The sequence below is a fragment of the Grus americana genome, chromosome 19 (genome assembly GCF_028858705.1).
Source record: "Grus americana isolate bGruAme1 chromosome 19, bGruAme1.mat, whole genome shotgun sequence".
Taxonomy (NCBI): domain Eukaryota; kingdom Metazoa; phylum Chordata; class Aves; order Gruiformes; family Gruidae; genus Grus; species Grus americana.
The window spans coordinates 9,123,072-9,326,187 of record NC_072870.1 but is presented as its reverse complement, the minus strand read 5'-3'; the positions used below and the strand labels follow the sequence as shown (position 1 = coordinate 9,326,187).

Sequence of the window (203,116 nt, the reverse complement as noted above, 5' to 3'; positions counted from 1 at the left end):
CTCCTGCTCTTACCTGGATGCTCAGGATGGGAAATACTGAGCACAACTCTTTTTCCTGCAGGGGAATTCCCCTACGGGGCTTACGTCTGAGCTGGCGAGGCGCCGCGGCCGGTGCGCACAATTTGGCTGGTAAAGAGGAGCCGCTCCCACCGGAGAGGAGCAGCCAGCAGCCGCCACATCCGCCGGTCCCCTCCCCATCCCGCAGGGATTTCTGCTGCCCACGCCACACGGGATCGTACCCGCCTGCCCCAGCAGAAGCAACGGGTTTCGGAGGGACGGTGGGGAAACAAGACAGAAACATTTTTATTTTCCTCTCTAAATGACATAAAAGAATTAGAGTCAATGAAAAGGGCCGGTAGCCCCGGTCCCTCTGTGCCTGGCCATCCTGGGCTACGGCAGCAGCAGGCACGGGTGGTCCAGGGGCAGGACGGCTGTGCTGGGATTCCACTCCACCGTTCCCGGCTGCGCCTCGAGGCGCGGGGTGCGGCGGGAAGCACCAGCCTCGCCATTGCAGCCTGGACCGCGCTGCCCGCGTCCTCGCCCCGTCGGGAACAGCTGGCTGCGGTGGAAACCAAATCCCTCTTCTTGTGCGTGCACGCACGGCCACGGGACGCGGGCGCTTGGTTAGCTGCCCTTGTAATGGAGTAACTGCTTGTCTTTGACAACACGAGATGGAAACGGGGTTAAAACCTTTGGGCTTTTTGACCTGTACGGCAGCTTCGGGGGTCTGTAGACACAAGCCCAGCGACAGCACAGCGGCGAAGAGCTGCCCCGCACCAGACTGTGCTCATCTCCAGGCACCACGGCATGCTCGAGGGACCGGCCTTGCATTTTTTGGAGATGCCATCATCCCCGAGAACTTCCTGCTGCGCAGGGTGGGGGCAGCACACATCTCATCCTCCCGTCTCTTACCGATGCCACGGCAGCCTCCAGAGCACACGCCCAGCACGTCACACGCAGGTGCAGCACCGACGACAGCAAATTAACGTTTTGGCGAAACCAAGAACTCAAATTACCTCGAGCCCGTTGGGCAAGCAATTAAATCTATCAACTGTCCCATCAGCCGAACCCGTTTGCCCACGCTGCGGGCACGCACGGGACATCAGTTCACAGTCACATCTTCCTCGGCTCCTTCCTCGCCTCCCACCAACCCCCCCGCTCCTCCTCGCCTCCACCTCTCCGGTGCAGCTTTTCCTGCTACGGCCTGGGCTGCACTCGGAGCTCAGGGCATCAAGCAGCTGGCACGAGCACGTCCTCTCCAAAGAGGGTTAAGTTGCTTTTTCAGACACGTGGGGAATTAAGGGCGCTCAGCCGGCGTGCAGTGGCACAGTGAACTGCTGGGCACTGGCACAGGGCATGGGGACAGGTCCCAGCCGTCTCCAGCAGTGGGGTGAAGAGGGATTGCATCAGCTCATCCTAACCCCCCTCAGAGAAAGCCGCCACTTTCAATCCAACCGCAGTTTCAAACGATTTTTGAGCTGAAGGCGCCAGGAATTGGGAGCAGAGGAGCAGTTCTGGCGTTACAGTGAACGCGGCCAGATGAGACGAGCGGAGGCGGGCTGCCGCTGCAGCTAGCAAAAACGGTTCGTCAAAATGTCACAGCGCCTATCCGAGATGGACACGCTCCCTCCGTTATTCCAACGAATTGCTCTGTATTTTGATACTGAAGGATCGCCGTCCCTCTGCTCACTTTCCCTCTGAAGCACAAGCTCAGCTTCCCACATTTGCTTTGGGACTGGTGTGGGTCGAAGCCAGGGAAATGTCATTTGCTGAACTTCTGAAACGGAAATTCGACTTGCAAATACCCCAACGCCCCAGACAGCCTGGCAAAGCTTTGGTTTAACTGGGAGTAACAGGTATCTCCTACAGCCACCACAATACGACTTTACAAGACACGGAGCTACACACTGAATTCCACCAACGTGCAAAACTTGCAGACCCCAGGGTGGTTTTCTGGCCACTGGGAATTTCTCGGCCCATTCTACCGTTGTAGGCACTGCTACGTGACAGTGCCGACAAAACCCTGCATCGATGGGAAAGGACTTAACAAGAACAACAGGAATTTATTTACGGGTTTCTTGTTATTGTTGTTGCTTGAAAAATACCTTAAAATCACGTAATTAGTCACAAAACAAAGTCAGTGCTTCCCTTGCTCATCTGGTTCAGGGAAAGGCACTCGGTTACGGTACGATGGTGCCCGTCGGGTCTCCTGCTCCATGTGGGGTTTCCTCTTGTACCAAATCCTTGACTTCAGGGGGTAGGGATCATCTTTTTGCTCTGCCCGATGGGATCCTTGCCCGTGACTGCCGCCTCCCAGTGCGGAAGCGATTCAAGTGTGCACCAGGTGACTGCTCCGGGCTGGCAGGTATCAGAAAAGAGGATAATTTCACCATTTTCAAGCTAAATGTAACATGTCTTGAACAACCAAATTTTGCTGCTCCCACTGGCACACAGTATAGGAGATTAAAACAAAAACGTGGACCAGCAGTTTTAGTACTTGAAAATTTTATTTTCTCAAATGAGCACCAACACATATTGTAAATATGACAAACAATACGCCTCCCTCTAATACTGAAGAACTATATACAATGTACAAATACATGAAAAGGTGAAAACCAATTATTTGAAAACAAACAATTGCATTTATTACTGAAGCAAATGACCTGAAAGAATATGCCAAAAAATAAAATTAAAATAAGATCAAAGAAATAAAAGTATACACAATTTGTAAACACAAGAGCATCGATAGACAGGCTGGTATTGGAAATATCGTCCTTTCGTTTTGTCAGTGGGAAAAGCATTCCCATTTCCTTATGAAAAACAAAACAAAGGATACATACAGATTGTAACTATGAGAATAGCTTATTTGTGGTTGTACCATACACAATGCCATTCTGCTTGCATTTAAATACGTTGGATTTTTTTTTTTTTCTGAATTCAAGATGATTTTGTTTCCCCTCTTCCGCTTATTCTTTTTAAACAGGATTCTGCAAAATCTATGTCTAAGGTAATTGTTTCTGAGCATTTAATTTCTGAGGCCTCTCACCTGGTGAGAAGAGCTCCTTCCCACTGAGCTGAGCTCTGGTTCTCGCCAATCCTTTTACCCAACCGGGTGTCCGGGTGTCACCTCTTCATCCACAAACTGGTTCACACGGAAACATGATGCTCCTCCCGAAACAAGGAAGTGCAGTGAAATGCATGATTAACACACTCTCACATACCAGTTAGAAAAAATGCATACAGAGAAAATTCTCACTTGATCGTCACAAGAACAACAGATTTCATTCGTAGGTGGTTTTTTTTCTGTACATTTTTAAATCGTGTGCACCAAAAACAGAGAATTAAAGAGCGTGCAACAGTTATTCAGCACTGAAAACAGCTCCTTGCTCAGCAAAACACAGTCCAGTGGTTTGTGCTGTTGGTCCACTTTGGGATAAACAGAGACCCAATGAATTAAAAATGAAGAAGGGGGAGAAGGGGGGAGGTTAAAGACAGAAAGGAAAACAAAAAAACCCCTTTACTGCCAGAGAGGTAAACTTTTATTCTAATTTGTTATGTAGCAGCCTGGTTTAAAAAACAAAACAAACCCCAAAAGAAAACCAGGATCCATGTCCAAAGACTTATGTTTTAGTTTAAAAACAACGACTAGTTAGAAATCTCCATCCTCCATCCCTGCTGCCCCCAAGCAACTGGAAACAGCGATTCAGAGGTCACAGCTGATATTCAATCCCGTTTTCTAAGTCTTGGTATCTACTTCACTCCAGCCAATACTGGTGCAAGAGAAAATTTCAGGCCTGGATCCTACAAACCAGATCTCCTCAGGAAAGTCGTGCCCAGACGGAGCCCCACCGGCTTCTCGTGGGACTGGCCGTGGGAGCACGAGCTGACACGGGGCTCAGGCTGCCGGACGGGACCTCCGGCGCCGAGTGAAGGCGTTTCAGCATGTAACGCCAGACGCCGGCGCGCTCCCCGAGTGCCTGGAGCTATCTCCCATCCCACACATCAGTACCTGCCCGGACCACGGCTGCTGTCCGTAACCCGGCCACCACCTGCGCCCGAGATGAATTCTGCCGGATGGAAGCAGGAGCGACTCCCCACTCCTGCCACGTCCAGAAGAAAAATGGATTGACTTAAGAGGACAACGTATATTATGATTTTTGCTTCCCTTTAAACATATTTTCCAACAAATACAGAAGGAAACAGGATCATTTATAAACAACAAAAAAGTGCTCTCAGGGAGGGGCTCTGAGAAAACAGCACCAAATATATTATTTTTTTAAAAAAATTAAATATTATTTACAAAAGTATATTTCACAAGATAATGGGGTTTTTTTTCTGCTTTGTATATATTATCATCTGAATATTTATTACAGGGATCAGGATTTCACACCAGATAATCCACCAGAGCAAAACAATTTAAAACTCAAGTCTGAGCTTTGGGGTAGATGGGGGTGATGTAAACTCCAGGGTGCACGCAGCTTGCCAGAGACGAGGCCGCCACATTAAAAAAAAAAAAAAAAAAAAGCAAAACTCGCTGCTGTTCGTGTTTTCTTGAGGCTGTCACCCAGGGAAAGCAGCACCAGGAGCACTCGGTGCTCTGCATTCAGGCATTGCCTGCCCAAATTTTCATGGCAGTTTCCGTGGGTCACATCTCCAGCTCAGAAAACAACGGTCCCACCTTGCTCACCCCGGTCACTAACGAACCGGCTACAGTCAACTCACACGACCAGAGGGATGCGGATAGTGAGGTTCTTTGGTTATGCTCTGAATAGATCACTCTACGAGTCATCAATTTAGCCTGCGCTGATCGCAGCAGCCACTAGCATACAGATCTGATGGTCCTGTCTGGTCACCAGCTCCCAACACTGCCATGTGTCTTAATACAGCAAGTCACAGATGAGTTAGCAGCGGACTAAGAAGTACTTCATATTTAATGGACACATAGCAGAGAACAAACGCCAATGAGCCTCACAAGCTCATTTTTCCCAATTTCCCTGTACAGTGTATTAAAGTCACTCTATAGATAATTCTCTAGGTGTTGGGGACGTTCACTGGCACACATATTTTTTTCATAGCAGGGCTCAAGACCAGATTCTCAGCAAGTGTGAATCTGTGGATGCTGATGGGACAAAACCAATTAAAATCAGATTAAGATCTTGCCGTATTTAAGCTTAGACTGGTTGCCATTAAAAGCATAACCCCTGTGAACAGTTAAACCCAGCCTGAACTGATGGATCATCGTCCTTTCGTGTCCCAAATACATGGATAAAAACATTTACATCTGGTAGCTCTCTGTAGTAACTGTTCTTATTTCTCAGAGCAGTCCTCTAGACAGGCCTACCTTTTATATTGCTTTTTTATAGGCGATCACTCTAAATACCACCATAAAACCATGAGCCCATGTGTGCTCTTTTTCTCAACCTCTTATCAATGATTTGGGGTTATCCCTTACTTCTCCCAGCTCCAACCAGCTCCCCTTAAAGGCTGCGTATCTGGGGAGACTGAAGAGCTCTCCAAAAAACACAGATTACTTCCCACTAGCCAAAACCCAATAAATTGTCATGGATCACCAACCAAAGGACAGGAAAATGGGACCAGGCCAGTGCCAAAGTCAACAAGATAGAGGGTACTGCAGAGCTTTTGATTTCTACTAGATTTTTATCACTGAAGGGAACGTGGATGATGGAAGCAGAGACGATCAGAAACGAAAGCTGAACCAACTGTTACACAGCCACAGCAGAAAGGGTGAAGGCAGAAGCTACCTGCTAACAGCTAGCCACAAACCGAGTCAAGCCCGTCCACTGCAGGAGCTGCGACCAGCCTCCATCTCGCGTCTTCCTCCACGGTTGTAAAGTGGTTCAAGAGAAAAAACAGCCTTTGCTCAGATGGGCCATCAGGTTTGGGTTTCAGCACAAGGACCCAACACATAAAGCCTACCCTGACCCATAAGTAGCGTCTCTGCTCACATCCCCTTCATTTAACAGCAAATTACTTTCTCACCACCAGCCCTCCATCCTGATCCCCAGCTAACTGAGAGTATCTGGGGGGGGCAAGCGACAACAGCTCCAAAGCTTCGGTTTCATAAGGAGTTACAAACCCCTGCACAATACTCTTTCCTTCTGGATTAAGAAAGATTTCCCCCAGTGGATTAACCTACTTGAAAGAATTCCACAAACAAAAAGAAAATTCACTCAGAGAGATAAACCTAATTCGGTTAAATAGTCTTGAGTTATGCACCAGATACTGGCTGGACTGTTGCAGAGCAAACTTCACATTGTCGTTTTCGTCTAACGCAGCTCCCCTCTCACACACGATTCCCCTTCCCTACCAACCACCTCGGGAAGGTCCACACTAATTAAAATGAAAACATTAAAATGGGAAGGACTTGTCCCTTGCTGTTATGATGCCCACATCCACCCCTCCCCTACAAAATCCAAGGCATGGATGATTTCAAGGGTAGGGGGAAGATGTTTAGTTTCTTTCTTCTTTCCCAACCCCCTGTGCCTGCAACAGGCTTCTGGGAGTGGGAAAAGGGGAGAAGATTTTGGGGAGGATACCTCATGGCTTGAAATATCCACCTGTGCAATACTGCTACAACTGCCAGGCTCCTCTGCTCCCTCCTCTCCCCACACTCCCACCATTTCTCTGCCAGGCTCCGAGACTGGAGCTGATGGCTGTGGCCTGGGATTTAAGAAAAGGATTCTGTAACAGCATTTTCCTGCTCGCACTTGTGAAGGATTGGTAAAAGACCCCCAAGGATGCTCAGTGGAGGCCGGGAAATCTAGGACTACCCTGTGTTACTAAGTTTGTCCTCATCCTCCTCTACATGATTTCCTCTTTCTTGCCAAGCACGTGCCTTTTTTCCTCCCCGTCATATATTCTAAGCTGCAGCTCCAACCCCCTTGTGCCTTAAAGCGGTTTTCTCCTCCTCTCTGAAGGGCTCAAGAGTCAGGATTTGGTTTCTCCAGCTGTGAGGATGCTCCCCACAGCTGTGTTCTGGTGGGATGTTTGGCCTACCTACCCTGAAACAGCAAGAAAAAGGAGAGGCAGGGAATCTCTCCAGCCTTCAGGTCCACCTCTCCCCACCCCCCCCAAACAACAAGTTCATAAATGGCAAACAAAACACAGATTTGCGATTAGCTTGCGGGGGGAACTGGTTATGACTTGTGCTCAGCCAGCTTAGACTGAAGCTCCACTGATGGAGCAGCGGTTTTACGATTCAGAGAGAACGCAGCCGTGAGGTATTTTTCTGTCCATTTAGACAAGTAGATAGTTTCAAGCCTTGGTTAACCAGGACTTAAAGGAGAAGTACAGTTTCAACTTCTGATGACTTCCCTTTGGGCCCACTCCCCACCCCCTATCACCTTCTCCTGCCCAAAACTCGGGTCTTCCTCCCGCACCGAGACCTTCTGGTAAAATGCCACCACAGAGCCAACTTCAGTTTGTACTTAAACATTCGTCAACATGGAATGGCTGTCGGGCATTCGGTGCATTCTCTTAGCCAACGCCAGAACAGAGAGAGAAGCAGCCAGGGTCAACTCACAAACAGATACAAAGCAAAGAGACAGAGAGACAGAAATTTAGAGGCCAGTCACCAATAAAGATGGAGAAGGGTGTGAAGATGCTCCCAAATTGCAGAGCCTCTAAATGCATGGAACCAAGCGTTCAGTCACTCTCTCACTCTTGGATATAATGTTCGGTTGGATGGCATTCTCTTACACGCTGGTAGGGCTGGGCTCTTTCCATTCAATCCCAGCCATTATCCTTGATCATGTGAGCTAGTTCAATGATGTATTTGCCTTCTTTATACTTCTGGCTGCTTTCAAAAGCGTGTTCCTAAAAAACAAAAAAGGAGAAAGAATGAGATCAAGATGGTATCTGAAGGTAAAGTCTCAGTTACCAATCAGATCTGGGAATACTGGTACAAGTCTTAGCCTTCTCTACAGAGTAAAACAGTCAAACTGCAGGTCCTACTGTTGACTTTCAGCAAAATTACGTTGGAAGAATCTTAAATCCTGCTTCTAGCTGTCTTTACAGGCTGGGAAAAAAGAACAATCAGCACCATGTAAATGTGCAGCTTTCTGCAGGCCAACGGCAACTGCTCCTTGAACTACGCTTTAGGAATCATCGGTGATAAAAATCCACTTCTCTCTAGGGTGGTCTGAGAATTTATTAATGTTTGCTAAGAATACAGAGGTCCTTTAATGACACATGCTGTAAAAGCACTACCATCAGGAACGAGATGGATTATGGTAAACTTCTCGAGGGACGAGAAGGACCCACTCCATGCAGACGGGTGCCTGCAGCTGCAGAAACACGCAGTGCTTCAACACTGCAGAACTGCAGAGGTAAAGAAATCTACGGGATCCCTAGCCGGGAGGGACTCCCGTTATTGAGGCTGCATCCTTAAAAGCAGTTCAGTTCTGCTCAGGTGTGTGTGCATGTAATGCATCGGAAATAATGTAATTCTATTGCTGGAGAGGCCTGGGCTACGTTTATGAAATTTTGTAGTTTTACAATAAACTCAATTTATGTACTTAGTGTCCTTCTCCGTTCGTGAGATCCATGCTGTGTTTCTGCATGAATTCCTACCGCATCAATTTTTGATGCTTTACTTTTTATAGCCTTTCAACTGATTTATTAAAGAATATTTCTGTCCAGAGGCCACAGATAGAACGTATGTTTTGTTTAGACACTGGTCAAAATGTTTTGACAAACAAGTACACTGTGTGCCTCCTGAAGCAGAAATCAGGATGTAGCATAAGGCTTTATTTGAAGATAATTGAATCTATGAAGAGCAAGAGACAGCAAACAGATAAACTCATATTCAATAGCATTTCCAGTGGGAAGGATGCAGGATTAACAGTACATGGATCATTCTAGTATTCTGATATCGTTTGGGAAAAAAGACAACACTGATTGAAGTTATCCTCATTTATCCATAGGAAAAACAAACAATACTGATACTCACATATTTCCAACCCAGTGTGGTTTTGCAGTTTTCACAGTAAATATCTGCAACCGCATGTAATCCTGTTAATAACACCCGCTCCTCTGCAGGGCCACAACCCACATTAACTCTGGGGAGAAAGGAGAGATGCTCCCTATTAGTGTGCCACGTCAAGATGCTACAAAGAAGCTGACAGCGATGTTACTGGAGTATTTGAAAACATAAGCAGGAGGTTCAGGATACTGAATACCACAGCTGTGCCCAAACCAAAGATTTCTTGCAGTTCCCAAACAGAATGAAAAGGTAAACCAGAATTTTTATTCAACTAAAAATTCTATAAAGCTTTGAAAAGAAGATTAATAATGTTCTAGTAAATTGCACTAATTATGCATTTGAGAAAGATTTTCGTTTTCAAGTTGATAAAACGGTACTTTTACTTTCCCAAATGGAAACTTGAAAAATGGAACTGAAATCAGCAGTTCTTCCAAAAGACATCCCAGCAGTGATCTCACCAAAGCTATTTTCAGTTATTGGGAAAATTATACTCAATTTTTATGCTAGCTCTAAAAAGTAAGTTCATATATAGATATTTACTCTCTACATTTATGAAACTTTTGACTCTTTGGCCCAACTACGTTCTCTGAGAAGAGAATGAGTCATCTGTTAGCTCTTATTTCTCAATCTGATGACGAAAAAACCACCTTTTCCTAGCTGCTTATCTGAAACCTCAATATAAAATCAAATATGAATCAGTGCTGCTTCCTGCCTCTTTCTCCAACCATTTTCAGCAAGCTCCCAAGTCTCGGGCAGAGGTTTTCTAAAGGCAGGCTATCCTTTGTTTTCTTCTTCATGAGAGTTTTCTTAATTCTAAGAGATGTGGAGGTGACATGTACAAAGTTATACTCACACTGAATTGAAGAGGTATGCTCGTCCTTGGCTTCCTTGAAAGGACTGAAAGGCAAGAAAATAAAATTCAGTTGGCTGGTTGATAGCAACAAGGCTAAACCAGGACCTGCCCTCAATGACTGCATTAACGGTAGTTATAGCAACTGTTAGCCAGGGCCTGAGAAACGCACATCGCTACAGTCTTGGAGATGGAAAGAGCACAAAGCAAAATGTCAGGAGATGAGCACTGATAAACAGAGGTCTTATCCTGCAGACGGGAAGGGAGCAGCTGCCTCCAGTTCGAACGCCTGCCCATTTCACAAGGCGTACTGGCCGCCCACACCTGACATTACCAGCATTTCCAGCGCTGTGCAAGCCCAACGTGCTTTTCAATAGCTAACCTGGTTTCTCTCTTATATCCCAGCAACGTCTATTTCCCCCCTTTCAGTTCTGTTTATGAATTTCACACTGCTGCCTCGCAGCCTTACCTAACACAGCCTTGCTGCCAAATATTGATTTGAATCTCTTTTCTAAACCCAAGGTGCTCACGGAGGCTTCCTGTTGCACTGCCACAGTTTTGAAACATCGCCGTTGCACTTGCTGGCACGTGAATTCCCCTTAGGAAGACCGCACAGAGGGATGCTAAACCACACTGAGATTGGGACCTATCTGTGCAAGGTGCTGTGCACACAAATACAACCTCTACTCTAGTGATTTTACAAAAGACCTTAACCTTGCTGAGGTGTCTGCAAGCCTTCATATGCCCACTGATGCCAGGGAGATCTTCAGGACTGGATGTCAACGTAGGACAAGATACAACTAGATAGAGATGGACAAGAGAGAACCACATAGCAGCAAAAACACACCAGATAATCACCCATCACGACACATCCTCTCTGGCCCACGTTTACTCGGGATCTTAAAGCATCACCATGAAAGGGCAGCGTTTCGATGACAGCGGGGCAATGCCAGCCCAGCAGGACACTCCAGGTAGCCAGGACACTTCCAAGAGCCAGCGGGCTCCATTTGTGTCAAGTCTGTAACATTACCCTGTGACGGTGCCTTGCTTACAAGAGCTGGCTCACAGACAGCGAGTGCTGCCTGCACTTTTAATGTACTTTGACAAGCACACACAGAATTAAACATTTGGTGCTTATGAGCAAGAGCACAGTTGCTCTCTGCACACAAGTTACCTTATGAGATACCTCGGGGAATGTGTGCGCTGAGGGGCAAGGAGCTGGGGAAGTCAAAGAGCAGCTTTTCTGGACCATTTAATCCTTTACCTTGCACCTTACCAGGAACCTTGGAATATTTAATGGTTTTCTTAAAACCTCAGCTTCTACAGATAAGCAATGATTTCAGACTAAATACCCTTAGAAAGGGGGAGACAGAGCTTTGAAAGAAAAGAGAAACATTTGAGGTTTAACATCCCTGGCCCACTAACATTGGTCATTTGTTAAGAGTGACCCGACCCTGGGGCAGCACAAATGTGCTCTCCCTGTGTGACATGAAGCCGTCCTCGGGAGGTCCCTGTCCTTCCCAGGTTGTCCCCTTCCCTCAGCCCAGCCCTAGGGATGCACCCCTACGCCCGCCCAACCGGTGTGTCACAGAGAAGCAAAGTCAAAGCCATGCCCGAGAACCAGCAAGCCTGCGCATGGATCTGCACCACATTTCTTACATCCACACATCTGCATTAGCCGACTGCCTCCTGCCGCCTCTGCACTGGGGAGGCTGCTGCCCATTTCCACCTAACGGTCCTAATTCCCAGAGCTGGGGTACCAACCCATCAGCTCCAGCGAGTATTTTGTGGGTGCTGCCTGGGGTAACGGCAAGCAGCTCTGTAACAGCCTGTGAGATGGTCTCTCCATCATGAGTCCTGTTCATGTGAAAGGCAGAGATGGAAAATTCACTCACCAGCAGGAGAGAACAAAACACATTAAAGGCATGATTTAAAGCTGCCCTGACAAGAGAACAAGTACAGCCTGTCACGGTGTCTAGCCTGGTGCCCTTCTTGGTGTCAAGGTACTCTCTAGAAGTGGTGAAGGCTAGCGAGCTTCTGATGGGAAGATCCCCAATTGCAAAAGCCTCCTTACACGGAGCAGAGGCACCTCTGTGGGCAAACACAACGCCACGGGGCATGTGGGCAGGGAGCCGCATCCAGCGATGAAAGCTGCCTGTGAGGTCTGGATGGCAGCAAGGGCTCTGCCAGCTATAAAGTTGCTGCCTGGCAAAAGAACTGACTCAGTCCTGGAGGAATAACTGTTCTTCAGAGGAATCTGAAGCCCAATATTAGTAGCCACCCGGGGCACAGAAGAGCCACTCTGGATTCAGAGAGGACGCCTGAGGCACTTGGGTATCTCTTTCACTCAGACAATAGCAGTGCCCTGAGGAATGCCTCTCTTCTTGGGCAGGAATTAAATAGGACACACGGCTCAAGCATGTTTGTATAATTGCATTTATTAGAGAAGCTTCTTTTAATCCTTCTGCAGCACTCAAGTTCTTTATTATTGTTACTGTCAGCTAGCTGATAACCCACATGCCAACTAGGTCTAGCCTGACTGCTACAAAACACACAGCGTGTTGTTTCAGCGTCCTGTGTGGCAAAGTAGGGACTGACACAAAGCTGATGCCCCCCAGGACAGAAAGAAGAGTCCAGGCCAGACCCCTGCAATGCTCTCTCTACCATGCCACAGCGAACAGCAGGGGCATCAGCTGTCCATGCTGCAGAAGAGGGACACCAGCCTGGAAGGATGGACTGCGGATAAACAGAAGGTCCCACAGCAACATGTGTGCCATCAAAGCAAAATGAAAGCAGATGAAGCTTGCTAACCATCCAGTCCTTCCCAGTAAATACTTTTCCATAAACACCAAAGTGACTAAGTTTGCCAATAACAACAACCATGGGAGCAAAGTTTTTATTGGTACAGAAATAGGATTTTCCATTACTGCTGTACAAAGGCCTGTCTTTAATAAACAACAAAACCAACTCCATCAGCTTTGTGTTCAGGGCTCACTGGACACTATTCCAGCCCACTCCCAGGGGACAGTAGCATCCTTTCAGAGGTGCCCTTCCTTCCAGCTCAAGCCAGCACTTTAGGGCATCTAAGGGTGGTCACTGCAAAAAAAAAAATCCCATTAATTATCTCCTGCCCAAGCAGAACTTTTCGACATACCACTGTTCAGCTTTCAGTACTGCTGCCTGTATTAATATTCACCCTCCAGCTAGCTAAGGATTTGGCAAATCATACGAGAAGTGAGAAAGGTCTGGCAACCACGTTAAGTTCACCAGTGCATTTGCTCTCTGCAAGACTGAGCTGACTATATCACTGTATCGTTATAACGGTAGCACGGGCAGGTTTTATCTAGCTATTGTAACCTCAACATTTTCTGAAGACGTTCCTTCTCTTCTGGCACTCCAGAGAAATTGGCACATGCTGTGACGGGCACTATGAAATCAGAAGAAACAGATCTATTTATACACAAACAGATGTTCTTTGCTTTTAGGTTAGCTTTTTTTAAAAAAAGAAGCACACAAAGAGATTTCCACAACACGCTTGGTTTTCCCTGAACAGTGACAGTCAGCAGTAAGACCTACTTTCTATGCTATGCATCTTCTCTATGTAGATTTTCTTGATATACATTCAAAGGTGCATCTCACACGCGTGCTTATAAATCCAGACTTATTCTCTAAAACAACAGCTCCCGGCATCACTTTCCAGCTGAAAGAAACAGAAAGGATTTTTTTGTTGTTGTTTCCCATCAAAAGCCCAAGCACATATTTTTCTCTGCACTATTAACACTCAATGTCTGGCTGGAAACACATCTGTATATGCCAGCAATAGAGCTCTCCCTCCCCGTCCTGCCTGAGCCCTCTAAAAAACAATACATGCTTTTGAGATGTGCAATACACAACAGCTTTCTCCTCCTGACTACTCCCAGTTCAAAAACCTTCCCTGCTCCTGGGTGCTCCACTCAGCACAGAGGCATCTAAAAGCTGTAGGGCCTAAGGAGCATTGATTCGAGTACCCAGGTGGGAAACCACCGGCCTGGAGTCAGCTATTTGGCTGCAGATCCTCGCCTGCCAAGCTGCCTCTCGTTATGGCAGAAGCTCCATGTTAAGATGCTTTTGGCAGCTGCTCTGGGTTTAAGAAGTTCCTATCACCCAATTTACAGACACTCATTATGGCCCCCTCAGCTGTGCTGATTCCAAATTAGATCTGGCAAAATCGTTATTTTTAAAAACAAATACTTGGTGGGGGGTGGGTGGATTTGAAGGAATTAGCTTTTTCTCCTTGTGCCGTATCATGGATCCAGTTTAAAGGGCAATCACACAGACTATTTAATAATCACAGTATGGGGGCAGACACAAATCGTTGAGAGTAGGAAGTTCTCAAAACTAAATTTGCTGGCAAAGAACCACAGTGCAGAACTGCAGCTCTAGTGAGAGACAGTCTGCAGGATAGGGAGTTTGGGTTTCACAGACACTGTTAAACCAGATCTGCCGCAGAAGGAAGCGTAACACGCAGCCAGCATCTAAGAAGTGCCAGCTCCTTTGTGGCAGACACGTTCTGTTCGCTAGAGATGGACTCAGCCTGTAAGACTCAAAGCTGAATCCTTCTATCTTCAACACCCATGACCTTGGGAGCTGTCAGTTTAGTTCAGTCCATTTGTTATATTCTGGCCTCAATCTGAAGTGCTGAATCTACCATTCTGTTTGCTCTGAGCAAGATGCATGGCTCCTTCAGAGCCTTCTTCAGCGGAGCAACAGCACGCAGACAACCACAGATGCAGAGAAGGGCTATGCCCCTCCATCGCTCCAGCCTATTTCATGTTCCACCTGCCTTCCTACCGCCATCAGACCTTTGCACTTGCAAATTCCTGCTACTGGTGACCACTGGAGGCACAGAAGGAAATTTTGACATTCAATCAGTACAGCCAGGGAAAGGCATGAATTCTGAATGTGCTCCAAACACGCCTACACACCATACCCCTTTTCCCTGGTACCTACAGCTTCTCATTCACTGCACAGCCCACTCAGCAGTTCCACACGCTGAACAGATGATAGGATTAATACCCCAAGTCTTTGTGACGGCATTCGACAATAGGCTCAACACAAAAAGAGCTGGCTAGAATCATCTGGAAAAATAGGAAGCAGTTGCCAGGACTAAATGGCTACTGCAGACTGCGGCAGAGAAAACCCCCACTTACCTATATCCAGCTGGCAGCCTTTTAAGAAACCAATAAAACAGAAATGAAAAGGCAACTGGTCCCAAAGAGGTACAAGGGAAAAGAGGAACAGAGTGTGCCCCTCCACGCTACGCTCTTGAAAGCTACAAATTGTTCTCACTGCAAGGATCAAACAGGAACAGAGGGCCAAAGCCACCACCAGAGATCAACGGCAGTCAGCACGTCCTAGGCAATGCGAAACGGTAGCATCAGGAGAAGCCAAATGAACACAGCCATCTGGACTCATCAAAAAAAGGACATGTTTTCTGGGCTTGTGATATCCCCACTGGGACAGAGCAACTCAGTGAGTAAGAGACACAGTATTAGGAACTCCCGGGTTTAAGAGGCACTGAAGTCTGTGGGAGAAAAGTTAATCCAACGATCTATTCAGAGATAGCTCCATCATCACTTATTTCCCACCTACATGTACAACTTTTGTTTTTAAGTTACTACATTTGCACAACACTGACAGTATGTATTCTTGCTGCTGATTTAACTCTTAAGCGCGTAAGGATGAGATGTTCTCATAAAATACAATCTGAAGAGGGAAAGGAGACCTTCAAGTATGACCACAGCGTGATATCAACCCGACTGGAGTGCATACAAGTTTGCGTATAAAGGTATGCTCCAAAACACAGGTTCTCCTCACACTCCTCCCACTAGCTTAACCCCAATTCCTATCAGCTGCTATCCCACCTAACAACCAACATCACACAGAAAGCTCTGCCTTAATGGCACCTTTCAAACCCTATTAATTATGGCAACAATGATTTGATTAAAAAGATAAGTCCTGCAATGTGTTTAGAGGAACCGCTATGCCTGGTAACAGCACTAGGTGCATGATGTCTCTAAGAGGAGGTTACTTGTGAGTCACTGCACAGTGGAAAGTAAGTTGGGAGAATTTGAAAATACCTGCTGTAGATTCTGGGGGCTGCGTTAGACGGTGCGAGCCATTTCAACCATCTACTTGCATCATATTTAAAGCATTTCCCAAGGGAGCATGAGTTCAATTACGTGGTCCCTGTATCTGCACAGGCTACAGACCTCCTCAGGGTTCATTAATTCTACCTTGTTCTTCCTCGCAGAAGGGACAGTCAATGATCAGATTAAACTGAGATTCAATTTTGCTCTGATTATGCAAGACACAGACCCATGTCAAGGGAACCAGTTACATTATTCCACCTCGTGCACAGATGTGACCTTACTCTGTTCAAACGGTGTTCCTGAGTTTTAATTGAGTTTTAACATGGCTCCTTAATGCTATTTAAAGCCAAAGGTCGATATGGAATTAGTGGACCAAACTCATCTCTGAAGTAATTCAATTAATTCAGCACGGCATTATTCCCCAGCAGTTTACGGTGCCGTGCGATTACACAGTGAATAACTACAAGGCTGCCGTGTTTCATCCTAGGAACAGCTACATCTGAGGAGTTTTACACTGTGTTTATGTCTCAGGTTATGTAGTCTGTGAGAAGGAAGGTGCACAGGCTGGAAAGATGAAAGACATTACTACTTTTTTTTTTTCTTGTGATGGGAGATGTTATTACAGTTTTTCATTCTGCCTCCTGGCAGCAGCAGGTGTTCATTCAACCCCCTCGTTCCCTCCACACCCGACACAAGCAGAGGCGAGCTGTGTTTCTGATAAGAGCCTTTTGTCCTAACAGGAACCAACTCAGCACTTTCACCGCACAGGATAGGCGGGGAGAGACTGCAGCTAGACAGTGCAAAAGGTCTGAACACACACCCGCAAAAATACCAGCGGGCTATCCCAACTGGCATCACCTCCACCTCCCGTGAAATAAATTCTCTGCTGCTCTGAAAAGGCTGTACGATGGCTCTGTCAGGGAAAAGGTCAATGTAATGGAGCAAATTATCAGTGACTGAAGAACCTCATGCTTCTGCTATATCCCACTTTTTGGGGGGAAGCATCGATTCCTGCTTTGCGTGCGAGAGGAGAACCTCACTCCTCGGAACGGTTTCACGTTGCAGAAGCAACACTGCACAAGCTGGGTCTAAGCCCTCTACCCCCTGCGCCACAACCAGAAGAGACCAAAGGGCAGACTCTCCAAAGAGGCTGAAAGAAGTCAGCCCTCGCTGCCAGGTGAAGCCATCTTCAGACCTACTCAAACCTACAAGAGCCCTTTAGCATGCACACAGCTTTCCCATCGGACTCTGCTGTGCTCTGAAATCCAAGTGTTCCAGTGCCACATGCCAGCCTCCTCCCTCTCGATCCTTAAAATACTCAGCTTGACTCAAAATTCAGGCAAAGTAAAGTAGTGGTTGAATTTTATTGTTATTTTTTTAATAGGAACTTAAAACAGGTTTTTTGTTGTGGTTTTTTTTTTTAGTGAGATTCTCTCATCTTTTCATGTTTCTAGGAGCTGAAACTAAGAAAAATCAGCACTGTTCACAAGATGCCCCAAAATGCTAAGGAAAACGTATCTTGAAGCACAAGAAGGTATTTGGTGCACACTCTGCAGTGTTATCTCCGCAACATCAACGCTGCTCAGGAAGACGGAAAACAAGCGGGACCGTACAGATGCCCGCTCCCGTCAGAAGCGAGCGACGAAACGCTGCTCTGTCCTGTTCATCGGAGCGGTTCTCCAACACACGTCAGCGCAACACAAAGGTGACACCAATGCTCCGATGGGGCTGTGTTGCTCCCAGGCAGACAGGCTGTACAAACTGATTTAAATGGATCAGGATCCAGGAGCAAATTCCCAGTTATTAATTCATGTGTCAGTATGACTGTCCATTATCACCAGAGGGGAGAGCAAGAGATTTCTTTCAAAGGGAAATTTTATATTGCAGCTGCAGAGGAGAGATCTCTTTGGAAGCATTACAATTAATGAAGACCAGTATTTAGAGAAATACAAATTGCCTAAAATTGAGGTTTTCGTTTTTCCTCAAGCGCACATTTCAAACACAATTTAAGCCACCACTCTACTAAGTGAAAGCCTGAGCAAAGCTCTGTAAAGCATGTCAAAATTCAGAAAGTAGTTGCAAACTGCTCTGTCCCCTTGTCCCTCCAATGTGCCTGGCAGGCTCCCCTCCAGACTTCGACTCAGTTCAAATGCAACACTGTGAAGTCTCATCATGTTATCCCGAGTTCTGTGCTATTCAGCCTCCTTATTAAAGCCCTGGGCTCCTGGACTCCGCCATTTATTTTTAAATGTGTTTCTAGCCCACACAGTTCAAAGTGAAATTTCAAAATGTGAATGCTAAAGGCACAAACAACTGAAGGCAAATAAAAAATACACCAAATTTATTACATCTATAAAACTTCACAATATTTTGGGGCTTCTCTTGTGATTTTGATGGTCTCTGGTTGTTGCTGCTGCTGTTGTGCTTCAAAACTTGGCTTTAAGATGAAAAAGGATGGAAATACTGTGGGAAACAAAGCAGACGCAGTATTTACTTTTGAATGCAATTACTCCGATTTATTCAGGGGGCACACAAAATCAGAGCAGCTTCAGGAGACAGATCCCTCTCTTCTCTGCAGCTCAAGCAGAGGGGATATATGCGTGTGACTAAGAGTCCTGCAGCCCCACGAGAGCAGGGAGCACGGGCACTGCATGAAGGAGTGACCTCTCCCTTCCTCTCCTGTTCGGCTTCCCTCTGCCAAAGGAAAATCCATTCTTGCATTAACGCAGCACCGCTTCTGCGAGCATGGATGGCTGCCACGTGCCCTTGCTTCAGATCAAGGATTCAAGACCTACCAGAGGCCTTGCAGATAGTAAAGGAATTTAGCAGGTTCTTTGAGCAGGTCTAGTTTTCTTCTTGTGGAGCGTACACGTTGTCTCCAGTCCTTCCCCTGCCTCTTACTGCCAGGAACAAAATGCTGTATAATAGGAATTTACAGTGCAGGTAAAACTCTATCTCGTGGGAAACCGATCTCTTTTGGGGGGGAAGAGTTAAGAGAGATCTAGGCTTTTCTAATGATCTCCACAAACTTCTGGAACTACGTATGTATTGACACCAGACTGTTTAATCAGGCAAAAATAAGAGCATTGCCTAAAGAGCATTCATAACCCCACAGGAACAACGAGGGAGGAGAAAAAGATAGGCACGTGTCTTAAGAGATCGGCTTTATTTCCCACAGAGCACTCCAAATGATAAGCCAAGCCACTCTGCGGAAATGGCATTGGATTAGAGAAAGCAAGCCCCAAATTCATGTCCACAGAGAGACCATGGGTTAGTTCCTGCTGGATGACAAGTAGAAGACCACCTGCACCAGAAGACCAACATTTACCCAACATTAAAACAAGGAAAACTACCAAGGTATGCCTTCTGGCAGAAGCAATGTTTATTCACATGAAGTGCACTGAGCTCCTCACAGAAGCACTGCCATGAGCCCTGGAGAAGAGCAGGCCATCTCCTACACACCGTGTCTGAAAGGAGATGGTAAACTCCACATTCACTGTTTGATCTAGATGACATGGGATAGGAGAAGGAAATTAAAATCCTTATCTTCCAGGTCTTCGTGCTGGGCCTGGGGCTGGTTAACCCTGCTGGTTAACCCTGATCTTCCACCTCTGTGGCTTCATTCCCAAAGACACCAGCATTCCCAGATCTGCAGGAAGTTCAAGGGAGTTGAGATGAGTCTGGCATCTCTGGCACTTAAGCTATCAGCGACAACCATCGAATGCATTTTGGTATGTAGAAGGGCAATATGGAAAGAAGCACTTTGTTTATACTGTAAAAACTACAGGAAATGAAAACAAAGTCCAGTGGTGTCTTCCTGGATGCAAAGAGATGAAAAATCCATTTTATTCTGGTGATTCTGCAATTGCTACAGGAGTAGCTGTGGGGTTTTCCCCCCATTTTTGAGTGCTGCTGTCTTCCTGTAGGGTGATGCCAGCCCAAAGCATCCAACAATCAAGTCATTTAAAAAAAAAAAAAAAAAAGAGTGGCAGGGGTAAAGCCCTTTCTTTCCACATTAATTATTACTACTGTATAGGTTTTAGAGATAAACACAAGACAGAACCAGGATGGAAAATGGAAACTGCTAATGCAACAAGTTATTTAATTAGCAGCATAATAGGGACTGTCTGTGTATCAGTGGAACACTGTATTCCATTAATACAACCGCTAAGCTCACAATAGCACTGATGCTGACAGTGAGAGCACGCTTGCTTTTCAGCAAAAGCAGATCGGTCCAGGGCAGCAGCTCTTCTGTGTCTCTGGGTAAGATCCACTGCAGTGAGATGAAGCCATCATATGTACAACCTCACTGCTAAGAAGGTTCATCAAAAGTTATCCTTTGTTGTTCAATCTGTTGTCTAAATTCTAAATGTTTGTCTCTACTGTAAAAGGAGTGTTGTGGTACTGAAATTTATTATATTACTGTGGATATGGAAACTGAACAAAGATGTGTGCGCCAGAGGACAGGTCAGAGTGCAGGAGAGGCTCAGCCTCTTACAGATTTGAAGCAGACCCACGTGTACCCATTCCTACATTTCTCCCCAGCCTCCCCTCTCAGAGCTGAGTTGGAATCAAGGTGTTTGTATTTGAGATACTCCATAAGCAGCTAAGCTTAACCTGATTTTAACTCATTCCTTCCGTGGCAATCACTGCTGAAAGGAAAGGTATCACTGGAAATCTTCAAATTCCACGTTTCAGGAAAAGACAGCCTCAATTTCTACCTTCATTATTGCTACTTATTCTGACGGTTGTGATTTCCACGCAAACACAGAGTATTTTAAGAGGGGGGGACTCTGAGTGGAGTTTCCTTGTGTGCTCGAGCTTCAATCCTTGCCCGTTTCAGTTCTCCTGGCTGAGAAAAACTGTCAGGCCAAATACCTCCAACAGACACTGAGATCCCTCTCCAGGAGAGGCCAGACTCTAGAGAGATGTGCTTCTTGCTGGCAGACATAACAGCTCCCCTAAAACTGATGTGAAGCCCTGACAGCATTTCCTGCTACTATAAAATGAGACTCTCTGAGAGGTCTCAGAGTTGTGAGACCCCTATCTGCGTTTTTCCTGGGTTTGTTCTTACAGCTATAAAATCAGATTAAAAGTACACACCTGCATGGGAAGTTCATAGGGCAGGTCGCCCCATCAGCAAGCCTTCGAGCCTGCTGCCATTTCCTCCTCTTCCAACTGCATGGGCCAACAACTGAAACACCCAATGAGCCCAGGAAGGCTCAGACCTGACCGACTCCGTGCTCCAGTTGTTCAGGATTTGCAGCAGTTGCAGCAAAACCCCTGATGATTCACTGTCCTTCGTCCCTGGCAGTTCCCTGGATAATAAATGGGAACAATATTTTATTTATGCCCAGGTCATCAATTCTAAGGCAGAGGAAGCAGCAGATGAAAGGAGAGTTATTTCCATAAAGAAATGATGGATTAGAAAAATCCATTTTTACTCTGTCCCTCCTCCCTGACAGGGAATTCTAAACTGTTTTGAATTATTACCATTTTCAGTCTTTTTTGGAACAGAAGGAAATATTTTAAAATCACATATCAATTAATTGCTGTATAAACACAGTTATACAAGGAGGTACAAATTACCTTGGACTTTTTCTATTAAACAACCACATCCTAAGAGGCTTGATCCTGACTGTCTTCAGATCCCATTACAGACAGTAGGAACTGAGGGAGCACTGTAACTTGTAGGGTAAACCCCAGAGGAAGCAATTACACAAGACAGAAAGATCTAATTTAGGTAGCTGTACTATGGAATAGGTATTACAAATACTCATTACGCAGCTCTGGTTTCATAGCCTGACTTTTTCCTGCAAAAGGCATTTCTGTTTGTTTATTCCCTCTCAAATAAAGGCTTCTCAGAGCTGATGAAAGGTACTCAAATGACAGCCTTTGAGACCCACTCCCCTCCTCCATGCTGCAATACAGGCCAGCAACAGCAAGGACGGCAAACACCAATCTGTCTGGTAAAGGTGTCCTGGGGACGAGAGTGATTGCACGAGTTCATCTCTGCCCAATCAACGCTCAATCTCCTGGTCGAGATGTTGAAGGAAAAAGCTGCATTTAACAACTTCAGTGACACATTGTTCTACTGAGAACTGAAGTCCCCTCAACCTGCATTTAATTTTAAACTTCATGGAAGCCAAGAACTACAAGATACCTTACCACAAGTTCACAGCAGTGAAATAGGAAGCTAAAAAAACCACTCTAATGACTTCTTACGGAACGGCTTTGCTGTTCATCACTTACAGCTTGAACTCCAGCAATACTTGCAATTAAGAGCAAGCTCTGAATAATACCTAGAAGTGACAATTCATTAGGGAACAAGAGCTGAAAAGCAGGATCCAAAAAACTACTGGACAGCTGCTAGAAATGTGCATAAAATTGATAAACCTGGTACATAAAGAGCTTACAGCAAATAAATGAACAGAAGCTTACTGTGCGGTGCTGAGCCAGTAAGACTAATACAATTATGAAATGTGTACGCTGTGAAGATGTTACTGCCGTATACTGCTGAGCTTGAGGCTGGAACAATGAGACCAGCCCTGTTTCCATTCCTAAGAAGATGCTGAAACACTAAAGATGTAGAAAAGAACCACAAAAGTGATATAGAACTGGAAAAAATAACATTTCATCATGACAAAGTTGAATCCATTTAGCCTATCAAAAAAGTGATCCAGAGTTACTGTATACCAGAACCTTTTATATGGAGAAACAGTAGGTCCTATACCTCTATTTCATTAGCAAAAGAAAGAAAGTAACACCCAATGGTGGGAAGCACAAGCCAGACAAATCTAAATTCAAAGTCTCCAATTTTTAATAGTAAGGATGATTAACCACTGGAAAAAATGACCAAGGGGAGCAGTGAATTTTCCCTCTTGAAGTCTTCAAATCAAGACTAAATGCTTTTTCTGAAAGACATGCTGCAATCATGATGAAATCCGCTGGCCCACGCTCTAGAGGAGGTCAGATGTGATGATGTGATAGCTCATCCTGGACTTAAGAGTTCATTACCATGAAGCTGGGAACTTAAATTTGTATTTGGGAAGAAACGAGATCTACTTTTAAAGCAAGAAGAAACCCCATGTAATGAAAAACAGCAAGAACTTTACCCATGACAAGTAAATACTCACCTCACCCCACACACAGTGTTTTCCTATGATGGAAATGCAGGATTTTCACTTGACTAGTCTTGGACGCTTACTAAATACCTCTTTCTTTTTCCGTTAGATTCAAGTTTTGAAACAACCACGCTGTAATTTTAAGATTATTGTTTTAGCTTGCGTGCATGCTCCCCCTACCCAGCAAATAGCTTCATGTCTTCAAGGCGAACTGACATACAAACATCAGCTGGTTCATGAGAAGTAAAGCACTAAGAACATTATACACTGCCTTGCCCACATACTCAGGAAGAAAAAACAACCCAAAAAGCCCAACAATTGCTGCTCAGTTCACCTACACATGGTGCATCAAATGCTTCAAAATAGCTGAACTCATCCACAACTTATCTGAAAGTCAGCAGCAAAGTTTCAAATCTTTTCAAGATCCCCCAGCTGCAACATGGAGCAAAGTTTGATGCTTTCAGCATGCCATAAAGCTCACTAAGAGGCTATTGTACTAACAGGCTCAGGCTCCAGCAGCCTGCTAGCTGGGGAAGCAGCTGGACCACAATGACTGGGAGCAAGGTTTGCTTGTAAACCTTGCAACTCCTGTCTGAGAAGACAGAAAAGAGCGCTTCTAAGTGTTCCCTAGCTAACAATCCAACCCCAATCGAGACAGTCAGGCACACACAAGTTCTCTATTTTTCCTAAATTCTCTGTGCTGGAGGAGCTACAGCCTTTTGCATTGAAGGATTTCACATTCATGTTCACTAAGGGTCCGGTGCAGACATCAAAGGAAAACATTAAACTTCCTTGGCAAGCCTTAGGCTAACTTCAAAGCATACGTCACTGCATAATGTTTAGCAGTTGGATCCCAGTAATTCATGAAAAAAAGAAACTGCAGGACGCCCACAAGACATTCCCTACATATTTCCATAATCATGGACATTTCTGCTGAATTACTGCTCACAGAGCAAAAAAAGTCAGCAACCAAGACACTAACGTGGCTGTGTTTGGACCGTATCTTTCTGCTCTTGTTCCCAGCCTTTTTTACTGGACACCAGGTACATATAAATTCAAACAGAAAAGGCTGACAAAGAGTTTGAATAGGACAGAGTAGGTAGAAACCAGCATCGCGTCTGCCACTTTGAGAAAGAAAAAAAGATGCAATTTCCACGGCTAAACGTCTATTATGTTAGCTGTTCCCCCAGGCCCCACTAGAAAATGACACAGAAAGCACATTTCTCAAGAAAAGCCCCTCTATCTCCTTCCTGGAGAGGTTTTGCCACCATTGATTATCAAACATATATTTTCCTTAAACAGTCTAAAAACCATGGGATGTTGTGCCTGGGAAAGATAAAGAGTCTCACTTATTTTTTGGCAATTGAGAGGCATTGAAATATGCTTTTTAACTACAGTTGCCTGGCATGGTATTTTTGTTTTTACAGTAAAGCCAAAGAGGATTAGGACACACTGTACTAATTTGTAAGAGCAGACAGTACCTGCTCCAAAGCTTTATCTTCCAAGCAGACTGGACAGAACAGCAGCATTTCAATTGTACAGGTGGGGAAAGGAGGAACAAAGACATTAAGTGACTTACTCAAGGTCACACAGGAATCTGTTGCAGAGCAAGGTTGAGTTCCCAAAGTCTCAGGCCACTTAGGCATTGGAAAAAGCAATGAAATGAGTACGTACTAAATTTGGCACAGATTTGTAAATGATGCGTTGCTACAAGGGAACAAAAACCTCCACTTGTGCTAACCCAGACACCAAAGGAACCTATAAAGGAAAACTAGTTCCTCACTCCACCCAATCTATCTGATCACCTTATATTTCCTAAGTCAATAAGAACTTTCTTGGCCAGACAATCCAACCCACAATTTAGATCTTATTACAAATCAGACATACTAAACCACTTTCTCCCTCTGGCTGCAGAAGATAAAAGGCCAAGTAAGCAGGCAACGTTTTGGTAACTGGCTTCATGTAACAGCTTCAGATTTTCTTAAAAGCCTCAGCATCGATTATTTTCTTTAAATAGCAATGACTTATTGAGAAACCTTCTACCCATTTCAATGCCCAAGGTTTTCCTTAAGTAGAAAAGAAAGCAAAAACTGCCCTGCCAAGGCATATTTGTCAAAGAGTTTCGGATACCCGGTCCTGGCAAAACACTTTGAAGTCAGAGTAAGTTAACAGTGGTGCTGAAGGGCTAAGAGGGGAAACTTGGAGATGAAGAGGAAATAAAGTATGGACTGACACAGAACAATACTGGGATTCAGCTTCAGTTTGCGTTTCAGCCAACGGCGTGAGCCAATGCTGCAATTTGGATGTATCCAAAGGAGCTAAAAGCTCATGGCATGCAAAGCAGCACAGCTCTCATGTGGTCTCTGCAAAACTTGGGGCAAAAGGAATAGAGGAATTAATTTCATCAAGCCAAATCACCAACACCCTGCTGTTACATAAAAGCCTGTTTTCTGGGGAACGTTTCCAAAGATGGTGTCATTTGGGCTGTTTTGATTAAAGTGACATAGTCAGGATCAAGATGGGATACACTGCAGACTGAGAAACACTCCGGTTTGACAAAATCTCCCACTCCCTTTTCAATCCTCACGGTGCTTGTTTCTTCCTTCCGTTTGCCACATTTTCATATGGAAAACAAGCACGGCAGTTGCACTGCCTCGTTCTCAGATGCTAATATAAGGCTGTGATGAAAGAACTGCAGAAGGCCTCAGGGAGATGTTTAAAACCTAACTCAAACAGATAAAAAAGATGACTATTTAAGTTTGCCTGGGAAAGTTTCTACACATATTGGAAACCCCTTGAGGCAGGGACTGCCCTTCTGTTCTCAGTTTAATAGCCAGTTGTACAAATTATGATTGCACAATTACTTTCATAAGTTTTTCAATTATACGAAGAATGTATCTTATTAGGGTTTATAATTCTGAGAAATAAAACCCAAAACCCCAAACTCTTTGCATTCAAGTTGCACGACTTGCTAGTGCTCCACCAGCAATGTGGTCCCAACACTATTACAAATTTACACCACAGTCTGCAATAAACTTTTAGAACGAGCAGATACAAGCACTGCAGCACAGTGCAGTTAATACTTCCATGATTCAATACACATAGCCTCATATTGTGCTTTCATACCTTCCCTCTCAAGTCCACATTTTAGCAGTCAGCATTCTTGGGCAGTTTCTGCATGCCTTGACGGCGAGAAGCTCAAATTCCAAGCAGTCTGCAGCACTGGCATTGCCCTGCTGGAAGCTACTTACCCGCAAAGCTGTCTGCATTGCACAGTGGACCAGAAAGAGCATGGACACGGAATAAGGAGGGGAAGGAAGTGTCAAAGGCAAAACCACTGGGCATGCATAGCCTTGTGTTTTCCCTGGCTGGAGACCAGCTATGTCAAAAAAAAGCAGAGCGCAAACTCTAATCCACCATAAAAACAGTAAGTAAAACAAGCCTCTTTCTTTATCCAGTAAAGCATCTTCTGGGTCCCAACACAAAATCCAGCTGGTAACAACTCTCCCAGTGGAAAGGCAGGGGAGTAACTACCCCATTTTACAGATATCCCAACTGAGCACGAGAGCCTGAAGTCCCACAGCTGGTCCGAGAAGTTGAATGCATTTCACATCCTGACCTGTGCACAGACTGCTGTTGATGTTTACATTTTAAAACTTCTTGTTGAGGACATATACAACATTCTCCTCTTTAAAAGCCTGAGGCTTTGCGGTCCTCAAGGACCATTGTACCAGAACAGGAGGAGCCCCCACGAGGCCCAGAATGACTCACAAGTGATAGCCAGTAGGGAGCCTGTCTATTCAGAAATGGCGAAAATCAAAACTGTAGCAGTCTGCAATCAGCACTATTCATAGCACAATACTCAAATTCTATTGTCTGGCATGTAAACATCATCACAGAGGTGTGGATCAACCTGGCCCATGCAAAAACCAAGACAAAAAGGAAGGAGACAGCCTTCAACAAAAGAAGACAAGTCTGAGCTCCCCACACAGAGAATCCAAAAGGGCCTCCACAGCTGCCGTCAGCCTTGTAAGGACAGATGCCCTTGGCGCAAGGTGACACATTCTAACCTTTTCCGTGCAAACAGGACAGGGGAAAGCACTGCACACTTTCTAACAGGCAGAGCACCTCTGTCCCTTGCGATCCTGGCCTTTCTCTCAAGGCTGCTCCAAGAAGCTGAACTGGTTTAAGTTGCATACACAGAGCTCACAGTGCAATTTCCTCTCATCTCAGCTAATAAATCTTATGGTGTGTCTGCTTTTTCTGAACACAAGTTTTATAAGTTGAATAAACTTTATGGAACAGTTGATTGCCAAGACAGCCAAAACCTGGAAACTTGATGCCTGACCACAGCCAGGCACTGCAGGCTCCAGTAGACACTCTGAGAAAAGTTTAGTTTTTGCACTTCAGAAAGAGATCCTCTTACCGGCCTGCTCCCTTTGCATCAAAGGCCCCTGACTTATTGGCTCTGAAAGCTTTTAATTTAAGCTTATCCTCAAGATTCTTCCCCTTGTGATCAACAGATCAGAAGACAGGACAGAATCCTTCCACCCTCCCGAGCTCAGAGCACAGCCTACCATCCACCCCTTGCTTTTTCACTGCAAAGTGTCTTGTTAGTAGACTGGCCAAAATACGAGGGTTTGAGTAACAATTCATCAGTCTTTGGAAAGCTGTCTTACTGTTTGACAGAAGCATAAGAGAACCTTCTCTCAAGTAGGGGCTTTAGCATAGTCGGTTGGTACAGCTCAGAGTTGAACAGAGACAACAGATACTTCGCCTCCAAATCACACAACAACCCTTTGGCTATGCTGAGAAGCATGTACACGAACAAGAAGTACTAGGAAGGTAATTTATGCAGTCCTGGCCATCAGTTAGTGCAGTTTCACAGCTGGAAATGAGAAGGAGGAGGCAGTACCATGAGAAGAGACAGACCACCTGTAAGCACTCCAGAAGCCCGAATTTGGAAACCTGTCCCCTACAGCTATTTTCAAGATCACTTAAAACAAAAACGGCAGCTCACAAGTAGATCGTTTAGGCTGAGAGCCCATTTTCCAAGCAAAAACTGCAGTACCAGTTAAGGCCAGGCACTTCCAGCAGCAACTGACCTGCAATGTGAGCAAACGCACCCTTCCGCTCCCCGGGGAGGAGGTGTCAGCCCAGCACCTGCAGGTGAGGTCATGCACGTACCTTGGAAATGAGCTCATCGTGGTTGGCAAGATGAGCCCTGCAGTGAATGCAGCTGTAGGTCCTGTGGCACGAAGGCAGATATGCCTGGAAAGTCTTGGACCTTGTCATCTTCACCATTGGAGCCACTGAGCGCTGCGTGAACTCTGGGGTGGCCCAGGAGGCACTCCCGCAGGACGGGTCGCACGGGAAACACCGGAAGACACAGGTAAAGGCCGTGGTTTGGCAGGTGATGGGTGTGGGGCAGGCTCCACACGCTGGTGACCGCTTCAGAGGAAGAGATTCGGGTGGAGGGAACGAGGGACTTCACACAAACCTAAGTTGAAAAAAGAACAGAGACAGAACACTGAGCTCACAAAGGCAACAATGGTCTCCTAGCCCACAGGACGACCTAGCCTTTGATTGAGAGGGCCAGGAAGAGTCAGAGCAGCCAGGAGACAGGCGTGATGTCTGCAGATTAGATCAAGGAAGACAGTTTTATTCACAGCTCAGCCACTGACTTGCTGACTGCCCTCGCATCTTCCTGCTTCTGTTATCTCCCATCTTCCTATCGCTCCAATGCTCACAATCTCTATTCAGTCTTTCAACACCTAATGGATTTGGAAGTGACTACAGAGCCACAAAGATGCTAAAAAGATGATTTTCATCAAGCCTAGTCTCCAAAACACCTCTGGGTTTTGGACTTAACTGCACATGTTAAGGTCCAACTCTGCACCCGCCCTTGGAGAACCAGGCTCTGTTAGCTAGAGACAAAGTCGGGACCCAGTGTCAGGCCTGCCCAGTACTGTCCTGCGTGACCCCCTGATGTGACACCCTGGAAGTCTGCGGGACAGCTGGGAGCTGGACGTGGGTTTCCTCAGCCACCAGGAAAGCGCATGAGTCACCAAACCAGTTCTTCTCTCCATTCTGCCCTAGTTTCCACATGGGAAGTGGAGGATTACTTCATCACACTCTCCTCTGTAACTCCCTGCAAGCTCTGAAGGTAGAAACTGCTCTATAAACTGCACTCTAGTATTTTTTTTTTTTGACTCAGAACATCTGACAGCAGTCAAAGCAAGGAACAGCTTCCAAAGACTATTATTGATAGCAAGAGACAGTTAAAAATCCTATTCAGGATGGAAACACCTTTTTACTATCCAATGCCATCTGACAGAACCTGCAAGGCAGCTCAAGTCTGGGTCCTTTTTTGTTGGCAGAAATAATTTTTTCAGATCCCACATCTATAAGGCTCACCAGCTACAAATGTTTCTTTTGAAGATGAAAGAAGCATAAAGGATAAAGGAAGGAGCTCCCCTCCCTCCCTGATACATGGCGTGCATGCATGCTCTAGAAATTAATCATGAACTCTGGCTGCTCCTCCCATGAGGATTTTCCTTTCCATAAAACATGTGATTCTGTTCACTTTTGAGCCTGCACTTTGTGTTTCAAATACTGGAACAATACCCAACCCCTCTCCCAAAAAGCCAAACAATAACAACAACAACAACAAAAAAAGAAAGAAATAAAACCCTCACACCTGACCTGCAATGGAAATTTCTGAAGTAGACAAAACAGAAAAGTACAAGAGCTTAAGAGCTGGTCTCTAAGCTGGTATGAGTAACTTGCCTGAAGCATAGCTGATAATCTTCCAGGTTACTAAAGCCAGCACAGGTCATTACACTGCTACGCTGCTAAAATAGCTCCCAGGAGTTGGCGTGCTAAGCTGGCTCTGGTGCTGCTCAGTAAGATGTGCCTTCCTGGACAGAGTACCAGCCACACACCCAGTTCAAGGCATGCTGCAGAGAACTGATGGACAAATACAGCTCTCTGGCTTGCTAAAGGGGAAACTATCCAAACAGCAGGATGGAAATCAGAGAGTCAGTTGGGGAACTGAAGGCAGGAACCAAGAAAGTTGTTGTAGGAGGCAGTCCTGCAGAACTCGTAAGCACCTCATTTAGATGATCTCTTTTGCCCAGTGTTAGCATCAGTCAGGAGTATCTCCCTGTGACAAAACTGCCCGAGTCGTACTGAAAACAACAAAAATCAGACTGCAGGGAAGCCTCCTGTGTGATCACCATCAGACGACAATCACCAAAGTGCCATTTATGGAAACCTCTGTCTTCAATGCTTCTCCTCCAAAGTCTTCTTGTCATTGTTGACAAAGAAGATTCGAGGTATCCAAGTTGCTTTAGTGTTTCTGAAAGCATTACCCACTGAACCTACTGCAGCTGGACAATCCCCAAAAGCCAGGCAGGCTATCTGCAAGCTTTCCAGCAAACAGTTCCTACAAGCACTGTACTGGAGGGTTGTCGTAGGCTCACATGGGCATCATCTGGTGCAATCAAAGATTCATTATATTATGACCATGTGCAGTGCTCAACAGGAGGCAGACACCAGAATACTAATTTTTTTCTTTTTTCCTGAAATATTTTTCTTTTGCTCTCTAGAACGCAGATCCCTTACACTCAAATGGGAAAAAAAAAAAGTCTTACTCATCCTGCAAACTGCTGATAAAGCATATCTATCATGATCATAACAGTCAGCACTTACATAGCACTTTTCATCCTTAAAGCTCTTTGTAAACACTATCTAATCAGATTAACCTTTTCCAATTAAAGTTACAGGGAGAGCTTTGGAAGACATATACTGACACAGAAGGGCTCGCTTCCCAGCTTGTTAGGAACTAAACTTCCTCTTGTTCAGTCAAAAGGGGTCTTGCCAGGAATTTATCTGGCCAACCTGTAGCTAAGCAAACTGTCTGTGCACTATTTGCTACAAAGCTGCACCTCTGGATTTCAGCAAGATTTGTCTTCTACACTAACCGAAGAAGTAAGAATCGAAGAAGTCTTCACCTGTATCCTGCCCCAGTTCCCCATGTGCACCAGAATTCTGTCAAAATTGAGTTAGTTTTGCGTTAGACAGCATTGCTTTCCCCTCTGAGGTAAGGGGCACTTTGAGGATTGAACCTTAGATTTGCAACAGGGCAGAAACAAGATGCAAAACTAAGCAGAATCCTTCCTTACTTTCTGCTGATTAGACGTAAGTAAAAGTAACACATCCCAGCCTTCTGAACTAACCAAGTGCCAACCTTTACAGTCACAAGACAACAGAACCATCCCCAAATTCCAAGCCCCTGATTCAGCAGCTGATATGCTATATCCCAGCCGTAACAGATCTCAGAGTCTGGAATTTGTGAGCCATGTGCCTTGTCCTCCAAGTGCAAGGAAGCAGGAGACTAAGTGTGCTCTTTCTGGGGCCAAATGCGATTGGATTCCAAGGCAAAGCACCAAGCCCGGTCTGAAAGAAACAGTCTGGAGGAAAACACAAAGAAGGAATGGCAATCATTTTACCCGATTTCTGAGTAAGAAAACAGACTGTGTCTAAACCTTAGACGTCACTGATTTGTAATGAAATGGTGCAATCCCCTCTTTCTCCTTTTCTTCAGCACAGATATATAAATACACCAACCACCAGTTTTACTACTTCCCTCCCGTACTGTCACGCCAAACGTTTCTTTTCTGATCAGCTGCCAGCAACAGTAGTTCAGCACTGCAGCACAACGGCTGGAGAAAGCAGTCCACAGGCATCCTTAAAGCCAAATTGAGACATAAATAATGCTCAACCAGAATAATATAAGAGCAGTCCCTTCATTTGTTGTTTGCTGACCCCTCTGTCCAGGCCTCCTAAGCATCAATGCTCTAGAACAATGAGTAACCAGGAAACACCACAACTGCATTTATCTAACAGAGAAATGAACACACACACACAAATTATCTGCTGCATGCAGCTTTCTGCAAAAGCATTTCATGGGCATTCATTTATTTGACCTCATAACGCATTGAACGTCAGCAAAAACATTTGACCTTTTAGAATTGGACAAAAAAAAATTCAAGCGAGATGATCTGAGTACAGATTAAGATTAATTGCAATTCCTGTTCTCAGTACTGTGCTGAGAAGGCAAACCAAATTGATCTCTTTGCTTAAGGCAGGGGAGAGAATGAAGATTTGTGAGCTAAGATCTTAGAGGGAAACCTAGGTAAGAAACTGCCTGGAAAAAAGCTTCAGATAAGCTCACATATGGTAGTCATACTTCATAAAGGCACTGCCGTCATACAGCATTCAGCCTGACAGTCTGATCGCTTGTGTGTGCCATCTACCAAGAGCTCTGTCCTCATTGTGGTAAGGAGGAGGGAAAAACAATAGGAAATGCATTCTTGCACCCTATGAGCACAGCTACTAGCTTGTAAGGACCATTTCTCTCTTGAATATTATCTTGAAATGTATTTCATAAGATCCATAGCTCTCAGCAATGCAAAAATGAACCTCCTGTATTTTTTTCTGTCCTAGTAGTAAACACATTTGAATTAAAATACATTTAACAGCCAACGGTGCATTCATTCTACTGCAGAACAAAGGCACGGGGATGATGTGTCTCTGGTTTTTCAGAATGATAAGTTAAAGTTCATCAGCCTCACCGACAGTGGGCATCAGTGCAGTAATCCCATTAACTTCTAAAAGAAAGAAAAGAGGAAAAAAGAAAGATGCTTTGATTACTTTATCATCGTGCCCAATATTGATAGAGAGATGATTATCTGTCACCAGCAACATAATCCAGTATTTTTCTTTTATCATTCTTCAAGAGAAATTTATCTCTGGGATAGACACACACAAGTCGATGGAACAGAAATCTGTGCATATTAATTAGTTCATAAGAAGTCAGAAAACTGGTTTAGACAAATGGAAGGGAAAGCTTATCAACATCATTTATTGTTGTTATCAGTGAGAGAATCAGCTGAACGTACTGCCTGCACACACTGTGTATGTTAGGGCTGCCCTGCTTAATCCTGCTAGGTTTTAAGCAGATGCCACCTCCATGAAGGAAAAACCATGACACACATTTTGAGTTCAGACAGCTTTTTGGTTCAGTAGTCACCCTCCACCTGTCCAACAGCCACTTTTCACATGAAGCTGTTAGCAATTCAGGAAACGCAAAAAAGAGAAATTCTAAGTCTGTGCCAAACACTTGCAAGACAAGGCTACTGCCTGTACAAGTCCATATGCCGCAATGACAGAGAACAAAAACTATCACACACAAATCTAATTTTGCGTAAAACCCATGTGCAATGCAGCTCAGATGCAAATGTTCCTGTTCATTCTGGCAGGACAAACAACAGGTTTGTTGGGTCTGAGTGTTTGTTTAATGGATTACTTGATTTTTAAGATAAGAAATTTCAGTCAGTTAAATGCTATTGAAAGCTGCCTGTAGTACCTTTGAAAAAAGCCTATTTGGAAACCTAACCTTTCTTCTGTGGTGTCTCTTCTCATTAATATAGAAAGAGCTAGAGATGTACTTATGTTGAATGCAATGAAAGCTCAAGAGGAATCAGGTTTGGAGAGTTCTCTGTTTCTACAAGGTCACACACTGTAGCAGCCTGCGTTGCTGCGGGGTCTTAGCGTGATTCTAAGAAAATGCTTGGGGTAAGCACACTTACTTACCAGTCTCTAAGGCGATACGCTGAAATTGGAGTCTGGGTTTAATGCCTAGTTTTGCCAGTCTTCCCTATGGAATAAAAGTTAGTGTCAGAATTTCAGGTACTGAACCCTCAGAGACACCTGGCACAGCTAAGGAGCTTTCATACTGTGAGGACAGATGCAACAAAAGATCCTGGTTTGGGGCAGTTCTAGAGATCCTCACTACAGCACAGGACTGCAACACCTTTGGAAAAGGTGAAACCAGATCACCTGAAGGTAGGAGGGTAGGAAGTACGTTGTGAAAGGCCCTGAAAGAAAGGATGACCATTCAGAATTTAAACACGGAACACGAGGGAAAGCCAAGAAAGGACTTTAAATAGCATATGGGTGTACACAATGTACCTTTACTCCTTCAGTATCAAGTTTCTGAAATGCACCGATTTCAAACACTTGATGACACTGCATGCAGCTCAGCAGTACTAGCATGATAAACAAAAGTCATTACCGATAAACGAAATGTAAGTGTCCTTCTCTAATGCCTGCCCCCCTTCAGCTCATCCTCCAAACCCTTGGAGACTGGAAAATAACAAGAGAAATGGTGAAGGATGGCTGGCAGGAATCCTCTGCATTTACTTTTTCAGATACATGGACACAATTGCAATACAAATAATAGTATGGAGCAGGTTTCTCACTTAGACTGCTTTCAACTAGAAACATATTTAACTCCCTTTATTCCTCTCAGTATCTCCTAACAAACCGCTTCATTTCTGCAGGCCCTAGTTCTCTGTTCTGCACACTTCACTGCTGGGAAGCACATTATGATTCTGGGAAAAAGGAGATGATGGATGGACGGACGGACGGACGGACGGAAAGAGGCAATACTGATGGCAAGCAGTATTGCAGACAATTGCCAGGTAACCACTAGAGGGCATCACAAAGAGGTTCAGCAAGAAGCAATTAAAGGTTATCTGGCCATAGTGAATCAGGGACAGGCAGGACGCCAACCACGCTGCACCTGCCGTGCTCCACATACCATAGCCAGCCTGTCAGGAGAAACATCGGAGTTGTTACACTGCTGAATAGCTATCAATACTAAAACGGTAAAATCTGTCATTGCAATTATGTTAATCATGTTTCAAAGGTGGGGGTTTTTTTGGTGGGTTTTCTTTCCTTTTTTAAAAAAAACAGGCAATATGTCAGTCTATGGTCTATCACAACTCTTCTCATCAAAAATAGACTCAGCATCCCTACAACAACCTTCCTGGTCCCTCTGATAGAGGGGCTTTCTATGAAGATGACATAGAAGGTACATAAAAATGAGTTGAAACTTGAAACGAACAAACAGCAAATCTTTAAAACTCACTGTGGGTTGCCTGTCTAGCTTTGCCACTGTATAGACTATTAATCCATAACTTATTAAAACCAAAGTAATTTTTTAAAATCTTTTTTAAAATTGTTCTTTACATAGTTGATTTACCTTCTGTCAATTTGGAGATTAAATCAAATTTAAAAGTTTCACTTATTTTTTTAAATAGGCAACATCCACACCAGCGCATTTTCAGGTTCTCAAGTGCAACTGCGTGGTGAGAATCAAGTTTGGAGGACTCCTGCGTTCAAAGCAAAACCTCTCTTGTATTGAATTACAGCGCACAACTGACTGGAAAGTGAAGGAACAGGTTAAATTAACTCAGTGAAGATGGTGCAGAGATGCTTCTCTCCTGGCTGCAGACTCCAGAGACCGGATGGCCACGAGAACTTTCTGACTTTATTTACAGATCTAATGCTGGACTCGGACCATTCAGCATCAGAACTGCTAACCCATCTCTCCCCACAATTCAGAGTAACGCACACCGTTCAAAACAATCCACTCGGATACACCACAGACACGACTGGGAAGCAGTGAAGGGAAATAATTCTGGAAATTTTCATCAAACTCTTCCCTTTACAATTTCATCTCAAAAGGCACAGGACAGCTAGGACAGACATTATCTCACAGGGCTGCCTTCAAAATTTGTTACCTTTTCTGGCCTGTCTCAGAAACCACATGAACATGGCCTGCAAGATTCAGCCCCTATGGAGGAATGACTGACACCTCTGGCTGAATTCTCTTCCCACTCTCCTACAAGTTGCCTGGCAGCAGTATCTTTGCAACGCAGACGAGCCTGCACTGCTGATAACAAGAAGCATGGCAAGCTTTATAGCTGCAAGCTGCCCACCTTTGCTTTGCAGGTACGCTCTGTCACAACCAAATTCAATGACCAGTTTCAATAGATGCCAGCATGCATTACCAAGCTGCGGGAGGAAACATGCACACAGAAAAGCATCACGGTTGGCCAGGACAAATTTCAAACAAGCCAGTGCTTACTTTTGCTCCTACCAGCAAATCCCACTTATGCCACAAATAAACAAAAACTGCAAGCTGAACTAATTTAAAATACAAATGTCTCCATTTCCTCCTTTACATTTTGCAAAAACTCATGCCAGCATCCCCCACAACGGGATAACAGTCCTTCATCTGAATCAGCCAAGTAGATATGATGCACTAGAGTGAGCTAACAGCAATGGCTCAAACACACTAAGACGCAGCTCTTCAATTCATACCCATCCTTCTGCTGAAGAAAGCTACGCGTTCAATGTGATGGTCACATTTGGAGCCATAGATCATGACATCATACTTTGCCAATATTACGCATATACAGTGTTCTACAAAATGAAAGAAGACCTTTGCCTCGCTATTCTAGTACCAACCTGAACTAAAGACATCAAGAAAAAGCTTTTCCCATCCAACTGACCAATTACTGACAAAATGGAAACACTCTTTATCTTCCCAACTTCTCTTCCTCATTTGTTTTAATTGGAGAACAGCCTGGCTATCCAAATCATCTCATTACATTTTTTTGCGTTCCTTGCATTGCTCTATTATCTTCCTTTTTGGCAAATGTAGGTATGACTAGGATTCAATTAATTGGGTCTGCTGGATAGATCATCTGTTTCCCTGATAAAGGCTGGGTACTGACAGGGAACACGGTGAGAACATTTATCTATTCCAACTATCCTTCCAATATCCTCACGGTCATTTGTAGTTGAAAGAAGGATCTGCCATAGCTGCCTGCCATGACTTACTATTTGCAAGGTCCCCTCGTCAAGTCCTGCAAGTTTTCGTCTGCTCACGAAACGCATCTGCTCAGAGGGTTCTTCCCAGGAACATCTTTTAACTAGCCCTGCACTGCCCAAAAGCACATCGGTCACAGGAGAGACAGTGACTTTATTTTCCACTCTGGCACATCTGTCTCTTTTTCTGAGTAAAGCTAAGGATAAGATGTTAAATTCTGACTGATCTCTGCCAGTAACATTTTTATGCAACAGTTACTATATTAATGAAGTACATACTTTCCGTGGCAGCTCAGTCATCATCCTTCCAGCTTTCATTTAGCAACCCATATGTCAAGGGGGCAAAGTCAGGTGAAGATTTATAGCTTGAATCTTCACATGACAGATACCTTATAACTGAATCTAGTTTAAGACGGTCAAGTCAGCTGTTACCTTGCCAGTTTCTGTCATTAGTTCCTCCTGGATATCCTCACTAGCCTGCGTGCTACTGCCAAGGTACGTGAACTGACTCACCTCTTACAGTTCTGTGCCTACTGACGCATGCTTGAGCTGGGAGTTCCTGGGATTCTCATTAAGATTTCTTTTTCCCCCCACAGTTAATTATTAACTCCATCTTTTTTTATGATGCCGGACAATCTGTTTTTAATAACATCTTGCTTGAGCCACCCTTTAGTAATATTTCATCAGTGAAATTTCAATCTTCCAGAGTTCTATGGCTGAGCTAGGTCATACCACGCTACATTTTTGTCCTCAGAATGAAGTCACTGCCAACGTGAAACAGGAGAAGTGAGAGCGCAGCTTTGACACCACTCTGCCTTCCCTCTGAGTGGATCAAAAAGTTCTCTCAAGGGCAAACTCAAAGCATCCTCAGCTTTTGAACAGGCTTTGCTCGACCTCAGGAGTTTAGTTCTGTACAAGTCACAACAGCAGTAAAAAAAGAGAGTAAAAAAGCTGAATACTTCTGTGAGTCAGCAAAACATCCCACCTTTTAACATGCTATACCAACACTTGAACAGGTGTAAAAGAAATTATCTCTACTTGGATGTGTAAGCCTGCGCAAAGAGAGCGGAAGGCAGCTCTTACGGGTTGCATTCCCATAACTTCCAATGACTCACATTGCCTGGCACTACCATTTGTTAAAGCAAGAGTGAAGCAGGGATAATAGCTATTTACTAAAAACAGAGGAGTGTGATTAGCTTTAATTAGCATTGTCAAGTGACTTGAGATTGTCAGGTACAAGATGCGGGAGAACTAAGTCTCATTAATTATGTTATTTCCTGCAGCCTTAAGTGGCTTGGCCAGTCCAGTGACGCTTCCGGAGATGAAGCTGCTCCCTACGTCCAACACATCCCGCATCAGCGGGTGAAAGCACTCTCAGACAGACCTGGCAGACCTGGCTTCTGAGCAGAGGGTCACGAACCAGAAGGCAGGAACAATCAGCTTATGTACTGCAAGACAACTACCTGCCCTGCCAATCGAGGAACAAAGAAAAATAACACATGGCAGAAAACAGACCCAGAGAGAGAACTGATTGCTAAACTTTGTGTAGGATGAAGAGCAGGGAGCGTGATTCAGGCCCAGGACCCGGCACTCCTAAGCAGCAGCCCACCCAGAAAACTGTATTTTCTGAAGACAAACTATAAAATGCCTTTGTTTTGGGGAAAAAGAGATCCAGATCCTCAATCAGCATCACACCACCAACAGACATGCTGATTTACCAGCTAAAGATCTCTTCTGAAGAACTGAAAAATCCTTGAGTCAAAATAATCCACCTCTTCTATGGACTCACCTTGCCTTCTGGAAGGAAACCTATCCGTAGCCTTTAGTTACTGTGATTAGATCTAGAAGACAAGACCTCCGAATTAACAAGCACAGAAAAGAGGGAACATCCCAAAGGGCCAACTTACAGGTCTCTGTCAAGGAGGGGGAAAAAAAGGAAGCTGTGTATTTTGCTATAGTTTCAAAGCGATAAATACACTCTGCTACGCCACTCTGCCTTGAGCATCACTGATCAGCTTCAAAGCAGCTAAGAGAACCGAACTCTCAATTTCTCCATTCAAGATCCCTCTTGAAGCCCGCTGCTCTAGCACTTCAGAGTTGACCTCTAATGAAGACTCTGCTTAAGTTCAAGCAAACAAAGGTTTGCCAGTTAATGACAGAAGCCAAATGAAAGCCTAGCTTTACTGGTGTTTCTTCAAGAGGCTTCCATGCACATGGTCAAAGGCAAGGCCATGATGCAAGAACAACAAATAAATGCTTTTTACTCCTCTGCAATCCTCACAATGCTTGTGTAGTACCATGCTAGATCAAGGAGCTCCCGCTTTCTAAACTGCTAGCCAGGACCTACACCAGAGTGACCAGTTCCTTAATTAAATTCTCTCTCAGCAACAGGTATTCAATCCATGAGTCAAGGAGCCTTTGAGGGAATGTGGATTTACAGGTAGTGATGTCGTCTTCCTCAATACAACCTTGACTCAACTACCCACACCAAACAGCAAAGAAAGGAAATCACTTATTCAAAATCTGTGGATCCAGAGGATGCAAGGGAGCTCAATGACCAAATACAATTTTGCCAGTTATTCTGATCCTGGCACCATGAAAGACAGATCTGCAAAGAAAGTTTATAAAAAAGGAAAAAAAAAAAGTGGCACTTGACATCTTCATCAGATGAAAGCAATGTCTCTGCCCTCCCTACAGCATTTTCAACTTCAGCTTCAAAGTACAAGGCTCACTTTTAAATGGTCTTTCAGCAGGAAACAAGAATTAGGGATCCAGTGAGAAAAGGAGAACATCCTAATTCTCTATTTAAGCACCACCGTTACACAGCAGACAATGTTTACAAGAAACCAGAGGTGTGGATCCCAACACGACGAGATCTTAAAATCAATAGGAGTGCTCTGCAAGAACGAAGTCACAAAATACATCCTCTCCAGGCAGAATCCTCTCATGGATTGTAAGTAGAGCTCTCTCAATATCTGCTTGTTTGCAACCACCTAACTCAGCAAAGGCCTCTCTGTGCTACCCAGCATAAGCTTTAAGTAACTGTAAACACATTAGCAGAAAATCCTTATCTGGAGCATGTAGTAGGCCCCGAGGAAGGCAACATCAGGAAGACGGGTGTACTGTCCCACCCCTTGCTTAATTGCTGTCTGCAAGCTAAGAACACTGGTTTGGTGTGCCTTCCTCTTTCTGTCTTTTAAGACAGAAGCCAGAAAGAAGCAGGGACAGATTCACTCCAGTAAATTGTGTGGGGAAAGGGGCAGAGGATTTGACTTATTTTTCTATATCATTAAAATCACATTTTAAACTGGAGCATTTCAAGTTCTTTTGACTTAAAAAACGAGCATTATAATCTGAAGCTATGGACCCATAGCTTGCCCCATGGCTACTTCATCTCAAGCTTTTCTGGATCAAACCCAGAAGTTTCTGTGGAGAAGCACAAGACAAAGGACCCTTGACATTTCACCTTCTGACCCTGGACCTCAGCATAGGGCTCTGCACAAGAGGAAACTGCTACACCGGTAACCAGGGGCTAGAGCACCAACACAGAGCAGCTGAGCTGCCTCTGCTCCCTGGTTGTGTGTGGGGGGGCAGGTTTCAATGCGCCATGTGCAGACTGTGTCTGCCTTTAATGCCAAGCAGGACCCAGGGCTGAGGATGCCCTCTCCACAGGGTGATCCAGGTGCCCTGCAATCTCTCTTTTGCCACACCAGGCACGATGTCACTTCTGTAGCACAGAGCCACAGCCTGCAGCTGGGAAAGGCCTGGTCTCCAGGGGCTCCAGCAGCAGTGTTGGTAAATAGAGGGGCGGCAGGGCACTGCTCCCTGGTCAGCAGCCAGCCTTCCCGGCCGCGCTGGCAGCGGCTCAGGAGGTGCCCGCAGAACCCGGGTGAAGATGCAGTACCTCTCCCTGGAGTCACAAGCCTAAGCCTCACGCACGTCTTCGCGCCAGGCACGGACCTCACCTGGGGTTTCAGGGTTTTATTACGCGTTGACTTGCTACAGCGAGACGGTTAGCGAGGAAGGACCATCCCCTGCTCCTCCTCCTCCCGCGGTTACCTGGCACCGCCGGCCAGCCCCTGCCCCGCTCCCGCAGGTCCCTCCTGTTGATCTCTTCCCTCGTTGGAAGCGCCCGGGGAAAGGCAAACCCCTCTCGCCTCGCCTGCGTGCTGCCCCTTGGACACTCTCCCGGGCTCGGACCTGTTGCCCTCCCCGCCTCCAGCCCCTCGCCCGGCCCTCACAGACAAAGGCCGCCGCTCGCAGAGCCCGGCTCGCCCGCTGCCACCCCGGGGGCGCCGCAGGCCCCCGGCCCCCTCCCTGGAGACGGCAGGGGTCCCATGAGACGAGGTCGCCTCACGGAGGAGGCCGCGCCGCGGGACAGGCAGCCCTCAGGAAGCGCCCCCCCCCCCCCCGCTCCCCGGCCCCGCGCAGCCGCCCCTACTGCCCCACCGCGGGGGGTGGGGGGAAACGACGCGGCTGTGGCGCAGCTCCGCGCAGCGGCCCGGTCCCGGCCCTGCCGCCCCCGCCCCGGGCCGCGCCGCAGCGCCCCGCCGCCCGGCCCTCGCCCCCCGCCGCACTCACTCGCCGCGGCGCGGCCGCCTCGAGCGCGTCCCCAGCGCAGACGGAGCGCGGCGGCCGACGCGCACAGGCAGCCCCGCAGCGCCCTCCCCCTCTCGCCGGCTCCCTCCCCTTATAGCCGCTCCTGCGAGCCTGCTGGCCCTGAGCGGCACCGCCGCGCACCAATCGCCGCCCGCTGGCACATAGCAACACCCCGGCGGTTGGCTAGAACCAGCCGCAGCCCATTTTTTTCGAAACCAATCAGAAGGCGAGACCAGCAGGGCCGCTCCCGCCCCCGGAGGCGCGGACACATACATACAGACGCACGCATCGGAGCCCCCCCCCCCCCCGCCCAGACAGCAGCTGGGGCGGCCGCAGCCAATGGGAGCGGCCTGGCGCTGTCGGCGTGGAGCGCGGGGGGGGAATAACAAACAGATGCGCTTCCTCTTAAAGGCGCAGGCACCGCTCCCGCGGGTGGGGGCACCACGGCGGGGGGGCCACCGGCGCTCCCCCACGGAGCAGGCCGCAGGGACGGCCCCAGGCAGTAGCAGCCGCCGCCGGTGGATGCTCTGTACACGCGTGCCAAAGCTGCACCCGCCTGCACGGGGAGCACTGCACCAAGCCTGCCGCATCGCGCCGGCCCGCCGCCCTGGGGAAAGCGCGGCCGAAACCCCCGAGGGGCAAAACTGGAGTAAGGGGCCGGTTTGGGTTACTCAGCGATAAACCCTCAAACGGCCCGGTGCGGGGAAGTCAGACTCTCGTCCCCCCACTACACCGGGGGCACCCAGCCCCGGCGAGCGCTAGAAAATCCTGGGCAAAGCCGGGGGTAACGGCAGTCACTTTCCAATAGACTGCGCTTCATTAAACGCCAAGGCAATTAGTGCGCAGTGAGTAAACATCAGGTAATTACCGCTCCCCGCTTTCCACGGAGGTCCTTTCCCCCCTCCCCGAGGCCGAAGCCCACGGGTGTTTGTCGTGTCCCCGCGGGGTTTGGCTCCGCAGACAGCTGGCTAACGAACTTCCCCCACCATTAACGCCCCTTCTGAAACACGCCATAGCACGGCGAGGGTACGTATCTCCCCTGGAAGGCTCCATTAGCTTCGTCCCACTGCTTACCGCGATTTTTTTCAGTGGTGGTCACAGCAACCTCGCACCCAAGTACCTGCAGGCGCGCTCGGCACAGACCTGGTACGTACACATACGTACGTGAACGTACATGTACATACGTGCATGTGCCAGCACACATGCATAGAGCTAAGCCAGAAAATAGCGCAAGGGCAAAATGAAACGCAGTCACCTCAAAGCACTGTAATTGAGACAAACAGCTCCAAACAAGCTCATTTGGAGGCTTCTTACTGCAGGTTTTTTAGTTTCAGCTCATGACACGCCACCGAGCGCTGCTAACGGTAACGCATCACTCTATATACAGTTTTAAAAGTGGTTTCTATCTATACTTTTCTCACACTAAGGGATAAAAGTTATTTATCTTATTAGCTGACGTGTTTGCTTTACAAGTTTATTCTTGTTCTAACATTCTACTGCTTTAGCAAATTCTTAAGAATATTTTAAGCAATTCTCTGGTAAGTGGTAATTACTGGTAACTGCAAGGGCAACATTCTGTTCCACGTTAAATATATGGACTCTAATACACACTAAGTAGGGGGCGATACAAGGTAATACTCCTCTCAGTTCTGATACTCTAATTTTTTTTTAACTATATATGGGCATAGAAATAACCTTCTACCTTGTCATATAAAATAACATGGGTTTTTTCCCCACACAAGCAAAATGCACTCCCTCCTCTGATGGCCAGCTAGCTAGGGGATTCCATAGACCAGATTTAAAAATGCAAAATTACTTCCCCCCCCCAAGATAGTAGTACTACCAAATACAATTTAAATATGCTATTAACGAAGATTCAAGCACCATGGTAGTTGAAGATTCAAGCACCATGGTAGTTACTAGTTACTAAACACACTCAAATGAAGAAGGAAATTGCCATGTTATCTTTAGACAGCTACAAGAGCAACAGGAGCCTACTTTGCAGGCTTACTTTAAGCTTCTTCTTTTCTTAGATAACCTCCTTCCTCTTCAAGCCCCGCAGCAAGAGCTAACACATCAGGTTTTTAGTCCATCTTACCAGGGCTAAATGAAGCCATGTTTAAAGGATCTAGACAAGGTTATGTGCAGGAAGTGGTGAAACTGTTTGCCTGAACTTTAAATCACCGAAACTTCTGAAAACAAACCACAAGTTCCCAGAGTTGAAACCATCAGCAAAATAAATTTACACATCATCAAGAGGCTGCTGCACAACAGTGAATTTTTTTTTTCACCCAAAAGCCAGTTGTGCAGCAGAATTTTCAGTTTGCTAATAAAAATGCATTATTTACAATGAGAACATCCAGATTCTTTATATATATATATACACACACACACACACACAAAGCTCTCTGTTGTAATAAGCTTGCTTTAGGATGGTGGTTAATTTGAATTACATTGATCTAAGTTTAGCATCATCATCAAAATTTAGGGGTTCACACAGCTTTGAAGCCATAGAAAAATAAGACCATAAAAAAGGGCCAAAATTTCTTCTTTCAACTATATGCTAATCCTTAAGACTTAGGAAAACTGGAAGCTTTAAGGGTAACAGTTGATTCTGTGTTAGAGTTAGTTGCAAGCTTTGGGAGCACAGCTTAATCAGCATCATGAATACTTTTACTGAGATAATCTTTTGAGAAATTTATTTGTTTAATAAAAATCTGCATTTTGCATCTAACCTATTTGACAGCTTAGCTTTCAACTGAACAGCTAAGCAGGATTTTTAATTTCTTTACTTGCAAACATTGTGGGGTTTGTTGGGGTTTTTTTGAGCCTGAACAGCACAGCTAGCATTTCCCTGCTCAGCGTCTCACATCAGTTTCAACTTTTATTATAATTTAGACTAGAAAAGCCTAACTGATAGAGCATCACTGACTGGGGCTAACTTTTGCTACTCCACTACCATGGCAATATTGAGAGGAAGAAAAGTATCACAGAATCACTCATTGAGATGCTGCCTCAATGTTTTTAGTGCTGCATTAGAATTAAGTCCTCAAAATCTGATAAAAATCTGCTTCTTAGCACTCCCAGGTTTTATTTGTAGCTGGTGTTACTGGCCTTGTAATCAAGATACCTTGCCTAATATTGCCTTTCTGCTTTATTTGTAAAGGAGTACTTCAAACTTTTTCAGAGACATCAGGAAACAACATCTTTAAGAACTTCAGATCAAAGAAAGGTGCTTTCATCTATGAACAGCAGTAGGGTTTTCCCCCCCTACTTCCAGCATCACTATTTTTGGTCTAACAACAAAACAGCAAGTGTTCCCTGGTGCTTCATCTTATCCCCCAAAATCATCAAGATAATCTGACAGCTAAGCTGTACAACCCTCACTACCACAGCGTGCTGATCACTCCCCTTACTTCCAAAAGCAATATTCTGCATCTTACAATAACAAACCAGACCATCCGTAAATCCACTGTCTGGCTTAACTAGCCCCAGAACAGTGGCAAAACTCAGAATCTGTAACTGAACTAGCATCTACTTTTAATCCAGCTCTGCATTGCAGTTTCCCCATCAGCTCCCACTACTGGGAAGAGCTGTGGCAGGAGGGAAAGTGCCCTACAGAAAATCAGCAGAAATGAGCGGGGCTGTGGTGGCCTCCTGCGGCAAGAGGAGGGAGGACAGGCAGGGACCGGCCCGGCTCACATTCTGTTTTTGTTAAGGTTCTGTGGCTTTAGCTCTGTACGCACTTTCAGCAGGGCATTTTGCACATCCAGGAAGACAATCCGTTCTCCATGCATGCAGAAAATTCCAGGGACAAACCAAGATCTCCGAGATTTCTACCAACACCACCGGAGATCTCACTCACCAATGTAGAAAAATATCCTGGAAAAAAAAAAAAAGCTGCACCTCAAGTCTTCTTCCTTGGATAAACAGTGTGAAGTTCTTCTGAATATTCTGTTTGGGTACCAAGTCTTAGTACTGCAGATTTATGACAGGTTACACAATGTATTCATACACAAATACTTTCCATGTTAAAAGACACATGAATACTCATTAACACTTCCCCATTCCCTATTCAGGTTTACTATCCATTTAGAATGTGTAGCAAGAAATAAAGTACTGCCCAGAGCAATCTGGGAAATCCTCTCATCAGCCTGCCAAAATCTTTTAAAAGTTACTAAATACTGTTACATACAAAAACCCCCACTTCACCTCTCTTACCTAATATGAAGCCTCAAGGCTTTAAAATTACACTTGACCTTAAAACCTAGTATTTAATGTAATTTAATGGAAATCCTGTAGGAAAGCTGGAAATTTACCTCTAGGACTAGAGGAAACGTTAACCTGCTTATCGTGAGGAAAAAGTGCCATATTTATAGCAAACTATCACCCAAGGCAGGACAACACAACACTGTACAGAAAGTTGCTACAGGTAGAATACCTGTTAAAACATATTCAAAACACTGCTAGTTTGCTGTCCTCACTTCAGAAGCAGATACCTGTCAACTGTCAAAGTCTTTTTATGCTAACTCATTGATCACAATCTTTTGCACAAGTCTTCCACAAAAGTGAGCAGGTAGAAGACTCACTGTGTGAGAGAGATAATTAGAACAAAGGTGTCCTTAAGATATTACAGAAAAAAAAATTCAGGATAATTTACGGGTCACAGTAAAGTCATTTTTTACATTAAGTCTGAATTATCAGATATTTACCATTTCCACAGTGTCCAAATAGAAAACTCTGATTATTAACCAAGTGGAAAAAAGCGTATCAAGCCCTTTTACAATGAAGGCTCTCATTTCAGTCTCAGGCCAGCCCCCTTGCTACTATATCTTACACGCACAGATAACCGAACATTTTCATTTCCCCCATTCAATTCAGATACGATATACATACATAGACAGGATATGGTATCCTCCACATCTGTCAACTGCTACATTCTGTAATTAAACTGATGAACCTGATTATAGGTCAGAGCTGATGTCTAGAACCAGGCTACCTAAGATGATTTTGTCAGTGTTTTCAAAACCTGACCTGTAATATTATAAATGTGCATATACAATCTCAGAACACTGCCAGAATCGGGCCATCAATCATTAAATTGGATAAACACCAAAGAGTATGCTTAAAAAGACACGTCCCCCAACCAAAAAAAAAGCTGAAGTTTATTTAGGCATGCATTACTGTGCTTAGGAATTAAGGATCATGGTTTCTAAAAATAAATAATGAGAAAGGAGCTCTGATGCAGACAGCCATTTTTACACTGAAGTGTAAAGCAAAGGCCAATACTCTCACACTTACACAATTACTTTTGAGCATGGCTATTCAAAACACTAGCATGTGTAATACTTCTCAGAGTATTATTAAAATAAGAAGCATTTCTTGGCTCATTTCACCTTGCTTTTTCATCCATACAGTACTACAGACTCCATTTTTAAGGTAAAGGTGTTAAAATCCTAGACAAGCGGACAGAATTTGCCAGTTCTTTAAAGATGCTGACGGCAAAAACGTATACACAGAATCAGCCCTCCTGGCATGCTAAGACACTTGGGATCTTCATCCTTATTTCTCCCCCTACCAATATTACACAAGACCCGTCTACTTCAAGCTGAATAACATATAGTAAAATTTCAAGAGTTTAGTACCTAATTTGTACACCCTCCCACTCTTCTCCAATCTTTAGGTTTTGATTATTTGAATGTTCAGGTGCACAGGCAGGCTGCTTGCTTTGAAGCATGCAATGTCTGTTCTGCAGACAGACCTTTTTTTGGAAGCAACAGCACATATTGCATTGCTGAACCAAGAGAATTCTCTACACTGTTTTCTAGCATCGCATACAGAGACCACTTCTGATCAGGTTCATCTACTGTTTCTGTCTTAAAATAAGTTACTACCTTCTTTTCAGCAATCCCATCTACATTAAAAAACCCACCATCAAAAGCTCAGTGTTTACTACACTATAATATCATAATCTCAGAAATTATACTTTTAGGTAAAGACTCACAATTAGTAAGTATTTAGTTTTAGATATTTTATGAGCAAAGATGTTTTAATGTGTCACATTTCAAAAGCATCAATCTTTACAAGAAAAGAAAAATCACTTCATAGATTTGGAGCTAGACAGGTCCACAAAACTTTCTGCAAATTAAAAGTGCATGGAATACATGCATCATCCTTCATACATAAAATATTTTGCAATAGGATTGAGAACACAGTAAGTGTTAAACAATATTTAAGAGTTACAAGTACCTGAAAAGAATCTCTCCTTGGGGAGAGAGATTAACTGAACATCCTCCTGGACAGCTGTGCAAGTTCTCAACAAATGCTTTTCTGTACAAGTGGTTTAAAAATCACACAGCAAGTTCTGGAATATTAAAACAATGATTTGATAGAACAAACATTCTACAGTTACCTCAATTCCATATTATTTTGTTACAAACAGTCATCATGGCCTAAGCCCTGTGCATTGGTGGTCGGATTCATGGTCTCATCCATGAAACATTATCTGTTTCAAGAGATCAAACTTCAGCTCTTGTACTAAACTCCAAGTGGGTGACTGAGTAAATTCAGCAGCTTTTCTGGCACTGAACCCCTCCCTCCTTATTCAGATTTCAGATATTCAGTAGCAAACTTATCACAGAGAGGTCATGTATAAACAGCGCAGTCAAAATCCACATCAGATGTGGGAAGCCTAGTGGTTGAAAAAAGTGTGTTGAGCATCTTTGAAGGCAGAAGTTTCCAACACAGCTGCTAGAGAGGAAGAGGACAAAGATAAAAATGAAATTAAAAAATTAAGTTCATAATTTCAATAACTGTGTTTTGTCATTCAGCATAGAATAAACCAAAGTAGTTTATTTATGCAGTGATGAGGGAAACTTGAGAGAGGAACTTAAGTCATCACCTGTCCCTTAAGAGATCAAGTCCAGAAATCAAGACTGGTATTTTAAAACTTAGCTTTTCCTAGTCTAAAAAATTAAAAGTTTTAATATGTAAATGCTATTTGGTAGTATTGTCTAAAACCAGAATTATATTTTTATGTTAATACAGGTGTGCCTGTTGGAAATTCAACAGCAGTAAAATTGAGTTGAAGAAAACCACATTGCATAAAAATTATCTGGAGCTACACACTGCCTAGTAAACCAAATAAAGACAGAAAAAAGTTTTTCATTTACCTACTGAGCAGCATACGGAGCCTATTCTGCGACTACTAGAAAGCAGGCAGAACAATGACTAGACTGATTAGCAGCAGTTATCTGACCAGACATAAGTGGTCTGAAAAGGAAAGCAGCAGCTTAGCACATAATAAATAATATCATCCTTTTTCTTATAAACAGTTAGGAAGTTACCTTTTCCTCTTTTCTATTCAAGAAGCCTGATTCAATTAAGAGGAAATTGAATCTCCAGTCATCTTAACCACGTAGATATTTAGAAGGACACCATTAACTCATTTGCCACTATCACTACATGTTCACTTAAAGTGTAAATACAGTAGTCTCTTCCACTTCATCCATGTGGAAATATTCCTCGGGAAGGCATTATAATACACAAATGAGTATTATCCATCCAGATGAACTTGACATTCTTAACACTGATAGCCTGCTGCCAGACATAATGAAACAGCAAAGAAGCTCCATGATTACAAGCATGGCACAGCAGCCAGGGGAGTGACACAAGAGCCCTTCCACATCTGAGCTAGCAAGGGAACAAAAATTACTTTAAAATTTTTTGTAATAATGTATACCTTGCAGGAAATATACTCCTGCATCTAGCTACTATATTTCTTACTAAGATCTGTGATTTTCACATGAAGTTCCTTAAAGAAGTAGGTCCTATCACTAAGCAATAGGTTTGTTCCAGCAGTATCTGATGATTAGATGACTGAGCTTTATACATGTCATTGTGTATAATTAAGCTACAGTAATCAAATTCCTTCTGAAAACCCCTACCACGAAGATGATGACACCAAAGCACGCAGGCGTTGCAGGCTCAAATCTGTTTGACACACGTGTAAGACCTGTTCACAATGACAGCACAGCGCATAAGCTTCCAGAAATACCTTCCTATCTAACCCCATTCCATCACACTTGGGGTTTCCTGGCTTTTACCAGTAAAGCTACATCCACGCACATAAACTTAATGACTATTGAATGTACTTTTGTGGAGAGAAGACTAAAATTTACACACATCCTTGCTTGACACTTGCTCCTTTTAGAAGTATGTATATAAATCTACTTTGGGTGAATTCATTTAATAGGAACCTTTTAATTTGTTCCTGAAACTCCTGACCAAACTTAGTCTTCTTTGGTCCCTCACCCTAAAAACAACTTCCCACTCATCAAGCCAACAGATGTTAGAACTAGAAATGTGCAAAAGACTTCTAAAACATTGGCTTCCTTTGTGAAAAGGCTATTTTAAAGTAAGTGTGATCTAAAAATAAGTGTAATCTTCCTTTCTGGAGAGTTAGCTACTGCCTGGCAGACTACCATGACAGGGCAGGGCACAACCAGGGGCAAACCTAGACCCTTGCAGTGGAACTCAGTGCCAAACCCAGAACCTGGCTTAAATGCTGTATCTAGACCTTGATGAATAAGTCACAGTATTACCATCACATCAGAAAGGGGTCTAAATACAGCTGCAACTCAAGCTCAACATTCTCATCAGTAAGAATAATGGAGTAAATCTGTAGTGACCAAGTGAGTTAATTCTGGTAAAAAAGTGACCGCCTTTACTGACTACACTTCACAGGCTAAACTGTCTGGCTAGCCACAGACTCTGCTTTTTATTTCTCCTGTGCATTGTTTTCCTTTTTTGCCCTACAAGTTATCTGAAAACTAAAAGCAACACAAAAAATGCACATACACAGGGTACGCTTCCAGAAATTCCTTAGTTTCTGCCGACTAGAATGTAACTGGAATAACTGACATGTCTTGACATGTGCCTAGGAACACTTGTGACAGGTAAAATAATGCTTATTATCTACAGGTATCCTATCCAGCAACTTCCTTCCTAGTCATGGCTATTTGTGAAGTGCGTCGCTGCTAAGTGAGCTATTTACAAATGTAAACTATATAATTAAAGTTTTAAAATAAATAGACAACCTTTACATTAGGTAACAACTTGACAACAAGGTAATAGATAATCCAATTACATCTTTCAAACAAAATGATCTGTATATGCTGCTCAAATTGTTATTTTTTTTATGAAGAAAATCCTTGGCTCACAATCTATTCTCCAAGAACTTCCTTGGTTTTCTTCCTTTATGCTGGGTAATTGTGTAAAAACTCCTTAAGTTTTGTTGGATAGTCTGTCATCACTCCGGTTGCTCCCAGATCAAATGCCCTCTTGTATTCTTGTTCTTCATTCAGTACCCAAATATACACCTGTAAGATGGGAAGAGAAAGACAGATTATTACAGGAAATACTTAAATTTTTTAAAAAAAAAGGTGACTTTTGACCTAAATTGTTTTATGTGAGAGAGATGATGCCTCCTATGTTTAAAATGATAAATGATTACACCATGATGCCAAAGACATGCACACAAACACATCCAACTTCTTCCCCCTCACCCTCCAAAAAGGGGCATTTTCTAGTGGTGACTCCAACCCCATTTCATTACCTGATACTTCAGATATTTCCAAAAGTCAAAATATTATTTTGTGAAAAGCCCAAAATAGGTAAGCAGTTTAGCTGATTTTGTAGGCTTAAGTTTGAAATGTGTGTGTGTAAAATCCTAAAGGGATTTAAAGAGTCTTTTTCAAGCATACAATTCTTCCTTTGCAACTACAGAACTGCAAATATAACAGCATAAGCTAAATCTCAGGAACCAAAAGCAACGTACAACCCTAGCAACACAACAGAACATGTTGGGGAGAACGTGAACCCATCTTAAGGCTGTATCTGGCTGGTTCAACTTCTCACTAGGTTAAAAGCACACTTCCTTTAGCTTTGCCACACTGTACCTGAATGCCCCGAGCAGTGAGGTGGTCAAAAAGTGCTTTCCGCATTAGCAACCTGCAGAAAGGAGAAATATATTAAGAACTTGATGTATATATGAAATTTTCAATGTCTGTTGATGTTCTGTAATAAATTTTCCATAGAGCATTTAGATTCAATGTTTTCCACAAGAAAGTAATTAGAAATCTAATTATAGAAAACATTTAGTTCAAGCAACTCAAGACTGGTTAACACAGATACAAATATCCATAGCTAATGCAAATTTCTGGGTATCAACTCTTCTGAAGATCAAATCCAGCAGATTCCTCCATCATCGTACAGGTATGCTGCACCATATCAGATGAATCGATCCCTTTGCTTTCAGAAGGGATTTTATCCTTCAGACCAGAAGACATGAAAACTCTACTGGCCACTCAAGAAATCAAACTAACAGATGTCAGAGCCAGAAGCAAGAGCCAGAAGACACTTAGGGCAATCCCGTTCAACCTCTGAAAGCAAATGACTGAGTTTCCTCTGAAGCACAGGTATTCTTAAAATGCAAAGTGTTCCACACAGGCCAAACTGTCTCCTCTGACAACATTATGAAACAGTCACAATCGCATGAAACCTGAAAGCTGCATTCTGAATCTACTTGCATGCTAATTAACTGAACACACTTAACAACAGAAACTAAATAGACTAAATTGGAATAATGCCCACTGTTACTGCACCTCAGTATGTTTCAGCGTATGAAAAATAAAAGTGTACAGGAACACCTACGTAAGATTTGAATATGATTTATGCTGCACTGACAATAAAGCTGGAAGAAACTGAAAAAAATTACACCACCACAAGTAGTTATAGCAATAGCTAGTCTTAATTGCTTGAGCCAACTGTTCATATATAGGCAAAATAGGAACAAAAATTTAATAAGATTAAAATCTTACACATCAGCTAGCCAGATAATAAATTTCTGGCTTCTTGTAATCTTCTGTGGTTCTTTCAGCCTGTTGAGGAAAAGGAAACAAAAAATTGCCAGAGCACAGATTAAAATACTATTTGAGATGTTCCTGCAAAAGGAACATGAAGAATTGATCTTGCAGTTTCTTGAATTAGTGCAGTAATTTCTCTAAGACCGTGACTTAGAATTGGGTTATGCAAGAGAAATGTGCCACATTTAAGAGAAGCAGCAGAGATAAGTATTCAGCAGCATTTTGAGTAAAATATGAGAAATAAAGAGCAGATGAAATCTCATATCCATCCTATTACTCAATCTTATTCAGACTATTTTTTTCTTAAGAAAGAGGGAGAAAAGTGCAAGACTTGCTAGCAGTGCTGTACAAATAACTATCTAGATGGCATTGGCACAAGCTGTGTTGTAAAGTCAGCTGCACAAAAATGGTATTTACAGGAGATGCTGTAAACAGGAAACACTGATATACACAGTGTGTATATCACACTAACAACTGAGTAACTCAGAGCTGGCTAGAGACAGGTTAAGTACTGAGGAGCAGAAGATTTGCAGAGCTTTTTCTTAGGAACATACAAAAGTGCCTAAACTAACAAAACAGTATCCTCAGCCTGAGGATACTGCCTAAAGCAATGCTCAAGCTGGCATTATCATTCACTTGTTTTACCACCATCCCAGTGCAGCACCCACCGATGCACTCTAACTCACTTGAGAATGATTGAAGGCATGGGAATTTCCAAGAACTCTTCCTTGAAAGGAATGAATGGCAGCAGACCAGTGTAGAACAGGCCAAGAAGCAGGAGGACACGTTGCAAACAGAAGATGATGGGAATGTCAGCATTCTGTGAGAACCAGGAAAGAAAGATTCTAAATTATCTTGGTAGATTGTCGAGTCTGTTGCAATTAAATGTACTCATCAATACACGGTTAAAGTTTAGCACTTGCACCTAAAGATTAGGCTGCCAACTGTTTATGATATGCCTGCCACTGAATTTAAATTACTCTCCAACAGCTTGTAATCCAAGCAAAGGTTTTCCACAATTTGAAGGGGAACTGGGACATGGAAAGGCTGCAGTACTGCTTTTGTTAACTGCCTTTATCTTTCCAGACTGCATGACACTATGCAGCATTTTGTCTTAGACTAGCATTACTGCAAAGAAGCAGCTGTGTTTTAGCACAGGACTTGCTACAGTTTAGTATCACATCAACTCACTTCACAACACATTTTTAAAGATGCTGGTTTATGAACCAAAATATTTGGGCATTGATTCTATGAAAATGAACAAATATAACTGCTGTTCAGGTAGCGAACGGTGTGTTGTCCTGCACAGATAAATCAGAACAATATTGGTACTCCCAACAAGGTCAATTTCACTCAGGTCCACAACTCCCTTGAACTAAGCACAATTTTAATTTAATTCTAAATCATACAATTTCTCAGCACAGAAAAGAACAGAATCTATAGCTGTAAGACAGCTTTATACCAATATAACTGCATGTCAACTAGTAGTCACATCCATTATTTTCATTAAAAGAAACACATAATAAGCAAGCCTTAGAAAAACTGCTTTTGTACCAGATAAATGACGTGCAAAACAGGCTCTACGAGTTCCTGGCATAAAATCATAACACCCTACATTTAACAGATCACAAATAAATCATGATTAAGCTTAACTCCTCGAGTATTTTATTGCAGAGTATATGGGTGTTAACTGTACTTGATTTATTGTAACAATGTAGTACACAGAATACAATCTAAGCACAAAGTTTCTCATCACATCTGAAAGTCTGGTATGGCTGGCTAGATCTGGCTTTACGGGGTGCTTTTCTGTACATTTTGCCACCACACAGTAACAAGCAGGCAAGAACAAAGCTTAGCTGGACCCATCCTTACCTCCTTAAGACACTTTGATACAACCTCATAACTGACGTTCCCCCATACCGTCAAATGCTCTCGTTTATACTGACTGACCAGTTCTGAAACCTGCAATATAAATATAACATGTATTCATTGAAAATTATGTGCAGAATTATTTAACTGAAATCTACTTGTTACTTTTCAACTACATAAGTAATTACAGAAACAACAGTTCTTCTGTACTCTCCCCCGTCTAAAGATGATTGTGCTGTTTGTCTGTAAAGAAACAGCTGTTCAGGTCAACAGATAAAAGAAACACCATTATACCTACAAAAAAACCTACAGAACTTAAGAAAACGAGATGGAAAAATAGTAGCTGATGGAAAGCAGATTTCCTTTTCTGTAATGAACACTTATCTTTACACTGACATCATGTTTTTATGATGCTTTGGTAGGCAACAGTCTAAAGTGACCCTTGATATGAAATACAAGCCAAACGTGTCTAGCAGCGTAGCATCAGTTTCACATCAAGATAACGGGTCAGTAAAGAGCTGTTTGTTGACTATCTTGCCCAAGATCACTTCTCTGTCTTCTGTATTATCTCACACATGGAGCAAGATCCAATATGTGAAGGATGAAGCAGTCCGAGAACACAGATTTTAGTGTCACAGACTGCTAGCAACTCCAAGAAACTTTTCTTTTGGAATTTCAACATCATTACGTGACATTCAGTCTCAGTTCAGCGTAGATTTTTCATGTACCTTTTTGATCAACACATTGTTGTTCACTTTGATGTCAATGTTGACAGGAGTTTGTGGAAACGCCTCAAACACCTCTTTCAAGAGTGGAATACGGTTGTCTTTTCCCTCACAGTGACATTCTGGGGAAACAAGAAAGTTGCCACTGCTGTGACCATTTTTAATACACCACAGATAAAAGCTGAGATGTCAGAGCACTTGTTATCTTAAAAAAAAAAGTTCCTAGAATTAGCACACTTTTAAACTGAAAAAAAAATTTAGTTCACTTGGATAGTTCTAATTAATTATGACAAGCTTACTTCCATAATAAAAACACCCTGAGCATATTGTTCATTTAGGTTTGAACTTCATTAAATTCAGTCATTATTTAGCAACAGTAGGAGTGCAGGCATCATTAAAGTCCTGAAATAGCAAACACGGGCTCAGTTACCACATACCAAATGCAATGAGATTAATAAGAAACAAGACCAAATGAGAAAAACTTTTCCTTCTAGGAAAATTTACTGGAGAAGCATAATGAGTAAAGGGAACAGAAGGCAAAGCACTCTAATTTTATTGCCTGAAAATGCTTGTGGCTCTAGGGAATTAACCGAAGGCTCTCGCCATCTCTTTGTTTTACTGTACATAAACAAAAGATACATACATGTGAAAATAACACATCATGGATCTCATCTTGGTGCATTTTAAGTATTTTGCAATTTTGAACAGAAATATTTAACATAAAATTTGCTTGCCAGGCAATTCAAATATGGAAAGTCTATACAAGATGGTCATAAAGCCCCTCAAGCAAGCAAACACATCTGGTATCATCTCTGGGAGCTTCCTCTAGGTGGAAGCACTTTCAATTTTAGCCTATGTGCTTTATTCAAATTATAGAATTATAGTCCATGAACCAGCAAGGGGTTTTTTGTGACCAGCAGGTCGAGGGAGGTGATTCTGCTCCTCTACTCTGCTCTTGTGAGACCCCACCTGGAGTACTGTGTCCAGCTCTGGGGGCCCCAGTACAGGAGAGACATTGAGCTGTTGGAGCGAGTCCAGAGGAGGGCCATGAAGCTGATCGGAGGGCTGGAGCACCTCTCCTATGAGGACAGGCTGAGAGAGTTGGGGTTGTTCAGCCTGGAGAAAAGAAGGCTCTGCGGAGATCTAATTGCGGCTTACCAGTACCTGAAGGGGCCTACAGGAAAGATGGTAAGGGACTGTTTATCAGGGAGTGTAGTGACAGGACAAGGGGTAATGGGTTTAAGCTGAAGGAGGGTCGATTTGGATTAGATGTTAGAAAGAAATTCTTTACTGTTAGAGTGGTGAGGCACTGGAACAGGTTGCCCAGAGAGGTGGTGGAGGCCCCATCCCTGGAAGTGTTTAAGACCAGGTTGGATGAGGCTTTGGGCAACGTGGTCTAGTGGAGGGTGTCTGTGCCCGCAGCAGGGGGGTTGGAACTAGATGATCTTTGAGGTCCCTTCCAACCCAAACCATTCTATGATTCTACGAACCACAGTTTTCAGAAGAAAACAGGTTAATGTTTTTCTACGTTTTCCTCTCTTGCAGCAATATTGGTACTGAACTTTAAGTCACACCTACAGTTACTACTATGTCTATACTATCTGACATCTTGCAGTACTTCAAGCTCAGAGTGCACTAGCACAATAGCATTTGAGTTGTAAAGAAACTCTCTTCTGCCTTCTCTTTGTTCTTCAGAACAACAAATTTTCAACCAGCACCCTCTGAAGATCTCACAAGGGAACTGGAAAGCAGTTGCAAAAAGCAGACAAGCAAACAATTGAAACGTTTACTTGGAAAAAGATATTAGATCTTAAACTCAGTCACTGCCAACTGGTATGAAAAAAATATGGTTTCTAAAGCTAGGATTATATTTTCCTTTTAAAACTTCTCTCATCAAGACACTGATAGAAGCAAATCCACTTTTCTACTCCCTTTGCCAATAAGAAATTACCACACTACAATAACAGAAAATTAGTTATTGGTACTGTAAATTGAAACAGCAGAAGACAAAACCTTACCTTTCTGAAATGTGACATCCAACTTGCAGAGATATGGTGGAAGTTCCTTAAAAATAAAGGGAAATAGAACACTAATTCAAATACAGGGATATAATCATGACTTTTCTCAAAAAAGACAAAAATTGTAATTCATAAGCCATGTAAGTTACCTCTAAAGACAAAAATAATATATTCTTTAAATCTTCTTGCCCAAAAAGTGATTTAGAAGCACTGTGTTCATTCTTACTTGAACTATTTGGCATGCTTAGACTTGTGTTACCTGTAGCAGAGTAAGGCAAAATGTTTCTAGACATCTGTCTGAAAATTGAGAATTCCACTTAAATATCAGATAGAAAGACAGTTCTGTAAAACAGGCTTTTAAAACTGTCAGTGCAGGTGGGCTTCGTCTACTAGTTTTCCCATTAAAAAGCGGGCCATGCAAGAAGGAGCTTGTTGACTAAGCTTCCTTTGTCACTAGTATGGCAAAACAGGCCCACCTCCAGAAAGCTATTCATCCAACCTGCTGTTGGACAGAGTTAATCACCCTCCGGAAATGTGCCAGTTCTTCTTCCTTGACTACACAGGAAGCCTAGTTAACTTTTTTTTTTAGTAAGACAAGATGAATCCCCCTCCTTAGATTTTGGCTACTAGACACACACACATGCACACAACCTTACTGCCCACCCCAGCCACTCTACAAACACATTTTTAAACATCATCTAGTACTAACATTTTTTTCAACTTACAGAGTATTTGAGGTCAGATATGTTGACATCAACTCCTGTTGATCTCTTCAGGTTCTCATCATGGGACACAACCACTTGCTCATCTTTCGTCAGGTGACAATCTAGCTCCAACATGTCTGTTCCTATATTAACAGCACTGGAAGCAAGGAAGTCTGCCTTGAATCACACATGTGTTTTGTACAGGTCCAAACCTAACACATACGTGTTATTCAATTAAACTAATCCCAGTGGGGGTACTTTAGGTGCTTTATGATGCAATGGATTCTCACAATCTTGTGGCAAAGCAAGTAATAAATAACTCTACTGCAGTGGGAAAGCTGATGCAAGAATAAACAACATATTATGAATCAGAGATGGGATTTGAACTCAGGAGATTTGGCTCTGTCTTCCACGGAAATCAAGTAGCACACCTGCCAATTGCACCTACCACGTCAGTATTGAGAAACCTACTTCTAAAGTATTGTTTCAGAACATTGAGTATGATGTTTATTAGTATCGGCACGTTTACCACTGGAAGAGGCAAGCTCTTTTTAAAAAGTAATCAATTTTGTGGTAAGCATAAAAACAAAAAACAGGGATGTGAAAGTTTTGGGGTTTTTTCACTTTAAGTTAGTCAGGAATGGATGGATCAGGAAATTAGCAGTGGGGCCTTTCAGGCTTTTGGCTAGCAAAACTACATTTAAAAAAATAATTTAATGAAAAAGTTTTCATTTTAAATTAAAAAAAAAACCAACCAAACAAAACTCCACTAAACCACCCAGCCATACTTTTCAAGGAAAAATAGCTATTCCTATTCCAATCTGTTGCTTTGCAAAGTTCTAATCCAATCCCAAATCCACTCTATAGAAGCTTAGATCATAGAAGGAGGAGTAAAGAAAGTAGTAATAATATTGATGAAAAATATGTACAAGAAACCTCACATCAGAACAGAAAAACTAAGCTATACTCCCATGAGAGGTGAGTCACTCATTTCACTGGAAAAGATACTCAGAAGGCATCATTCCAGCAGACAGCTGAAAGTCCCTGCCTGAAGTCTGAACACTTCCTTCAAAACATCGGGCTGTTCTTTTTACCCACCTACGAACAAACCTGTAACATCCGTGACTACAGTCTATACTGGACTCAAAGCTCTGCGGCTTTGGTAACTGCGTTCTCCTTAAGAAAAAGGCTTTATTGACTGCTGAAGTACAGACATGCCATAAACACTCACAAATGCAATAACAAAACAATATTCCCATAAGTATTGAACACAGTTTCTGGTCCAGCTGGGATAATGATCAAGAAGGGGGCCATCACATTAAAACCAACTTCTTAACTGTTTTCCAGTGCCAATAATTAAGAATTAGGAGAGGAACGAAATCATATTACACATGGAAGATACACAGCCTGTTCTGCGTAATTTTTCCTCCTGAGGAAAAGCATCTCCAAATATGCTGCAGGAGACTTGCCAAATTTGTAGAAGACATTCCCATCTAGTACCATGTATTATCATTTAACCAAAGTTTATTAGAAATATTACTGCTTTAAGAAATTCAGGACTGATGCTGCATGGAAAACAGGAGAACAACAACTTGCCTTGTTAACAAATTTGAGAATTTGCCAGGCTCTTACTAGGAGATTGCTGCTAAATAAGCTTCCTTAAAGTGCTGTGTTTTTTCAGCTGGAAATCAGTTTGTTCTGCAGCTCTGTAATAACAAATCAAATCTACATTGCTCCAGAGAAGACTCCAGATGTTCTCCAGATTCAAAGAACGTGTTGGATTCAGATCCAACTGCTCCAGAACTCAAGTTCTGAGGCAGATGCACATTTGCAAATTAGGACGATGGAGCTCTTTGCTCCAACTGTTTTCAAATAAAAGGACATACCAGGAAATATTTAAGAAAAGCCTTACCTTGGAAACTAAATTCCATTTGGCAAGGCCAAATGTAGCACAACGTATAGAGTTTATAAATACTAAGTTGACTATGTTTTTATTGCTGTAGCTACAGTGTTTAAAGCTTTCTCTCTAAACCAAGTATGTTCATAAATGAAAATTAAATACAATGAGAAAAGTATCTAGAGAGTTTACTTAGCAGCTTCCTGTCAAGACAATGCTGAAGTACATGGCTGTATTAGGGACAATTAAACTCGTAATTAAATTCTTATGACATCTTTTATGCCAGATCCCCAAATACGTTAAGGCACTACAAGTGTCTCTTTTAGCTTAAAATCAGTTATTTTAAAATCTAAAACCACCACAGAAGCATTTAAATAGACTATAACATGATTACAGCCCACAAAATCTACTGGGTATTTTACCACACAAACAAAAATACTGTCTTTGGTACAAAAAGCTTGTAATTGCTTTCCAGAATATTTTTAAGTTAAGCTAGTATAGACCTTGAAATTACTAATAAGGTCTTCCCCCCCATACACTTTATATATTACTAGAATAATTTCTCCATTATCATGCAACAGTATTAAATATTCTCCAATCATTATTAAGGTGTAAATAGCATAAATAAAACTATTTGTTTGTCAATACTTAGGTTACTGTCAACAAAGCAAAATCAAGGGGGTAGATCTTATGTTGCAGACAAGCATTCTCCTTCGGATTCAACTACATCAGTGGTCAAATATGCCTGCGTGTCCAAACCTGCAGAAACAGCTCTTGCAGACACACCCTATTTGGCTTCATGCAAAATCTGATGGATTATAAATTGATTAGTTCATACCAGCCGTCTGAGCCAATCCAGATGATTTTTCACCATGCAGATCAGCAGTTTTCTACCCAATCCTTTTGCTAGTTTACCAGTGGAGATGGGAATGAACGGATGGGAAGGACAAAGCCTTTACCCCTCCACAGAGGAAGCCAGAGGGCTTTCTACTGCCTAATGCAAAGAAATCGCTCTGACTCTGCTTTCTGAAAAAGTAATATGCATTTATTATTCAGCCAAGACAATTTCAAAACAAGTAACTGAACTTTGCTATTGGCAGTTGTGATGAGTTCAAGTGTTCCTCAACACATTTGTTACACTATAGTTGTAAAATAATGTAAAGAGTCAGCAGACAGGCAGACAAACGTCTGTATTATCACAAAACATTGTTTGACTGCTAGCACAGTCCTTACTCTAAGTACTACAGCCTACTTCTGGGAACAAAATAAAAATGGATATGACATAGCTTTCTTTAAGAGCCCTATACATGTAAAACCAGTATGATACTAAATGAAAATTAAGAATTTTTTTTTTTTTTTTTTAAAAAAAAGCATTTCTCAGAAAGTGTGGTACCAGACTTGAAAAAAGGCAGGCCAGCAGGGAAAAACACACAAAACTATGCTGAGCTTCCATGGAGATAGAAAATACTGCAGTACTTTCAATAGCACTGGTTGGGAAAGCTGGCACTCCTCAGTCTGCAAGGAAATGTGCAAACTGATGAGGCTACTAGCACAAAGCAAATTTAAAAAAAAAACACCAAACAAAACAAAGAGAAGCCTACATAATTTGGTCACCGCTCATTGGCAGCTGGAGTTTTAGATATGCTTCTTTTACAAATGCCTTTGAGAACCTTGTTAGAATTCACTACTGAAATGCTGGAGGCTTCAAAGGTTTTCCGGTACAACTCCGTTTTAAACCCCTAGATCAGAGGCTTTCACACCTTGTGCAAATGAAGTATGTGTATGAAGGGAAAAAACATAACACAAACATTTTTAATAGCTTTACAGATGGTATATTAAAAGTTAGTTAACATTAGGATTTCAGTCACAATAATTCTAGGAGACAAATTATCAACTTTCTATATAGAGGAGGGAACTGAATACTATGAAACTATGGAATATCTAAGAGAATTGCTTACAGCCATAATAGCAGTCAGCAGATTGAGACTTGCTAAAATCCAGCCTTGTAGGCTAATTAGCATATTGGTATAGGCTACAATCTGAAATACCCTTTGAGAAACATCAATGTATCTAGAAAAAACAGTGTATGGCATTAATTAAGAAAAATAGCTTTATAATGATAAATAAATGAATGAAGTAATTGCCATTAAACACGGAAGCAGTATTGTTTCATGTTTTGTTAGCTAGCACAGGAGGAATCAGGCCTCGGAAGTTTTATTTCCAATTGGCAGTCTCCTACACATCATAGTTCGTGGTATCCTAATTCCTTCTTGTTTAAATTGGAGTAACGTTTAACAATCCACAGAAGTCATCCAAAGGAGAGATGACTTTCAGAAACAGGACACTGTACCCCAAACAACTGATGGAAGTCCTATCCTTCTTGACTGCTTCACTCACTAAAGACAATGAGAACACCGCTAATTTAGGCATTATTTGTTCCATTTGTACTCACTGGTGAAAGGCTGCCATGGTGTTTTCCAGGTTCTCTCCAGCACCTACAAAAATAACAAAAACTAAAACATCTACAAAATCCTTTTCCTCCCCTCAATCCCAGTGGAAATAAATAAAAAATAAGAGATTTTAAAATGTACATATTTTGAGGAAATATTTGGAGGAACGAGTATGAAGCTAGAGTCAGAAATCCCTGTTGCCATTAACCTACTGGGGAGGCCCAAGAGACAGGACTTTCAAGGTAAAACAACTTAAAAAAAAAGAGAAAAAAAATAGTAGACTGTTATCTTTGATTTGTATAATACTTTGAATATACAAAACAAAGTGTTTATTTTACCAGAGGCTGGGTGCCCTGTTTTTCCTTAAAGGCATTGTATTTGGCTATGACAATATGCTCCACAGGCATAGGAACAGTATATGCAAGAAGTCTACTTCAGAGTTACAGGAGTAATAAGAGGAAAGGTGGCAAGAGAAAAAAAAAAAAACACCCAAGACTCTCTAAAGCTGATATTCCCTGAACGTATAACCCAGTTGATGCTCAAAGAGGTGACAACCTTTTTTTCAGTGCAAGGATACTTCCTGAAACAGCACAAATCTGTCAATAAAGGTTCATGCTGCTGGCAAAGAGAGGTCTCACACACAAGGAATGAAACACCCATCAACTCCAGTTAAGAAATGAAAGAACAGGCAAATTAAATTTTCTCTCAGGCAGGAGTAAACTCTGCATCATTCTCTACATAAAAATCTTTGAAAATCAGCCTGGTAATGGACTGGAAAAGGTTGTGCCTTCTCTCCCTCAGAAAATAGGCAGTATTATATACTGAAAAACAAAACAACTTCAGGAAGATACATGTACTGATGAGGATATCTATGCAAATTTTAACTACTCTTTGACAGTGATGAATGACAGACTTTGTAAACAACAATTATAAAAGCTCCAATTAAGGCCTTGCCTATTAACAAGACCTTACCAGCATATACTTATCTAAGTCTGTGTTTAGTTACTTAATTAAAGCAATGCAATTCTATGCACACACAACTAGCAATTTAAAATTGTTATCAGGTTAGCTTACATTGGTAAGTTTACAAAATGAATGGCTTAACTGACTTAGAATCATAATGACAAAATCTGCATGGTTTAACATAAACTAATAAGGTAAGTCCACAACAGCTTCTGTGATTAGACATTCACCAACATTTTATGGAATTTGATTGCAGAACTACGAATAGGCTGAGTGGCAAAGTGACTGAGGGATAGAGGAGAGCACGAGAATCGTGTCATACACTTCTGATGATTGCCTAGGAGATGGCAAAACCTGCATAGGACCTGGATGATTAGTTATAAATTAACTAAAAAAAAAAAAAATTGAGGTTTTAGATAACTTATCAGCTGTGATACATCCTGAATAGTAAGAGACGGGGCGGGGGGGAACTGAGTCAGTCTTCAATTTCTGAAGAAAACAATAGTATCCTAACATTCCTGGGCAGAAATTTCCAAAAATAAAACTTTAAATTACTGCTCTAACAAGTGACATGTTAGGGATGTAGGTACGGCGAGTCAAATCAGTTGGTAACAATGCCTGACTTGTGGTGTTTTGGGGAAATGAGGAAAACAGTTGAGAGACGAGCTGAAACAGGAATTCTAAATCAGCAACGTGGCTTTCACAAACCACACTCAGAAAAGGGAATTGTGACAAGCAAGCGATTTGACATACTAAAAAAATGAAAAGGTTGGGCTGACTGAAGGGCTTCTGACATTTACTTAAACGTCCCTCCAGATTCACGTCGTGTCCATTTGCGTTGTTGCATTTCCCATGCAGAAATTACCTTCCCCAGCATACTTCAGCATCCTGTGAGCCAAAGAGGCCACATCCAGACACTATGATCGCGTACTCTAACTCTGAAAGCAAGCGAGGAGATCATTCCGCTCTACTCAGTACCGGTGAAATGACATCTGGAGTGCTGTGTCCAGTTCTGGGCTCCACAGTACAAGACAGACAGGGATCTACTGGAACAAATCCAGAGAAGGGCTGTGAAAACTAAGGGATGAAAGATTCTTGCATACAATGAGAGGTTGAGGGTGCTGGAATTGTTTAGCCTGGAGAACAGAGGCTCAGGAGGATCTGACCAACATGTATAAATACCGAATGGGAGGGAGTAAAGAAGACTGAGCCAGACTCTTCTCAATGGTGCCCAGGGAAAGGGCAAGAGGCAATGGGAACAAATTGAAATACAGGAAATTCAGTTTATAAACTGAAGAAAAAACCTTTTTTTTTTATTGTAAGAGCAATCAAACTCTGGAACAGGCTGTTCCACCACAGAGAGATTGTGGAGCCTCCATCCCCGGATGTATTCAAAACCTAACTGGACAAGGTCCTGATCAACCTGCTGTAGTTGTCCCTGCTCTGGTCAGACGAGTTGATCTCCAGAGGTCCCTTCCAATCTCAACTACTCTGTGATTCTGCAAAAATCATCATGCTACCCTCCCTCAAAGACTCCACAATCCAGTCCAGGCAGCTGGCATCGACAGAGGACTCTAACAGAGAATATCAATACTTAATTATTGATCTCAGAAATGACCAATTTTAAAGTTATGCAGAAGTGAAAAAATAATTCAGGGATGCTCCCACTGACAAGCTATAAACTGAGATAAGAAAGTTATTTCATGAAGAAAGAGGCAAAATCAAGATCCACAGACTTAAAAAAACCTCACATGCAAGGCTTCATCTCAGAGAGGAAGAAGTCAAACAAGTTAAGTGGTATCTTGATCTCCAAAGGAGTAATGCAATAGGAAACCTGACAGTGAGTCTAAAGCTACAGCATGACTAAAGCCTGATAAGGATTTAAGTCTCTCAGGAAGTTAAGTTACAAGGTAAATACTACAGAGAGTAAAGAGTAAGTGATCTTCAGTCTCATAGTACCTCATGAGCAAAAAGATGCTGAGATGTTGTTTCACAGTATACATGCAGACACAGAACAATTCAAAGACTGTGGACTTTGAACACCTAATCAATAATCCTCCTGTTGAGTAAGGCTTTCCTGTTGTTCTAATGGTGCTTAGTGCAACTGGCCAAAATACTTGCGTTCTAGGCTTAGGGCTAAGCCTAGACTAAGGTCATTGCAAAGAAGTGAGAACAAAAGAAGATTAAGGAGATCATACCAACTTCCAACAAAGTCATCCGCAAGTTTTTAATAGTTTGCAAAATAACAAACAAGTAACAACACAAATTGAGAACCTTTGTTTGTTGAATGAAAATACATAACTACCAGGAAATGGCTAATATACGCATTCTGAACCAAAAGGAGCATTTTATGCTATACTTAAGACTATAGTTATAAAGAAACTTAATCTGTTATATAAACTAAATGAAAGAAATGCAAGTAATGAAAGCTATAAGAGAACAGCTCTAGGTTTTGTATTTTAATAATTCAAGGCAGTAGCAGTAGCTCAGGACCACTGACTAGAACTGTGATCAGACACTGCATAAACCAGCACTAGATATGACACTAAAAACTGTTTAAACTCAGCATCAGACATATCTCCCACAGAATTTTGGGAAAAATATTTACCAGAAAATAGACTGACAATATTTTCATGAATTGAATGGGGCAGCAGGGAAAAGCGCCGAACTGATCTTTAAAGAAGAGCAAAATACAATTTGCTGTACCTTTTTCCTCCCAATGCTTTGGAAAAGGTAGAAGAAACTTTTAAAAACATCTTTCAGCTATTTTAGATAGAAGCAACCAGCCTACCTACAAGGCCTTAGCACAAGGTGTACAGACGGGACAAGACCCTCAAAATGAGATCAGTTTTACCACAGCAATGAACCACTAACTGTCTCCAACAGAAAAGGGAGCAAGAACAGAGTCACAGCAAACTGCATTTCTTCTGAAACCAGAAAGCAAAGCAAACAGGCAGTTAGAGGCACGAAGATTGATCTTTTGTACCTGATCTAAGCAACAGCCAGCCGCCTCTCTCGTTAGGAGGAGAAATACCATAACACACAATCATTAGAAAGAAAAAAATGTATACGTTTGAGAGGGAATCCATCAAACCCACGTAAAACAAGCTGATTTCGGTTGACGCGTTTTGAGTTCGGAGATTAATTCAGCTTTGAAATCAAGCACTGGTCAGCAGGTGGCACCTAAAATTAGGTTGCGGGAGGAAGGTTTGAAGGGAGCCCGCTGCGAGCGACGGGCACGGCGCAGCGGCCCCTCAGAGCCTCCCGGCAGGGCTCTGGCAGCGCCCGCCCATACCAGGCGTCGGGCAGAGAAGCCTCCTGAGGGAGCGGGGAGGCACCGTCCCCGGGGGCGGCCACGGGAGCCAGGGCAGCCCCTCAGCGCCCAGAGCCGGGAAGGGCTGCAGCCCTCAGGGAGCGGCGGGCGGCCGTAGCCTTCGCCCACCTGAGGGGAGGGCGGGAAGCCGGTGCCGCCGGTGGGCAGGGAGTCGTCGCCCGCACCCCCCCACTCACCGCCGCGATGGGAGATGTGCCGGCAGCGGAAATGCTGCCGCTTGGGCCGGTGGAGCAGCCCCGGACACTTGAGGAGAAGCGCCGAGGTGAAGACGTATCCGCCCAGCGTGGAGAGCAGGTACAGCGTCGCCGACATCCTGCGCCTCTCGCCAGCTACCCCGCTCCAAGCCCGTCCTGTCCCACCCCCGGCCCGGCCCGCAGCCCTCTCCCAGCGAGGAGCTGCCGCTGCGGGAGCCGCTGCCGCTGCCACTGCGGCCGCGCAGCCGCACCGCCTCCCCTCCGCCCCGGGGAGGAGGCGGCAGTGCGCAGGCGCGAGAGGACCCCCGCCCTTCCCGCCACGGGCCCGGCCGGGAGCCGGTTTCCCCTCAGAGGGGCTCGGCGGCTCCGCCGAGGCGGGGGGAAGCTCGGCCTCATCCCTCGGCCGGGCCCTCGCACCTCCCCGGCTCCTCTTTTTTAAAAGTAGTTCACAAACGCTGCGAGCGTTTCCAATTACACACGGTAATTGATCTCCCGTTTCGCTTTCCCTGCTGCCTGTACCACGGAGACAACCCTTCTCTGTAGTGCTTTTCATTTTATTGATCGCGCTCGGGAATTGCTAAGTGCTTGGTAAATGTAAATTCATTAAGACACACAGAGGGAGATAGTGTCTTCACAGACAGGGGGAGGTGTTTCCACACCCAGGTGAAAGAACAGAAACCAGGTCTCAACTCTGTTATAACAAACTGGCGAATTAAATTTTGTATGCATGCTAATTAAAAACAAATATTCTAGAAATTAAATTAGGTCTCAGCATATAGCCACTATCACTAATACATCTTACTCTGACAAAGAGTTAGAAGTTGATTTACTGTGACTAATTTTTTGGCACCGACGGCCCCGTGTGACACTCACAGGACTTAACCTATCCTCCAGCACATCACGTAGCACATCTTTTGGAAAGTGTAGCATAATTACCCAAACTCTCTCCATTTGAGATTCAAACTGGGCCAAAACCATCCTTTTAGCAACCAAAAGTGTGTTTAATCACTACAAGTCCAGCTATACTGACAATTAAGCTGCAGTTGCTTATAATGAACAAGCTTACATAGCTCTAAGTTTTCCACAAACTGACCAGCAGGTTTAGTTTCCAAAGAGATCTGTCATTCCAAAATATGAAATTAATTTGTCCTTTTAACAAGATCTGATCTATGAATACAAAGAAAGTAAAATATTTCACCTTCATATAGGTAAGCACAGTTTCTGGCTATGGTGTTAATACAAATCAGAACTGTAATACCTTTTTTGTTTTTAAAGACAGGATCAAAGACAAACAATTTCTCATATCACCACATTAAAAGCATCTATTGTTTACATACAAATAGCTTGTTTGGGAAAAGGGAAAAGATTCTGCCCATCATTGCCTCAATATGACACAGAAAACTCTTGATTTCAGGCAACGCCAATTTTTAAATATTCCTAAGTATGTATGTGAAAAGATAGGATGGGGAAAAGCATTATCATCAAAACACCTAATAATACAGGCTCAGTATATTACGATAACCAGCTTTTATTTTTTACATGTGAAAATTTAACAAATGGAAAATTTACATGCTTCCTGGATTCCTTTATCCACTTCGATATCAAACCTTATTTTCATTCTGACTGTGTTCCAATGAAATACAGTGGGCTTCACAAGATCGCAGTGATAGCTCGTTGGGTAACAGACATGAATCGAAATCCATGATTTGGATTGAAGAGAGCCTTTTGAAACTAAAATCAATCTACCAGAATAATTCTTATTGTGTAATTGCTTTCAGTATTCCTCGGAGAACTTTGTAACTCATTAATTGTTGGCTTTCTTTGGGAGGAAAGCAGGGTCCACGTTCTGTCACGTATGCATAAGGAAATCTAAGCACCCACAATCCATCAGAGGGAAGGGTTATTTCCTGCTTCTCAGGATAAAATACAGGACAAGGTGGTGGCCCTGGCTGAACCTGAAAACAAAAGGAAATATAAGTAGATAATCAAACATCATTAGAATAAAAAAACCCCACAACGAAAACTTAAATGCAAGCTGAACCCAAGGAAGTCTCTGAAGTCTTGCCTACAACCAGGTTCTTATCCCCTTTAGCACACTCTGGGACACCACTGTGCCGTTGTTGTGAGACATCCATAAATTTCCACTTTTATCACAGTGAAGATGCTGAATTTAAGGCTACAGATTACATCCTACCAAGGAGGTCCACAACACAAATACAGGCCATTTGCCTCTTGGGTGGTAGGAAAAGCTGTGTTAACAGCGGATTTCACCACTGTAGCACACATATTCCCAAGCTGTTACCTCATTCTAAACCAATGTGAATTTTCAAGGATTTCACCAACATTTAATACGGCTCTTGTATAATTCATATTAAAAGATTCAGTCTTATTCACATGAGGAACTGATGCAGGAACCCACAACACAAATCGTAATGGATTTTCCAAATAAAAAGACACCCTTAGGAGTTAAAAGCTGTGACACACATGTAAGCCGTGAACGAAAAGCAAAACAAGTATCAGCACAAACTCAACCTTCAGTTCTTGCCTCAGTTTCAAACAATAAGGTTATAAATTGCAAACCCATTAAATCTTGCTCTTGGTGCCATGTTTCAGTCAGTAGTCTTCCTTTTAACTTCTAAAACAAAGCAGGTTCACATCTGAGTAGTTGAAGGTGTCCCATAAAAGAAGCCAACTCCACCGTTTTGTGATTCAGTATTAAGGATCTCGTGGCACTTCTCAAAGAGCTTGAAGGGTTGTAAAATGTCCCAAATCCGCCTCCCCACACCACACAGATGCATTTTGTGCTGTGTTGTTATTCACTGACACTACTATACAGCAAACACCAATTTTCTTGCCAGTCTAACAAATAATAAGCACTTACGTGCACACAGGATTTCACGTAGCAGTAACTGAAAGAAGATCACTTGTTCATATTTTACTACTTTAAATGTAAGAAAGTGTAAATGGAGCTTTCTTATTTTTTAATACACATTTGAAAATGGGAAAAAATCTCCAATGAAAAAAACCCAACGCTTTTTTTACCTCCTAAATTCAAAGGGTAACTAGGAATAATTAATCTCAGCAATGAGTCACTGCTTTTCTCTATGACATTTAAAATAATAAATTCATTCTTACACAGTCATCACCCACTTGTTACCTTTTTAAAAAGAAGCAATTATTGCAGCGTGGAATGCTATTAATTCAGCCTTGATAAAACATTTTTAAAACTTACTTTATAAAGTATAAAGCTGGCATAAACCAATCTTGAAGTGTAGAAAAAACCCTCAAACCTGTTTATAAAACAGATACCTTTGGTGACTGCTGCTTTAGAGAACTTGACTGAAGTTGTTTTGAGTTGGAAAGTGTTTCTTGTAGCATCCCTCTGACACTCTTTGCCTACCACCCTTCTGCCCTCTGGTGCTGCAATTAACGTTGCAACCACCAACCCTTTCTCCGCAGTTACCAGATTCTCTCTTCCATCTCTTACCTGAGGCGTTAACGTGATCTGCAGTGGAGCGTCAGGAACCACCACAAAAAGCCTCATGAACTGAGCATAATGTGGCTTGAGTCCTCGTCCCTGAGTCGATGACAGGATGTACAGCGGCATGTCAGAATTGAGGGCTTTGATGGCAGATTCCTTCGGCCCCCCTCCCATCACTTTCATGACCTTATCGGGCCCTGAACACATGAACCTCCTACCACGTGCATCTTCATATTCAAATCCTACAAAAGCCCGAGCTATGTCATCTCTCCGTCTTCCTCTTCCCATCACAACCGCACTTCTTTTTCCGGGAACAGCCTTGTTAGGCGCAGGCCAGGAATTGGTATCTAGGTCTCCTTCATCTTCGGTTCTCGTCCTGATGACAATGTCCCAAGGCATTAAATAGTTTGTTCCCGGGATAAAGCCTTGTTGATCTAAACCTGTGTGGAAGTTATAAGCCTTAGCAGGCCCCAGCTTAACCAGTGACCAACTGGAGAATTTGGGCAAAAGGCCTTTGGGGCAATTAGAATGGAGCATCCCAGGGAGGTACTCGACAGTGGACGCCTGGCGATCTACTAGGCTTGGCCTTTTCTCACTTTTGGAGTCCCCGCTCTGCCCATGACTTTCTGCGTTGTCCCCTCCACCTTGGGCGTCAGGTGGGTAAGTGCCCAAGCTGCCCGTCGACTGACCCAGGCTGAGGGCTAAGCTCAGGCCTGTGCTTTCCCCCTGAGTCTGAGGTTCTTTTTCTTTAAGTTTCTCAATCTCGCCTTCCGGAGGGGCAGGAGATGACTCGTCCCGAGCAGGTGCCGGATCAGGTGTGCTTGGCTGAAACACAGGAAAGTTGATGTGCTCCAGTTTTCCGCAGCATTTTTCTTCCAGCAGCTATGAAAAAGAAAAACAGTTAACTTTTCCATCTTCTGTCTCAGAAATGAGGAGTTCAGGGTCATAACATTCAGCAGCTACAATTAAGATTCAAGAGGATCGCGCTAGGCGAGAACCAAAGCAGCAATGGGAATACAGCCCACAGACACAATGGATTTAAAACTCACACGAACCAACAAACTTGAAGCATAAATAGATGCTCTTGTGTGCATGCACTACTGTACACTGGAACTGCCCGCTCTGGTCAGCCCATCGTGCAAACAATTTCTGCTCCCAGAAATATCTCCCCCAAACAACACTTACAAGTTGATAAGGTTAAGAGGAAACTTACTTGTAGTCACTTGGGAATACAGACTTTATTGATGAAACAAAAGCACTGCTTGAAGCAAAAATAGAGACCTAATAGTTACCTGGTAAAAGTCATAATTAGCTGCTTTGATATCAAAGGGGTCATCCCGAGGAGCTTGTTTCCTTCCACAGTTACAGGCACCAGTGGAACGAGCCCGGCTGTTGTGGTACAGAACTGGAGGATTTCTGTCTGCTTCTGGCTTTTCCCCTAAAAGCAAAAAACAATCAAACCCTAGATAAATTGCTCACCATTTCTAGAGATTCTTTAATTCCCTTCATCCACTGCTTCCTCCCTGCTATATACATATGCAAAATTATTTGCCAGCAATGCCAGTTTGTCAAGCAACTCCCTCCTCACTTTTAATACAAAGTTCCAGTGCAGGTTATACCACTAAACTGAATCCTCTTTGGTTTTACTTCTTCCTAAAAGGCCTAAATAGTTCTTCCACCTGCAGTAACTGTCTCTCAGTTTCTATTCCTTTACTGACATCAATCAAGCTATTTAAAGAAAGCAGGGGGAGCACTTACACTTCCTAGAGAACTTTTGTTCTCTTACACGTCTCTTGTTAGAAGGACTCCAGTGTAATGTCTATAATTGGCAAGACATAATCCAAGCTACTACTAAAGTCAAGGTTACTACTAACAGTGGACTTGCTCCTAAACATTACTCAATATAAAGGAAACCTGCACAACAGCTTTGCTATAATTAATCCCACTGTACAAAGATGAAGCTTTAAAGCTGCCAAGCTTTCATCTTCCATAAACACGCAAGTCGGTGTTTTCAGCCTAAGACAAGATGTTTTAAAGCAGATACAAAATTAAACCATGAGACCCAATTACAAGTGAACTTCTTTACCTGCTTTTGGGAGCAGATGAAATTTATGCACACAGTGCTGGTCAGTTAAGCTTCGCTCTTCGCAAAGCTGATGCCCATTGCTCCAGAACTTGTAACAGTCTTCATTTAGCTGCATGGCATACTTATGGAAGGCCGGGCCACGGGCGTGCTGACTGTACACACGCAAAGCCTGTGCCAACTGGTTCTTATGGACCGTCATGGTGTAGTTGTGGGGCAGGTTGGATTGATAGGCGCTATGGGCCATGGGGAGAGCTTTCTGGCAACGGTTTTCAGAGAACTTGGTGTCTATATCTAAATAGCCTTCCAAGACTTTGATGCTGCCCATGATTTTTGAGCTCAGTTCCCCAGTGAGAGAGGTCGGGTCATCATCTTTGCCTTCAATGGTCACTTCATACAGTTTTAAGGCTGCAGCAACCCACTTCTGGTAGGTTGGGAGCTCGAAGTGAGAGGGCTGGGGGTTCCTCCCCACACTGTCATCGAAGCCCTTCTTGCTGAGCACCAGCTCCACATGCTGCCACAAGAACTCCTTGAGGGTGCAGTCTACAAGCTGTCCAGAGGAGCTGGAGCTGCTGCTGCTGCTCTCTGCATGGAAGGACAGCTGCTGCCTGCCATGCCGCATCATCTGATACCTCCTGGGTCCTGACAGGGTGGGAGCCAGCAGCGAGTCAGTCTCTCTCATGGTGCAGTTGCTCCTGAGTTGGTCAAGAAGCATGGCCACTGGATCATCTCCATCCTGGGCCCCACCAGCCACAATGTACACAAAAGCCTGGTTAGCGGGCACGGTGAACAGGCAGTTGATGCTCTGGTTGGTTAGCACCCTGCTCTTGCGGAAGATGCGGTAGATCTGATCCTCCAGAGCATGCTGCAACCTCCTCTTGGGGGAGTGCTTCTTGGGGGGAGGCTTTTCCAGGTGACTGCAGGGGTCCTGGCCTCTGCCTGGGAGGGGATCCACCTTCAGCGCCCCGTTGAGCTGGAAGAGGAAGAGGAGGCGTGGAGGGCATGGCCTGCAGTTGAGCTTCCACTCCTTGCCGACCGGGCAGTCTTTGATGGCAGCCTTCAGGGAGGGCAGGACCTTTTGCCGCAGCCCGTCCAGTGCCCTGAAGACGCGGTCGTAGGTGATGTCAAAGGAACAGGTGGGATGCACCAGCAGCAGGATGTGGCAGACGGAGAAGAGGTAGAGGAGGCTCAGGCAGTGCAGCTTCTCCTGGTGCTTCCAGAACTCGTGGGCTTCGGCGTGTGGCAGTGGGGCCGGGCCGCCGGAGGGGTGGCCGGGCCCAGTCTCCCTGTTCTCGGCCGCCGCCAGGTCCCCGCAGGCCCGCAGCAGCTGCGGCGTGTCGCAGATGGAGGTGAGCACCAGGTACAGCACCCGGCTCTCCTGGCTGTAGTACGCCTGCAGCTGGTTGTAGTCCTTGGCCGCCAGCTCGCTCTCCTGCCCGGGGGCGCCATCCACCAGCTCGGGGTCCTCCTCCTCGAAGAGAGGGAAGACCTGCCGGTCGCACACGGTGCTCACCAGGGCCGCCTTCTCCGAGCACAGCTGCAGCGCCGTCTTCCCGAAGATGCCCACCACGCACACCTCCTCATCGCCTGCGGCCGCCGCGCCCGGCCCCGCCGCCGCGCCGCCCCCCTCGGCGGCTGCCGTGGCGGCTAGCAGCAGCTCCCGCAGGCTCATGGGCCCCACGGCCGCCCCCATGGCTCCCGCCGGCGCCCCGGGCAGCGCGGCCGGCAGCGGCATGGCCCCGCTCCGCCGGCACCGCGCCCGCCCGGAAACGGGCGGTGCCCCAGCTCCCGCGCATGCGCAGCCCCGCCCCGGGGTGTCAGTCCGGGGAGAGCGGCGCTCGGTGCCGCCCCGCGGGCGGGGATGCGATCGTGAGCGCCGCTCCGAGCCAAGAACCGGGTGAGGGAGCGGCGCTGCAAGAGACCCGCCACGGCAACGTTTTGCAACGAGCCAGGAGCAATGAGACAGCGTCATAGCCGAGTATTGGGCAGGGCGTCATCAACAGTGCAAGCCTGACCTCTGGGAACAGCCCGGTTTTCCGTTCTGCGATGCCGCAGTTCCCCCAGGGGCACGGGGCAGGCTGGAGGGCAGCGCTCCGCAGACCACGCCAGGATGCCGGGTGATTGCTGTGCCACCAGAACCCACGCAGCAGCACTCGCGCTGTGGCAGCATCTCCCTGGGAAGCGGCTTCAGCAGCTGGTGAAGGCCGGGCCTCGTCCCACACGGGCACAGCCTGCCAGTGCTCCAGCCACCGGGGAGCTCGGCTCCAAACTCCGGAAGGCTTTTCAGCCACCTGTCCCTCTGCCACCCGTCCCTCAACACGACGCCAGCCAGAAGCAATACATACTGCAGTTGCTTCGTGCATTCTTACACATGTAACCGAGTTCTTTATGGAAACTCGCAGCCTTATACTTTAATAACATTAGAGTGCTAAACTGCTTCTTTTCTTTGAGCCTGTATAATTACCATCACGATCTTTTTTGTCAAAAATATGTAAAAACAATACTGAATTTCAGCAAATGCACATAGTTACATTACAAGCAGCACCGGTGCTGGGAACACAACAGTCCCTGCTTCAGCAGCAGCCAGGTAGCAAAAGACTCAGGGAAGTTTCTTTTTTTTTTTTTTCCCCATTAAGAAAGAAGATGCAACCAGATTGAGACACATTAGGAAGACGCCGCCTTTAAAAAGCAGAAATCTGCTGAAGAGTTTTTATAATGCCCCGTTCTGGTATGCACTGGATTTACTTACAAATACATATGCCTGAGTGGGATAAAAAATGGGATTCAAGTGGCTTCCTGACCACAAATGGAAAATACGTTGTTCCGTAAACCTACTTTTGTTCATCAAAGCTGTTCGCAGCACTTAGCCGGGCTGGCGAGGGACTCTTTGGGTGCGCCATCTGTCAAAGTAAGAAAAGGGTCAGATCTTGGAAGATGAACTTAGTACTAATTATGACTGAGATAAAATACAGTGCAGTTCTTAACTGACACCATAAACGAAAACAGACACAGCAAATCCTTAAAATAAAAGACATTATTAACCCTCAGATTTTGTTCTCCTGCAAACTGGAACCATGAAGTTAGAGATCGCATTGAGGCGCTAGAACGGCCCTCAAAAAAAGCAGCTTTTCCTCTCAGCATTGTCAAATAACCTGCTGGAAGCTGGGCGATGGCGTTTCCATTCTGCAGTTCCCTTACCATTAAAAAGGGAATCAGTAAACCAAGCACCTTTATTTAGGGATACTTAGGGCTTTTGGATGAAAATTACTGTATTTGGATGGAAAGACTGTAACTCATGTAATACCTACCAATGGCACTGCACTGGAGGGGAGAAAAAAAAAAATCAGTATGAACTTCTACGGATTTTAAAGTGTGTTGTTCCAAAAAAGAAAGACGCCACGACTTGCCTGAAATTTGCGCCTTAGTGCCTGTGTCATTATCGGTGTCAGCCCAGTCCCACATTCCATGTTCTCTTTGCTATTTAGTGGAGTGCCGCCAGGGCTTCTAAAAAGATTGGAAACAAGGAGAATTATGATTAGTTCTCTATTTTTTCTAGAAAAAAACCCCACGAGAATAGAAGGGAACTTACCTTTGTATATTGACTTTCTTCAGATGTTTTCGAAGATCTAACTGATTTTTAGGAGGGGTACTAACAGAAAAAAAACAACAAATTGTTAAAATAAAATATTTTCCACTCTGTAAATAGAGTTTATCACTGTTCAGAACAGAAAAATCTAATAGCAGAGAAAGAAAGAAAACGTCTTACATTAAGGAGTTTGTAACATGAGTTGATGGCTTGGATTTAGGTCTTAGACTAATGCTCTGTAGATCTGAGACTGTAATTAATGCCCCACGCGTCTTCACTGGTGGTTCTGCCTGAAGTGAGAAAAGAAGTGTTACCACAAATAAACTTTAGAAGGCCTCATTAACCTCAACTCTATTTAATATTTGTACTATGAAAGACTTCTGTGGTTTATGGCTTTTACGCTTTTTTTTAATCAATAAGATTTTAATGTGCCTTGGACAAAAATAGATTTATTTATTAATAAAAACCCTTCTGCAAACAAGATTTCAGCTAGGCAAAAGAAAGCCTAACATCTGTTGATAACACACAGACATAAAGCTACATGAAAGCTACATATCTTTAATCTAAAATTAGGAGAACTGTCCCACATGCCAGCCAGGATTGGAGTTAGTCACGTAATTTCTTCACTTCAACTGCCCAGGTGCAGAATAAGAAGGATTACTTACAGCTGATCACTGGGGTTTTGAAAGAGAAGAAATAATTTCTTGAAAGAAAATCTATGATGGGCTAAGACAAGCATTGCAGGAAATACACCAGCTCCAGCGTGGAGTTTGCCCCCATACACCATCATCCATTTATCCACGTGTCCTCTGGTTTACCTTGTCCATTCCCAGGCTACTGTCCGTCTTCTTCAATTTTACATTCAGGAGATCTTTGAGAGTGATCTGCATCGGCGCATCTTTTTTCAGCGACGGTGCCTGAAAACAAAGGTGGTTGGAAGGGAAATTAGGATCGGCAAGCAACTGAGCGTTCACAAAGACACGCATTCCTGATGAAACCAGGTCCACAGAATGCAGCTATGAGTAAAGAAATAGAGGAACCTTCTTACTCCCTACCAGAAGTGCTTTAGAGCCATTGCCCCGTTTGAGGAGGAGAGGTGCTGGAGGCAGTTTTGGTGGGGGCAGTGGTGGTGGTGGTGGTGGAGGAGGTGGAGGGGGTGCAGATACAGGCTGCAGCTGCATTGCAGAAGGTCTGGATACTGATGACGCCGGGGCCATCTGCATTTGTACAGGAGCACCCAGGACCGGTTTATTACACCTTTGGCAAAGGGAATTTTCTGAAGACAAGGCTGCAATTCCATTCATCTGAAAACAATATAAATAAACAAGAGAACATTAAATCTACTGGCAAAAGTAGATGGAAGTTTAGAGAACAAAGGTTCTGGCTTCAGTTGATCCAGAAAAACATAAAAAGCCTCTTATGAGGCTTGCCAGCAAACCAGTTCCCTCTAGCTATGAGGTAACCGCAGTTTAGCAATGCTCAATGTGAAGAAGAGGTGAAACACTGCCCAATGAGAAGCTCCTAAGATTTCAGTTGATCTGTGCTGACTGCAGTTCGTTACATGCTTACACAAGCAAATGTTACCTTGCCCTACTGGGATGAGACTGACCTGGAGTGTTCCTTGTAGTCTGGAAAATTCAGTTTCCAACTTTTCCAGCTGCTCTTTGAACGTATTTAGCTCCCTTAAGTAGATTTGTGAGGGAAATATGGTGTCTTTCACCACCTTAAAACTCTAAACATAAAAAGAAACCAGATAAGCGTTTTCACCAAGTTATGTTTCCAGAGACAGGGCTATGATTACTATTGAAAGTTCTATCGCAAGGTCTTCTCATTGTAGTCAGTAGAAAGATACAGAATTTCACCAAATAGTTCCTTTGCAGGAACCCAAGGAGTGACTTTCTAAAAAACCCAAACTTTTAACTTAATCTAGGAACTCTAAGTATAATTCACTTTTGACCTGACAAATTCACACAATCATTTCTGCTATGAAAGAAAGACTGCACCCTCTGTCACTGCAAATCCTCCTGATATTGAATAAAAACCCTACAATTTCACATACGCATTTAATGTCCACACTGGCCTTGACACTATTTTTATATTTGTTCCATCAGCAGTAAACACAAAATATACTTGAGATGTTTCAAGAGACAGAACTAAATTTACAGCTTAGTTCTCAAATCTGACTGTGAGCGCTAAGAACAACCTCACACATTGACACAAATAGAGAAGTAGAAAACATACCTGTGCAAACGTGTTCTGGCACCAACAATACAAAAACGATGCAGTTGTCGTAAAGGGTTTTACCACATTTTTTACACTGGGCAAGGCTAATGACCAGAGGGAGGACAGATGGCTTGGGACAGATGACGTGTGTGGAGGAAAATCACCTGTTGACCTGGGACAGAACATTTTAGAATGAGGTCATAATTATATTTGTCATTTCAGCCTTTAAAAAGGTTAACTGTCACCAATCATATGGAAATTACAAGTAGTACTGTAGTAGTGCTGTAGTACAACAGTGTAAACATGAACACAGAGACCAGGAAAGACCAAGATACACTTTGATAAAGGGGGAAAATAAAAAAATCATATTTGCAATACATTTTTATCCAAATTGCTTTTCCTACACATTAAAGTTAATGATGGATAGATTACTAGAAGATATACCAGATGAAACAATTCCACAGCATCCATGCAAGGATGTAGACAGGCTCCAGACACATTTCTGTTACCTCAGTTCCACAAACCGTCGAGACCAAAGGGTGGACCCAGAAATTGAGTAAAAAGGAAAAGTCCAAACTGAACCTCTTACCGTGGAGGAGGACAACCTGAGCTGGGGGGGGCTGTAGCATCTCCTTTTTTTTTCAGTAGAAATTTTGCTCTGGCTCTCTGTTTTCGTCGGTGTTTCTTATACTTTGCCATTACTGTTAAAAAAGGCACATTTAAAATTAATATATAGAAAAATACCCCCTTTCACGTGGGGACAGAGCTATCACCAAGTAGGTATGGAAGAACATGGACTGCGTCTCAAAAATCCAGTCAGAAGTTACTCGCAGCTGTCTTGCTAGAAGCATTACACACAACTAATAAAAAAAATATATCCTTAAGTTCCTATGATCCACTGGGATGTATTTGTACACGAGAGAGAGGAGCGAGCAACGAAAAAAGTACCATTTTATATGGGCTTTTGTTGACAGTTTTTCTTTATTCTTAAGCGATATCCTGAAAATTACATCTGTGGAGAACGTAGGCAAAAGACGTGTAGATCCCCGGGAAGGGGGCCCCGGACCTCCCTGACCGCAAGCGCTTGCTCACGCGTTACCCGAACAACCACCCGTCATCCCCGCGGCGCGACCCCACCGCGCCCAGGCGGCCTCCCTGCTCCTGCGTGGGGCCAGCCCCGCTCTCTGGGGAACCCACGCCGAGGAGCGGGCAGTTCCTCACACACGACTGCCGCCCCCCCCCCCCCCCCCCGCTCCCCAGACGGGGGTGAGGGAGCGATGGGGGGGTGGGGGGTGGTGTCGCGGGTGACCGAGGACACGGGGCCGCCCCGTCCCCCTCAGCCGCCACTCACCTCCCGGCCCGGCGCCACCGATTCAAACCGCTCCCCGCGCCGCGCGCAGCCAATGGGAGCACCGCTCTCTGCCGTGTCCGCCCCCCTCCTCCCTCACGGCCTGTACTAGCCGCGCGCTGATTGGCCACTGGACTGACGCGGGACCGAGCTCGACGGGAGCGGCGCAGGGCCAGTCGCGGCACTAGCGCTGCTCCGCCCCGTCCTGGCCCGCACTGAGGAGATCCGCCCCGCCATTGGATAAAGGCTCTTCAGCCCCCGCCAATCAGCTGCGGGACCCCGCTTGGCTGGGAAAGGCCGCTCGGGTTGAAAGGCGGGGTAGCACCGGCCCGCCGGAGAGAACCAGAGGAGGTGACCAGCGCTCCTCCGTTCTACCAGAGACGGGCCGCAGCTAACCGACCGCTCCCCTTACCGCCAATTGCAGCGCTGCGCTTCCTACTCCAGCCAATCACCGCTAGATTCCACTCTAGACCAATAGCGGCTCGCGGCGCCCCCCCATCCAGCCAATCACTGACTGCAGCTTTTCTATCAACCAATGGGTTCCCCCCTACCTCGGAGAGGGTTTACATTCTTCCCGACCCAATGGAGAGCTCCCTCAGTCAGCGACCAGCCAATGGGAGGCGAGCAGCGAGTGACAGCTGTCCAATGGGAACCGCCGACTCTCCCATCCTGCGGAGCGGGGGGTGGGTATCTCCCCGCCGCCGCCTGAGGAATGTCAACTATTCAACATGGAGACGGCGGTTACCAGGCTCGAGACCATGGTGAGTCCGGGCGGTGGCCGGGCTGAGGGGAGGCCGGGCCGGGGACCGGCGAGGCGGCGGCGGTCGCGTCTCGGAGGACACAAGGTTGCAGCCTGAGGGAGGGAAAAGGGGGCGCGGGCGCGGCTGGGGGCGCGAGGGGAGAGTGGACGCTCTCCCCTCGCGCCCCCAGCCGCGCCCGCGCCCCATCCGGGCCCTAACCGGGGCCCGCGTGGCTCCCGACGGGGCGACCGCTGTTCGGGTCAGGCGAGTTCGGCCGGGCCGGTCCATTCTGTTTCTCCCCCCCACCCCCCCCGAAGGGGCGGGGCTTGATGGTGCCGCTCCATTCACCCCCTCAGCGCGGGGGCAGGGCCCGGCCATTTCCTTCTCACCTGAGGGGGGGGGGGGGCGGGTTCCGCACAATCCCGCCTTATACCGCGCTCCGTGGCGGGGGAAACGGGACCGCTGAGGGGCGTGGGGGGACCGGACCGGTCCGTTTAATTTCCCTGTCGCGGGGGGGGGGGGACGACGGACGCGGTGTAGAGCAGAGCGCTCTCGGGCTAGTCCATTTTCTCTGAGCGGGGGGTGAGGGTGGAGCTCTCACCTGGGCTGGACCATTTTCCCTGCGGGGGTGTATGAGGTGAAGAAGCCGGCTGGGCTGTTTCATTCGCGCCGGCAGCGGGGGGGGGGGGGGGGGGCGCAGCGGGGCGATGCGGCGGGATGGTTTCCCGCCGGGGGCTGCGGCGGTGCCGCGCCTCGGACTCCGCTTTTCCTCTGCCTGCGGCAGATAGAGCGGGACAGCTCCGCGGGGCTGGCAGCGGAGAGGAGCTGGGGAGCCTTCCCCCATCCCCTCGCCGCGGGTGGGCGCTGCGGGGCCGGGCCCTGAGGAGAGGGGCGTGTGGGGGCCGGGGCAACAGCGGGACCCTCGGCCGGGCCGCCCGCCGGCGCTGCAGGAGGAGCGTACCGGTCCTTTCAGTCCTTCTTTCTTCGCGGGGTCTGGGATACAGCCAGTCCTGAGGAGAGGCTGGCTTTTCCTTCAGCCATTCAAGTTCGTGTAGTTCCTCACAGCGTTTAACTTCGTTTCAGCACTCTTTGAGCCAGCCCCTAAGGCAAGACCGAGCTACCTTATGTAATAGCCGCCTTTCTGCCTGCCCCGCTCTGGGAAGGGGGGGGGAAGCAGAAAAGAAAAAAGTGCTATGCTGTGCTTTCCCATATTGAGAAGCACTGGAAAGCTGTCTCTTTAAACAGCCCAAGTTCCTTGTGGCATCCTTCAAATCTTGATCTTCATTTTTGCTTCTATAGAATGTAATGTTGCTTACACTTTTTATTTAAAATGCTTTGAGACTATTTTATGCGTCCAAATGCTTAGTAGATAATACAATTTATATTCTTAAATCCTTACATAAATTACAATGCTTGTACTGATACAGTTCTCCAAAGTATAATGCTCCTTTGGGGTTTTTTTTTGCTTGGAAACTTCCAGAAGTTTTTTGTAATTTTAATTGTGCTAGCAGCAGTGTTGGGTACCTTAATTAGTAAACTACAAGTGTCCTCATGGAGAAAAAAGTGTATTATTCAAAATGGAGAGAAATAATACAATAGATATATCTTTGGGTTTTTTTCTTCCTCTAGCAATCTTGGTTTCAAGTTATTATTAAGAAATAAGTAAGAATGAGTTTGATAGTCTCCTAGTTCTTACCTGTACACAGTAACATCACCAAAGTGGAATATTCAAGAGAAATTAAGAATAGGAGGAACGCTGGGAGAACATAGTGGGGAATATTATATATGTACATTATCCCTTAACCTAATGAGTGCTAGACTTCTGCTTTAATACACAAAATTGGTGTGCTGCATAATGCCCTGTGTTTTAAATGTGTTTGGTTTACTTTTACTTTATTGCTCCTTCAGTCACTTTTCTCCAGCAGCAGTGTAATGTGTCCCTTAAAGCTTTAGGAGCAGTGGGCAAGTAAGTGTTTGTTGTCTGAGAAGAAACTACTGGCTGAAAGTTGTCTAAATGTGAGCTGCTTGTGCTGAAGTGCCTTTGTCACCTCACTGAGTGACCTTAAGGTCATTGTAATAGTAAGACACTTCTGAGTGAATATTTTAAGCTATAATACTATTGCTGTTAAGAAATAAAAAGTAACAGTTTGAATAAATGCCAAAACACCTGCATTAGTTGAAAGATCAGGGAATTCAAACTATCCTACCTAATTCTCAGTTTTACTGCGCTTTAAAAACAAACTGCTTTGTTTTCTTTCTTTCAAGAAACCATGCTTTTGAGGAAGTGGGGTTATTTTTGCTCTCCTCTAGCTACTGAACTGCAGTCATCACACTGAATACTTAGAGTGGTAATAATACACAGTATTTTAATTCAGTGACTTACTTGATTCTTGTCAGAGCTCTGAAATTGTTCTAATTTCAAATTCAAAACTTCAGCCTTGCCCATAGTGTAAGCTTGATCTCCCCATATGTTTTGTTAGTATTACTTTTTTTTTGTCAAGCCTAGTTTAGAAATAATAATTTAGAAATCTGTTTAGAGATACCTAGGTTAGATGTTGATATTTATTTATTTAATGTTATGGCTTATTTATGTGTTTTATTGAAAGTCTTACTTTTGAACGATTCTCATTTTAGGACATGTAAATAGTCAGAGAGGTATTTTGGTCCCCTTAAAGTTAACAGAGGCTTTTATATATGGTAGTGGAAGAAGACAGTGATGGGTCGCTGTCTTAATATCTACTTTACGAGCAGGCCAAAGTGATCGTTGCACAAATAATTACAAGGTGGAGAGCTCGTTTGGGTCAATTATCTGCACAGATGGTGCATAACAATTTCCAAAGGTTTTGAGGTTATGGTTTGACCTTTTACTCCATTCTAATTACCCCAAATCATTTGGGTAATCTATTTGAAATTTGAATTTATTTTGATTTCACCCTGTTAGTCTTACATTTTTCTGTTTGATTCTTCTGTTAATTTCTTCTGTCAGAGGATGGTATGCCTGGCTGCTTCGTTCTGTTAAAACTGCTGGGCGGCACAAGGCAGTTGCATCTTCACCTATTTCTTTTTTTTTTGGGGGGGGGGTTTAAAAGAAAAGGGTGATTTCTTAAACACGCCTCGAACAATTTCACTTATTAATTTCCTATATCCAAACCTCATTTAGAAGTGCTATATTTTTCTTTGTCACTGCTTATGTTAATCAGAATAAGTACATTGGCAACTATGTCTCTCATACTGCAGTCTCTTGCTTTTCCTTCTGCTCATTGTTTCTTCTTCCTGGATTTCCTGTGAAGTCAGCTCTCTCCACAGAAGTGTGATAAAATAACACTTCTTACTTCCCCAGAGGTTTTGACATGCATTTCATGGAAAGCTTGGGTTTAGTCTCATGGAACCAGGGATAAACTAATTTGTAGGAGCTTGAGAAGAACAGTATGTATGAAAATACCAGGTAATTGATGGTCATTTGAGACTATTGCTCAAAGTACAGTAACAGGAAGACCTGAATCAACCATAACATCTACACTATAAGATGAGATTCATTATGCAAAAGACTGCAAAGCTGACTTGTTAACAACTTAAATAAGAATACTGAGTGCTGTGCTTTAGTACTTTGGCACCTGAGACTCTGCTGCACAAGCGTTCATTGAAGTCAGCTGGGACTGGAGATCTTTAACAGCTTCAAGAGACACAGAGTCAGTCCCTAATGAAAATACAGTAGGTGCAGTTGCTGGTGATAAATGTATCCTTCTGTACAACAGCTACTTCATTATCCTTTAATGCTCAGGACTCCACGTACTGAGCTAGTGCCTTCCTGTATGCACTTCAGCAGTCTGCACTGAAAGAAATTTCGTGGGCATCCATTTAGTACAATTTGATAACAAAGGGATAAAGTGTCAGATGAGTTGAGAGTGCTTCATTCAGAGCAATTTAGTTAATTTCTGTCACTGTATTTTTGGTATAGCGGACCTACTTTTTTCTTTGAGTGGTGTCTGTCCAGTGCCCTTTTTATGTTGTACTACTAGTGATCATGCACAAAAAGCAGTGCAATGTTAAAAGGGCATTGGCCAGCAATACTATCTACGATTATTATTAGTCAAAAGTCATTATTATATGTCTAAGACCAGAACGTGATTTGCAAAACAGCTGTAAAATGGGATTGCCACTGATTTATTTTTTTTTGCACTCATTGTCTTCTAGTTATTTGCCAGGGAGAAATGTTAACTGGTCTTTTAATGACAAATACCACCAACTCTACGTGCGTGTGTTTCTTTAGAAATAAGTAAGTGCCCTACAAAGAGGAAAGAACACTGTATAGCATTTTTATTTCCTACAAAGTGTTCTAGAGAAAAGTTACAGGTATGGAGTTGACTGAGGTTGTTGTTCTGTGTGCATCAGCAATCATCCATCTCCCCACTCCATTCCTCTGTTTCTTTGCATTTTGTTGTTAAGAATCTTAGTGCCTTCAAACCCTAAGAGTTCTCAAACTTTTTATATGAAGTTACTGGGTTTGTTATAAAGAAACACATTTATTGAGCTTTATGAAATACCCCCACACACTTTGATGGTGCTCTGACATCCCTATGGTAACCCCAGTGGTAATGTACATCCACAATGTTGGGAAATGAGTGTGCGTTTAAATGTATTTTAAAGTGATTCAGCACCTGCAAATGAGAATAATAAACTGTCGTCCAGAAAATATTCCTGTAATGAAGTTTAAAATATCTGTCTGATAGCAGTTTAGAATCTTTGCTTGCTATGAGGCAAATCTAAAATAAATCAATTTGGGAATATAGTTTCCAGTTAAAAGAGCACCAAATTGTTTGAATTTCTGACAGATCTGTTGAGCATTTTGTTGGGTGCTTTCCTCCATTTTGTTCTCCCTTCCTGGTCAGTGGAATGACAGGAGTTACGAATAGTAATAATGTCTTGAAATATGTGAGTTCTTGCGTGTTTGTATCAGGACTTGGTGAACGTTAACCTTACCCAGTTCTCCATGATCCACAGAAACCACTATCTGACTTGACCTATTTTTTCCAATACATATTTTGTGTATTGATTACTTGTACAGAATTCTTGCTGCTAACGAATGCTCTGACTTTATTGCACTACTGTACTTTACAGCTAGCAGTGCAATAGTATTGTCAAAGCATCTGAAAGCAGAGTGCGCAGCAATGGCTTGAGTCTTGCCTCACAGTTCCTAACACTTTCTTCTAAGCCTGTGAGTAAATTACAAAGTTCTGTTTAACAAACTGCATTTTCTGTGTGATTGTTGTACAATACTCATCATACGAATGGTCCTAACCTATAACATGAAGGTGAGATTTTTTTGTAGATGTACGTTTCCTGAAATATAGCAAAAAATAAGTATTTGTAAAATAAAGGAAAAATGGATCGTAATGGAGGAACATGTGGCAGTGCTTAGAAACATGATTTGAAATTACTGATAATAAATTTGTTTCTTTTAGTATACTTTCAGGAGAAAACAGTGATACTAAACTCTTAATGTTTTCATTAAGCACAAATCTTAAAATTATAGCCATACAATGGATAAGCATTCAGCTTCACATTCAATTTTTAGTGTCTTGAATGATAGTAGTAGCATAGTATTAGTGGCTAAAGGTGTTCTGTAAATCTCAAATTATCAGTATTGAGTATTTCAGGAACAAAGCTTCATGGATAATTTTAAAAGCCACCCATATTCATTGTCTGCTTTCCTGATAATTCATAATCAGGAGTTGGAGAAAAGCAAAAAATGATCTTTTTGGGATACCTGCCCCTAGAAGTGAAAACCTAAAAAATGTATGCTAGTGGAGGTGAACAGAAACAATTAAGCAGTTAGGAAAAATCCCTCGTGAACTCTTTAAAATACATAGTGTAATAAAAAATATTTTATTCTCGCATTTTGTCATGACTGGTTTCTGGGTTAGGTGTGGGAAGGAGTTTCGATGGTCAGATGGTAAGTTGTGGGAGTCATGGGTGAAAGCCTTCCCTTTTATTTATAGACTTTACTAGATTTATTTTCCTTTTCTTAAGCTATTATTTGAAAAAATGCTGAAGGTGTGTGTATATAGGAAAGATCATACATTTTCAATATATCAGAAAGGGGATTTTACTTGTAGAATATCTTGGATCAAATGCTATTCCTTTAGGTCATCCTGAAGTTACAGATCCTCAAAGGTCTTAATGGCAGTTCTCGAAGGTGGATCCCATGGCTGATGTTTAAAACACAAACGTTCTTTTGGTATCCAGGCCTGACCACAGGCTACATCCAAAGATGATGGAAGTTTGTCATGTTAGCTACCGTTATAGCACAGCCAGTTAGTACTTTGGGATACAGTTAACAAATACGGCCTTATTTTGGTCCTTGAAGAAGTTGTAATGGTTGCTTCAGGGTTAATCTCAATATAAATAGTGAAAACCAAGTTCAGTAAGTGACAAGCGTGCTTAACTTGCTTTCATCATTGCCTCTTCTGTGACTATAAAATCCCCAAATTATTACATTCAGAAATTCATGAGTTTTTTGGGAACTGGGAAAACTGCCTTTCTTTAAAGCAGAAGTCCTTAATAGATATTAAAATTGCAGTCTAAAATTAATTAAGTAATAATGCTATCAGCAGGCTGTTTTACAAGGCAATTAGATAATTCTCTGGTGGCTTATTTATCCCAAGGAAAGAAATGTGATGTCATCAATTTTATTATCTATTTGTCAGTCTGGTTTATTGGGGAATAACAAAATGCATTATGGGTATTATAGCCATCTGAGGGAATGCATTCCTAATATAATTAATAATAAAATCTCTGTTGATGTGCTTGGATCTCGAACACTTATTCATAATCTCTGCTGTGTAAATAACAGAGTATTGCAGTTTTGCTAACAGAACTTTTAATGTTTGAAAAGAAAAGCAACCAGCCAAGAAAAAGCTCTAAAAATTGATGGAAAATACCTTAATATCTTAGGAGAAAAAAATCAAACATTTCCTGCATCCAGTGAAGATCAGTGTAAAAAAAGATGTGTGTTCTTTTCTATTGATATAACTTACCTCTTTGGTGTACTTCAAAGCTTCCTCTTGAGAGGTTTGGCGTTGCAAGGACATATAGTATAGGAAGAGATGGAAATGTTTTAATGCATTTTGGGGAGCTGCATAAAAAACGTACTAATGGCAAGATGCAAAGAGAACAATTGGGTGATTTGGGCTAGACAAATGGAAAGAGGATAAAATTAAGAGAAGCATGGGCGCATGTACACACAGATGTAATTCTTACGTGTGAGAGGAAAATGGTTATATTAAGTCTGAAAGTTTATTGCTTTATATTTTTCAGGCTAGATGTGTGTTGGCATAATTGGCAAACACTAGCTAGTGCAATAGTTTGGAGGAATAGAAACTTACTGTTGTAGTACATGAGGTTTAAAACGGAGGCATCTGGCTTCTGCTTTGCTGAAGTACAGGAAAGGCGAATGGTTGCGTTTTGTCTGCAATTTTTGTTTTTTAATATACTGTGGCTGATCTTAAATATTTTAGTTCCAGAAGGCAGAATCTGATCTGGATTATATTCAACACAGACTGGAGTTTGAAATAAGGAAAAGTCTTCCTGATAATCCAGCAGCAGAGGTAGTATTTTCAGATTAAATTAATAGATTTTATTGCATTTGGCATGAAGTTGGTAATAAATGGGTAATTTTCTTTAATCCTAAAATACGTGTGGCTGTTCTTTTATCTAGTTGTTAGTTTTGTATTATTATTACAAAGTATTTCTTGCATCATTATCAAGATAACTGAGCTAATATGAATGCTGTGCAGAAAGCAACGAAACCTCCTTGATTTCTTGGGATAGTGAAATTCTTCCATGTTCTGCTCTGGGAAATGAGTAGTAGTATTAACACCTACATTTAAGAGACAGATTCCAATGTGAGCTAAAACGTACCCTTGCTCTGAGATCAAAGATAATCTTGCTAGTAAGCAAGGACTAAATTCAGATTTGGGGGAAAGATGAGAGGAAGAGGAAAACAATAAATAGCAGCATGTAAAGGATTTTATAGATAAGTCCTTGTCTCCACGTATATTGTGACATATAGTGGAAAAATAATCTTTTTAGTTAGAAGTCCCTAATTTATTCCAACTCAGAAAAGCCATTAAAATTCAACAACATGATAAATTCATCCTCCTGTATTTGTTGTGGAACCACAGAGTTATGCTGTTTTATTAACACTATCTATCATTTTTGCTTATGAAAAATTAAATGTATAGATCTAACAGATGCTTACAGCTAAACATTTCATTGTAAAGGGTCATTTCATGTTATATTTTAGTGGCTCTAACACCTACACTTTTAATTGGTATGTGGCAACATTAATTTTCTTTTCTTAAATAGTTTAAATGTACTTTTAATTTCTACATAGGAAAATCCAGTTGCTCTCTTAGAAGCACTCTCAATGATGAAATCTCATTATAAAATGTTATGTATGCAACTGGAAAAAGTTTCCATGGAGCAGAGAGCATCTATGAAGGGCATCCGTGCTGCTGTAGAGAACACGATGAAGATGGTTCAGGCATTACAGCAACATACTGATCTCGAGGTAGTATTTTCATTTTAATCACTTGGGTCTTAGTCCTGTAAATGAACATGGATTTTTGTAACCTTTATGTAAATGTGAGTAGTTCCATTGGAAGCTGTTATACGTGCAGACTCTTAGAAGACACTTAGAAGATAAGATGACCGTTTACCTGAAGAAACGTTTGCAAGATTGGAGCTCTTTTTGTAAATCACAAAATCAGGCTTTATAAAGCCTGATTCATCACTCAACAGTTAAGCTAGCAGTATTCTGTTTTGAAGTTGAAGTAATACCAGAACAGTGTGAATAGTGTGACGCACGTCTGAATAGTTTCATAGAAATTGATGCCTTTGTGCACAGCTGTGTCCCAGTTCTATACTGACTTGGTTAAAAGTAGCTACCTTAAAGAAATTAGAAAGTGAAACCAATTTTAAAAGGTAAAAAAGCTTTTAAATGGCAAATGTATTTTCACTGTCTAAAATGAGTAAGTTAAAACCAACGCACTGTTACATATGTGGTAGAATTGCTGTTAGTGCAAAGAAATAAGTTTTTCTCGGTATCCATCTGTCTATTTAAAAACCCCAACAATAAACAACACATTTTTGTAAGCAGTCTTCAGACACTGCTTCATTAAAATTTTGAAGAGGTTATGAAAGCATTAATTTTGTCCCTTTCCAGATAAGGCCATTTAGATCAAAAAAAGCTAATTGATAGTCTAGTGGCAAAGACAGAACTGGTGTGACTAAAACCCATTCCCAGATATGAGCTCTCACTTTAGTGTTCTAATGACAGTGCCCCGAGATTGTGTTTAATCTGTCAACAGCTCTAGACAAGTTATTTGTAAGTCTTTATAGATAAAATGTACTGTATAATGATTTAAAAGACAGTAGTGATATGTTACAGAAAGGAAAAAATATTTTCTCTCCCTGTGTTCCAAGGATATGCTGCCAAGAATAATTTCGTATTTGGATTTTGTTAAAGTGGAAGACTCTTGTGTCTTGAGTTACATTGAGACTTTTTAGATAAAGATTTTCTTTGTATATTTCCTAAACCAAAGATTGACTAAACTGTTATGGAGAAATCTAAGTCTCTAAGTGAAATACTTCTTTTTATTGAATAATTTATCTTTCTGTTGAATCATTTAGAGTATTGATGTTAAAGGAATATTATGGTTGGATTTTTAGAAATAGTCAGCTTGTATATTTGCTTTCCTTTAAGGGAAGTAGGAGTCTACTATTAGTTTCCATGAGAAAAGGGCTACACAAATGTTGAGTTCTTCTGTAAATATCATCACCCTAGGAACTGAAAGTATCAGAGTTCTCTGTGTTTGGTTTTTTCTAGTGCTCACCTCTGTCAGAAGAAGAACAGACTGCAGCACAGCAGTTAACCTACCAAACTCTTAGAGAAATGGAATTGCTAGTGGAAGAGGTAATTAGGCTACAGAGGGTTGGTATTCCAGAAACCGTTAATCCTGAGTAGCTCAACTGAAGTCAGAAGGTCTGGTTTTGTGATTTAATACCTCTCAAATGAATGGAATTTTTCAGAAATGGGACTAAAGTTTCTAACAAACCTTTTCATTTTTATTGTACGCTGATTAAGTTTATGATTTTTTCCAGTTAAATCGTCCACGAAGGAAAAATTTGCTTTGACGAAAGACTTTGATCCCAATTAAAAAATAAGGGGAAACATTTATGTTTCTTTTCAGAGATGCAGTTGGTTGCTCTTGTCGATCTTATTGTTCTGTTAACTCATTATATAAGAAGCCTTTGGGTGGAAGTGAAGAATGTAATTGATTCAAACCAATCTATATCAAAATGGGGAGAAATTTAATTTCCTGTAAAATATTAAATAAATTTTGGAATATGAGTAACAATAAGCATATTCTAACTGTAATGCGGTAGAACATAGATCTAAACTAACACTTGTTAAAAAGTCAGCTATTCTCCCGTAGCTACTCAAAGCACAAACATCTAATACAATTATCTGCAAAGATTTGGTCTGGGTCTCATATTAAGAGCAAAATATTAAAGGTTAATAGAGTGTAATTATCTTATTGACCTTCTGTTTTTCTATGTGTCTTCTCATTGCCCACTACTGTTCTGTCAAAGGATGCCTCGCTTTCTGTCCCTTTATTGCCATGGTTGGTTTGCATGAAAGCCATCCAATATTTTGCAGCCTCGTTCACTCTTCATTTGCAAATATCTTCTCCTACCTTGATGAATGCTCTCAATTTCTGTCTTTCCATTATTTACTTCTAAAGCACTTAAACCAGGCCCGATGCAAAATGTAGCTATATCCTTCAGCCACTACGGCCAGTTTAATTGGTATCAGTCCCTATGTTGTTGCTGTGTTTTGAAGATATTGTCTGAAAGGCAGAAAGAATGGAAAGTTGTCACAAAGGCCCTGGGATTTTTTCGTCGGTGCTATATTTCTGGCTGAGGAGAGTTAGATATAGGTACCTTCAGCTTGTCAGAACTGTCAGCCTCTGAAGGTTGCTTGAGAATAGCAAAGCCATCTCCTTCCTTTGCTGCATGTGCAGTGCTTTCAGCTAGATCCATACCAGAATGCAAAGGAGAAAGCTATAGAGGCTCATCGGACTTGTGTATGAACCTTTCTGTATCCGTTTTAAACTTATTTTTATTTGAAACAAGGGTTTGTTTAAAGCCTAAGATTTTGACTTCAGTGGCTGCAAGATCCTTGGTTATCCAATGGCAGAATGTAATTACTCATGCAGAAATGAAATTGTAAGAAATAATTTCTAAACAAAATTCCAACAAATCCTGATGTTATCTCTTGTTTATTTTTAGCCATTTTGTTCAGAATCTACAGTCCTGGCTCAACTGAAGGTAAGTGCTGAAAGAATATCTTCCCACTGTTTTCTTTCTGTTTTCCCCCCTTGATTGATCTCCCCAGCCTCAGTAAGTAAGCTTTGTGAATAGTATTGGTCTCTCAAGACTTCCATCTCTAATACTGAACTCTAATACTTCTGTACTACTTAAACATCTCAAGTTACCATATAGAATTTGGGGAGTAATGAATTAAACTGTTTTATTTTCTGAAAAAGGCAGATGTTGTAAGTAACTCCAGCTGGCAAATTAGGGCTGGTTTACCACTAGTACAATAGGGGCAAATCTCACAGTAAGTAGGAGTAGGCCGAGACCTAGGTATGGTTTCTGAGCTCTGTTATTTAAAAAACATAGAGCCTGTGATGTGCAGTAAATTCACTGTTTTCACCCTCAAACACTAGTACCTACTCCTTTTATGTGACGAATTTAGACTTTAATACAAGAAACTAACCCCTTGGTTACATTCCACATATAGTTCCTGTGTCTCTGGGAGTTTTTCTTGCTTTTGATGGTATTGAAGTGGATACTGTTGTGTTTATGGTCTGGAAGAAATGATGTACTAATCTTACCATAGAAATTGCTCTTGTTTAATCTGTTTATCCCTACTTATAGAAAGGAATTTTCCTAGTTCTTTCTTTTTAAAAAGAGGGGAAAAAAATTAAAAACCCTACTCACTGACAGACCCAATTTATTAATCCACATCAGATCTCAAATTAAATGATTTTTCACTGGGTCTGCACATACAACGATAGTTTGGAGGGAGTATCTTCTCTCCTTCCTCCTTAGACCCGTTTAGGGGGTTTCTTAAAAAGTAATGAAAGTACTTTCTATCTTTGGCCTAGTTTCTGAAGAAACAAATATCTTCTATTTCTGATTTTTTAGAATTATAATTCAAACCATTGACTGAGGAAATACTTATGTCTGTACCAAGGAGTATCAGAAGTACTGTTAAACTAGCAGACTTGAATAATGTGTACAGGAGTTATTTAACCACTTCATTGTAAATAAGAACAGGTAATACTTAAAGCCATTCATTAGTAAAAATTTTACAAGCTGTAAAGAAAATCAGCCTTTTCAAGTTAAACAAAACCAGCCAGTTAACCATTCACTGCTATATTATAACTTGATAATTTGATTTTACTCCTGTTTTCTCTTTTTTGTTAGGTACATAGCCTAAAGTGTCAGGTCATCATACCAACCCCCCCATTAATTTGCATAAAAATGGCTTGTATGACTTGATAACTTTCAAAACTGAATGTCAGGTTCTTCAGAAACAGATTTTGTCACTTTTGTTTCACTGTACAGATGTACAAAACTGGGTCTGTTCAGGGAAGTTTGCTGACACAGTCATACCACCAAAGCCTTTTAGCTCTCAGAATCTGCAGCCAGAAAAGCAAAGCCCTAATGCTAAACCCTGAGCCCCGACCCCTGTCTGAGATGTGTGCTGCTGATGTTAAAAATAAGGAAGTTTTTAGCTTGGGAATTCTGTCTCCTTATCCTTAAGGCTGGAGTAGCAAATGACTGTTCTCAGGTTGAAGTAGCACAGAAAAGTTGATGACAGTCTGAATAAGCATGAGAATTACAGAGCAGTCGCAAAAATCATTCATTTAACAGTATGCACTTTTTAGCCTTTTTCTGTCAGGCCTGGTGTTTTGCTAAATAGTTTGCTTTTCTGTTACAGAGCAGCACTGAGTGTTTCACAGATGAACAAGATGAACATGAAACCCACTGACCCAAGAATACAAATCTTGAAAGAACTTGCCATCATGGAACTTGACAAACAAGGAAATGTTAAATTGGTTGTATAAATGTGAGCTCAGTCCAGTCTCATTTGACACACAAGCATCTTGGTCAGAGCTCCTGGATTATTAACAAGCATTTCTCTAGGGATTATAAATCGACTGTTGGAAAGCTGTTAAGGTTTCTGTATACAAATTCTATTTATAGTACTTAAAATTGGAGAGTTAAAAGATATTGAGGTTGGTATTTTATCTTGGATATTTATGAGAGTATAGCCGATGCATTTTTTTGAAGAGTATTGTTAGCCGTGTGACACTTCCATATTCTTGCTTACATTCCTCGGTGGGGTTTTTAAGACACAGAACCCAAGCCACTTAATTGTACTTACATTCCTGAATAAATGATGAAAGCTAAGGAGATCTTTATCCAAGGATAAAGATTTTACAACTTCTCTGGGCAACCTGTTGTAGTGTCTGACCATCGTCATAGTAAAAAAAGGGATACTTTTTCCCTTATGTTTAATGTTTTTATGTTTATTTCAGTCTAATTTGAGTAAGATATCTGAAGTTTATTAAGTTCCTACAGTTTTTGTGGAAAAAATGATGGGTGTCAAAGGAGAGAAATTTAAATTGGTGCCCTTAGGATGGGAAAGGCTGATTTCTGACCTGAATCAATGAGCTGGTTGGTCTATTTAGAGTTTGTTGGGAAGAGGAACAGGTTGTGTATTGACTAAAAGGGGAGCAAAGGACACTGTTCACAAGGGCATGTAGCAATAGGACAAGTGTAATGGGTTTAAACTGAAAGAAGGTAGATTACATGAGGTATGAGGAAGAAATTCTTCCCTGTGAGGGTGCTGAGGCCCTGGCACAGGTTGCCCAGAGAAGCTGTGGCTGCCCCTGGCTCCCTGGCAGTGTTCAAGGCCAGGTTGGATGGGGCTTTGGGCAACCTGGGCTAGTGGAGGGTGTCCCTGCCCGTGGCAGGGGTGGCACTGGATGGGCTGTGGGGTCCTTTCCCACCCAAACCAGTCTGATTCTATGACACATACCTACAAGGTTGCTATCACTTCACAAACTGATTTAATGTTTGACCACTTAATCAAATTCATCACTTTCAATACAAGACTTGATCCTTACTCTGACTACCTTCAACGGTGTTAAAAGATTTATTAGTTAAAACAAATAAAGATACCCATTAGTGGGAAAACTGCATGTAAGATTATGCCGAGTGTAATTTAGCTGCAGCCTCGAGGACGGTTACATCGTGTTTCAAAAGCCACGAGGTGTGGAAATCCACCGCTGCAGCTGCTGTGGAAATCCATCCCCGCTGCCTTGCTTGCCCTCGCTCCGTGCTGACAGATTTCAGGAGTAACTGAGCCCTAAGCTTTTTGTCTTGAAACCCAACAGCTGCAAATTCCTCTGAGAACGTAACCGCGTCTCTCACGTTAATCCCTGTTCAGCGGTGCGATGCTGATGCTGCTGCACCGGCGGCGGAGAGCTGCGCTTCGGCTGCGGCAGAAGCCGGCGGGGACCGCACCTTCCTGCGGACGGAGGCTCCTCAGCCGCGCTGCCGGCTCAGCACCTGTCTCCTGCTCTGCGGGCCGGGAGCGCTGCTGGTCGCGGTGAGCCTCCGGCTGCCCTGGCCCCCAGAGCCCCGCCGACGGCCCGCGGTTCCCCTGAGGAGCGGCCTGAGCCCCAGCGGGATGCGGGACGGCGGCGGCTGCCACTACCGGCCAGGCGGGAGGCAGCGCCCCGCCCTCTTCGCCGTCAGGGGGCGGGGCGAGGCGCGTCACGCGTGCGCAGTGCGGCGCGGCGGTTAGGCCCCGCCTTCCGCCGGCGGCCGCAGGGCGGGTTTGCGGAGGGAGGTGCGGCCCCGCTCCCCGCGAACATGGCCGGGGCGCAGCGTCTTCCCGGCGGCTCCTAAACCCCCCGCGCCTTCGCTCTTCTCCCCCGGGCAGTGCGGCAGGGAGAGGGGCCGGGGGGAGTCTTCCCCCGCCGTCCGAGCCGCGGCCATGGACGAACAGAGCGTGGAGGTGAGCGGCGGTTGGCGGTTGCGCTCGCGCTCCTTCAGGGAAGGCGGGAAGGGCGGTTGCGGGGGAAGCGCTGCCTCCCTGGGGGCGCATCTCCGAGGCCGCAGGGGAAGCTGGCAGCGCGGCCGCGCCGTCTTCTCCGCGGGGGATGGCGAGCGGCGGGGCCGGGCCTCTCCAGCGGGAGTCTGGGGCAGGCCATCCTGACCTATTTACGGGCCAGGGGAACGCTGGCGGGTGGCGCCGGGGCCGCAGAGCCCTCGGCAGGTCCCCCTCCCTCGCGTGAGGGGAAAGAGGCCAAGCGGCACCGAGCTATGGGCGGCCCGAGGGGCGGAAAACAGATTGCAGCTCTGCGGTGGGCAGGGATGCGCATAGCAGGGAGCTTGGCTCGTATGTGCGCTCATGAGCTGGGTAGAAAGGAAGCGAGGTATAAAGAGGTGGTGTTTCTAGGTGACACGCAGTTATTTTACATAATTCGGGTTAGAAAATAAATTGTCGGAGCGTCGGAGGTGCCTGTTCCGGCGGTGGATGGAGACCTGGTGCCGACAGAACCCATCTTGGCATGTGTGAAACCACAATACTCGGTATTGTCTCTCTGTAACCTGGGCAGCTTGCACACATTGCCGAGGTACATATTAATAGCAGCCAAACAGGAGGAGAATTTAAAAGACTTTGTATGATAACCTCCTGTAAATGCACATATTGCATTTTAATGCTTTGCAACCATTGAAGAAGACATTAGTGTATGAGAGAGACTGTAGTATCTGTAAATTGAAGATATGCTTCACTTTTGTGCTGATTTATAATTTTAACTCTGGGAGGGGAAAAAATGCCATATCTGAAGAATCTTTCAAAGTTCCATAAAGCCAGAAGGGGTTTAACTCCTGTACAATACAGAATGTAAAGCTTCTTTATCAATGAAAAATCTGTCAATATGGAAAGCAAACATTGCTTGGCATTTCAGAATACCTTTCTCATTTGGGGAATGGAAAGAGATGAGGTGATTGTATTCTAGAATGAAATGCTTTTCTCTTCAAATGGGTATAGTAAGAAATAGTTAAATTGCATTTTTTTTCCCAAGATTGATTAAACGGGGTGTGAGAGAGTGTAGAAATTGTGGAGCTAGTGCTAATGGTAGGCCTTGAAAGAATGTAAGTCTTATAAAAGTTAAAAAAACCCAAATGCCCTGTCTAATTCAACCATTCTCGTTAACATTCTGTATGATACATATGTGTACTTCCCATGCTTTTGAATTAATTTAGTGCCAGTACATTGAAACCCATGAGTTCAGAATCTGCAGATACAGCACAGTTTCTTCTGGCAGCTGTTCAATCCTGCGTGAACACAAGTAGGAGTAATGTCTTGGTTACAGAAAGGCCCACTTGGAAGAAGGTAATCCAAAGAAACTGTTCCTTGAAGAACAACAGTGTTATAAAATGGGTGCTGGGGGCTGGTGTAGTGTAGGAGAAAGTGGGGAGGAGAGCTGTGGTGTTTGACTTAGTATCTTGCTCTGAGATGCGCTGTCTGTAGCTGTTTGGAATGGGACTGCATTTATGAAACCTGGCACTCTGCCTGGAAAACAAATGCAATTCTGATATGTTTGAAGTATGTGGCTTAACAATAGCGATAATCTACCCTTTGCAGAGCATTGCTGAAGTATTCCGATGTTTTATTTGTATGGAGAAATTGCGTGACGCACGTCTGTGTCCTCATTGCTCCAAGCTGTGCTGTTTCAGTTGTATTCGGGTGAGTTTGCTTATTAAGTTCATACATTTGCAAGAATATAAAACCAACCGATCTTATGAACATGTTCTTGCTTCTTTCTTGCCCCTTTTCCTGAAGTTCCAAAGATTCCTTTTTCTTGATCTGTGCTCTTTAGTTTCCCTTTCAAAATCTTTTGTGACACTCTGAGGAAAAACTAGGCAGGCTGTGCATTGCATTCAGTAGTGCTAATTATAGAGACTACCTGGAATAATTGCTTTTAAGAAACAGACATATAATGATCCCTTCTTTAGCATCTTTTGAGAGTCTGATGCCTGTATGGAAGACAAAAGGTGGAACAAGAATCAAATGCTGACTTTGCATCTGTCAGTATGGAACACTGGAAGGTCGTAACATCACCTGTGGTCATCTTGGAGATGTTTTAAAATGCTTACCAAACTAGTATGATATGATCAGATACGGCCTAAATCTTTCTTGAGGGAGTCTGGTATAGCAGGCTGAAGCAGCATCTGAAGTACCTCACTTAATTCATTTTAAGGTCATGGGTACTAATGTATAACAACACTGCAATTCCAAGTCCAGACACTGTTACGTGTTAGCATAGAGGGAGAGGGTTCAGCTGAGGTTTTCAGACCTTGGGTAGTATTTCCGTGAATCAGAACAATCATCATTTGCTTTGAAAGATCTGACAAGAGCTATAGGTGAAGGGTTTAGTGTTGCATGTTAAGAATGTTAGATGACGTATTGTTGCTGGGTGGTGAGAGATTATTCCTGAGAATCTTTAAATGTAGTAGTAAGCTGACAAATATAAGCCCTTCAACTGCTGAGCTTTTACACTTTTACACTAAGTTGTAGTGGGCAGATGAAGTTCGTTCCTTAGCTACTTGTCTTTGGAGCTTTCTGGAAGAGAAACATTTAAAGGGTCCTTGTGGATTTGGTCATTGAACTGCAGGTATCTAACTTTCGTATAAATAGCTCAAGAGGAAGAGACGTTGCCTTGAAGACTAATAATTTAGACTCCGAAAAATATGCTTACTGTATCTTTCGCTTTCTTTTGTTGAAATGTGCTCTTTAGTTTATGACTACAGGAGTCTGTGCCGGGTGTGTAGTTTCTAATGGAATATTTGGTACCTCAAAATTCTCTTTATCATTTTAACTGAAGTGTCTTTGACATCTAAAGAAAAGTGGTTGCTTTGTTACTAAGATACAAATAGCAGCTTCTTCTGTGGCTAAGTGGTTGAACAGTTAAATTACAAATTTAAAAAAAAAAAAAGGAAAATAAAGGAAGACTAATAAAAAGTAACTCCTAATTAACGATAGAATGTACTTTCTTGCAGTTCTTTTTTTACAGTCTCTTTAAAAATGTTTTTCCTTCTTCCTGCACAGCGTTGGCTGACTGAACAAAGAGCTCAGTGCCCTCATTGTAGGTAAGGTATTTTTAATAATAGAAATGATTTATCAGGAATTGGGTGTACTGTCCTGTTATGAGCGGCCTTTTTTCAGTGCAGGTTGCACTAAATTTGTAAGCTTGATTTTTTGAGACCTGCCTGCTGTTACTATAAAAATTTACTCTGGTATAATACTTACTCTGAAATATGTTCTAGTTTTGTGACAAGCTAAGCAAGGTCTTTGTTCTTCCCCTGTTACACTGCTGTTTTCAGTGCATCTAGGTGGTGTAGTAAGAGTAACTAGACAGTATTCCCCTTGGATTCTTTCAAGAAGAATATAAGGAGCTCTGAGACCAGAAACTTCAGTTTTCAGACTGAAATGTGTACTTTTTTTTATGCCTGTAATTTGTGTGACCAGAGGTAGCTACAATGTGTTTGCTTTGTTTTGGTTTTAATGCAGTGTCTGGCCCTGTCCTCCCAAGCCCTGGCACCCCTTAGCACTTCTAGTTCTTGAGTACCTAGCAATTCTAGCTCTTGATAGACCAAAAATTGGAAGGTACCATATTTTTCCCCCTAAGACAAGGGAGGTATTTAAAAAAAACTAACCAACCATTTCTGTAGAACTTTTTAAATATTCATCTTTTAAAGTATTTGATCAATAGCTCTAAAATACTTGTAAGGAGGTAAATATAACTACATTTTACAAAGGGGATAGTTGAAGCACTGCAGTTGGGATAGTTGAATAATGGGAGAAATTGAAGAAGCACTGAGAAATTAAATTATTTGCCCAGCATTATCCAGGAGCTTATCAAGAAATCTGGAAATAGCTCTTGGGTTCCCCTTGTAGCTGTGTCATTCTGGGGTGGTTAGTTGTGGTTCCTGCCTTCTCCCCAGCCACCAAATGAGCAAATTGACTTAAAACTTACTTACCACCCCACCCCCCCACCCCCCCGAAATAACTAGTACAGCTTCAGCTTTTTGCCTGTGACTTTTCCGACAGTGTAGAATTGATGAACTGAATTCATGTCAATGCTTCTCTTTCAGCTCCTGGAGCTGAGTTCTTGCTCTAACTCTATCAATGCTTCTTGCAGAGCCCCACTGCAGCTACGAGAGCTCGTCAACTGTCGTTGGGCGGAAGAGGTCACACAACAGCTCGATACGCTTCAACTGTGCAATCTCACAAAGCATGAAGAAAATGAAAAAGACAAGTAAATGGAACATTCTTCACATAAAGCATTTTGCAGTTTGCTTTATATGAGCAGGCTTTTAATTTCAGCTCATTATTAAAATCAGGGAACAAATTGATAACTTATTTAACAGCTGAATTGTGCCAGCTGTCTGACTAAAAGTTAAAGTTAATTTCTGTCATACTCAATGGAATGAAAAGCTCTTCAGTTTCTTTGCCTGGAAAACTACTATTATTTCTAGTTTGACTCAATGTAGTTAAAATGAGAGAGATGGGAAACATGAAGGGTAGCAATACTGCTCAAGGCTCTTAGCCCTTCTTAGTGACCATACATTGGAAATAAGTCTTCTCTTGACACCTTGCTCATTTGGTAGTCCCATTAAGACCGTGGGTGCTGATTTGGTATCTCAGCATATAAAAGCAGAGAAGCTGCTCTGAGAAGGCGTCTTCTAGTTCCTTGCAAAAATGTAATCGATAAACCCATTTTGAGATCAAAGAAAATATATCAAGTCCCACAGAAAGCACCACTGTTGCTATATCTGTCACATTACTGCTGTTCATGCTCTTTCCTTGTCTTGGGAGTCTCCTGTATTTTGTGATATTTTCTCCCTAGGAGCAACTGTCAGTACTTTTTCAACAGACTTTTCTCCTGGTTTTATCCTGTTACCAGTGCTATTATGTGTTTTAAAATATATTCTGGAGATTTGGAGGAAAAAAGTGTGAGAAGCAGCACTGAAAAATAGACAGGGACTAATTGTGTGTTCTATACCTGCCTCCTCCCCAAGTTCCTGAATCCTAATGGAAGGGGAAGGGAGAAGCATGTATTCTGGAGGTCTGTGCTCAGTTTGTTGGTTGATGCTGTTCCTGAAATTTTAAGAAATGACAAAGATCAGTTTGTCCAAAAAGCTTAAGAGCCATTGCTCTGTGGTTACTTTAGGTTGATGTGATTAGGATTTTATTAATGTGAAGCATTAACTTCTGGGTTTCTGAGCTTGATTCATTGATGATATCCTTTATCTGCTGGGTAGAAATCCCATTTTAGTAATGTACTTTATCTCTATCTCTGTGAAATACTTCCTGAGAGAATACTAAGAACAACATTTATTTTACAAAAGGTTTTCACTGAATGGAAGTAGTATTCTTGCAAAACTATGCTGATATCTTGTACTTTACTCTCAGTATTGGGTAGCAAAACAAGTGAAAATGTTAAATTGAGTTTGTAGAAAATTAATAGTATTTTCTGTTGATGATACGCGTATTTTTTTTTTAAGGTGTGAAAATCATCATGAAAAGCTTAGTGTTTTCTGCTGGACCTGTAAGAAGTGTATCTGCCACCAGTGTGCGCTCTGGGGAGGAATGGTAAGAAGAGACTTGCTTGCTTAGGTGCACGTGGTATGTTACAATAAGAGACTGCAAGCATTATGTTTGGCAGCAGTTTGAAGGGATAGAAATGCCATGAAATGGTTGTTATGGCTGTTGAATTGTCATGCAAATACTATAGTTGTATGTGTATTTATAATTTAATGTGAACATTGGTTGTGAATGGTGATGCCTTCTGTTTATAGCTAGAGAAGCAGGTTGAATTTTTTGCTGAAAGGAGGTCAGACTTACCTTCCTTGTTACAAACTTTATGATGTCTTGGACAGGCTGTAGATGGTGCTGAGAATTTTATGGGAAAAGGAAGACGTCTTTCTCGGAGAATATAGATAACACGTTATTTAAATGTCCTGGCCTGTAATCTTGAATATCTTCAAAGCTGTGTTAGTAGCACAATTCACCACACTGTTTATTATCCTTTCAGTTGAGTATTTCAAGGAGAAACTGCTGTCATTGTTTGGGATGTAAGTGGCTAACAGTGTGCTGCCTTTGTTTGAGAAGGGTGTTCTAATAATAACAATAATTAAAAAACCCAACCCTTCTATCTTTATTTGATTTGTTAGTTGCACAGTGAATGAAACAGTTTATTTTTGGAGGACTGTTGAGACTCCAAATAACTCTTGACAGGAAGCTTTGATGGTATGAAAGCCAAACTCATGACTTCTTATGAAGGGGAGTGAAAGACAGACTTCCTACATACAATCTGCTTTGGAGCTTTTCCAGAATGAGCGATACACTAGAAGGCTTTCTTCCCCTCTCCTTCAGTAATTTAATAAGAGTGGGATAACGTTAAAATGGAATGATCTATTATTTCTACCTCTCCTTTTTCTTTTTTAACAGCACGGAGGACATACTTTTAAGCCACTGGCAGAAATCTATGAGCAACACGTCACAAAAGTAAATGAAGAAGTGGCAAAGCTTAGGAGAAGACTCATGGAACTGATCAGTTTGGTGCAAGAAGTGGTAAGAAATCGATCCAAGATAATGTTTTCTGTAGTATGCCATTGTCAAAGGTAACTGTAAATTGGGAAATGGAAATAGTAAACCATTTCATACACTCGTGATGTTTTCAGTACCTGTTCAGAAGCTGTTGCTTTTGTGAAGGTAATCAGATTATGCGGTAGAGAGATGTGTTTACTTTTTAGTTATACTCTTTTTATACAATGTGGAAAGATCAACATATCCTCAATACTGGTTTTGTAGTTGCCAGACAGAAAAAAGATGTGAGTTAGCTGACAGGAAATTTTTCTTTTGATGTATGCTATTTAAAAGCTAGAGTTGTGCAGTTCTTTGAAAGATGTATTTTTGTCAACACTTAGAAAAGTGCAATCTGCCATGCTAAACAAGTATAAAAATGGTTTATTCTAATAGTTTATTCTCCTAAAAAAAGGAAAATAAGCTCTGCAAATCTGTTTGAGCCTACAGGATAGGCTGTAAAGCAGCTCAACAGTTAAGAGATTTGAAGTTTGTGTATCTCCTTTTTCTTCCCCATAGGGGTAAGTGTGTTAGACCTCCAAATATCAACATGTTCCGTTATGGCAGTTTCAGTGGGAATTCCAACAATTCAATACAGTTTCTTGTATTCGAGGAAGGATTATTTTTGTGTTCCACAGAATGTGGTTATATTTATTGTGTAGTCTTTGTGCAAATAAAACCCAAGTTTCTGCATGGTGTTTGTCTATGCTATTATTCAGGAAGTTGTTTGCCACGTGCAGTGGTAGGTTAGCTCTGTTTCAGCTCCAGTGAGACTGTTATATCACCAAGAGGGCTACCTGTAAGTATTTGTAAAATGTTGAGAGGATTGTGGCTTTGACCTTCCAGGGTGAAGGGTGCAATTTTTATCAAATTGTTTTTGTTACCAAGAAGTTAGCTTTTCTGTGCTGCTCAAGTTACAGAAGAGAAACTGGCAGTTGTGCTTACAAAAGAATCCCCATAAGACACATCTCTGTGTAATGAGAAAATGTTGCTCAGCTTCACTGTTAACCTTTGGTCACCCACCAGAGGGCACACTTAGGTATTCAGCAAAAGTCAAAGGATATTTACAGCTGGCAACAGGAATAGCTCATCTAAAAACACATTCCTATTTTCTTATTCTAAACATGCAAGCTTCAGTAAGACCAGGGTTATTATTTTTTTTCTCATAGTAAAAATAGGGCTGGAGAGCACTCCAGGGGGGCCTAGGCATTTTGGGGATCTGAGAGAACGGAGCCAATGTGTAAATGAGTGAAATGTGCAAAAAGTCTGAAGGCTTTCTTTTTGTGCATGTTTTTTCCCGAACCCTGTTTTAGGAGAGGAACGTGGAGGCAGTGCGTAGTGCGAAGGATGAACGAGTTCGGGAAATCAGGAATGCAGTGGAGATGATGATTGCCCGGCTAGACACTCAGCTGAAGAATAAGCTTATAACATTAATGGGTAGGTATTTGCCTGATCTATTATGAGTAGGAGCAATATATTAACAATGTGTGAATCTGTTGAGAAACTCTTGCCCTGGAGGTGTGACTCCTTATATGCTTTACGGTGTTAAGCAAGTTAACTGCTGACTGAAAACTTCTACCTACAGGAAAGATTTTAGTTAATCATGTAGTTACTGTGATACAGTTCTAAGTTGTTAGACATAACCTGGTTATGTTCTCTTAGAAACTCCTGTATAACTTGAAGAACATTTCCATCTAATTGGAAGATGTTTAGTACCTTTCACCTAACGTGTCTTCACACCATCATTTGTATTAGCCAAGAAATCCATCTTTGTAATTTGACATCTTTGTGATATATACTCCTTCTATTGTAATTTTAAAAAATTGGAAGTCTGTAGGAGATGTGTGGTGAGCAATAGTTCAGATCCACACATACAGGCAGCCTTGTCTGCAAATGAAGAACATGGCATCTAGAATCAGAGCTGCTAGTTTGGTTCCTGAGACTTTTGCTAACCAGATGCTGGTCACTTTAGCTCTCCTTTGGTATAAATAAAGGTGAGAAGACAGGTGGTACACTTACAGGTATTAAAGCTTGCAGAAGCAACACTTCTAAAAGTTGTGTAGCTTTCAACAAGAAGGACAGAACATTCCTCAGTTGGCTATAACTCCCTGCATGCTTTGCTCAACTAATTTTGCCTTGGTTTTTCCATGTGTGCTTTCATTTGCTTAAGTGCATTGATAGGAGCACGTATGAAAGGTGACATCTTGGGATATTGGTTTCTTTAGACTCTCATAATGTTGTACTTATGATTGTAGTTTTGCAAGATACATGACCAGTAGATCAAAGTACACAGACAAATAGATCCTTGACATTGTATTTATGTCCTTGTCTCAGAAATAAAAGGCAATAAAATAGCTGCGCTGAAAAGTTATTTCTGATGCTTGAAATGTTCACACACACACACCCCCTCTCCTCACCACCCACCTGAATAAAACCTGAAATGTTCGTGCCTGGAAAATGTCCTTAGCATTGATAATGCTTGCATTTATTCTCTTAGTTCATTTCCATTAAAACCAAAACAACATAATAAATGTATATGAACTGTATTTTGAGTTCCTCTTCAAATTCATGTCAGTACTATAAATGTTTGCTTTCCAGGATTCATACATTCATACATATTTTGTGCCTATATTGGATACAGTAATCAGTTGCAAGACTTGTTTTAGTGTGTACTAAAGATCAATCTTAAAGCTGCGGGAGAATGTCTTAATTATTTGTATGTACAGGTTAACACTTTGTCCGTGTAACACCTGCCAAACACTCCAGGTATGTAATGTATGGTGGAGACAAAGTAAATCTCCGTGATAGAAAACAGACAAATGTGACTTAGTTTTTTTATTCTTTCTCGTCATGGTCTTCATGCCAATTGAAATCTACACATTTAAACATTATTTGATTTTTTTATGAAGAAAACACTTAAACAGCAAAGTCAAGAGAAGTGGTGGACTTTAGGAGAAAAGTGTCAGCTAAAGAGCTAAATCTGAGAGGTGTGTCTGGATGAGAGCAAATTCAGTGAAGTCAAACCTGCTTTTTTTTTGTTGTTCAAAAATGCACCCCAAAACAACAAACCTGCCATTTCTGGGACACAGAATGTTTCATTACAGTCTTAACCTAAAATGAGTTCTTATTGCACCTCTTACTGCACCTCTAATTAAAAATGTAGGCTTGCTTTCAAAATGCATTCTCAATCAACCTTGGTATATTTAGAAATCCTTTACCTTAGTAGGTTCTGGGACAGCTTCCAGGTAAAAAAAACCCCAAAACCAAACAACAAAAAAAAAACACACAAAAAAACCTCCAAAACAAAAAAACCCTCAGTTTCTTAAAACAAAGTATGGTGGTTTTTTTTTTTTCTTTAAACAGGTCAAAAGACATCGCTTACTCAAGAAACTGAACTTCTGGAATCCTTGCTTCAAGAAGTAGAACACCAGGTGATTATGAAAAGTGCTGAAATGTTGTGTTACCTGGATCCCTCCTTAGTCAGCCTTTCTTACGATTTTATTTATTTTTAAACTATTAATTGATGGATATTTCTTGAGGGTAACTTTTCATTTGAGTGGCCTTAGGTTGCACAATTTCTTCTTAAAAACAAGTATGTCTTCTGTAAATAATGAAAAAGTGTTCTGTTCCCTGAGAAACGAGTACAGGGATTAATAGCAATATTATGTAAAACTGCACAGTTATGTGTTTGTTTAAGGTAACGTAGCATTTAGACCATGTGGGTAGATTCTGTTAGTTCTGCCGCTGCCAACTGTGTATGAATAGTGGTGGCTATAAGTAGAGAATAAAAAAAAAATGTTCTGTTTCTCTTTGTGATTTTGAGCAAATCTGAATTGGTTCTAGTTCTTTTATTCCTGTCCACCTGTCTTTCCAAGAAGATGACATGGTATCACTTTTTTCATCTTGCTTCTAGCTATATTGAGTTCGGCTTTTGTAAATGAAATATTCAAGTTCTGCAGAGCTTGATTGTACTTGCACAACTTCTGCTTGCTCTGAGGAGATGGAAGGGTTTTCTTCCTTGAAGCATTACTGCATCCAGTAATTATCTTTCAGCAGAGTTTGACATTTTAGGTTGGGGATGGGGCCTAAGCTTCTTTGTGAGTGATGTTTCTTGTCTTGTATTCCTTTTTCATTCCCTGCACTGCTTTTGATTCAGTAAGAATGCAAAGCTAGCTTTATCAACTGATCAGCGATTATTGCATTCTCCTTGCACTGAAGTTAATTATTTCATTCCTATGATGGAATGTCTTAGTTAAAGAATCGATGACATCAGGAGGATGAGTGCTCCTGCATACCATGCATCACCATATCGTTTTTGTCTCTTTGTTGAGAGCTCTCTACATAGATTATTCAGAAATTACTTACGCTGCAGCCCAAATGAAGGTGTTCTAAATCCTGAATAGCAGTGCCTATGCAACTCTGCAGATCACCTTCTTTTGCAGGAAAAAAAAAAAATATTAAAATAACAACAAATTGGTACTAGTGAAACATGACCTCTACTCCCTCCAAAACAGGAGGAAAAGCTTACTAACTAAAAAAATTATGAGAAGATGCAGCCATCTGGCATCTGTGTAGCTCTCTACTGCTTATTTAAAGTCATCATATATGTCTTTGTCAAGGAAGGCTTTGAATTTCATATTCTTTTTTTGTGGAAGTAATAGAATTATTTGAAGAACTCAGAGCAAAAATGTGACTTTTTAAAATTTACATGTTAGTCTCACTTAAGCCTGACAGTTTGAAATGTAAGTCTAAGATGTGTTTTTTCCAGTGTCAAAAGTATAAATAAGAAGGAAAGTAGATCTGCCTCTTTTAGTAAAGAGGTTTAGAAAATACAGTACTAGCTATTCAAGGAACATGTAAGATTAGATTTTTATTTTTATTCAAGATTTTGGAAAGGCCTTTGTTATTACACTGGTTTGGTATGAAGTGGATTGAAGTGGGGGTTTTCGCCTGCTGTTTAAGATAATACAGACTTTGTTTTGTTCAAATTTGGTTGAACAAAAAAAAGTACAGTGCTTGGCAATACAACAGTAAAGGAATAACTAAAACATAAAAGAACTGTCTAATGTCACAGGAGCTTGTATCGCTGTGTTGTGGTGTATTTAAGCAAATTATCCCAATGTCTAATGTCCTTTCCAGATTGATTTACTTTGGGTTTTTTTGCCTAAACACAGTAATGGATGTGACTTGGTATTAATCAGACATCTCATATATAAATTAAACTAATTTAAGTGAAGTACATAGTAGTTGCTCTAATAACTTTCATTGTAGAATTTGACAGTCTTAAATATTCAGGATTTCCCATATGGGTTGCACAGACTTTGTAGTGAGACAGAATTAGTATATGTATTTTGATTTCCTAACAGACCCTTTAGAACACATGTCCATTGGCTATCATAGGCAAATTCTTAGTCTTAAGAGCTGACAGTTTCAAGGGAAATAAAAGCCAAACAAATGAAGAAAAAACCCCAAAACCCCTCCAAGCTTTATTTTACATCGCATTGTGGGTAATCTTTCAGAAGCTTTGACAGCCGTGCAATTTATTTGTTTAAAAACAAAAGTGGTCAAAACCTATGGTTTGTACTAATGACATAAGGATTTTTTCTTTCTTGTTTTTTTCCCATATAGTTACGATCGTGCAGTAAGAGCGAGTTGATATCCAAAAGTTCAGAGATCCTGATGATGTTCCAGCAGGTTCATCGGAAACCTATGGCTTCATTTGTCACTACTCCTGTCCCCCCAGACTTCACAAGGTGAGCATTGCATTATCTTTCTGTTGTAGTTTGAACTTGAAAGCCACCCTAGAGATGTTTGTTTTGCGTGTTTAAAAATGTTTAAAGTAACTTAGAGGAGAGTATCTCTTTCCCATTTTACTGTACTGCTGTATGGTGGAGGATGTTCCAGTGAGCCTGGGAGGTAGATGTATTCTTATGTGTGTCAGCCCCTTGTAAAACTAGGACAGTACTGCTGTATTTTAACGTGCGGGTTTGAAAACATGGATGATGGGCAGCTGATTGATAGGTTGGTTGCTGGGGAGTCATACTTCTCAGCCATATGAGCAATGGCAATCTGTGGGGTAATGTGATTCTGTCCATTTCTGTGTTAAACTTGACACCTCTGACTGAATTTGGGTCCAGGCTTACACAGTGAAAACGATAAACTGCTTAATTTACTCCTCTTAGTAACCTATGCCGCAAGTAGGCTTTCCTGTTCCGGCAGGGCTTTTTTTATGTCTGTAGTCCCTGCTGGGGAGTCAGGACAGTGAGTTCCAACTGACAATTTTTTCCTCTTTTACAGTTAGTTTACAGATTTGTCCTTTTTCTCTTATTATTGGGTCATTCAATATATAATTGCAAGGGTCTCATGAGATGCCTCCTGCAGGTCACCTTAATTCAGAATACATAGCCAAAATCACTTCATAGCACAATTGCTCATAAAGAGAGTGCTGCTAGTGCTGGGTTCTGAGTTTAGGCTACCTGGCTGAAAAGCATCTCCAAAAACTAGAAAGTTGGAGATGTCTTAAAAGAATTCCTCAAATAATTTCATGTTCTCTAGCAAAAATCGGTTTGGCTTGCTTTTAAATGCAATCTCAAAACTATTTTCCTGACATGTTTTCTGAAAAGAATAATTAAATGCCTCTCTGAGGACTGTTTAAATCTGAGTACTCATTTTCCAATGGCAGTAAGGTATCTTCTGCTGTGAAACACAAACCATTTAAGCTTTGTGCTTTCAGCCATGCAACAGTTACATCCTTTCTAGAACTACTAAGGAGTCTTACATTAAAAATTCACTTTATTAAGAAATTATTAGCCATCACAGGTAAAAGGGCAAATCCTCTTACATACTTTTAGTTGCTCTTCCCTTCATAGCATAAAATATTTATTTTATTGTGTGATATCACATGGAGAGGTATTGGGGAGGAGAAGGCTTATAAACAGAATTTTCAGAAGTACTGAAATAACCCAGTGCATTCCTAGTGAATTTTAGTGGCTCTGGTGACCTAAATCATCTTAAATGCTTCTGAAGATTCCAAAAGTTGGGATTTTTAATATCATGTTATTAAACTCTTAATATTTTAATTTTTTTCTGCCCTTCTACAGTGAATTGGTTCCAGCCTATGACTCAACTACATTTGTCTTAGAAAACTTCAGGTAAGAATGTATCTTAAATTACTGTGAATATCAGGAAGCTTTTTCTGTTTCTTCTGTCCATGAGTAGTATTCTTTAAAGCACAGAATAACCTCTACAGAAAACTGTTAGATATGAACTAAGCTATAGGAATTCAATCAAAAATCTCTTGTTTACCAGGTGAACAAGAATTAACCCTAGCTAAACTGTTAGCTAAAAATATTTTTCATGATAAAGGCAAACTACTTGTCCTATCTTTCTAGAAAAGAAAAATAATTTTGTAAGAAATACGCATATTTGTATGGGCACTTAACATTTTGCATGGGCCTCGTGCTGCTACGTGCTCTGTGCAGCAAGAAGGATAGTTCTAGAGTGTCAGAGTGCAAGTCTATATTCAGTGTGCTGTTTCATGGAGGATTTTGCTTTGTCCCAATAGCAAATGTTTTTTCTCCTTTCTCAATAGTACACTGCGTCAGCGAGCAGATCCTGTTTACAGTCCACCTCTTCAAGTGTCAGGACTTTGCTGGAGGTTAAAAGTTTATCCAGTGAGTTATATTTTCAACTGGAGTTGTTATCCCATCCAAAACACTTAGCCAGCATTCATATGCTTCTCTTGTAAGGAAATACCAGTTAGTCTCTTCTCACATTGCCTATAAAAAGGTGTATGAAAAGAATGTAATAAGGTTGCAGAGTTGATCATCAACCATTGGATTATTCCCTCTCTGCCTCCAGATAACCAGCATGAACATTCTCACTATAGTTAATCTGGTTAACTTAAAAGCAATGAAAAATGTGTCTTACAAATATGCCATAGGGACTTCAATAGATATTTTTACCCTATTTTGTCTGAGTGGTTTTTGCAGATGTTTTTTGCAGAACTGAGGTATAGAATAACTTACCTATTTATGATAATACTTATTTGGGAAGTTGGGAGGAGGAGAACTTGAAGGGGAATCAGTTTTACTGTGCATCCAGTTCTCAGATGCTGACATTAAAATGTGTGTATTGTACTAATGTCCTTTCAGTGGGCTGAATATTCAGATTTCTGAAGCAATATCTTTGTCCGTGTTGGAATGTTAACCCACAAAGTGTGATCATTTTACAGTCCACTATTCTGGTCGGTGCTTCCAGGAAGCTCTGGCTGCTACAAAAGCTGTGTTTGGAGAAATGGGTGTTTGGTGGTGGATTACAAGTTTTGTTTGTTAGTGAATTACACGGCATTTTAAGAGAACTGGATTAATCGATTAAGCCCACATATGCACAAACTGTATTCTTGCAATGCAGAGGTGGAGGCCTGTGTAAGTTCTCAGAGTATTGTAAATTCAGGATTGACTACATAAGGTGTGCTGTCAGAAGGCATTAAAATTTGTGTTTTAAATGGTAAGTTGAAATGTTTCTTCAACCTAGAGGATTCAAGTTGAGCCATTCTTCATCCTTGATTAAGGTGAGTGTGATGGAGGTTTTGCCATGTTTTTTCTTGATTTCTGGTGATTCTAATATTGTTTCTCAGTTAACTGACCTAACTTTGTTGCATGTTTTTTCTAAAGAAGTTGCTCTTCTTTCAAAAATTAAGTGGCTTTGAAATGCAGCTGTATGTAAAATATTTCAGAACTAATGTTTAACCTGACCTGTTTTCATGTTGAGAATTTGAGAAGAATTGGACTGGAATAAACTGCTAAGTAGATTTTACGAGCTTTTTTTACTGCTTTTTTATATGTTAAATAAATGTTTTTCTGATACATTGACAAGTGTTTGTCTATTAAGTCTTTCACTTAATTGAACCCCTAAATCTTAGAGTAATTAAAGCTCTGTTTTGAGATTTATATCTGAGATACCAATGCTAGACCACATATGTCCTTCCAGATGCAAACTCCATGTGGATTCAAGTTACAGTAAGAGTTCTAGGTGACAGAAGACTAAAAATCAAAACTGTAGCATGCAAAGTAGAGTACTACTTTTTGCTTTGTTGTAATTAATCTCTGTTTTGTTTGTTTCAAGGATGGAAATGGAGTAGTACGGGGCTACTACCTGTCTGTGTTCTTGGAGCTGTCAGCTGGATTGCCAGAGACATCCAAGTAAGCAAACCTGTAGGAAGACCAGCTGGTTTGGTTTTTTTTTTTCTTCCTCTTGGCAAAGCATCTGGAGACGTTTGCAAAGAATGACCTCAAGTTCTGTAGTGTTGCTAGGGACTGATGCAGAGCCCTCTGGAAAAGAATAGTGAGACTTCTGCTGTCCATTGAGCTTTGAATCATGCCCAAAGATAATATCTTAAAGTTGCCAGTGGCTTTCTTGAGATAAAAAACAAGCTGTAAAAAAAAAAATAAGTATTTGTCTCCAAGTATTCAATCCTCGAGTTGATTTACCACTCTACTCCCTATTAGTACTTTCTTCCCCCTTGTACTGTTTATACAAGTGTTCAGTAAAGCTTTAAGACAGAATCACCTATTCAGCTGGGCATGCAAGCCTCCCAGGGAGTGCAGTTCTGTTAAACTTGACCCATTCAGCAATTCTGACACCTTTGTTTTGGTATTAATACCTGTGATCTTCCCCTACATAGGTATGAGTACCGTGTAGAAATGGTTCACCAGTCCACCAATGATCCCACTAAAAACATAATTCGAGAGTTTGCCTCTGATTTTGAAGTTGGAGAATGCTGGGGTTACAACAGATTCTTTCGTTTAGACTTGCTAGCCAATGAAGGCTATTTAAACAGGCAAAATGACACTGTGATCCTAAGGTAAGGAAGACAACTTACTGGGGCTCCTTTCTACTATCATTTCACAAAGTACCACACCTACTGCTGAAATAGGAAATAATTAAGTAGTTGAATTTAAAATAATTGTGACATGTTTTGTCATAAATGGATTTCACTGTCATAAGCTCTAAAGAAGAAAATGTGCTGAAGGGAGTTGTGGAAACTTTTAAGTACATCAGTTTCTTTGCGAAGTAGCTATGGCTGACACTAACAAGCCTGGGTTGGAGATCTGTAGCTCACTGAATTAAAGGAAAAGGGTGTCTCTGTAATGTAAAACAACTAATACTGTTAATGGAAATGTTAATGTTTTGTCATAACATAGAAGCTTTATCCGTCTACTTCCAGTATTCTCTGTGCAGTCCTACTCTTCCTCCTGTTAAATGCTTTGTAGCGTGTTGATTTTGTTAGTGTTCGTTTGTGAAGGTAACTGCTTCTCCTACAAAATACTTACTGTTGCCCTTCAGTGTGTTCAGGATAGTATAGAAGTACATGTTGTCTGTTAAGTTTATTTCATCATTAGATTTCAGGTCATGTGATGTTCTTATGCAGGGCTTGTCAGATTTGGGGGGAAACAGAGAAACAACTAACCAACCCAAAACTTTTCAAATGTTGCTTTGAAGGTTCCAAGTGCGCTCGCCAACCTTCTTCCAAAAGTGTCGAGATCAACACTGGTACATTGCTCAATTGGAAGCAGCTCAGACAAGTTATATCCAACAAATAAATAACCTTAAAGAAGTAAGTGGGATGTATGTTAATGTAAAATCGCCTTTTACTGACCAGTAATTACCCATTTTGGGTTACAAAGTTCATGTCTGACAACTGTCTTTACTTGGGTTCCTATTGGTAGTTTGATATTCACATTATTAAAATAGTATATATGTAAGTCAAGAAACTTACATGATTTGATGATGATGCTCCATTGTCGTCTTCTGTGTATACTTTTGTGTATCCTTCTAATACTTAAGAGGCTTGCGATTGAGCTTTCCCGGACTCAGAAATCACGAGGCATTTCACCTCCAGACACTCATCTTAGTCCCCAGAATGATGATGGACCAGAAACAAGATCAAAGAAATCCGGACAAAGCACTGAAGTACTACTTGAGAATGTTGCTGCTCCAGGATTAGTGCGAGATAGCAAGGAGGAGGAGGAAGAGAAGATCCAGCATGAAGACTTTAATGTAGGAATTGTCTTTTTCCTGCCTCCTTGTTTATATGTAGCTTTTTATGATAGGATAGCAGTAGAAATGTAGGCGAACTTCTGAATTGTAAATTAGATTTATTATTCTCTGTGTGGAAATAGGAGATAACACCCTGGAGTGCTAGCAGCAAGAGATGACATTAGAGAGATGTTCCAGAACAGAGCTTATAGATACCACCACAAAAAAGTTTCCAAGTTGCAGCTGAAAAATCCAACTTCTGTGTTTGTTATCAGCTTTTGTTGTGCTTTGAGACCCTCCTAACTCCAGTATGATAGTGTGATGCTCTGGAGAGAGAGGGTTTCTGTTCATAGCTTTTGGTGAATGCATCAAAGTGCAACAGAAATGTTTCTTTTTGTAAAGACTTGTTCCGTTTTTCCTGTAGCACGACCTCTCTGATGGTGACCTGGATATTGATCTTGCTGGAGAAGATGAGGTGAACCACCTTGATGGTAGCAGCTCTTCAGCTAGTTCGACAGCAACTAGTAATACTGAAGAAAATGATATTGATGAAGAAACTATGTAAGTAACTTAAAATGCCTTTGAGATCATTGCTGTGTCTCCCAGGGTAACAATCCTAATTCCAGTGGAAACGGATTCATTTGCTGTATTGTAATTATGGCGTGGGGGGAGATGCCAGTGCAATGTGACGGGTGTTTCCTGTACTGGAAACAACATGAGCTGACATAGTTAATGCTAAAGATTGAGTTTTCAGTCAGCTAGTTCTTATCTTTCTGATCTCTCCATTTACTTTAGTGTTGTATTCTGTCTTTGACAAGTGATAGTCTGTGAAGGTTCTTTCCCAAAACACTATTAAGAAATGTGTTTCTACACTGTACACTGTAATGCAAGAGAGGGTCAGTATTAGGAAGTGTAGTAGTAGGAGAGTGATAATAAGGACAGTTACTTAAACTAGAGAATTTAAGGTTCTTAGCTGAGACTATGTCAAATCCTAGAATATTCATTAAAACATGAGAATGTGTGGTAACACATACAAATATAGAAGTTTGCAGGATCAGATTGTACAGTCTAGATACGTATGGCACTTTTGGACTCTTGGTTAGCGAGTCAGTCAATTAACACACTTTGATTTCTTCAGTTTGTGTAGTTTGGAATACAGGAAATACTATTTACAGTGCTTCATGTTATTTTCAAGGTATGTGCCATAACATTTAAAAAGAGCTGACAAGCTAATAATTGTATTTTCCTTTTACCACCCCAATCATCTCCTAAGGTCTGGAGAAAATGACGTGGAATATAGCAGTAATATGGAGTTGGAAGAAGGAGATCTCATGGAGGATGCAGCAGCTGCTGCTACTCCTGGAGCATCAGGTATGAAAAAGCAGCCTTCAGAATTCCCATATACGCAAAACGCTGCTGGATTCCTTCCCCTGTTCTTCTTGGAAGCAACACCAAGCTGCATGTTCTGCAGGCATTTCTATTTTTGGAACTACTGCATCATGTGGTTTGTACTGATTATTGCAGTGTAGCAGAAACATTTCATTGGTTCAATAAAAAAAGGGGGAATCTTCTGAATGTGCTTGTTTAAAAATGATACATAAGTTTGGAGGGAGGCTTCTCTGCCTCTTTGAAACCCCTTCCATTCCAATTGGAAGTAGACTGACAGGAAATTTTTACTAATGTCTCTGTGGCCTCTGAGTGTGCAACACATTCGCTTAGGTTTTAGTGCACTGTAAAACCTGAAGTCCCTGGAGAGAATAAAGTAAAGAATCCTTACAAGTCAAGCAGAAATATATTTTTAAATGAAATAATGAAAAAGCGCTCTAAGATCTCTTGCTGCCTAGAGATGATTATAGCCCTAATTAGCCATAAGTTAATAAGATTATGAAAAATATATGTATATTGAATATAAGTACGTTATGGCAAAGATATCAGAAGTGGCATTTACTCAAAGTGGTATTTATGCTACAGTGGTATGTCTGCTATTGCTTGAAAGACAGAATTCCTTACCTGTCCTGCTTTTTGTTGCTGTTTCAAAACTTCTTGAAAATTCCTTATGAGCTAGGATGTTAAGGGACATGTGTGTTTCCTTCTGAAAGCATAATCTTAAACGTAGGAGCACGCTGGCTGTAGAAACAGCATTTATTTAGGAGCTTTTAGAAAGTAATTTTTAACAGCATTTGTAAAAGCTGACACAATCTTTCCACCTGAGCTTCCTGCATTTACGTGCTTGCACTATTTTCCAGTCTGAACGTTAGTAGTGTCACCTATTTGTGTTGGGAGTTCTACTAAACTGTACAATTTTAATCTCACATAGTTAACTATTTTTCTCTGAAGACTCTCTTCATCTTTTGAGTGCCTTGGCCAGTATGTGATGGGAACATCATAACACAGAGCAGAGCTCAACTGAAGATCCCCTCCCTTAATCTAATTGGTGGGGGGAACCTAGAAAGTTTGTGTGTATTTCTTCAGAATAAATGCTTTTTGTATTGATTTGTTTACCAATCTATTAAGAGATTTATGTAAAAGATATGAAGTGAAATCCTTTTCTCTTTTTTCTTTTTTTTTCCCCTTTGGTGCTTTTTGACTTAAACTTTTAGTTAGAAGCATATCTGATTGCTTTCAGAATCCATAAATCCATGAAATAATACTGATGTTTTGTTAAGTTTCTTCGAATGTTTTCATTCCTAATCTGCTTGTAGAACTCTGTCCTTTTGTTTTTACAGGGAATAATGCATCACCTGTGTCATGTGTATGCACACTCTTTCCCTGTGACTCTTCCTTAGGTACTAGCCATGGCTACACCAGTGCAAGTGGAAGATCTTCACGGCGGGGAGGAAGTGCCCTAGGCTCAACAGCCAGTAGCAGTTTGCTAGATATAGATCCCTTAATTTTAATCCACTTGTTGGATCTAAAAGACAGAAATGGTATGGAAAACCTTTGGGGTCTTCAGCCACGTCCACCTGCCTCTCTTCTGCAGAGCAGAGGTAACCATACATCACATACCAAATGATTTAATTCCAACCTGGAAGGGGAGGAAGAAAAAGAGGGTGACAGGCAGTCCTTTTCATTGATAGCAAACATCCATATCCTCATCTGGGCTCATCAGTATGCTGCGTCTTACTGCCTACTCAAACAGTCTTTGTCTAATGGTTGACCTCAGCTTGAGAATGCTGGATGACTCAACTAAAACCAGAAGCGTGTATCAAGGAGGGTCTCGTCTTTTCTTGGGGGATGTGACTGAACTGGCTGGCTGGTTTGTGTAGCAACGTTGTAGAGATACAGTTCATGCAGTTGCTTTGACTACAACTGTGGGAAATGAATGAAAGGCCCTTTTCTAGAAAGGGTTAGCGCTGGAAGACAAAACAACGCAAAACAGCTTTCTGCTGAGAAAGCGGTTACACCTCTCACTTCACATAATTTGTACACTTAGTGCCTGAGAGTACTAGAAGCGCAGTGTGTAGTAACAAGAAAATAAATCCTGGAATTTACTTTTGTATGAAAAAGGCACTTAGAACTAGAAAAATGTAGGTAGTAGTAAGGCTGGAAAAGCACATGTAAGCACTTGTGGAAGAAAAATGGATCAAAATGTCAGGAGGAAAAAATAGCAATGGTATTTTCAGCTGAATGTAATCCCTATTTCCAAAAATGGAAGTCACTTCCATAAGTACAAAAAGGGGAGGCAGCACATGAACTGGTAAGTCTCAGCTCCGTTTTGCCTGGAAAAAGGCCTAGACAAAAGAATGTTAAGAGAGGGTGTTGCACTTTGTGCTGTATTGCTCAAGCAAGATGAAGCTCCTGTTGTGGTGAATGGCTTCCTGGTCATCTGTAGCTGCTGGCTACACAGCTGAAATTACCTGTTTTGCTGAGGTTCCCTTAAGGTTTGACTGTTCCCAGAGCTTATTCAAGTCAGTCACCTAAGAGAAAGCTGCTGTTACATTTGGAGTTTGCCAGACTTCACCTCCTAAGGTGAAGGTTTCAAAACTGTAAAGCCGAGTAGCTCTTAGAACAGCTGAATTTGCAATGAAACACTTACAGAATTTATAACGCTTCAAATAGACATCAAAGTTGATCTAATTCTGGCTGAGCAGCATGTAGGCTTACTCGGGCATTAGCTCCTCGACCTGATCTTCCGGTGTTAGGTACTTAAGGGAATTCCTTCCCTAGTTTCAGATTTCTTTGAGTTCTGTATGTTAACATGAAATGGTGGTGGTAGGAGAATCTTATACAAGCACTTGGCAAAGTTGTTAACTGTTTTTATAAAATTTGTTACTAACCGGCAGTCAGGTTTGTGAACTCAAGCTTGTCTGGCAATATAGAATAGTAGCTTAGTTGTCATCAGAATTCATGCAGTAGTATTGGGAACCTTGCGTCTTCCAGTGAGCAAGTTTTGAGGCCACCTTCTGTGGCAGGCAGAGAATGAAAATCTGCTGTCCCGGTAGCTGTGCAGTGCTTGCAACCTAAATACTGTGATTCCATACTAGTACAGATGGGTATGTCTATCCCTCATTTTTATAGCAGGGCAAAAGGTAGAATTCTTATAGCTGTTAAAAATAGGTGTCTGTATTTAGAGAACAATTTTACTTACCTGTTGTGTTCTTTAACTTTTCCTTTGGTAAAGCATCATCCTATTCTCTAAAAGATCGAGATCAGCGGAGACACCAGGCAATGTGGCGCGTGCCACCTGACTTGAAGATGCTGAAAAGACTTAAAACTCAGATGGCTGAAGTGCGAAGCAAAATGTCTGATGTAAAAAACCAACTATCAGAAGTGAGAAGCAGCAATGCTGGTTCATGTGATGGGCAGCCCAGCTTCTTCTCCATCGAGCAAGGTGCTTTAGCTGCCTGCGGAACGGAAAGCTGCAGCAAGCTGCAAGAAATAGGAATGGAACTACTGACAAAGTCTTCAGTCACCAGTTGTTACATAAGGAACTGTAAGTGCATAGAAAAGGGGGGATTTAAATGTCATTCTAGCAGTTGTCAATTGTATAGGTGGTTTATATATCCAGGCAGCTGGAAATAGACCTTTTATAGTTACTCATACTCAAGTTCAGCTATGGGAATTCAGAAACGTATAACCTACACTGCCTTTGAGTAAGTAAACGTTACTGAAACTGGTTTTAGCCCGTCTCAGTAAAAGCACCAAAACTTGTGTTCCACAACCAGTAGTGCACCTAATGCAGTGAGAATGTTCTGAGGTTTAACCCAGCATGGAACTGATCCTAGCTGAAAGTCATTTCTTGTTGACTGCCACTCTGCGTCTGGCCCGTCTATGAACGTGAGGATGTTTCATGATGCTTGCCAGTGAACAAAATTTAGAAATGCCAGACTTGCTATACTTTAGTAACTTGAAATCTTGCTAAGATTCACGTAAGCCAAGATCCTCTCTGCAGAAGGTGACCTCTTTCAAAGAGGTGCCTGTGTATCAGTCTGTTCAGGTGCTGTCACTTCACTTAAAACAAGCATAAAGGCAGGATACTGCAGCCACTTGTCACATCTTGAAATATTTTTGCAGCTGCAAGTAAGAAAAGTAATTCACCCAAGCCTATTCGCCCTGGAGCAGCAGGAAGTCTGTCTTTACGAAGAGCTATGGACTGTGGGGATAGCAATCTTCGTTTAAAGGGAGACAGTCAAACTTCTGAAGGTAAACGAGGTCATCTTCACGCGTGTGATGGGATGCATCTTAGCATCTGTTGTACAAAAGCTTTACAGGAAGGTTTTTACTTGGCAACTGAAGCTTCCCTGAAACTTGACTGGATCCTTTCTGAAATCTAGTTACATTGTTGTACCTTTGATAGCTGATCTGCTGTGAAACAGTGCCATGCAGTTGACTTATCAGAATGTAAATATATGTTACGTGTTACTTTTGGTCTCTCTGAAGACGTTTCAGGAGTGAACTTTATAGTGAAAATCATAGCTCAAAAAGTACTGACCCAGGCTTCAATTGTGATTTGACTTAAAGGGAATTCAAGAAAACTCCAGATACACGTGATGAAAGAATTGTATGATATTGCTGCTCCTGAGTTTTACCATGCCTTTCCTTAAGTGGTAATGAAATGAAATACCTAACACAGGAATTGGTATTTTGCCCTTCTCAAGTGTTCAGAGAAGGAATGGAGTATCGCAGTTGTTTTGTTATAATGCTAAATAGATAGAGAAGGCGTGGGTGAGAAACTGGAACATACCATAAAGTCCTTACACAGTGTAACCGTGACCTTTGTGCCCAGTTCCACCGTTGTCCAAGACTAGAAAGGCTGCCTTACTGCAGCCAAACGACTTTGCATCTATAACTCGGAAAAATGACAGTGAGGAGGCTGTGTTACTAGAAGATAAGTTTTAACAACACAAGATGGGGAAGGATTAATCTGTGCTTACCCGAGTGTACTGTCAGAAAAGGCAGCTGCAACAGAAGCTCTGTGTGTTTAGAGTGGACATCCAATGGTATGTGTCACCCGTATGTTGACTTGAAAATGTAAGGTTTTAAGAGTGAGGGTGGGGAATGTGCATACACATGCTCAGAAACGAACTGGTGATGTAAAGCAACTGGATGTTTAGTCTTTTGAAATAAGGCTGGATGTGCTTTGAGTTTTTCTCCCTCTTTCCTCAGGTGGCATAGGGAGCTCAAAGTTGAGCAGTCGGCATCACTCTCCCAGGCCCCTGGCTAACAGTAATGCTTCTGAGGCACTGCCGAAGCCAGAGGAAAGACCTTGTGAAGGTTCAGATTCCGATGTGGGAGTTTCTGGCTTAAATGGCTTAGCTGCTGTAGAGAAGACCAGAAAAGTTGGTGCTCTAGGGTAAGGGTTTTATTCTTTATTCCTCTTGTTATCTCCTCCCTCACTTGCCCTTGATCTAGAAAGAAAAAATACCAATCTGCTAAAACCAGGTGCTTGTAGCATGGAAGAGAAATTACTTTGAAATTTACTTGGTTGCTTCTATTCCCTGTGGATATCAGGTTTTGGTTTTATAACTACTAGGTTACAAGTTGTCTTTTTTCTTCTTTTTTATTTTTTCTTTTATTTTGATCAGTGTGCATGTAGTCTGACACTTTGATTTGAAAGGCAGGCCCAGTCTGCTTTCCCACTATTCTTGCAAAATATCCTCTAACTGAAAGTTATCACTTTTGATTTTTCTCATTTAAGACAATATTTTTCACTGTGACTCTACTTTTCAGCAATTTCCTAATAACTCCCTGTTGGCTAAGGGCAATGGAGTGCTCAGTTGTGTGTGTGTGTGTGGGGGGGTTGTGTTTGGTTTTTTTCCTAAATAGCAACAGTTACCATTTTTGGAAAATACTCATTGTAGACTTTTCCAGGGTGGTTTTTTTTTTAAGATTTAATTATTTCTAAATCAATTAAAGCTGGAAGTTTAAGTGGATATACAAGAGACTTAAACAATGAGCAAAACTAAAAGGATTTGTTTCTGTAGCTGGATTGAAGCTGAATTTCTGACATGGGTTTTTGTATTTCTCCTAAATTCTTTCTTAAGATCAAATTCTAAAGGATGTCGTACAGAAGGAGCACAGCCAGGTGGTCTGGAAAACAGCTCTGAAACTGGTGAACTGCAGGGTATGCTTTCTGAAGGTGCTTCTGCAGTGCCAGAAGAAGGTAAAGTGGATGTTGTAGAGGGCAAACGCAGTGTGACACCACTAGTCTATTGTGATCCATTTCTGTAATGGAAATAGCTTGAAGGGGAAAGAAAAAGAAAAAAAAAAACCACCAAAAAAACCCCCAACAAAACCAAACAACAAACCCCAAGCCCGGTTTTCATGGCTGTTGAACTTTGCTGTAACATTTGGCAGCTGTAGCATAAATCTGAATGAGGAGAGACCATCTTGGTGTCACTGCTGTCTGCAGAGAAATAGTGATGTCATGGTGCAGCAGGGATGTGAAGACCCAGCAGATAACATTATATGGGGCCATCTATTTCTCTGGACTACTGGTTGCTTTTTGTACCTCTTGATACGACTCCAGGTCTTTGCTTTGGTGTTCAGTTGCATGACCTTGAAAATAATTTCTTATCTAATTAAAATAGTAGCCAGTGACCTTGGCTTTTAAGTCTTCTGCCTTCAGGGACAAACCACATTGGTAACTACCTCCACGTCCGCACTAGAATCTCTCCAGCACTTCATTCGTGTCGGGTATTGTGGTACGTAAGCCAGTTTCCTTAGAGACTTGAAGGAAACTTTTCCCCCTCCCTTCCTGCATCCTTTCCATGCTGGAAAAAAATATTATTGCGCTTTTTTTTTTTTTTTGAAAGTCCACGTAGAAGAGTTTTTCTTATCTTGCTAAAACTCTCCTGCCTTCCACCCCTGCACTAATTTGAATTTCAATGACTGAATTGTAGCGCAAAGCCTATATTAAGGTGCCAGCATCCATCTCTCCCTGCAGTGTGCAATATTGTGTAGGAGTTGGCATTTACAGAAGGTCTCTCAGTGACAAAACTGAATTTCTGCTCTTAGTCACTGCAGCGTGATCATGATGCGCTCCCGCAGCTCTCCTATTATAGCAGAGAGCCTAATAGGAAAATGTTTTAAAAACTGAAATACTTCATTGTTAAAAACCCCAGGAAACAAATATTACTTTTTTTTTTTCTTTCAGAGGAAAAACTACAGTAGAGTTGGCACCTCCCTTAACTACTTGCTTTTTCTTAGCAATGAGTATCACCTCTTAAGAAGTAAAAGAACAGAGCAACCCCTTTTGTCACCTACAAAACTGTAAAAAAGGGAGAGTTTTGACTGCTGTCAATGCATGCTCAAGGTCTGGCAAAACAAAAGAAGCCACCTTGATTATCAGCAGCTATGGTTCTTTTTTTGTAGGGAAAGCACGTTTTATATGTGTGAGACTTGAATAGAGTATTGCTGCTTGAAGGGTCTGGTAGGTACATCTGCTGAATGGGTCGTACTACCTCTTAACTGTTAAAAAAGCAACCTTTATTTGCTGTCCTAATTGTAGAGGTAGGCTGAGCGGCTGGCAGGGGGTGCAGCTCACACAGGAAGGAGCTGTGGACACCTGAGTCTGTGCTCAGCTGGTAACATGTGGGAACCGCTCCTCTTGAGAGAAGCTGCACAGCAAAATGAGGCTGTTCTCAAAGCCTGATACCCACTGTTCTGTCAGATTCCTTAGTGCTTTGGTAAATACATTTAGCTCTGAACATGCTCCTCCTCTCCTGTTCTCCTGCCAGCTCTTGGTATTTGATACTGGTAGCTCTTAAGTGTGAAAAAATTGAATGCTTCAGCTACGTAGATCTTCCTGCCATCATTTTTGCCTTGTGGTTTTTGGTTTTTTGGGTTCATTTTTTGCAGCTGGGGTATGTCAGAAGCATGTCCTTCATCTCCTACCAGGAATGAGCAGCGACAGTGACATTGAATGTGACACGGAAAACGAAGAGCAGGAGGATGCCACCTCTACCTCGGAGGGGTTTAACCATGCCTTCTCTGTCCAGTCCTCAAGCGAAGGTAGAATTGACTGTGAGCCCCCATCCCAAACACTCCCATGAGCCTGCTCGGAGCTCCTCTTACACTGAATGCTGCAAAAGCAGAGATTGCTGATGGTGCTGTAGAGCCATTCAAGCTCAAGCAAGTACCAATAAGATTCGGAACTCCTCTCTTGGGATCCTAATTAGAAACAGATCCGAACAGGAGAGGGGAACTCTTTCTAGCCTTGAGAAGTCAGTTTAGGTGAGTCTCCAGGGAAGCGTTGGAAAACCCATAGCTCTAGTTCTGCACTGGAACTCCCTGTGCACCAGGGTGGGCACTGTAAGTAGGCTGATCTCGGGGAGGTAACGCTGCCTTAGACGTGGATTTGCATCTTAAGTGGCAGGAATGTGCTTTGAGCACTTCAGTGTCATTTCAGAAACTCATCTCGTATTTCTCTGAAAAGCTTTAACCTTCTGATCAAATTAAAAGCTGTAAGGTGACAGCTGACACTAGGGGAAGTTGACTAAGCGTCCCACACTGCATTAGCAGCGTGACCTAACAGCTCGGCTCAGTCACCGAAGTTTGCTGCTTTGCTGTGTGCCCGCAGCAGGCGCTAAAACCTCTCAACTCATGCAGGCCCTGCAGGGGCCTTGCAGGTGACAGAATGTTAACTTGCTGTGTTCCGATTGCTCATCTGGTAAAGGTTACTGGGTCTTTGTTTTCAGTCTCGGAGCGGTGCTCAATGTTCCCAGAGGGTGATCAAGTCGGTCCTGATGAGCTCAGCTTTGTTACTGGAGAAGACAGCACCAGGTAATTGTAACTGCTTGCCTTCGCTAGCCTGTGAGGGCTGTAGCCCTGGGGACACGCCTTTCCCATACTGCTCCTCCAGCTGCAGAGATGAGAGGCAATGGTCATCTTGCTGTGAGTAGACAGATGGGTATTTGTACAGTCTCATGAGCTGCGGTCTGCCACCAGGAGAACCGCGGCAGACAGGCGAGCCCCTGGTCTGCCTCTGCGTGGCCACCCTGCCTCCCCGGGGCTGGCACCTGTCTCAGAAGTTACAGTGCTGAGGGAGGGCTGGCTGGGTTTTGCATGCTTACGTAATCATCCATAGAAAACTCTGCTTGGATTTAAGTACCTGCGTGAAATTCTGACTCTAAAGGTTGTATTTGCTTGAAGCCCTAAAAACTGTTGGGGTATGAGGGTTTTTGGTGAAAGCTGACTTTCTTTGGAGCAGGTAGAGAACGGGCTTGGGGCCCGAAGACCCGCTGGCTCACATCCCTGGGAAGAGGGAGGTGCGTTTATTCACTGGCGCTTAGTCCAAGGCTGTTCATGGCTGTGTGCACACTCCAGTCTGTCAAATACCCTTGTGTGGTGGTTCTACACTCATCTTAAACCTGTAGCTGGGGCAAAATGGCCTTTGGAAGGCCTTATGCTAAAGGTTGCATTCCTGCTGGCTCTGCCAGCTTTCAGATGTCCAAAAGGTGCTGGAGCCCTGATTCAGGATGTGTCCTATTGTGTCATTGGAATAACCACGAATGTGAGAATGTCCTCGTTTTGAACTGGCTGTGTAAGACTGCTGAACCCTACGGCTGCAGTGGGGTGAGAGTTGGGGTGAAGGAGCTGGTGCAGAAGTTGTTTCCCTCAGTCTGTGGTGTGGACCAACAGGACATATTGCCAAACTCTGCCACTGTATGTTGCGTTTTGAGCTGCTGAACTACTTGTGAAGCTATGACGAAAACTGAGTACCTGGTTAGTGACAAAGCATGAATAACTGTACCCGATAGTTGTCCTTGTCTCAGCTGGCTGTACTGATGTTCATTCTGTGTGAATGTTCCACAGTGTAAGTGCTGTACAACTCATAGTTTAAAACTGTTTGCACTTTCTTTGTTAATAAAATGAATGTTGAAATCTGGTGTGAAGTTTAAGATGTTTGTGTGTAAATAAGTGAAATGGTAGAGACTGTCAGGGTAAGTAGTGCGCTGCTACCACCGTATGCTGCTCCTTAGCACCAAGTTGCTGTCATGCCCGGCTGCGTATAGGAGAACTTTTTCTTGCTGTACACTTGGCACTTATTTTCCTGAATCATTGAATGAAATAGCTTTAAAAATCCCAGATGGATTTAAGCAATGTTAGTAGAAGCCAGGCCCAATGCTTAAATCTTGTGTATTCAAAGAGGAACTGGGGAGGATCCACAGTTTTTACTTCACCTTGGGTTTGTATTCCTCAGCTGAAGGGAGGAGGGGCAGCTCTGAGCTGCCTTGTGTGCAGATTGTTCCAGGTGCTGAGCACTGAGGGTGGTGTGTGACGAGCTGCACCCTCCCATAGTGCGTTGTGAGTGTTTACTGTTGTACAGGGCTGCATGTTGATGATTATACACAGCTCAATTAGCAGTAATCACACAGCTCTGCCTCTTCAGCATGCACAGATGCTTTGCTCTTAATCAGAGGCCTGAGCTGAAGGAAATTATTCTGATCAGCCACATGATCTGTTCTGGAGTTGGTGTCCAACCCTTGCAGGGACAAGGAGCCGGAACCATCGTGCTTTGTGCACCTTATGACAAACTTCTGTACAGCTGGTTTTTAAACAAGAGGTGGGGAAAGAGGCTTGGAAGACTTATTTATCTAATTAACTTTCACTGTGCTGCAACAGCCCTTCCCTTTCTGGCTCTAAAACAGATGGGCCCTGGGTAACTACACAGGTACCAGACAGGCCAGTGCTGAACTGTGGTGTTTTCTGTTACACATTACACAAAGGAAATCCACTTTCACCCCAGTAAAGATGCTTAATTCAGATGGTGGGTGCTATCTTTGTTAGCTCTTAAATAAACAGACTACCTGAAGTGTGGTTTAAATTACTGTTTTATTAAGATATTGGTAAAACTTCAACAGTTTTTCTGTATAAACAGCTTTCATAAATAAAATATGGATGACTAATACATGGTTAAAACTGAACTCATATGTGAACTGTAGAACAAGATCGTGGATGAAAGTCCCAACACTGTGAAATGGTTAGCTTTAGTTTATTCACTTCATAAGGAACATGTTAGTTCAATGAACAAGATAATACAGAGGGGCAACAGGAGCACCCGGTGGAGCAACAGCCACCGCACCTGGCTACAGGAGAAGTTGAAGTACTCGGGGTGGTCTCGGCCAACTTCCCTGTTCTTGTTCCAAGGTGTCTTCTAGAGTGAAGCAGAGAAAAAACCGAACAAAATGCAATTGCGACATATAACAGTTGTGCTAGACCCTAATCGGTGGGGTTTATTTTTTGTTTAGCTTTAATGCTGGCAAGTAGAGTGCGATCGCCTGATTAGCGAGGACTGGAAAGGATGCGAACATTTAAGTCAGAGGTTGTGTTAATGCTTCATTGTTACTTATTGCACACAATACGAGGGTAGAAAGTTTTGTTCCTGTTGCAAAGAGGATGTGAATTAAAGAAAGATTGCCCTAAATTACAGGCATGAACAAAGCTGCAGTATCCCCTTCGATGGCTTTGTTATGTGACTAGTGCCGAGTGAATAAATTGTGCTGAACCAGCCTCTAATTTAGACCAATCTTTCTCATTTATTTTTTTTTTTCCCCGCAGAACATTGCCAGGGTCAGGAGGATTTAGTGAGGAGATAGTGGACCTGAACTACAGCAGCCGTGTCTATAAACACAGAACTTGTTATGCCTCATCTTATCTGCCCATAGGACAACGCGGTTCTCACTGACACACAGTGTTCCAAAAACAGAGCGGAGTTTCTGTGACGATGTACCACTATAAATGTGGCGTAAGTTAAAGTCTGCTTTGACATTGTCCTTCAGTGTTACAATGCAATCTAAATCAAATACTGAATGGTTTTAACTTGCAAGGACAATTGATGGCACTTTTAGGTAAAGAAAAGTTATATACACGTGTTTCCACCCACCTTTAGTGCAAATTGAAATGGGTTAACAGCTCCCTGGTCTGGTGCTATACTGCTCTCTGCAACGCAGACATTCCTCAGAGTTGCACGTTTAAAAAGCGTACACAGGAAACTACCAGAGTGGGGATTGAGTGAATCCCGCTAGTACTCACAGTGAAGAGCTTACGACCAAGTTTTGAGCAGCTCCAGACAAACTGCCTGGAGCCCGTGCCTCAAAACCAACACAATTTAAAAAAAAAAAAAAAAAATGTTTTCACTACCTACCTCCTAGTTCTGCAAACACGGTTAACACGGGAACTGAAACTGATGCGGGTTGTGTTAACGCGGAAAAGGGATACTTCAGCTCTTTATTGGAAAGATTCGTTATACAAATTTCACCACCACTAAGATACACAATAAAAATACAAAACACAGGTCACAGACTGAATCTCAGTATCAACAGTTAATAAATACAATTAGATACTTTTATATTAGCCTAATATTTTTACATTGTCACCAGATAGACAAAGTACGAGATACAGAACACTTAGATACCATTAGAGAGGGATTATTGCTTACGTTAGCAAGCAGCAAATAAGGGCACAGGATCTTGAACTGAAGAGAACTACTTCCTATCACCAGTGGCATTAAGAGAAAACATTGCATTTCACAAAGCACTGCTTTTTTGTCTAGTGTGTAGAATCAAGAGCAGCATATATCAGACCAATAACCACTACTTTTAATATTATAGAACTTTAAAGGACTTACCTTACAAATGGTTCCTATCTACTCTATAAATATGCATTTAGTGAAGAAATGAACACTTGCTATCTATACAATGTTTTTACCTGACCACACTGGAACTACGATGGTAGATTTTTGTCTCCTAGCAAGATAAATGGTATGACTCACAGAATTATCATTTATGAATCCACACCTAAAAAGCTCAATCCTTCCCAAAACAGCACACATGCAGCCCAGTGCTCTTCAACTGCTCCTGCAGACTGGGAAGAAGTTTTATCATCCATAACGGTTTTTTCATTTTCATTTACTCATCCAAGAATTGCACTTAACCACCTTTCCCTCCAAAGCATGACACTCGGCTCTAAGATGGACTTTCAATGCGCCATTATTACTGTGAATAATTTAAAACAAAGGCACCACAGAGATGCCCCGGAGTTGCATATTTTACCATTTTGTGGTTTCTCAAATTTCCTCAGTAAATCTGACTTGGAACATATGCTGCAGCTAAAGAGAACGTTGACAACTGCTAAGGCTTAATCAGATGACAGATAAGAGCCAATGATCCCGTAAGATTAAAAAAAAAGTCTGAAAAAGATCAAAGGAATCTAAAGCCACACTCCAACTCCTGGGTACTCACAAAGCCTTTTGCTATTCATCAGATTGCTTTTAAAATAGTGCATCAAAGATAGAAGCAGCGGAAACTGGCAGAATTCAAACCTCGCCATCTCGTCGTGTTGAATAATCTCCTGACTACTTAATATTAAAATACTTTGCAAATTCTAGCTAAATACTAATACTGTTATTAAATTGTTACTGCTAAAAATGATATGAATTGTACAACAAATGCCTATGAAGACTTACTTTATTCATACTCTTCCAAACGTCTTACTGTAACAAAGAATAGTAACAGGATGTGTATTTAGTGGAGCTGATGGGAATCACCTGCTTACTTACGTCCCAATTAACCTCTCCCCTACGGGTTCAACATCACCTCGAGAGTAGGGAAGAGCCGGTGGGTACTGTTTGTGTCCCGGCTTGATACACAACGCTCTGCTTGTGAAAATAAGGGTGACTGACATTCCTCACTTTCCTCTCTGAACCCAGGTTTAGCCAAAGCAGAGCTCTGGTTTGTCACCCGGTTTTACCCTCTCACTCCACCCCAAGCGCAGCCCCTGCTCATCCGCATCCATGGCATTTCCATCCGCTCTGGATCGCTCCGGCAGCCTGGCATCCGTTCCCACGCATGCTGGAAAATGCCACATTGCAGCAGTACCGCTCCTCGTAGCCACAGCATCCTACCATCCTTCATGCCGCAACTTTACGTTAAATTACGCCTTTGCCATCTAGAAATCGTTACCGAAACCAAACAGCTCATCAAATTGCTCGTTATCCCTAGCAAGCAGTTCTCTGGTTCAGCTGGGTGAGTGACAGTAGTATTGTACTGAACATCTCCACAGATTGGTTTCTTTTAAGACCTGAGATGAAGTTATGGTGGAAAGAGGTTGGCTCAAAGCATTAAGCACAATCATATTCGATTAAAACTAATTCAGAACAGTTTCCTAAGCTGACAAATGAGAAAAATGCCACTAAAAGCACCAGAAAGATACGAAATTTCCTACACTGCACCTCTAGCCATAGGAAATAATTTTTTAAAAATTACAAAAAAGTTTTCTTCATATTCCACGTTTTATGTTACATGAAAAAAAATATGTAAATTATGAGTCTGTACCTCAGTTGGAGTCTGAGAACAGAGTAGCAGGAGCTTAGTTTGTCCATTCCTAAGTTACCTGGTAAAACCCTGTATGGCTTTTAGTCTTTTACCTGCAAAAGTGGATGTAGTTTTCTTATTCACCTTAATGCTCGCCTAAAATAAACAGAAAGCAGAACACACAAAAAAAAAAAAACCCCACACCTTGACTCCTGTGGAAACTTCCCCCCACACTCTAAAAAAGTTTGGCAGTTCTAAACCGGAATCTTTCATTACATATTGCTCCACAGACGTCTCTCAAGCAGGTCCAGCTTTCTGTGTTACAGACTGTTCCCTAACCATGTCTGTTCACGTGAACCGGCTGTTTGGCTTTCACTGGTGAATGTGACTAGATACCTGTGTGTGCGGGTGGTCGGGTGGCTGTGACGTTGCTCGGGGTGGCACCACCAGCAAACTGTATTGAGATCAAAACAACTACATTTGTTAATTCCTAGATCTATTTACACATGGTTGGAGCTTTGCAGGGGACTGGAGTACAGTTCTGAAATGCCCACCTTTTTTAATGCTTTCTGACGATGCCAGTTTTATTTTGGGAATGTCTATTCTGGGAGTCTGACGGGGGAACACGAGGGAGATGGTTACATTTTACAGCATTGATGAAGGTATGAATCTGCTATACAATTACTTTGTCTTCGCATCAAAACCACGCTCTCGCTGTAAGCGCTACGACTCGCCAGCCTCCACCATGGGGAGTGTCTTACCGACAACCTTGTGCTACCGCGGCCCCGGACAGGTAAGGACAGACTCGATCCTCCTATATGGGAAGGCTCGCGAGCCAAGAGTGGCGCATGAAACTTTGGTTTGAGCCTGGCTCCGCGTCGCCTCTTCCCGTTACAGAGCTGGAAGTGAAAGAACGCAGCTCGTTTTCCCAAGGATCTGAACAGTTCATCTTCCAGCCCAAAGACGACAGGGGATAAGCCCTTCACCCTGTAGACGCTCTGCCCTGCAGCACCCAAACTAAGAGGAACGTTGTGCTCCCTGGGATCGCCCTGGCCACAGATGGATGATGTGGTGCACTCTGGTGATTCACTCTTCACTGTTAAGCCGTTGATCAAATTCACGCTCTTTGGTATGCCAGGACTAAAGACTTGACTCGGTGGCAGACATTTGGCACTCTGAGGTGTACTAGTTTCTGTTTTTGTCAGGTCTAAATAGCCTTGATCATCAAACAGGTTAATGCTGGACCCTATGCTTAAGCTAGTTCTGTCGGTGAAGGAATCCACTCGTCCCTCATACCCCAGATCTGCAGGTGCTGAGCACTGGTGCTGGGGCCACGGTCGTTTGCAGTCTCCGTGGTTTTCCTTATCTTCTCCACTGTCTTCTTGCCCACCCTGAAAAGAGTTCTCTGTCCAGTCCGACTCCTCGCTAACATTGACTGCTGCGTTCATGTCCCTGAGAAATACCACGATGACAGTAATGTTGTCGCTGGAACCGGCATCCCGAGCAGATGCCACTAATTTATGTGCTACCATGCTGCTGTCGCCATTATTCTCCTTTAGATGGTCAGCCACCACTTTGACTGCCTCATCGGGATTGACTGTGTCATAGAAGCCATCGCAGGCTAAAATGAGGTAGTCTTCAGAGCCATCTAGTACAGTGGAGGCAGAGTCTGCATCCCCACAGATATATGGCTTGTGCTCAGCGTCCCCTGTGGAAAAACAACACACAGACACACCAGACCGTGGGTTTGCAGTCACAGCATCTGGAAGCCCTTTTATTAACGCAGCGGGGAGCCAGTGACTCTTACCCCAAGTTAAAGAGATTATTTGGAAATTATTCCCTCAAACTGTAGAGGAAAAATATAGAGGTCATAGCTCACAGGTCTATCTTCAGCTGTATTTCAAATTTTGATCACTAGAAAATTAAAGTTTTAATGAAAAAGAAAAGCAAGCCTGAAAAAGGAATTAAAGCCCACTCTTACCAATAGCTCTGGAGACTGACAGGCTCCCGTTCACCCTCCAGGCTCCAAACCAGACCACGCAGCCACCAAGTGCCTCGATGCGCTTCTTCTCATCCTAAACAGCAAGGCAACATGAGAGTTGTTTGGACAGAGCGCTCACTGCTGCCGTCGCACTCTGAACGCTTCAAGAAATATTTGGTTGTTTTCACAACACTGCAGGCCCCACCAGATGAGAACAAAGGATTTGTACACAATCCGTACCAACTTCCAGAGCAGGAATACTGGAACATACGCTGCCGCTCCCAGAGACACTGGGAAGGCAACGCTCAGTGTCTGAGCATCCCACATAATGCTGCTACCTGTCAGCTTCAGTGGCAAACACTGCCTGGGTGTATTTAAACCAGCCCATTCTCACCTCTCGATCTGGTTTGTGGGGTTTCATCAGTTCCACAGCTTGGCCTCTCCTCACGAGCATCACCTGGGAGTCCCCAAGCCAAGCCACGTGCAGCATATTTCCTCGGATGAAAGTTACCACCCCGGTGGTTCCACAACGCAGACTCTGGATAGGGTGAAAAAAACCACCCTCAGTTTTAAAGAAGCAAATAAGAACCGTTTTAAAGCATTTTCCTGCTTAACTCGAGGACAGAACATGTTGACATTCCAATGCACAGCCTGTTCCCGGGGAGGAGCAGGCAGTGCTTTCCTTACAGCAGCAAGGACTGCTCAGAGCCAGCCTGGCTGAACGCAAGCGATGGATTTTGCCGCCCTGTGACTTCCCTCGCATTGGAATCTCATTTCAGAAGCTGGGCTCTGCTTGTGATCTGCCGTGCTACTGTTTCACTGGACTTCCTGTGTCTGTTGACACAGCGCTTGAACGCTAAAGAACTTGGAGGAAGGTTTATTTGTAAGCATCTGGAGTTCCCTGCACTTATCTCAGCCCTTGCATAAGTTTAGGAGGCCCAGGAGTCAGTTATCCATTTATTCTTGCTTTCTGGAGCTAGGAAAAGCGTATGTTATAGAGATGAGGAGAAAAAAAACCCACCCCAAGGACTAAACCTAGTTAGCACGCGAACATAAGAATAGCAGCAGCATCCTTCTAAATGAACTGGATGTTGCGTGACGTGGAGGTTGACATTTTTACGGAGCACGAAGAAGCCCACCAGCGGGCACCGGCTGTATGGGCTGTGCATGGACAGCTCAGTGCTAACGCCCGGCCTGTGCTCAGCACAGCACTTGGAGCTGCCCTGATAACAAAGACACAATTTACAGACAAACACTTTCCGAGTGAAGCCCGGTAACTCAGTCACCTCTCTGGCTGCCTTTTGGACAAAGCGCTCGTCAGTCACCCGGAATGCTCGGCACAGTGCCTCTGCCGGGTCGTGCTGGAACATCTCCTGATGGACCATGTTCACATGGAGGTGGATGGAGGCATAGATGGCAGCATCCACTCCCCCATGACCATCAAACACTGCAAAATAAGCTTGCTCTTCTTGGTCCTGTCAATGGAAACATATTGAGAAAACCGCTCAGGAGAAAGCAATGCAAACAGCTAATTGGATTGTCTTAAAACTTTTGAACTTGAGATTTGTGGTGTCCTCATTAAAATGCACTTAGAAACAGAGTCTGCACTGGACAAACAAACTACTCAGACCATCTTCACTTGCATCAGTGGGAAATGTCCACCTTTTTGCTGATGAATTCTACCTGCAAACTGCAAGGGATGCCCTGCAAGAATCACCTGTGAAGCGCTCTCAGTGCTCCTTATGTTCCATTTGTTACAATTCAGTCACTCAACTCAAATAGAAAGTGCCATTCTCATCAAATTGTGCAGGAGTTTTTGTGACTGCAAAGACCACAGAGAGAGACGAACATCCAATACGGTTTGCATGAAGTCTACATCAAGACTGGAATCCACCAGGGATAAAATGCCGGTACAGTTAAAATGTGAAGCCAGCCAGCCTCTGCTTTCATCTTTTTTTTTTTTTTTTTTTTTAAATCTCATCCATATCACCTTAGATGCCTGTTTTTAAAAAAAAGCCTGTATGTACTCTCTCATCAGATAATTGTGATTACATTCACAAATCAAATACAGCAAAATCACTCATCTTCAAGTCAGTTTTCTCAGCTTCCCCTTATCTGTTCAAACAGAAACAATGCTGTACCAAGAGACATCAGCTCCAGCGCCTAGTCATACGTATAACACACCAACCCACTGTCAGTGCCGATTCAACCTTGACAGCCATCTCAATGACTAGAATATTTGTACATTGTAATTTTTAAGTAATGGGCTCCAACACAAATTGGAATAAGAAAGCTGAGAATTGACAGGCAAAGGAAACACCTGCCTCTGTTTGCATTAATATCATTTAAAGGCAAGAATGTGGATGGGGCAGAAGATGGTTATTAAAGTGACAGGAATCAATTATGCGGCAATCTGATCCTAAAGGTAAAATTTGTGCCACTTTATTTGCCATTCTTGAGTGTCCAGTTTTGTATCTGAAGGAAGAGTAAGCATGAGTGTTTGCCTGGTGAACACAGAAATTAATGGCCACAGTTCCACCAAACTACTCATGTTGCTAGATCCTTGTGTGAACTGCAACCAATTCTCCTGTAAGTTTCGTGTTTGGGGTTTGTTTGTTTGTTTGGGGTTTTTTTACTTACTTTCTTTACTTTTGCTTTTGGCTTCATCCTCCCAAGAGAAAGTGTTGAAAAGCAGGACAGACCCACCCCTGCAGACAACTGACACCCCTTCAGCCACCGCATGTGTGGCAACATCAGGATGGGCCAGATCCAAACTTTGTTTAGTTAGATGACATTTCACCAGAAGTCTGTGAAAATTGCTCCTTTATTCTATATACCCTACGCAGAAACTGCATGTCATACTGCCTCTATGGTTACAGAATAGCAACTGAACTAACTTAAGACCAGGTTTGCCTCTTGACTATCAATGCCCCCTCAGGTCCCTCATAGGGATGGCTTGCATTTTCACAGTAGAAGACTGCCTAGTTTCCCCAAGAATGGAAACCGTATTTAGCATATGCATTTGTCTTCCACGTGATCTCTTTTTACCTCAAGGTTGAAGAGCATGTTGAAGTCTGGGATGCAGACATGCTTGTCTTCCATCTTCCTGCGCATATTCTTGATGGCATGGATGGACGTCTCGTAGTAGCGGTGGGGCTTCGGCTGGAGCGGAAAGTCTTTCACCCAGTTGCTGCAGATCTCATGCAGTTTGCTAAAAACTAAGCGGGCTAGCTTCACTGTCTCAATCTCTGGGGAAGGCAAAAACCACAAATGAAAGGCTAAGAGTGCTAGTAAGTGAATTTTTTTTTTCCTGCATACATTACAAAGATGAAACAAAACCATTCTAGCCAAGCCGTTGAAATGGATGTCAGCAGGGAAATTCTGGGCTCTGATGCATAAGAAGAGGAAGCCAAACTCACCATAATCAGCATTCATCAGTAAGCAGCTCATTGTTTGTTTGTCTTTTTAACTTAAACATTCCCCCATGCCTTTGGGGAACTCATTTGCAGCATAAGGAAAAATGAAAAGCAAGTACGTTTCCCTCAGCGTTTGATCCCCTGTGTCGCTCTGCACTGTTGGTGGCTGTCGTGGCATACAGCATCCCATATGAAACCCACAATCCATCACAATGACGTATCGGGTTTAGACCAAACGATCTAATCCAGACACCACTTCACTGCAGAACGGAGGCAATACAGTGGCAAATAAGCTACAGAAATTACTAGTGTTACTTCAAGATGTTTTATTGTACACATTCAATAGTGTAATGTACACATTCAGGTACCTTCTTAGTTTCATAACATTATTTCCAGATTCCTGGCTAGATGGTGTGTCAAGGAAATCTGCATGGCAAATGAGAAAACTGTAAAGGTCTTATATTTAAGAAAATGCTAAACTGTCACTCCTGAGAACTAGTAATTTTAAAATGCACTTGACAGTTGTTCTGAAATTCAGGAGAGGAAAACAGGAATCAGAGCTGAACACATCAAAATCTCCTTGTGCATGATCATTCACCAAAGCCAGAGATCTTCAAAGCTAAACAGCAGCAATCCATGAGCATCAAATCATTCCTGGAGGAGGAATGGCCCAAATACCAGGAGCAGAGGGGAGGGTTACAGCATCTCTCAGTTCACAGAAATTCTCTGAAGAACCTAAAAGCAGCATTTACTAATTTCCATACTAGGTCTACACAAGATGTGGGCTATAGCCATTAAGAGCAAGATATATTCCCAGTTCTGCTGATTATGAGTTGGTTCAAGCCTGATCTGCAAGAGCAGCCATTAAGCTGGAAATAAGCTATAAACATAATCAAAAGAAGGAGTCTTAGCTTCTTGATCACACAGCTTTAAAAACAAGTGGTGGAAATCAAATGATTGGGTCATCCCACTACTGCCATAGCGATAGATGCCAATTCCCCCGCAACACTTAAACTGCTCGCACTGGTGCCACCAGAAATTTCTTTGCTGGGTAATATATTTAAAGAGGGAACAGGTACAGCCTGACATGTCCAAATTACATTTTCCAGAAGTGAACCCCACAGACTTGCTCTTCCATTTTTTCCAGTGGGTTAACGGTGTACATTTCAATGTCACGTGGCTGTTACACTTCAGAGCGTCACTCTGAAGGAGGAACGAGTAAACCCACTGGCTGTGCTGAGATACTAAACACCCTTCCCCAGCAGGGAGTATGCGGAGTGTCAGCATCATCGGTAATTGCTCTTGAGGTTAAAACAGGAGAAAGGCCCACAACAGTCAAACCACCCCCTCACAGCTGTAAATTACTCATCAATTGTTAATGTTGCAGCGCTGAGCCAGAGCTGACTCAGCTGTCATTGCGGTTGTGTCATGGAGAATTTCATTTCCCTCCTGCTGCTCCAAAATCCCCAGTGTTGGAAGTAGCGCTTAATTGTACCACAGCTAGTGGGAAATCCAGCTCAGGCATTATTGTTCCCAAAGACGACTGACTTCTTTTAGACCAAAATTGTGGTAGAAAGAATACCAGTAATCAGATTCTGCTTTTTAGTACCTACATTTTAAGACTTATTTGGAAAATGTGGGCAGCGTGACAAACAGGGAACAGCAGCCAGGTTTGTAGACATGTCATCAAGCCAATGACCAATCTTCCTTAATCTAAGAAGTCCAGTTTCTGACTAGGCAACGACCTCTTTGTGTCTTGGCTATAGCAATCCCATCTCCTAGTACCTGGAAAGACTGGGTAGTGGGACTTTGTGATTTGCTTTGGAGTCTGCTGGATATTTTAGATACCTCCACCGTGTAACACAGTCCTACTATCCAGCCTCCTTCGGTGGCTCCTTAACAATGCTGAACCCTAATGTGAATATATTTCTCCACAAAAAAGAAAACTAAATGTTCTTAACCTTTCAAAAAGGAAATCAAACCTCTTTCAGTTCTCATGGAAGCTGTTTTGCTCTTCTCCAGTGCAACTGGAAGAGAAGAATCAGGCATGCCTATGACTCTTAGATTCTGTTCTTGATATCCAAAGACACATAATCACCCCAAAAAGAACAGGCCCATATTCTTGCAGTCCTACATTTGTGGACTCAAAACAGTTTTCCTTCTTTTAAGATTAGCATTCTTCTTTCATGAAACTTCTAATTTCCTTTCCACCAGCACACCAATAACTGCTTTTACCATTCCTAAGTATGCAATATGATTTGTCACGTTGCAATTCTCAGAGTGAAATGTGTCACTAAGGAAATTTGGAATATTTTTTTTTTCTTCTAGCAAATTCAAACTTGAGGCAAATCAGGTAAATGTATCCTTGTATTATACAGAGTAAAAATCCTTCTGGGTTCAGAAGAAAAAACAACATAGAATTGGATATCAAAACCAGCCAGCTAAATTCAGCTTGGTTTCACATTCTGCAGCAGTCCAAACATCATTAGGATGAACAGTGAACTCTGAGCACAAAACTTCAGGATGTAGAAATCCCATTTTCATCACCTGCTACGTTTCCCTTTGTTTTCTTTCAGAGCATGAAGGTCTCCCTGTATGGTACCAGTCAGGGCGTTCAGCAGTCACAGCTCTCTTCTAAGTAACCAGCCCAGGTTTCTCAAAGGACTCCTACTAAGAAGGTTAGCTAGGATGGAGTTGGTGACCTTTTGCAATGAAATCTCCTTCAGCACTGCATAAATCCCCCTAATTTTGTTATGGTTTTCTTAGCCAAACCTTGCATCACTTGAGCTAATGCTCTGTTTCAAAAATTATCATTTACGGTATATTCTTTGAAATTGCAGTATTCATGTGAAACCATTGCTTTACTACGGTCCAGAAGATGTTCTCTCTCTTCATCTTGCCCTTTATCTTCATAATTTGACACTTTACATTGCATCTGTAAAGGTATATTTTATTTTCCAGTACCTTCATTATGACAGTTCACAACATACTGCATCTGGAGTCACATTTTTAGTGCCTGCTATAGCCTGCACACATATCAATCTATGTTTGCATCTGTGTGTTACAGATTTAGATATATTTAAATGGCAATTTCTGTAGGTGTGAGGGTTTTGTGGTGTTTTTTTTCTTTTTCTTTTCTTTTTTGTTGAACTCTTTAGATATTCTGTGTGGAGGCTTAGTCAACATTTCCTTGGAGACTGTCAAATATTTATGCAAGTCTCAGAGATCTCAATTTGAAATTAATGAAGGCTGCTCAGCCAGAACAATGACAAATCTATTCCATTTACCTGCTCAGCAGGAGGAGGCAGCAATACCTACAAAAAGGGAACCCATAGCATGTTTTTCTGTTTCTCAGGTTCCCAAAGGCCTCTGAGAAATACAGCAGAATCTTCCTTTTTCGAAGAGCCAGATTTATATATCCTACTTATCCCCAGAATCATTTACTTATTTTTTTAATCAAAAAAAGGAGGGAATGGACAAAGTAGTTTGGTGACTGTATTTTCAAGATCAAATGACAGAACTTCTCTCAATACATGTGAGAAACATTGTTCTTCATTGTAATGAGCACCCCAGAAAGTTTTTCAAGGTTATTTAGGTCAGCAGAGTCCTGAAACAATTTAGGGTGCATGGCTTTGAGCTGGATGCTGCAAAAATCTTGTTAGCCAATACAGATAAATTGAGAAAAGGAAATTTTCCTTTTAAGCATGAAATATCTTTATACTATCCCTCTGCTAAAACTATATAAAAAATTAAAAGCCATAGTAAAAATTATACTGACTGAAATAATTCAGAATTAAATTCTCTCTTCCCACATATATTTGACTTGCTCTAAGGCTGAAGGAGGACAACTGGCACGTACCAGCAAGCAGCAGGACCCCATAGTCTAAAGTGCTTGTAAAGAAATGCAGAGCCACCAGATATGGTCTTATGAAGGTACACTTACAAGAAAGGAGTGCTTTCCACTGGCTTTTAAGAAGAAAAATTTGATCAAGCACAAGTACAACCAGAGAAAGGCATTTAAAAATAGAGACAGAATTCAATAGTAAAAGTTGAAACTAGACAAGATTCAAAGATGAGAAAGCTTTCACTAAGAAATTATCAGGAGTAGTGGTGAATTCTCCATTAATCTTTTTACATCAATATGGGATATTCCTTTACAAGAAATCTAGATCAACCTCATTTAGCTAGCTGATAGCAGGAACTAATTTGAGGAAAATCTAGTACCATTCAAGTGGTCAGACTAGATGAATCACTGAAGTCAACGCTGACTTCAAAAATCTATGAATTATCTGCAGTGTTCCAATATATAAATGAAAGATCCGCAGCATGTAAAATTGCACATTATCACACACAGATGTACTTACGTATGATCCCATCTGCATTGTCCACATGCTTTGGTAAGTAGTGTGCTGAAAGATCACTCTGAAGGACTTCATCTGAAGTTGCTCTGGCTAAAGCGGCAGCCAAAAATGAAGGACAATTACTGGAAAAGAAAAAACAAACAAACACACACACACAAAAAGATATTTTCATCTGCTTTAGCAAGGTAACTTGCAGTCAGGGAAATATATAACAATACTTTTATATAAACAAACAGGAATTTGAACCGAGACTTGTAAAACTTCCAATTCTTGTTTGCTAGACAGCACCGCAACCCTGCAGCAAGACCTCCGACTCACCATATGGATTTTAGTAACCCTGATTTGCTCTTATGTTCCCCGTTTCAAAGTTTTAATGTTCCATTTCATAACCTCTATTTAAATGCTTTTCAAATCTAGACTCGAATCCCTCTGCAGTGTCTGGCATGCAACCCTTGCTTAGTGCACATTGTCTACATGCGCATTATACATTTTTATCTTAAGCCCATTCTGTCCAGTTTCTCCTAAGAATTGGAGTCAGGATTCCAAAGGGTAATAGAACTCCTCAGTTTTCAAAGTGTCCAAAACCTCACCAAGGGACACTGAAAGTTAAGGCAAACCCATAGGAGGTATGAAGTTGATGTGCATAAGGTTAAAAGCTCCCTCGTGAATGATCTCTATCAAGACTAAAGTGGCTTTAACTCACTTTAGCTTAATTAAGCCTGATATCTCCCAAGGTTAATTAATCTATAGCAAACCAAGGCCACTTTAATGTACATTCTCTCATTCAAGAGGAGTTTAATACCTCTTAATTTATGCATGACTTTGTATTTCCCATTGGTCTGCCTTAACTTCTCCAGGTTATCACCAGGGGTAACAACGTCCTGCGTAAGACACGTCTACCACTGCAGACCGCGCAGAGATGTACAAGCTAATTTCACTCTCAGAAACCGTCCATCAACAACAGAATTCTGCATCAGCTAGTCCAGGGAACAGGCAACGAGCACACATACTTCCTTAACCTATTTCCTCTGCTTAGGCCCAGTAAGTCTGTTCACATGCTTTTAGCACGGCTGGAGAGGAGGCGTTAGCCTGGAAGCATCAGTCCAACCAGATCCAGAGCAGAAAAGCTGCTACACACGAAACTGGACTCGTCAGACTTCGCTCTGAAGCCCAAGAAGCGCATGGCAACCATCGCTTGCGTTCACATTTGGTTCACTGCCCAGGAAAGCCAACTGCCTTCCTAAACTGGCCCACATGCCAAAGCTTCGGCAGTGAAATCTGGATTCGAGAAAAAAAAATCAGATTTGCTACACTCGCGGTTTTTTGAAAAGCCATTTTACCATAAAGTTTTCCATATTCTTGATTCCAAATGCTGCTACAAACAGTAAGTTTATATAACAGATTTAGAAAATGGACGCAAAATACGTCCTCCGCCCATTATTTACTCTTCAACATATCTATAAATTATTTAAATATAAGATTAGCAATAAATAGCTTTGTCCAAGTGATACATTGTCATGAGACAAGCTCTGACCCTTGAAGTTATGCAGAAAGCCACTCGAACCACGTTACTGCACCATCAGTAAGAGTATTTCCTAGAATTAGCAGCCGAGCATTCTGCTCACGCAGCACCTCCAAGCCTCAGCAACGTGCGCTAATGAAGCATGACTGCTGGAGGAAATCAGCTGTCTTAGGACTGGCTCTTCCCAGCACAACACAGGAACTCTGATCCTATTTACATACAGCGATGCCCGGTGGTAAGAGTGATCAGCAAGAGGAAAACACACCAGGACCTCCTTTACTTCTGGTGTGTGTAGAAGCTGATTTTCTATCTTGTCTTGTTCGCCTTTATTTAGCTCACACAGAGCAGGTTTTTCGTTTCTATTATTAGCTCCAATGCTCCAGAGCAGTCATACTGGTTACTGTTCACGTTACGTGCAATTTCCACATTACAACAAAAGTGAGAGATTGCGATGCCTGGGATAGAATAATTACGCCAGCAGTTAGCAACACTGTGAGGACAGCGTTCTGAAAAAAATGCAGAGAAAGATTAAGGTTCAGCCTAAATAACGCAGAGCAGAAGAATCCGTGCTGAAAGCATTGGCAAACACAAGCCAGACAGAGCTCACTTCAGGCACAGACGTAACAGGCTGTGCTAGCGCCTGCAGGATCTGAGCTTGTTTCCCAGCCCAAGGCTTACTTACCCTCACCAGCTCAGCGCTGAAACTGTGTAGGAAAACCAAACTTGGTTTGTGACACTTACAAACAACCCCTCAAGAACATCCACTGATGGGCAAAGAGGGAACCCGGTTAAGAACTGAGGCAACCACGGTTGCTAAAAGAGAGACTCAGGTCCTAAACAGCAGAGGAAAAAACACCCCCTGGCACAAGGAACCTCTGCCCTGCTTGGGCATGGAAGGTGGGAAAGCCACCTCTATGAAGACCCAAAGTCATGAACATTCATATCTGAAATTTTAGATATTATCGTACATGTAGTGACAGATCACAAAATTGAAAGGTGCCTTTACAGAGTAAGTAGCTGGTCAGAGTATTTCCCCCATCAGCTCCAAAAGCTATTTACGTGTCCCCACCACCAATGCTAGCAGTTTCACACAGGAGCTCTGTATCTAGCCAAAGAGTGCATTTCCATCACAATGCTAAACCTACACAAAAAGCTGCTAAAGATGTTATTAGATAAATTAGGGGATTTTAAGCACATCCTTCCTGATTCTCTGGCAGCGTGGGTGTGTTTGGAACACCCACAGTTGCATTGCAGCAATCCTGGAATAACTCTGCTAAGGTAATAAATCAAGCCTAAAAGTGGGCCGTTTCCATCAATTAAGTTTGAGAAAAACAGTCTGAAGTGGGCTTAACTCAGCCCACATATTATTACGTTACCAGCTTAACTCACAACTCTGCTCCTTCCTGATAGCATTAAAGTGGTGAAGACTTTCCAAACATTTTCTCTGAGCTATTCCTCTGTGCTCTAAATCTAATATAAGGTCTCCTACTAAAAAAAGAGATGGCAAATTTAAAATTCTTATTGCATAAAAGTTCACCACTGGGGTTTGAGTGACTTATCAATTTTGATGGAAAAGGTAGAGAAAATAAATCAGCTGAAGGCTTTCCTTCTACGTCTGGCCCCTCTTTGTCCTAATAATAACAGCTGCCTGCCAAAGAATTAATTGCCCTTGACATTTGTTCATCACAAAGCTTCTTATGTAGCCATTACAGGACTGTGCCATGTAAGCAGGGAAGTGACCAGATGCAGACAGATGACTTCCTCTTCCTGATTAGTACAACTCAAAATTTACTTCTCTTACTTGGCTCCTGAGAGGACTTTAGTTAAATTACTTATCCCCTTCAAGGAATAGCAGACTGCAATGGAGATTTTTTTACTTCTTTTAAAATAGATTAGATGTTGAAGTCAAACCGCTATCGGGACACTTCGTTACTGTTACACCCAGACAAATGAAGAATCAGGTCTAGGATCTTTGTTTTTATCACAGAAGTGAACATTCAGGTGAGGACCTGCAGCATCCCACAGAACTGCAGAGCCCCACACTCGAATGATCAGACTTTGCCGCCCTGGTGGTCCTCACATTTTTGCACAAAAGTAGCAGCAGCAGACAGGACCCATGGGGACATGGGAGGTATGTGGCGTCCTGCTGCTGGCCCAACTAAGGATTACCTGTTGGCTGCTGAAAAATAAATTCTTCTGCCACATTCTAGGTGCTCAAATGTTATTAGTCATTAAGTTATGACAAATTGAAACTGGGAGGGCACAATCTTGTTTAGCAGAGAGCTGAGAGCCAGGATGCCTATGTCTATTCATAGCCTTGCCACTAATTCAGCAGCTGACCTTGGACAAGTCACTTCACCACTCAGACCTTTGATTCCTCATCTACAGACAAGGGATGATAATGTCAGTTCCTGGGGGAGAGGAGGAGAAGGAGGAAGGCTGCAGAAGGCTTAATTCAGTGTTCGTAAAAATACTCTGAGATTTCTAGATAAGAGCACAACTGAAGGGAAAAATACTGAGATGATAGCGGGAGATATTTTCAATCTATAAAAGATTTATGGAGCTTTCCATATTCTCTGTTTTCATGCACTGCCAGAAGTTCTAAGTGGAATACACGGGCTAACAACAGCTCTAGAGAGGTAGGTTTAGTCTGATGCAGGCAGCTAAGTCACGGTCATAAACAACCGCACAATGTAAATGCATTTTTAGAAAATTTGATGCATCTCAAAAGGAGAAGAGGACAAAAGAAGGACGTCAAGTTGTTAAAACTCAGCAACGCTGGTGTTCCTGGAGCATTAGCATTAGCACTGCTGATGGAAAAGTGATGCTACAGGCGCATTACTACCCCTGACCAAACTACGCAATCGAGTGCCACCAGTGCTGAAAATACGTAACGCTGTCATGCTCTGGTGTAACTGATGAGGCATCACTAACCTGAACAAAGCAGGAAAAATGGACCGAAACGTACTGGTGCCTTTCAAAGGCCAAAACGGTCAGTAAATCACAAAACATACAGTGTTCCTATTACCTCAAGAATCCCCTGACACTACAGAACAGCAATTGTTTTAGTTAGAATGAAACATGATTTAAATAGAAATGCTATTCAATCTGCTGAAACACAAAACAAATCCACAGGCAAACAGTATAACGCGTCGTATACAGTTTCACACAGCAATCCAAGACCAAGAACATGACCTGAAAAGAACCAAGTACAGCACATTTCCATAAGGCCTATAATTTACTGTGTTAGTACAAGACTTCGTAGGGATGACAAGCTAACTGCACCCTTTCCAAAAGACGTTACACTAGGGATGCAGTTTGGTAAACACTCCTGTGTTAATGTGGCCTGCTGCAAGTTCTTGTTAGAAAGCAAGTTTTCAAGATTCAGTTTAAGAAAAACCTCATCTGTCCCCAGCCTGTATTTACAAAACACTCCAAAGTCTCATGAGACTTCTTCCAGATGGAGCTTCTGATACAGCCTGGAAGCTCTTTGAAGAAGCCTTTAAAGTCTTTATTACTGAAAGTTCCCATGCTGTGAACTGCAGCAGTAATGAGCAGAGAAATTCTTTGGGAAGATCCTTTGGCTGTTTACCGAGCCCTCCCTTCAGCCGCCTCCTCTTTCAGTGGCCATCCAAAGAGACAGAGAGGGGCTTCCGTCTGTCTCCTACCTTCTCTAAGTCAGACAGGACTCAGAGAGGAACATTCTGCTATGCAGTCCTTAGATCCCAAAATGATTACGGATGTATCTTCTAATTATGCCAAGCGAATGCTATTTCCAGCTCCTGTCTCTGCAGGTTCTCCTCTTGTTCCTCACAAAGCATCGCTCTCGCCTGCAAGCTCACCGCTCTGCTCTGACCTGTGCTGTTCTGCTGCTGTGCACAGCTGGTGAAAGTTTTGAGGCTTATTTAAAGCCTGGTCATGGTGGACAAATGGAGTATGGTTTTTTCCCTAACACGTGGTGAAACCCTGCACTAGATTTCAGCTGCTGCAGTGAGTTACTAAAAAAACCCCAAAACCCAAACAGCACACACACACAAAAAAAGAAACAAACAGAAAAAACAATGCACCTTTTAAAAGATTGCATAACCAAAGCTCCTTGAGGAGTCATTTGAGCTGGCAGCGTTGAGACAGTAAAGATGCTTGATAAATCTGTTTGAAGGAGCTGAAAATGTGCTACACAAGGAAGCTGCTATCTATAGGCTTCACAGAGACAGCTGCCTGGTCACATTCAAAATGATTCTGTCCTTGTGGTGACAGTTGTAAAAGCAACAGAAATATAATACACAACCATTACAAAAATACACTCTTTCTGATGTGTTTACCATGCCCATATTCTATACAGACACTGCGGTGGTACCTATTTTTCACCAAATATTTAACCTTTTGCATTGTGCTTACTGCCATATTCTAGAGAGTATGATCAAGTTTACACAGATATTTTCCTGTGGTTAAGTCTATCTTAACTGGATGTTAAAAAAGACCCGAAAAACAGAGGTGCACTGCTCAGATAACATCTTCCACAGCTGGATTGAGATGCTTCAACATACAAATCAGACTTTCCGTATTTATCACTGTATTTATTTTGTAATAGCTCTATCTTACTTGTCAGAGCATCGGTCTCAGAAATGTCCTAAAGACTCCACAGATAAATATAGTGAATGAGAATAAAATTACTTTTTTTTGTAGAAGCAATAATTTCCCTTTGCAAGTTCTTATTATCATATTGCTGATGGTGAATACTACAAGTTCTCAACTTAGTTGCAATTATCCAAAGTCTATCTCATAAAATAAAACCTTATATGAAGCTCATATTTGACAGCTATGACTAAGATAGGTAAAAATACTTTATAGTCTCAATTTTAAAATAACCACCTTAAACCACCAAAAGAACAACAATTTAAAAATGCCTGTAGAAATAACCTGTTAACTATCTCTTGTTAACCACTACAAGTCAAAGACATTGGTTGTGACTTGTTCACAAATTAAGATCTAATCTGAGATAAAAATATTCAAATTCTTTCCTCACTGTTTAATGAGATAGTAGGAGTCAACAAAATTCTCTCTCTAGTAAGGGATAAGTGGAATAGATATGAATGGAAACCTCTAGGAAATCACGTTTGGTGATCAGACGGGAAACATTTGCAAACCCGCAGAACTCAATTATGAGTGCATTGGCACTGATCCCATACAAGGGCTCAGGTGCTGCACTCGGCTGTCAGGGGGGTTTCATAGGAATTTATACGTGAGGAAGTAAAGACAGTGCTGTGCTGCATGGCATATCAAAATAATTTTAAAAAATCAGGGCACAGAGCAAAATTAAAATACTGGCACGACACTGAAAAAAATAAATGAAGAAAAAAAATTGCTCATGAAAGCGTGATTGCAAGAGCACGGTTCATATATTCTTTTATCTGACTACCTGGGAGACCTGGCTGCAAAGGGATATCCTACCTCCTTTCTGCAGTCAGAGCACTGCAGGCGAGTTCAGCTCAAATTCCCAGGCTCTGAGGTCCAGAGGCAGCTGGCACTGGATTTGTCAATGGATGCCAACATCTAAGATCAGGCCCCTCTCCAGCTACGTTCGCACACGCGCTCTGCCTCTCTCGCACAAATGTGTTTCAGAACAGCTCTAACACAGGCTTTTTAACGCACTACTGCGAGTACCTTTCTCACTAGAAGCTAAATAAGGGCCAAGTAAGAGACACAGGGAGAGCAAGCCCAGGTGCCCTGCAGATGTGCTGGCTCTGCCCCTTGACTCCCCTCTCCAGCACGGCCGGCTTCCCCCGGAGCCCCCCACGGCACCGTCTGTTTTACAGGACAAACGCCGGGAACTGGGCACGGGCTGGCCCTCCGAAGCTGCCCTCACCTTGGAGGGGCCATTCTCACCCACCCTGCTGCCAGTTTTCAGAAAATTGACAGGTATTCACAGCTACCTTTCAGACTCCAACCCATCTTTTGAATTTGATTGAATTTGGCCTGCGAGGTTAGGTTAAGCTTATCAGTGGGAGGAACCCAGATGGGCAGACAGACAAGCAACCACAAAAGCCTTGTTCCCTTACAAACCACACTTCTGAAATCAACTTCTTGGAATGATGCTACTAGCATTTCATCTGACAATACAGGTCATTAAGGGAAACCCTTGATGTTTCATGTACTATCTTCAACACATGAATTAGACTGAGACCCCTAATCCATTTTCTTCTGCGTAGCAAGTCACTACTTCCCTTCTCCGGAGGGGTAAGTACACATGACAGTACATAAAGCTAACGAAGTGTAAGCAAGACAAAATAAAAGGTCACCTTTGTCTTTCTGATGAGGTACAATGTCATGAAGGCTAGTGTATATTTAAAAAATAAATTGTCGCTGACCACAAACCACTCATAAACATTTGTGATTTAATGAGTCACTAAAATGCGACTGATGCTGAAGGGTTGAACTGTGAACTACATAAAACAGCTTCTGCAGAGCTATTCTGCTGAAATAGATTGTCTGTATATTATCTTTGAAACCTCTTTCTATGATTTCTCTAACTCATTCGCACAATATGGCAGTTCTGAGGTTACTTATATTTCAATCTCTGCAGAGCTGATGCTACCCGTATTAAAGGCTGCTTTTAAAATGACAAAAGTCATCTACTATAACATGAACAACCCTTAAAAACTCAAGATGAATCTTCAAGGAGCTGAAAGCCAAATTACCACAAGAAATTAATTTCCCACAAGTGACTGTATGATAGTTTTCTTCATTACATCAAAGAACTGAAGATACAAAGTTTGCTGTTGAAAATCATATTCCAGGACTAGAGTCCTTCACAGCTGTGTTATATCCACCTGTTATTAAAAGAAAGGTAAGCCTAGACTTTGAAGGAATGCAAAGAGAAATCATTTTATTACAGAAATGGACCGGGATCCATGAACCTCCGATACAATATTGACATGTCGAGGATGTATCTATATAGCAGTCTTGCCCTGTCTAAATCAGAACCTTTTCTATCAAGATTCTGAGGGATTGGATAGTCTTTTATAAAATTTTAATTACTGCTATAAAACACATTTTACAAAATTATAAAAATATTATTATAATATTTAAAAAACACCATCAAGCCATTTATTTGATGGACATCTATTATAAATCTTATATCTTTAGGATTCAGCTACATAAATGCAAACACATAGTAAAAAAATAAAATCTGTATTTACTTTATCATTAATTAATCACAATAAAGATAATTTATTGGAATTACTCATACATGCGGCTTTCAGGAATTTATATTGAGATAAAAGATCCTTCTGGGTTTTGTTATTATTATTGTTTTACATTGCTTAGCTTGCATATTTACATGGTGCATTCTCTGTTCCAACAGAAATGCTCAGCATTTGAGCGACATGCATGCCTTGTAACCAGTCTTCTGACTGCCATTCCAAAAACCAGTCACCGCCTACTTAGCATCTCTGTGCCTGGAATGGTAACGAAGCCTACATCTATGCAAGACGCACGCTTACCTGAAGAAGTACATTTCTTAACTGGAAAACCAATGTCAACAAGAGTTATCTCATAGTGAGTTTCTCTGCTAGGCTGAGGCCTGTTTAAAAGCTCCACGGGACATTAAAAATGTCATTGATTTTTCCCTCTTTGGCTCTCAGTCAATTTGGAAGTCAGCATAATTCAATATCTTTCTACGAGTTCCATTAGCAAAGAAAGGAATCCATGCTTCAATCTGTGCTTATTGGGAAAAGTAATTTAATTTTACATCTGAAAGTGTGCCAACATCAGCATAAAACCGTACACAGTATACATAAAATTTAATTTATAAATTCTGTATTTTGTCAAGCCAGAATGAGATGCTGTCTAAAATCAATGAGTGTGCCCAAACTTGCTCTGAAGATACTTACATATATTCTTTTTATTTCAGGTATTTTATGTTCTAGTTGGAGTCTTTGACGATTTATCTCCTGACTATAAAATATTAATGACACACTATCTAGAAAAGTTCATGTTGCAGAAAACTTTGTTACAGCAGGCACACTTTGCCCCTAAAAGCTCAGGCATACCATTTACTTACCGCTGATTCATCTCCTATTTTTTTCTTTGTTAAAAATACGCTTTCATTGATATTTCCCTTAACCTGAAGGGATAAACCATGCACATGGGATGTGTCCAGAAATAAAAATAAGAATCACCCAATGCAGAGTATCTATTTTATTTTGGATCAGATTAACATGCCGAAGTCCTCTGATTACTAGTCAAAAAGAAAAATGTACTGTGCTGTTATAGTTAATGAGTTAATTTCAAACAAATGAAACAAAATGCTATACAGCAGCACATACCACTGTCTTCATTTATATCTCTACTGCAGATCATCATTATGGCAAACAAATGGAAAATGACTTTTTTTAAAAAGGGGGAAGAGAGTGAATCTACAGTGCCCATTCAAATGAACAGCTTTCAGTAACTCTGCACAGAGCTGTCCTCAAATAATTGTGCTTGTATTGTAATATTTGTCTTCATGCAAATGAGAAAAAATAAAAGCTGCAGGCCAGGATTTTCAAATGACATTTGATCACTTAACTTCTTTCAACCCATTGAACAAATATCAAATATAAGGCAAAACACACCCCAGAAGATTTACGATCACTGAGTCAGCAGAGAATGTTCTCTCGCTCCCTTCTCGCTCTCGTGAAACGCAGTTCATCATACAAATGGCTTGGGTGTTTATGCCAGATGTAAGCTGAGATAATTAGTCATCTGAGTCCTGGATGTCAACTCTTTTGTGATACAAAATTTATTCCAAATGCACCATTTATAATCAGTTGACTTGCAAAAGCATTCTGGTGTTATACAGTAATACATCTTATGATGTACAGCCAAATATCTGCCACTGCGTAGTGACATATTCTGTTTCTGCTGTAGCAATATCCTGCCTGGTCTTAGCCCTTCCAATGACTTAATTTTTTGTCTGCAAAATAGGGATAATGATATTGACCTTTGGAAAGTGATGAACAGTACCAAGAAGGGCTGGGTATTATTCATTAACCCTAAACCAGGAATGGAACAAGAGAACAGCACGTCACTTGCACTGATCACCAGAAAATACTGCTGCTCTTTTACCTACTTTCTCTTGAGCGTGACATGCAAGATAATCAAATTAAAAGCAAACATGAAAAGACTACACAGTACCTTTAAAAATAATTTTACAGAAACATATAACTACAAGTAGATTCCAACATTATGCAGTGGGAAAAATTAAAGATTTTATTGGAACCTCAATTTCAAAATTATTGACATGGATGGATGCACACAGAACAAGACACCAGAGGGGTGAATGGGACTCTAAGATACGGGTGTCTGCTCTTCTAAAGGAATAAACCTTTACTTACTCCAGAAAGATCACATCCTAATTCCCACTGTCACTTGTCCTTTGCAGAATTGCAAACAATATTGGCGGGTTTAGGGGTTTCAGTTTTTTCTTTAAAGGATAATCAAAATGGTTTAGCTATTCTGTTTCACATTAAAGTCCCTAATGCATTCTGTTCTACTGAGCCATATAGTTATTTCAGTCATTCTTAATAAATAACAGTTGCCAGTAGTAGTTAAGCCAACAGATCTGAATTATTTATAGTGTTGAGGAACAGAACGGCAGATAAAATGCATTAGGGCTTTCAGTTGTTCTTGCCTGAACGACACAATGGCAGTTTAGACATTTTTTCCACAGGCTGTAAAATATTCTGCTTCCAGTCCTAGTTTAAAAGATTTCCTAAAGAGACAACAGCCAAATCTACTGCTGTCCATCTTCAATAATCACATTCATGAAGAGAAGGTAAGAGAGAGTCTTCCAAATACAGTATGTTATTTAAAAAAAAAAAAAAAAAAAAAAAAAGCACACACTTTGATTGAACAGGTCACATTCAAGCTGTTATTTAGTATTATTACCCAGAAGTTATTGATTTAGATATTATTTAGCATGGCTCTGTACCTTCCAGTTAATGACCTAAAAGCACCTCATAGTGTTGAACTCAGTGCTTCTCTTCTTTGCCTATAATCCCTCCTCCTTTCAGCTGGAAAAAAGCACAGATATTATCTTCATTTTACAATGGAAAATCCAACTTCCCTTTCAAGGGTGGAACATGGAAATTCCAAGTCCTGTCTCTCCTCTATGTCTCTTTTTTACGAGACCACATTATGAAACATTGAACACACAAAAAACAACAGCGACAGAAATTATCTTGACAATACTTGACAAATTTAAACACAGTAGCTGAGTTTGTGGTCTTTGTGGCTTAAAAGATGCACTCAAATATCTGTCTCAGTTGACTGATGGATAACGTGCCTCTGCTGAGCTATGTCTGGGTAGAAATTTGGGGGAACATCTTGCTTCCCCACCTTGTACTGACATCACAGGGGACTGCAGTGGTGTGAAATTCACTGTACACAATCAATTCACAAGGAGAATCGTGCCCACAGATGACAAGGAGAGATTTACACTCAAACGCTGCAGAGAGAACTGGGGGAGTAGTAGCAACATAAGCTTAAACCAAACAGTTTTCCTTTTATAGTTCACCTTCCGCTTTCTACATGGATCTATTTACAGCAGGAAATGCTGCAAATTGTGGCATCTCTAACGAGTAAAAAGAATTTAAAAAATGAAAACCTGGAGAGGTAAAAACCCAAACCAATCTCCTCCTACCAAATACTAAAAAAAAAAAAGGGGGGGGGGAGGGGAGGGGAAATACCACTGTCAGGCCATGTCAGGTTATTAAGGCATCTGAAACTGGCCCCACCACACGTCAGGTTGTAGGAATGAGCCATGGTATCCAAACCGTCATGCAGGCTCAAGTGACACGGATGTCTGTGCTTCCCCACTCCCCCTTCCTTGGCTTCCCCACTCTCCCAGTTCAGAGGCGTATTTAAAATCCGCACTCTGATGTCACTGAGACAGTTCTATTGAAGTTGCCATATGTCACAGGAGTGACCATGCTCAAAAGATGAAGAATATGGCTTTTGCTTTGGGTAAAGCAGGTCCTGAGCCTGCGTAACATACAGCTTGCCTGCAGTATGCATCTATATATAGCTCTTTTTGCGCACAAAGGCTATATGAATTGATTCTGAACAAGCTGAGGACTTCAAACAAGTCTGCAGTGCTGTAGCCTCTCCCCCATCCTGAAAGGTACAGTCAGTTATTTAAAACTTGGAAAACATGTCCTAAAATTATTTCCAGCAGCATTTAAAACCAAATCTGTATACACATTCCAATCACTGTTACAAAGTCAAGTGAAAATAGGAGCTGTCACCTTTTATACCTACGACTTTACAAAGTAAATCTTGCAAGATTAGAGACGTTTCTCTACCATGGCCTTCTCAATACTGCAGAAATTCTACCTGCCTATTCACCAAAAATCAGGGCTTTGTTTATGCAAAAGAATCAGCCTTTTCTTACAATCTTTTATGTTGGATTAACACCATCAACTCACCCACCTCAGAGGCAATAACGCTGCCCCCAATCCAATGCAGCTCATGTAAGAATAACCCACAAGGAAGACTGTCATCTTTTCCTGTAAGTTTATTATTAAACCTGTGATCTCTTCAGAAGACAGACGAGCTCTAAATATAAGAAAGAATCTGTTATATAATACCTCAAGAAAGGAGGCAGCACACAATAGACAACACGAGCCTGAGTAAAATAGAAGTAGAAAGGGGATGAAAATCTGTGTTACTGTCCTGCCTTTGCCCAGTGCCCGGATTTAGGTCTGTCCTGTGTATAGTTAAATGTACGGTAGAATATGGAATCATGTAATACATGTGTAAAACTTAGTGGTTTATTTCTATGGAATATAAACAACTGCAAACAAGCAACATTATCTGGAAGTTGATTCAGGATCTGGCAAAAATTTACTCAGATCAGAAGACATCTTCCTCAAACACAACAGAACTTGTTTGAAGCTCCATGAACCAGGATTGTAAATAATACACTAGTGAGGACTGACTCACCTACGGTGATGAGTAGGCTCAAAGCTTCTTCAAATGGAGTACTGTCACAGTTTTAATCAGCAGTTAAGAGTTACTTAGGAATCATGCTATCAATTACAATGGCAATACATATTCAGGGAGTAAGTGATATGCAGACAGAGAGAATATGAAATCAAAACATTAATAAAAAATAAGGAACTGTTGGAGACAAACTATTATCTTCTACATCTACAGTGCTTTATACATTCCCAAATTATTTAAATAAATCTAAAAATAAATGGTTACTTCTACCAGCACTGACATACAAGCTACCTTGGATGGAAAACAGCAAATTGCTAACTACGGATAGAAACATTACACAACTGTTTTGAACAAACAGCAAAAAATGGACCATGCTAGAAAGAACAGGGGGAATCTATACAGAAACTGAAGTTATCCAAGCTAAAATTTAACCAGAATAATATGAATATCGTCTTGATTTTCTATAGCTATGATGGGATTTTTCAACAAAAATGAGAATGGTTAGAACCATCTGTCTGCCTTGATGTCTCATTCCCCAATCTACATCATCCTCCTGTCACCACTCTTTAGCATTGTACTGAGACAATGACTTCAAGGAAAATAGTGAAATACATACACACATATATACACACACATGTGTGTGTGTGTTTAAATATGAACACTCACCACAGACTCCTTGGGAAAAGGAAGAAGGAACATTACTAAAACAGGTAGAAGATCAAAGGTCACACAAAAACATGTAGCTAACTCAGAAAAGACATCATTAAAACACTGTGCCAAGTAATATTTTGAAAATAAAAAATTCAACCAATCCTGGCCCCCAAGCACACAGCCAGTACCAACTCTACCAGTGATAACGGCCTTGAAAAAACTAAAGAAACAGAGAGGCCTCTGAAAGGCACAGTTCTGGACTAAGGGTAGCAGTAAACTAGAATAATAATTATGTAATCACAAAAGAGCAAATTCAGGAAAAGGCAATCAAGCAAAGATGAAATCCAAGTATGTTTTCTTAGGTGGAGCAGAGATTTTATGAAAGAATTCAAACAGAGTTTAGAGATAAAGGCCATGAGACTGTGAGAATTTTTAACTGTCAACAAAGCACCAAGTGTTAAAAAAAAAAAATAAAAAAATCTGTATTCTAAATCCACACTGAAAAAATAGCAATGAATTATTTTTGTTGGATTTAGCTGTAAAAGACTGCTAATAGCATGCAACTGGATCTATCAGAAGTACAGTCAGGCAGCACAAAGATTGCCTCAAGGGCAGATAGTTTTCAAATAAAAATACAGGTGGTGCACCTGCATGAGTGAGCTTTTTAATGATGCATGGAGTCAACATAAAAGACACAACTGCAATTGGTTAGACTGAAAATAATATACCAAGAAAAAAAAGATTAGGAACACCAGCTGAGCTCAGAGATAACATAGGAAAAGTTACTGCTAAAGCAAGATTTAAGTTATAATAACACAGCAGTAGTAAATTGGAAGATGTAAGATGATAGGAGGCTGAGCCCTGCTCCCAGTTCTGCATCTGACAAGTGACACTTCTTTAATCTTTACACATCCATCCATCTAGGTGTCAAATAGGTTTATTGCCTTAAAATTTTTAGAAGACTACTGTGAAATGTAATTCATTAATACCTGGAAACTGTGTTTTAATCCTTGGATAGAAGGTGTTGGGGAAGGACACCATATTACAAAAGTAAGACTACCAAATAAAAGATTATTGTATTTACTTTAGTGAACTCTGCATCTGTCTCTCCTGTTTCAGTTCCTGGGTTCCACAGCGCTTCATGACTTTCTCATTTCTTTGTCTCTGGTTAGTAGGATGAGAGCTGTGGTCACAAGCCAGCAACATCGGGACAGACAATTAGCAGTTGCTCCCATAATATACAGAGATTATAGGAAGAATCCTACTTCATCCATGTACTCACAAATATTATTCTGAAATCCTATTCTAAAAAGTACTGTAAAAAGCAGATGGAAAACTACAGGGGGTATGAAAGAGTAATCTAGGTCCAAATCTTTCCTGAAGTTGCCAAGAATGAAAAGTTAGGGGCTTGATTTGGCATGAACTGAAGACACTCAAAACTTCCAGAAATGCAAATCAAGCACCTTGCATAACTAAACTCGACTACTCCCTTTAGTATGAGCAAAAAGGCCCCATCCAAAACCCTTTACAAGTGTAAAACATTGTAGATTATTAGATATGCAGAAAAAAGTCACGTTCAGTCCTACACCGTCTTTAATCATTAGACACATATTAATTAGCTTTGTTTTTCAAAACTAAAAACTCAGATTAATAAACTGTAGCAAAATCAAATACAGAGGAAAGCAAAGGCAGCGACATGAACTCCTCATGGATCAGGGAAATTAAACAAGTATAATATGTTACAGCTTTGTTATAAAACAATAATGCACTGGTGACAAAAGTCTCACCCTTTATCAAAACTCTGTGTTTTCTAATATTCAAGCTGTTCTTTTTGATCAGGGCTGGTTATATAATCATCAGCCATGCCACGTTTTTGCTGAAATCATGCATTTGATTTATAGATTTTTATTAGTACCAAAGACAGCAAGAGAATCAATTCATTTCCAAATAAAATATAGCAAGCCTTAGCACTGATCCACTTTCATATGGGCTAGATGGCAGTAAAAGAAAACGCTTATGACAATAAAATAGAGACATAAGCTCAAGTAACCGCAAAACAAAGAAAGGGAAAACAATGCACACAAGAATGCAAATCCACCTCGCTCTGTGTTCAAAGCCCAGACAGACCACGCTCTCTTATCCACGAGGACAGCCCGTGGGAGGAGGTCTGAAAAATCTAGTAAGGAAAACTGCCCCGGTCCCCTGCTTATAGCTGTATATTAATTCTTAGGATTTAGCATAGCTTGTCAAGGCTAATGCAGTATTGCACAATCCTTCATGAGTCTCTTCTGCCTTTTAGCTCTGAGTCACCATTATATTAGGAAAAAGAGAGCTTAATTTAGACAACACAGAAGGGTAACTTACATGTTTTTCTTAAGGTCTCTGATCCAGGGGGCTACCTTTTTATTATTTATTTAATGTCTCATTTCTCTCATCTTCCCTTTTTTTTTAAAAAAAAAAAAAAAAAAAAAACCCAACCAATGAAAATTTCATTAATCTTCAGTAGGCAGCATCACAGGAAACAATCACAGTCCTCAACATGAGGGAAAGGGGTTTCTGCATTTGATGGAGGACTTTATATCTCTGCTACGCTCCCTCTCCTGCAGGAATGACTTAAAGGAACAAAGGAGTATTCTTTCAGTATTCTTCCTCCTGCAAAATGTACTGCCCCAATCTACCTAGCACAAAGAAAAATGGAAGAACTGCAAACAAATATTAGCATTTATAGCCATTTCTTAAATACAGATCTAGTCTTGTTAGAAAGATAATGTCTGTTTTGATAGCAAATTTCATTTAGGCTGGAAAAGGAGGAGTATACGTGCCCTTTTTAGTACATGTGTTGAGTTTAATGTGATCCCAACTGAAAGCAATAGTAAATCTTACTGACTTTAGCACCTCAGTGATCAAAGCTTTTCTCTGACATTCAGTGGCGGTTATGAAAGGTTTGCAAGGAAGAGAACAATGATGTACTATAAGACATGTCTGAGTAACTCTTCAGATTTAGATATGTGCAAATCCTTACCAAAAAAGAAAGAAAAAAATTAATTGAGATTAATTTGCATACTTGCTACTACAATAATTAAAGACATCCTTCTTATAAAGTGAATGTCTCAGCCATTTCATTCATAAGGGAGATTGACATGCTGATATATTTTACTTCCAAGTTAGAAAGTATTTCTCTTTCATTGCAGCTACTCTCTGGAATTTATTAAAGGAAAATAGTGAGGAAGACTGATAGGAGTAAGAAACAGTGAGTAACATTAAGTCAGGACTGCAAATACTTCTGCACCCTATATCCACCACAGCCTTCAATATGGGACCAAGATGGTAGAAATAATTGGACATTTGCTCCTCTCTGTCCTCTCCATGGATTATCTTTTCACTCTCCCACATCCCATCCCCTGGCTCAGGCACTGACTCCGGTCACACCTCTGCTTTGTACTGGCCAAGTCCGATGATCTGATGGTTAACAGAAAACCTCCCAATATTTTCTTTGGACATCCTTCCAGGACAATCTATTTCCTTCAAAAGGGATTGTTGTGATGTGAAGGTGCAGAAGATGACAAGAAATGTGAAATGGTCAGGAAATAGAGGAAATCAGAGAAAAAAAGTCCTGGTTGTACTACAGTATGTTCCAATAATCTGTCTATATATATTTCCTTCAAAGTTTCACTATTGGAAATAAAATGCCTGTTGAAGTATCATATTATGAAGAATCTAAAGCAGCAGCCAATTAAAAAAAAAAAGAAAAAAAAGAAAGAAAACCTCAAACAGATTTCTCACTACATGTATTTAATATTAAGTTGTTTCCCGATGAAGCCCTTAGTAAGTGGGAGTACACTCAGGGAGACACTTAGAATTACATAAACTGGAGACAGAAAAATGCTGTTAGACTAAGTCCATTGCACCGCATGGTTGGGATTGAGTCTTCCAGTGGAAGTTACATCAGCCCGCGGACAAGCACAGTGCCCAGTCTCAGGCAAAACTCATAACTTCAGAATAAATTCTTAAAGCCAGTCTACTGCCCTCTCCTTTATACCATTAGCACAATATTTCAAGGTTGTTCATGCATAATATGTAAACTCTAAGTTATGATTTTACCTTGCTTTTAAATAAATAAAACTTACATAAGTCCATTCTATCATTGCCACATAAATTTTAAATGTGACTACATGCCATTTCTGATAACCTGATTTCTACCCCTCTTAAAGGGATCAGTACACACATCACAGCAACACTCAGCAGTTAATGTAATTCAATACAAAACTACACAAAATTTAAAAAATGGATAGTGCAATTTATTTAAAAGTTCTGCTAGACTCAACTCAATATAGTGCATCATCATGCAGTGGAATAGGTAATAAGTATTTATGATTTTTTTTCCCATTATGGCCAGTAACTTCAAACATTAGTAACTCTCATAAGAAACTTCATCTGCTAAAGACCTAGGTGAAGCCTAAGGCACTCACCAGAAGATACCAGGATTCTCAGCTTGGCAAACGCAGAAGAGATCTAAAAGAATCATCCATTTGCTTTTTCGGCGCAAAACCCCCAATGCTCCATGATCAATTTCTGTGCATAAGAGATCCAGGACAGAAATAGCAAGGAGCACACCCGTCAATGCTTGCTGAAAAGGGTTTACTAAAAGGACAGATAGAAACTGGCAGAACACAATTCAAATGCACACCACAATTTTCACATCAAGATGACTCCTTCGCAAGGCAAGGTCTTTCAGCCATTCCTATATTCTTACTGGTTACAATTTCACTTCTCTTGGGGCGGGGGGGGGGGGAAGACATTCAGATTTTAAGAGGAAAACGTAAGATCAAAGTATGAAGAATTTGGAGGCTGTAATAAAAAACAACAGATGGCTACAGAGTGAACGCACGCCCCAGTTCACTTGTGGGCCCCTGGTACCATTCCTAAGCCAATTACGTCAGCAGAGCCCCTCCAGTGAATTACAGCCCTGCGAACACTCGAGGGTCACATATTTTCCTACATGTGCTGAAGATGAGATGTCTTGCAGAGGCAGTGGTTACTCACCAAAAGAATACTCAAGCTGCAGCCATTCTGTGCGTACATCCTGTAATGCCTACTGGATTCAAGGAATAATGTCAGCTTTCTGATTTTTTTTTTTTCCTTCACCAAGATAATAGCCAAACTACTTCAGCTGCAATAAAGATATTAGTTTTAAAAATGCAAATGTTAGAAGGAAGCAATCAAAGAGCAATGAGAATGATCAAAAGTTTAAAAATGTCACCCCTGAATAAATGATGACGCATAAGGAAACATGATAATTCACATATAAAACAATGAAGACATCATATTGTTTTCAGTGTTAATGAGGAAGGGACAAACATTATTAAAAAAATAACAGCAGAAATTTAGATTAAGCAGTAAGAAAAACTTTCCACCTGTAACTAAGATTGCCAAGAACTGGAATAGCCTGCATAAGGAGGTTGCGGGATCTCCGCTGCCAGATATTTAGAGACGAGGTCAGAAAAGTACCTCTCAGGATATGGTTTAGATTTAGCTAGTTCTACCTTGAGGTAGAAAGATGGACTAAATGACCTCCTGAGCTGCTTTTCAGCCCTATTTTCTACGGTTTTTCTATTCTATTAAAAACATGTGAAATTTCCCTTAGCTCTTTTCCTTAAAAGGAAGGAGGGTAATTCAAGAGACACAGTGTCTCCCGAGCATAGCCCTTATTAATTAACCTCATAACGTAACCTGCAGTAACATTGTGCAATGTTGTGTACCCCCTCCAGTGCCTGTCCTACATAGGAGTGTCTTCTGGCTACAGAATGTAGAGCTTGATCACAAAGATATTGGTGTGTCCTAACTCTTGCTGAAATCAATGGGAATTAAGGTAACTAATTAAGAATTGTAATCAGGCCCTTAGTCCAAAGCAATAGAAAGGCATGCTTTTAGAATCAGATTAGTTACTTAATCATTCAAAACAGGCACCGAATGATATACTGACTGCCTGTGGAAGATGCATCTTTTTCCCAGGTCCACAGCCTGCTCTGTCTCACATTTCCGTTTAACACCTAAGGAAGGAGAAGCCAACTCTCTATCAACACAAAATCTACCAGGCATTTATACTGGTGATACCATTTTATGGTAGCTCCTCCATCGGGGCTGCTCATTTGTGGCTGTAAAAAGATGCAAGACTGTGAAAAACCAACCTGTAAAAAATTATTCTGTAATGATTTCAGTTCTTCTAAGCCTGGGCTGCCCTATTTAAAAAAAAATAAAAATAAAAAATCTTTTTCCTAGGGAAGCGTCTCCCATGTAAACAGACCTTTAGGCACATTACACTGGCAGCCTCTCGCTTGAGCAATGCTCTTTGCCTATCCACTCTTCTCATCCCAGCTGGTAATAATCAGAACTGAGAGACTTAATTACTGTACCTTTCAATAAGGCCTTAATTTTATTTTTGTTCTTTCTACTGCAAATGCCCATGAATCAGAGGGTCACTTTAAGCACAGAATTCAATTTAATTATACTCACAGGCATTTTTATCATTAAACAGGTCAACTTATTAAAAAAAAATAATCTTGATTATGAATAATGGAAAGCCTGGCAGGCAATCCAGAAGAGTTTCACTCTGAAAGCTCTCACATCCATTTGTTTAGATTTGTTTACTAAGCACTGGGCAAGGTCCCACTGAATGAACACGACAGCATTAACTGAAACTACATCTAATATTTAATTATAAGTGGATTTTAATGCTGACTTATTGACTGTTTTCATGGGAATATTTACCAGTATTTGTAAACTGGACTATTATCTGCTAATAAAAGCAGGGAATAAGAAAACCAACACAAAAGGTCATTGACTGAGAACATGACTGTGTATTCCTAAACTGAACCTGGCAAAATCCTTCCCAAGTTACAGAATTATTTCATACATTCAGGTCCATTCTTCAGATAGGATAGGATTCTTTTTCAGATAGGACACTTTTAATTACATGTCAGGGAGGATGTCTCTGATGGACTATCCTCATGTGAACTAGATCTAAAAAGAAAAATCCATGCTGTTCATGAAAGACTTGATATGCAAGGCAGAAGACCGTAAAAATTCTGGTGAAACAACATTTTGGATAGCAGAGAACAGAAGAGGTCTCTTGGAAAGCTATTTTCATGCTTAACTATTACACTTCAGTACTTAGCCTGGGTCTTTTCAAGGCAATCCTTTTGCATACTTTTGCTCTATTCTGTATGGAACTATGCATAACATGATTTCTGTATGCTATTTATAAGGCTAAGTAGTCAAATAATTATACGTACTGTGTGTCTTATATATCACCTTCCTTTATGCTCCCCATTTTCATTAACTTTTTGTTTTTTAATAATTCAACAGGCCTAGAACTTATTTATTTATTTAACTGTATGGTCGATACTAATTTGAAAACTAGATGTTATTTGTAACCCCTTCTTGTATATATAAAAAAGCACTAATTCAGTTATTTTAAGCTAAAGCCTTATAAAGGTAATTACACAGGGATGGAATGCAAGAAGTAAGTTAAAGTTTTTACTGATTTCAATTACAAAAAATTGTTTACTTTCATCTTTATGTCCTCATGACACAGAAAGGAAATCAAACTGCAGCGATAAAAAGCTATTACAAAGAATTACCTTCAAGGAGCCTGATTGCAAAGCCAGTTGTTCTCTGTACTTGCAGACTGTGTGGAACACTTTTCTAATTCATCCAGGATTACTTTACAATACTGATCATAGATAACCACAAACACAGAGATATCTAAAATGGAAAAACTAGAAGCAACTTCTGCTCCTGAAAAAAGTTGCATTTTCCTGATTCGTTGAGGCATCCAGATATAATAAGAATAGCTCTCAGAATCCAGAAAGACAATGTGGCATTATCATGACCCTGAATTCTCATGTTTCATTTTCAATTTCCTTTTCTACATAAAAGTAAACATCACACAGTTACAGCATTACAAAATTGCCAGAACTACAGATGCTTATGTAAAAACAGAACCATGTGGATTTTGTTTGACAGAAATTGTTGCTTATCATCCACGTGGCAGTTGATTTCAGAGGTTCATAGGTGTTTGGATTTTAGCAGGGAGAACTGATGCAACATACTCTTTCTAGAAATACAAAAGTTTATTCAAACAAGGATATATCCAATCACACAGATGTCCTTCTCAAATCAGTTGCTGATGTTACTTCCTTTGCAACTCCTATCTCATGTCCTCAGACGTCTCCTCTCACAGCTATATAACATTTCCCTTCAGCTGATATGGTTACTATCATGTCCAGAGTGGAAAGAGCAGCAGATTTGCTTGTAATAGGTTCATCTACTGCTCTCTGGTGATCTATTTTTGCTCAGATGATTCAACTTAATACATTCCTACAGTGTGCAAGGCTGACCTACGTTCTTTTAAGTTATGACCTAAGGAATAACATTACTTTTATTAGTCATAAAAATTTCCAAGACCAAGTTTCATATGGAAACAAACCTGAAGTTCAATGAAAAAAACCCAACCCAGTAAAAATATGCAAACTTGCTTCTGCAATATAAATTACACTGAAGCGGCACTAGAATATGCTTACTAGTCTCCAATTAGGTCTCATACTGCTTACATTAATTTTCTAGGTATCAGATATTTGTTCATCGTATGTTTCAACACAATAGCAGGGATATTTCAAACTATAACTTAGAATTAAAAAAATAAGCCTCCTTATACTTCCCAGAAATTGAAAGATTGGAATTATTTAATCAGTCCAAGTGAGAATGAATTTGCAAACTTAACTGCATATAAGAAATTACCTTTACTCCAATCAATGGATACTTAGATTTATCCCTGAATTATTTTAGAACCACATTTTTATCAGCAAAATTACTTTCAAGCAAATCAAGGTTCCTTTGAAAGATCTGAAAGATAATACTACAACACTTTGCTATCTGCAGTTTTTGACCACTCTTGCAAAGAGAACATCTACGGAACATTTTCTTACCTATCCATTCTTCCATTCCTTGTCTCAGTTACAGTGGTACGGTGCTTGGATATTTAACTGGAATTCTCTGTACAAATTTGTCATCTCTTTTTGTTACCAATTTTGCAAATTCCTGAGGTAGCTTCATAAATAAGGTCATCACAAAGAAATTACACTGTGTATGAACAAAACATGGTTTACTTGGTTCTTATGTTACCTCCTCACTCTCCTTGCTCACTGCTCTCTACTTCTGCATATGCTGCCGTGCATCTCTTCTGTTCATGCATTGTTCCTTCTGCAGGTCCATGTTTTAGTTTGCCACGTGACAGTGACTAGAATCCTAATCATGTCTTCTTTGTCACTCAGCTCTTCCGAGGACAGTATTCCTGTCACCTCCATGCTAGTGAGCGAGCATACAAAGTAAAACAGCTTGGAGGCACGATACAAAGGCTGAACAGGATAAAGGAGCAGCAAAAACAAAGCACAAACAATGGTTGGTGGTAACAGCAGCGTGGTGGCGTTGGGAAACGAAGGGTTTACTTAACACCCAACTCTCAATGGCAATGCTTTTACTCTAGTCCTCCACGAACGTACAGAAATATACTGATACGTATTAGAAGTCTCAGTATCTGGCCTGTCATTTCTTGTATTCCAGTGGAATTTCAAGTGATGGCTACTGTGCCCGGCAGAAAACACTCCCTGACCCAAAGAACCTACAATTTAAATATTTAAATTGTCAGTCAAAGGGAGAGAAAAGAAGGGCAAGAGAACTTAAGTATTAATTGCATGAAAAGAATAATAATTTGCTACTCAGGTTAGTTCCATAGTTTGGGAAGTAGATTTTGATTTAAATATTGTTTATATCATTATGAAATTAGGACAGACAGCAAAACACAAAGAAATATGGGGCAAAAAAGGGACACAGAGCAACTTTTAAACATAGAGGCCTAAACCATATCAAAATGATGCTAAAATTATGGAATACTCAGAATTATAAGCTTTTCTAATGGAATATTAGTCTTTCTGCCACATATGTCAATCCCCTAAACTTAGGGAAAAAAACCACAGGGCAATACCCAGAATACAAATTGCACTCAATGCAAAAGCAGCTGCAAAACAAAGAATGAGCTGATTTGACACTTGCTAAAAAAGTCCATTAATCAGGAGAAATATTTATGTTTCCAAGTCAGAATACCAGTCCTGAAAAATATCTGCATAAATTCCTCATCATATTTCCAGACTTTCAGCCACAACACAACTATTTCCGTGAAAAATGTGATTATACAATTCCATGTCTATGTGTATTAACAATTAGTGAGACTATAACATAACAGACGTCCTACATCGAGAGATCTACAAAATGCTGTACAGGTAACATGAAGCATGTTTCAAGCTGATGCTAGACCACTTATTAAAAAAAAGTTAGATCGTGCTTTATATCGTGCAAAAGTGGTAGATATAACCTGTAAGTTGGAATTAATTATATACTGCATAATTTCTTACTATTAAATCTGTGAGTGCTTCTTTATAAAAGCAAATTATTTGGGGTGCTTTTTTAATGGAAATTTTGAAAAAAACCAAACAATATCTAATCTTGAAGTTCTACTGAATTTCTGTTGCTATAACAACATGTGAAAACCTTTTTCCTGTTGAGGACATCTGTAGCTATTTTTACATGCAACAGCTGGATTTGTCTGTCTGAATTTCACTCATAAGAAAAAGTGGTTTATTTGCTGTCTTTGAATAAGCTTTTAATATAATGACAAATGTCAGAGTCCAGCAGGCTCAATAGCTGAATGATCTCTGTTATAAAATATGGCAAAACTGTAAAATGAGCAACAATTTGATTAAAAGCAGCGAGAGTCTCAGATTCCCCCCATGCACACACACCTCCTCCTCCCAAATTTGGCACTGGAACAACAAGGGCACAACAAGTCTTCATAAATGAGATCTTTGATCTCAGGAGATACTACTTTTTTACTCTAAATTTGTCTAAAATATACCAATACAGGAGAGCACCAAGAAGCTGACTTGCAATTTCCTGTAGAACAAAGCATGTCAGGCAGCTGGAAACAACCAGCACTCAGCTGCAACGCCCAAATACATGTAAAAATCTAACAGCTAACTGTTCTCATCTTTCTCTACAATAGTTTCTCATACAACAAAACCAGCAAATAAAACCAGTGATGAATGTGCAGAATTCTCCAAAAGAACATAAACAGCTGAGCTGTCTCAGCACCTTGCAGAATTAGGCCATGTGTAATTTTGCCCCCAAATCACAGATATCAGTAAGACTGGAAATAGAAATTAGGAGCTCTGGTCACAATCATACATAAGATGGAGATCAGACAACTAGGCAACACAAGAATTGACATCTAGAGAAGACAATTTTATTTCAAAACTCCCCTTTGTACTATGCAGCAATATATTTTTTATTATTATTGCACCATAATTTAGAATGTAATATCATTATAATGAATTACTGAAGTGAACCATTCATTCCCTGTGAGAATTAGGAAAGAATGAATTATATCCTAATGCTGTTAAAAACCACTTCTCCCATACATGGCACAGCTTTGCAGAGCCTGGTGAAACCCGTATCCCTACCTACCTCAGGCAGAGGCAAGCTCCAGTAGTGCAAAGTCTTTCAGAGCTTAAGGAGTCACAAAAGGCTATGTGGATTCCTGAAAAAAATTCTCTCCTACTGTTTCCAAAAAGACCTGTTACTTATGAACTGAAATCAGAAACAAAAAATAGCAAACAGACTCCACTGGGATGTTGGAAATATGCAATGCATACATTATACAAAGGCAAGAACTGCATATATGCCTGGCGCACATGGACTAGAAGAAGGCTATTCATTTTATTTTTCAAACACAGAAGAGGAGGGCACGACATTTTGTGAACAGGGTCCTGTATCTTTTTTCTTTCAGTTCCTATTTTAGCTGTAAATACGTAATTACTGTAAATGCATCTAACGCCTACATCATTTCTAAAACAGCACCGAATAGTTCGTATTGCATCTGCTGATCAATAATTACTAGTGTCATGCAGAGACAGGTAAATTGCCAGTGCTTTAGCCTAGGACATTTCATGTTCACACAGACGCCTACAGTTTAAGGCAACAGTAAGCAACACAAAAGACAAAACCAGTCTTAATTTTTTCTTAATAATTTGCTTCCAGCTGCTTGCCCAACACATTAAAACGTACTACTACATACTGAAAAAGCTTACTGAGTATGACTTGGATGTCAAGAAGATTTACGGCCCAGTGGCAGACAATAGTTTTGTTGACTCTTTCTAAGCTGAATTTATTGGAGAGCTTCCTGAAGAGAGGAGAAGTATTCAATTACCCGGTAAATATCAAAGAACATGCTTGGTGTTGCTGTTCTTCCCATGGACAGGAAATTTCATACTTTGAAGTGTGACCTTGCGTGCAGAGCTACTGGAGTCTGTATTTGTTGTATGCTGGAGAATTGGACACATTATTGAGCTTAAAAGTGATTTCCATGCTGCTTAATATACAATGCATGAAGCAGCACAGAAAGTAGAGACCAAATGGCCCAAGGCAGTAGTTTCTCTGCAATTCTCTAGAACAACAACAAAACAAAAAAAGATTAAGAGCAGAGATCCGAAACAATTGAAATCTAATGTCTTGAAATTGTACTGAGATGTCTGCCAGGATGCCCTGGTAGCTAAGCGACTCTCTGAACTCTGCAGGACTGATGAATATACCTAGATGCTTTGCTGTTGTTAGTAAGCAAATAAAGAAAAATAACATGGAGAATAAAACTGTCTTGGAACATGGCCAGGACAAAGCAGAGCACTTCTGCTCTGGGATTCATGATCCATGGGAAGGCTAACCTGAAGGGCCACTAATAAAACTGGAGATTGCAGTGTACTACATTAATCTTCAGGATACGAGGCCAATATATGCAGCAAAGTATACAGAACTTGGAAGTGTGACATATTGGGCAACCTACTTGCACAGGATGGAAAGCAACATATTTGTTAGGATGTGGCAAAAAACAAGTAGTTCAAGCAACTTAAAGAATTTGAGAATGACCTTGTGTTAATCAGGTTAGCAGGCCCAAGGGAGTGGGAGGGAAATCTCCTTACTTAATAAGATCAGTCTTGATTTTAGAGATAATAGGGACATAATTACAAGTTGGTGAGGATGATGTGACCTCCAACCCATCTTTTTAATCCTCATCTAGAGATACTTAATGAAGCTAGTGAAAGTGGAAAATAAAATGGGGTAAGGAATAATGATCAGTGCCAAAGTCCAGTGCAGCAGTCTTCAATAACAACTATGCCAAATTTTGTGGAACTGAAAGAAAGGGAACATTTTAACACCACATGAAATAAGATCTGCATCCAGTGAAACCTTTTAACGCATCTTGTTAAACCAAAAGACTTCAACATACAGTTTAACAGTGTGGTTTACAGCTTTGACACACAAAATGAGAGGCAAGCAGACAGAAAATGAACTGGTCTTTCTGTGTAGTAACCTTCATACGCAGCATACATCTTCCGAAGTAACCTTCCAAAATGACTAGCCTTTTCCGTCTAGCATTTAAATTTACTGTGGCTATTACAATGTTTTTGGAAGTAAACTCTCAACAATCTATCTTTAGAAACACAACAGGGCTTGGGTTTTGCACAAAGGGATACATACATCTGTAACTTTGCAGGTGCTACCATCTGCTCATGAATTAGAATTTGTACCCACAAAAATGTATTGGTACAAAGCTCTTTCAGCTACTATTAATACCTTTGGTTTAACACTTGGTAATTTTATGAGGAATATTTAAAAAATAAAAAGCAAGAGCTGTGCACAAACATGAGAAAAAAAAACGTCCATATCAACATAGTCTTCCCAATTGGCTTTCCACCTGGTAAGTTTATGTTTACTAACCACTTTTTTTTGTCTTATTAAAGATATGATACTAAACAGATACTATGGGATAGAAGAGAAACTGATTTGAACACTATAAAAAATAACTCTAAATTATACACTATCAACTATTCCATTTTTCTAACGTTTAATATCAAAACTTAGAGAATTGCAAAGACGGTATTTCTGTCAACAGTGACTGACCTTGAATTAGGCCTCAAGGAGACAGAAAACACTCAAAATTTCAGCAGGTTCCTTGCTCATTTCAAGACTATCAGCATTCAAAATACATCGGTGACACTGATCTCCTATGTGCTGAAATTTTAAAAAGTTACCTTTAAAAAAAAAGATCAGTTCTTTACGATCAAAGTAACACCAAAACATTACTAAATCTCTTTACTACTAGTTTTCAAAATGAATTATTTAATATCAAAAAACCAAACAAAAAATTATAACCTGGTGACTTCAAGATGGTATTGCGCTCTGTTCACAATTACTATATGCTTCTTAAGGTGAAATCAAAAGTTGCTACATTAAATGTAATGATATTTAACAAATCTAAGCAGAAATAGCAATAGAGGATAGCTTGGAGGGGGGCGGGGGGAACCCACAATGAAAAGCCATGAAATTTCTCTGTGTTCTATCCTTCATGTCACAAATAATTCTCTAGAGAGATATACACACATAGAAAATTAAATTAATGCTTTCAAACTGACAAGTGTGGTTAAAAATAATAAAATTAAGCCATTTTAATCAGAAAGCACAGCCAAAAGGCGCATCCGCTGAAGCCTGCCACTGATACCAAGGCCTGGCCAATCTGACTGTTAAGAATATGACTTAATGAGCAGAGAGTGTTCTTAAGCCTACCGTGTCTTTCCCAAGCCATCACCTCCTGCGAAAGCTCAGCGAGGTGCTGGCAAGCTCTTCTCAGTGCTCTTTGGCTGGAGATCGAGTTGCTATGATATATGTCTACAGAATAATAAGGAAAAAACCTGTGGAAAATGTGAAGACTAAAAAATGTATTTGATTACAGCAAGTCAGAATCAATCTTGACCTATGAATACCTTACTACCTTACAGTTCTTCCCACTATCAGTTCCATTTGTACTCATTTTGATATCAATTTAAAAAAAGAGAGAGAAAAGAGGGGAAACAAAATGAGTATTTTGCTGAAAAATATACTAAGGCACTATAGAAAGAGTTTTTCTGTTGTTATGAAAGCACAGAAAGCACAGGCTAGGAAAAAGAAAAGCGAATAAAGAAGCAATTTAAACTGCAAATATAAACATGTTCTTGCTTCCGAGAAAAAGTCCTTCCAAAGGATTTTGTTGCTGCTGTGAATCTAAGCAACTGAAAACTACGAATTCTTCCCCACAGAAACACAGATAAAAATATGAAATCCACTGTAACAAAATAATAAATAGGACAATGAATAATAATAAAAAAAAAAAACAACAGAGGTATCAAACTGGTATTTTCACACACAAAGAAACTGAGCTTTCTGAAAATGCAATAACTTCAGACACTTGGTGTTTTAAGTAATCAACAGAGTAGTGAAAAAGGACATGATTCTGCATCTGTCTGGAGACAAATACTTCTTTGTTCCTCCCCCACATTTGTATTTGTATTTCACACATGCTGAGCATGTAGCCAAAGAAGTAATTCCATTCGCTGAACACAAATTACTTCTTAAAATTTGGTTGGTTTATGTGAAGCTACTCTAAATATGCAGAATAGAATGTAAAAATTTATATTATCTGTTAGTCTGTAGTCCTTCGCACATAAAAAAGTTAATTTAAAATATTTCCTGACACAGTCCTAAGTTACATCAAGAAATAATGGTAAATAATTGTACATATATAAGTGATTAGCTAAATTTTACTTTAAAATTCTCGTACAGTCTTTAGGTAATGCTTAATGAAATGGTACACATCAGCTGCACTAATGATATAATGTTCTTATGTACCTGGATAATCTACATTGGTTAGGTATCATGGAACTTCTCAATGAAAATGGGGCAAGGGTTCGTGATGGATCATTTACTGATGAGCACAGAAAATTGGCACTTTCTCTACAGAAGAAGAGCAAGCGCGTATATCTTTGGCTCTGACTGGAAATACCTTTCCACCATGAAAGAAAGAAAAAAGATTTTTTACTTGTAGAAATGACCATATGCTTTTGTAAATTAACAATAAGAGACTATGATAGAGGGTTTGTCATCACTCCTAAATATTTGAGGAGATTGTAAGTGAATCCTCAATGATTTTAGCACCACGGTTTTTTCTCAAATATCCTGACTGCACCTATCAATTACTGGTGCTGATGGAATAATAGGCAGGAAATCAACTGCACGTCCAATAAGCACTTTTGTAAATAAGCTAATCTTTGAAAAGAATTTCTCTTTCTTACCAAAAACCCAAAACAAAACATCAAAAAACCCCAAGGGCAATAGACCATAGAGTTCACATTATGGACCCAATGACTTCTAAATTCATCCTGGAAAGAAAACCATTTTTAGTGTAGTCATCTATCATTCACCCAGCTCAGTAGCTTTTTACTCCCTGCAGGGCAAGGTCTCTTCATCCTTGCTTCTGTATTTTAAACTACAGCAGGGAACAAATTACACACCTAAGACCACTGCTGGTTTTTCATTCTTTCTTAGACCAAATTTTTAAATCATTTGGTGACTGAGAACTCTGAACTCAGGCATCTGAACTGTGCTTAATGGTATCCATTAAGAAAAAACACTAAATTCTTCATGCATCTACACATGCACATCTATAAACAAAATCAAGCAACATTCACAGAGATGTTACCATTATAATTATAGAAAGTGACTGAACTGCACTAAATTACTAGGATTAACTTTGGCTTGCTGGTTCCATGCACTTGCACACACCTTTAGCCCCAAATACCTGTCAAACTCACTAATGTTCTTCATAGAGAAGTAAAACATAGAAACACAGATCTTATCAGGATCTAATAGGACTTTTTGGGGAAAAAAATCTAGGTAAAGGAAAAATTGTGTGATTTTTCAAAACAAAGCATTTTACCTCATTTTGTGAGGATACCCATAGAAAGCCACCTTGTAATTCTCAGGTATTCTTTAGCAACACACACACAAAACCAAGTCTCTATATATTTATGAACATGAAAGTGACACAATAAAATATTGTCCCATCTCTATTTGACCCACTGTAATTCAAGAAATACAGTTTAAAATTCTAAGCTGCAGGAAGAACCTGTTGAAAGTCCTGGTGGCTGCCTGCTCCAGAGCTTTACTGCTAGTTCTTAGCCAGGAGAAGGATAATTGCAACAAAACCTCCTGAGGGAAATGGTTGCAGAACATGCATTTTCCTTTGGGCCAAGCGTGAGCAGGACTTGAGAAGCACCAAGATGATATCCCTGCTGATTTCCTGTGCTACTGCATCTTTGGTGCACAAAATCAGTTACAATCTCCGCCATAAAAGATACAATACACTGATTTATCCCTAATTAAGGATGAAGTACCAAAACAACATTTGATTGTTGTTTACCTTTCGACATCTGTTGGCCTCTTTCAAATACAGTGATTTGAAAAAAGAGAAGAAACCTCACTAATTGCTCTTAGAGCTGTGTGAAGAGTTCAGGCTTTCTGTTTCTGGGCTTTTGTAGGGAAGAGCTATGTTTCAGATGTACTGTGTGTTGCTATGGTAATTATTATTTTACTGAATTATATACATTCAGAACTGATTTCATATTGTCAGACAGCAATTAAACAGATTAGACTGTGTATACTCACAATTCTGAAATATTTCCAATTTGTTTTAAATTTTAGGGCATGTGAAAAGCACTGGTCTGACAGTCCTGGAAAATGAAATGCTAATTCAAAGGGCAGCTCCAGCTGTACAGGTTTTCTCTTACCTCCTCAGTGGCCTGTTCACAGGCCAGTGTATCTTAGGGGCAGAGACACTGCAAGACATTTTGGTGCCTGAAGTCAGACACTGTCTCTCTGGCTCTTCACAGCTACAGCCATCTCCAGCTCATTCTTCTGCTGCAGACCTGAAATCTCTTTCCAGATGGCTGCAGCAGCAGCTACAGTAACCATCAGAAATTGAACCTGTTGGCTTCTACCTTCAATTATTACAGCACTCCTCAGGAGGAAGTTTTCAGTTGCTAACCACAGAGAAAACCTACTAAGTGAAGATAAATCACTTTGCTCATCCTGCAGTCCCTTCTGCCACCACACAACCTCTGAGGACAGAGCACAGCTCTGAAAGCAGGTAGGCATCTGTACAGCACCAGCTGCAACCCTGCATCCTACTTTTGTTACCAGGACATCTGTACGATAGAACCAAAGCATAAAGTACCCACTCTTATTCACAAACCTATCATCCATCACTTTTATTCCAGATCCAACACGTACTTTAGACTGAAAAACAACCAGTTTTCAGATTTATCTGGCTCTTTTAAGTGTGTAACTGAAGTTACAGAAACACAAAAGCAGTTGAGGAAAAAAAACAGGAAGCAACACGATTTAATTTTCCTGAGAGATTCAAAGTATATTCCAACATTCCTACAATACAAAAATGATGCTAAAATTTGTGTAACCAAAGCCACGAAACCCTTTGAAATTTTATTTGCTAATGCTTAGCTTGGCAAAGGAAGAAATGATAGTGGCAAGAATAGGAAATCAAGAGAGCCCAGGCTTGTGCCTAGCTTTATTACAGGCTTTCTTTGGTAAATCAAACAATTGCAGAATCCCATTTTTCTCCATGCTAAGAAATAACTCAAGAAAAAGATAATATACATGAGTAGGGATAGTCAGGGGGATAGATGATGAGTTTGAAAACTCATGGATGAAGACCACTAGAAAAATGCACAGAATTGTCAGGAAGAAAAGTAGCTGTGCAGCTTCTGAACAGAGGACAATCATCTCTAAAAGAAGAGCAAATTCAGTGTCTGCCTTGGTTCTATAGGCCCATGGCTGGACACATGCAATAATACACACAGAATAGGCTAAATCTTTAAGCTTCATGGGGAGGACACCTGACAGACACAGAACAGTAAGGGAAATTATAACATGTTATTTAATTATCCATATATTTTCTTGGTCATTCTCTCTAACAAGTAAATTATTTTCATAGGTTGACACATTACAGTTTGTGGGAGCAAGTCAGTTAAGAGATCAGGAATGAGTCAGCAGTAGAAGGCTGATGGAAACATTAATCTTGAAGAAAGAGCTAAAGGATGAGAGAAAAACAGAATATTGTTCAAGTTCAGAGAAAATATAATGGGCACAGAGGGTCTGAAAGGTGAATAGACTGCTGCACAAGGGAACATCAGACTGCGAGAAGCTGGTAGAGCACAGGCCATAAACAAAGAGGAAACAAAATGACTAAAATAAGGTGGAGCCTTGAAAATAAAGATAAAAATAATTTTGATTCCAAAAGGAGATCATAATTTACCCAAAGGAGGTCATGTCATGGCAACATGACTGGAGCAATTGTATAGCATTTGCTGTTTCTCTTACTGATAAGGAATCAACATAATCTAGTCATTTCACTAGCGGCATTTCAGACAGTTCACAAAGGATTTGGCATTCATTCAGGAAAGTCCTAACTTATCTTTTTGTCCCAGTTCCCATCTCTGTGAATAGTGGGGGTTTTGTATGTCATAAGCATATCAGTAAAATATCTAATTTGTTCACAATAGTACTCACAACCTAAAAATCACTAAAGCAGGAAAGACTTTTTTATGTCTCTTGGATCAAGCTGTCATGTTTGCAAAATATACTTTGCTGGGTATCCCTGACATATGGTCAGAATAATTTGGTTTGTTTTCTTATATAAAATCTTCTATCAAGGAAAATTTACCATGAGAGCGCTATGGAAGAAAAAAGGATGTGAAATGAACTGGTATTCAGTTCCAAGGGAACTTATAATACAAAGTTAATTTTAATAGCTATTGAAACCGTCTGCTGGGCTTAATATTCAGGCTAAATATGACTAAAACAAAATGGTGATTCTTTCTCTTTCCTATGCATTTTAGAAAATTCTCTGGAGAGAACAGGGAAATACAAACAAGGTTGTTCACATCAACCAGACCAGCAGCTGCCAAGAGAGCTTGAAAAAGGAACCCTAACTGTAATTTCTGCATCTGGAGGGGGAAAAAAAAAAAAAAAGCAAGTGGTTAACTAACGGCAGGATTCCACAATATGAGTTCAGTAAAGCTCATAATCCTCAGCTTTCCAAAAGGGCCACGACATTAAAATTCAGTGGTGAAGGAACAGATCATTCTTTAAGGCAACACTACCAGCTGAAGTATAAATGAAATGGTAGTTACAACAATGTCCCTAACTTTCTCCTTAAAATGGTTCTAACTATATCCTTCAGCCTTTGCCTAGTTAACTTGCAATCAGCATGTGTGAGGCTGAACAAAAAGTTATTTTAGGAGCCAACTGGAAAGGAGATTCAGCCTTTTTTAAATTGAATTGTTTTCTATGGTTTAAGATTGTTTCCATGGAGAGACCACAGCATATGAACATCTTTAGGCCAAGTGCTTTGCTGCAGGCTTATCTGAATGAAAGCACCACAGCAGGAAGGATAATTAAGGCCAGTTGTTTAAAATTCATGGACATTCTCCTATACTTAACACAGGAACAATTTATTGTCATTAATTTGATCTGTTAAGCATTTAAAAGTTAAACAGTGCTATATACACCTTCTCTTACATGACACATCTTAATATAATATTTACTTGGGATAGAATAGTGTTAGTTGCAACAATGTCATGCTATTGGGTGATGGGGGCAAAGTGGCAGGCAAAATTATACTCTAGGTGAATGTAAAGGGATGCAGATGGGGAAAAAAGGCCCATCCTGAATTCACATAAAAAACAGTGGGCTCTGAACTGACTAGTACCGCTTGGGAGAAACATCTTGTAAGTTATAATAAATAGCTCTATTAAAAAGCCAGCTTACTCTTCACTAAAGAAAATAAAGCAAACGGAATGGTAGTAATTATTAGAAACAGGAACATTGTTATACTACTTTATAAACCCTGAGTGTGCATGCAACCTAAATACTATCTCTGATTTGAGTCTCAGTCTGGGTTTCTCCCCTTACACCTTCTCCCTCCCAGTGCATACATGCAGAGAGGAACAAGAAAAAGTACAGAAAAGGGCAAGAAAAATGATCAAAGGAATGGAACAGCTGCTCTTTGAGGAACAATTAAGAGTTTATATTGTTTAAAAAAGTCACTGAAACACACTTGTGAAAGAACAGCAATCTAGTGGATATGCTGTATGCTCTTGCACACCTTCACAAGGCAAATCCAAAATTCAGCCTTTTCCCCAACACATTTTACTAGGCAACACCCTTCTTCCTACATATTTTTAAGACAATAATGAACAGTGTTATATATATGTAGATATTTCGGAGGATTTATAAATTAGTTTGCAGTTCTCCCAACAAATACTGTTATGCACTGTTTATGTTTCACATTCTTAAGACTCAACAACACACAATTGATGTATATTAAATAATATCTATATCATCTCTGAGGTTGCCAAAATTACCCCTATTTTATACTTTGGAAAACAAAAACAAATATTAAGTGGCTCAAAAACGCTAATAGGAATTTTGCAGAAATATGGTTTTGGGTCCAGGAGCTAATGTTTAAACCTGAAATACTGACAGATATATATAAAAATCCAAAGAATGTTTTCAGAGCTTAATAGATCATAAAAATATCATTAACACTCCTTGCTTAGCGTTTTCAAAAGAAGCACAAAAAAACCCTGTGGTAACCCCTTTGGAGGCAAGATAGCAAGCAAAAGGGAAACACAGACTTTGCAAAAGATTTTCTCAGCCATACTCCTGCACTCTTAAAGCACACGCCCTGAGATGTAGCTTCCCTCCTCTGTGCTCATCCCCTCACATGAATTGCTGGTTTAATCTGCATGTCATCTAACGTCATCAGTCATATTGCGTGGGCTGCGGTTGGACTCAAGACAGAGCAGAGCCTCCATTCTAACAGCCTCTAACATTGCTGTCGGCTCAGGCTCCAGTTCGATGTGTTCAGCCTGCAGCTCTCATGAACCCAAGTCACAATACCCGGGTGAGATGCTGTAGGGCCTTTTCTGGTCAGGGCAATGCTATGGAGCGCAGCTCATTTATGGTGGCAAGGCCAAACTAGTGCAGTCATCGTACTGATAACTTACCACAGTTACAGCGTAAATGTCAGTTTCATAGTCATATCCCATCACAAAACTAGGTTCAAAGCACTTAGATTTATTACAAGTTTTAATTTATTGCACCAAATTGTACATACTATGCCTGGGTTAGAATGACATCTGCATGCTTCCCAAGACAAAATGTAATTTAAAACCTCAATGGAGGAAGAAGGACAGCAAGAAAATTTTCTCTCGCAAGTCAGGCTGTTGCCACTTGCACTGGTTTTGCTCCTGGCTTTCCTGTTCATGATAAATATTAGTGTCAGGTTCTCATAACTGAGTACCAAATCAGACAAGATATTCAGACAACAACAGCTGAGTCTGAGAACATTTACTATAGCTAAAGAAATTCTAAGGCATTTAATACCAGAACATTTACCTTTGACATCAGAAACTCTGTATACACGAGAGGAGCAATTTATGCTGACATTTTCCATAGCAATGCTCTTTTCCCTTACAAATGCATCATGTTCTTTCCCTTCGTATGCATAAAGAACAATGACCTTAGAAGTAACATTTCAATTTACAGGAAATTTTAACTAGTACAATCATCATACCCAAAGGAATATGATGTTAAAATATTATTCTCTTGAACTTTGCAAAACACAGTAAGATATCAACACGAATAACAAATCTTTCACTGATTTAATACATATGCACTGTAGTGAGGTATTTTTGCAAGCAAAGGTTAATTTGCTTCTCCTTGCATTCAGTTAATATTGATAATTAACAGAGAGGCCATATTCACTCATTCCACCCAAATTTCCTGGAGATGAACAGAAGCAAAATGACCAGATTTTGACCAGGTTCTTTGACCTGCATTTCTTGGACTAATGAGGAAGTAAGTAGTTAAAATGCAAACGAGCAGCCCATGTGAAAGGAATTCCAGCCTACCAATTGCCTTTTTAAGTCCCTGTATTATGACAAGCATTTCTAAATGCTGGCAGACATTTTCTAACCACTAACTGAAGACTTGCACATTATGCATAGATCAAGATGACTGTTTTTTTATCAATACACAGTACAATATACACAGGTAATCCCTTTCCTTTTCTTGAGAACAGAAACCACTTCTGTGGCAAACACGGGTAAATGAAACAAGGACACTGATGAGCCACAAAAGTACTCTCAGCCAAGATCCTGCAAACAAAGTATGTCAGCAGAAGAGAAATGGAAACATTAATTTATTTTACTTCTTGAAATTCTGGATCCGATTCCACCATTTCATTGTATCTCTGGGGATAAACTCAAAAACCAGACAGGCTTGCTTTGTCACATTTCTTCTCTGGAGAATTTTGAAAAAGAATCTATTTGCAACATTGCAGGTGGAAAAAAATCTGAATCAACAGTAACTTGCCCAGCTAGTTCCTGACTCCAAGACAAGCGAATCAGGAAGACACTGCATCTTTTATCCAACTGTAGCAATTATCCCCAATGGATTTTACACATTCAAAAATATATTTATGATGCCTCATTAGCATGGCATGATGAATAAACTTCATCAATCAACATTTATTTTACTAGATTTAACTGCTATTGCCCTTGAGTTGAAAAGGAAATGAAGAAAAACATAGGCTCGTAGGAGTTATTTGCCCAAGGGCTTTATGGGCGAAGAAAAAAAATGTCAAGAGTTCTTTTGTTTGTTTTGGATAGGGGACAAGAATTATTCATCTGCTTCAAATGTTCTTCTTAACAGACAGGTTGGGATATAAGGTGCTGTGGTCTTCACAGCAAGAATGTAAAAACTTAATGGCAGCTGTTCAAGAGAGACAAAAGTGATGACCATCTACTCATTTGGCAAGGAATTGAGATGACATGAATTCATGGCATTGGTCTGGTTCTTCATGTGCAACTGCCACTACCACATAAATCATCAGTAGAATTACCAGCCGTATGCAATTTCGGATGAGCGCTGACTGGGGAAGGGGGCGCAGGGACAATGACCAGAAACTGAAAGAACCCCTGAGCTAACCCCTTTCTCTGCTAGAATTATTTGCATTGAGAAGATGCCATCAGGAAAACTGATACTGCAGTTGGCAGAAATTGTTCTGAGAATTAACACAGGACAGTTTTAAGAGAAAAACAACAGTCTCTATCTGCCCTAAATTAAAATATATTTATTTACAGAGCCTGTGTATGCATGTGTCTCTGTGTGTATGCTTTTAAAGATAAAATAGCAAGCAGACAGATGTTGATTTATGGAGAATTAGAATTAAAATAGCCTACTTGCTGATTACACCATTCAGCACTAGGCTGTTTTGTCCTATTTGATGTTATTTTTTCATTGCTGAATGCTATAGCATTGTCTCATCTCCAATGTATTTTAATACCATGTTCATAATGCCACAAAGGTACTAATTGACCAGAACATTGCAACAGTGTGCATATTAAGACTTCCATCATGCAAAAATGACCAAAAAAATTGCTAGTTTTGTCTATGTTATCTATCAGTAGATAGGTAGCTGTAATCCCCAAATTCTTTCTCTCTCTCTTATGTCCAATACCATACTGAATTGGCTCATGTTACCAAATGAAGAAAAATTTTAAAAATCTGGGTTTATGTTATGCCATATTAAAAGCTCAGTATTATTTCCTTAAATAGCTACATTTTCTTTGTTTGATACTACAATCTCAGATCTTACTCTTTCTAACAATACATAATCCAAGATATTTGGCACTCTATCAACAGTTCCAGACTTGCAAGGATTATAGATGTGCTGACAGTTAAACGGAGTTAGAATTCTCTGCCAAAGATAGATAAGTAGCACGTACTCTTTGATAAGTCCTACCAGAGCCACGCTCTGACAGGAATTCCTTTGCAACACTACTAAATCTTATGCTGTGAACCTCATTATGCACGCTGCCATTTGCCCCACTAGAGGCTTAACTCCCTTGCCACCAATAAATATATTCCATTTCTTTCCCCAATTACATACATACTGCTTTATATTCCAGATTCAAAATAACTGATCAGCCATGATGGGGCTGGGACGGGGCGAAGATGGAATGCTTCTGTAATAGCATAGAGAGATCTAGCCAGAATGCTTAATCTGGTTAGCTCTAAGACGAAAATCTGTCTGGTGGCTTTGTGAAAAAGGAATGAGGCTATGTAGTACAACACAAACACCTTATTTTAAATGTTTACAAACAGTATTTTCCATCATTTGCACAGTTACTCTGTTGAAAGAAGTTTCTGTAGAAACGTTGCAGTTGGGGGGGGATTGAATCTTAGATCTTTAGTCACAATGATTCTTCTGCATGCCAGATTTTTACAATATAATTACCCACATAGGCACACACATGCAGAGTATAAGGACACATGCCAGTTACCATTCAGTAGAAGCAGATCTAAGTTGATTGAACTTTCTTCTTTTATAGGGATATCATGATGCTAGCTTCTGTAGAATTTGGTCATACTTTTTACTCAACTGGATGCTACATCATTACAAAATCCATTCTGAAATCTCTTCTTGTCTTCAATACGAAGTTGGTAAAATAACAGAGCTCTAGCAGTAAAAGCATTCCTGTATGTGTAATGAAGATCTCAGATCAAACACCTCAACAGATTCATTTAAAATAAGTGTATTATAATTTCCTAGATTATTACCTGCCAAAGCTCAGTGGGTGGTCTCTGAAGGCCTACGCCGTCAGGAATCCCAGATTCTTAGAATCCTGTCATATCTGTCTGCATCCACCCCCTCAATGTTTCCAGTTTCCCTTCTTCTACTTCAAAAAGTAATTCCCTTGGTAGCTGTCACATTAAGATATTGGGATACAGTCCTCCTGCTGCACTTTTGGATTCTAACAACCTGATTGTCAAGTTCACTAACAGAAAGCGAGTACAACCTACTGCAGCACCTTGAGCTAATGAAAGTCACTTTCTAATTTTAACCCTTAATTGTGATCAATCGGGCTTGAATTAAACTTATGCAAGCAAGTAGAGAGATAACCAATAGGAAGAATTCATATTCAATGTGGCTATTGAGGATTATATACCATCCAGATTTGTTTCTTTAAGCTTAGATATTTTTCAGAAAGAGGGACGGCTCAGAGAGTTATTGCAGGAGCAAATCTGGCAAAGTTGAAGCGCCCAGTAAAAACTGGAAATGGGTTTAGAGTCATATGCAGTCAAACCAGCTTTTAACTATATACTATCACTATATAGCTACCTTTTTACGTAAGCAGGCTTTCAATAAGGTGCCTGATGGACTTCATTGAGAGAAGTCTATTCCCTGCAGGTGTTAAGGCCTAGCTCCTGACTGAGAAATCACCCCTGGCTCTTCACTCCCTCTTGCATGCTCCAGTGATATAAATCAACGGAGAGCACGTAAGGTTTACTTACATTCATGCAGCATTCTCTGAAATATGACCTAGAGGAAAATTTTATTCTTTCTCAGAATTTTCCTGCTTGCCTAATTCTGAACAAACCAAATCAGCACAAGAACTTACATATACACACACAAACATATCAATTAACTGATGTTATCTTGTTTAGTATGCTTACAAGCATGTTATTTTTAACTAAGGGAACTAATTTTATCTTACTGCTGAGCATGGGCAAGCTTGTTTACTTTCTTGGGTATAGGTAAAATCTGTCATAGACAGGATCTGTGTATTTGTGTGCTTAATTTTATCTCCACAAACTATTGGCCGAGCCATGGCATTCAATAAAAAAAATAATCTGAAAGATATTTTCAAGCATGATATCAAGGGCAACACTTCCTAAAGTGCTTTGTCTATGGTGCCATTTTTTCGGAAACTTTCCCAGTTTGTTGTTCCCACCAGTGTTACGATAAGGGTAGCAATTTTAGACACCTCATTGTAAAATTTCTTTATCATGTCACTTAACCTTGCACTGAGACTAGCAGCTTGTATTTTCTGCTCATACTAACACTAGTAGTCTCTACTGTTTTCATGGATAGTACTGTAATGGTTTTGTAACTATGCACAGAAAGCAACAGTAAAAGTTACAGTAAAATTTATCAGCCATGTATCGAGCTACCAGTGCTGTTTTAAAAATACATTGCCTTATCATGCACATATTTTTGTTTTTCTCAGATTAAAATTACAACAAATGAATAATTAACCTTTGCAAGCAAATACCAAGAGTAGCATCATCCTCATACAATTAACTGTATTCACACAACAGGCATGCATAAACTCTATTTGGACCCAGCAAGTGGACAAAAACCAGATGAATCTGTGGAGCAAAGGAATACTTGTGAAATGCTTTCTTTTACAGGATATCCAAGTATGTAGGCTGGAACATGGAATTTGGGGAGTTACAAATAATATAGCTGCAGATTCCTTATTTTGATAGTAAGTCAACATATGACTCCACACTTAAATTCTGCTAGCAGCAAGAGTACCAGATCTCTTGTATACGAGAAAGAACAGATTTACTAATTACTGATTCCTCTTACATATCAGAAAGAACAAATCCACTAATTACCAATTCCATCCAATTTGATGTATTTTGGAGGCTGGAATTAGAAGATTAGTTGCAGTCTTTGACCTTTGAAACTAAGTACACTGTCCTCCTCGCAATCTCTAACAAGTAGCAACCAAAGTTCATTAACACCAGTTTATTGGGTAGCTTGCTACGTCAATGTACTTCTGTTTCTTATGAGCCTTCTAGACAATGATAAATTCTTATTTCCCGTTTATAAACCATTAAAATAACATGAGGAGGAACTGATTGAGAATGATAGATTTATCTTTCTTTTCAAACTGCTGTTGGAAGTATAAAACCATCTATAGCTGGTTTGAACACAGGCACATTGGTTGAACAAAACCATCTGGACCACCTATTTACCTTGCCAGACTTTTTTGTCATGGAAGAAACATTCAACACTGATAGAAGAGGAAGGCAAAACCTAAGAAAGATTACAATTCTGTAAATCCATAGTAATAACATTAAAGCTGTTGCAATTCAGCTACTTCTGACAATTATATTATTGAATATATAAGCGAATATGGTTCAGGAAAAATGTGCCATTTTCATTGAGGAATCAAAAAGAATATACAGTTTTTCACCTTGGAGAAGGAGAAGAGGCACCAGACCTTTAGTTTTCATCGATTTCAGCTGTCCAGACTTTAAATGGAACTGCTTAGGTTATTAGGTTCAATCAACATTTTACTCAGATGTTTAAACACAGCCCATTAGGTAGGAAGTTAGCAGGTAACTGACTAAAGAAGTGAGCACACTAGTATTTTCTCTTAATAGTGTTTTAGCTGATCTGATGTTTCACATGGTCTCATCACTCTCACAATTTTTTTAACTTATTTTCTTTTGACACAGTGTCTATTACATTTTCTCATCCTGTCCCTTTATTCTTAATCGGTGACCTCTACATATGTTTGGAAAACAACTCCACTTAGATTTTGTCTGTTACAGATCCTATCCCCTATCTCCTTGAAGAACTGTTTTTCAGGGTTTGTGAGTGATGAGAAGTACTTTACTTAGACTTGGAGGAATTCTTGAAGCTTTAAAGGACCCATCAATTTCAGTATAAATGTTTAAAGAGTTTGGCTATCACAGATTAAAAAAAAAAAAGTCTCAAGAGCAGTCTAGAAGACCCTATATGTTTACTCATTAAAAAAAAAAAATCTGGAAGTATTTATAGTGTAACTACCAGTGGTGAAATTTCAGCAGCCTTTTTTACAGCTAGACATTTAATCTTTTGAAAGACATCACAAGTTTCCATCACATTCTATTTATGTGAAAAAGGTCCAGGTTTCACCTGACAGGCTAATAGCCCAGAAACATCCCAAAATGTGTAACACCACAGGCTCAATCACTGGCTGCAGCATATCACACCTAACCTTTTCTTATGAGGGAAAAAAAAATAACCCCCAAATCTGTACAAAGGATGAAAGTGTGGTCCAAAGGAAGCACTGGAGAATTCTGAAGGGCAGTTTTATCCCTTGATGCCAACTTGTGCAATTCCGTGACAAGTTTCATAGTATTTTGTGTTTTCTTCAAGCTCCAGCTGTTTGAAACAAGCAAGCACTTTCAAATTTCAGATTGCGAAGTAAAAGTTAAAAATGTTTCTAAGTACATTTTTCAGAAGCAAAACCAATACCAAGGGTTTATCTCAATTATTTTAAACTTAGATCAGTTGTATTGTTTTGAGCTAAATTGTGCTTACTTGGTCTGGCAGCATTATCTACTTTACCTTTTCTTTTGCATATTCTTCCCTCCTCATTATTACAGTAGCACAAGAAAAGCACATGTCAAACAAGACTACCAGCTCTGGATTTTTATTTGTAGCAGCAGCACAATATAATTGTATTTTATAACTACAGAAAGACATAACAACTTTTTGGGGGTGGGGGGTGGGGGCAAAGGGTGAGGAGAAAAGTTTAAGAAGGAAAAGGATTTTCTTAAGAGGAGAGGAATTTTTTAATGTTTACTTTTATATCAAGACTGACTTGGGGTTTGAAGGTTTTTTACTATAAATTTCTTCCAACCTTCTGCCCTGTTTTATGTATTTATCCTTCCTTATTCATAGAACAGAAAAGTAAAATAAATCATCTTCCTCAAAAAGAAGGATAAATATACAGTAAATTAATTAATGCAGTTCTGAAACATAAGGGTTTATGAAACTACAGGATGTGTTAGTTTATTCTTGGATTTAAAAGTAGCAAATTTTTGAGGGTCATATCCTGTGCCTTTTTATTTAGCCCAAACTTCCTTTGACATAACTTGGAAACTCTTGACATGCAGAAAATGCAAATTAACCTCCATACGCATTGTCTTGCTTGGCATTTTCCTGAAACTTTCCATGTTTATTGTTGCCACCAGTATTACTACGAGAGTAGCTATTTTAGACTTCTCACTGTAATCATTTTTATCATATCACTTAACCTTGCTCTAAGTGAGACTAGCAACTCATATTCCCTACTGCTCCAGTGGATAACATTGTTTTGTTACCAAAAATGAACAACTAAAAAGTAAATACAAGTTCCTGCAGAATGTATTTCAAGAGTCTAGACAGACACTTTACCTAGATACAATTTTCTGGTACTGCTTCTAGTAAAATATCTCTCTGATTTACTCTGTTCAGTTTTCTTAACTATCCTCACAAGATTAATTTTGCAGCAATCTTTTTTTCTAGCAAACTCTCTGAATCCTTATTCTCCTGTAAGTACTAACACAACTCACAGATGCCTATCAGTGCAAAATCCCACCAGATCCCATCACAGAATACACCACAAGGCTACCAGAATAACGTGAAGCTATGGCAAAATTGGAAAATGAGGAAAACGATCTGTTGGCACATAGTATTTAAAATGCTATATGATCTTATGCTATTATTTGCTTGTTAATTTTAACAAACCTAATTTATTTTTATTCTGAGCCTATAGAAATTTGGGGGGTTACTCCCACATAGAACCAGTCTTTTTTAAAAAAGGTTTTTTTCATGATTTAACACCTCTGAAAGTTTTGTTTCCTATGTACTAGATGGCCACAGGCAAAACAGCATGGTGTCTTCCCTTTTTCACCACTAAAGAGACAGTTGAATTATTTTATCAGTCTTTCAAAAAAAAAAAAAAAACAACAAAACACCAAACCAAAAAAACCCCTTTCAGCGAAGCCTAAAACAGCTCCCTGAAAAGCATCTGCAACTGGAAACAAGATATTAATAGCAAACCCCCATGAAAGCAAGAGCATAAGAAACTACCAGATCTTGCTCTAATTTAAAGTAACAGCATGGCCCCTAATACCTTGCAATGAAGTCGAAGCAAGTATAAATACAGTAGTGCATAACCAGCTTTCACCTTAGGAAGTCTGCCACAATAAAACAGGGGCTATAAAAAACTTTCCTGAGTTTCTCTATTTTGCAGACCCATTTCACAAACTTGACAACGATTCTCTAAGAAATGAATGGAGGGAACATGGGTGGGTCACTCAGGTTGTGATATTATTTAATTCTTTCTTCCTCTTTCTGTTTTATCATTTCATGCTACCTGATTAGCTGTTTTTCATATCTTTACAAATATAAAGCAAACTTCCTCAAAGTGCTTTCCTTTTTCTTTCTGTACTTCCTCAACAGATGTTTTTTGTTATCTCTATTTCAGATGGCAATTTTCTCAGAATTAAAACCAAAAAATAATCCCCCCCACACACACACAAGGCATTACTTCCAGATTTAATATTTTGCTCCACTCCACAATAAAGAGGATGAGACTGCAAGACAGCTTGTAACTCCCTTCTTACTCTGAATTTTTGCCTGGCTAGATAATTTTTGTTCATAAAGGGACTGATCAAAATTTGGTGTTTAAATGAGCTCAGACAGACAAGACACATAAGCATACATGTCTTACTATAACATTTCTTGGGCTGTTACAACATTTGTGCTTATTCCTGTTAAGATGCACAGATATAGCATGGCAACAGAAATTGCATTACTTCATCAGTTTTCAGAGGACAATAAATTAAACCCAATAGCTTTCAATATGTTAATGCAAAACTAGTTTTTATTAAGTAAATTATATATTGTAATATATAAATTATATATTTTGTAATTTTTAAAAAAATCTATTTAACATAGAATTACATTAATAGAAATAGAAGAACACCTTTTACAAACAAATTTAATAAAAATATTTAGAGTGCTTTGCTTTCTGCATTAAATTTTCTACTAGTTAGGATGAATTTAAGAAGTGTTTTTCAGATTTATTGTATTCTACTATACACATTGATTCCATATAATTAAAAATTAGTGTTCTTACTCCCTGTTGACAAACCTGTCTTCTCACATCTCCCAAGACATAGGGAGAATTTGTAAGTGTTTTTTGGGGGGGAAATATTTTAGGATACTTAGTAATTTCATAGGAAAACCTGTTTTTTCTTTAATCCCCAGAGCTAGATTTAGAATTTTGTGGCTTGTCGCATGTTGTATGTCATAAACAGCATCAGCACTTATAAAAGTGAATGTGAATTGCACCAACTCAGTTTTGTGAGGTACTAAACCAAAAGTATCCAATATCCAAAAATGTTATTCTAAAATTAGTATACAATGTAATTAGCAAGATTTTAAGTATTCTATATGATCATTTGGGTCATTCATAATCAGTCAAACTGAAAAAGGTTAACACCAATGAGGAAAGTTTAAACCACTTAAAATTCATTCTCAGATGAACAATGCACTGGGGAAGAGGATCAGATTGCTTAATACAGGCTCAGTTCTCCTCTCCAACCAAGCAGTCTGGGCATCCATCCCCAGCCAGACTGTCTTGGGAGCTGCATCTTTTTTTCCTCCACTTACTTCAATGGGAATTGCACAAGTGTTACACAGTGATAACTCTAACTCTGTTTATATGGAATACAATTCTTTTTGTGGATGTTACACAGTTCCTACCATTGAGTTAAAAGGTTAAAGGCAAGAGAAAAGAGCTCACACTTTTATTTTTAAAGGATGTGCAGTATTTGGTCAAAGGGCAGTTCTTTCTCTCTTCTGATCTATCAGATATCATAAATGGATAATATACCTCACTTTCTCTTTAGTTATCTAAGACTTGAATATACCTAAAATTTCATTCTTTTTGAGCACATCAAAACTACTATTAGTTACTACCATTTACCATCACAGGGAAATCATATGTACAAGCACCACTTTGTAATCTCTGCCATATGTCAAAAGTTTAATGTACTCAGTAAAAATCCAAGATCCCTGTTAACTATTCTAACAGATGTTTATTTGAAGTTAACATAGACTAACCTTAGTAGTTCAGCACAGAATTTATATCATTGCTCATTTCTATTGGGGGCACTTTCACCACCAATTCACATTTGAATGTTAAGGTTTGCACCAATTCATTTTCTTGTAAAATCTGACGAAATGTTTGGAGTCCCAGAAGGAGGAGAGATTAAATTCATCTGATAACAGATACGTCTCTCATTCTCTGTGGAGTACACTCCAGTGAGAAAGCAGAACTAAGAACAACCCAATGCAGCCGTGTTCTGCAAGCAGAAAGCATATCCGTTCCCCAAACAATAGTGTTCCTCGTAATCTCGAGAAATATTGAGCTTCTGACTTTCATTACCCAACACATAGGTTTTTACACAGCTTTTCAGAAGAAAAATAAGAATATAAACTGAGAATATAAACTCTTTTAAGATAGGGACCTTATATATAAATACATGCATTCTATCATATTTGCCTCAAACACAATGATTAGATTACTTAAACAGAATGATACTACTTATAAGAAAAGCTGGTAAAAGCTTTAGTTTAAAATATGTATCATGCTGTATATGTAAGTATGTACGATTCGTTTATATTAGCTTATTAAAGTCCTACTTTTTATGCAGGTAGTAATTTTATATAGTTTACCACTGTCCTCAACTGGCCCATAGGTTCCAATAGGAACTGAATGTTTCCACTCATTTTCAGGTGATCCATTATAAACTAATAAACCAAATACCTTATTAAAAAAGATTGTATTATGAGCTTTGTCAACACTATCATATAATTTTAAAAAATAATCAAGCAATGCCTAATTGAGCTAAAACTCATTACATGTAAAGATAGTATACACAGAAAACCAAATCTTAGTTACCTAATATTTTCTCTGTTAAGAAACAGAAAAAGAATAATTCTAGAAACTAATTAATATAACATGTAGAATACAGTGTTTGTAACACTAATGAGGAATAACTTCCCACATTCATTTCAGGTTTTTGAACCTCAGGAAGAAGGTCATAGCCCGAGGTGAAAGAAGCAGCCCTAGAGACAGTGCCAAGAAGTTAAAATGCCAAGCCCTATTTTTATATTCTGCTTCTATTTTTAGTTACATCATGATGGCAGTACAGAGCCTATGAAAAAATCATATTCTCAAATGAGAGAAACTACTCAAATTCTTTATTGTAAATGAAGAGCAAAAGAAACTAAACTTGAAAAAATGTTATGTACAATTTAACAGACTTTACTGAATCATAAAAGGTGGGCAAAAATAGCTTCAAAATCATATCCTCTGAGAAAATTAATGTTAAGGAGCTACCCACGATTTTACCCAATTAATCAAATATTCCTTTTATTGTAATTACAGCTACAAGAAAGTGCAAATATTTCCCCATTTAAACTTGTCTGAGTGCAAGCTCATTTTCCCATGATCAAAGTTTAGCAGGCAACTTTTTAATCCTGCTTTACCAACAAACAATATCAAACTTTTAAACTGATTGCATGCAGAGTTCAGAACTGGTGCGCAGTACTACAGCTTAAAATGTTGGTTCAGTTACTCAATCATTAGTTGCCTTTAGCTGTTTTCCATCTGATATAAACATGAACTGAGGTAATCCTGCAATCTAGTTAACTCGTTTAACTTCTGTATTAATTATTGAAGTACCCAAGGGCAGCTATTTCCCTTGCAGTTCTAATTTATGGCTGATGATTACTTCTTTATAAAATGTCTTATTAAAGGTGGGTAATGTTGTTTCTTCCTAATGAAGTACAAAGGCACAGCAGAAATGTTTCTGTAAAACAAGTCCACAATCTGCATTCATTTCATCTAATCACTAATATGTTATAACAACAAAAATCTAGACTATTTGCTTAGTGGTTGATTTCAGCTAAAACAAATATGAGAACCTACATTACAATGTGTAGCAATGACCATTTACAGTTTAGTCGCATGTCATAGGTTACTAACATGTAAGGTATACATATTGTCCAGGACACATTTATTTTTATAACCATTTGCATTACGTAATCATGATTGCATTGCATAAAACAGTCTTACAGCATGGTTCAAAGAACATCTAATGTTTTAAAGCCCTAACTCCGTTTCATCTCATTTTTCACCTATATCTCATAGTCAGTGAGAATACTTCCTAGGAGAAAACAAACCAAAAACCAGTATGCACAAAACAACATGAAGAAAGAAAGAAAATTATGCAATACAGCCAGAGATTATTTCAGACTGATAACAAATATAGGAATAAGTAGTACTCTCATTATCTGTGTACTACATGTCCTGTTGCTTTTGCTTTTAATGTGATCATGTAAGCAATTTAGCAAGACGACAAAATTGAATGAGAGCATACACCAGTGACGGAACAGTCAAGGCATCGAAACTTCTGCTAACATACTGTAAAGCAAACTAAAAGTTTAACCTTAACAACGAGAAAAACATTTTTTAAAAATCTTTAGTGAAAAGAATCACAACTAAGTAGACTATCATTTCTTCAAAGTACTGGTGGAGAAACACTCTGCCTTTGTTGAAGGTAATTACAATGAAGAATTTTAAGGATAAATACATTCTATGCAGAGGGTTTAATGAAAAAAAAGTAGAATTACTAACAAACTCAAGTCTAACATGCTCATGACATCCAAAAGATAGAGCCAAAAGTATATTCACAAGATGGCCAATAAGATTTTAGTTAGTCAAAGGCTTTTGAGTATCTTATAAATGAAAAGTAACATATTATGAATAAAATTTATTATACAGATTCATATATACATTCTTTACTGATAACTCAATCTAGTTTCACAGTGGTTATATAAGGTCCCCAAAAAGAACACATTAGCACAGGTCTAATTCTTCAATCAGTTCATATGCAAAAGCAAACAGCTTCACTAGGAGTAGTAGAATATACGCAATTTATTCTTGTGTCAAAAAAATCTTGGTGTGAAAAGCTTCTAACAAATTAATTGTTGTGCTACTAGCAACATGCATTGAAATAAAAGCACTGGAATGAATATATTCCCATAATCTGTTCACTAAGTATTATTTTTTCAATACTATATAAAGCAACTTCTAAGCATAGTCACCATTGCACTTGAAAAACTCAGCATCCTTTTAATCATAAATTAATAAGTTTTGAAATGTCACCATACATGTTAACCATTACAAAAAAATCTGCAATTTAAATAGCTCATTTTAGCCAATACTCTATTTTTAAAAGGAGTATCAAAATATCTGATCTGATTCAGTATTTTTAAAAGCGTGGGAGCATGAACTGAAGATGCCTTAAAAGCAACATAAAGAATCTCTCACTGTGTAGACCATTAGTTGTGTTTTGAAGATGATTATCACTAAATACCACCTATTTGCAGATTATCATGATTTCCAGTCTAAAGTGTATGAAACGTGCCCATCTCTGTATGCTATGACATCACCATCATCCAATATATGGGTTGAATTTCATAGTAGGTTCTTCTAAAGAGTAGTAACAATACTGAAGTTCTCTCAACTTTCTGCATACACTTCTATCAGATGCTTTAGAATTTCTCTACAGAGAAGCACCAGGATTTCTAGGACCAAAATCCTTTGGGTCTGAGGATGTCAGCATCAGCAGCCATACCCACACAGCTCTACACCTCAGTAGCAGAGCTTGGTGCTCACCGCTGAGTGTCTGGGACTCCAGGCCATTGTTGCTCGCTCTGTAGCACATGGCTGGCAGCGGCCAGCTCAACAACTACCCTCAGGAAGAGATTCCTAATTGCAGAGGGGGCTCCAGTGAGACATTAACACAACTACAACCAGCTTCACCTCCCTTTCCCCTCCCTCAGCCCATGACACCATCATACCCAGGAACAAGCTAAGGTGCAGAACAAAATCATCAACAGAACTGGGGGTGGGAAATTTAACGGTCTCTGTTTGTCAAACCTCCTCGTTAACCATTAGAAAATTCCCCAAACATGTGCAGTCAATATCTATTCCAGTTCTTTATTGTGAACACAGGCCAACATTATCATAATTTCCATTGTAAAACTTCACAAAAGAAGATGAAACAAGTACCATCTTAAAAAGGATGGTATTTCTTTTTGGTCGGTCCTTATGATTAATATTAGAGATGGCAAATAGTTAATTATATTTCCTAAAAGGGCTTTTAGATTGCAATCAACAGAATAGGTGATAAAAGATAAATAATAAAAGAGTAAAACATCACGGGCTATTTAATATGATGTTAAAAAAGCCAATCTAGCATAATATATGAATTTCGACTTACAGATAGTGACAATAATGCCAGCTTTCATATGATAGGGGTTAAGCAAGCAAGTTAAAAACATGTACATATGCTTTTTAAAGGAAGAGGATACAGTCTCTTCACTCATCAGTGATGGAGACAGACAGAACATTGTTTTCAAGTTAAGAACTTTATAAAAAAAGATTTCAGCTCACATAAAATTACCATGAAAAGTTCTTCCTCTTTAGCTTAAAATTGCAAGTTGAGGGGCAAGAACTCCACTTTTATTTACTGTCCACATTTTACATAATTCCAAAGTTAAAAGGTTGAGTCTACATTGCCTTGCTTGATTTTTCATAGCAAGACTGTGGGGAACACTTACACCTAAGTAAAAATATTTTCTCTCTTTAAAATAAAGACAGGAGTAATTTTAAAATAAATCTCACTTCCAAGTATTGCACTTTTTAATCCTAAACTTGGGATCTATGATATTCTGTGAATGTTGCATAGTATTCTGTGCAGAAATCTAAAAAGGCAATGATCACAAGTTTTTCTTTTTATGTTCTGAGTCAGAGCAAGATTTTTGCAGTCCTCCAAATAACCATTTTGTCATCGGTGCCTTAGTTAAGCACTTAATGTGACATAACATTAAATTTTATTTTAACTTTACTTACAGTCTTTTGCAAATATCAACATTGGAGAAATAGGCCTAATTTCTAAGCTTGCTAAAGATGTTTCTAAATGAATATTTAAAAGCAAAATATTGCACCATCAGAATCACTGAAAGTAAACCTGAACCTACAAATCACACCAACTATATCTGTTCCCACCAAAGCTTGGGGGGCGGGGGGAGAGAGAGAAAAGGAAAAGCAAGAACAATATACAATGGAATTTTTCAAATTATTTCATTTGTACAGGGGGAAAAAAAAAAAGTAACAGCAAGATAAATTTGTTCTTCCTAGTAGCATAACTTCTAAGGGTGTGCTATTTAACACAGCCTGACTCTCTCCTCTCGTAGCAACCACACCTTTGTTGATTAGTTTTTCAAACGTCTTCTCAAGAACCAGCTTTTCCAATATGTTAGATTTAATAAAAGTATCAGTAGGAAGAGGAAAAGAACAGAGCAACATATATAACTTTATTACATCAAGTTAGTAACTTCTTCCTTTACAATAAGTCAGAAATGAGGTCTAGTCCTGTATCAGTGGGGTCTCATATTTAATAGATGTAAGATTAAGTCCTTAGTATATTTGTTTCTGCATAGAAACTATTTAAATTATATAGCCTTCTCTTGAATAAGATGTTATAGAAGATAATCACAAAATGAACTTTCAAGCTGTCAGCCAATGTTCTAATGCAATTCCTCAAATGTTATTCTTTTTTGATTATTTTCTTCATCTGACATACCTCCTATTGATCAGATGTTTCATTCTGTTGAGGATCACTAAGAAAACACACAGTACACATTTTGTGGCATTTAGACAGATATAAAAATTACATTAATCTAATTTTCCAAGCATATGCTGTCTCTAGAAAGAAACCAGGAACTGGAAATCTCAAAGGGGAATATGAGTCTTCCGGAAAATAGCAGGAAAATCTCATAAATAGGAACTCTTTGATACTGATCTACACAGTGGCAGAAAACTATTATCTTTTTTCATGATTGGCAATATGTTCTCATTTCTGAGATGGTCTTACTTCTCTCAAAAAGAACTAAAGCTGTGTGCTTAAAATAGCTGAAAAACAGCTGTTGGATTTCTCACAGTAATGGATTTTATCCACATGCTACATATAATGCAAACCAGTCATTTGATTAATATATAGTTACAGTTACAGAAAACATGCCTTTCACAATATAGTCTTTCTTGCTAATGACATACCTATAAAATATTCCCCTTCACATGAGTTTTCATGTGTGGGGGTTTTTTTTGTTTTTTTTTAAACACTATCATAACCATTTGGCACGAGAGTAGCTTTACTCATATGCATGAAGTTTCCCCATCTCTGGGATCATCTGACCAGTCAAACCCTTAGTGGTTAAGGGGGAAGACATTCTACTTTTGCCTGGTTTATAATCTTATGACAGTTTTAAGCTTCTCTGGTGACTGGAGTGTACTAAAAATACAATATTTTACCTGAAGAACACTTTTGCATGCTTGCACTTACCTCAGATTCCACCACCACTCAAGAAAAAGCTATTCCAGTTTTGGTCTCTGTATTAAAAGTTATTAGATTTGGCTTATAATATTTTAAAATATTTTAAAGAATTACATTTTAACTAGACAGATATAAATCAATGTCTATCAATCTTCAGTTAAAAGATACTAATTTACTATTTGAAAATGCATTTTCTATACATTGTCAAAATATTTAAGCCTTTAGAAAATAATTTTCTTATAACATGATCCCCTGCTCCCTTAATTTTGAGGCAGATATTGCTTTTTGCTTCATAATTGTAGGTGCCTATAGAAGGAAGTCTGCATTGATTTCACCACAAACAAAGCCAAGGAGATGCTCCATTCAGTAGCCATCAAAAGATTTATACAAAGGCTGAAGGAAAAAACCAACCAAACCCACAACCTGGCAAGAGATATCCCTGTATAAAGAATCCTGTCAAAATGTCTTTTTTTTTCCCCCCCTAATAATTTCATCCATGAATATGGGCCTTAAACTGGGGGATCCAAGTCTGCCTGTCCTGGGGTATGGGGACATGCAGAGAGAGAAGGGGTTGGGGGGAATTCAAGTTCAAAATAATTTCATAGATACACTCTACATAATACTTTAAAATATTCTTCTTTATGTCTAAAACTTTATTTAAATTAATCTGACTTTTGATTTCACAAGTCCTTTTTTTTTAAAACAAAAGACATTCCAAATACATAGAAGGGACTTGTCTCTCTCCTCTCTAGCACATCCTATGAACATGCTGCTGTATTCCAGAGAAAGACTTTCCAAAGGTGGCAGGGTGAGCATGTGTAAGCAGGAGAGCTTTGTCCTCTGCAGCTATCATTGTGTTGTCCCTATCGTCCCCAAACGCAGAGGGCAGATGAGAATTGAATAGAAACAGACCATGCAGTTGTAAAACCTGGTTATTTATTTATTTATTTTTGTGACTGAGTAACACCTCTCATTACAATTATCAGCTCAATGGCAGAAAGCTCCCCGGTGCGCTGTGCATATTTTCACAGGTTCATTTGTCTCCTCCTGTGGCATCAGTTTAAAAAGGTTCCTAAAGAAACACTGCTAACAACCATTTCTATTTCAAGCCTTCAAAGCCAAAGCTGAGCACAATACAAGGCACTGGTAACTAACTGATCTTTGGGTTTCAGTCCACAGACTTTTCACACTGGGAATAGATCCCATCTGTTTCCTCTTTATGCACCAGCCTTTAGAAAGCACAGATCTGGAAACTGCCTCCGTACAAAACAGAGTAGAGCTGGCTTTCCCCAGCTGACAGTAGAAAGAGCCCCATGATTATGGATAGCTGTCGTCTTAGGCTTTCTACTCCTCTTTTCTCCCTGGTCTGTAAATACATGCTGTGGTTTTCTCGATGTGGGTGTTTTTTTTGGTTTTTTTTTTTTTTTTGAGGGGGAAAGGAGGAGAACTGTCTCTCTTTGCCCCTTGTTCTCCCCCCTTCCTTCTTTCTTGGCAGAGGTTTCCCCATTTACAAACCCTCATGCAGGGAACATTTCAATTTCAAGCCTCAGTACGATCAACCACAGGCAAACCCCCCTCCTGCTTTGGCACCAGAGCGTGAGACATTTCCCCCATCGCTCTCTCTCCCCAAGCAAGCTGCTCTCCAGATGGATACCCGTGGCTCTCCCAGGTCTATTCCCTTTGCCTCTTCGCTCCCTGTCCCGGCGAGAGGGAAGGAGGGGGGCAGGGAGCAGAGGCGTGTTTTGGGCAGGGGGTAACAGGACAGAGCAGGACGATTTGATCCCGAGCAACTCAGCACCACCGAAGTCCTTAACTCCTTGCCTGGGGGACTGTCCCCTCCCCAAGCGCCCTGCCCTCGCCCCCCAGCAGGACGGTCTCCCTCAGCCCCACACCCTGCCCTCGCCCGCCAGCATGGGGGGGGGGCTCCACCGCCCCACGCCCTGCCCACACACGGAGCGGGGGTTGCCCTCAGCCCCACACTGGAGATTGCCCCCACAGAGGAGGGATTCCCTCAGCCCCCTCCCGCCTCTCCCCCACACGGAGGGTCCCTCGGCCCCACACAGGAGGCTCCCCTCAGCCTCTCACCCTGACGCCCTCCCCTCAGCCCGGCACTCACTACTTGTAGAGCTGCTGCAGACAGAGGTCCAGGCACTCGCCCTCCACCTCTTCCTCCGTGATGTACTCCGAGAGTGGCCGGGACAGCGGGGGCAGCGGCGGGGGAGGCGGCGGCGGGGCGGGCGGCTGAGGGTCGGCGGCGTCGCTCTCGCCCTCCTCCGCCTCAGCGGTCGTTCCCGCTTCTCCCTCTGCCCCGGGGTCCTCGTCAGCGGCGGCCGCGGCGTCGGCAGCAGGGGGGGGAGCAGGCGCCGGCTCTGCCCCGAAGGGCCCGCGGAACTCGCCCAAGAACAGCTCGAGGAAGCGGCGGTAGCTCTTCTCCTCCGCGCTGCCGCCGCCGCTGCTGCTGCCCGAGCCGCCCGCGGCCATTGCTTCGCATTCCCGGCCGCCCGCCGGCGGATCAGCACTGCGCCCGCAGAGAGCTCCCTGCCCGCCGCCGCCGGCAGCCTCCTCCCGCCCGCCCGCCTGCGCGCGCGCTCCCGAGCCGGACCCGCGGGGGCGCGCACGCCACTGGAGGAGGGGGGAGAAGGAGGGGGCGCGCGCCTCAGCGGCGGGAACGCGGCCCACACTGAGGGAACCGGGGGGTCCGAGCCGCGGCCTGAGGGGGAGGCTCGGCCGGCGGCGGGAGGGGAAAGGGAAGGCAAAGAGGCCAAGCGGGCGGAGAGAGGTCGGGGGGAGGCAGGTGGAGGGCAGGCGCGCTGACAGCCGCGCCGATGTGATGAGTCATGCGAAGGCAGCCAGACGCGTAGGTTCCTCACAGGAACCCGAAGGAAACCTGAGAGCACATTCCCTATTACCTAATCTCTGCCTCAGGATTTCCCTGCGCTCATCGTTTCCGGCGCCGGAGTCGCCTCCGCGGGCTCCCGCTCGCTGCCAGGACGGGGCCGGAGGGTAAGCGGGACCGGGGGCGGCTCGGCTCGGCCTCACCTCATGGTGTGGGGACATCGCTGCCCCGCCGAGCCGGCAGTCTCGGGCTGGCTGCCAGGCAGAGTCTCTGAGGAATGGTTTTGAAATCAGAGTGCGTTAGCGTGAGGGAAAACTGGCGATTAAACATACAGTATTTCAGCAAAAACGTCCTCTCTGGAAAGCCTGTGGTGTAGCGTGTGCGGCCCCGGGCTGCCCCGCACCGAGGGTGGGTCGGTGCGGGGCCCAGGCTGAGCTCCCCGCTCTCGGTGCCGCGGCGGTGGGGCTGTGAACCCCCCAGCTCCTCAACCCTTCCCTTTTAAAATACTCCTCTCGCTCCCGGGAAGGGGAGCTTTGGGGTCGTACTTACCGATTTCCAACACTTCACAACAAAACTTCTGACACTTAGCTACGTTCTGGATCGGCATATGAATAGCCACATGGATTCATCAATGATACATTATATGATAGCTATACATTCGATGTTCTGGCAAAGGGGAGTTCATAAGTAGCTGAAGGTGTTACACCGAATGAAACTTGAAAGTTATAGCCAGTCAGTGGGAGACAAACTGTAGTTGATATTCTACTGCTGTCTAATAAACGTCTTTCATTTGTGAAAGGCATTTTATTAATTGCTGCTGAAAAGCTATTTTCAGAGCTATCAGGTCCATAAATACCAACAATGAACAGGTATAATTGCCACACATTTAAAATAGCTTGTACACATGGGAGGGAACGATATCCTTAATGTCAGATATACCCTGAAAAATGGCCAAATCAGAAGCCTCATATGCAAAAATATTCTCAAATTTTAATGGATTGTAACAAGGACAGTAGCTTGCTGAAACCTGTTGTTCTCTGCATTGTAGTAATTACCTCTGCATGTCAGGTGCTGCTGTAAATCTGTCTTCTGTCTGGTGAATTGTTATCTCAGAGCCAAACTAATTTTAGAATATTTCCGGCAACTGCATTGACTGATCATATTGCAATCTTGTGAATATGTAAAAGCCCAGAGAGTTAAAAATGTGATTGTCACAGTTAGTCTTAGTCTTTCACAGCCAAAAGCTGTTAGAGCAACAGAAAATTGCATAGCTTCTCCTGAAAGAATCTCTTAAGTATTTTTTTTTTCAGTATACCATTTATATATTTTCAATTAAACATTCATTTATTTAAGAATGCCAGGTGGGTTTGAGGGGTAAAAAACATTGCAGTTCTTCTTGAAGAGATAGCCAACAGTTGCAGCTGATGATGTCATTGCTGGATTTTCTTTTTATTTTTTTAGGTTTGTGTGTACTGCATCATCAGTGAGTCACAAGCCTCAAGAGAATGCATATCAATGCAAGTATCAAAAAAGCAGTTTTAAGTTCATGATTAGTTGTTTTTCACTAGTAGTTCAGAGGCAGTTGGAGTTTCTAAGAAACTGTAATCCAGATAATCTTAGTGTAATATGATCTCAATTCTAAAAATTCTTATTATAACAATATCTTAGGGAAGTAACAGCTAATTCAACAAGATGTATCAGAATCATGTTGTATGACAAACAGCAATTAAGGCTATCCAAGAAAAGATTCAAAAGCATTTAGATAGCCTTTTTCTTAAATTTTTGTTAATTGTTTTTTTAGTTGTTTCAAGCAGCACAGAAGAGTATCTGAGAGTAATACCTACCCTGTTTCATGTTGAAATGTTAAAATTACCAGATGTCCTTGATTCATCTTGGCAGTCCCCATGTGCTTTTCATCATTTGTCTAATTGCAAAGGACACTAATTAAAATGAAATAGAGTAGAACTTTGTACTCAGGATACTTTGTCAAGTTTTGGCACTAGGGTCAAGTTAGTATTGTTTTGCTTCAATATTAAATAAAGAGCTTATGGCTCTAAGCCATGCTGACATTTGTTTCTGGGAGGGAAAGGTGAAAAACCATTCTTATTAACCTGCAATGTGGAACATATGGTAGCTGTGGGTGGTATGGCTAAGTTAGGCAGCCAGGAACCTGCTATCACTTCACCATGCGGAGACAGTGGGGTGGGCAATTACCACAGAAGGTAGCCACGCTGTTACTGCTATCCAGAAAAGGAAGCTCTAAATACAATGTATTATCAAGTAAAGCACTAATCTAAGAGAGGCGTGTTTGGTACTGTTATGAAATGGTTTTAGTGTTCAGTTAGCTCTGGAAGCTAAATTTAGAATGCCTCAGTGCACTCTGGATTGCGAGGTAGCAGCACTATAAATGGTTTCCATGTGATGAGGTTAAGTGGATGGAATAAACTCACAATTCATAAAATTTTGAGTCTGAAATCATTGGTTTGCAACATCTGTTAAATGGAGGATAAGACTTGCACCTGACTTAAGAAGGAAACACAGGTGTTTGTATCCTTTCTGCCTGTAAAGAAGGCTTTACAGTGTTGTTTTGGAAGAAATCTGTTTTATTTTAGCCTTAAAATGATGTGTTCCTCTTTCTCCTTTTGCTGGTGAGAAATAAGCAGGATTTGAGCAGGCCTTGGGGAGGTGACCTGAATTGTATGGAGTGCAAAAAGAAGTGCTTTTGAGGTTTTTGTAACCTTTGGAAGTGATTCCTGTAAGCTGGCAAGTAGAAAACATGTAGGGGTATTAAGAATGATTTGACAGTATTTAATATACCTATGATACACCCTCCAATACCATACAAAAAACTATAATGGGAAAACCCAATGGTAAATAAATTGCATTTCTAAAGCAATCTCTTTAAAAAGTAGGGCTTTTGCAATAAACCAGAAGTAATTTTAGAAGCTATGTTCTGTTTTCCTGGCCAGATGAAACCACCAGAAAGGCAAGTATTTCCAAGCATTTGGCAGTTCTCATTTTGAAGGCATGTCTACTGTCAAATGTAGTGTTGTGTATTGGATAATACATGAAATGATGCTTGCAATATACTGTTGAAAGAGATTAAAATTCTTTGTATGTATTCACACGATCAATGTCAGTCACCTTGTGCATGTGAATATATATGTCTTTTTATGGCTCTTCAAACTCAATGAGATAATTATTGTTCAATTCACTAAAATAATTTCAGTTGCTTAAGAGTAAGAACAGCAGGAATTTGAAAGGAATGCAGTGAGAAGGCTCTTGTTGACAAGCTGCATCAAGTTCCAGTTAATTTCCTTGGGTTCAGTCTTTGTTCAGCTGCAGTTTTAAAAAGCACAGTAACTTCTGTTACCACAGTTTTACTGGCTCCTTTACCATAATAAGTTCTGTATTAGGATGTTCTTAAATGCCAAATTCCTTATCTCTATTTTTTTTCTCTTGCCCTTTTTTTTTTTTCTTTCTAAAAGAAAAAGGGTTTGAGCTCAAGTCAACTTTTCCAGTTTAATAGTCAAAGATTGTTCTGAAATATCCACATCCATTGCAAAACACAGGATTTCAGGCCTGAATCCCACTTCCAGCTGTCATGGAAATTTCCGGTCCCATTCAAAAAAAAAAATTCCATTTTCAGCCTTCCATTCAGACCCCAGTTTAGGAAAGGGGGTTCTTTGAATAGCAATAGTGAGAAACAGGATACTAGTCCATGCCTATTTACTTAGATTTGGAAATCTGTTTGAGAAAAGTATGTGGAAGAAAGAAGCACTGAAAAGCCGAGCTCTTCAAAATAACTAAACAGGTTTGGAACACTGTCAAAGCAGATGTAGGACAACATACCTTGCTTCCCTTTAACGAGGCAAAGACAAAATTTGTTACATCATAAAACCTTTGACTGACTGATTAAAGTGTGCCTGTAGATTAGTGCCCATGGGATTGCCTCAGCAAAACACAGCTGACCGCATAACACTTAGTAATGTGGTCTGGATGTTGTCAAATCATGAGATCATCCTGCAGGCAGGAGCACACCAGAGTCCAATATCTTCTTGTTAAGGTTGATCCACTTCAGCAATCGGTCACTCTTCATTATCATAATTTCCTTTTACTGCTAAATGGAGATGAAGGCCGCAGACCTGGATATCAGCAAACCACAGAGCTTGCTGGCAGTGTTACTGTGCCAAGCCCTTCCTCTGTACTTTCCAATTTTGCAACACATTTCATCTGAAGTTGAAGTCCCACAGTACCCTGCTGTGTGAATATAGCACTACTGGAATTCCTAAGCCTGAAGCTCACTTTTGCTCAGAGGCGGCAATACAAAATGGTGTACTGCTTAAATCCCATTTATACTCTGTTCTAGGATTTAACAGTGTGAGCATATTCTGCCCTTTTGGGGTGGGGGGTGAAGTTCATCCTAAAATGAGAGCAAAGTTTAAGGCAGGCTTGATAAGGCAGGTGCCTAGTGGGATTTAAAAAATTCTATTGGTTCTTCCACAGACTTACTTTAAATTATTTGTTCATCATCTTACTGTAGATTAGATTCCTGATTCTGTGATATCCTACTCCAGGTCACAAGACCTTGAATTTTACTTAAAAATGTCTCTTAAAAAAACAAAACAAAACAAAATAACTACCAAACTTCAAAAACATCAGCTACTTACATGAGTACCAGAAACCAACAGCTGTTGTGTCCAGCCTCTGGCCATTATTATTGTAATATATGTGCTATAAGAGTACAGAAAAAAGAGAATGGTAGGGTTCACAGACTTTAAAGTATGTATGCAGCTGATGCTAACTTCTTCAAACAGTCTCAAATTCTATGATTTAGCCACAGAAATTTGTGTTATTTATACAAAATAATGAATTAATAAATTACTTTTAAAGAGATACATTTATTTGATGTATTCAATAAATTTACAGTCAAATGTGTATTAAGCTTATATAGTAAAAAAAGGTGTTACAAATTATGTTACAATCTCATATTCACATGCCATACTTTATAGGCATAATTTTCATGCTAAGGAGACAACTTGTTCTTTGGTCCAAAGCATTTTATTTTAGCAACATATATAATACAAAAAGAATCACTAAGTAAGTGTAGTTGTAACTGTTGCTAGAATTGCAGTGGTTCACACTAAATAAGAGTATTAGAAGTATACATGTCATAGATTTAAAACTCCAAAATAATGCAATGTAAGATACCAAACTGAGCAAGTATTCAAACAGCATGTTTGGAGGCTTTGAGAAAAGCATCCAGATGCAATTAGAACCATTTATTGAGGTTTGTAGTTTTCTTTTAACATTCCTATATACATTCCTAGATATTGTATATTTTAAACGTTCCCCCTTCTCATTGTTTGAAACTGAAATGTCTTTTTTTTTTTTTTTTTTAATATCCTGATGCTTCTCTGGCGCCATTTAAATCAATGGCAAGTAATTCTTGTAATAAAATGAACAGTACTAGATATAATTCTTGAAGAATTACTTAGTAAAATACATGCTTTTCTATGCATCCTTTCAGTATATAAGCTAAAATTTTTACTGCTTGTATAGTGATTGAATGATTGCTTTTAATACCATTTACTATTTCTATAGATATAGTTAAAACTGTGTAGAGCTTAGACTCTCTAATAAATAGATAGTGCATATTGTACAAATATTTCTTGCTTGCAGGAAGCAAGACAGTTAGCTTACAGTTTAACAGTGGGTGCATTTGTGGGTGAAATTCAGTACTGGGAAGGGGGCCAGTTCCCAGTGATTTCATTCTTCAGTATAGAACATTAATGCAGAAATCTTGCACTAGCCAAGGGAAGCCAACTGCCCTGACCCTAATCATCCAAAATGGTTCTATGGCTAGAAGCCACAAGACGTTGAGTACACAGCCTGGGGAGAGGGGAAGCCCAGGAGCAGGTAGCAGCTGGCACTGGTTCCTTGAGTCACGGGGAAGACTGGTGCGGAGGAGGACTGGGCAGGCTGTTTGGCAGCCCTAAGACACTGCTAGCTCCGGCAGCCAGTGGCTCACATTCCCCTACAGCCAGGCTCCTGTGTGCACACTCTTAGCAGGGCCGTTGTGCTTGAACTGGTTTGGGAATCACAGGTTAACTTCCCCGGTTCTCATCCTGTAAAAAGAAGTACTGTTTCCCTTACGTACTCTGTTGGAATTGTGTTACTGCGATGTAAGCACTCTATTTGTTCAATTTCCCTCAAGGTACCCTGTTTTAGGACAAGAAAGCATCAAAACATACTTTAAAACTTAATCAAATATATTTCATGTAGAATTAGCATGTGTTAAAATAGTATAATGTGCCTTTCTAAAGAATTATGATCACAAGCACGGTGAAGACAATCTCTTCTGCGAAACTGGAACACAATGACTTGTCCTTTCAACTTACAGATCTTCTTTTGTTCGGAAAAAGGGTGGAGTTAAAAAGGCAGGCAGTAAGGATTTTACCTTTGTCATGAATCCATGAAATACCTTAGAATAAATCTAAGTTTAGTCCCCCCAAAATAACTAAAGGAACAGTAACAGAAATTCAACTGAAAAATAGGTGTCATATTTTAAATGTACTTTTCTCAGCACTGTATTCAACATTCAGGTTAGCAGCTGAATCTCCTTCCACATTAGTCAACCAGTTTGTATTTGACTTCAAAACGAGACTGATTGCATAATTTGAACTGTGGCTATACCTTCTTACCTTCAGTTAAGCTATTTCTTCTCTGTGTTTTCTTAAATTATTCTAGTTGGAAGCTAGTTGGTTTCTCAGTGTTTCATAATGGAAACAGTGCAGAACACATAAAATCAGAAGAAAAAAATTGTTATTTTCCCTGACCAAACTAAAGAGTTTCAAAGTAGGATTCTGGGCTTGAGAAGTATACTGTGACCACAATGTCTTCCTGTTGCCAAGCCCTGTGGTAGATACTGTATTCTTGTTTTGGTGATGAAGTAGGTTCCTACACCACAAGTAAATGTCGTCCCTACAAAATGGAATAATTCTAAAGTCAGCATGATAGTTAAAGCTCTTGGCTTTCGGAAAACTGGGACTTATGCAGCAAAAATTTTATTTTTGATTCAGTGCTGTTGTTTTGATTCAGCTTTGATTCAGTTGGCTGGTTAGAATCTTACTTTTTGTGCGGTCAGAAAATTCTCTCATGCCACTCACTGTTGTGCACTGATGCTGTGAAATGCAAGAGAATCCCAGGCATATGTAAAAAAATATCAAGTTGCCGTGGAAGATTTATTGGTGAGGCAATGGTCAAATTCTTTCTTCATAAGCAATTCCAAGCCTGGAACAGCTTCCTTGTCTCCAGCAGATGAGAACGAAATCTGGCTCGTTTAATCTAATTTTGTCTCCGCCAACAGATCCTTCTCTCTAGTTCTGATCTGCAGAGCTGATTTTTAGAATAGCTTCAATATGAAAAAAAATATTAAAAAATCTCAGCATAGAGAGGCTCCAATGCTTCCTCTGGATGTTTTGTAACTCCCACTGTTAACCAGCAACTATGCAATTTTTCTTTATTTTGATAATGACTCCTGGAATACAGGAAGATCTAACATTTACTCAGACAAAATGATTTATCTTGGTATAACAGGATCAGCATCTCAGCTGGGGCTTCTGGATACTACTCTACTACAAACAAAATAAAAAACCCCAGTCAGCTGAAATTAATATATTGGAGACGTGTCCTTACTCTCCTTGAACATGTTGAGGATATTAAACCAGAACACAATAAATTGAGAGAAATGGATTTTTCCATAAATATCAAACACATTAGATAGCTGCTATCACTAATAACCAGCAGTGCTTCTTAAAATATTGCTACAACATTCTTAATGGATGGTTTTCCTTGTGGCTACGTAGGCATGTGTACTGTGCTAGCTCCCCCCTCCTCTTGCGCTGCAATACGTAGGAAGCTATTATTCCCAAATGGAGCGTTTGCTTGCTGACATCACATGCGGTAGGATCCTTTTGTTTGCCTGTGTCTCCTGCATTGAAATGTTTGTCTGAGTCACAAATCCCGCCACCTTTCTTCCTCTATGTCATGCTTGCTTGAGAGCTTCTCCCTGACTCACAGTTTTTAAATTTTGACACAGTCCAGTTTGCTGCATGGCAATCGAATACTTTAAATATTTTATTATGTAATTTATATCTAAACACTACAATGATGCAAATATCACTGCTGCTTTTTTTGCAGCTTTTTCAATAGAGAGGTTTTGTGACTCAGATTCAGCACTGAATTTTGTTTCAAGCCAAAGTCAGTTTAGTGTTACTAAATTAAAAATTCAAGATAGAGACTCCTACAACTTGAATTCTCCATTTAGCCTGCTGGCTGAGTTTCCTCAGCTATAACATTATCAAGCACTATGCCAGAAAGGGGTCATATGTGTGCATGTGTACAAACACTTCTTATAATTGAAGTAATTACTATTTGGCACTGCAGTACCTCTCCTCTCCTCTAATAATCTTATCGATTTGTTTTCTCTTAATAAAAGGAGGACAAATCCCTGCTGTATTTTCAATGTACATTCAATGTACATTCAGTGTACATTCAAACAAAACAGATCCTGATTACAGAACCTTTATTCTGAATGCTTTGGTAAAAGAAGATGGAA

The 203,116-nt window shown here is 41.1% G+C and overlaps 7 protein-coding genes across 18 annotated transcripts; 2 read left to right on the top strand and 5 right to left on the bottom strand.

The window, feature by feature from the left end:
• Positions 1-2,630: 2,630 nt before the first annotated feature.
• On the bottom strand, positions 2,631-42,581 carry YPEL2 (yippee like 2). Of its 4 annotated transcripts, XM_054847398.1 has the most exons (6): positions 41,437-41,519; positions 33,769-33,832; positions 28,297-28,609; positions 9,858-9,901; positions 8,972-9,080; positions 2,631-7,836 (listed from the first exon to the last, which is right to left on the bottom strand). In XM_054847398.1, exons 3-6 carry the CDS (start codon positions 28,411-28,413, stop codon positions 7,747-7,749), a joined length of 360 nt encoding a protein of 119 aa, XP_054703373.1. In that variant the 5' UTR covers positions 28,414-28,609; positions 33,769-33,832; positions 41,437-41,519; the 3' UTR covers positions 2,631-7,746. The 4 variants fall into 4 exon arrangements, with proteins under 4 accessions (XP_054703373.1, XP_054703374.1, XP_054703372.1 ...); XM_054847399.1 differs by lacking the exons at positions 33,769-33,832; positions 41,437-41,519 and adding an exon at positions 42,529-42,581; XM_054847397.1 differs by lacking the exon at positions 33,769-33,832 and having other exon boundaries at positions 41,437-41,542.
• A 4,889-nt stretch (positions 42,582-47,470) lies between these two features.
• On the bottom strand, positions 47,471-66,787 carry GDPD1 (glycerophosphodiester phosphodiesterase domain containing 1). Of its 2 annotated transcripts, XM_054847820.1 has the most exons (11): positions 66,516-66,777; positions 62,045-62,087; positions 57,717-57,852; positions 56,992-57,037; positions 54,977-55,095; positions 54,252-54,341; positions 53,066-53,199; positions 52,335-52,394; positions 51,414-51,465; positions 50,676-50,834; positions 47,471-48,204 (listed from the first exon to the last, which is right to left on the bottom strand). In XM_054847820.1, exons 1-10 carry the CDS (start codon positions 66,649-66,651, stop codon positions 50,712-50,714), a joined length of 939 nt encoding a protein of 312 aa, XP_054703795.1. In that variant the 5' UTR covers positions 66,652-66,777; the 3' UTR covers positions 47,471-48,204; positions 50,676-50,711. The 2 variants fall into 2 exon arrangements, with proteins under 2 accessions (XP_054703795.1, XP_054703794.1); XM_054847819.1 differs by having other exon boundaries at positions 47,471-50,834; positions 66,516-66,787.
• A 1,254-nt stretch (positions 66,788-68,041) lies between these two features.
• SMG8 (SMG8 nonsense mediated mRNA decay factor) lies at positions 68,042-74,069 on the bottom strand. The gene is made up of 4 exons (XM_054848095.1): positions 72,101-74,069; positions 71,307-71,452; positions 70,021-70,896; positions 68,042-68,488 (listed from the first exon to the last, which is right to left on the bottom strand). The coding sequence occupies exons 1-4, from the start codon at positions 74,067-74,069 to the stop codon at positions 68,291-68,293; spliced, it is 3,189 nt and encodes a 1,062-aa protein (XP_054704070.1). The 3' UTR covers positions 68,042-68,290.
• A 360-nt stretch (positions 74,070-74,429) lies between these two features.
• On the bottom strand, positions 74,430-79,922 carry PRR11 (proline rich 11). 4 transcript variants are annotated; one of them, XM_054847805.1, is made up of 11 exons: positions 79,806-79,922; positions 78,855-78,918; positions 78,496-78,607; positions 77,925-78,078; positions 77,293-77,415; positions 76,739-76,987; positions 76,502-76,600; positions 75,864-75,973; positions 75,687-75,746; positions 75,505-75,601; positions 74,430-74,997 (listed from the first exon to the last, which is right to left on the bottom strand). In XM_054847805.1, the coding sequence occupies exons 3-11, from the start codon at positions 78,603-78,605 to the stop codon at positions 74,929-74,931; spliced, it is 1,071 nt and encodes a 356-aa protein (XP_054703780.1). In that variant the 5' UTR covers positions 78,606-78,607; positions 78,855-78,918; positions 79,806-79,922; the 3' UTR covers positions 74,430-74,928. The 4 variants fall into 4 exon arrangements, with proteins under 4 accessions (XP_054703780.1, XP_054703782.1, XP_054703781.1 ...); XM_054847807.1 differs by lacking the exon at positions 78,855-78,918 and having other exon boundaries at positions 79,806-79,915; XM_054847806.1 differs by lacking the exons at positions 78,855-78,918; positions 79,806-79,922 and adding an exon at positions 79,258-79,765.
• Positions 79,914-94,336, top strand: SKA2 (spindle and kinetochore associated complex subunit 2). The gene is made up of 6 exons (XM_054847808.1): positions 79,914-80,015; positions 87,512-87,601; positions 88,390-88,566; positions 89,884-89,970; positions 91,350-91,388; positions 93,070-94,336. Exons 1-6 carry the CDS (start codon positions 79,983-79,985, stop codon positions 93,118-93,120), a joined length of 477 nt encoding a protein of 158 aa, XP_054703783.1. The 5' UTR covers positions 79,914-79,982; the 3' UTR covers positions 93,121-94,336.
• Positions 94,337-94,945: 609 nt separating this feature from the next.
• TRIM37 (tripartite motif containing 37) lies at positions 94,946-124,169 on the top strand. 5 transcript variants are annotated; one of them, XM_054847683.1, is made up of 25 exons: positions 94,946-95,157; positions 96,796-96,897; positions 98,260-98,300; positions 99,353-99,469; positions 100,719-100,806; positions 101,665-101,787; positions 103,113-103,236; positions 105,163-105,230; positions 107,428-107,552; positions 108,900-108,950; positions 109,391-109,472; positions 110,926-111,002; positions 111,485-111,664; positions 112,303-112,417; positions 112,648-112,860; positions 113,264-113,400; positions 114,113-114,210; positions 115,626-115,826; positions 117,461-117,772; positions 118,354-118,482; positions 119,446-119,632; positions 120,324-120,442; positions 122,179-122,292; positions 122,979-123,063; positions 123,491-124,169. In XM_054847683.1, exons 1-25 carry the CDS (start codon positions 95,137-95,139, stop codon positions 123,492-123,494), a joined length of 2,913 nt encoding a protein of 970 aa, XP_054703658.1. In that variant the 5' UTR covers positions 94,946-95,136; the 3' UTR covers positions 123,495-124,169. The 5 variants fall into 5 exon arrangements, with proteins under 5 accessions (XP_054703658.1, XP_054703657.1, XP_054703656.1 ...); XM_054847682.1 differs by having other exon boundaries at positions 123,488-124,169; XM_054847681.1 differs by having other exon boundaries at positions 122,140-122,292.
• Positions 124,170-125,096: 927 nt separating this feature from the next.
• Positions 125,097-194,270, bottom strand: PPM1E (protein phosphatase, Mg2+/Mn2+ dependent 1E). Its single transcript, XM_054847685.1, has 7 exons — positions 193,777-194,270; positions 138,356-138,474; positions 133,624-133,823; positions 131,862-132,050; positions 130,970-131,113; positions 130,576-130,669; positions 125,097-130,302 (listed from the first exon to the last, which is right to left on the bottom strand). The coding sequence occupies exons 1-7, from the start codon at positions 194,139-194,141 to the stop codon at positions 129,233-129,235; spliced, it is 2,181 nt and encodes a 726-aa protein (XP_054703660.1). The 5' UTR covers positions 194,142-194,270; the 3' UTR covers positions 125,097-129,232.
• Positions 194,271-203,116: the final 8,846 nt, after the last annotated feature.

What these genes read in the sequence shown, in the direction of transcription:
- YPEL2 (XM_054847399.1), bottom strand. Translation starts at nt 28,413, where the DNA reads ATGGTGAAGATGACAAGGTCCAAGACTTTCCAGGCATATCTGCCTTCG. An exon ending in ACGATGAGCTCATTTCCAAG is followed by an intron (nt 9,902 to 28,296) that starts GTACGTGCATGA and finishes CTTGCCTTTCAG; the next exon opens with TCCTTTCAAGGAAGCCAAGG. An exon ending in CCACACTGGGTTGGAAATAT is followed by an intron (nt 7,837 to 8,971) that starts GTGAGTATCAGT and finishes TTTGTTTTTTAG; the next exon opens with GAACACGCTTTTGAAAGCAG.
- GDPD1 (XM_054847819.1), bottom strand. Translation starts at nt 66,651, where the DNA reads ATGTCGGCGACGCTGTACCTGCTCTCCACGCTGGGCGGATACGTCTTC. An exon ending in TATCTGACCTCAAATACTCT is followed by an intron (nt 57,038 to 57,716) that starts GTAAGTTGAAAA and finishes TTTATTTTTAAG; the next exon opens with GAACTTCCACCATATCTCTG. An exon ending in TATCAAAGTGTCTTAAGGAG is followed by an intron (nt 53,200 to 54,251) that starts GTAAGGATGGGT and finishes TGGTTCTCACAG; the next exon opens with AATGCTGACATTCCCATCAT.
- SMG8 (XM_054848095.1), bottom strand. Translation starts at nt 74,069, where the DNA reads ATGACGCTGTCTCATTGCTCCTGGCTCGTTGCAAAACGTTGCCGTGGC. An exon ending in TCATCTGCTCCCAAAAGCAG is followed by an intron (nt 71,453 to 72,100) that starts GTAAAGAAGTTC and finishes TTTTGCTTTTAG; the next exon opens with GGGAAAAGCCAGAAGCAGAC. An exon ending in CTAATTATGACTTTTACCAG is followed by an intron (nt 70,897 to 71,306) that starts GTAACTATTAGG and finishes TCTTTTTCATAG; the next exon opens with CTGCTGGAAGAAAAATGCTG.
- PRR11 (XM_054847805.1), bottom strand. Translation starts at nt 78,605, where the DNA reads ATGGCAAAGTATAAGAAACACCGACGAAAACAGAGAGCCAGAGCAAAA. An exon ending in TCAGGTTGTCCTCCTCCACG is followed by an intron (nt 78,079 to 78,495) that starts GTAAGAGGTTCA and finishes GTTCTGTCCCAG; the next exon opens with GTCAACAGGTGATTTTCCTC. An exon ending in GACTACAAGGAACACTCCAG is followed by an intron (nt 76,988 to 77,292) that starts GTCAGTCTCATC and finishes TATTGTTTTCAG; the next exon opens with ATGAATGGAATTGCAGCCTT.
- SKA2 (XM_054847808.1), top strand. Translation starts at nt 79,983, where the DNA reads ATGGAGACGGCGGTTACCAGGCTCGAGACCATG. An exon ending in TTACCAGGCTCGAGACCATG is followed by an intron (nt 80,016 to 87,511) that starts GTGAGTCCGGGC and finishes TAAATATTTTAG; the next exon opens with TTCCAGAAGGCAGAATCTGA. An exon ending in AGCAACATACTGATCTCGAG is followed by an intron (nt 88,567 to 89,883) that starts GTAGTATTTTCA and finishes GGTTTTTTCTAG; the next exon opens with TGCTCACCTCTGTCAGAAGA.
- TRIM37 (XM_054847680.1), top strand. Translation starts at nt 95,137, where the DNA reads ATGGACGAACAGAGCGTGGAG. An exon ending in GCTCAGTGCCCTCATTGTAG is followed by an intron (nt 98,301 to 99,352) that starts GTAAGGTATTTT and finishes TGCTTCTTGCAG; the next exon opens with AGCCCCACTGCAGCTACGAG. An exon ending in TAAGCTTATAACATTAATGG is followed by an intron (nt 103,237 to 105,162) that starts GTAGGTATTTGC and finishes TTCTTTAAACAG; the next exon opens with GTCAAAAGACATCGCTTACT.
- PPM1E (XM_054847685.1), bottom strand. Translation starts at nt 194,141, where the DNA reads ATGGCCGCGGGCGGCTCGGGCAGCAGCAGCGGCGGCGGCAGCGCGGAG. An exon ending in CAATGCAGATGGGATCATAC is followed by an intron (nt 133,824 to 138,355) that starts GTAAGTACATCT and finishes TGCCTTCCCCAG; the next exon opens with AGATTGAGACAGTGAAGCTA. An exon ending in CCCACAAACCAGATCGAGAG is followed by an intron (nt 130,670 to 130,969) that starts GTGAGAATGGGC and finishes CTTGCTGTTTAG; the next exon opens with GATGAGAAGAAGCGCATCGA.